Source organism: Thalassophryne amazonica, chromosome 13 (assembly GCF_902500255.1).
Source record: "Thalassophryne amazonica chromosome 13, fThaAma1.1, whole genome shotgun sequence".
NCBI classification, from domain to species: domain Eukaryota; kingdom Metazoa; phylum Chordata; class Actinopteri; order Batrachoidiformes; family Batrachoididae; genus Thalassophryne; species Thalassophryne amazonica.
Genome location: NC_047115.1, coordinates 74401940 through 74690297, shown reverse-complemented (window position 1 = coordinate 74690297; position 288358 = coordinate 74401940). Strand labels below are relative to the sequence as shown.

At 41.6% G+C, this 288358-nt stretch overlaps 2 protein-coding genes across 3 annotated transcripts; one reads left to right on the top strand and one right to left on the bottom strand.

Annotated features, from left to right (window-relative positions):
• Window positions 1-45924: 45924 nt before the first annotated feature.
• On the bottom strand, window positions 45925-66553 carry cdc42ep3 (CDC42 effector protein (Rho GTPase binding) 3). The gene is made up of 2 exons (XM_034184814.1): window positions 66035-66553; window positions 45925-47775 (listed from the first exon to the last, which is right to left on the bottom strand). Exon 2 carries the CDS (start codon window positions 47550-47552, stop codon window positions 46479-46481), a length of 1074 nt encoding a protein of 357 aa, XP_034040705.1. The 5' UTR covers window positions 47553-47775; window positions 66035-66553; the 3' UTR covers window positions 45925-46478.
• A 77808-nt stretch (window positions 66554-144361) lies between these two features.
• On the top strand, window positions 144362-287500 carry LOC117523519 (regulator of microtubule dynamics protein 2). Of its 2 annotated transcripts, XM_034185074.1 has the most exons (11): window positions 144362-144446; window positions 153471-153918; window positions 207918-208095; window positions 208184-208286; window positions 214796-214856; window positions 238836-238911; window positions 249108-249185; window positions 279200-279298; window positions 280263-280316; window positions 280432-280512; window positions 286553-287500. In XM_034185074.1, the coding sequence occupies exons 2-11, from the start codon at window positions 153479-153481 to the stop codon at window positions 286604-286606; spliced, it is 1224 nt and encodes a 407-aa protein (XP_034040965.1). In that variant the 5' UTR covers window positions 144362-144446; window positions 153471-153478; the 3' UTR covers window positions 286607-287500. The 2 variants fall into 2 exon arrangements, with proteins under 2 accessions (XP_034040965.1, XP_034040966.1); XM_034185075.1 differs by lacking the exon at window positions 249108-249185.
• The last annotated feature ends 858 nt before the right edge of the window (window positions 287501-288358 follow it).

Below are 288358 nucleotides of genomic sequence, written 5' to 3'. Positions count from 1 at the left end.
TCCATGACGCTGGCCGAGATATCCTGTTGTGAAAGTGTTGGAACACGGACCCACAACAGGGGGTGCAAATGAACGGACAGTGGAGGAGTCAAATAACACTGTTTTTACTGTTGTGAAACAGGCACAACAAACACAGCCGATTACAATATTGAAATTGAGTCCAATTACAACGGTGTCGTGTGGGCAGGCTCGACGATAGGAGACGTCTGTCCAAGTCGAACCGGAACCAACCCGATTTCCTCTGCCACCGAACCCCGGGAATACTGGAGCCGCCAAGTCCCGAACTCCCAGGTGGCCACTGCCTCAGCTCGTCGGATCCGGTACTGCTGGCAAGGAACAGAAACAGTCAGGTGTGGGTGCGGCTGCACCCAGCAACACGGAGGGTGGAGATTCCACCTCCACCTCTCGTCAACAACAATAAAGGAATGTAGGAAGGTGAGTACTTATCCAAAAGTTGTCCAGTAGTCAGCTATCCTACAAACAATCAACAAGAATTACAACTGTAATTAATCGCACGTTTGGGCGGAGATTGTTACCTCTTTGATAGGGCGATATCTCGGCAATGAGGTGGAGATGCCGTCCTGCTGATATACCTCCCTGTTGATTGGAATCAGCTGTCTCAGGTGATGGGTGACAGCTGTCACCCTGGCTGCTTCTGTGAGGCGGCAGCGCCCTCCGGTGCCTGGAGCCCGCACTCCAGGCAGGGCGTCCTCTGGTGGTGGTGGGCCAGCAGTACCTCCTCTTCAGCGGCCCACACAACACATGCTCTCTGTTAATACTCCCCCAAGAAAAAAGAAGAGAAGGCTGCAAAAATATAGAATGGGAAAAGAAAAAGCATGACTTGAAAAGGTACAAGATAAAGTTTACAAGGTCCACTGCACCTTCTGAGTCCATGTCAGGATTTGGTATGTGTTCTGTTTTTATTTTACTTTTGTTTGATTTTGTGAGCTGTCTGTTCTCTGGCTGTTTCTTTCTGCTTGGGTTTCCTCTGTCTTTCTGTCCTGTCTCTCTCTCTCTGTACTCAGTGGTGGGCGTTTCTCTCTGTCTAACCACACCCTCGTTCTAGACGCTTCTCCTCACACCTGTTCTTGATTTGCAGCTCATCACCTGGGTGTATTTAAGACTCAGTGTGCTCTGGTCCTGGATTGGTACGTCTTGTACCTTCTTTCCAGCTCTTGTATTTTTGCCTTTGCTTCGTTTTGCCTCATCGTGTTTCTGACCACCTGCTTGCCTTCCTCGACCATGCCTCTAGCCTGATGATTTTTGTACTTCTGCTCCTGTTTGACTGCCTTACCATGTACTGACCCCAGCTAACGAACCCAGTAAGATTTAAGCCTACAGAGTTAGGAGTTTGTGTCTTGCATTTGTTTCCAGCCAGCTGTCATAACCAAGCCTGATAGCCCAGTATTTCACATCAGAACACCGGCAAACTTTTTTCCATGGTGGGTTGTCCAAAGTCAAACAACATGGTTCTGTCATGCTTGGGTTTTAGGTCTTAGCCCTTGGTGTATTTCCTTTGTGATTTTCTGGTTTTACTTTTCATTAGTTCATACTTTATCATGTTGGTCTCAGCTTGGTTCTGTTTATTGTTTTACTTTGTTTATTATTTAATAACTGGTTTCATTCAGCACCTCATCATTCATTTGGTTCATTCTTTGCTTATCATTTATTGTGTAGTTTGTATTTGTTCACTCTGGGTCTTTTAAGTTACTTTAGTCAGCGTTTAGTTCTGTGTATCACATTTGTTGTATAATGCTTAGTCACAGGTTTTTGTTATTTTTTTATTTTATTTTCTTCAGTGTTGCTCATCAGATTATGTTCCATTTGTCATTTATTGCATTATTCGGTAGTCACCGGTTTTGTTTTCTGTTCATCACTTATTCTCTAACAAATTGTTTTGCCATTTTTATTGTATTCACTTTTCTGTACCGGTCAATAACGGTTACATTCTAGTTTTAGTTTTAATCATTAGTTTCTTGTTTTCCCCTTTTTGACTTGTCGTGTTAGCTCTTAGGTTTGTCCCTTTTTGTTTTGCTCACATTAATTATTTGAACATGTCATGTTTCTCACACTTAGTTTTTTTTTCTCTCACTCACTTCTCTTGCTTTGCACTGCTTTGTTTTGCCCTCCCGCACTCTCCTGCCTTTCTTCCCCCTTCTTTGTTCATTAACCACGGCTCTTTCCAGAACCTTCCACACACCTGCTTCACATCAACCTGATTAGTTTGCTCCTCATTAAAACCCTCCCAGTTCCACAGCTTACTGCCTGATTGTTGACTCTGTTCACTTTCTTGCCTCTTGTTCTTGTTCTGTTTGCTCTTGTGTATTTTTGACCTTGCTTGTGTACTCTGACCTCCGCCTTGCCATTACCCTGAACTGTTTACCTGCCATTACCCTGCCTGTTTTTTGACTCTGCCTCTGTTTTGCCTGTATTACTCCTCGACGCCGCTTGTATAAGCTTTGCCCATTTATGGACTATGACCCAGCCTGCACCATGTCTGATACCTCTGCCTGTATACCTAACTACCTCTGTACCGAATCTACTGCTTGGTTACACGATAAAGCCTTTTATTCATCAAAACCAACCATGCCTGAGAGTCTGCATTGGTCTTCTTCTGATTCCTGTGTCAAGTCACCACCAGTCTTGACAGGATCCAAGTTCTGGACACGCAAGGAATATGACAGCCAAAAACAAACAGACAAATATTGACCAGTTTGTTTTCCACCAAGCAAATCCACAGGCAGATGTTTTATGTACAAAAAAAGAATGGATGTTTTTAATCCTCTCTGTTGTCGATTTGGTAGGTTGTATGGGAAAGTGTAATGAATTTCCACGTTTCATGGTTGAAAATTTTACAATATTATTGATCTAATTTTAATAAACAAACACATTGGATGGATGATTACATTATCAAAAACACTCTATACAGATGCACACACAAAACCTTTTATTCATATCTTCATAGGTGTCAACCTGACTCCAGAAAGGGCAAAGAGGTGCAGGTGTCTTTTAGCGACCAACTCCACCAGGTGATTTCACTGATTAACAACAGACGGGATGAATTCATCAATGAAATCACCTGGTGGGGTTGGTGGTTACAAGGAAACCTGCATACTCTCTTTGCCCTTTCTGGAGTCAGGTTGACACCAGGGACGTAGGCATATTAGGGCCAGGGCGGTCCTAGGCCCGCCCACATTTTTGATTGGCCCAGGGCCTGGCCCGTCCTGAGAAAGCTTACATGATTTTTCTCACTATTATTTTATTATTGATATTTATATTCACTCATTAAAAATATGCTTAACATTGACATTCAAACCAAAACGTATAAAAATGTATTGAAAAAATAAAAATAAAAACGAGTGGGACCGTGTAAATTACACTGTAATTAAGTTATTTTGAAGTCATGATAATATTTAAATTTTAAAGCCGCTGCTTAATTTTGTTGTCAGACAGCGTACACAATTAGCTAAGTTAGCCATCATGGCTCAGAATAAACTGAGTAAATTTGGCTTTAAAAGGGTTAGACTAGAAAATGAGCCACAACCTTCTAGCAGCATCACCGTCGCTCCTACTAGTGCTACTCCATCAATGTCGACTCCCACTCCAGAGACTAGCAGCACGCCGCCCCCCGCCAGCACCTCTCCAGCCGGTCTGCCGACATCGGAGCGTCCTGTTCCTCCCCCCGGTCGCCAGCATGAAGGCCCACCCAGTGATTTGTCGCAGCTAGATGAACCACCTGCCCAGCCAAAACCGAAGAAGTTTCCCTACACTGTGAGTCATGGGAAAGCACGGTGCGTCTCACTGAAGTGGTATGATGAATTTCCATGGGTGGAATACAGTGTGTGCAGGGACGCACATTTTGTTGTGTAGACATTTCCCCAGCGCGAGAGCTGAACGTGCGTTTTTACAGGACGGGTACACTGACTGGAAACACCTGCGCTATTCTTTAGAGAGACATGAAAAAAGTGAGCAGCACTATCCAAGTTTGAGGCCTACAGGGAAACTAAAACATCTGGAAGGGGAAACATCATTGATCAGATGAACCTGGGTACACAGGACAAAGCGTTTGTTGAAAGGAATAGGGAGCATATCAAAGTCGTCCTGGATATTGTCATGCTTTGTGCCAAACAGGATTTAAGTTTGCGAGGGTGCAGGGAAATGGAGGCAGATCTCAACAGGAGTAACTTTCTACAAATCTTTAAATGGGTCTGCAAATATGACCCAGAGATCAAAGCACGTTTAGAGCAGCTGCCCAAAAATGCAACCCTAATGAGCCCTGACATACAGAATGAGCTGCTCGAGTCAGCTGCCTCCTTACTGCTGCGTAAAATAAAGGATGAAATCAAGGAAGTGCCCGGTACATATTTTGCCATCATGGCAGACGAGTATAAAGACATTTCCAAGCGTGAACTTGTCGCTGTGTGTGTGAGATACATCCATGGAGGAAAAATAAAAGAGCGTGCAGTCAGCTTTGTGGACACCAGCAAGGACATGAGTGTGCAGGGGATTTCAGCCAAGATATTAGAGATCATTGAACCACTGGGTCTTGACCCATCTCTGTGCGTTGGATTCAGCTTTGACGGGGCTTCAGTAATGTCAGGCCATAAAGGAGGTGTGCAGGTTATTTTAAAAGAGACATTTCCCCATGCTGTCTACGTGCACTGCAATTCACACCAATTAAATATGGTTCTCAGTGCAGTAACAAAAGCGTCTGGACACGTTAGCACATTCTTTGAAACAGTAAACCTTTTGCACACGTTCATGACAGGGTCAAGCAGACACACACGCTTTATAGAAATGCAGAAAGAGATGCACCCAGGACGGCCCTGCCTTGAACTTGAGCATTCTGTGGATACACGCTGGAGCTCCAAAGCTGGATCAGTAGACAAAATACTGACATTATTTGATGTAATACTTGAAGTGCTGGCTGAGCGTGCAGAAAGCAGTGGTCAAACGAAAGTCGATGCCCAGTCCCTGCTCCAACAGATACAAACAAAGAAGTTCCTATTTCTGCTTGTAACGTTTGGTAAATTGTTTGAAACAAGTTCTTTTGCCACACAGGGATTACAGAGTCCAACCCTGTCAGTCACTGGATGCACTGACTTAATCGAGGGACTGAAAGACAGTTTTGCAGAGTTTAGAGACAAGCCAGAATGTGTTTTCCAACAAGTGATGAAGCTAACCGAAGACCTTATGCAGAAATATGAAATCACAAGCTGGGATATCACAGTGGGGACCAGAAAGAGGAGCCTCCCTTCCAGGCTCACTGATTCTGTGGTCTCAACGACTCTGGGAAAAGCAACAGCTGTGAGGAAAGATGATGACCTGAGACACATCTGGAATGACATACTTGACAGGTAACATAGGCTGATGGGCTGTGTATATTGACCTCTTGCATTTATTGAAGGCTATGCATTATTTTGTTTGTGTTCTATTCTTCAGGTCCTGCAAAACAATGTAATTGATTTATATAACCTATTGTGTCAACAGAAGTAGAGTGTAGAATGCCATAGACTGGGCCTATAGTTGTTTTCAGTATATGCAATTGAGGGCAGTCTTGTCCATGTTGTTTATTTAGGCCAGATTAATAATTTATAGAACATTCTGGTACTAAGTTAGCCTAATGTAATACCTAATGTAATAACCAATAACAGCATACCACTTCTTTCATTAGGCCAAGGCAATTCATAATGAAATATATATCTGTATAATAATTTGAGTTCCCTTGTCCCTAATTTCATTTTACTCCTTAGGCGTGCTGTATTCATCATCATTACTTTTTCTTTTGCTGTGGCCTATGGCATGCATAGCCTACTGTAGCCTGCATTTGATAGACTATTCTTTCTTTTTCTGACAGGCAGCTGACCGAGCTTGATACCCGGTTCCAGGAGGACCAGTATGGCATCATGAAAGCTGCAGCAGCTTTCCTACCACAGTCACAAACCTTTGGCAAGAAGGAATCTCTGCGCTATGTATGTAATCACTACAACATTTCAGTCAGGGATGCAGAGTTGGTGGTATTCTACGAGCAACTGAAAAGGAAAGCCTTAAAAGAAAACTTTCCTTCACTGATGGAGGTACTGGACATCTGTTCAGCAGACATATTCCCAAACCTGAACAGAGTCCTTCAAGTCATCCTAACCCTTCCTATAACCTCGTGCAGTGTAGAAAGACTTTTCTCAACTGTGGGCCGCATCAAAAATGACCTTAGATCAAAGACGAACACTGACCGTCTCAACCACTTGTCCTTCTTGTCATTTGAAAGGGAAGTTAGCGACTCTTTGGATTATGATGAGATCATCACAATTTTCAACCGCAAACCCAGGTGTTTGCGCCATGTTTAACTCTTTAGGAGAACAGAGCAGAAGAGAACCAAGTAGAATAGAACAGCAGAACGTGAATAGAGCAGAAGAGTAGAGTAGAATGGAAGAGCAGGACATGAGCAGTGCAGAAGAGAACAGAATAGAATAGAGAAGAATATTAGGCCAATATAGCAGAGCAGAATAGCATTAGAATGGAGGAGAACAGCAGTAGAAGAGAACAGCAGCACATAAACAGAGCATAACAGAACAGAACAATATAGAATATAACAGCAGAGCACAACAACTAAAGAGCAGAACTATTGAGAAGAAAAAAAAACAGAAGAACAGAATAGGAAGAGAGCAGAATAAAAAGAGCTGTTTCGAACAAGAGAACAAGACAGCAGCACAAGTTTTAATACTTTTCTATATGTGTTTTTATTTGTTTTATATTTATGTTCTCAGTTTTAATATTATGTTTGACATTTCATGTTTTGTATCATTACCCCTGCCTTTGCAATTCTCTACCATGGGGAATATAGGACACATGTTTTATATAAATTTTATATAAGTAGACTATGTTGTCATTAGGCCCACATTTTGAGATGTTCTCATTTTCATCAAATTCAAATTTTATATTTGACAATAAATGTGTTATATCTTTACCTCTGCCTTTGCAGTTATTTTGACATTAGCTGCACCAGGGGAATATTGAACACCAGTTGTCTTTTTTCAGTGGAGGAAATGTGTTTGCAAAACAACAATGCTTAATTTTAAACTATAGAAATATAATGATGTACTGTAGTAGTCAGTCCACTTTGTCAGTGTGCACTTGAGGACAGCAGGGTGCGCTGTTTCACTTAAATAGGTCATAGAATAATTACCTTAAGGTTGTTTCTGCTAGGCATTATTGGATATTATATTGATTTTTCCTCTGGCAAAAGTTGGCCCGCCCACTTTTCTTCAGGCCCACCCTATTCAAAATTTCTGGCTACGTCCCTGGTTGACACATATGCATCTTACCAGCCCAAAGAGCTCATACAAGATAGATAAAGAAATAACTAAATAAGTGAATAATATACTACACAGAAACAATACATATACACAAAGGAAAGCATTTTTGAGGCGCACAGTCTTACTACTGACTTATATTTGCACATTTCAATTTGCACTGAACATTTAAAAAAAGATAGTTACACTGGCACTGGAATTTTATATTTCTTTATTTTAAATGGTTTTATTTTGTTTTAGGAGAAAGGTCTGTAAATCCAAAAACAGACATTTATGTTTTGCACTGGCAAAATAAATTGTTGAATGATATTTTTCCATGTACTCCTCTCACTCAAAAACATGCATCTGATCTAATTCAGCTCTGTGTCTTAAGGTTACTATAGATATGTCTGGTAAATGTCTGAAGTCATTGCATTATGTACAGTATGTAATGGACAGGACTTGAAACACCCACCCAAAAATAGCTCAAATAGTGTGGGAAATTGAAAATCAAAAAAGGTAAAATTTTTCAGCCAGTTTGTCAGGTAAAGGACATCCCTAGTGGAAACAAAGAGCATGGTTAACTGTGGGTCAGAGAAAAGGTTCTCACAACATGACAGAAGTTCAAAATCAGCTTTTTCCATGAGGGAGTTAACAGTCTGCTTAAAAGCAGCTGATCTGCTCTGTGTAAGCCTGATCCTGTCAGATCTCAGAAGCTAAGCAGTGTGGGACCTGGTTAGTACTTGGATGGGAGACCTCTTTGGAACACCAGCGTGTTTCTCCAGGTAAAACTGGAGTTGCGTCAGGAAGGGCATCCAGCATAAAACTTGTGCCAACTACCAGTGCTGATCTGGCTGTATCCGCTGTGGCGACCCCAAACACAAAATGGGAGCAGCCGAATGGACAGCAGCAGTTAGCAGTCTGCTTAACCAGAGAGACAGACCAAGGGCCAAAGCACAATTAGCAGTCATACCAGGTGAGCAATCCTAGAGTTGACAGGCTAGGCACGGTAAACAGGAAGGCAGAGTGGGTCAGCAACTGGGAACCAAATACGGAGGAATAACACAAGAGAGCAAGCTTAGGAGCAAGACAATCTGGCACTGGAGTGAAGGGCTGTGACAGTTAAATAATACAGAACTCGATCAACTGGAAAATTAGCATGCCCGTGGCTGTGAAAAAGGAAGGAAAGTATAGGAAATCGACAAGGAGGATTTTACAGAATAAAACCACAAGAAGAAATAATAACCTCGAGAATAATTCACTAAGAGCTAGTAAGTAAACACTTCAAAATTAAAGCATGCAAGAGACAGTAACCAGAAAACAGAAAAAAAAATACTCAGACATGATGAAATGTGAACTGTGAAAACAATTCAATTAGAGATGCTGAAATATGAGATGTTTTACTGCTATTTTCCACCTGGTGTCAAATGGAAATAAGTTTTCATGGACTTGTCGTCATTTCAGCAGAAAACACAACACAGTTCTTGAGAGGAAGATAGAGGTCACAGCACAGGGAGAAAGTACACTCAACAAAAATATAAATGCAACATTTTTGGTTTTGCTCCCATTTTGTATGAGATGAACTCAAAGATCTAAAACTTTTTCCACATACACAATATCACCATTTCCCTCAAATATTGTTCACAAACCAGTCTAAATCTGTGATAGTGAGCACTTCTCCTTTGCTGAGATAATCCATCCCACCTCACAGGTGTACCATATCAAGATGCTGATTAGACACCATGATTAGTGCACGTGTGCCTTAGACTGCCCACAATAAAAGGCCAGTCTGAAAGGTGCAGTTTTGTTTTATTGGGGGGGGGGGGATACCAGTCAGTATCTGGTGTGACCACCATTTGCCTCATGCAGTGCAACACATCTCCTTCGCATAGAGTTGATCAGGTTGTCAATTGTGGCCTGTGGAATGTTGGTCCACTCCTCTTCAATGGCTGTGCGAAGTTGCTGGATATTGGCAGGAACTGGTACACGCTGTTGTATACGCTGGTCCAGAGCATCCCAAACATGCTCAATGGGTGACATGTCCGGTGTCTTGTCCATGCAAGAACTGGGACATTTTCAGCTTCCAAGAATTGTGTACAGATCTTTGCAACATGGCACAACAATGGGCCTCAGGATCTCGTCACGGTATCTCTGTGCATTCAAAATGCCATCAATAAAATGCACCTGTGTTCTTCGTCCATAACAGACGCCTGCCCATACCATAACCCCACCGCCACCATGGGCCACTTGATCCACAACATTGACATCAGAAAACCGCTCACCCACACAACGCCACACACGCTGTTTGCCATCTGCCCTGGACAGTGTGAACCGGGATTCATCCGTGAAGAGAACACCTCTCCAATGTGCCAAACGCCAGCGAATGTGAGCATTTGCCCACTCAAGTCGGTTACGACGACGAACTGGAGTCAGGTCGAGACCCCGATGAGGACGACGAGCATGCAGATGAGCTTCCCTGAGAAGGTTTCTGACAGTTTGTGCAGAAATTCTTTGGTTATGCAAACCGATTGTTTCAGCAGCTGTCATGGTCTGGCCCTCTTGGGGCCAGCTGTTATGATTTTATACCTTTTTTCCATGTTCTGAGCCTCTATGCCATGTCTTATTATCATTGTCATGTTCATGTTATGTTTGCTTTTGTTTCATTTATTCTCTGTGTATCTTTTCTTTGCCACATATTTTGTTTTGCTTTATTGTTTATTATTTGCTTTCACTCTTGGTCCCTTAGTTACTTTAGTCTTATTTTCATTGTTTATCACATTTATTATATTATGCTTTAGTCACAGGGTTTTGTTATTATTTATCATCAGTGTTTTTTATCTGATTATGTTCCATTTGTTATGTATTGCAATTTCTGTTTATCAGTAATGATTTTCATCATGAGTTATTCTGTTATGTTTTTACTTTAGCCATACTTTAGCCTTTGTCAAGTTCTGTTCTAGTTTTGTTCAGCCAGTTTGTGTTTTCATTGTTTTTCATTTAGCTTTCATCTGTATATGTTTTCTGTTATACTTTTATATCGGGTTTTGATTTCTGTTGATTAGTCTGTTCCTGTTTGATTCTGCTTTTGTATTGATTTTCTGATCAGTTCTAGTTGCTCTTGTATTTATGCTCATGTTTGATTTTGGTTCCTGTTGTATTTCATTCTGACCCTGATTCCCATTTTACTCTGTTTTGCTTTTGCCGTTTGTTTCTGTTCACTCACACTCTTGCACCTGCTCCCGTGTCTTTGTCTTTTACATCACGCCACTTTGCTCACTCCCTTCCTCACACTTTTGCCCTGTCTTACTCTTTAGCCAGAAGCCACACCCCTTCTAGATTGTTCCTCACGTGCACCTTGTTTACACCACCTGTCCCTCACTTCTCCCTAATTAGTCCACAAGTATTTAAACTCCACAGTCCTTCACTTCTTCACCAGATTGTAGTCTTTGTACTCTTTCCAGCGCCCCTCACAGTCCTGTTTTTGTCTTGCCGTGTTCTGAACTTTGCTCTGTACCTCGACCATGCCTTTTGCTTCATCCCGGATGTCTGAGTTTGCTCGTGCCTCTGAACCCTGCTCGTTTGTGACTGCGTCTCAGCCTGATCCTGCTTGTACCTCTGCCACGCTGACTGATTACATGTGTACTGAAACCAAGCCTGGAATAAAGACCATGATTTCTCCCACACCAAAGCCTTGTCTGGGGGTTTGCATTGCGGGTCCAGCCGCTCCTGGTGACGGGCTCCCTCCCGCCCTGACAGCAGCTGTCCGAGTGGCTGGTCTCAGACGATCTTGGAGGTGAACATGCTGGATGTGGAGGTCCTGGGCTGGTGTGGTTACACGTGGTCTGCAGTTGTGAGGCTGGTTGGATGTACTGCCAAATTCTCTGAAACGCCTTTGGAGACGGCTTATGGTAGAGAAATGAACATTCAATACACGAGCAACAGCTCTGGTTGACATTCCTGCTGTCAGCATGCCAATTGCACGCTCCCTCAAATCTTGCGACATCTGTGGCATTGTGCTGTGTGATAACACTGCACCTTTCAGAGTGGCCTTTTATTGTGGGCAGTCTAAGGCACACCTGTGCACTAATCATGGTGTCTAATCAGCATCTTGATATGGCACACCTGTGAGGTGGGATGGATTATCTCAGCAAAGGAGAAGTGCTCACTATCACAGATTTAGACTGGTTTGTGAACAATATTTGAGGGAAATGGTGATATTGTGTATGTGGAAAAAGTTTTAGATTTTTGAGTTCATCTCATACAAAATGGGAGCAAAACCAAAAGTGTTGCGTTTATATTTCATTCTTATCACTCTCTATTTTCTTCTAAACCTGGGTGTTTGGGAAGCTTGTGTTTTATGATCTTTCTCTCACATGCTCTGTGTTGTTCCATGTTAAACTCCCAGCTGTAATTTAACTGTGCAAACCTGAAAAGTTGAAACTTTTTCAAACAAAGTGCAAAATGAATCGCTGCCAGCTGGTGTTTCCTTTTTCGGTCATAGGAAGGAAGGTCAGAAATTTCCTGCAGATATCATCCCATAACTGGGTGGTGAGAGCTTGGACTAGTCGACCGCGGGCCACCTGAAGAGTCCCCTGGAGACAGAGGGATCAAGCTGTCACAGGATAAGCAGAAACATTAATGTTACCTCATAAGGTAGAATCCTGAAGGACTGTTCTGACCCAAAAGCTTTCCTACACTCCGCTTTCTGTGAAAGTAATTCCATACAGGAAGAGGGGTGAGGTGCGAGTCACACTGGAGGAATTTGTAATCTCATTTATGTATCCGGTGTGATTAGGCCAGGCTTGAAGCTTGGTCACGTCCACCAGCATGAGACCGACTACAAGTACTGTGGCGACAGAGCAGGTGGAGCAGTGTGATCACTGACGGGAGCTGGGCTATGAACACCTACAGAATATGATGGGTCTTGTGACTGGGAATCAAACCCAGTCATGAGCTGGTAAATAAGAATGAACCTGTTTGTAAGCAAAAGATACATTTTCTACCTCACTTGACAAGACTGTGAGATGAGGTAACATGGAGTTACCGGTAGTCACACTTGAATCCTGAGGAAAGCAGGACAGCAGGATGCTGCCGTTTAGGCTTTCTTGCCCTCCCACACACACACACTCTCTCTCTCTGTTTCTTCTTCATCTGATAGTTAACCTTCAACCAGATGCTGCTGGTCTTCCACTTGTGTGTGTGCTTTGTTGATGCGAGAGAATCCAGAACACAAGTCCAAGATGAAGTAAAGTTACCAAAGAAGGAAATATTACAGGGTGGCAGAGAGATGGGTCAAGAATCAAGGACTCGGTTGACAGCATGAGAGATGGACAACACACTTAACAAGCAGCATACGTGTATCTTTCTCTCTCTCTCTCTCTCTCTCTCTCTCTCTCTCTCTCTCTCTCTCTCTCTCTCTCTCTCTCTCTCTCTCTCTCTCTCTCTCTCTCTCTCTCTCTCTTCAAACAGTGATTTGATATGAAGATGTTCAATTATCTGAATGCAAATTCAGGATATCACTTTTACTGATTTCCTGTATTTAGGCAGCAAATCAGTATGTTAGGGTTGTATGTGTGTTCCTTAAGCTCAGGACCTCTGCCAAAGGCCTGGGAGTTTGAGGGTTCTGTACAGTATCTTAGCTGTTCCTAGGACTGCTCTCTTCTGGACAGAGACCTCTGATGTTGTGTCTGATGCTCTGTTTGCTGAAACCACTCTTTCAGTTTGATGGTTAGAGCTCCTAATGCTCTGATTACCAATGCAACCACTTTGGACTTTCCGCATCAGCTCCAGTTGCTTCTTCAGCCCTTGGTACTTCTCAGTTTTCTCATGTTCCTTCTTTCTGATGTTGCAGTCAGCTGGGATTTCCACATTGATCACAGCTGTGGTCTTCTTTTCCTTTTCAACTACCAATATGTCTGGTTGGTTGGCCAGCAACTGCTTGTCTGTCTGGAATTTGAAGTCCCACAGGACCTTAGCCCTCTCATTCTCAGCCACCTTTGGTGGTGTCTCCCATGGGCACTTGGGGACTGCTTATCCGTATGCGGCACAGATGTTCCTATACACTATTCTAGACACTTGGTTGTGTCTCTCAGTGTACACTGTCCCAGCTTGCATCCTACTACTGTGTCTGGGGCGATATCTGGGACACATTCACACAGTCTGCAACTTGGGTCCTGTCCTGCTGCTATGTTTCTGGTGCTAAGGGCTTGTTCTTGTGCTGCCATGATCAGAGCCTCTGTGCTGTTCTTGCACCTGGCCTGGTTGGACGTTGTGATGTTGGCCACTTACTCTACCTGTTGACAGTACATCACATGGAGGGCCTTGCTCTTCCACGAGACCACTTCCTCCTCTTCCTTATCACCATCTGTTGTCAGCTGTCTGAGGCACTCTTGTAGCAAGTGATCTCCGGGGGCCATCTTTCTGGTGTATTCATTGAGGCTCGTCATCTCATCCTGGATTGTGGCCTGACACTCATTAATCCTCACCGTCCCTCCTTCCGTTGGTCATAGGGCCTCAGGGTGCTGGACTTTGGGTGGAAACCTTTGTGTATTGTGAGGAGTTTTCATGCCTTGGGATCAGTGGCATCTGTCTCCTCCTGTGGCTATTATTCCATCGGGGTATCTAGGGTGTATGTATTGATGGCTCAGGTCTTATTCCTTCCATTGAGCCAGCTTCTCAGCACCTGTCTTATCTTTGGGAGGCATTTAGCTATTGCTGACCTTCTTGCATGTTCATCATGGTTCCTGTTGCTTGTGGGATTCCTGGGTACTTGTAACTGCCCTGTATGTCCGCTATCGTGCCTTCTTGCAATTCCACTCCCTCAGTCTGGATCACCTTCCCTCTTTTTGCCATCATTTGGCCACACTTATCCAGCCTGAATGAAATCCTCATATCCTCAGTGTAGATCATGGTGTGGTGAATCACTGCATCAGTGTCTGGCTCACTCCTGGTGTACAGCTTGATGTTATCCATGTTGTTACTCTACTCCTGGATCTATATCTGCATCGCGTCTTTGGGATGAGTTGGGTGAGGGGTTGAGGTCTATGCAGGACAGCAGTGGGGGCAGTGCATCACCTTTGTATATTCCAAACTTGATGGTGACTTGTGTGATTGCCTTGGAGAGGCACTGTGACACCACTGGCTGGTCTCTCTCTGGCTACCTATTCAACATGGCAGAATCCAGTCCAAAACCGCTGCATTTTTGTGTAAATATAACATGTTTCTCATATATTATGTAAATGCTAGCGAGAAATAAACACTTCTAACTCTGAAATCACTATTTTGTAACCTGATGACAACTCTGGAGTGATTTACAAGACAGCTCACGGACGTCAGCGTGCAATCACATCACACACGGTCAAAGCTAATGCAATATAAACATACAGAGGTGAATGTATCAATGATACACAGATAACACATCCATCCATCCATCCATCCATCCATTTTCTTCCGCTTTAACAGATAACGCAATAAAGCATAAATGCTTATTTCCACTGTGGTCCTTGTGAAATTATCACGTGACAAAATAGAGGGGCTTGATTGAACATGTACAAATTGTAAATAAGACAATAGGATCTTAATAATTAATTTAAATAACTATATAACTCTATATATACACACAGTTGGGTGCCCAAACTTTTACATACCACTGTGGTATGTAAAGGTTTGGGCACCCCTGATGATTCCCATGACTTTCCTTTTATAAATCATTGGTTGTTTGGATCAGCAGTTTCAGTTAAATATGTCATACAGCAGATGAACACAGTGATATTTGAGAAGTGAAATCAAGTTTCTAGTATTTACAGAAAGTGTATAATAATTATTTAAACAAAATTAGGCAGGGCACTGCAACAGAAAAAAAATACATTAATATTTAGTAGATCCTCCTTTTGTAGAAATAACAGTCTCTAAACACTTCCTATAACTTCCAATGAGAGTCTGGATTCTGGTTGAAGGTATTTTGGACTAGTCTTCTTTACAAAACACCTCAGGTTTGTTGGTTTCCGAGCATGGACAGGCCGCTTAAAATCACACCACAGATTTTCAATAATATTCAGGTCTGGGGACTGAGATGGCCGTTCCAGAATATTGTACTTGTTCCTCTGCATGAATGCCTTAGTAGATTTTGAGCAGTGTTTAGGGTCATTGTCTTGTTGAAAGATCCAGCCCCAGCGCAACTTCAACTTTGTCACTGATTCATGAACATTGTTCTCAAGAATCTGCTGATATTGACTGGAATCCATGTGACCCTCAACTTTAACAAGTTTCCCAGTACCTGCACTGGCCACACAGCCCCACAGCATGATGGAACCACCTCCAAATTTTACTGTAGGTAGCAAGTGTTTTTCTTGGAATGCTGTGTTCTTTTTCAGCCATGCATACCGCCCCTTGTTATGTCCAAATAACTCAATTTTAGTTTCATCAGTCCATAGCACCTTATTCCAAAATGAAGTTGGCTTGTCCAAATATATTTTAGCATACCTCAAGCAACTCTGTTTGTGGCATGTACGCAGAAAAGACTTCCTCTGTATTACAGCATCTTCTTGTGCAAAGTGCGCTGTATAGTTGAACGATGCACAGAGACACTATCTGCAGCAAGATCATGTTGTAGGTCCTTGGAGCATGTCTGTGGGTTGACTATGACTGTTCTCACCATCCTTCGTTTCAGCTTATGAGATTTTTCTTGGCCTGCCACTTCGGGCCTTAACTAGTACTGTGCCTGCAGTCTTCCATTTCCTCACTATGTTCCTCACAGTGGAAACTGACAGCTCTGCCACATGCTTGTGTTGGATCTGGCTGACCCCCACTGCCTCATGACAGTGCACCATCTCTGCTGCACAACAAATTTGAATAGTTCCAGAATAAAGAAAACTGAGTTCAAATCAAACATAAAATGAGTTTCAGCACATAGACATTTATCCTATGCTAACAACCAGAACAGCTAGTTTCATCAAGGCTTTTTCTCAGCTGTGCTTTCAACTGTTGCATGTGGTGCTGCCCCTAGTGGTGAACGGATGATGAGCAGAGGATGTACTATTTCTGCTCATCTTCTGTTCAACTTCATATTTTCTTTTTCTAATTTGTTATGGATAATGAATTTTACATTAAACAAAGAATTTTATCAGATTCTATGATATCTCACCTAATCAAATTGTTCAACATAAAAAGTATCATTCCTGACTCGTATTGTAGCCCATGTATCTGGGTACATATCCGATCATTGTTTTCAGGGGGTGATACACATCGTTCACATTTATATACTGAATCATCCTTCATTTATATAAATACTTCAGTCAGAATTCAACATGTTATTTGTAGACAGTTTGCAGACAATTCCAGTGAAAATGAACAGGAAACAAACTATGGAGTCAAGGTCATTTTCTAGCAGTGTGAGAAGGTTTATTTTTTAAAGCTGCATTCTTCTCCAAAATAATGCTCATTATTTAGTGCTTTTACAGTGAGTCAAAGCAGCCAGCCCATGTTAATTATCAGTAAAACAGCTGGAGGTCATTCGAGTTTGATTTTTGTGTTCGAAGCAATTAGAGTAGTCGCAGCAAACTGAAGCACTTCAGGTATATTTTGGGAAGTGTGTTATGTGATTTATAAAGCATGTGTTTTTGGAGCAGAGCATTCTCTGTTTCCCAGGGGAAAGTAGATAGCACAGGCTGTGAACGTCACATTTGGGAAAGGTTCAGCTGACTGTAGTAATTGTAGGAGGGCTTCTTCACGTGGCTTTTCATATTGGTTTGCGACCAGTTAGACAGTGGAATTGGTGGTGTTTGTGGGCAGATGGAGTAGTTGTGTTCCCAAAAATCATATTTGTTACATTTATAAACATTGGGAAGCAAACTGTGTTTTGGGACAGAACTCTGAAACAGTTTTGAGAACAAAAATGTTCACATTGTAGAAGAGACCAAATACTCGTATATTGGTGTATTCAGAAAGTATCTGACCTTATTTTGTCACACAGAAACAAAGCGTCCAAGTTGTTGTTTGGTGGGGAGGTGTGGGGAACTTTCTTGAGTATGACTGAATACACGCATCAGTCGTTACCACTCAGCCTTAGAGTGAATACGTGTAGTGAGCACCCGTCAATTTCTCATTTGCTATAACATGACTGAACGACTTGAGCAAAGGTATTCCATCAATTATAGCCAAAATCTTGGTGATATCCAAGTGGAAACCAATCACAAGATTCAGCAGGCTTTGGCAATGATGCCATGAACATAATGCAAAAAAAAAAAAAGAGTGGTATAACAGCTTCAAAAATGGGTGCACATCAGTGGAGAGACCGGCACATTCCGGTACACCATCCACAAGCCAATATGACCAAGTGATTGATGGAATACAGACTTTGGTCCTGGATGATCATTGTGTCACCATGCAAGAACTTGCGGACCAGGTGGGGATAAGCACAAGTTCAATATATTCCATTTTGATGAAGGATTTGGGCATACGGAAAGTGTCAGCAAAAATTGTGCCGAAGCTGTTGATGGCAGAGCAAAAGCAATTGTGTCTGAAAGTCTTGCAGGACTTGCTGGAATGCTCAAATGACCTCAACGTCCTGTTATCACTGGTGACGACACGTGTTTATAGCTATGACCAGGAAACCAACTTTCAGTTATTGCGATGGAAACATCCAGCATCACCAAGGTCAAAGAAAGCATGGCAGGTGCACAGCAAACCCAAAGTCACGTTGACCATTTTCTTTGATTCTCATGGGGTGGGTGCATCATGGGTATGCACCAGAAGGCCAAATATTAATAAAGAGTATTACTGGGAAGTCGAATGTCACCTTTGTGATGTGTGCTGCAAACAACCAGATATGTGGGCGGCAAAAAGTTGGGAACTCCATCATGACAATGCACCCAAACATTCTTCTGAGTTGAGTCAGGCTTTCCTGGCCAAAGGCAACACTCCTGTGATTCGTCAGCCTTCCTACTCTCCTGACATGGCTCCCTCTGATTTTTGGCTGTTCCTCAAGATCAAAATGACACTAAAAGGGACTCGATTTGAGTCACGAGAAGACATCATGCAGTACACAATGGCCCAGCTGGACACCATTCCAAAAGAGGCCTTCCAGAAATGCTTCCAGCAATAACAGAACTGCTGGAAGAAGTGTGTGCTGTATCAAGGAGACTACTTCGCAGAAGATTAGGATTTCAGACCCCCAAGCAAGTAATTGCATTGTTCACTGCCAAAGGTTGGATATTTTTGGAATGCACCTCCTATGCTTTGGTCCCAAGCAGAGGTTGTGCTAAATGGGCAGTATGGTTGTCCTTATTTTGCAGTTTGAAATTTAAATCTCTGAGCCCCTGCATATGTTCCAATTGATGAAAAAACATGCTGCGTAAAATTTTGTTTGTATAAGTTAATTTTTGGAGGTAGCTCAAAAGCACAGAATTTTTGTCGTTTTCTGCTATATAACTAAACCTTAATGGTGCCCCAAACCTAAACAACATATCAAAAGTCCTGATGAATCCTCCTGGCGCTCCCTTAGAAATTCAAGATGGCCTCTGCAGGTGATTTTCAAGTTTTAGTGAGTATTGTGTTATACAGCATGAAAATAAAATTTCAATGTTTAGAACCTATTCAGGGGGTCAGAGCATTACATTTCAAAACTTTGCAAAATAAGGACCACCCTAATGGACAGCTAGACAAAGCATTATGAAAGCACATTTAGGAAATCCCACCTCTAAAATACTCCTGTTTGAAAACTTTCATCATCTCCAAAACTAATTGGTTGACTGAATCATCATGACTTGGATGGGCTATTCTTTTTGTCATTATTTTTTTGACAGGGGACAGTCACTTTGCATTCAATGTTGAAGCTACCTTGTTTTGCTGCTGCCTGTAGTGCTATGTTCTTTGTCTTGCAAGTGAAATGACAAACTCAAGATGAGGACTTTGAGACACAGCGATGAGCCCGAGTGTGCACTCTCTATTTTACCAGGCTTAATTTACAACAAACCCACATACTGCTAACACAAAGTGAATTATTCATACGAATTCATGTTCATTCCAGCCTCCAAGGAGCTGTGACTGTAGGATATGGTGGTAATGTAATCTGTGCTTGTCTGAGCTGTCTTCTAAGGCACCACAAATGAATGAAACCGGGCTGTGATCATGAAGATTTCTGTGAACACCTTCGGCTATTTGTTTCTTTTTAAAGGCACACCATCAACCCAGACTAACTACAGCCTGATAAGGTGCTGGTCTCCATATGGCAGTCTATATTCACGTTGAAGAGATATTTATATATATGCTCTTTGCCGCATTTCCTCCAGACATCCCTCTAAGAATTCCTTGACTGTCATGCAGAGGGATGGGCACTGGGCTTAGGTCCATTCTTCACTTACAAATGTGAGTGACATCACTTGCCATATTTTCCTGTTGCAACTCAACAGCAACTCTGTTACCATAATTAGATGAATGCACCCTGTCACCTCTTGGATACTATATCCCAATTTATAATAGTTGCTGTGAGCAGTTAGCTGAAGTGTATGCATTTAATACAGTATACCTTTTCCTTAATCCAAATGCAAATGTTATTTGCTGGTTATAGTAGTGTAGCAGTGTACCATGATAATAAATAAATAAATTAATTAATTAATTAATTAATTGATAAACGTGATCATGTCATGATCTGGACTTTTTGTGTCATGCTTGTTCTGTTGTATTCTGCCGAGTTTGGTTTGGTTTGTTTTGTCTGTGTGTGATTTCTCTTGTTGGGTTTTTCCTGCTTGGGCTTTGTCTTTCGCTATCTCTCTTGTCTGTCACCCTTGGTGCTTGGTGGTGGGTGGTGCACACTGTCTGGGCCACACACTGTTTTTAATGTGTAGATTGTCACCAGGGTGTATATAACCTTCATTGGTTGCACTAGTTCTCCTCCAGATCGTTGTGCTCTATGCCTTCACTTCACTTCACTAACCTGTAAGTTGGAGAGGAAATGGCGTCTCACTAATTTAGAAGATCTTCACTTAGCCTGGAAAAAGAGTCTATTGCTCTATAAAAAAAGCCCTCCGTAAAGCTAGGACATCTTACTACTCATCACAAATTGAAGAAAATAAGAACAACCCCAGGTTTCTTTTCAGCACTGTAGCCAGGCTGACAAAGAGTCAGAGCTCTATTGAGCTGAGTATTCCTTTAACTTTAACTAGTAATGACTTCATGACTTTCTTTGCTAATAAAATTTTAACTATTAGAGAAAAAATTACTCATAACCATCCCAAAGACATATCGTTCTCTTTGGCTGCTTTCAGTGATGCCGGTATTTGGTTAGACTCTTTCTCTCCGATTGTTCTGTCTGAGTTATTTTCATTAGTTACTTTCTCCAAACCATCAACATGTCTATTAGACCCCATTCCTACCAGGCTGCTCAAGGAAGCCCTACCATTAATTAATGCTTCGATCTTAAATATGATCAATCTGTCTTTATTAGTTGGCTATGTACCACAGGCTTTTAAGGTGGCAGTAATTAAACCATTACTTAAAAAGCCATCACTTGACCCAGCTATCTTTGCTAATTATAGGCCAATCTCCAACCTTCCTTTTCTCTCAAAAATTCTTGAAAGGGTAGTTGTAAAACAGCTAACTGATCATCTGCAGAGGAATGGTCTATTTGAAGAGTTCCAGTCAGGGTTTAGAATTCATCATAGTACAGAAACAGCATTAGTGAAGGTTACAAATGATCTTCTTATGGCCTCAGACAGTGGACTCATCTCTGTGCTTGTTCTGTTAGACCTCAGTGCTGCTTTTGATACTGTTGACCATAAAATTTTATTACAGAGATTAGAGCATGCCATAGGTATTAAAGGCACTGCACTGCGGTGGTTTGAATCATATTTATCTAATAGATTACAATTTGTTCATGTAAATGGGGAATCTTCTTCACAGACTAAGGTTAATTATGGAGTTCCACAAGGTTCTGTGCTAGGACCAATTTTATTCACTTTATACATGCTTCCCTTAGGCAGTATTATTAGACAGCATTGCTTAAATTTTCATTGTTACGCAGATGATACCCAGCTTTATCTATCCATGAAGCCAGAGGACACACTCCAATTAGCTAAACTGCAGGATTGTCTTACAGACATAAAGACATGGATGACCTCTAATTTCCTGCTTTTAAACTCAGATAAAACTGAAGTTATTGTACTTGGCCCCACAAATCTTAGAAACATGGTGTCTAACCAGATCCTTACTCTGGATGGCATTACCCTGACCTCTAGTAATACTGTGAGAAATCTTGGAGTCATTTTTGATCAGGATATGTCATTCAATGCGCATATTAAACAAATATGTAGGACTGCTTTTTTGCATTTGCGCAATATCTCTAAAATTAGAAAGGTCTTGTCTCAGAGTGATGCTGAAAAGCTAATTCATGCATTTATTTCCTCTAGGCTGGACTATTTTAATTCATTATTATCAGGTTGTCCTAAAAGTTCCCTGAAAAGCCTTCAGTTAATTCAAAATGCTGCAGCTAGAGTACTGACAGGGACTAGAAGGAGAGAGCATATCTCACCCATATTGGCCTCTCTTCATTGGCTTCCTGTTAATTCTAGAATAGAATTTAAAATTCTTCTTCTTACTTATAAGGTTTTGAATAATCAGGTCCCATCTTATCTTAGGGACCTCATAGTACCATATCGCCCCAAAAGAGCTTCGCTCTCAGACTGCGGGCTTACTTGTAGTTCCTAGGGTTTGTAAGAGTAGAATGGGAGGCAGAGCCTTCAGCTTTCAGGCTCCTCTCCTCTGGAACCAGCTCCCAATTCGGATCAGGGAGACAGACACCTTCTCTACTTTTAAGATTAGGCTTAAAACTTTCCTTTTTGCTAAAGCTTATAGTTAGAGCTGGATCAGGTGACCCTGAACCATCCCTTAGTTATGCTGCTATAGACTTAGACTGCGGGGGGGTTCCCATGATGCACTGAGTGTTTCTTTTTCTTTTTGCTCTGTATGCACCACTCTGTATTTAATCATTAGTGATTGATCTCTGCTCCCCTCCACAGCATGTCTTTTTCCTGGTTCTCTCCCTCAGCCCCAACCAGTCCCAGCAGAAGACTGCCCCTCCCTGAGCCTGGTTCTGCTGGAGGTTTCTTCCTGTTAAAAGGGAGTTTTTCCTTCCCACTGTCGCCAAGTGCTTGCTCACAGGGGGTCGTTTTGACCATTGGGGTTTTTCCATAATTATTGTATGGCTTTGCCTTACAATATAAAGCGCCTCGGGGCAACTGTTTGTTGTGATTTGGCGCTAAATAAAATTGATTTGATTTGATTTATTTTGTTTCCATAGGGTATATTTTTATAGTGGCAATCCCTCATTTGTGAGGAAGATTGTCTCTTGATCGATTCCTGGACAGAATAGTATGGCTCAAAGATGACTAAACAGGCCCAGTTTCATGTGCATTTTTCAGACTTCCACTCACCTGAGGATCACTGTGCATTACCTGGCTTGGTCCCTTGCTTGTTCTACAGGTCTTCCAGTTGATGGAGCAGCTCTTGAGGTTGTGCTTCAAGGTCCTTGCAACATTTCTCCTGCCTTCCTCTGGACTGTTTTTCTTCGCTCAGCCGAGAGTAGAAGATCTGTTTGCGAGGTCGGCTGTCATAATGAAGTGACCCACTCAGAGAAGCTGGTTCTTGATGATGACACACTGATGTCGATACGATCCTAAAAGTGCCAATGCCATTAGTATACAAAATTAAAGTATGAAAATAAAGTATGAAAATTTCACTCGATGCATTTGCTGCTGCACTCATCTGAGATCCATGTGGGGAATTAAAAACACAAGTCTTGTTATTACAGATATTTGTAATAAACTGCTCAAAGGACAGACACTGTCCTCCACTCTGAGTCTGAACTCTTGCCTCAGTGAGCTGTCAGACAAAGTGCCCACACCCCTAATTATGCACAGCTTTATGGTGTCAAACTTATTAAACTAAGACATGAGAAAAACATTCACCCCCTGTCGAGTTGTTATTGTGGACGGAATTATCTATAGAGACCAAAGCAGATTTTGTCCCAGGTTGTACACATATTTATTTCTGCTTTAAATTTTGGATATTTTAACATGGGTTCTGTGGGAACCTGCTTTTTTCTGGAGTCGGCCTCAAGTATTTGGGACCATCAAAGTTTCCCGTTTGTTAGTTTCACAGGTCTTTTATCAGTGGAGCTGACTGTGGTCTCAGAGTCTTTAATACTACACAAACTTTGTTCTGTAGATAATATCACCTGTCTCAAAGGCAAGGTTAGATCTGAGAACATGTGTTGATGCCGTGTGTCTCTCCACCACACTACAGATGGCAACCACTCAGGCAGACAGCTGATCCATTCCCACATCCTGAAATTAGCGTCCAGTTGCTGGGATCATCAGCACTGAAGTACCTGCGTGTTTGACCAAGGCCGGAGTAACACACCACACGCCAAAATATCATAGCTGACATTCTCTAGCAATGCAAGTAGTATGCCTGAACTCAGTCTCAGTAGCAGTAGTCCTTTGTTTGACACAAAGCCATCTGGTCGGCACCCATCGATCGGCCAGAGACCTAATACCAAAGACATCCGGTGATTGCCTTAGAGAAGGACAACATGTCCTTTCTTCTTTTGAAATGATATCTGTTCCTAGATTGAAGGAAAAATAGCATCTATGCCTGGAGGAGTGTATCACCAGTGTCACTGATCTATTCATCTGACACAAAGTTAGTCCAACTATACCCAAAGATTCTCTGAAAAGACACAGTACCTGTGACATCCAACTGGTGCAGGTATTAAATCTGTGATTAATGTCCAAGCAGCACACACAGCTGTGGTCAGACGTTTACATGCAGTTATCATGGGCATGGATGCCATGGACATTTTGGGCTTTTAATGATGTCTTTGAACTGTTCTTTTTGCGAGGGTGGAACAACAATTGGCTGCACAAGTTTGAATTCATTTTGGATTTTCTCTAATCCACACAGGGTCAAAATTATACATACAGGCTCAAATATATTCATACACCCCACTAATACTTGGTTAAATGTCCAGATGCTTTTGGTAACCATCAACAAGCTTCTGGCATAATTCTGGCTGGATATTTGACCACTCTACTTGGCACAATTGGTACAGTTCATTGAAACTGTTTGATTTTCTGGCATGAACCTGACTGTTAAGCATAGACCAAAAATTTTCAATTGGATTGATGTTGGAGGTTTGGGAAAGCTCTTCCAGAAGCTTAATGTTAGCCTGCTTTATCCAACCCATAACTAGATCTGATGTATATTTGGATCAATGTGCTGTTGGAACACACAATTGTGGCCAAGTTTCAGTCATCTAGCTGTCGATTTGAGGTGATATTGAAGAATTTGGAGGTAGTCATCCTTCTTAATTATTCCATGCACTTTATGCAATGCATCAGCAACACTGACAGAAGCCTCCTTCAGATTCTCCACTGCAGTATGAATCCCATGAAAAGTATCATGCTCCTCAACAGAAGACACGGGACATTTTTGGATCATAGCATATTGTGAGGTGGTATTTGTGCTGAAAGCCCTCCTGTGGTGTGCACCAACAGCATTTCTTGTATATTTGTTTTGTGAATCTGTTGTGAAAGTGACGTGACACGGACCCACAACAGGGGGCGTTAATGAACGGACAATGGATAAGCCAAAAAGTAACAATTTAATGTTGTGAATCGCACAACAACGTACAGACAATAACAATATGGTGGACTGTCAATCATACACCAGGTGACGTGTGGGCAGGCTCGACGATAGAAGACGCCTGGAGAGAGAAGAGCTGGATCCCCACACAGCTTCCACCACCAACGGAGCTGAAGAACACCGGAGCCGCCAAGCCCTGCGCCCCAGGTGGCCGCTATCTTCAGCAGTCAGACCCGGTACTGCTGGCAGAAAACAGAGACAGTCCAGATGAGTGTGAGTTCGCACACTCAGTAATCCCACAGTCTGTCTTAAGTAAAGGAGGGAGAACCTCCACCTCCAATCACACACACTCGTGCAGCTCCTGGTCAACCACGTATCTGAGTTGGGGTGTGAGGCGAAGCCGTCGCTGTCACACCAAACGCCAATCCTCCAGATAAGGAAACACTCCAGGAAAACGGCTGCAATAGAAGTTCAGGTTAAACACACACAGTGTCAGGCAGCAGAGAAATTACCTGAATGGTAGTTGATTTCTCGGCGAGGAGGTGGAGTTGCAGTCCGGTCTTTGTAGTGGTGATGATGGGTGACAGCTTGTGTTGATTGATGACAGCTGTCACCTCCAGCAAAGCCTACGCCCTCTCGTGCTTGGAGCCCGCACTCCAAGCAGGGCGCCATCTTGTGGTGGTGGGCCAGCAGTACCTCCTCTTCAGCGGCCCACACAACAGAATCGTTCTGTAATTTGTGTCTGTAGCATGGCCCAAGCAGAGGGTCACCCCTTTTTTACTTATTTTATTTTTTTATTCAATGTTTTACCAGGTAAGTCAATTGAGAACACTTTCTCATTTACAATGACGACCTGGACAAGAGGCAACACAACAGCAGGAGAGAATAACAGATTCACAGTCTCCACATACAACAGTGAAAAACATACAGTAAAACAACTGCAGAAACAACAACAATAAAACAGAAAATGTTAAGAATTAAGATATACAATATTAAAAACATGTGCAATGGTCCTGTAAAATGTTAGAAATTGAGTTTTTAAAAGTAGACAGAGGTAAAAACAAACTAAGCTTTAGAGACTGTTGTAAGTTGTTCCAGTCACTTGCTGCAGAAAACTGGAAAGAGGAGTGACCAAAGACTGTGCGAACTTTAGGGACCTCCAGACTGATGTAAGTGCTGGAGCGGAGAGCGCGACTAGAAGTGTGGATGTTTAATAAAGAGCTCAAATAGGACGGAGCCAAGCCAATCAAACATTTGTAAATACACAATAGCCAATGGATTTGTCTACGTGTGTGGAGAGAGGGCCACTTCACCATTGAGTACATGTCACAGTGGTGCGTGGTGAAAGGTGCACCTGTAGCAAAGCGTATGGCAGCATGATATACAACATCAAGTTTGTGGAGCAGAGTCTTTGATGCCATTCTGTAAACTAAGGCTCCATAATCAAGGATGGGGAGAACTGTAGTTTTTACCAAAAGCTCTCTTATTGGGCGAGTGAAAGTGTTTTTGTGGGGGTATAAAAAGCCAATTCTCGCCTTTGCTTTGGTGAGCAGATTAATGATGTGGGTTTCAAAAACTAGAGAGTTATCAAGCCATACACCTAGATACTTATTGTGCGAGACAGTCTGAATTTCTGATCCGTCCAGGGATACAATTTTACCTGGACTCTCAGGGAGCGGGAGGTTTCTGTTAAAGAACATACATTTGGTTTTTCTTGTATTTAACGTAAGTCGAAGCTCAGAAAAGGCATGTTGAAGTGAAATGAAGCTGTCTTGGAGCAAAGACAGACTAGTGTTGAAACAGGGACTATGCGCATACAGGATAGTGTCATCTGCATACAAATGCATTTGACACTGACCTGCAGCATATGTGATATTATTTATGTAAATATTGAACAGGATGGATGGATCCTTGAGGCAGGCCTTTGTGAAGAGGTAGGGGTTCTGAGAGGAGCCCTTCAACTCTCATCGCCTGCATACGCCCAGAGCAAAAGCTTTTAAACCATATAATGGAGTTGTCTGAAAAACCTGTCTCCCGTAGCCTATCCATCAAGATGTTTAAGTCCACAGAATCAAAAGCTTTGGCTAAGTCAACAAACATAGCCACATAGTACTCCTTATTGTCAACAGCATTGATGATGTCATTGAGGACCTTCAATGAGACAGTCAGACAGCTGTGCCTGGCTCTAAACCCAGACTGCAATGGGTTATAGATTTGGTAAGACTCCAGGTAATCTATTAGCTGTAAGTTGACAATTTTTTCAAAGATTTTCGAAAGACAGGGCAAGATGGAAATTGGCCTGAAGCAGTTCATGTCACTGTTGTCTCCTTCTTTAAATAGAGGAGTGACCGCAGCAGATTTCCAGTCTTTTGGAAAAACCCCAGTCTGTAAGGAAAGATTGAATAGTCTACAGATGGGGGCTGCTAAAATGTGAGCTGCTACTTTCAAAAAGAAAGGCTCTAGTGAATCGAGTCCGGTCTGGTCTGCTTGAGGTTTCTTCCGCAGAAAAGGGACTTACATTTTGGTGTTGGTTACTGGTCCTTTGATGACAACAGTCCAACACAAACTTTAAATAGGAGTCCAAAATTGTTGTTAGACAACTTTCAAAGACAGACAGATAGTTCAGATACAATTCTGATGATGTAGTCTGTGATGCCGTGCACTGACTTCGTGTACAGAGTGCTGTCTGCTTTCCTCAGTCCAGCAAATAATCGCATCAGAAATTTGTCTAGCTCTTCATCCTAACAGCTCTTCATGCCTCCAGACAGCTTACAGCGTAGTGGATTTGTTTTTCTTTTATGTGTTCAGAGAATTAGCAGCGTCAATTAGGTCATTCAAATTGGCGTCCATCAGCAAAACAAACTCTGCCATGTTTAGCTAAACGGCGCTCCTGGTAGTGTGAGGGCGCGCGGTGGCAGGGCGTACAATAGCACATTTTATATAGTACCAAAATTGTATGCTAAAAACCGTTATTGCACAGTAAATGAAACACAATGGCAAATGGTATGAATAATCCATGTCACGTGACATACAACCCAACAATCAAATGACAAGGATCCACTCAGCCGTTATATAATAGGAAATATGAATTTTGCCTGATATTTTAATAAATCAGGCCCCATTTGCTCAATTTTGGAATCAGGATGCAAACTGGGACCAAAAATCTACAGTGGAAGCCTGCCTTTAAAGGGCAGTGGATGAGGCAAGGAGTGCTGTAAAACATGTAGGGCAAGGCAGTAAAGTTAATATATAAAAAACATGGACTGTTTATGTTTAATACAAAAAAACACTAGAAAAAATATATCATACGAGTATATCTGGACAAACCGCTGAACAATATGGATGATGCCAGTCAACCTCTGCACATCAGCAACCAGAGGAGCCTCTTGAGCCACAGACTGCTCCTTCCCAAGTGCAGGACCAACAGACTGGAAAACTCCTTTGTCCATCAGACTGTACAACTCCTCACTCAGGGGGAGGAGGAGTAACAGGAAGACAGAGGACAGGAAGGAGAGGAACAGTAGTAGCCAGTAAACCAGTAGTGATCAGTATGTTGGGTATTTATATTTATATTTGAAAACTTTTTCCACTTTTGATGCTCTGTGTGCTTCTGATCCTGTGTGCTGCTATACAATGCTGCTGGAACCTCAATTTCCCAGAGTAGTGCAGCAGATAACTGAAGCAATCATGAAAATGGTGATTAAAAGCATAAAATTCACCAGAAATACTCCTTAGCCACTCCTCTTTTGAAAAAAACGATTGGCCACTTGACTTTTCAATCGGTGGTCAGGTAGGGGTCAATTGAAGAATTACACAGAGGTCAAAATTAAAAGATGCTCCAATCATATTGAAAAATACTCCACATTATTTGCCTGATCATAAAGATTCCAAAAAGGTATAGTTTGGACTATCTGTGACTAAATTCTATGGAGTTACAGGATAAAAACAGAAAGAATGGTGACAAAGGTCACTGTCATTTTGTACAGGGGTCAAAAGTTAAAGTTGCTCCAGTTTTGGTAAAAAGTGATGCAAATTATTGGTTGAGCTAACAGGATTAATAAATGGAATAGTTTTGATGGTGTTCAATGCTTGGTCTCCAAAGTAAAGGTCAAACAAGGTCTACATCTATTGAATTCTATGACATGTGACATATGTTACCCCTTAGCGTGATAAGTAAGGATGATACATGGTCCAAACTATTCCTTTTTAAAACTGTTTTCTCAATTAGTAATTTGCATCACTTTTTACCAAAATTGGAGCCGACGTTAACTTTTGACCCCAGTACAAACCGACCCTGACCTTTGTCACCATTCTTGCTGTTTTTATCCCATAACTCCATAGAATTCAGTTACAGACCATCCAAACCATACCTTTTTGGAATCTTTATGATCAGGCAAATAATGTGGCATAGGTTTCAATATGATTGGAGCATCTTTTAATTTTGACTCCTGTGTAATTCTTCAATTGACCTCTACCTGAACGCCAACTGAAAATTCAAGTGGCCAATCGTTTTTTTCAAAAGAGGATTGTCTGAGGACTATTTCTGCTGAATTTGATGCTTTTATCACCATTTGCAGGATTCTGCTCTAAATATTCTCTTATCTGCTACACCAGAGTGAGTCTTCCCAAGGGATCAATAAAGTTCTATCTAATCTAATCTAATCTCATATAAAGAATACAAAACCAGCATTTCATTTGCACTTAACTTTTTAACTTAACTTTTTTTTTTTTTGTGGTCTAAATGCTGTAAGTTAATGTTCAAACACAGCCAGCCGACATTCAGTGCACAATGCAGCTCTTGCTGTACTTGAAATAGTAGGTCACGGCATGCAGGCACCGAGCCACAGCTGAGATGGCATGACTCTGTTTAACACTCTGCCCTGCTCTCAGTCTTCACGTGCTGAACACTCAACTCGCTATGGTTACTGTCAGCCAAACAACAGTCAACACTGCTGCAAGCCCAACATAACCGCTGCCTGCCAGAACAAAGTGCACGTGATCATATTCGCCCTGCTCCCGCTCACTTCATTCACCTCTGAAAATAAGCTCCTGTGTTTTGTCTTTTGAAAGAGAGCTGCGGTTTTATGCTGCTAATTCAGCAGATCTTGAGTCCGACCTTGCACACTCAGCATCCCAAAGTAAATGCTCCTATGAAACTGATGTTCTGATTAACCCAGAGAGTGCAGTTTTGGAGCGCACACAGCATGCATCAATAACAACATCTGATAGCAAGAGAAATATTTCATCTTGTGGCTTGGATGGAAAGTCTGTGTGCACGCTTGCTGCAGGTGAAGACAAGAGGACCTTTATGCTGCTGCTCATGTCTCTGGTGTATCTATTAAGAGCAGGCTAGCAAGGAAACATCTTATTAAAGTTTCCCTCTCATCCGTCTGACATGGTTTCAGCCCAGCAATGAGGGCCTCCTTCACTAACACCTCCACGTGAAAGGCAGTGCGCACAATATGCAGCTCTGTTGTAGAGGTAGGGTGGAAAACTTTTCTGGGTCTGAGCTCTGCTTTCTTTGGCACTGGGAGCCTCTGGGCTCTAATGTATTTGTCTCTGAATTGACAGCTTCACCTCAGACCAGGAAAGTGAGGAACTGGATCTCCTGAATCACCCATCAGTTGGAAGGTCTTTCACTGAATGCTCTTGAATGCTGCCGTGTGTTGTTGTGGTTTAGTGTGTGCTAATATAACCTTTATACCTTCAAATATCATTGTGTTACTGTTTGGAAAATATGCATGAGGGTTTTCAGCATGGCAGACACCAAGCAGGGTTAGTAGGATTACTTTAAATAGTGCACGATGAAACAATTACACTTTATTTGTTAATAAATATAGTCAGTAACTGAATATATACCTGCAACTATGTTGCCGGATGGGTCTAGGAAAGAATGGTTACAGAATCAGCCTGCTTATGCCTTTGATGTTTGTTGTAATTGAAATGATTTGAAAAATGTAGTTTATTTGGTGTATTGTCTTGTATGTGTGTACGAGGTCTATTAGAAAAGTATCCGACCTTATTATTTTTTTCAAAAACCATATGGATTTGAATCACGTGTGATTACATCAGACATACTTGAACCCTCGTGGGCATGCGAGAGTTTTTTCACGCCTGTCGGTTACATCATTCGCCTGTGGGCAGTCTTTGAGTGAGGAGTCGTCCACCCGCTCGTCGATTTTTTTCATTGTTTAGGAATGGCTCAGAGAGTGTTGCTTTGTTTGATAAAAATTTTTTCAAAACTGTAAGGCACAACTGAGTGGACACCATTCAATAAATTCAGCTGGTTTCGGTAAAAATTTTAACGGCTGATGAGAGATTTTGGTCTGGTAGTGTCGCTTTAAGGACGGTCCACGGCGCCTGACGGCGATCTGCGCTTCGAGGCGGCAGCGTCTCGCCGTTTCAAGTTGAAAACTTCCACATTTCAGGCTCTGTTGACGCAGTAAGTCGTCAGAGAACAGAGAACTTTCAGAAGAAGTCGGCATGAGGAGTTTATTCGGACATTCCATTGTTAACGGTCATTTTGTAATGAAAGAAACGTGCGGGCAGAGTCGCATGTCGGGCTGGACCCGACCGCGGGGGGGTCGCGGCAGGAAAAACACCTCCGTTGGAAATCTTAACGGGCAAGTTGGAACATGCCCAAGCTGTTAAACAATTTCTCAGTTACTCACTTGTTGAAAGCCATTAAAAGCCGCCTGAATTCTACAAATGGTTTTCAACATGGAGGTGTTTTTCCTGTCGCGGCGCACACAGATTTGCCGAGTCGTCACGGAAACGACTCGGCGAATTTGCGCGTACGTCTTTAATTAAAAAAATGTCCTTAAACAGTGGAATGTCCGCATAAATTCCTCATGCCGGCCTCTTCTGAATCTTCTCTGTTCTCTCACGATGTCCTGGGTGAATTAAGCCTTAAATTAGGATGTTTTCAGCTCGAAACAGGCCGACGACAGCGCCTGGAAGCGCTGCAGGACGTCCCGCTCCGTGGGAAGTCCTTACACCGACAGAAACACCCCATAATCTCTCATCAGCCGTTAAACTTTTCACAGAAAACCAGCTTAATTTCTCGAATAGTGTCCACTCGGATATTCCTCACAGGTCCAGAAAAAATTTTGATAAAGCAACGCGCGCCATCTCGAGCAGCATGTGAAACAAAGGAATTCAGCCGAGAGGGCGGGACCACATCTCACTCAAGGCCTGCCCACAGGGAAATGACGTCACAGACACGCGTGAAAAAACTCACGCATGCGCACGAGGGTTCAAGCATGATTGGTGTAATCGCATGTCATTCAAATCCATATAGTTAAAAAAAAAAATAAAAGGGTCGGTTTATTATCTAAGAGACCTCGTATTTAAAGGGTCCTTTCCTTATAAACCTTAAAATCCTTATTAAATACACCAGTGACTTGTATTAGTGCAGTTAACAGATCGATAATATGTCACATCCAGGAGCATGCACTGGTGCAGTGCATTGCCACATGCACCACACCTCAGAACCACCCAAGACCCTGGACAGGAACCATCCAGGCAGACAGCTGATCCATCCCCACCTCTCAAAAGTAGTCATCGATCTACTGCAGCCACTTGAAATGTTGGTGTAGTCTTGGTTTTCTCCACCTGCTGGGATCCTCAACACTGAAACACCTGCATGCTGGATTGTACAAAAAGTAATAAACCAGAAGCCCAAAATGTTGTAGCTGACACTTCCTCTCACTGCAAGTGATGCTCCTCATCTGCATCTCCCTAAGTAACCACTTGTTTGACACAGTCATTCCAGCAGTACCCAAGGATCCTCCAAAGAGACCAAGGTCCAAAAATATCAAGTCATTGACTTAGGTCACTCATTAGCAGAGGTGGCAGTAAGTCATCAAATCACTCTCAAACTGCAAATCCCAAAGGAGCTTTAACATATGACAGTCAAGCTGAATTGGAACTTGGCTTGAGATTTGCAGTTTCATGGCTTGACTTAAGCGTTTCTCCCATTACAGATTTTTGATACCCAATGATCTATGATGTCCTAAGGGATCAATCAGATACCCAATCAGGGCATGGAATTCGGTGTAATTGGTGGAAAGTAGTGTTGCAAAACACTGTGAGCAATCATGAACATTTTAAACATATTAAAAAAATTCTTAAAAAAAATGATCCTGTTAGATATATCTGTGTTTATTTGTTATTATATTTAATTTTTTATTATATCAAGTATTTACTATGCTTAAATTGTTATTTTTTTTAGCGTGTTTTAGTCATCTGTTTGAGTATGCATGTCAACTGGTCTGAACTGGTTTTATCTGATCACAAACAAGGGAGTTCAGTTCCAGCAGGTACCAAAGCAATCTGTGTTTAAGACAGGGGACGGGGTTACACCCACTGTACTGCCTACACTGGCTTTTAAAAACATCACTTGATGGCCATGTTCGGGGTCTTTCACAAGATTTAGCTTCATCTCTGGGGACCCAGGCCTGTTTTTCAGCTTGACTTTGAATAAATTCAAACCTTGACTTTGTCCTTTGCAAGGGACAGTATTACAATAAGAACCAGTGTCACTGATGCAGATCAGGAGTAGTCTGGTGTAAAAGTATGTGAAAGTGGACAATCAGGCAGAAAATGCATGAAATGAGTCCTTCCACTTTCTGAGCAGAAGCCTCCTTCTGATCCTCCTCCACAACATGAAACCATGAAAAGCATGTTGCACTTTTCAACAGAAGACTGTTTGAAATTTAAGCCCAGACATTTTGGCTTTTTGGAAACATGTGGGAATAATACAGAAATAGTGTAGAACAATCATATAACCATATAGTATAGAACAATCGTCTGATGATCGAAAGTAATTGGATGTAATCAGCAAAAACTATATGGATTTGAATCATGTGTGATTGCATCAGCCAAGCTTGAACCTTCGTGCGCATGCGTGAGTTTTTTCCACGCCTGTCGGTTGCGTCATTCGCCTGTGAGCACGCCTTGTGGGAGGAGTGGTCCAGCCCCCTCGTCGGATTTTCATTGTCAGGAAATTGGCTGATTGACTGCCGCTTTGCTTCATCAAAATTTTTTCAGAAAGTGTGAGAGACAGCCAAGTGGAAACCATTTGGAAAATTCAGATGGCTTTCGGTGAACATCTTATGGGGATCACACAGATTAAGGACAATTACAACTGGATTAAAGACGGCCCACAGCGGCGAATGGCGCGCCGTGCACCGAGTGGTGATCGACAGGCTCAAATGACCAGATCATTTCCAAAGTGAAGGCTTTGTTGATCCGGGACGTAGTCTGACTACCAGAGAAATGGCAAGACAGCTGGACATAGCACTTTTTTGGCACATTCCACTGTTACAGGAGTTTTTGTAATGGAAAGAGGAGCGGAGAAATTCGCCACGGAGCCGCTCATGGCGCGGGACGAAAGCACCTCCGTGTTGGTCTCACAGGACAAGCCCTAACATGCCCAGCTCTTGCACCATTCGTAAGATTCAGACAGCTTTCGGTGGCTTTTCAGTCGTGTGACTATCCGAGAAATTGTGGACGAGCTGGACATGCCACAACATGTCCTGTGAGGCTTCATCATGGCGTTGCTTTTTGTTCTGTGCCCTGCACCTCCGTCCAGATGCGCAAATTCCTCCGCACGTCTTTTCATGACAAAAAAACTCCTGTAACAGTGGAATGTGCCGTTCATTTCCAAAGTAAACGCTTTGTTGATCCGGGATGTCGTCTGACTACCACAGAAATGGCAGAAGAGTTTGACATCAGCACTTTTTCGGCATTTATATATATATATATATATATATATATATATATATATATATATATATATATATATATATATATATATATATATATGTATATATATAAATCAAATCAAATCTATTTTCAAATCACAACAAACAGTTGCCCCCAAGGTGCTTTATATTGTAAGGCAAAAGCCATACAATAATTACAGAAAAACCCCAACAGTCAAAACGACCCCTATGAGCAAGCACTTGGCGACAGTGGGAAGGAAAACTCCCTTTAAACAGGAAGAAACCTCCAGCAGAACCAGGCTCAGGGAGGGGCAGTCTTCTGCTGGGAGTGGTTGGGGCTGAGGGGAGAGAATCAGGAAAAAGACATGCTGTGGAAGAGAGCAGAGATCAATCACCAATGATTAAAAGCAGAATGGTGCATACAGAGCAAAAGAGGTGAGTAAAAAGAAACACTGGGTGCATCATGGGAACCCCCCAGCAGTCTAAGTCTATAGCAGCATAACTAAGGGATGGTTCAGGGTCACCTGATCCAACCCTAACTATAAGCTTTAGCAAAAAGGAAAGTTTTAAGCTTAATCTTAAAAGTAGAGAGGGTGTCTGTCTCCCCAATCCGAATTGGGAGGTGGTTCCACAGGAGAGGAGCCTGAAAGCTGAAGGATCTGCCTCCCATTCTACTCTTGCAAACCCTAGGAACTACAAGTAAGCCTGTAGTCTGACAGCGAAGCACTCTATTGGGGTGATATGGTACTATGAGGTCCCTAAGATAAGATGGGACCTGATTATTCAAAACCTTATAAGTAAGAAGAAGAATTTTAAATTCTATTCTGGAATTAACAGGGAGCCAATGAAGAGAAGCCAATATGGGTGAAATATGCTCTCTCCTTCTAGTCCCCGTCAGTACTCTAGCTGCAGCATTTTGAATTAACTGAAGGCTTTTCAGGGAACCTGATAATAATGAATTACAATAGTCCAGCCTAGAAGAAATAAATGCATGAATTAGCTTTTCAGCATCACTCTGAGACAAGACCTTTCTAATTTTAGAGATATTGCGCAAATGCAAAAAAGCAGTCCTACATATTTGCTTAATATGCGCATTGAAGGACATATCCTGATCAAAAATGACTCCAAGATTTCTCACAGTATTACTAGAGGTCAGGGTAATGCCATCCAGAGTAAGGATCTGGTTAGACACCATGTTTCTAAGATTTGTGGGGCCAAGTACAATAACTTCAGTTTTATCTGAATTTAAAAGCAGGAAATTAGAGGTCATCCATGTCTTTATGTCTGAAAGACATTCCTGCAGTTTAACTAATTGGTATGTGTCCTCTGGCTTCATGGATAGATAACGCTGGGTATCATCTGCGTAACAATGAAAATTTAAGCAATGCTTTCTTGTTATGTGTCGGACGCAGCTCGGAGAACCGACCAGCGTTTGAAGGACCCAGTATAAAATAAGCAGAGCACGGTACAAAGGCTAACTGAATTTAATACATAACAGTGATCATAATATAACAAAAAGGTGCGGTCTGGCGTGGTGCGCTCCCAGCAGCGCTAATGGTCCGGAGCCAGAAGCTGTTTCGGACCCAAGGACCCCGCCGACACCCCCCAGGTGGCCGCAACAACCGAGTCTGTGAAAGAAGGAACCATTATGTGAGTCCACACTCTACACACAGAACACTTAAAGGTGTACAAACAGCAAACACTTCCTGGCTTGATTACTGATCAGCTTCCAACCTGCAGGCATGGAACATCTCGTTCACAAATCACCACAGCAGTGGAAGCTGATACATGACTAACATACAGCTCAATACAATAAGGTGTGAGGGACACCACATTTACTGACTGTATAACTGTTAGTCACAAAATCCAACGTACCTCAGGAAGTGTGCTGACGAGCGTGAGACCTCACCCTCTCCTCTTTCACAGACCGTGCATCAAACCTGGACGTTTCTCAGCGTCCGCTGCTGATGAGATGGCTCCCAAGACGACGATCTCACCCGTCTGGTCACAAGGTCGAGTCTCTGGCAAATGCACACTGTGCACTTCAGTCTTAAATGCCAACATACTCCAATCCCTCCAGATGCACCTCAGCTGTGAGTCCTGACGAGTCGCAGGTGATCAGGGTGAAGTCCTAACAGCCTCAGCAACACAGCCACTCAGTCCCAAATGCATGCCACCTGGGAGGAAACCAAATGACAAACAAACCGGCAGCCAGGCCCCCCCAGCCATACAACACTTTCTAATAATACTGCCTAAGGGAAGCATGTATAAAGTGAATAAAATTGGTCCTAGCACAGAACCTTGTGGAACTCCATCATCAACCTTAGTCTCTGTAATAAAATTTTATGGTCAACAGTATCAAAAGCTGCACTAAGGTCTAACAGGACGAGCACAGAGATGAGTCCACTGTCTGAGGCCATAAGAATGTCAATGTCAATTTTATTTATATAGCACATTTACAATAACAGCAGCTGCCCAAAGTGCTTAACAGTAAAAACAATATCAAAAACCATACCACAAAAAAAAAACAGCATTAAAATTCCAAAATATACAAAAACACATAAGACCAGACACACACAGCTTAAATTGTATTAAAAGCCAAAGCATAAAAATGAGTCTTAAGAACAGATTTAAAAGACTCTAGAGATGGAACAGCTCTAATGTGCAAAGGCAAACTGTTCCAAAGTTTAGGCGCAGCCACCGAAAAAGCCCGATCACCTCGAGTTTTTAATTGAGATCTGGGCACATTTAATAAAAGCTGGCTTTCTGACCTCACTGATCGGAACATAAGGAGTCAAAAGCTCAGAGAGGTATTCGGGAGCCAATCCATTTAAGCACTTGAACACAAGCAGCAGGATTTTAAAATCAATCCTAAATGTGACTGGTAGCCAATGGAGCGAGGCTAACACAGGGGTGATGTGCTCTCACATCCTCGTCCCTGTAAGCAGTCGTGGAGCAGCGTTCTGGACCTGCTGCAGATGCTTTAGAGACGACGAGATGTTATAAACAAATGAATTACTCGCTCAAAATCACATGCTGGGAGGTAAGCCTTCACTTTTCTCAGGATTCTGAGTTGGAAAAAACTGGCCTTTACCACAGAATTAATTTGCTTGTCCATTTTAAAGGAGCTGTCAAAAATGACCCCCAGATTTCTGGCAGAATCATGCACACAGGAAGACAAAGGACCAAGCACATCATATGAACCAGATGACCATGCAGGGCCAAAACCAACTATTTCTGTTTTATTCTCATTGAGAATTAGAAAGTTTTGGGTCAACCAAGTTTTCAATTCCTGCAGACAATTTACCAAGATAGTAAGAGAATTTAATGGGAGCCTAAGTGGCAGATAGATTTGCAGGTCATTAGCATAAAAATGAAAGGCCAAGTTGTATTTTCTGAATATGGTGCCAAGTGGCAGCATATACAGTGAAAAAAGGGCAGGACCCAAAACAGAGCCTTGTGGAACACCATAATTTAAGGGTGCTGAGCTGGACTGGTGTGGCCCAAGGTGCACAGAGAAACTACGGTCTCTAAGATAAGATCTGAACCACTACAGTGCTGTCCCTTTAAAACCTGCATAATGCTCCAGACGGGACAGTAGAATACAGTGATCAACCGTGTCAAAGGCTGCTGTCAAATCCAGCAAAACTAAAATCCCAGAGCAACCAGAGTCAACAATTAAAAGGAGATCATTAAAAACTTTCAACAGTGCTGTTTCAGTACTACGAAGTGATTTGAAGCCAGACTGAAATTTTTCAAAAATGCCATTAGTATCCAAATGAGACTGAAACTGAGAAGCTCATTTGTAACCTTCACTAATGCTGTTTCTGTACTATGATGAATTCTGAAACCTGACTGAAACTCTTCAAATAGACCATTCCTCTGCAGATGATCAGTTAGCTGTTTTACAACTACCCTTTCAAGAATTTTTGAGAGAAAAGGAAGGTTGGAGATTGGCATATAATTAGCTAAGATAGCTGGATCAAGTGATGGCTTTTTAAGTAATGGTTTAATTACTGCCACCTTAAAAGCCTGTGGTACATAGCCAACTAATAAAGATAGATTGATCATATTTAAGATCGAAGCATTAATTAATGGTAGGGCTTCCTTGAGCAGCCTGGTAGGAATGGGGTCTAATAGACATGTTGATGGTTTGGAGGAAGTGACTAATGAAAGTAACTCAGACAGAACAATCAGAGAGAAAGAGTCTAACCAAATACCAGCATTACTGAAAGCAGTCGAACATAAAGATATGTCTTTGGGATGGTTAGGAATAATTTTTTCTCTAATAGTTAAAATTTTATTTGCAAAGAAAGTCATGAAGTCATTACTAGTTAAAGTTAAAGGAATACTCGGCTCAATAGAGCTCTGACTCTTTGTCAGCCTGGCTACAGTGCTGAAAAGAAACCTGGGGTTGTTATTATTTTCTTCAATTAGTGATGAATAGTAAGATGTCTTAGCTTTACAGAGGGCTTTTTTATAGAGCAACAGACTCTTTTTCCAGGCTAAGTGAAGATCTTCTAAATTAGTGAGACGCCATTTCCTCTCCAGCTTATGGGTTATCTGCTTTAAGCTGTGAGTTTGTGGGCTAAACCACGGAGTCAGGCACTTCTGATTTAAGTCTCTCTTTTTCAGAGGAGCTACAGCATCCAAAGTTGTGCTCAATGAGGTTGTAAAGCTATTGACGAGATAATCTATCTCACTCACAGAGTTTAGGTAGCTACTCTGCAATGTGTTGGTATATGGCATTGAAGAACATAACAAAGAAGGAATCATATCCTTAAACCTAGTTACAGCGCTTTCAGAAAGACTTCTACTGTAATGAAACTTATATGTGTACACACACACACACACACACACATGCAAAATTTTGGCTGCAATTTTTGTAAAATCTGGCCTAATTAGGGCCAAGAATCAGTAACAGACATCCGTTTCTCCCACTTCTGCTGGTAGCATCCAAGTCTTACAACCATACAGTAAGACAGGAAGCACCAGGACCAGAAAGACTAGGAGGATTTGGACTGATATGAATGATATCAGCATCACCAAACACCTCTGTCTAGTGCATGCATTATGTAATCTCTTGACATTCACTGCTATGCTGATGATTTACAGATGTACATGCCTGTTTAATGTCTTCCAGATTTCAAAACTGGCAGCGTTTGATGTGCTCTGTATTCCTAAAGTTAGTCAGAAAACAGCAGGTGGTCAAGCATTTTCATTGCATGCATCCACGCTGCAGAACAGTCTGCTAGCTGAAGTTGGACAGTCAAGTTCAACTGAGGTTTTAAAATTTAGACTTAAGAATTTTCTGTTGTTGACTAGCTGTAACCAGTGATATCGGAAAATTCTTATCCTTATAAATCAATTACATTTTTCTATGTTTGTAATTCCTAATTGTTTATGATGTTATGATTGTTTTATTTTTTCAATCAAAATAAAAATTTTAGGATCTAACCAATGTTGCAGACCAATGTTGAATTCCCAGTGTGTACTTTAAGGTACCTGTCTGTGGCCTTGTGCTCCATCATTGTTCCTGCCCATCCACCTGTAAATGGGTACTTGCCTTTCGCCTGGAAAGTAACCTGCCACAGACTGACATCCGGTCACAGGGGAGTTGTAGACTAGAGTATCCAGGGACAACCACCCAGTGGGTCTCAGGGCTTGTTTATAACTTCTACCACAATGATTTACCTTTGTCTGATTTGACCTCACCTGCGTAATTACAGACTTTTGCCATAACTAACCCTTTTAGTGCAATTCAAGGGTCAACCTTCATTCACTTAACACATTTGGTAGAAATCTGGATCTGGGATTACCAGGTCAACAAAACAGGCAAATGCTGTTCAAATGAATTTCTGATTCATGCCGACAAGTCCAGACTTGTCCAAAAAATGGATGACAGAAATGAACTAAGTGGGCTCCCTTAAAAGCCTTTTTTCAGTAATTTTAGCATTTCTTCTGCTCTTCACCTTTGTGCTGAGTTTAAAGATGTTTCCACTGAAACAGAAGAGAGGTGGGCGGAGGTGTGGGACTTATGGGTCACTCAGGTCACACTGAGCCCACAGTTCACTTGTTGAATCAGCTGCTCTGTGATCAGAACAGATTTCTCGCTCATTCTATATGCACATATCCAACCTCCTGCTAGCTGCAGGCACACCTACCGTTTGTATATAGCAAGGTGCACGGGAGCAGGAAAACCAGCACAGTTTGATGTTTTGGAATGACATTGTCTTGTCCTTTTTTTTCTTTTCCCATGAATGTGCATGTTTGCACCCTACAGGACTACATCAAAGTCAGAATTTCAAAGTTTTTATTGTTTTTGGGTCAGACACCAACGGGTTACTGAATTACAAGGCAGCATGCGGTGGCAACACCCGCGTCGCCTCTCCCTCTGTGGGGGATCGCGCCTTCAGTCAAGGCTCTGAATCAACAATCACAATATTTTCAGTAACACAAAAATTCAAAGCTATGACAAGTGAAACAAGTGGAATATTGTTGTGAACTCAGTCTGTGGGTGTCATACAGAGACCGATTGTGTTTGTGTACAGAGTCCTTGTGGTGGTAACTTTGAGAATCACATGCAGTTGCTGACAAGGTTTCTTCGGGTCAGGCTTCGGCTTCAGCCCTATGGTAATGTAAAATAATCCAGCAGGAATCATTCTGTCTTCTTGGCTTTCAGAAAGGACAAAACCAGAAAGGACAGGAGACTTTGTGTCCAGTGTAAGCTGAGAAACGGTTCCAGTAGTGCAGTGTGAAAACAGACACGGTAATTAGTTATCTAAGCTTTGAAATCATGTAACGATCAATCTTTTATCACTTATATAACTCTTCCTAAAGAAAGAGAAACCCAGAGGCTGTGCTGACTGTGTAACATATGTTGAATATCTGGCATTTTGAGAGAAATATTTCTAGTATGTTGCACAGCACGCTACACTATTTGGGCCACATCTTTGTCAGAAGAAGGCTGTCATCAGGCCGATGACGTGCTCCTGCAGGTCTAAGCACAGTAATTATCCCAACAGCAAAGGTTTCCATTACGTCTCAGCTCAGCACATGCTAACTCCTTAGCACCATGAAATGCCTTTTGTTGTGTGGGGAAATGTTCACGTCTCCTCTAACATCTGGGTTTAGGCCGCCCTCGGATGCTTCCACTGGATGTTTACGGTCTTTGTGAGGCCTTTTGAGCGGTTCACCACAATGGCAATAATGACTAAACTGGAATAAAACCCAGCTAATTATTTGCATATGTAATTAGCAGAATCGACACTGGATGCGAGGGTCATTTTCTTTACTGATGCATGACATCGAGCCTTGTGGGGAGTTGTGGGATGCCAGGGTGTATTAGGTCTTGCCCTTATGTCTGCATTGAAACGGCGCACCGCAGTGAGGAGGTCACTGCTGAGACATTACAGAGCTCAACATGCTGCGTGTACGGGCAATCCCTGCTAGACCGTCATCGAGTCAACACATTTTTTACTGTTTTCAGACGGGACAGATCTTATCTGTCGCTCAGCAGTGAACAACGTTTGCGTGCCGGTTGTGAGCGCGTGTTTTATAACTCTCCATACAACCTGTCTGATGGATAGGATTGCTATAGGAGCCAGGCCCTCCCTCTTCAGTTGAAACAGCTGATTTATGTCTGGTTCTGGACATTTGTGCTGTGTGGCTGGAATGCAGGGAATTTTAAAGACCCCTCCTCTGCCTGTCCCATCCGCAGGCAAACAAATGAAGCAGGCGCCTGGTCGGGCAGATGAAGGCCCACGGGTGATCCCACAGAGCAGGGCAGGGAGGCGCAATGTCAAGAATGTCGGAGGCGAGAAAATCCATTCTATGCTTCTTTCTGTCAATCTGTCACTTTGAATTTCATTTTTCTTTGTATGATGTAGAAAGAGATATTTCAGGCCACATTTAAAATCTAGATGTTGCAATTTGTACACCTCCTTTTCTGGCCAGGATCATCATTCTCACCAAGTTTTGTTAAAAAAAAGTCTTTTAAAATATTCTTTAACATCTAACTTAAAATATGAATAAAATATTTACCTCCACTAATTATGTTAGGATCAATGTTCATTTTCTTGTCTGTCTTTAAGCATGATATCTCAAAAACACATTAATTTTATTACATTTTGGTGCAGACAGTGACCATTGATAAAGAATGGATTTGTGATTTTATGGCATATATCTGGATCCATGAATGGATCCAGTGTAGACTTTATAATTCATTTTTATCAAAACGTCATTCTTTATGAAGTCACAAATAATAACATTCTTGGTTTACATGTAATAATAATAATAATGTAAAAGTAAGCTTTCCTTAGGACAAGAAAGGTAGTCCCCCCAAACTTCTATAGCTTTATTATGTCATAAAGAAAAGCTAACCTTCTGCTTTAGAACACCTTCCTGCCTTTTGCTGCCATAAAGGAAAACTAAACAATCAGGCATATGCTGTCATAAGGGACAACCTAACCATCCTGCCTAGTGATATCTTTACAAATATCTACCACCCTGTCTTATGACATCATAAAGGAAATCCTAGCCATCCTGCCTGATGACACCTTCAGAAAACCTAACATTGATGCCTTATTACATTATAATGGAAAAGCTAACCATTCTATATTTTGACATCACAAAGGAAAACCAAACCATCTTCCTTGATGATACCTTAAGAAAAATCTATTTATTACTTAATAATGGAACACCTAACTGTCCTGCCTTATGACAACATGAAGAAAAACTTCACAGTCCTGCCAAAAGATACCTTAAGAAAACCAAACTCTGATATTATGACATTATAAAGGAAAATCTAACCACATTGTCTCATGTCACCTTATTCCATTATAAAGGAAAACATAACTTTGCCTTATGACATCATAAAGCAATGGTTCCCAGTTCTTCCAAATAATGCACATCTCATTCATTATATTATAAATACAGACCTATAATTCCTGCACATTTTTTGAATTGTGTGAAATGGCTAATAAAAACAGGTGATACAAAATGATTATGTGGTTACCCAGGTGAATTGGTTTAATCTTGACTTCTGGTTGGGAGTGAGGGTGGGATCTGTTGATTGTTGGGTGCCAAATAAACAGATGGACAGAAAATGGTCAAAGCCATCAGGTGCCCAATTAAGTTTAAAAAAAAAAAAGCAGAAGAGAAATGAGCAAAGGATAAATGCAGCTGTGTTCTCTCTGTATGATAACAGTATCCATGTATTGGTGGTGGTGTGCCACGTTTGTTTGCCTTTATTATTATTTATGAGACATGAGGTAAATTTTTTGAAGCTGAGTTACAGGTAAATAAAATGATTCTTTAACCAGTGCAAACATAAATTTCTGTTTTTTTGGTGGGGGGGGGGGGGATATTTTGGGGAGAAATCTCAAATATTAAAGTAGTAATGTGTATAAAATTAACACATGCTTCAATAGAAGAATGACTTGTACTTGCAACAAAACTGTTACAAGTTCAGTTATTATTTATATCCATCATTTGGGTTAATGTATTTTCATATATGTAGGTAGTTTCAAAGACCAACTAGCTCTGTTTTGTGACAAACCACAGTTTAACCAGTCAGAACTAAAAATGTGCCAAGCATAGAATTCCAGATAGTAACCAAGGAGCTAGTTGTTCCTGCATGAAAGACAAATAGCATCTAATGACCAGTGTTGCCAGTTACTTTGAAAAAGTAATCCAATTACTGATTACTCCTTGAAAAAGTAACTTAGTTACTTTACTGATTACTCAATTGTAAAAGTAACTAAGTTAGATTACTAGTTACTTTTTTAGTTACTTTCCCCAGCTGTCGACAACAACCCTCTGCCACCTCAACATGACAATGATACTCGTTTTGCCAAAACTCACTTTATAGTCACCCTTTCTTGGCTTCAATGAAAATCAATACTTGTTTTATAAAAAGTAAAATAAAGACCTGTTTCTTGACCTCATATTTAACGGTTGACAGCACTGTAACAGTAACTGTAACAATTTCTAACATACATTGTTTATAAATGTAACTATTAAATTCTTTCTAACATTTTTCTAACATTTAAATTCTCTCTAAACGTTTTACTTGTCGAAATTATTATTATTATAAGTAGTATTAGTAGTTGTAGTAAAAAAAAGGCTTCAAAACTGGATCTTTAATCTAGGGGTGTTGTGGGGGGGGCACATCCTTGCCCCACGCCCCCATTCCATCTGGATTCGCCCCTGCTTTGGCGTTTGAGCACAAAGAATGGATAACATTTATTTATGCAGAAAACATGACCAGATTTACAGGTAAGAAAGTTATTGCGTTTTCACATCATGTTGTCCTCAGAAAGAGAGTTTAGGTGTATTTGAGTGGAAAATAGTGTTAGTTGTTGACACGTCGTGGAGGATCAGCTGTTTTTAGCAGCAGATACAGAGCGGCTCAGCTCAGAATTCTAAATAAAGGAGGAAAAAGCATAAAAATGTCTTTGTAAAGCTCAGTGCAGGTGTGCTGTTGTCACCGCGCTTTACGAGGTTCAGGACGAGTCATAGCTGCTGCAGAAAACCGCGGATGAAAAGCTCACAGCTCGCTTAAAGTGGGCAGTTCAGTCGAACCCCGACCCCCTGCCCACGGTTAATGCTTTAAGTTTAATGCTGCTATCGACCCACAATGCAAAAATAATAGTAACGCACAGTGACTTGGAGAAGTAACTTTAATCTGATTACTGATTTGGAAAGATTAACACGTTAGATTACTCGTTACTAAAAAAAGTGGTCAGATTAGAGTAACGTGTTACTAAGTAATGCGTTACCGGCATCACTGCTAATGACAGACATTTAGCATGTAAGGGCGTGTTTATTCAAATTTGCAATTCATGTATATTTTGTATGAGTTATATTGTAACCTGCGGTCTTTTGATGTCAGTTTTAATGACAATTTCTGGGGCACTTCTAAAATATAAATAATAATAATAAAAGAATTAAAGAATGGCTGTTTGTGCAAAATGTTTTGTAGGGGAGCAGTGGTCAGAGGGGGGGTCTCGCCCGGGGAGCAATTCAGTGTAGAACCACCACTGCTTACGAAGTCAGAAGTAAGATTCTGACTGCCATCTCTGTTGGCAGAGGTTTTATGTGCTGTTTCAGTGTTTAACAGAATCCATTCCAGTGTGGGTTTAGCCCTTTCATTACATATCAAGGATATCCATTCTTTAACATTTGATTAATTTTGGTAAGAAGGCAAACGTGAATGCAGAAATCATGTAATGCGCACATGTCCTGTAACAAACTAGACTGTCTACATGTATGACAAAAAGACTTTATTTGGCTTGCAATTTTTGAAACACAACTATGCATAGTGTTCTGTTGATTGAATGTGGCCAGTGAATTATGTGACGAACACAGAGCAGTGATTTTAAAAACACCATGAAGTCAAATTTATAAGAAAGCCTGAGAATCAAGATTATGTTTAAAAAAAAACAAAAAAAAAAAGCAAAGTACCTCCATACGGGTAAGAATATCATGTACATACTGCTGTGGAAGTCACAGGAACACAGATCTATCATCTGTTACTTAATTTAATCTGGAAATCAAAGGCACAATGGCTGTGTTTTAGCTGTAAATCAATAGCACATGCATCTTCAACATGCTGCTGGCATTGCAAACAATAAATGAACAACACTCCACAGACGCTAGAATGGTTACGTGTTCCAACAATAAAAACATAAGCAGCTCTTTCAACTATAGCTCATTTTCATCACAATGATATATCCAGACACCATTTAGATTGCTTTATGAGTCTTTCTGTCTCATGGCTATAGTTAATAATTCCCTTTCTCCTCTTGGGGCCACACACAGCTCAAGGCCTGCTCTTCGCTGTGGGCCTATCCATTATGTTGAGCACATCATCCAGGATGGAAGGGCCCAGATCAAGTTCAAGGGAGAGAAGTGACCCGGTGATCTGGGTGAGGGAATCCTGTGATGTACTCTTCTGCTTGGAAAACTCAAATTCAAAATCACACATGCGACCCTCTTCCACCCCACTGTCTCTGTCCACCCACTCTCCATTGCATTTGGAGAGCTCCTCATTCAAGCCCAGGGTAATGTCATTGTTAAAGTATCCATAACCATTGCAGTTGCCACTGAGATTCCCACTGCCATTGCACATTTCCTTCTTCAGGTCTCCTTTTCGATTGAAGCTGCCAAAGCTGTCGCTGCTTGTGTTGCTGTTCAGGCTTCCGTTAGCTTTGTAGATGCCGCTGCTGTGGCCAATACTCCAATACGAAGACAGTTTGTCGTACTTGTTTTCACTCCTGTTCATTTTGTTAACCTTAGCAACTGCCTTAGACATTGATTCTTCTTTATTTTCCATTAAATCCAGGAGAACGTCAGGCTTTGATTGGACGTGGGGGGAGGGAGATGAAGGCTCATTGCTGAAGACATCCATGGAGCGCAAAAGAGCATCCATTTGCAGGATTTCCACTTCCTCAACAGCATTAGGTTTCAAGGGTGCTGTTGGGCCTACTATGTCCTCCAGTGGCTCTGGTGGCTTGGAGAACCCAGTAGATGAGATCATGGGAAGGGTGAGTGCCTGGCTGCCACCAATAGATGGGAGGGAGATGGCATTCTTGAGAACTGGCGATGGAGTCTCAACAAAGGAAGCATCAGAGGTGCTGTTTGCTCTCAGAAACTCAGTTGGGATGCCCAACTGAGAGTGGACATCTGCCTTCCCCGGTAGGAGCTCATACTTTCCTTGGAGGAAGGACATATCTCCAAAGGCATCTCGCTGCCCACCCCTGCCAATATGGATGGTGTGACGAAAGTCTCCAAGGGGGGGACTGATCATGTCTGGGGACAAAATATCTCTCAGACGGCACTTTTTGCCCTTCTTATTATTAGTGGGTTTCAGGTAAATGGGTGCCTTCGCTGGCATGGCTGCTAACTGTGAAATATATCTGAGAAATGAAGGGCAGAAGAGCAGAAAACCTCCTTTTTTTCTGGATGTTCCAGGAGAAGCTTGTGTTACATTCTCAGCAATCCACTAGCCATAAATTTCTCAAAAACTATTTTCAGCAGTCATGTCATTGATCAGGAAACGTGAGTCCGCACAGGACTGCAGATGTCTGGAGATGTAGAGAGGTCAAACAGCCACTTTTCTGAAAGCAGAGAGAAATACAGGACATGTCAGCATTCAGATGATGACTTTACTGCCTGGAGCTTCATTACACCCAAAAATAGATTCAAAATCCAAAACAAACATGAGCTCAACACTTGCAGATTTACTGAAGGTTGCTTCTTTTTTGAGCACTGACACTGACACAGGACTCTTGTCCTCCAATAAATAAAGAAATGTGGTCACCAGCACCACAAAAAACACTCTGGATCATGTTCAGAAAAACATCCTCAGCATCTGTTTGCATCTGGCAATCATAGAAGCCAGAGGATCAAGCCTGGGTCTAAAGCTTTTTGCTGCTCTGTTCTCATTTCCACACAAGCCTCTGTTGGCCTCCATGGATGTGCTAATGCCGAACAGCTGGACCTCAGATTGGGAGAGGAGAAGCGAAAAGGATTTTAGTAGGATCAGAGCACGGCAGGAATGGACTACTGCTCAGACACGCACACAAAGAAAAACAGGGAGGAAGAGGGAAGGAAAGGGTGTTTGTGCGATGTGAGATAGAATGAAAGAGAAAAGGACTGCAGGGTCAGTGGACGTGCAAAGGAAGGCGATGCGGATTCTGTTTGAGCTTTGATTGGCAGAGGTTCACCTATAATAAAAGCTTTCCTTCACTTTTAATAAGGGCTTCTTAAAAGTCCTCCTCCATCCTCATAACAGTTTTGCACCTTAGGAGCTCTCTTAAGCCCAAAGATGCTTTTTTGAATAACTTTTATCTTACCAAGGGAAAATTCTAAGAAATGTCTAAGAATTCGAGGAATGCTAAGATTTTTCTTAGAATGACGTCACTAAGAGATACTTTTAGCCATATGCTGTGTTTACACATAGGCAAGACACGTTACGAATGTCATATTTGTGTAATTCTTGGCACATTCCTGACATTCTTAATGTGACTTAACGCATCTGAATAGGTTTCTTAATAGTGCGTGTTGGTGCGTGATATTTGTGATTTTTGTGGAGCATGTATTTGGCTGTCAAAAAATCTTCCACAAATGTCACGCACCACCCTCATTTCGCCTCATGAGGTGGAAGTCGCAATTAAGTGTGTTGATCCGTCTTGATTAGTGGTGATCCTTAATAGAGCATGACAGCGTTCTTCTCTGACCTGCACGCAATTAAACCCTGCTGCACCGCATTCAGTTTCATTGTTGCCATATGCTGAAGAAGGACAGTGACGCCAAGTCATCTAAAAGTCTCGTTCCAGTGCTCCTCAGTGCACTCCTGCAGGTGTTCCACCCCCTGCATGTGCCTGATATTTGGGAAAACGCGCAAGACGAGAGCCATATGGAGCCACACATCTGGCTCTCTCAGTCTCCTCCTCCTCTCTGCTGTGGATTTTGAGGAGCAAACTGGAGCGAGCAGAATTGTTCAGCAACTGATGGTAGGATGAATATGGGGGTGTGTATGGACACAATTCGCCTCATTCACAATGTGACAGAATGTAACGATGCACTGTTACGTGCAATAGTGCGCAACAACGTGGAATAATGCAGAACATTATTCTTGACCGTGCGTAATGGTTCCTGATAATTCTCCAGCAACTCATGCCATTATAACACATGGTAGCAGGTAGCAGCAGTTCGTGAGGACACCTCTCTGACTCAAATCATCACATTCGTGATCAGCGGCCTGTATACTTTGTGGCATTCGTGACTTGCTGTCATTATGTGTAAACGCAGCATAAAGGCCCTCCTGTCCTGAGCACCAACAGCTTTTCCTGTATATTTGTTTTGTGAATTGTTCTGTAATTTATGTCTGTAGCATGGCCCAAGCAGAGGGTCACCCCTTTGAATCTGGTCTGCTTGAGGTTTCTTCCGCAGAGGGAGTTTTTCCTTACCACTGTTGCTCTGGGGGTTAGTAAGGTTAGACCTTACTTATGTGAAGCGCCTTGAGGCAACTCTGTTGTGATTTGGCGCTATATAAATGACAATAAATTGAAAATAAATTGAAATGCTTTGAGAATACGGGCCCCGGAGTGTCTTAAACAGACAAGATGGCAGAAAGACAGAGAGGAAGGAGAGATATTCTCCATATGTTGAATGACAATGATTCAGTAACACACTACCAGCTTGATGGCACAGGGATAATGTGTGTGGTGGACCTCATCAGGAATGAGCTTACTTTTCCCACCCAGCGTAGTAACATAATAATGCCTGAGATGAAGGTCATCATAACACTGCAATACCTGGCAGTAAATTCAATAGCATTCATATAATTATTATATAATTATTAATATCAAAGTAAGCATTGCCAGCAGCCAGAGCCTAAACTTGCCTGTTTGAGAAGAACTTGTGTGCTTGTGTGCTGCAATCTCTGCTCTCGCTTTGGTTTGCTTCTCACACTCATCGCTTGTGCACGATTACTAGTATTGAGAGTAAACGTAACAATAAGCTAATCAACATAATAATTGGCATGTGAATGAGGTAGGTTCAAACAATTTGGAGCTGTGTAACAATTCATTCAATTTTGCTGAGTTTCGTCATCATGACATTTATTGATTTATTTTCATGATTACACATTTCTTCATACAGTTCAGGTTATATGATCAGTTGATTTTGCTGTCCATTCATAACTAGGAGCGCGGCGCGTATTTGTTTTTTTCTCTTTCCCTTTTTGTGACAAACAATCACAGCTCTTAGAAGACTGTGGTGAACCCAACCTCCTCACAAAGATAAAAGTTTCTGTCCCCTCCTTGCTCAGAGTTGCTCTCAGGCACTTCCTGGATCACTCTTAGCCTAAAGATTATTTGCCAGGAATCTTTAGGCTAAGCTGGGAGCTCTCTGAGAAGACTCTGAGATTCTTTGTGAATATGGACCCGGGTTCATATGTGTGACAGCGTTTTAGGGCCACATTGATGTTGTTTTTTTTTTTTAGACTTCAAGAGTAAAATAATATTACAAGAATAAAGTTGAAATTTTAACACTTTGAGAATAAAGTCATAATTTTACGAGAATAAGGTCGGATTTTTATGAGAAAAAACAAGTTTCCTGGTTGACACAAATCAGCACAGCTAACGTAGGCTAACGCTATCATGTGGAAGCAGCCTTAGAAGGTTTTTTTTGGAAACAGCCTTAGAAGTAAACTAAACAGTGCCTAAAACTTGGGTTTATGAACAAGCAAAACTGTTTTATTGAAGTTTGACGTGGATGCGGCGCAACAGAGAGAAGTCACGGAGACTGTTTTGTGTGCTGTCAATGTTTCATTTCCGGAATCAAGCTTTTTTCTCTTTCACAATTTTATCGTAAAATTACCACTTCATTCTTGCAATATTGTGACTTTTTTCTCGTAATAATATGAGTTTTTTTTTCTTGTAATATTACGACTTTATTCTCACAATATTACGACCTAATTCTCGAAGTCTTAAAACAAAAAATTAATCAATGTGGCCCTAAAACGCCGTCATACATATGGTACAATTCCTTGTGATTAATAGGGCAGGGAAAGGATTAATGGACTCAGTGAGTCGGTAAGTCCCCCCCCCCCCCCCCAAAAAAAACTACTGCCTAGTCAGCTCTGAAAGTTTGTGTTGTTCTACATACAGGTGTGAACCTTCTATGGGCCATGCTGACATTTTTAACAATCACAATGATCACAAAAAAAAAAAAGACAGGCATATCAAGTTGCTTTTGAAGCCTGGTTCCTGACTACTGAGGCCACTGCTGCTTGTGAGGTAACTACAAAATGAATTGTCATGATGATGGTGCCTGGTTGCACACAGCAGACGTTTGTGATGCTGGCCAAGACATTTGTAGAAATTCTAGAGAAAGAGGAGAGAACAGACCATTTGAAACAACAGTAACCACGGCGGATGGGAAAAACACACCCTGAGGAAGGGAGCTGACATTGTGTAGGAGTGTGCATGTGGAGCACCAGCGAGGGGGATTGAGCTTGCCCATTTATAGACATATTTACTCATGAGAGGTCTGTCAGCAGTGACCGTCTGACGGAGCACACCGCCGCACAAAAGTGCCTGGGCGGTCAAGGTTTCGGTGAGAAAACGTCCACATTCCTGCTGCGGCCAAACCCACAGTGATACACTGCACCGGTCTTATCACAGGCACTTTAAGTAGGCTATGTTTATTCAGCAGACACATTAGTGTGGAGCCTGTGTATCCGACTCCAAATGAAGGCTGCATTAGCTGTACATGCATTTTCAACAGTTTGCTCTCCGTTTGATGCTCCCTGTTGAAGTTGTTGCTTTACCACTTTTATGTTGAAAGAATATATCTCAGATGGTGCCTGCCCGCCTGAAAACATTACCACATACTGTTATGTATTTAAAAAATCTGGAAAAAGTTTCACGAGAAAGCCAACAGGCTGCTGCATGCCCTACGTGCACTACACACCACAATATAAATGCACAAGTAAATATGCATAGCTCTGTAAATAATGTTTTTTGAAAATGTCTGAGTTTGTGATATGACTTCTATGTACTGTCATCAATCAAAAATATTGTACTGATCGATATATGCTTTAGATCAACCAGCTAGGCTTCTTGATTGTTGAGATATACAAAAAAGGCATTTTGTTAGACCATGTTTTCTTTGACCTTTGATCAGACTCCTCCAAAGTCTAATGATCCGTCTGTATCCATCTTGGTTTTTGAGATGTACAAAAAAGTTTTTTTTTTTTTTTTGGACAATGTTTTCCTTGACCATGACATTTGATTAAACTACTCCAAAATCTGACTACCTCTAGATATGTAGCCAAGTAATTTTCCCACCAAATTTGATTGGTATTGACTTCTTGGTTGTTAAGGGCCCCTTCACACATTTGCGATTGTGCGAATTCCAAATTCGCAATTCGAGCAAATTTGCTCGAATTACGCATTAAGTGCGCATGAAGCAGGAATCATATGCAAACCGTGTAATTTTGTAGCTGCTTCCAACGCCTCGTACATCTTTGGGCTCCACTCTTTCTTCACCACAACAGTCCAAAGCTGCCAAAATCCATCTATCAATCTCTTGGTCCAACTTATGCCTACTCCTAACCAAGACCCAGAGATATTTAAACTCTTCCACTTGGGGCAATAACCCTCCCTGACCCAGAGGAGACAGTCCACCCTTTTCCAACAGAAGTCATTGGTCTCAGATTTAAAGGTGCTGATTGACATCCCAGTCGCTTTACAGTTGGCCTCAAACCTGCTTAATGCAGAACCACGTCATCCACAAAAAGCAGAGATGTAACTCTGAGGTCACCAAACTGGACAACCTCCAAGACCTTTTCCAAGTCCACAAAACACATGTGGACTGGTTGGTCATACTCCCAAGACCCTTCTAATATCCTTGCAAGGATAAAGAGCTGGTCCACCATTCCAAAACCAGCATGGACACCACATTGCTCCTCCTCAATCTGAGCTTCGACTAATGGTCTACATCTCCTCTCTAGTACCCTGGCATAGGCTTTCCCAGGGAGGCTGAGATGTGTGGTTCCCCTTTAATTGGAACACACTCTCCTCACTTAAAGTTAACCAATCCAGAAGTGCTTTTCCTGACTTTCATATGACACTGTATAGATGTGTCAGTCATGACAGCCCAACAACAGCCAGAGACTTCAGCATCTCAAGGACAATCTTTTCCACCCCCAGTGACTTGCCACTGAGGAGTTTCTTTAACTACCTTGGTGACTTCAGTGAGCGTGATGGCACCAGATCTACTTGAGTCTTCTGTCATCCTCTACGAAGGGCATGCTAGTAGGGTTGAGGAGATAATCAAAGTGTTCTTTCAACTGCCTGACAACATCCACAGTCTAGTTTAGCAGTTCTCCTTCCTTGCTGAACGCAGCCTGGGCTAAGAACTGCTTCCCTTTCAAACACATGGTGGCTCTGTGGTTAGCACTACTGCCTCACAGCAAGAAGGTTGTGGGATCGCTTCCTGCTTGGTCCTTTCTGTGTGATGTTTCCATGTTCTCCCTGTGTTTGTGCTGGTTCCCACCGGGTGCTCCAGTTCCCTTCCACTTCCAAAGACATGTAGGTTAGATGAACTGGAAACTTTAAATTGACTATAGGTGTGAATGAGTTTGTCTGTCTATATGTGACCCTGTGACAGACTGGCAGCCTGTCATCTCGCCCTATGTTCCCCCGTGACCTTAGATTAGAGTAAGAGGGTATGGAAAATGAATGAATGAATAATCATCATGATGTTACACTTTTATGTACATACTTAGCCAAAGTTGTCCTACCCAGTTTTGAAATTATTGTGACAAAATGAAGTGGAACTGGATAGTTCCCTTGGTGGAACTCTGCTCTGCAGCCAAGAACCTTCTGGTGTGAACGAGAGGCTGTTCTGTGAGCAACCTGCCAATCACAGCAAGACATTCTGCCATGTGATATACACCTCCACAAAGTAATGTGAAGGTTTCCAGTAACACTCTCTGGAATATGCCGGGCTGGAAAACAAGAAAAGTGCAGCAATTATACTCAAAAGTGACAAATGAGTTTTGCAAAGAGTCTCCACTAATTTGGTGGTGTCATGATTTAGAAGACGACAGATTGAGCAATGTCATTTCCAACTGAACCAATCTGCTAAGCGAGCACAAGAGCCAAGATTTCTTTCTTAAACATTTGGTGGTTTGGCTTCTCATTTATTCACACAGTGTTTTTGACAAGTGAGCTAAATCAAAGCAATCATTTGACTTCTTATTCCTTCAATCAAACAGCATGTGGAAGTCGAGAGCAACAATAAAATGAAAACCAAAAGAGATCTCATTCCTTCAAGACGTGGTGGTGACCACACTGGAAGCTGAAGCAGTAATTCCGAAACATGAATCAATAAATAACTAGATGAAAAATGAAGAGATTTAAAGGAGTTGGCTCCATAAAATGAAGAAATTTTATCATCATCAAATGGTAATGATATAGTAGCTAGGGGGGCAGGTTCCAGGATCAAGCCCTTCCTAAAGTTTCCCAACCTTTCTATACATACTTATGGGCACAACTTTTTGAAACACTGATCCAAGTGAAACACTAAACACACTTTGCTTCTGAAAATGATTTTGTCTTGAAATACCTTTAAACACTGAAGGAAACAATTACCATAGAAAGCAGCAAAGTGTTTTGAAATGCTCAACACACAGCATGAAACAATTAGCTGAGATGATTCACTGTTTCAACACACTTAAACCACTGTTCTAAAATAATGAAACATTAAATCAAAAACTTGCTTGGTTTACTGTCTGAAGTGGAAAAGCAGCATGAACCTGCATCATGAACCTGCTTACATAAAGCATATCTGACTACTGCACCGCATAAATAGAAGAAAAACTCTGTGCTCAACTTTAGACGAGGAGTTTGGTGGTCTTTGGCACAGTAAGCTTTGGCGGCCCCAAATGAGGCATACCAGGAACTAGAAAAAGTTGCAGTTCCTTGATTGGCCGTTTGATGCTGGCTATGGAAAGGAGCAGGTTCTCATAGAAGCCCATGTTAAAATGTCCAGCTTGGCCCGTCCCCCACCCTTTTGTCAGCTCCACCTGCAGACCTCGTTAAAAGATCTATTGTGAGAGCCACAACAACAAACTAGAGCGCAAACATCCGCTAACACTAGTTTCCAAATCCACAATTTTTTTTTCCTTGGAAACAATTTTCACTGTCAAAGTCCTATTAGAAGCGTGTTTTCATAAGCTAACATATAATAGAAAATATAGATCAAAAGGGTTTTTTAATGTTAAAAACAGATACCCGCTAAATCTGCAATACAATCAGATGTGGATCAAACTCAGTCTATTCATTGAGAGCGTCAGTTTGCACCTCACTTTCAAATATGAGAGTGATTGGGGGTTTCAATGTTAAATTCAAATTGCTGCAAAATCTGTAATCTGGATCAGATCTGGTTCAAACTTTGTCAGTTGATAAAGGATATCATGTTGGGAAAGTGTCAGTACACGGACCCACAACAGGGGGCGCAAATGAACGGACAATGGAGAAAGTCAAATAACAAGGCTTTACTGTTGTGAACGTGCACAACGAATACAACCAATCACGAAATGGACAACAGTCAATTCACAAAAGTGTCGTGTGGGCAGGCTCGAAGATAGGAGACGCCTCTCCAAGGTAAGACCCGAACCACACGGCTTCCTCCGCCACAGGACCCCGGAAATACTGGAGCCGCCAAGTCCCGAACTCCCAGGTGGCCACTGCCTCCGCGTGTCGGACCTGGTACTGCTGGCGAGGAACAAAGAACAGTTAGATGGGGGCGCGTTTGCACCCAAGACTCCGAACAGCAGGGAAGTTACCTCCACCTCTCGTTGGAACAGTAATCCACAAGCTATACACTAATCCAAAAGGATACACTCCGTCAGCCTTGATACGTTACCTCGTAGGTAGAAACGATATCTCGGCAATGAGGTGGAGGTGCCGTCCTGCTGATATACCCCACAGATGATTGCCGTCAGCTGTCTCAGGTGATGGGTGACAGCTGTCACCGTAGCTGCTCACGTGAGGCGGCGGCGCCCTCTGGTGCCTGGAGCCCGCACTCCAGGCAGGGCGCCCTCTGGTGGTGGTGGGCCAGCAGTACCTCCTCTTCAGCGGCCCACACAACATATCATCCTACATATGAAAGAAACTTGATCTTTTTTGACAGAGTTATGAATTTTTGAAAATTCATTCAATGTTAAAGATAGGGATTTTTTCCCAAAAATTTTCTAAAACATTTACTTTTAACCTATGACCTTGGAAACTGAATCAGTTCTTGCCTATCAGAATATGAATCTTCAATAAAAATTTAATAACAATATTTGAAAAATTGTGGGCTCCAGGCTGTTCACAAACAGACAGACAAACGTCATTGGTGGAGGTAGTAACTGCACAGGATATGAAGTATGAGGTGAAATCTTGTTCCTGTGCAGGTTTTCATTGCACCACAAACCTGGTGAGACACTACGGGTCTATCTATAGACATGCAAACTGAGAGATGCGTGACATGTGTGAGTGTGTTGAATGGCAACGCTGCACTCCAAGAGTGCTTGTATATTCGAGTGCTGCCATGAGTGTGACTGGACCAGTTGGCTGACTGGGAGGCAGCAGACTTAGGAGAAGGAGAGCGGGCTTGTTTATGAATAGTGAAAGGGATGAAGGGTACTACTGCAGGATTTTAATGGGGGAGGTTTGATTCACTCATGTTTTCCTTCAGTTTCTCTTCCACCCACTTGTGTTTTCGGCATCTCTCCCCGTCTCCACCGATCTATCATCTCTGACCTTGACAGCTGGTGCACACTGGACTGGGATGTTGGGTTTGAATCGGAAGTCAAACAAATGAACCCCCCAAGCCGAATTTTGCTTCCTGCAGGATCAGTGTATCCAAAGTGATGGTCATGCTGTCGTTTTCAAAGACAAGGCAACAAGATGCCGGTAGAAATGTTTATGATGGATTGCACTTTTTAAAATTCAAACGTCTGGGCTGTGAACACTGTTCTCTTGAGTGACCTGGCTGTGTTTTATCACACATGATAATATTGGTCAGCAATCAATCATAATTGTCCAGCAGTAGAGAATTCCCAAATCTCAGAGCAATCTCTGTGGTCCATCCCACCTAAGGTCAACACTTGTGTCCCGTTTGAAGTCAGCTGGTATGCTGAAAGCCTGAAGGTCTGACCTTCACGTCGGCCCCCGCATGGTCACTCAGTTTGACAAACATGATTGGAATTCCACCACCAGCGAAGTAGGAGGAACATATCATCATGTCAGTTGTGTTTTTTACTGTGAGAATGAACTGAATGAGTAACTGAGTATGGCCGTGTTGATCCAAAACACCCAAAGTTTTATTTATTATTTTTTTGGCTGTATCAGGAAGTGCATCCGGTGTAAAACTTGTGCCAATTAAACATACAGATCCACCTTGGATTTGCTGTGGCGACCCTGTGTGCAAACAAGGGAGCAGTCGAAGGGACTTGCTATTAGATTATCTACAACGGCATCCATGAAAATGCATAAAGCTCAACATGTTCTTTGGAAATGTATTAGCTCCACCTCATTGCACAAGTAAAATACCCTATCAAACAATGTGAAAGAATTCTTTGTGTGTGTCTTGATCTGTCATTTATCCATGCTGCATAGTAAATCTTTTAAATTCATACGTACAAAGAAAAGTTATAGTTGGTAAACAGTGTTGCCACAATTACTTTGAAAAAGTAATCCAATTAATGATTACTCCTTGAAAAAGTAATTTACTTACTTTACTGATTAATAAATTTTAAAAGTAAGTTAGATTAGTAGTTATTTTATTAGTTATTTGTAGCAGCTACCGACAGCACCCCTTGCCATCTCAACAAGAAAATAACCCGTTTTGCCAATACTCACGTCATAGTCACCGTTTCTTGACTTCAAGGACCATAAATACTTGTATTATAAAAAATAAAATAAAGACATCTTTCTTGACCTCATATTTAACTGTTGACAGCACTGTAACAGTAAAAGTTACAATCTCTAACCAACATTGTTTAAATAAAGATAACTATTAAATTCTTTCTAACATTTTTCTAACATTTAAATGCTTTCTAAACATTTTTGTTGAAATTAGTATTATTATTATTGTTATTATAATAAGTAGTATTAGTAGTATGAAAAAAAATGTCTTCAAAAGTGGACTTTTAGGGGTGTTGTGGGGAGCCATGCCCCCCCACTCCCCTTTTCCATCTGGATTCACCCCTGGTTTGCTTTCTGAGAAGGAAGAATGGATAATGTGTATTTATGCGAAACCAAGATCAACTTGACAGGTAAGGAAGTTTTATCAGCATTTTTTTTTTTTTTTTACATCATGCCATCCTCAGAAAGAGACTTTAGGTGCATTTGGGTGAAAAGAAAAAGTGTTAGTATTTGTTGTTAACACATCTTCAGCTGTTTTTAGCGAGGACACACAGCGGCTCAGAGAAAAAAGCGTTAAAATATCTTCGTAAAGCTCAGTGCAGGTTGTGAGACGATAACTGTTTTTTCAACTCGGAGCTACTGCACAAAACCACAGATGAACAGCTCACAGCACATTGAAAGTGGGCAAAGTGGGCAGTTCAGTCGAACCGCAACCTTGAACTGCAACCTCCCCTAAGTAACGCATTACCGGTATCACTCTCAAAAAAGTGGTAATTATTTGTTTGTATGTTGATTTATGCAAGCTTGTACATGTCCTGTCTTGTTTAATCAGAAATGTTCTGACCACCGTGCAGACCGTCATGAAGTCTCATTTCCATAAGGAAGCACCCTAATTGATCATTTATGGTCACAAACTTTCCTTTTAGTCATTAGTGTGTTTTAGACGTAACATGAAATAAACCAGTCAGGGTGTCAACTGGCATTGCCTTTAAGAGACAGGTGCACCAGCATCTGGCGTGTTGCTATTTATATGGTCAACTCAGAAATGAGAGGCCTTCTGGTGAGGAAACGATTATTTGTAGTCATTAAAAGATGTAACGTGAAAATGATGACTGTGTTGAGCAGAAACTAGCAATAGCATGTGCAGTGCACGGTGTGCTGCATTGCGCAGGGAGGAAGGTATGTCCAACAGCAATAAAGGCAAAAAAAACAAACAAAACAAAACATCCTGGCAGCAACAGAAATAGAAGTTTTGATTGAAGACGTGTACAGAAAGAATGTGCATTGGAATTTTCAGCAATAACTTGACAAAGCAGAACAGAGCTGTACTAAAGTCTGTCTCATTCATGTGCAGAGTAATTAATCAAATTATAATCTGATACATAAAATAAGTAAATGGGGAAAAAACCCTTATGATTCACACAGAACTGAAAAAACCCTCAGTGCTGCTTTTTAAACTCTTACATGATTTAACTGAAACATGCACATTATGTTCTGCCAAGAAGGACGTGCAGCTTAAAACATGATGAATCAATATAGCGATCATAAAATTCCGAGATCCACGCTGGTTCCATAGGGGATTGAATAACATGGAGAGGGATGATCTGCTACAATGATCTCATATGAATGGGAGCAGCTGAAAGAACATGGTTTAAGAAAACTGCCTCTAAACGTACTTTCTACTACCTGTGTTATTGATTTTTATCGTTCCATTAAGGTTAAATAGTATCATGTTTATGAAGTAAACACCATCTTTAAAAAAAATACTATTTTACATGTCGGCAGAAAAAAAAAATACACACATAAAGTATTTACTAGCATGTTACCCGTGGGGATCTGTGGGCTCTAGATTGGGTAGTGTTTATAAAATAGGTAGCTGACATTTTTGTGGTAAGTGTGGTAATAAATTAAGTAAAGGTTGTATAATGAGTTGGAATGGCGTGTAAGTCCAAAATGTTTTTAGAACCTTAGACCTCAACAGTTTTTAGAAGCACTCAACCCTTTTATTTCCTGTTAATTATGTATTTTTTAATGTTAATTTACTGTTTGAATGCATTTATAAATTGTTTGTTATCATACACATTGTTATTATTATTAATTTGTTTTATTTCTACTTCTATTTTGTCATTTGATTTTTAAATGGACCAGAAAGGAAATAAGTGTTTTCACTTTCTTGTGTCATCCATGTATTTTTAACATATTTACAATTATATTATGTACTTTCATTGAACTAAAAATCACTCACCACACTCACGCTTTTAATACAAAGATGACTTACCACCCCCTGCTGGAATGACGTGTGAGTCCAAAAAGTAGTTAGGAACATCCATTGTTCCATTTTTGCAGCGTTCACCATTGACCCAAAATACATAAGCATACCAAACAGCAAATGTCACCTGTCCAGTTTCTCTGTGATTGAAGTTGCCCACTTGTACACATGAGTGTGCGCATGCACTTTTAATTTGACAAACAAACATGGTGGCAAAAGACATTAAAAACACTACACATTTCACTCATGGTACCAACATGAAACTTAAGTCACTCATGGTTAAAGCAACATGAGACTTAACTAAACTAACTAAACCAACTGAGCTACAATAGCACAATAAATGAATAACACTAACAACACTGTTAAACTAACACAAACTGCAATAACAACATTTAAAACCTCAAAACCCAGAACTCCCATGATGCATTGCAGCACAATGTCCATTGATTATTGGTTAGCTAAAATTGTTAATTTCTCCAAAAATGTTTGTTCTGTCAACTTTCCGTTTTCACAGCCTTCATCCTTGACCCAAAATACATAAGCATACCAAAATGGCAAATGTCAGCTTTCCCTGGTTTTTGCGTGAGCTAAGCCACACACACACACACACACACACACACACACACACACACACACACACACACACACACACACACACACACACACACACACACACACACACACACACACACACACAGAAGCCACTTGGCTATTATAATATAGATGTGGTTTATGTGACACCTGAATAGATCCTTGACATTTGATTGATGGATTGTACATCATGTGACACTGATTATTTGTGTCATTGTACAGATAAACAGTCCACTGTGTGACTGACATCATTTACCAAATTTTGTTTCAATATACTGTATTTGCTGTGCATTTTGCTTTCATTTATAATGCATTTTGGTCCCATTTACCATCCATTTTGGTTCTATTTACTATGCATTTTGGTTCTGTTTATGTGCATTTTGGTTCCATTTGCCATACATTTTCGTTCAACATATCATGCTTTTTGGGTCAACTTATGGTGCATTTTAGTTCCATTTACTGTGCATTTTGGTTCCAATTATGGCCCATTTTGGCTCAGTTTTACCATCCATTTTGGCCCCACTTACCATGTGCTTTGGTTGTATTTACCATGAATTTGGTTCCATTTATGTTTGTTTTACACATTCTGCTTAAATTCTCAGTGGTGCTCTGCACAGCGGTGTCGGTGGCTCCCCTGCTCGTCGCAATGAAGTGCTGCGGATACAGAACCATCTCTGCCTCAATGCTTTTGGTTTCCTATTCTGAGAAGAAGCATCTGTCTAATTTTAAGTAAAATATCAAATGACATGGCTCTATTTCGGTGTCATATACACCAAATACTGAATGTTTTCAATTTGTGCAAAGGAAAAAATATGTTCCATCTTTCAACTCATTGCAAATATTCTTACAGTTGCACTCACGACCATTATTTGTATAATAATTACTCTTAACTGTTTGTGATTCATTTGATTTTTCTACCACAAGGTGCTGAGTATAGGCATGGTCTGAGGTGTGCGTAAGTATACGCACTTTTTTATGTTTAAAGGTTATTTAAACACTGGATATTTTAAGGTTTAAGTCATAAAAATAATTTTCTTTGGCACCACTATAATTGTATTCTTCAGTGTTTAGATAAGGGTTTCATAATCTGATATTGCTAATATAATTAAAATTCATGCTCTCTGGAAACAATTAAGAATTTCAACCCCTAAGGGGGAGGAATTCAAGGGATCAGATGCTATGACCAGCATTTTATAGATTTGCAAGTGATATAAAAGCAATCTTATGGATGTTAACGTAAGAGGAGTCACAGGTAATCTCAAAACCTAACATGCTCACACGCTCTTCCTCCTGTACTTAGTCTGCATGACGGTGATGAAGAAAAAGACATTATTCACTATGGAATTTCCCCCTTGATAAATATGTTCTCTTCGTTACAAAGAGCTGGAATTTTGCAACATGTTACAAAAATAAACCTACACCATAATGCTTGGATTTTGGTAGAAACTAAATTTTCTCAGTTTTGTGAAATTTGAAAGGCTCCATAGCTTTAAATATAAAATAACTGTATCACACACTTTGCTTTGTTTAGGTACATTTCTGCTCATATTCAGTGGTGATAAATGAGGTCTTGGGGTATTTGCTTTCCAGATTATATCTTGAATGTAATGGATGTTTTCATGCAAAACTATTTAAAGTTCCATAAACACTGCAGAATTGCCTCAAACTTGTTTGCCTCAAACTGTTACAAGTTAGAGACAATCTACCGGTCAACTTTAATAAAAATTAGTTCAGTCCATTCTGAGAAATCCTACTGACAAACCATTAAACACATACACAACCATAAAAGACAAACTCTGTGGCCTATTGACCCAGTGAATCCATTTCTGCCCATCTGCAGCTAAGCAGGTGTATTTTGGGAGAGAAGTGGACCAAGGGCAGATTTGCACTCTGTTTTTGGACACAGCCCATAAGAAGCTCCTTGGCACGTATTTCTTAGCCGATGTCACCATCGGCAAATACGGCAGTGGGTTTCAATTACGCCTCTCAGGAAATGAGGATCGAATGCCCCTTTCCTCAGATTTGCTTGCCTGAGCATCTCTGCAGTCACAACACGAGCCACAGGATAAAACTAGTGTGTCATCAGGTCAGCGGCAGCTAGCCGTCTGGATGCAAAGTGGTGTGGAACCTCTAAAGCATCTTCAAACTGCTTTGAGTCATCATCTCATGTTTGAGGTTTCGCTATTAGCAAGGGGCAGCTGAAGAGTCGCGAGGACACGGTGATATGTCATCACTGGCATGTGCTAATTTAAGTAGTGACTCCTGATTTGTCTGGGTATTTTCAGACACTTGATTTCATGTGTGGTATATCTGGGTCGGTATATTCTTAGACTCTACCGTGGTCTGAACAGATGCTACACTTGAGTGATGCTTTATAGCTCTGAGGCACCGTATGCAGAAATGCACCACGGTGATGCTGTGTGCAGCAAGAACGCACGATTTACCCCTGGGGTTTTCTTCGTGTGTGTCGTTTTTATTTATTTATTTATTTTACACATCTTAAACACATTTTAAATATATTTGTGTGTTTTTAAGGAACTGTCGACACATTTACACATTTTACAGCCTTTGTTAACATTTTAAACATGCTTTTAAAGAACTTTCTATTCTTTCACACATTTTACAGCCTTTTCAAACATTTTAAACATGTTTTTAATGAACTTTCTATTCTTTCACACATTTACACCCTTTTCAAACATTTTAAACATATTTTTAAAAAACTTTCTATTCTTTTACACATTTTACGCCCTTTTCACCATTTTAAACATGCTTTTAAAGAACTTTCTATTCTTTCACACATTTACACCCTTTTCAAACATTTTAAACATGTTTTTAAAGAACTTTCTATTCTTTTACACATTTTACGCCCTTTTCACCATTTTAAACATGCTTTTAAAGAACTTTCTATTCTTTCACACATTTACACCCTTTTCAAACATTTTAAACATGTTTTTAAAAAACTTTCTATTCTTTTACACATTTTATGCCCTTTTCACCATTTTAAACATGCTTTTAAAGAACTTTCTATTCTTTCACACATTTACACCCTTTTCAAACATTTTAAACATGTTTTTAAAAAACTTTCTATTCTTTTACACATTTTACGCCCTTTTCACCATTTTAAACATGCTTTTAAAGAACTTTCTATTCTTTCACACATTTACACCCTTTTCAAACATTTTAAACATGTTTTTAAAGAACTTTCTATTCTTTTACACATTTTACGCCCTTTTCACCATTTTAAACATGCTTTTAAAGAACTTTCTATTCTTTCACACATTTACACCCTTTTCAAACATTTTAAACATGTTTTTAAAAAACTTTCTATTCTTTTACACATTTTATGCCCTTTTCACCATTTTAAACATGCTTTTAAAGAACTTTCTATTCTTTCACACATTTACACCCTTTTCAAACATTTTAAACATGTTTTTAAAAAACTTTCTATTCTTTTACACATTTTACGCCCTTTTCACCATTTTAAACATGCTTTTAAAGAACTTTCTATTCTTTCACACATTTACACCCTTTTCAAACATTTTAAACATGCTTTTAAAGAACTTTCTATTCTTTCACACATTTTACGCCCTTTTCACCATTTTAAACATGTTTTTAATGAACTTTCTATTCTTTCACACATTTACAGCCTTTTCAAACATTTTAAACATGCTGTTAAAGTATTTTCTATTCTTTCACACATTTTACACCCTTTTCACCATTTTAAACATGTTTTTAATGAACTTTCTATTCTTTCACACATTTACACCCTTTTTAAACATTTTAAACATGTTTTAATGAACTTTCTATTTTTTCCACACATTTTACACTCTTTTCAAACATTTTAAACATGTTTTTAAAAAACTTTCTATTCTTCTATCTTTTTTACCTTTTGTCATATTTTAAAGGTCATTTTTTAACGTTTAAACATTTCTGTGTGTGTTTTTAAACATCTTTGCATAACTAACACGTTTTAACATAAATAATAGTAATTCAACTTTTATACATATTTAGTCTCTCAACTAGTCTCACCTCTAATTTAATTATGAGCAATGAGTCTGGGTCTTTGACGCGCACAGGCGGTTGATGTGGGGATGCACTGTGGAGATCGTCCTCTACTTTGTTCTTTTTTTGGTTGCCCCAAACTCTGTCTTCTCACTGGTAGATTTACACACTAAAAATGTATCCATTTTGCTCTTGGCATGTTAGCTAACAATGTTTTGTTTTTCCTTTTTTCCCCTTCTTCTTTTGTTGGTTAACAGTGTTTATAGTTTTTTTTTGCACCCCCCCCCGAGAAGAACTCTGACGCCCCTTAGTTTGAAAACCGCCTCACAGTTCGAAAACCACTGATTTACTCCAATCTTTTAAATCGAACCCAGGAATCCCCCCAGTTATTCCTATCAGTGCATTTCCTTACACATCTTCTAGTAGTTATATGACCTATGAACTAACTCTTATCTTAAAAAACAGCTCTGACATATAACAGAGGCCTTGACTTTATGAATCACAGAGACCCTCTCTGTTATAAAAAGCAAATGTGCATACCGCAGAGGGTAATGGTAGCCTTACAGAATAGAGTTAGCTGTTTGTTGCATAAAAACCCTTAAATTACAGGCAGCAGCCTCCATTTGGGGGCCCGGAGGCTCTGCAGTGGGACTCTTTTGAATAGCAGGGTGGAGTATTTGTCCTCTTTCTTTTTCGCTCCCCTGTGCCACCCGCAAGCACAGCCGGCACTTGCCAGAGTTGTCTTTGGCAGGGATGAGCAGGAAACGGAATCAAAGAACATGAAACATGAAGGGAATGTCAACACAAACGCTCGCCGTTCGAGCACTTTCTGACGGTTTAGCCGTAAAGAGTAGAGAGCGAGCCAGAGCTGGCTTGCTGGGGAACATGCCATAAACATGCAGCAGCGGGACTAAAAAACGTCTCTGAATATCATGCAGCTCTGCCAGTTCTGCAATTCTGTTGTATGTTTGACAGCAGCCTTGGGCTCTCATGCTAACGTGTGCCGCTGCAGACTTCAGATTACATGGCAGAAATAAAGTCTGATATCTTAGATTAAAGAGAAGATAATCCTGCTTCACTTACTTCATGTATGCTGATGAGATCCGGCAGAGATTGGGGTTGGTGCCCCAAGCACTGCAGCAGCCCTCGTGGATGCGTGGGTGGGAGGGGTGTATGTGTTTATGTGTGTGTGTGTGTGTATGCTGCGGCTGGCTGCTGTTCTGCTCCTGTGACTTGTTGACACTGCGCTGTCTTATGTCTCCCCCTCAGGCTGCACTTCTGCCGGACAGCTGTTTTGGAATTGCTCTCAGGCTCCTTCTCGCCTTCTGATGCAGTCAGTCTCCTCCTACCTCTTCTTTGCCCTCCTTCCTGTCTCTCTCTTTCTCGCCATGCAGCAGCACCTGTGCATGTCTGTCCCCTCTGCTTGTATTTTGGAGGATCCTCCTTGCTTCCTGTCCTCCGGATGGACAGCTGGTCGATCCACAAACCACTCGGCTTTTAGAGCAGAGGAGGCAGATGCCTGTTGGGACGTCAGTCTGTCTCGCTTCTCCAGAACAGCCAATTATGAAATGTTCAGTTTTCCTTCCCTCCTGCCTCTGTGTGACTCACATCGCACACAAATGTAGACTGATGTTTTCTTTTTCTCACTCTCAGAGCTTTTTTTCTCAGACAAAATTCACTTCACATTATTTACCATACTGCTGCTTGTAAATATGCCTAAAAAAGGGGGTGGGCAGATGCATAAGTGCATAGTCAATATTAAAGTGTAGTTACACTGAGACAGACTGAGTAATCTGATTACTAAAATACTGAAATAATTTGTTCGGTTCCAAACACTGACTAATCTGTCAGTCCCTGGTGGATTTGGAGCTCTAATGGAATGAGTGGACAGCCACTGGATGCGGGTGTGCAGCACTTTTGGACACAAACAGAAGATGAAGGTTTACCAGACGTCCACTTGCAAGCTTACGAACAAGTACAGGACAAAATGGTTAACAAACATGCAACCACCAGGGAAGCTCGCCGTCTGATGTCTGCTCAAAGTTTTGAGCATGCGCAAAACTTTCTGACAGATTCGCCGGACATCAGCTGACATCAGCTAACAAGGACAGCATTGAACAAATGAGAAAAGGATTTGTGCAGGACAAAAACAGACATGAATGGATATCACAATTTCATATCGTTACTCATACATTTCCTCAATCCATCACAGTGTGACTATAACCTTACATTCGATGTAACGCCCATTCCTTCCCAGCTAACCCTTAAATGGGTAAAGGGGTAGAGCATTGGTGACACCATGCGTGACCTGCGTGGGATGAATGAAGCCTGAACATACCCTCATCTCAGAGTTACCAAGCAAGCTATATGCTAACAGAATAACCTTGTTTTGTGTGTTTTATTAAAGCATATTTTTGGTGGCTGGACAGTGGTTTTCATGATGGGTGGCTTTGGAGTGGGTATTAAAAATTATGAAGGCCTTATTTCCTCAGTAACTGCATATTAACTGGACCTAAAGTTATCAAGCTACTGGTACTAAAAGTGCTAAGCAATGCTAACCTCGCTAACATAACAAATTAAAGAGCACAAAAATTTCAAGTGACTGAAATACCGAAACACTGACTTCTTAGATGATGCATTAGGAAGATTAATGGCACAGCAAGCTATATTATTACAGATATTTGTAATAAAATGAAAATAATATAAATAAATAAAATAATATAAATAAATAAAATAAAACAAACACGGTCACCCACAGCAACTAGCAGGGGTGGACAGATAATTGGGGGGGTGGGGGTGTCAGATGTTTAGATGCAATATGTTACAATGACATTGCACCACTGCAGCACATGCACAACCACAGTTACAAAATGAGGAGCATCCAAGATAGACTCTTCTGTCTCATTATGTGCAGTGAGAGAGCAAAGGTTCTAACCTCAAGTCAAGGACATGGCAGATCTCACTTGTGCAGCTCTCTTCTATTCTTGGCGGGGTGGGGGACATCACCTTGGTAACTGGTGCAGCTGAGTGGTGACGTCACACTGATGTAGGTGCTCCAAAGAGGAGGTGTGTGTGCTTTTCCTGGTGAGACACAGAAGACAAATGTAGGGGGGAAGGGAGGTTGTGTGTTCCAGCAGCATGTTTGCCATAAAAAAAAGGAGGAATGCGTGTCCTCACAAGCCGGACCAGTACTTTAAGAATAATTCAGGCTTGTCCAGAATTTGAGAAAGAACATCCCACTCCTGCTCCTCCTCTTCTTCCCAGGTAAATCCGTCCAAAAAATACACACTCTCCCTGTTTATTATGGGATAATGTGTCCTTTTAATAGGTAGCCATGTATAATGCTTTCCAACATCTTACTCTGTCCTGACCTTGGGGTTGTGTCTGTTTGTGCACAGGTGTGAGTCGAAGGGACGCCCTTTATTTAAGGCACACCGTTGTAATTTAGCAGCAGCTAAACAGCACTTGTCAACAAAGTCCGTTAAAGCACCGTGTTGTAGTGTTGCAGAGGGTGATGTCATCGGGTTGTCCATGTGGCCAACATACGATCTGTAAGTCGTCTCATTTAGCAAAGCCCTTCAACCCTGGAAACTCCAGAGCTACTGCATTTGAAATGTTCCTGTAATTTTCCCAACAAGAAAACATTTCAGCCGGTGAAAGCTGGAATGCTTCATGAAGAGCCGAGAAGTTGCGACAGTAGGGGTAATTAGTAAAATAGTCCTTGTACTGGTTACAGCCTGGGGTGTGTACAGGTGAGTGGGTGGGTTACGCTGCATTCACATGTTGGTGGAAGAAAAACTGTCACAGTGGTCGCCTTAGCAGAAAGCAGCGGCAAACTGTTGGTAACATGATCGTAAAAACTAATTTGTTTTGCCTTTGTAAATCCCATAAACATGTCTGGGGTCAAAGGAGAAAATTTGAAATTTTTACTAGAGTCCACCAAATTTAGCAGACCTATGGGGGTGGCTTCTGGAATTGCCCAATAGAGATCAAGTTTACCAAAGGTCAATCATTGGGGTCAAATGCCAAAGAAAAAACATAAAAAATTCACTCTGATTCACACAAAACTTGACCACATATAAATCTGTATTCTGGAAGTTTTTACCAAATTTACCAAAAGGAATCACTGGAGCCAATGGCATGTTTGCGTGTAGGCTTGGTCTTCTTGGCTTCTCCCTTTCTTGCTCAGGGTCACCACAGCAGGTCTGATTTGGGTCTGCATGTTGTTTTTACACCAGATGTCCTTTCTGACACAACTCCACATTACGTGGAGAATGGGCACAGGTGGTGTTGAATCACATAACCTTCCATTTTAAAAATGAAGTGCCACCACGCTAGTGATTGGAGTTCAGTTTTGTTTGTTACTGGTGATTGGTGCTGAAACTTTTATTTTGGCAAAGGTCAAGTTTGAAGAATTTGATTTTCAAATTGATTTGGACCAAATGTGGTACACACAGGCAGATACTAGAATTGTTCTGACAAGGTCAGTCAGACGTCAAAAATTTGGGTGAAGGCTAAGGTCACGGGGTCAAATGTGGGCTTACTGTAGCCTTTATCATCTTGATGGCCTCAGGTACTATAACCTATAATATAACATCAAAAACAGAAGGATTTTGTCAGAATAAGCTGGACAGGTGGCTGTTCAGTTATGGAGGAGTTATTTTCATTTTATTGGTGAAATAAACCTACATCAGTTTGTTGTCTTTAACTCCTTTCTTTAACATTTCTGAGTTGGTGCAACATCAGTTCCTTTTTCCAACATGGGTGTTAAAATAGTCCAGCCCAATTTAAAACAGCGTCGCCCAAAACTAACAGAGCAGCATTTTGAGAATTGAAAGAATGCTCACAGGAAACAAGTTCAGGATCACTCTGATGGCCAGAATAATGATGCCAAACACCAATATTTAGCAAAATTGAAGGTTGCTGGACTGGAGTCATTCCTGCAAGAGCAGCCAGCAGATGTTTGGATGTACAACCTGGAAACAAGGACAGAAGTGTTATATGATGACATAACACTACTGACTTAGAAAGACTCTTGGTCATCTAATTTTTATTTTTACAGTAAGTGTACTAAGCTTAGCCTGTGCTAACATGACACAAGTGTATGATTTAAAGCTCAGTTTCATGTGACTAATAAAATACAACCCGGTGCCCAACAACATGAACAAACTTGTTGCTTGCTGCAAACCACAATGTCTGCAGTCATGTCTTTGCTTGAACACAAACCTAAGTGTTCCTGCAGTGGGTGAGTGTGGAAAAAATTAAGTTGCATGAGGTTTAGTAAACAGCATTTCAAATTTTAGGGGCAATAAAAGCCCAGAATTAGAGGAGCATGTAAAATTAAACCTGACTGTGATGAAGGGATAGGATGAAACTGTCAGAGTTCACTACAGTGTTTCATGTCATCTACCAGTACCAGGTGATGCCCGACTGAAATTGTTACTTTTAACATAATAGCAATAAGCAATGGAAAAATAAGTAAGTCAGAGTTCAGAACACCCTTTGAAAAGAGTTACAACGGCGTGTCATTATTGCCCTGGTAGAGGTGTTAGAGAATGATCTGTATCAGATCTTCCCAAATCTCTTCCTGGAGGGCACCTGTCCTGCATGTTTGTTTTGTTTTTATTCACTCTTCTGCTCCGCCCACAGCTAATTAAATCTGACAGGTGTGCTCAACCAATAAGGAGCTGGCAAACACCAGAATTAAATAATCAAGTGTGAACAGGTACACATGAAAACATGCAGGTCAGGAAGCGATTTGGTCCTGATATTATCAGGCTAGATGTCAGGAATGACAGGACACAAATGCACGGCTCAAACAGAGAGCTCTGGTTTTGAGAAGACTTTATGATTGTGGACAGCAGAGGTTGGTACAGGAGTAAACAGTCCAGGAAAAGCAGCAGTACAAAAATCATCAGGCAAACAGTCATGGTCAAAGCAACAGGCTGGAGGTCAGGTACACACAAGGAGGCAGGCAGGACTATGGAACGCAGATAGGACTGATAGGACAAATATTGTTGGAGAAATTAGCAATTTTTCGCTAACCAGTAAACAATGGATGTTGTGCTGAAATGCATCATGGGAATTCTGGGTTTTTGAGTTTTAAATATTGTTATTGTAGTGTTGTTAGTCTTGATGATTTATTTATTGTATTTTTGTAGTTCAATTGATTGTCAGTTTAGTTAGTTTAGTTGTGTAGCTGGTACCATAAGTGAGAAGCGTATTGTGTTTGATGTCTTCCACCACTGTCTCTGTTTGTGTCTAAAATTAGAAGCACCTGCTTGTGGTAGAATGTGGAAAAGACAAAAAAGCTCTGTGTATGTGTGCATGCGTGCATGTAACTTTGATCACGGACAAACTGAGGACAGCTAACATTTTCCATTTGGTATGCTTATGTATTTTGGGTCAAGGATGAACACTGCCAAAACGGAATATTTTTGGAGAAGCTATGGATATTAGTTAACGTTGCTAACTACATTCTGGACTCATATGACATTCTAGCAGGGGCTGGTAAATCATCTTTATATTAAAAGCGTGCATGCATAAGAGTGTGCGTGTGTGATTTTATTTAGTAAGTTCAATGTAAGTACATAATATAATTATAAATACATTAAAAATACATGGATCACTATAAGGTTCGACTGTCAGGAATGCTTGGACATAAATGCAAAGCTCAGACAAACAGCTCTGTGGTTCAAAAATGTTTAGTGTTGTTTCAGGCAAAGGTCGGTACATGTAAAGGCAGTCCAAAACAAGCAGCAGTACAGAAAACATCAGGCAGAGGCAGTGTCGGGTACACAGGCAGGTGATGAAAAACGATTAGGCAAGCAGGACTAGGAAATACACACAAAACAGAGCTGGAAAGAAGGCACAAGGTGCATCGTTCTGGCAAGTGACTAGTGAAACCTGTGAGCATTAAATACACCCAGGTGATGAGCTACAAATTAGAAACAGGTGTGCATGGAAAGCACCAGAACAAGGGTGTGGCCAGACAGAGTGAAATTCCCACCACCAAGCACCAAGGGGAAGACAAGAGAGAAAGGCACAGGGAACACCCAAGCAGAATAAGACCAGCAAGATAACTAACAGTTAGAGAAACAAACCAAGCATAATACCTAAACAGAGCAAAACAGTGCAACAAATAACACAAAAAACAAACCCTGACAGATGACACAAGAAAGCGAAAACACTTATTTCCATTGTGGTCCATTTAAAAATCTAATGACAAAATTGAAGTAATAATAAAATGAAATAATAATAATAATAATAATAATAATAATAATAATAATAATAATAATAATAATAATGCTGATAATACAGTATTAATACTAATGATAATAATAATAATAATAATAATAATAATAATAATAATAATAATAATAATAATAATAATAATAATAATAATAGTGTGTATATGATAACAAGCATCTAAACAATTTATAAATACATTAAGACAGCAAATTAACATTAAAACGTACATATTTAACATGAAATAAAAGGGTTGAGTCCTTTTTCTAAAAACTGTTGAGGTCTAAGGTTCTAAAAACATTCTGGACTCACATGCCATTCCAACTCATTATAGAGACTTTTCATAATGTATTACCACCCTTGAAAAATGTCAGATACCTATTTTACCTATTTTAAATGAATCACAATGGAATTGTTTTCACATTTTTGTGTCATCCATGTATTTTTAACATATTTACAATTATTTTTTGTACATACATTGAACTTACTAAATAAAATCACATACGCATGCATGCTTTTAATATATATATGATTTACCGCCTCCTGCTGGAATGGCGTGTGAGTCCAGAATCTAATTATCCACGTCCATTGTTCAGTGTTGTTAGCTAATATCTGTAGTTTTTCCAAAAAGATTAGTGCTATCAATGGTCCGTTTTGGCAGCATTAATCCTTGACCAAAAATGCATAAGCACACCAAATGACAAATGTCAGCTCTCTCCAGTTTGTCCATGATCAAAGTTATACACATGCACACACACAGAGCTTTCATCTTTTCTGCATTTTGCCACAAGCAGGTGCTTTTATTTTTACACACCCACAAACAGATGGTGACGGAAGACATCAAATGCACAGCACTTTTCACTCATGGTAATGGCAACATGACACTTAACTAAACTGACTAAACCGATTGAACTGCAAAAATACAATAAATTAGTAACACTAACACTGTTAAAATAACATGAACCACAATAACAACATTTAAAAGCCCAAAACCCCGAACTCCCATGGTGCGTTGCAGCACAACATCAATTGTTCACTGTTGTTAGCTAATATCTCTAATTTCTCTGAAACATATTAGTCCTGGCAACTTTCCATTTTTTGCAGCATTTATCCTTGACCCAAAATATATCAGCATAACAAACAGCAAATGTCAGCTCTTCTCAGTTTGTCCGTGATCAAAACCATATACATGCACACAGAGGCCACTTAGCTATTATAATATAGATTTTCATTGTCTATGAGGATGTCAATGGAACCTGCGAGACGCAGCTCAGAGGACATCATTCTGTAAATCTGTGAGTAGTTGTTCATGCTGTTCTTCTTTTATGTAGTTATTCTATTATAATTAGTGCTTTTTCTGCCTAAAGGTGGGGGAATTTTCACAGCCTCTTTCAAATAATAAGTATGTAATAGTCCACATCCATCCTGAGCACTGTGTGCACAAACGTGTGGTCATTTCAGCCGCACCAGTGGTACTCAACATCAATGAGAGTGCCATGTGGTATTCATGGGCAAACTGTTGCACCTGCCAAGACTGCGCCAGTGCCGCTCAACTTGCACGTGTGCGCTGTGTACCATGTCAGTGACTCTTGTGCGGTATGTGTGCAGACTGCTCGAGATTTGTGGCTGTAATTTTCACCGTCATTTCAGATGCCATTCAGGGGACAGTCGGTCATCATGCGCACACATGTTGGAAGGACCAATTTGGTGAGATTCCACATGAGAACGTTATCGCCTTTTCTCCTGTTTTTGCTGGATTTTGTGTCTCCGCCTCCTCTCTACCAGCCACGCGTGAGTGAGATACTGTGACACTTTAAAACGTGCCCCAAACGGGAAAGAAGGGCGCTCTGTGGAAGCGCTCCGTTATCACGAAAAGACAAAACCCAACAGTCACATTCCATCAGTTAATGGAAACGCTGTCATGTCGCTAGTCTGCTCTGTCGACATTGCTTAACTTTTGTACAAATCTGTAATGGAAACCCGGTTATTGGCTTCAGTTTCTCCTCTTGGGGGGGGGGGTACTATGCCAAATCTCAGACCACGTGTGTTTCAGTAAACACATTGTGTAATTATCACCAAAATGGAATTGCAGACACTCGTAAATACTCCTCTGATTCTCTGATTCTGATTGTTCCCCCCTGTTCTCAGTGTTATTGACTTAAAAACCCTGATCCTGGTGTAAGGGGGTTTCACTGTCTCTTAACTGCTCACTGGCTTTGACAGTTGTTCTGTTTGCTCAGTGAGATCAATGTGAGTGATATTTTTTCATTTTTCCAGTAACTTGTCCTCACCTCTTATTTCGGCAAACACAAGAGAGCACCATGAGCTTATAAGGCTCAGTCTATTTGCCAGGAATATCCTTATCTCCTTTTTCCATCATAACTTGCATTTAGGGTTGTGTTATGGGAGGAATTATATGTATATATATTTTTTTATTCCAGTTCAACACTCATTTGTCGTGGTTTCTTCTGGCCCATGTTTCTGCTGTTTGAACAAAAGCCCTTCTATACAGTAATGGAGGTTTCACTCAGAATGTGTCCTTTCAGAATTGTTCCACTGAGGTCACACACTCCCAAACTTCAGGTTATGTAAGCAAGACTGTCCCACTGTACCAAAAGCTATCTCAGCCAAGATAAAAAAAAAAAAAAAAGAACTGCATTTTGAATTAATACTCAGCTCTTAGCATACTAGAAATACAGCCATAGTGAACTCTGACTGGGTATTTGAATTATGAAAAAAATCTAATCTAATTTAATTTTACAAATTACTAATAACAGCACTAGTGTTGTGAAAGTGTCGTGGGCGTAAATGAACGGACAATGGATAAGCCAAAAGTAACAATTTAATGTTGTGAATCACACAACGACGTACAGACAATAACAATATAGTGACTGTCAATCATACACCAGGTGACGTGTGGGCAGGCTCAACGATAGAAGACGCCTGGCGAGAGAAGAGCTGGATCCACACAGCCTCCACTGCCAACGGAGCTGAAGAACACCGGAGCCACCAAGCCCTGCGCCCCAGGTGGCCGCTGTCTTCAGCAGTCAGACCCGGTACTGCTGGCAGAGAACAGAGACAGTCCTGATGAGTGTGAGGTCGCACACTCAGTAATCCCACAGTCTGTATTCAGTAAGGAGGGAGCACCTCCACCTCCAATCACACACTCGTGCAGCTCCTGTCTAACCACTTATATGGTTGGGGTGTGAGGCGAAGCTGTCGCTGATCACACCAAACTTTGAGCCACCGTCCACCATCTTTGTACTCCTCATAGAAGCTATGTGATGACTTGAGCAATGTGAGTGTCCAATCAGAATTGGTTCACCGTCACATGGTTTTCCAAAATCCAATCGTAGGGCAGATTCACCTCACGTGACACACCAAAGATTGTTTTTAGGAGTGATGTGTTACTAGTTGGCCCATTTGAATAGCCCCTGGCTGCTCCAATGCACCCTGCACCATTATGCACAGCGAAAGTGAAAGTGAGCAGATGGAGCAGACGTGCTTGAACCCTCGTGCGCATGCGTGAGTTTTTCCACGCCTGTCGGTGACGTCATTCGCCTGTGAGCACTCCTTGTGGGAGGAGTCATCCAGCCCCTCGTCGGAATTCCTTTGTCTGAGAAATTGCTGAGAGACTGGCGCTTTGTTTGATCAAAATGTTTTCTAAACCTGTGAGACACATCGAAGTGGACACGGTTTGAAAAATTAAGCTGGTTTTCAGTGAAAATTTTAACGGCTGATGAGAGATTTTGAGGTGATACTGTCGCTTTAAGGACTTCCCACGGTGCGAGACGTCGCGCAGCGGTCCCAGGCGCCGTCGTCAGCCTGTTTCAAGCTGAAAACCTCCACATTTCAGGCTCTATTGATCCAGGACGTCGTGAGAGAACAGAGAAGTTTCAGAAGAAGTCGGTTTCAGCATTTTATCCGGATATTCCACTGTTAAAGGAGATTTTTTTAATGAAAGACGTGCGGACGGGTCCGTGCGTTGGGACGCAGCCGGCGCGGTGCGGCGGCACAGGAAAAACACCTCCGTGTTGATAACCATTTGTAAAATCCAGGTGGCTTTTGATGGCTTTCAGTGGAGTGAGTATATGAGAAATTGTTTAACAGCTGGACATGTTCCAACTTGTCCTTAAGGCTTCCAACAGAGGTGTTTTTCCAGTGGCGGAGCATCGCGGCGGCTGCGAGCCGACGCTGCAATCCGTCCGCACGTCTTTCATTAAAAAAATCTCCTTTAACAGTGGAATATCCGGATAAAATGCTGAAACCGACTTCTTCTGAAACTTCTCTGTTCTCTCACGACGTCCTGGATCAATAGAGCCTGAAATGTGGAGGTTTTCAGCTTGAAACAGGCTGACGACGGCGCCTGGGACCGCTGCGCGACGTCTCGCACCGTGGGAAGTCCTTAAAGCGACAGTATCACCTCAAAATCTCTCATCAGCCGTTAAAATTTTCACCGAAAACCAGCTTAATTTTTCGAACCGTGTCCACTTTGATGTGTCTCACAGGTTTAGAAAAACTTTGATCAAACAAAGCGCCAGTCTCTCAGCAACTTCTCAGACAAAGGAATTCCGACGAGGGGCTGGACGACTCCTCCCACAAGGAGTGCTCACAGGCGAATGACGTCATTGACAGGCGTGGAAAAACTCACACATGCGCACAAGGGTTCAAGCATGTCTGACGTAAAAACATATGAATGAAATCCATATAATTTTTGAAAAAAATAAAAAAAGACCTATACTTTATTGACAGACCTCGTATATATTTTGAAAGTACAGGTTGTTCTGAAAAAAGAGACATAAAACTTAATTGTGGGATGCAGGGAGAGCTGTTAACAGCAATAATAAAACATTTATGCCAGGCGAGTGAAATGTCCAAAAAATGCCCTCGGACCCAGAGGGTTAACCACTGAATCTGAAACATGATGGTAGATGCATGAAATGACGTGGAATAAGTCTCTTTGCCAAAGGGTATTCCATGTGACGTCAGTGACCCTATGGCCTGGGTGGAGGTTTGCGCTCTCCGAGTGCTTCTAGTTAATATCTGCACTCAACATGGGCAAATGGTACTTTATGCCAGTAAGAATGTCATATTGTTGTTGGAACATGAAAAATTTAATCTAGCATGCCTGAAAACCTACAATTTGACAGATCATACAAATCAAATAATTAATGACATTTTTATCAAGAAGATTTGATTTGGTGGCCGTTGTGGAATAAGGTGCCATGTTGGATTTCACTGATGCTGTAAAACAGTTTTATTGTGATCGCAGTATTTCAATGCAAAAAGTAATCTTTGGTGGGGTTTTTTTTCCAAGATGGGACTTTCAAGTGGCCAATCAACCAGACTTGGGAAGTACTATCTTGCGATTCATCATACTACATTTGGTGCTTGTACCAGCATTTGCATGATTTTGCTGTAAAATTTATCTTTCCACTACTACATACAAGTAAAAGTCAATGAAAAGGTTATTCTGCTTTCTGCTCACTGTGTGTGCTTCCACATTGGTGCGCCATCAGATCAACAGATCGACAGATCATGAATCCTGCCTGAGTTTCCAACTTGGAATTCTGACTTGAATGGCCATTCTACTGTGGTTTCTTGAGTCAGAGCTACTTTTTTCAGAGATCCAAGCACAATGGAATGCTGCACAAGTCACATTACAACTAAAAGGTTAAAATATTTCATAAAATCACTATGTGAGTAGCAGCCTAACATTACTTAATGAACCCCTATCAGCAAACATTATATACTAACATGATGAGTTTCCTAACAGGCTTAGTTCTGTGCTAACTGGCTAAGTTAGGATCAAGAGACATTACAGCATAGGATAGTGTTGCAACATGAATGTTGTTGTTTTTCAGTCAGGGTGCCAGAACCAGTAAGGGGTCCTGGCGGTCACATATATGCAGGATGCTGGGAGAGAAAAAGCGCGCCTGAAGTGGAAAGTGCAAATAAAGCAGTAAACAGTGAAGTGACCAGTGCATTATTTTCTATGCACGTTATTACATTGGTGATGAGGATAAACTATATGTGACCGCAGGACCTTTGTGGCTGGGACAGCGGTGGGATCAAACCCGAACGGCTCGCACTAAAGACCATTCCTCTACCAGGTCAGCCAAAGGGGAATTCCCCTTTAGCCAAGCTAGCGGGAATGTTTTTTGAATCAGGACCTGGGACCTTCATCCCGCGACATATTTCCCCACCATTTTTGACTTTGTCCTGAAGTCACAGGTGCATTTAAGCATGTTCTGAGACTACCCACATCCTGTTCGTGACGCCAGATTGTGACCGCAGGACCTTTGTGGCCGGGACAGCGGTGGGATCAAACCCGGACGGCTCACACTAAAGACCATTCCTCTACTAGGTCAGCCAAAGGGGAATTCCCCTTTAGCCAAGCTAGCGGGAATGTTTTTTGAATCAGGACCTGGGACCTTCATCCCGCGACATATTTCCCCACCATTTTTGACTTTGTCCTGAAGTCACAGGTGCATTTAAGCATGTTCTGAGACTACCCACATCCTGTTTGTGACGCCAGATTGTGACCGCAGGACCTTTGTGGCCGGGACAGCGGTGGGATCAAACCCGGAAGGCTCGCACTAAAGACCATTCCTCTACTAGGTCAGCCAAAGGAGAATTCCCCGTTAGCCAAGCTAGCGGGAACGTTTTTTGAATCAGGACCCGGGACCTTCATCCCGCTACATATACGTGACAATTTCAATGGCGACATACAGTAGTGTTCAGAATAATAGTAGTGCTATGTGACTAAAAAGATTAATCCAGGTTTTGAGTATATTTCTTATTGTTACATGGGAAACAAGGTACCAGTAGATTCAGTAGATTCTCACAAATCCAACAAGACCAAGCATTCATGATATGCACACTGTTAAGGCTATGAAATTGGGCTATTAGTAAAAAAAAAAGTAGAAAAGGGGATGTTCACAATAATAGTAGTGCGGCATTCAGTCAGTGAGTTCGTCAATTTTGTGGAACAAACAGGTATGAATCAGGTGTCCCCTATTTACGGATGAAGCCAGCACCTGTTGAACATGCTTTTCTCTTTGAAAGCCTGAGGAAAATGGGACGTTCAAGACATTGTTCAAAAGAACAGCGTAGTTTGATTAAAAAGTTGATTGGAGAGGGGAAAACCTATACGCAGGTGCAAAAAATTATAGGCTGTTCATCTACAATGATCTCCAATATTTTAAAATGGACAAAAAAAAACAAAAAAAAAAACAGAGATGCGTGGAAGAAAGCAGAAAACAACCATCAAAATTGATAGAAGAATAACCAGAATGGCAAAGGCTCACCCATTGATCAGCTCCAGGATGATCAATCAAGACAGTCTGGAGTTACCTGTAAGTGCTGTGACAGTTAGAAGACGCCTGTATGAAGCTAATTTACTACTGTATGCCAAAACTGGCGAGTTTGACCCAGAGGCAGACTACTAGCAATAGTACATGGAATGGCAGGATTTCTATTTTGTTATTTTCTACAACCCCTGGCAAAAATTATGGAATCACCGACCTCAGAGGATGTTCATTCAGTTGTTTAATTTTGTAGAAAAAAAGCAGATCACAGACATGACACAAAACTAAAGTAATTTCAACTGGCAACTTTCTGGCTTTAAGAAACACTATAAGAAATCAGGAAAAAAAAAATGTTGCCCGGGGTTGTAATAACATCATATACGCTGGACAAAAGTGGGCCATCTTCCTGACTGCATGTCGAGGAAAAATGTATGCAACACTGCGAAATGTGAGTCAGCCAGGTAGGCTGGGAGGTAGCTCCCTGGCAGACTTATTGACGCTTTTGATGCTCTCACTTTGCACCAAAATGCATTTGTGTGTTTAGGGAGAATGTACATAAGCAGATATTCCCCCATTGGGAAATGTTCTTTTTTTTAACTATTAATATGTGTTTGGTTAAGCTCTTGTCTTTAATCTTGTGTGAACAGGTGACTGGATTGGCACATAAACCTCACTGCTTCACATTTCCTCCTCTGGTTGTCAAGACATATTCACACCAATTATGGTGAAAGCTATATCATTATCACTTAGCATCTAAGGGACACTGAGCAAATTACTAGAAAACACAAAACACTGAAACACTTGAGTGAATGAATAAATCTATGCACGAGTAATGTGGCAGCCATTGTAAAAAGGATAAAGTGGAATAGGCAGCAATATACAGTACATCCAGAAATTATTCTCAGCGCTTTACTTTTCTCACATTTTGTTATGTTACAGTCTGATTCCAAAATAGATGAAATTCATTTTTTTCCTTCAAAATTCTACTCACCACACCCCATAATGACAACATGAAAAAAGTTTTTGAAATTGCTCCAAATTTATTCAAATAAAAAACTAAAATCACATGTACATACAGTCAAGCAAATAAGCATTTGATCCACTGTTGATTTTGTGACTTCTCCCACCTACAAAGAATGGTGAGGTCTCTAATTTTGATCATAGGTACACTTCAACTGTGAGAGACAGAATCTAAAAAGAATATAAAATACATAAAATCTTTACAGGACTGTCTTGCAGCAGTGAGAAGTTGGATGTCTAGCAACTTTCTACTTTTGAACTCTGATAAGACTGAAATGATGGTTCTTCGTCTAGCAAGACATTGGCATCAATTTGATCAGCTGGTGCTTAGCCTGGGTTCATGTGTTATACATCATACTGACAAAGTGAGGAACCTTGGGGTAACTTTTGATCTTACGTTGTCCTTTGACCTCCACATTAGGGACATTATGAGGACTGCTTTCTTTCATTTAAGAAATATAGCAAAGATTCGTACCATCCTGTCTATGGCTGATGCTGAGACTCTGGTTCATGCGTTTGTCTCTTCTAGATTGGACTATTGTAATGCTTTGTTTTCTGGTTTACCACAGTCCAGCATCAGGGGTCTTCAGCTAGTTCAAAATGCTGCTGCCAGACTTCTGACGCGAAGCAGAAGGTTTGATCATATTACGCCAGTTCTGGAATCCCTTCACTGGCTTCCGGTCTCCTTGAGATCGGATTTTAAGGTATTACTATTGGCCTATAAAATTGTTCACAGACTTGCTCCCCCCTATCTGGCCAGCCTGGTTGAGTCCTATGTGCCGGCAAGGGCTCTGCGTTCACAGGGTGCAGGACTATTGTGTGTCCCGAGGGTGAAGAAAAGGTCAGTGGGTTACAGAGCTTTTTATCACAGTGCTCCAACTCTGTGGAATGATCTGCCTGCACAAATACGACAGTCGGACTCTGTGGAGACTTTTAAAGCCAGGTTGAAGACACATCTCTTCTCCCTGTTTTATCATTAGTATTTTATTGTGTGTCTTTTTTTTTTAATACGTTTTATTTATTTTACTTCTTTTAATTTTTTATGGTTAAATTTTTTATTGTATTTTAATCTTATTTCATTTTATTCTGCTTTTAAATGCTTGTGAAGCACCTTGAGGCGATTACTTGTGATTTGGCGCTATATAAATTAATATATTATTATTATATTATTAAATTAATTTCAGAAAATCATATTGTATGATTTTTAAATAATTAATTTGCATTTTATTGCATGAAATAAGTATTTGATCACCTACCAACCAGCAAGAATTCTGGCTATCACAGACCTGCTAGTTTTTATTTAAGAAGCCCTCCTATTCTGCACTCTTTTCCTGTATTCATTGCACCTGTTTGAATTTGTTACATGTAATAAAAGACACGTGTCCACACACTCAATCAGTCATACTCCAACCTATCCACCGTGGCCAAGACCAAAGAGCTGTCTAAGGACACCAAGAACAAAACTGTATGCACAAGACTGGGATGGGCTACAGGGCAACAGGCAAGCAGCTTGGTGAGAAGGCAACAAATGTTGGCACAACTATTAGAAAATGGAAGGAACACAAGATAACTGTCAATCTTCCTCAGTCTCGGGCTCCATGCAAGGATGATTCTGAGAAAGTCCAGAACTACACAGGAGGACCTGGCCAATGACCTGAAAAGAGCTGGGACTACAGTCACAAAGATTACATTACCCCATTACCCCAAGAACACCGTCCCATGAAGCATGGAGGTGGAAACATCATATTTGGGGGTGCTTTTCTGCAAAGGGGGCAGGACAAATGCACCGTATTGAAGGGAGGATGGATGGGGTCATGTATCATGAGATTTTGGCAAACAACCTCCTTCCCTTAGTAAGAGCATTGAAGATGGGTCGTAGCTGGGTCTTCGAGCATGACAATGACCCGAAACACAGCCAGGGCAACTAAGGAGTTGCTCCATAAGAAGCATTTCAAGGTCCTGGACTGGCCAAGCTAGTCTCCAGACCTGAACCCAATAGAAAATCTTTGGAGGGAGCTGAAACTCGAAACCGCAAAGATCTGTATGGAGGAGTGGACCAAAATCTCGGTTGCATTGTGCAAACTTGATCAAGAACTACAGGGAACTTCAAACCTCTGTAATTTCACTTTATATGTAGACAGGTGTGTGCCATTCCAAATCATGTCTTATCAACTGAAATTACCCCAGGTGGACTCCAGTTAAGCAGTAGAAACATCATAAGGAAGGTCACTGGAAAGAGGACACACACACTCATCTTCAACCACTTAGTCCAATAAAGGGTCGTGGGGGCCTGGAGCCTATTCCAGCAGTCATAGTGCTCGAGGCAGGGCACACCCAGGACAGAACGCCAGTCTGTCGAAACAGGATACACCTGAGCTCAATTTTAAGCTTCATGGCAAAAGCTGTGAATACTTATGTACATGTGTTTTTTTTTTTTCAATAAATTTGTAAATATATCATAACAACATTTTTCACATTGTCATTATAGGGTATTATGTGTAGAAGGTCGAAGAAAAAAAAGAATTTTATCCATTTTGGAATAAGGCTGTATTAAAAAAATGTGGAAAGAGTACAGCGCTGTGAATAATTTCCAGATGCACCGTACAAACCCATATCAGAAAAACCTGGGACAATATGGGAAAGAAACTACATTGAACCTTACATTTGCTATAACTTCTATTTCATTGCAGACATTATGAACGCATTATGCTCCATGTTTTGTGTGGTCAACTTAATTTCACTTGTTAGCACACATCCATTCTTGCATTTCAGGCCTGCAACACATTCCAAAAACAGTTGGCACAGGGGCAATTTAGGGCTAATAATAAGGTAAAAAAAAAAAAAAATTAAATATGGTGACACAGTGATATAATGGTTAATACTATTGCCTCACTGCAAGAATGTGCTGGGTCTTTAAGGAGCAAAAATGGGCAGAGCATCTTTAGTTTGTCAACAAATGAATGAAAAATGATTGCAATTTTTAAAAACAATGTTCCTCAAAGAAAGATTTAAACGGGCTTACATATTTTTACCTCTGTAGTGCATAATATCATTCAGGACTCTCCTCAAAAATTTTAAACATGATGGCCCTAGAGGTCAGGTTGGTGTAAAGGGCAATGGGGACAAGCCTAAGCTGAATACCAATGATTGCCCATCCCTCAGACAGCATTACATCAAGAGCCACCATGCATCAATAGCTGATATAACCACATGGGCAAGGAATTACTTGGGGAAACCTTTGCCAAGTACTAGACTATGGAGTTACATTTACAATTGCTACTTAAAACTTTACTCTGTAATAAGAAGGTTTATGTTAACCTCATTCAGAAGCTGTATTGACATCTCTGGGTTTGAAAGCATCTAGGTTGGACACATGTATGGTGGTCAGACAAATCACTATTCCAGCTCTTTTTTCTTTTTGACCATCTCGACTGTTATTAGCAACACGTCCAAAAGCTAGGGCACGTGTCACCAGTCCTGTTCCTGGAGGGCACCTGCCCTGCATGTTTTCTAAATCTCCCTGATCCACTTCCAGGCAATTTACTATCAGGTGTGCTCAGCCAATCAACAGCTGGAAGACACCACTTTAAAAACAAAACAGGTGTGACTTGATTAGGTTGATGTGGAAAACATGCAGGGCAGGGGCTCTCCATGAACAGGGTTGGTGACCCCTGAGATACAGATTTGAAGAAAAGCTCATAATGGTCAGTATTTGTGATTGACTGATGATGAATTCACAAAGCAGGGGTCACCAACCCTGTTCCCGGAGAGTCCCTGCCCTGTATGGTTTCCATGTCAACCTACTCAAGTGACACTTCTTTTTTTTTTTAAGTGGTGTCTTCCATCTGTTGATTACGCTGAGGACACCTGATAGAGTTAATTGCCTGTGAGTGGAACAGGGAGAGTTAGAAAACTCAGGGCAGGTGCACTCCAGGAACAAGGCTGGTGACCCCTGAGCTAGGGTCTGTCATGGTATGGGGTTGTGTTAGTGTCCTTGGTGAAGGTACTTTTCACTTCTGTGATGGCAACATTAGTGCAGAAAAATAAACTGATATTTTAGACCAACATATGCAGCACTGAAGACAAAATCTTTTCCAGGGATGTACATACATGCATTTTTCAACAAGACAAAGCAAAATCACATTCTGCGCAGATCACAAAGGTATTGCTGTGGAAGTAGAGAGTACAGATACTGCATGGCCTGTCTGCAGTCTTGATTTGCCTGAATGTGTGGAGACTTTTGAAATAAAAAATGCAACAATGACAACCCATAGTGTCGCACACTTTAAGATGTTTTTGCAGGAAGAATGGCACAAAATAATATTTGAAATGTTTCATTGCTTGGTATCTTCAATGTCAAATTGTCTTAAGTGTCGGGAGAAGAAATGGCAACATTACAAAGTGATAAATGCTTTAATGTTCCAACATTTTTTTCGTTATCATCCCAATTGTTTCTGATTAGGGGTTATACATGGAGTAATAACAACACTTCCCTGTGCTGTCTCAGTAGGTGTTCATCTAGTTACTCCACATGACACTTGGTCACATTTTAAATACCATTTTAATGAACTCTGGAGAATAAATGGCTGGAGATTTGACATGTTCAAAGGCTGGTCTATAGTGGTTCATTTACTTTTCTGACACAGTTTCAAATTAGTACCTTGTGTTCACATTTTTTTTCATTCTGACAAACATTTCACAATCTTCTTGCTTCTAAAAGTACCACATAGCAAGGGTACCCAAGGCAACTGGCAAATGTCCCGACTGTAGGAGGTGTGTAGCTGAATGTAGGGAGGAGGGGATTGTGGGTAGTCTAAACACTCTCTTGCTCTGAGGCCATGTAAAGTGTTATTGTGTGAGTGTGTGGGCAATGCACTATCCTGAATTACAGCTGACCACACACCAAATAAGTATTTGAGCCACTGTTGATTTTGCAAGTTTTCCCACCTACACAGAATGGAGAGGTCTGTAAATTTTATCATAGGTACACTTCAACTGTGAGAAACAGAATCTAAAAAAAAAAAATCAGAAAATCACATTGTATGATATTTAAATAATTAATTTGCATTTTATTGCATGAAATAAGTGTTTGATACAATAGAAAAACAGACCTTAATATTAGGTACAGAAACCTTTGTTTGCAATTACAGAGGTCAGACATTTCCTGTAGTTCTTGACCAAGTTTGCACACTGCAGCAGGGATTTTGGTCCACTCCTCCATACAGATCTCCAGATCATTCAGGTTTTGAGTTTCAGCTTCCTCCAAAGATTTTCTGTTGGGTTCAGGACTGGAGACTGGCTCAGCCACTCGAGGACCTTCAAATGCTTCTTACGGAGCTCCTCCTTAGTTGCCCTGGCTGTGTGTTTGGGGTCACTGTCATGCTGGAAGACCCAGCCATAACCCATCTTCAATGCTCTTACTGAGGGAAGGAGGTTGTTTCCCAAAGTCTCACAATACATGACCCCACCCATATTCCCTTCAATGCGGTGCAGTGGTCATGTCCCCTTTGCAGAAAAGCACCCCCAAAGTATGATGTTTCCACCCCAATGCTTCGTGGTTGAGACGGTGTTCTTGGGGTTGTTCTCATCCTCCAAACACGGCGAGTGTAGTTGAAACTAAAAAGCTCTTCTGGACCATCCAGATGGTCACTGGTGAACTTCAAATGAGCCTGGACATGTGCTGGCTTGAGCAGGACGACCTTGTGTGCCCTGCAGGATTATAAACCACGATGGTGTAGTGTGTTACTCATGTAATCTTTGCGAGTGTGGTCCCTGCTCTCTTTAAATCATTGACCAGGTCCTCCTGTGTAGTTCTGGGCTTTCTCAGAATCATTCCCATGAGGCGAGATCTTGCATGATGCCCCAGACGGAGAAAGGTAGACAGCCATTTTGTGTTTCTTCCATTTTCTAATAATTACACACAGCTCTTTGGTCTTGGCTATGGTGGACAGGTTGGAGTGTGATTGATTGCGTGTGTAGACAGGTGTCTTTGACACAGGTAACGGGTTCAAACGTGCAATTAATACAGGTAAAGAGTGCAGAATAGGAGGGCTTCTTAAAGAAAAACGAGCATGTCTGTGAGAGCCAGAATTCTTGCTGGTTGGTAGGTGATCAAATACTTATTTCATGCAATAAAATGCAAATGAATTATTTAAATATCATACAATGTGATTTTCTGATTTTTTTTTTTAGATTCTGTCTCTTACAGTTGAAGTGTACAACTCCAATTCCAATGAATTTGGGACATTGTATAAAATGTAAATAAAGACAGAATACAATGATAATCCTCTTCAACCTATATTCAATTGAATACACCACAAAGACAAGATATTTAATGTTCAAACTGATAAACTTTATTGTTTTTGTGCAAGTATTTGCTCATTTTGAAATGGATGCCTGCAACATGTTTCAAAAAAGCTGGGACAGTGGTATGTTTACCACTGTGTTACATCACCTTTCCTTCTAACAACAATCAATAAGTGTTTGGGAACTGAGGACACTAATTGTTGAAGCTTTGTAGGTGGAATTCTTTCCCATTCTTGCTTGATGTACGACTTCAGTTGTTCAACAGTCCGGGGTCTCCGTTGTCGTATTTTGCACTTCATAATGCACCACACATTTTCAATGGGCGACAGGTCTGGACTGCAGGCGGGCCAGTCTAGTACCCGCACTCTTTTACTAAGAAGCCACACTGTTGTAACACGTGCAGACTGTGGCTTGACATTGCTGAAATAAGCAGGGACGTCCCTGAAAAAGACATTGCTTGGATGGCAGCATGTGTTGCTCCAAAACCTGGATGTATCTTTCAGCATTGGTGCCATCACAGATGTGTAAGTTGCCCATGCCATGGGCACTAACATACCCCCATACCATCACAGATACTGGCTTTTGAACTTTGCGCTAGTAACAATCTGGATGGTCTTTTTCCTCTTTTGTCCGGAGGACACGACGTCCATGATTTCCAAAAACAATTTGAAATGTGGACTCATCAGACCACGGCACACTTTTTCCACTTTGCGTCTGTCCATTTCAAATGAGCTCAGGCCCAGAGAAGGCAGCGGTGTTTCTGGATGTTGTTGATGTATGGCTTTTGCTTTGCATGGTAGAGTTTTAATTTGCACTTGTAGATGTAGTGACGAACTGTGTTAACTGACAATGGTTTTCTGAAGTGTTCCTGAGCCCACGCGGTAAGATCATTTACACAATGATGTCAATTTTTAATGCACTGCCGCCTGAGGGATCAAAGGTCACGTGAATGTCTGAGCCTTTTGGGGATGCTCCTTTTATACCTTTTATACCCAATCATAAATGGAGTGCATTTATATAGCGCTTTTCCATCTGCATCAGATGCTCAAGCGCTTTACAATTATGCCTCACATTCACCCAGATGTCAGGGTGCTGCCATACAAGGCGCTCAACCTTGCCCAAGGGCCCTTAGTGATTTTCCAGTCAGGCGGGGATTTGAACCCATGATCTTCTGGACTCAAGCCCAACACCTTAACCACAAGACCATCACCTCCCCTATAATGACACTCATCTGTTTCCAATTAACCTCTTCACCTGTGGAATGTTTCAAACAGGTGTTCTTTGAGCATTCATCAACTCACTTCTGCCGTCCCTTACTGGGTAATGTAGGTCACACTCTTTCGAGCAAACATATAGAGGGCAAACCATAACCTCTTTGGCTGTGGTTAATAATGCCTAATTACTAAATAACTTCTGGAATGCATTGAAAAAAATTAAATTGACGATACCATAAGATTAACTAGTAGGGGATTTTTCTGTGCCCTTGAAGACAAGATCTGTCTTCCACAGTTTGTCTCTCTGATCACATCTATATTTGTGTGTCAGTGTCTGTCATGCATTATTGGAAAGTGATCGAGTGACTTGGTACGGAGTGCCTTACAGGAATTCCAGTAAGTGTGATTTTGCACAGCCAGCTCACTTGCAATCAGTGTGCGGTTGTTTATTTCTACTAGCCAACATATATCGTGCTGCAGCCACAAACAAAACCAAACTGTAAGCTTTGATGGTCCCAAATGAGGCATTCCTGGAAGAACAAAAGGTTTCTGTTACTTGACTGATCAGTTGAGGCTGGCTCTAAAAGTGAGCACATTGCCCGTGTGAAAATGTTCAACTTTAGAGGAGAATAAACATGTTTATAATCTGATATAAAAAACATTTTGTATCCCCAGTTATACAGCTTCATGATGAAGTGGTATAGAGGAGGATTTTCTTTCACCAAAACATCAAATCTAGGCTTGCATCTCAGATGTACCTTCTGGCAAATTGTACCTCAACTTTCAGGTATTCTTTTTAAGAAAAGCCTCCAAAATGCAAAACATACATGATGCACAATTTCTCCAATCACAGCCACAGAATCCTACCACTTCTTCTGGACTGTCTGGGTGTTTTGGTGGCTTTCCTCACTCTTATCCTTCTTGCACAGTCACTCAGTTTTTGAGAACTGTCTACTTCAGACAGACTTACCATAGAGTGCCATACTATTTGTATTTCTTCATAACTGATGTAAATAAAGTCCAAGACATATTCAGTGACTTGGAAATGTTCATGTTTCCATCCACTGACCTATCTGAAGAAAACTGGCAATACAACTGATTATTTACAGGTATTATACCAAAGGGGCCCATTACTTATGCAACCCATCATCTTTGCTTTTACATTTTTAATTAATGTATATCAAGGGGTATAGATTTGCTTTGAGTTTGAGTTTAAGGAAGATAATTTTTGAAAATTTTATATTGAGAACCCTGATTTACTTTTTATATTTGAAATAGCATAAACAAATTAAAATATGTTTAATACCAAGGGTTTGCAAGGAACTGTATGCACAACATCAGCAATAAAGAAATTGACCAGAACTATCTTCAGAGATTGATGCAGGGTTTATATGAACCTGCATATTCAAAAACAATACACCTACAGTAGTGTTCAGAATAATAGTAGTGCTATGTGACTAAAAGATTAATCCAGGTTTTGAGTATATTTCTTATTGTTACATGGGAAACAAGGTACCATTAGATTCAGTAGATTCTCACAAATCCAACAAGACCAAGCTTTCATGATATGCACACTCTTAAGGCTATGAAATTGGGTTATTGTTAAAAAAAAAAGTAGAAAAGGGGGTGTTCACAATAATAGTAGTGTGGCATTCAGTCAGTGAATTCGTCAATTTTGTGGAACAAACAGGTGTGAATCAGGTGTCCCCTATTTAAGGATGAAGCCAGCACCTGTTGAACATGCTTTTCTCTTTGAAAACCTGAGGAAAATGGGACGTTCAAGACATTGTTCAGAAGAACAGCGTAGTTTGATTAAAAAGTTGATTGGAGAGGGGAAAACTTATACGCAGGTGCAAAAAATTATAGGCTGTTCATCGAGAATGATCTCCAATGCTTTAAAATGGACAAAAAACCAGAGACGCGTGGAAGAAAACGGAAAACAACCATCAAAATGGATAGAAAAATAACCAGAATGGCAAAGGCTCACCCATTGATCAGCTCCAGGATGATCAAAGATAGTCTGGAGTTACCTGTAAGTGCTGTGACAATTAGAAGACGCCTGTGTGAAGCTAATTTATTTGCAAGAATCCCCTGCAAAGTCCCTGTGTTAATAAAAGACATGTGCAGAAGAGGTTACAATTTGCCAAAGAACACATCAACTGGCCTAAAGAGAAATGGAGGAATATTTTGTGGACTGATGAGAGTAAAATTGTTCTTTATGGGTCTAAGGGCCGCAGACAGTTTGTGAGACGACCCCCAAACTCTGAATTCAAGCCACAGTTCACAGTGAAGACAGTGAAGCATGGTGGTGCAAGCATCATGATATGGGCATGTTTCTCCTACTATGGTGTTGGGCCTATATATCGCATACCAGGTATCATGGATCAGTTTGGATATGTCAGAATACTTGAAGAGGTCATGTTGCCTTATGCTGAAGAGGACATGCCCTTGAAATGGTTGTTTCAACAAGACGACGACCCCAAGTACACTAGTAAACAAGCAAAATTTGGTTCCAAACCAACAAAATTAATGCCTCGCACATGTGAAGAAATCATGAAAAACTGTGGTTATACAACTAAATACTAGTTTAGTGATTCACAGGATTGCTAAAAAAGCAGTTTGAACATAATAGTTTTGAGTTTGTAGCGTCAACAGCAGATGCTACTATTATTGTGAACATCCCCTTTTCTACTTTTTTTACTAATAGCCCAATTTCATAGCCTTAAGAGTGTGCATATCATGAATGCTTGGTCTTGTTGGATTTGTGAGAATCTACTGAATCTACTGGTACCTTGTTTCCCATGTAACAATAAGAAATATACTCAAAACCTGGATTAATCTTTTTAGTCACATAGCACTACTATTATTCTGAACACTACTGTATAGCTGGTCATATTTATTCAGATGTTATTGTACCTCTTGTGTGCAAATGATTATAATGTAGGATACAAGTGTTACTGTTCTTTGGAGAATATGCCTCATTTACTCTCTCTAGTGGATCTTTAGCCACTTGCGTTGAAGTTGGAATTGGAGTGCCTGGGTTCGCAGTTGTCCTGCATCAAGACTAAGATCCACAATTTCAGTGGATTCCTGGACCCAACAGAAGTGTTTCTAAATGCAGTGAAAGTGCTGACCTTGTCAACACATTCACTGATCTCAGCAGCGACATTCATGTCTCTGGGTCCTCAGTCTTTGAGATCAGGAGATACCTGGGAAAAGCTTATGAAGTCATGATTTCACTGGATAGAGGTGTTTGGAGATAGTGGTATCTTGGCAGGAGAATGAAGGTCCAAGTCTTTATGGTCCTGGTGCTTCTTGCCTTCCTGTATGGCTGCGAGACTTTGACATGAAATAGTGACTGAAAGTGGCAACTATATATCTGATTATTTTTATCTTCTGAGGATCCTTGGGTATGGCTGGAATGATTTTGTATAAATGTTTATAAATATTATATATGTTTGTCCATGTGGCACATTTGGCAATGCATGAGCCAGCACATGGACATAGAGTGTTACAGACCTCAGTGGCAAGAAAAGGGGTACCCATGCTTTACCTGGCTGCAGCAGATGTGGGGATGGACTGGTTGTCTGCCTGGGTGGTTGTCCTCCAGGACCCAACGCAATTCTTTGGTTTCTTGGATATAGCGATGAGTGGCACCAGTGCATGCTCTCCGACTTGATGATTCAATGATACAATGCCTTTTTGATTAAAATTTCAATTATGTATACACCCTTGATTGTTTATACTTTACAGGTAGAGAGAGAAAAGGACTATTTATTGTTGTTTGTTGAGCAGTGCACTCTTCTTTTGCAAATCGCTCCATCTCTATGGGATTAATTCAATTCGCTTTACTTATGTAGCGCAAAATCACAATGGTGGCCCAAGATGCTTCACAAAATAAAGTCTAACCCCCCGTGCAAGCACATTGGCAAGAGTGGTAAGGAATGACTCCTTCAGATGCTTTTTTTTTTTAAATCATAGGAAGAAACTTCAAGCAGACCAGACTCAGAGGTGTGATAATCTGCCTTGGCCATACTTCCAAGAACAAAGAGTCAAATAAACTAGGTACTGCAATGAATTATCAAACATGCAGACAGATATTGTAAAACTGTGCATCCAGATAATTGTCCAATCCTGTGGCCATCATGATAATGAATCAAACAGGTGGTAAAGAAAATGGACCCATGCCCATCATGGTTAGCAGCCTGCTCGATTCCTTAGCCATTAATGACTTAATTGCTCTGGTACTTATACCATAGACACATTAATATTACAGCTCCCTGTCTCTCCAACCCTGTGTGGTTTTGAATGGGGTGAATGTTTTAATCATGACTGGAGTATCAATTATTTCAGAGCATTCAGAGCAGTTGTCTCTGTGGGATAGGAGTGGGATTGTCATTATGCAGACTGGAGTTTGATTCCAGGTGTGTGCTTCAGTCTACCTGCCTGTGTCCTTGGACAAGACATTTCATCTGAATCACCGCAATCCACTCAATTGTAAATGGTGTCGGACCTGGCTGGACAAGTAACCTACGATGAATGAGGGTCCCATCTAGAGGAAGTCATAGAGTCTAATCCATCTCCATGCTACGATTCCCAGGAATACTCACTACCCCGATGGACTTCAGGGCATATAAACGACTTACTTTTTTCTTACTTTTGAATTTCAATCTTGCTAGTGCAGCCTGTTGGCAAAAAAGGGACTTTGCCAGAAATAAATATGGAAAAAAAATCCCTTGAAGAATGTAGCTGACATTTACAGCCACCATTCCATGGCACTGACTGGATGTCTTTGGTACTAAGTTGCATTGGAGGTTCCTTGGAATGATTTTCTCTAATACTTAGGGAGACTCAGATGAAAAGTGTCACTTGCGTTGCGATGGAATATCAGTACCAACATTTTTGGCCATATAACATGTTTCTTTATGCATGATGCAGCACACAGGTGTCTCAGTGTGGAGAACCCCAGCAGCTGAGATGCCCACATTTCACCTGGATGTGTTGTGGTTAGAGGTTCGGACAGGACCAGACCGGTTCTGGCAACGGACTCAAATGCTGGGAGCAAGGATGAGACAGGAGTGAACAAAAAATTTATTTACAATAATGGATTAACAGGATTTAATAGTGGTGAAGCTGGAGCTGGTGCCTGCAGAGCTGAGACAGGGCCCGCTTGTAGCGGTGGAAAGCCGGGAGCTACAGTGCAGAGCCAGGCCTGAGAGTTAGTGAGTGGGAATGAAACCCAAGAGTGTGGTACAGGAACCGGAGCCAGGTGGGACGTTCAGAGCTGAGGAGGGAGGAATGTTCTGAGAAACGAGGAGAACAAAGGTGAGTGATTGCACTCGTAACACTGGCTTAATGCAGGAACATTCACAGTTCAGGAATTATTACGCTCTGAGGCTGAGTGCTGAGGAGCAATGGCACAGGTGCGAGTCCAAAGTGATGTAGTGCACGTAGTGGCATGGAGACGTTGCAGCGTGAAAGCCACGCAGGAAGGCATCTGGAAACACCAAAGGTCAAAGAGCTCTATTAGAGAAAATAGAGGTGCTAGGTTCCCTTTGAGAGGAGCTGCGGGAAGCTCAGACATCACACAGAGGCATCTCAAGGAATCTCTCAGAAGACAGAGCGCATGGAAGTATCAGAGTCGAAATGATGGTATCTCAAAGTAGTATCTGGCTGAGATTCTTGCGAGGTCAAGGTCATGGAAGAATCTGGCAAAGACTGAGTTTAAGTAACCCGCTTCTGATCAAGAGCACATGAGCTTCAGGTGCGAAGAAATGATGAGTTGCAGGTGCTCCTCGGCTCTGCAGCGCGCCACCTGGAGGGAAAACACACAAGAGGGACAGACAGGGTAAGGACAAAGGGTCACCACAACAGGGTGTGGCAGACTGATGATTACTTTCAAGAGGAGGGGGGATGAACTGATCTGCCAGGGTAATTGCCATCCAGGACCCAAGGAGGTTCCAGAGCTGAGATATGACTTGAGTGGCAAAATCTGTTCTCCATTACAAATGGTTTGTTTAAAAATGCTAGAAAATATGCAGTCCAGCGGTTATGTAAAGTCATCCCAGCCAGGAGATAATGCGCCTAAAGTCTGCTTTGGAGTATTTCACCAGTCACAAAGGAAAGATTGAAATATTTAGCAGTACCCCATGGATATTCAGCTCTGTTTTTAAAGCTATAGCGTATTACATGGTTGTTGCATGCCAACTTTGGGAGGGTAGCCGTCCCAAGTGATACAGACCATTCAGGCTACCTCCTATCAGACAAAATGATCATGTTGTTTTTGTTCATGCCTACTTAGATGTCCACAGGGAGTCGGTGTACTGCTTCACTTCTTATCTGTTTGGTCAGTAAACAACATTCCTTGGCTGAAGAATTAGAATATATAACCATGAGTCAGAAGCTCTTCCATTTCATTGTCCTATTAAAATAACATACTTTCTTGCTACTGGATGTAGCAGGAGGACGGTCTTCAATCAGTGAAAGAAAAACAATGATTTGATGTTAATTAGCAGAACTGATAACAGACAGAGTTCCAGCAATAACACACACTGATTCATGGGGCTGTTTTCAAGCATGTGTTTGTAAGTGTTCATCGTCTTTTAGATTGAAATATGTGTGGTTTCTCTGCGAGCATCTGGTGAGATTATCTCCACCCGCTCTCATTCGGGCAAAAACACAAAGGTTTCCAGCTGCCAATCCAGAAACACTCTCATTAAGCTGATTGCATTCATACTTCTTATAAAATTACTTAATTGTGTTATTTAAAATAAGAGACACATTCTTGAGGATTTCTCCGGTGTTGTTGCTCGTTTTAGTTCCAGCACTGTGGATGGCGTCTCTCCCACAGCAAAGCAAGTGATTGAGACTGAGCACGGAAAGACAGAAAGACAAGATGATCTGAGATACCCAGAGTCCAGCTGCTGCACTCTAAATCAGCAACTGTACAAATATTCATACTTTGAAGCACTGAGTGTTACTCAGAGTGCAGTTGCTACTCTGTTGAACCCAGATGGATCAAATTAATCTTGTTGACAGTTGATAACCTACAGTTTATGATAAAATTACACTTAATTCAGAACAGTCTAACTCTATAAAAGTAGAAAAATACTCTAATTAAGTTGTTTGGATTTAGGGAACTGTTGCACAAATTTTCCATGTTATTGCCAAGGTCACATGAAAACAGGCACTGCAAATTTTATCTGCATGCCTTAGTGAAATGGGTGAAGCTGGAATTTTGATTATAGATAATTATTTAAGGTCATGAATTGTTCTTGCACTGTTCCCAGATGTATAACAGTAATCAGAAATTTGAAAATCTCCAATTGTATGATAATTGTTTTGGCATGTCCCTTTATTCGACTCAAAACAGTCAGTCAAATTATGAATTTTACTTTAAATATGTCAAAAAAAAAAAAAAGAAATCTAAAGCAAGATCTGACCTAATGATATAATCAGATCTCCAGAGATCTCAGGAAACAGTAGGGTGTTGCCTGTTGGGGCAAAATATGGTGGAGACCTTGTGTACCCCATGGCAGCTACAAGTCCCAACAGGAACCCTGGACATGAGATGACTAACAGGACTCTGGTAAAACAAGAACTCCTTAATGGGAGATCAGGCAGAGGAGGTGATGATTTGTGACCCAACAGCTGTGAAGGTGGATAAAGGATGCAGCAGGTCCTCACACCCCAATCAGCTGGGATTTTGCAGCCATCAGACCAGGCTAAGGATCTGTCAAGGACAGTGAGTTTGCCATCATAGTACAAGATTCTTACATTAAACAAACCCATGCACAGATGTCTCTAGATGGACCCTGGATGCAGAGTTTGTGTGCTGTGCTGCACACCCACAACTCTTTCAGTAATCAGCAAAGACTGACAAGGACAGGATTGTGAATTTGGAAGCCCTTAAACCCAGCACAAAAGTGGCAGATGTGTGATTCAGTCGTCAGACCATTGTAACAAGCAGCAGGGTTTTTTTTTGTGTTTGTTTTTTGGCAGTTGCATCTATGACGAACAGCCTTATTTAGGATCCTATCTGCTCACCCAGAACAGGGAGTGGGCTAGAAAAGATGCCTTGTTAAGCATAGGCTGCTTCACCTTAACCTGTCTGGATTACCATGTCCAGAGGTTCATGAGCTCTGCAGTAGAAACAACAGCAATCAGAGATTTCTGATGTCCGTGAATCCGGATCCAGATCACCTCCAAATTTCAGTGGAGTCTGAAAAAAAAATCTGTGAAGTAGTTTTGAAGTAATCCTTCAAAGCCTATATAAAGGGAAACCTTGATCCAGAATATGGATCCAGATCCAGATCTGGATCACCTTTAAAATTCAGTGGAGTCTTCCATGCCCTAATGTGGTGCAAATTTGGTGAGAATCTGAGTAGTTTTGAAGTAATCATTCAAAGCCATATAAAGGGAAACCTTGATCCAGAATATGGATCCAGATCCAGATATGGATCACCTTTAAAATTCAGTGGAGTCTTCCATGCCCTAATGACTATCTGTGATGCAGATTTGGTGAGAATCCGTGAAGTAGTCTTGAAGTATCATTCAAAGCCTATATAAGGTTCTGCTACTAACCTATAAAATTATTCATGGACTGGCACCCTCCTACCTAGCTGACCTAATTAAACCTTACATACCGGCCCGGGCTTTGCGTTCTCAGGGTGCAGGACTACTTTGTGTCCCTAAGGTGAATAAGAAGTCTGCGGGTCACAGAGCTTTCTCTTATCGTGCCCCTGTTCTGTGGAATGATCTCCCTGCGTCAATAAAACAGTCAGATTATGTGGAGACTTTCAAGTCCAGACTTAAGACGCACTTATTTTCCCTTTCATATGGCTAGCATACTGGTACAGTTTTGTTTTATGCTTTTTACTCTTTTAATTTTATTAGTAATTGGAGCAGGCCGTGGCCTCAGCTTTACCTAAATTCTGGGTCTTTTAGTGAAGTTTAGGGCTAGTGGCCGGCGATCACCTTAATATTTCTCTGTTTTTCTTGTTGTTTAATGCTGACAAATTATACAGTATTTCTTGTCTTTCTGATGCCTGATTCTGTTTTTTCTCTCTGTTTAAGGTGCAGCTCCATCCAGAGATGGGAGTTGTGTTCGTGCTGGTGATCCTCCTGTCCTGTGCGCCAATAGCATTTCTTGTATATTTGTCCGTGAATTGTTCTGTAATTTATGTTTTGTAGCATGGCCCAAGCAGAGGGTCACCCCTTTGAGTCTGGTCTGCTTGAGGTTTCTTCCTAAGAGGGTGTTTTTCCTTACCACTGTTGCTCTGGGGGTTGGTAAGGTTAGACCTTACCTGTGTGAAGTGCTTTGAGGCAACTCTGTTGTGATTTGGTGCTATATAAATGAAAATAAATTGAAACTGAAATTAAAGGGAAATCTTGATCCAAAATCCAGATCCAGTTCCAGGTCTGGATCACCTCCAAAATTCAGTGGAGTCCTCCATGCCCTAATACGGTGCAAATTTGGTGAGAATCTGTGAAGTAGTTTTGAAATAATCCTCTGAAGCCTATATAAAGGGAAAACTTTATCCAGAATATGGATCCAGATCCAGATCTGGATCACCTTTAAAATTCAGTGGAGTCTTCCATGCCCTAATACGGTGAAAATTTGGTGAGAATCTCTGAAGTAGTTTTGAAGTAATCCTTCAAAGCCTATATAAAAGGACACCTTGATTCAGAATATGGATCCAGATCCAGATCTGGATGACCTTTAAAATTCAGTAGAGTCTTCCATGCCCTAATGACTATCTGTGGTGCAGATCTGGTGAGAATCCGTGAAGTAGTCTTGAAGTAATCATTCAAAGCCTATATAAAGGGAAAATTTGATCCAGAATCCAGATCCAGTTCCAGGTCTGGATCACTTTCAAAATTCAGTGGGGTCTTCCATGCCCTAATATCTATCTGTGGTGCAAATTTGGTGAGAATCCGTGAAGTAGTTTTGATGTAATCCTTCAAAGCCTATTTAAGGGAAATCTTGATCCAGAATCCGGCTTCAGATCCAGATAAAATTCAGTGGAGTCTTCCATGGCCTAATATCTATCTGTGATGAAAATGTCATCAAAATCCGTGCAGTAGTTTTGACATAATTCTGCTAAAAAGACAGAGAGACAATTAAATAAACGTCGATGATTTTATTACTTCCTTGGCAGACATAAAAACAAAAATACAAGTGATGAAATCTGTCACATGGTATGTACGAACCTTGATGGATAACAAAAAATTGGAATTAGATTCACAACGCCCCATAATGCGAACATGAAAAAGGTTGTTTTTAATTTTTTTCCTAAATGATTAAAAATAAAAAACTAAGAAATCACATGTACATAAGTATTCATACCCTTTGCTCAATACTTTGTTGATGCACCTTTGGCAGCAATTACAGCCTCAAGTCTTCTTGAATATGATGCCACAAACTTGGTACACATATCTTTGGGCAGTTTTGTCCATTCCTCTTTGAAGCACCTCTCAAGCTCCATCAGGTTGGATGGGGAGCGTCGGTGCACAGACATTTTTAGATCTCTCCAGAGATGTTCAATCAGATTTGGTCTGGGCTTAGCACAGTAAAATTCGCTCTGCTGGGATAACATTTGGGCCGAGTCCAAACAGAGTTAAATATACTCTATCACAATGTTAAATCAACTCTATCACAGTGTAAAATCAACTCTGATTGGAGTAGCAACACTTGATTATACAAGACAATAGAGCTGATTTCATTCTATAATAGAGTGTATTTTAGACTGGGACCAAATTTTATCTCAGCAAAGTAAATTTTACTCTGCAAAATTTGCTTTGTGGCTGGACCACTCAAGGACATTCACAGAATTGTCCTGAAGCCACTCCTTTCATATCTTGACTGTGTGCTTAGGGTCACTGAAAGATGAACTGTTGCCCCAGTCGGAGGTCAGCAGCGCTCTGGAGCAGGTTTTAATCCAGGATGTCTCTGTACATTGCTGTATTCATCTTTCCCTCAATCCTGACTAGTCTCCCAGTTCCTGCTGCTGAAAAATATCCCCACAGCATGATGCTGCCATGACCATGCTTCACTGTAGGGATGGTGCCTGGTTTCCTACAAACACGATGACTGGCATTCACGCCAAAGAGTTTAATCTTTGTCTCATCAGACTAGAAAATTTTGTTTCTCGTGGTCTGAGAGTCCTTCAGGTGCCGTTTGGCAAACTCCAGGTGGGCTGCCATCTGCCTTTTGCAACACCAATTCCAATGAAGTTGGGACGTTGTGTAAAATGTACATAAAAACAGAACACAGTGATTTGCAAATCCTCTTCAACCTACATTCAATTGAATACACCACAAAGACAAGATATTTAATGTTCAAACTGATAAACTTTATTGCTTTTGTGAAAATATTTGCTCATTTTGAAATGGATGCCTACAACACATTTCGAAAAAGTTGGGACGAGGCAACAAAAGACTGGGAAAGTTGATGAATGTTCAAAGAACACCTAATTGGAAACAGGTGAGTGTCATGATTGGGTATAAAAGGAGCATCCCCAAGTGGCTCAGCCATTCACAAGCAAAGATAGGGTGAGGATCAGCACTTTGTGAACAACTGCATGGTCCAACAGTTTAAGAATAATGTTTTTCAATGTTCAATTGCAAGGAATTTAGGGATTCCATCATCTACAGTCCATAATATGGTCAGAAGATTCAGAGAATCTGGAGAACTTTCTACATGAAAGCAGCAAGGCTGAAAACCAACACTGAATGCCTGTGACCTTCGATCCCTCAGGTGGCATTGCATTAAAAACCAACTTCATTTTGTAAAGAATCTTACTGCGTGGGCTCAGGAACACTTCAGAAAACCATTGTCAGTTAACACAGTTCGTCGCTACATCTACAAGTGCAAGTTAACACTCTACAATGCAAAGCGAAAACCAAACATCAACAACATCTAGAAATGCCGCTACCTTCTCTGGGCCTGAGCTCATTTGAAATGGACAGACGCAAAATGGAAAAGTGTGCTGTGGTCTGATGAGTCCACATTTCAAACTGTTTTGGGAAATCATGAACGTTGTGTCCTCCTGACAAAAGAGGAAAAAGACCATCCAGATTGTTACCAGCGCACAGTTCAAAAGCCAGCATCTGTGATGGTATGGGGGTGTGTTAGTGCCCATGGCATGGCCAACTTACACATCTGTGATGGCACCATCAATGCTAAAAGGTACATCCAGGTTTTGGAGCAACACATGCTGCCATCCAAGCAACGTCTGTTTCAGGGACGTCCCTGCTTATTTCAGCAAGACTATGTCAAGCCACATTCTGCACGTGTTACAACAGCGTGGCTTCATAGTAAAAGGGTGCGGGTACTAGACTGGCCTGCCTGCAGTCCAGACCTGTCGCCCATTGAAAATATGTAGCGGATTATGAAGTGCAAAATACGACCACGGAGACCCCGGACTGTTGAACAAATGAAGCCGTACATCAAGTGAGAATGGGAAAGAATTCCACCTACAAAGCTTCAACAATTAGCGTCCTCAGATCCCAAACGCTTATTGAGTGTTGTTAGAAGGAAAGGTGATGTAACACAGTGGTAAAAATACCACTGTCCCAGCTTTTTTGAAACGTGTTGCAGGCATCCATTTCAAAATGAGCAAATATTTGCACAAAAACAATAAAGTTTATCAGTTTGAACATTAAATATCTTGTCTTTGTGGTGTATTCAATTGAATATAGGTTGAAGAGGATCATCATTGTATTCTGTCTTTATTTACATTTTATACAACGTCCCAATAATAACTATAATAATAATACTTTGCATGCCGGTCTTAATTATATTTTAACATTTTGTAAATATATATATATATATATATATATATATATATATATATATATATATATATATATATATATATATATATATATATATATGCTTATTCTACCTCAACAACTACAAAAGCTGACAGTGTTCTTTGAAGGCTGACAGGCACTTACCTATCCAGACCTTTTGGCATTGGTGTTGCATAATGGTGAGCACAGGTGGCAAAATTCAAACACAGTTAAAGCACTGGTGTCATTGGTTGAACACAACAACTTAAAATTGATCAAACTTGTGTGGGGGCAGTGATGTGAGGGAACATATGAAGAGTTCAGGCGCAAAACCCCATAAACACTACATCCACGGAAAATGAGATAACAATCACAAGTGAAAGCTTACCGAGGCTCGTATCCGATAACAAAATCAATTCTGCTGCAACACCCCATAAATCCTATGGTAAATGCAAGTCAAGATGTGGTTTGTATGCAGAACTTCGCAAGTGCCATCCCAGTTTGTGTGCAAAACTACATAGTGAACAGTGCACCACTCACTGGCATGTACCTCGGTCACGTGACGTAAAGATTATGACATCCACGAGAGCTTCTCTGATGCTGCATTTACACATAATGACGGCACGTCACTTATGCCATGAAGTATACATTCTTGGATGCTGATCACCAGTGGTGGGCACAGTTTGGAAAATCCGATAACCGATAATTATCAAAGATAATGTTTTCATTATTGGATTATCTTTTTAGATAACTTTAAAAACCATTATCGGACAAATTATCTTGCAATAAATTTTTGTCCGATAATTTTTAGACCGATAAGGTGGTAAACAAAGCTGAACAGCTACAAACATTTATAAAATTTAAAATCAGGTGAGCACCTACCTGTTAAATGTTTCATAGCAGATGTGTAGTTCTACCCTCTGCAAACAGAGAAGAGCTGCTTCTAGAAGAAACCACTCTATCCAAAGCAATCAAAGGAGAACTGGTCACAAAAAAAAAAAACTCAACAGCGGTCCAGGAGCGCAGTGTGGACGTGGAGCCGAGACCTCAGCCTGTGGTTCAAATCCTCTCACTCGGCTGCTGTGTGCTGTAATCGACCACACAAAAATAAATCCCATGTGATAATCCAACCATCGCGGTGTCCTGAGTTGCGGAAAGGCTTCGTCTGATGCATGGGACAGCATGGCCCACTGCCAGCAAACTTTCAGCAAAGCTGTACAGTGGCACACGCGCGTGCTTAGTGGCTCATGCAGCATTATGCATACATATACACACACATCTGAGTGATAATTTCAGCCAAACGCGTGTGTGTGGGGCACACGTGCGCCTCGCACATATCCGCGCTGTGTGGTCGTGCGCACGTGCGCACGTGCACATGAGGAACACAGCACTGCCTCCTACTCCGGTCCCGTGTTTGCCATCCAGACATTTGGACATCGGGCAGTCTGCAGTGCCTGTTATGGCCATCTGACAGCAGCCTGTGACATCTACCTGTTGTCTACATGCACTTTGGATGCTACCGTGCAGTTGTGGATGAGGTAATCTGGATGCGTTCTGACACTGCTAACCACTTTTCCTCCCAACTGCTTCAGATTATGGCAATATTTGCCATGTCGGGCTGGTTCCTGCACATTCTTGCTATGTGTGACGGGGGCTTTAAGGGTAAGGTGCCTTGACACTTAAACAAATTTGATCCTCACACTGGCACACAATCTGCCGTGCCAGAGAGTATACCTGTTGTAAACTCATAACTGTAAAATTTTGAAATGTTCAAAATCTCTGGCACGGATTATTTTTGTGAACTACACATGAACATTGCACAACCTTTTCAAAAACAGTGTGTGTCACTGTGAGTCACAGCTCCTCTGAACGATTATGAGATGTTAAAGTTATAATAAACATCATTTTACAGATACTCATAAGAAGGAATAAAAATTCAACTGTTTTACCAAGCCATTACAATATAAGTATTACAAATAATTACCTTTGAGACGATTCCAAATGTGTTTTCCACATCATGAAGCACAGAGAAACCAGACGTGTGTCTGTGTCCAATCAGATTTCAGGGGAGTCCAGTGAAACCCCGGCCTCCACTCTAGCTCCATCCATGCCAGGAAGTGTTCAACATTTGACATTTCCTGTTTTACTGTGGATTCAAAATTTGGCACTTCCTGATTAGAACTCCCTGTACTATGAGTGAGCTTCGTGCCACTGCGCGTTGCTTTGCTTGTACTAAATTGCATTTTTTTATGGTTGAATGCCATTTGTGGTCAGTGACTGCCAAAAGTCTGGAACCCACACTTTTGCCTTCATGCTTGCTTTCTGCATGTTATGTGGTTAAATGGATTGAGGGCAGCTGATCAAATTGGGCATCGCAGAGTTTCCTGCTTCTTTGGTTTAAAATGTGTTTTTAGTATCTTTGGCAGTGTGGTTCAGGTTACTGTCCAGCTGCACTGTGAGTGATGTTTAAAGCTTTTCTCTGAATACGTGCAGATAATTTAGTCCTGAACACTTCACAATTAGTCAAATCAGTTAAACTGGAGATGCTGTTTGATTGACATCTTCACACTGCAACACTGCCTCCACTGCACATGGATGAGGAGCTGTAGATCATGAGCAGTCCCTCACTTCTTTAGTTCTCCTTAATCTTCATTTTATCTGTAAATAGGATGTTGCTCCAGACCCCTAGAGGATCTTTTTAATTATTTTCCCTCCCGGCAAACTCCAGTGTAGCTTTCCTGTGTTTGTGCCGTACAATGAGGTGAACCCTCTGTGATACTTTCACCTCTTGAAGGGTGTCATGGTGAAGGGATTCTTCTTCACCAGGGACAGATTTTTGTGATAACACATGCATTTGTCATCTCATCCCTTTGCTGTTGCCATGTGTGTGTGTGTGTGTGTGTGTGTGTGTGTGTGTGTGTGTGTGTGTGTGTGTGTGTGTGTGTGTGTGTGTGTGTGTGTGTGTGTGTGTGTGTGTGTGTGTGTGTGTGTGTGTGTGTGCGTGTGTTCATTACCACACTAAATGTCTTTGCTATCTGTCGGAAAGGTTTGTTTTAGTCGTTTAGTCCTAATAAGGGATCACTTCTCTGACAGCTCTTTGGACTTCTTGGCTGACAACAAATCATTTTAAATTCAGCACTCAAACTCAGCTCTCAACTTTTCATGCTTCTCTGCTTTGTTTTGGGGGGGTTTTTCACCTCATCAAAGCACTTCATTCCTCCAAGTCTACACCTCGTCTCCCAGCAGTTACATCAGATGATGGCTCGACCTTGAGAGATGCCTCTGCTGCAGGGCCGGTGCCAGCCATTTGGGTGCCCTAAGCAGAAATGCTTTGTGGTGCCCCCCCAAATGAACAATAATTCAGAATTTGCCAGTGTGGTTGTCTTTATTGCCAAAATAACTTCTCAATTCTAAATATTAAATTAATATTGAGTTATTCATTTAATAATAATTTTTAATGTTTTGAAAACAGCTGCAAATATTTTTGCATTAACAATGCCACCAAACATGACAAGAAATAAATATAAAATTGAATATAAATAAATACTACCACCATTATTTAAAAAAAAAAATGAGTCTACTGTGCACTGTTAGAAGGAAAGGTGATGTAACACAGTGGTAAACATACCACTGTCCCTGCTTTTTTGAAACGTTTTGCAGGCATCCATTTCAAAATGAACAAATATTTGCACAAAAACAATAAAGTTTATCAATTTGAACATTAAATATCTTGTCTTTGTGGTGTATTCAATTGAATATAGGTTGAAGAGGATTTGCAAATCATTGTTTCAATCTGTTTTTATTATTATTTATACATTTTACACAATGCCCCAACTTCATTGGAAGTGGGGCTGTATATAGCCTTGTAGAGAAATTTGCACTTATTAATCTCAACCGCGCACATCTGTCCAGAACGTGGTGGAGAGTCCAGCAGGCGCGGTGTTGGTGGGGGAACAAAGGGGAGAAGTCAGTGCTTTTTAGTGCTCTGCATCCATGACAGGGAGAGGAACAGGTGAAAACATGCCCATGCTTAAGAGACAAGCAACTCCAGGCCACCTTGTTGACCCCCAGCGGGATACCTGGACACGTGGACAGATGTGTAATCTTGTGCGTAATCCAGTGCGTAAAGTCTCCAAAATGAATTCTTATGAGGAAAAGAACAGGGTTGCAGGTCTGTCCTCGTGCAGACAGGAGCAGGGGTCAGATTTAGTCCCCGCAGGGCAGGGTCAGGGTCAGGGTCAGGTGCTTTTGGAGATGAGCTCGCTGCACTGGCTGATGGAGGAAACTGTGAGCTGGAAACGGGGGCTCTGCGGGAGCAGCGCAACACAATGCAACGTGTGACAATATCCCATCTGAGTCCAGACATTGTCACAAGTTGAGAAAATAAGGCAGGAAAAGTAGAAAAGGCAGTTTCTTGCGGGACATCCACGACTTTATGTGTCCCGCTCCATTTGAAAAGAGCGGATCTTCTGTTGTCTGAAGCAAATCTTTTAGTTCCGGTGTCGGTCTTCCTTTAATTATTACCTCCTGCTTCGACTGAAAGTCTAGTTTAGAAAATTGTTTCAGCTTGGATATTTAATCCTCCATTCTGAAAGTAAAGTCCAGGCAAGAGGAAAAATTAATGAACGGCTGCTCTTGTAGCTTGCTGTCACTTATTTAGGAGTTGCTGCAAGAAGAAACCCTGGGATCACTAGTGTAAGTAAGTAAGTAAGTAAGGTTTATTTATATAGCACCTTTCAAGATAGAAATCACAAAGTGCTTCACATAAGAACAGAGAAATTAAAAAACAGCAGAAACATAAAACCATAAAAACTAGGTAAAAGCCAGCCTATACAAAAGGGTCTTTAGCTTCACTTTAAATGTTTCAACAGAGTCCACGGAGCGTAGGTCCAAAGGCAATGCATTCCACATTTTAGGTGCCACCACCTCGAAAGCACAGTCTCCCCTGGTCTTCAGTCTTGTCCTAGGCACAACCAATAGACCCAGGTCTGAAGACCTCAGAGACCTACTTGTCACATATGGATGTAATAGCTCGGTGATATAAGATGGCATTTGACCATGCAGAGCTCTAAAAGTCAGTACTAGAATTTTAAATTGGAGTCTGAAATGGATGGGGAGCCAGTGCAAGGAGGAGAGGATTGGGGTTATATGTGACCTCTTTGATTATCTCGTCAGCAGCCTCGCAGCCGCATTCTGAACCGTTTGTAAGCGGTCCAAAGAGGACTTGCTAAGGCTAAAAAGTAGAGAGTTACAGTAATCCAAACGTGATGACACAAATGCACGAATGATCATCTCCGTCTCCTCCCGAGACACAATGCTGCGCAGACGGGCAATATTGCGCAAATGGAAAAAACAAGACTGTGCCAGGCGGGTAACATACGCATCAAAATTGAGGGAGTGATCGAACGTAACACCCAAGTTCCTCACTGCTGAGCGAACAAAAGGGGCCAGAGAACCAAGATTCCCAACCACAGTGGGAACAAAGTCGTCAGGGGCACAAACAAGGACCTTGGTCTTTGCTATATTTAAGGACAAATAGTTGGCTGCCATCCAGTCACCAATAACCTCAACACAGCTCTGAAGAGCAGATACCCTAGAGGCCGTTTGAGGAGTGAATGAGATGTACAGCTGGATGTCATCCGCATAACAGTGGTAGGAGACATCTTTAAAACTACTCAAGACATGACCAAGTGGGAGCAAATATAGAGCAAACAATATAGGTCCCAGAACAGAACCCTGAGGCACACCACAGGATAGCATAGCAGAGGAGGACATAAATTTACCAGCAGCAACAGCGAAAGTCCTGTGTGAAAGATAAGACAAAAACCAGTCCAGAGCAGACCCAGAAATGCCCACCCAAGTCCTTAGTCTCTCAACTAAGACTCCATGATCCACTGTGTCAAAAGCTGCAGAGAGATCCAAAAGGACAAGCACAGAATATTCACCTGCATCTCTGCGCATTAAAATATAATTTGAAACTCTGAGAAGGGCAGTTTCTGTAGAGTGCAAGTGGCGGAACCCAGACTGGAATTTATCAAGAATATTATGTTCAGCTAAAACCTCATTAAGCTGTTTGGCCACCAGTTTCTCTAAAACTTTAGAAATAAAAGGCAACTTTGAAATTGGTCTAAAATTTTGAAGGACTTAAAGATCAGCATTAGGCTTTTTTAAAAGAGGATGAATAATTGCCTGTTTAAAATACTGAGGGACATAGCCGGAAAGCAGTGATCTATTTATTATCAGTAAGACAACCGGGCCAATAGAATGGAAGACCTTTTTAAAAAAAGGAGGTAGGGACGATATCAAGTGGGCAGGAGGAAGGTTTCAATCTGTCCACCAGACCAGTGAGCTCTTTCAGTGATATAGGTTTAAAACTATCCAGAACTGATGGCTGGGTAAAATAGGGGACAGAAGAAGAAAGAGAGGGATTAATATTTGCCCTGATATCACGAATTTTGCTGATAAAAAAGGACAAAAAAATTGTCACAGTCTTCATTTGACTGAATGATGGCAGCAGGAGATGCAGGTGTGACAATGTCTCTGATTGTGTCAAACAAAATTTTTGGATTCCGTCGGCTGTTAGAAATTAAAGTGGAAAAATAAGCAGCCCTCGCATCTTTCACCATATTATTAAAAGAGATTAAAAGCTCCTTTAAATGAAGGAGGTGGACCTGGAGCTTTGTAGATTTCCACAACCGCTCCACTTTCCGACTCTTAACACTAAGAATAGTCATTCATCCAGGGGGAGGAGTTATTCAGAGGGGCGTGTCTGGTTTTAAAAGGAGCCACTCTGTCCAAAATTGAGAGACAATGATGATTAAAAGAATTAACTAAAATATCAACATCATCTGAACTAAACAACTCATCAAGGTTAAAAGCAGCAGAAAATACATCTGCAGTAAAATGATTAAAAATGCGAGAGCAGATCACAGGAGGAGCAGACAGACAGTCCAGATTAAGAGACAAATTAAAAAGAATACAGACATGATCAGAAATAAAAATATCCTCAGAATAAATAGACTCAATATTAAGACCCAGAGTAAAAACAAGATCTAAAACATGACCTTTGCTGTGTGTGGGGCCAGACACGTGTTGGATCAAGTTGAAAGACTCCATCAGACTGATGAATTTAGCAGCAGATTTATCAGAAGCATCATCAACATGGAAATTAAAATCACCAACAATTAAAAGTCTGGACAGCTTGAGAGTTGTAGATAAAAAGTCATTAAACTCCTTGAGGAAGGAAGTGCATTGACCAGGTGGACGATATATTAAAACACAATAAAAAGGATTAGTTCTCCCAACTTTTAAAATCAGTGATTCAAAAGATGGAAACGATTCTGAACTCACACGTCGACACACAAAACTGCTCCTACAGACCTACAGCAAGTCCTCCACCACGTCCACACAAACGTGTGGACGTGGTGGAGGACTTACTGCGGTAGTGCCCCCTACCATGAGGCAGGAGAACTGTGTGCCTCACCTAGTGCCTTTTTACAGTTTTATGATCGCTCAGCACACGAAACACGTTACACACACATACAGCTGTTGACAAAAAACACTGTACGTTATGTACATCAGCTAAACTGTGGAATTTAAGTTCATATAACCAAAGCGTTGGACCATTTTAATGGTGATATACAGAGACACAGTGTCACTGCACAGCATTCCAGCAGTTAGTCCAGTGATTGTGCAATCCGTAGTGAGGCCCAACTGGCTGATGCCTCACCGCACGTCTCTTATTAGTATTTGAATGCCAAATGGGAAAACTCAGCGCTTTTGAATAAAAAATAGTATAAAACTGGTGAAGTTAAAAGGAAAATAAGTGTAACCATTTAATTTATTTTTTCATTTGATATTTTTTTCATTCCATGATGGCAGGTGAGGCACAGTGTTCCCTGCCTCCCCTGACTGCACGTCACTCTGTAAGAAAGGTGAGGATGGGGGGGCTGATGAGAACAGCTGTGACTGGCTGGCGAACTCAGCCACCTGCGACCCTGCAAGGAAATGACAGCCACACTCTGCTCCTGATTTTCGAGACTTCCCCGCGATCCTCAGCCGATGGTTACCACCTGGCTGTTGCAGTTCTCCGTGCGTCCTCCCGACATAATATCAACCAAAACACAGTGCGATGACATCACCTCCAAAGTGTTTGAAGGGGGGAAAAATGCAATCCGATCTTCTTATTTATTTTTTTAAAACATTGAAAGTTTAAGCAGTTTCCATTAATGCGGGGAAAACACGAAATTTTCTTCGGTTTGTGCAAAAAGAGAGAGAGTTTGGCGGTAGAAGAGGCACAGAGATTAGCACTTTGTGAAGGAAAAAAAAAACCCTCTGTTGTGTGGGCCGCCAGAAGAGGAGGTACTGCTGGCCCACCACCAGAGGGCGCCCTGCCTGAAGTGCGAGCTTTAGGCACGAGAGGGCGCTGCCGCCACGGACACAGTCGGGGGTGACAGCTGTCACTCATTATCTCATGACAGCTGTCATCCATCTACACTTCATCATTCCACTCCATAAAAACTGGACGTCATATCCACCTTGTTGCCGAGATATCATCTACCTGTGAAGGTAATATTCTCAGCCATAACACTAAACTGCATTATAGTCTGAACTCTTTTTGCAGCCGTATTCCTGTGGTGTTCCTTATCTGTTGGATTGGCGTTAGGTGTGATCAGCGATGGCTTCGCTTCACACCCCAACCAGATAAGTGGTTAGACAGGAGCTGCACGAGTGTGTGTTAGAGGTGGAGGTGGAATTCCCACCATTGTTGTTACTGGGTGTGCGCGCACCCACATCTGACTGTTTTTGCTCCTCGCCAGCAGTACCAGATCCGACACTCGGAGACGGTGGCCACCTGGGGACTCGGAACTTGGCGGCTCCAGTATTTTCCAGGTTCGGTGGCGGAGGAAATCGTGTGGTTCCGGTTCTTCTCAGGACAGACGTCTTCTATCCTCAAGTCTGCCCACACGTCACCTTTGTGGATTGACTGTTTGCTCAAATTCTGTAATCCTCTGTGTTTTTGTTGTGCTCACAACAGTAAAGTGTTCATATTCGACTCTTTCATTGTCCGATTATTTACTCCCCCTGTTGTGGGTCCGTGTCACTACACTTTCCCAACACCCTCTGCTGCTTCTCTGTTTCATTCACAGAAGAGAACAGAGACAGGCATGTGTTTTTATCCACTTCTCTGATTATGCTGATCCAGGAGCTTGAGTTTTTTTTTTTTTTTGGTGCCCCTCAGGCACTTTGGTCCCCTACATGCAGTGCGTGATGAGCGAGTGCAGAAGGGCACTGCTCTGCTGTACTGTCTAATTGGATCGCCTACTTTGAACAGCTGTATAAGGCGAATCCTTTATCCCAGGGGCCTTGTGGTCAATTCTCCAGTTAAGTGTGAACAACCAAATGTTAATGAGATCACAAAAGGTGTGAAACAGCTGAGGTCATATACAAGGCTCCACGGATCTGCAGCATTGAAGCTGCGCTGTTCTCTTAGCATTGGAAATAATCTCTTTTTTTGTTATTGTGAGAGACTGGTATCATTCATACAAACTGGAAAAAAGGATTTGTTTCCACCTTTGGAATGGAAAGGAAAGGGTGCTTGCATGCATTGCAATAACGACAGAGGTGTATCGTTGCACTGTGTCAGGAAAAGTTCTTGGAAGGATTATTCTTTGCAGGGTTCAGTTCCATTTACTTGCATCTTAGCAGCTAAAAAAGTCTGGTGTCACACCCAAGAGGTCAACCATCGACTATCCATCCTGTCTCTGTGAGTACTCAATGAATGCAAGCAGGAGAATTGTATGGCGCATACACAGAATCTCTGACTTTTTCCTAATGAATACTGGTGTTCATCAGGGATATGTTCTGGGTTCTACACTGTTAAGTGCTTTCATGGATTGAGTTGGGTTGTGGAAATCAGTGGCTTAGATGCTTTTGTTGACAAGGAAACATTTACTGACCCTTGACTTTGCGGATGATGCTGTGATCTTTGTGGAATCATTGGCGACCCTGTGTTGTGGGCATCCCCTGTTAGTCCCTGTGTGTGTGTGTGTGTGTGTGTGTGTGTGTGTGTGTGTGTGTGTGTGTGTGTGTGTGTGTGTGTGTGTGTGTGTGTGTGTGTGTGTGTGTGATCCTCTTTATGTCTGTCTCAGACATGGGTGTGTGTGTGTGTGTGTGTGTGTGTGTGTGTGTGTGTGTGTGTGTGTGTGTGTGTGTGTGTGTGTGTGTGTGTGTGTGTGTGTGTGTGTGTGTGTGTGTGTGATCCTCTTCATGTCTGTCTCAGACATGTGTGTGTGTGTGTGTGTGTGTGTGTGTGTGTGTGTGTGTGTGTGTGTGTGTGTGTGTGTGTGTGTGTGTGTGTGTGTGTGTGTGTATGAGCATGCATCTCTCCTGCATATCCTGTGTGTGTGTGTGTGTGTGTGTGTGTGTGTGTGTGTGTGTGTGTGTGTGTGTGTGTGTGTGTGTGTGTGTGTGTGTGTGTGTGTGTGTGTGTGTGTGTGTGTGTGTGTGTGTGTGTACGTATGTGCCTGTACTGTCACCTGGGAGCATTAAACACCTAGTAGTTCGAACTTAGTTTTTGTGTCTTGGCTGTCCTGCATCCTGGGTTCCTATTTTGATAAAGTATAGCTCAAACCATAATACCCCGATTGCAGCCAAGTAAGTTATGACATTCAAGGAATTTGATCTGGTGTTGTTGGTGTATAAACAACAATAAAAAAGGAAAAAACACTTCTGGAAGAACTAAAAGAGTCAAATAGGCAAAACTATGTTCACTGTAAAGTAAATAAATATAATGTAGAGGAATGGGACTGTGCAAAAGGATGTGATTGTGTGCAGTACCTTTCAGTACAGGGATAACCAATCTGTATTTTGTGGGAGTGGGGAGGGGAGCAAGGGTAAATGGGGGTCTGTGGCATTATTTATTAGTCTAGCTGCAGATGGAAAGAAGCTGTTTATCTGTCTTGCGGTTTTAGTCCTGATGGACCTCAGCCAGAGGGGAGGGAGACAAAAAGTTTGTGACCTGGGCGAGAGGGGTTGGCCACTATCGTTCTTGCTTGCCTCAGGGCCGTGGAGGTGTACAGGTCCTGTAGGGATGTCAGACTGCAGTTGATCACCTTCTCTGCTGTGTGGATGATATACTGGACAGTCTGGTCCTGTCCTTAGCAATGGCAGCAGCATACCAGATGGTGATGGAAGAGGAGATGATGGACTTAATGATAGCAGTGTAGAAGTTCACCATTCACCATCATTGTTTTCATCAGGTTGAACTTCCTTAGCTGCCGCAGAAAGTACATCTTCTTCTGTTCAGCTTCTCCAATGATTTACAGATGCAGAAAATGGAGATAATGTGAAAGCAAGTGGCTGTAGTGCCTAAATGGTAAATTAAATATTATTGTTAAAGTAAAATTTCTTTTGGCTCCCTTTTTGCTCAGGATTGCCACAGTGCACCCCTATTGGATATGCATGTTCATCTGGCATAGGATTTATGCCAGATGTCCGTCTTGACAGAACTCCAGATGTACATGGAAAATGGAGCACAGGTGATTTTACACTACAAATGTTTTGCTTTTGTTGAATCAGTATCATTAAAGCTGACGGACACCAGGAGAAAAACAAAGTGTCACTGTCCAAATACTTATGGACCTACCTACATAATCCCCTTGAATGAAAGAACTTTGCTAGTGCAGAATTATCTGTGAAAGTAACTGCAGAAGAAATACCGTCGGCTTTGCTGAATAAGTGTGAGTTGGGGGGGGGGGGGGGCATAGTACATCAGTGTAAGATATAGCAGGGTTTAACTTTTTTATATGTTCACACACATTCCTCTGCAGTGACTCTCTGTGTTTGTGTTTCACCAGGTGCCTGGAATGTATCCCAACAAACAGGCAATATTCCGGTCATAAGGTCCTCTATGCTGCAGAATACTGCACATTTAAGCCTGCAAAGAAAGTTGGAGAGTAGCAAACATTCTAACATCGGGCCTCCCTACAACAATAGCACCCTGTGTTAGGCTGCAGAATTCCCCAATAGCCTGTCATTACATTGTTTGGAAATGATATTTCCCAGAGGCGCGTTTTCACTGAGGTATTCCGACAGCAAACACAAGAAATGCTTCACATTTCTTCACAGATTATGTTGCCCCTATTCCAGATAGCTAAACATTCATTAGTCAGTGAATTAGACTTAATCAGTCACATGTAATTATGATCAGGAACAGTCAGAGCGCAGGAATGTCAGTGTTATCGTGAAAGTTCATTTCACTCTGATGACTGACGCTTAGGTTAACAACAGCACAGGGAGTGTTTATCCCGTTTCCTGTACAGCTTACAATTTAGCATACACAAACACCACCACCATTTTACTCAGTGTGTGTGTGTGTGTGTGTGTGTGTGTGTGTGTGTGTGTGTGTGTGTGTGTGTGTGTGTGTGTGTGTGTGTGTGTGTGTGTGTGTGTGTGTGTGTGTGTTTTAAGCATTTCCTTCTGCAGGTGACTTTATAACAGTGTTAGAAAATTAAGACTGATTCTGTTTTCAGTGTTACATTCTATCACAGTACCAAAAATGAAGCCTACATTATATGGAGCAAATAAGTCAAGAAATACATTTGCCAAGTAATGATTGAGCCCATCAGCCACACAACCCTATTTCCAAAAACGTTTGGAGCCTGTGAAAACTATAAATTAGTTGGGGCACTGAGAGGATGCGACACCAGAGCATTACAAATTTGATACAGATACATACAAATCATTTATTTGCGATCTGAGTGATAACATGGGCAGCACTGTTGCTGCAGTGAGAAGGTCCCAGGTTGAATTCCCATCCGGTCCCTTCTGTGTGGAGTTTGCATGTTCTCCCCGTGGTCGTGTGGATTCCCTCCGGGTGCTCCGGCATCCTCCCATTTCCAAAGACATGCAGGTTAGGTGAAATGTAAACTTTAAATTGACCGTAAGTGAATGTGTTTGTCTATGTGCGGCCTTGCGATGGAGTGGCTGTCACTCCAGGCCAAGGTGTACCCCAACCCTCACCCATTCCCGCTGGCTGCAAGGATAGACTCCACCTCACCCCAACCCCACCCATGACCCTTGATTAGAATAATTGGGCATAGAAAATGAATGCATGATACCATAACAGGTAATGTACCATAAAGTAGGGTAAGTTAACATGAAAGTGTATCAGGGCCATTGTACAAGCTACAGACACATTCTGGATTAATATCTAGTACATACGAGGTCTGTTAGAAAAGTATTGTACCTTTTTATTTTTTTCAAAATCTATATGGATTTGATTCATATGTTTTTACGTCAGCCAAGCTTGAACCTTCCTGCGCATGCGTGAGTTTTTCCACGCCTGTCGGTTGCATCATTCACCTGTGGGCAGGCTTTGAGTAAGCACTGCTCCACCCCTCTCGTCGTTGTTTCATTGCGAGGAAATGGCGGAATGATTTGGGGTTTTTTTCCATCAGAATTTTTTCAGAAACTGTTAGAGACAGGCAGCTGGAAACCATTCAAAAAATTTATCTGGCTTTCGGTGAAAATTTTACGAGCTTCACAGAGAATAAGGAGTGTTACTACAGCTTTAAGGACGGCCCACAATAGTGCATGGCGTGCCGCGCTCCAAGCTGCCATCGAGAGGCAGAAACCACCACATCATTTCTAAACGGATCGCTGTGTGGAGCGTCGTGCAATTTCTCTGGTTATCACAAGAGCTGGACATCAGCCATTTTCCCGCAGATTTCACTTTTAACAAGAGATTTTGTCATGGAAAGCCGCGCGGAGGCTTCGAGCGTCACGACCGATTCGTTGATGAAGCCAGACAAAGGCACACCTCCGTTTCGGAGTGTTAGAGGACAAGTTGGGACATGCCTATCTTGGCTTTCAGTGCTTACCAGTTGAGTGAGTATAAGAGAAACTGTGGAGAGCTGGGCTTGTCCTCTAACAGTTTCTGAAAAAATTCTGATGGAAAAAAAGCCCAAATCATTCCGCCATTTCCTCGCAATGAAACAACGACAAGAGGGGTGGACCAGTGCTCACTCAAAGCCTGCCCACAGGCGAATGACACAACCGACAGGCGTGTCGGAAATAAAAGTAACCTGCACACACACGCACACACAAAATGGTTTCAGTGAATTCCTGATGTACAGTTGTATGCAAAAGTTTGGGCACCCCTGATGATTTTCATGATTTTCCTTTATAAATCATTGGTTTCCTGGATCAGACATTTCAGTTAAATATATCATATAGCAGACAAACACACTGATATTTGAGAAGTGAAATGAAGTTTCTAGTATTTCCAGAAAGTGTGCAATAATTATTTAAACAAAATTACGCAGGTGCATAAATTTGGACACCCTTCCCATTTTATTGATTTTGAATACATTTAGCACTAATTATTGGAACACAAAATTGGTTTGGTAAGCTCATTGACCCTTGACCTTCTTACACAGGTGAATCCAATCATGAGAAAGGGTATTTAAGGTGGCCATTTTTCCCCTCTTTGCATCTCCTCTAAACAACTCTTTTTGCTCTGTATGCACCACTCTGCATTTAATCATTAGTGATCGATCTCTGCTCCCCTCCACAGCATGTCTTTTTCCTGGTTCTCTCCCTCAGCCCCAACCAGTCCCAGCAGAAGACTGCCCCTCCCTGAGCCTGGTTCTGCTGGAGGTTTCTTCCTGTTAAAAGGGAGTTTTTCCTTCCCACTGTAGCCAAGTGCTTGCTCACAGGGGGTCGTTTTGACCGTTGGGGTTTTACATAATTATTGTATGGCCTTGCCTTACAATATAAAGCGCCTTGGGGCAACTGTTTGTTGTGATTTGGCGCTATATAAAAAAATTGATTGATTGATTGAAATGACTTAAAAACAAAGATTGTTCAACATCATGGTTTAGGGGAGGATACAAAAAGCTATCTCAGAGATTTCAGCTGTCAGTTTCCACTGTGAGGAACATAGTGAGGAAATGGAAACCGCAGGCACAGTACTAGTTAAGGCCCGAAGTGGCAGGCCAAGAAAAATCTCAGATAAGCTGAAGCGAAGGATGGTGAGAACAGTCATAGTCAACCCACAGACCTGCTCCAAAGATCTACAACATGATCTTGCTGTAGATACTTACTCTGTGCATCGTTCAATTGTACAGCACACTTTGCACAAAGAGATGCTGTATGGTGCTGTAATGCAGAGGAAGCCTTTTCTGCATACATGCCACAGAGTTGCTTGAGGTATGCTGAAGCACATTTGGACAAGCCAGCTTAATTTTGAAATAAGGTGCTGTAGACTGATGAAACTAAAACTGAGTAATTTGGACATAACAAGGGGCGGTATGCATGGCTGAAAAAGAACAGCATTCCAAGAAAAACGCTTGCTACCTACAGTAAAATTTGGAGGTGGTTCTATCATGCTGTGGGGCTGTGTGGCCAGTGCAGGTACTGGGAAACTTGTTAAAGTTGAGGGTCACATGGATTCCAGTCAATATCAGCAGATTCTTGAGAATAATGTTCATGAATCAGTGACAAAGTTGAAGTTGTGCCGGGGCTGGATCTTTCAACAAGACAATGACCCTAAACACTGCTCAAAATCTACTAAGGTATTCATGCAGAGGAACAAGTACAACATTCTGGAATGGCTAGCTCAGTCCCCAGACCTGAATATTATTGAAAATCTGTGGTGTGATTTTAAGCAGGCTGTCCATGCTCAGAAACCAACAAACCTGAGATGTTTTGTAAAGAAGAATGGTCCAAAATACCTTCAACCAGAATCCAGACTCTCATTGGAAGCTATAGGAAGCATTTAGAGACTGTTATTTCTGCAAAAGGAAGATCTACTAAATATTGATGTATTTTTTATGTTGGGGTGCCCAAATTTATGCACCTGCCTAATTTTGTTTAAAGAATTATTGCACACTTTCTGTAAATCCTATAAACTTTATTTCACTTCTTAAATATCACTGTGTTTGTCTGGTATATGACATATTTACCTGAAATTGCTGATCCAACCAACCAATGATTTATAAAGGAAAACCATGGAAATCATCAGGAGTGCCCAAACTTTTACATACAACCGTATCTACCAAAGTGAAGAAACCAGCACTGAGGCAGCTGAAGGCCATGTTACAGGTTACCAGTGGGAGATGCTCATCGCACCAGTGTGTACTCATGTGTACGCTTAGTCTGTGATACGGGTTAGCTGCCAAAAGGTATGAAACAAACCAGATCAAAAACTCATCGTGATCTTTGGGGTAAACATTTCTTTTGACATGTTGTTGTGATGTTCTGAAGTGAGGCTGTGATCAAATGCATTTGTGTTCTTTACAGGTTCCTCTTGGAACGCATTTCTTGCTTTGCCCCTTTGCACTGCAGTTCCAGTTACTGAATCACTCTTCTGGGTAACTTAAATGTGTGCATCTGAGAAAGAGAAAATGAAAAGACAGAAATAGTTGAGGGTGTGTAGGCTGCGCCTGACCGCTGGCATGCAGGAGGAAGCAGCCTCCGTTCCACAGGCCAGCCGATGGTGGAGCACACGGCTGAGCAGCCCACATGAAGCCTGTTGAACTTCCACACCCTCAGCTATTCTGGGCCTCTCTGCCACTGTGATGGCTTTCACTCAGCAACCGCACAAGTAAAGCCTCAGAGCAAAAACACAAGGACGCAAAGCTTCAGAAAGGGGGTGCAATACTCATTGTTTACTCTTTGCATTATTTTCTTTTTATTGCTGTCTTCCATGTTTGTTTGGGGGGGGGATTTAAGGGCCCACAGCAAAAAATATATCCAGCTGTAGACTTCAATATTTTGAGCTGAGCTTCACCAATGTTAAAGTTTACAATCACACTGAAATAATTTTATAAAATGACTAAGATCTTGTCATCGTGTCATTCTATTGTGCACGAACTAAAGTGCATAGCGCAAATGTGGTTTGGGTGAGTCCAACACAACTTTACCATTAAGAGGTTAGAGTAATTAGTGTCATGTGCACAGGTGGAGCATAATATAATGTAAAAGGATTCTTACCTTGTTTGTCCTCCACTGACACGAAAAAAGGCATCAAAGGGCACAATATACAAGATCTTTCCATAAAGTATAGGTCCTTTTAATTTTTTTCAAAAACTATATGGATTTCATTCATATGTTTTAACGTCAGACATGCTTGAACCCTCGTGCGCATGCGTGAGTTTTTCCACGCCTGTCGGTGACGTCATTCGCCTGTGAGCACTCCTTGTGGGAGGAGTCGTCCAGCCCCTCGTCGGAATTCCTTTGTCTGAGAAGTTGCTGAGAGACTGGCGCTTTGTTTGATCAAAATTTTTTCTAAACCTGTGAGACACATCGAAGTGGACACGGTTCGAAAAATTAAGCTGGTTTTCAGTGAAAATTTTAACGGCTGATGAGAGATTTTGAGGTGATACTGTCGCTTTAAGGACTTCCCATGGTGTGAGACGTCGCGCAGCACTCTCAGGCGCCATCATCAGCCTGTTTCAAGCTGAAAACCTCCACATTTCAGGCTCTATTGATCCAGGACGTCGTGAGAGAACAGAGAAGTTTCAGAAGAAGTTGGTTTCAGCATTTTATCCGGATATTCCACTGTTAAAGGAGATTTTTTAATGAAAGACGTGCGGGCGGATTGCAGCGTCGGCTCGCAGCCGCCGCGACGCTCCGCCACAGGAAAAACACCTCCGTTGGAAGCCTTAAGGACAAGTTGGAACATGTCCAGCTGTTAAACAATTTCTCATATACTCACTCCACTGAAAGCCATCAAAAGCCGCCTGGATTTTACAAATGGTTATCAACACGGACGTGTTTTTCCTGTGCCGCCGCACCGCACCGGCTGCGTCCCGACGCGCAGACCCGTCCGCACGTCTTTCATTTAAAAAATCTCCTTTAACAGTGGAATATCCGGATAAAATGCTGAAACCGACTTCTTCTGAAATGTCTCTGTTCTCTCATGACGTCCTGGATCAATAGAGCCTGAAATGTCGAGGTTTTCAGCTTGAAACAGGCTGATGACGGCGCCTGAGAGCGCAGCGCGACGTCTCGCACCGTGAAAAGTCCTTAAAGCGACAGTATCACCTCAAAATCTCTCATCAGCCCTTAAAATTTTCACTGAAAACCAGCTTAATTTTTCGAACCGTGTCCACTTCGATGTGTCTCACAGGTTTAGAAAAACTTTGATCAAACAAAGCACCAGTCTCTCAGCAACTTCTCAGACAAAGGAATTCTGACGAGGGGCTGGATGACTCCTCCCACAAGGAGTGCTCACATGCGAATGACGTCACCGACAGGCGTGGAAAAACTCACGCATGCGCACGAGGGTTCAAGCATGTCTGACGTAAAAACATATGAATGAAATCCATATAGTTTTTGAAAAAAATAAAAAGGACCTATACTTTATGGACAGCCCTCGTAAATGTATAACTAAATTTCCATATGTTTGTAGTAGCATGTTTGACTGTGCAGGACTTCTAGGTGAGTTTGAAGTCATTCAATTTGATGCCACTCATACCAATCAATCACAAATGTTTTGCTATAAGTGCAATATGTGCTTCAGAGTATCCATCAAGGCTTCTTGGTTGTTGAGATATACAAAACAATTATTTTTTAGATCATGTTTTCCTTGACTTTGACCTTTGACCAAAGTGCTCCAAAATCTAATCACTTCTAGATATCTATCCAAGTAGTGTTTCCACCAGTTTGATCAATCTAGGCTTTTTGTTTGTTGAAATGTACAAAAAGAGGTTTGTTTGTTTTTTTTAGATAATTTTCCTTGACATTTGTTCTTCGGCCAAACTAGTCCAAGAATCTAAATGTATGCTGTCAAGCATCACCAGTTCCATGGAGAACTCTGAAGTGAAACTTTTCAGTCGGTGAAAGGTTGTCTTGTACAAAGTATCAGATTTTGTGAGCAGCAGCATTTATCCATCAAACACACACACACACACACACACACACACACACACACACACACACACACACACACACACACACACACACACACACACACACACACACACACACACACACACACACCTCCCTAGCTGCACCTACACCATCCCATATCCACTCAGTCTTAGGAGGAAGAGAAACAACATACATTTACTGTTCATTTACTGTTGGTACTAGTTCTTGGAACAGTTGAAGGAGCCAGCTCTTAAACAGTTCTTAGTAATGCACAGTCACAAACAGGGTCATGGTGAGAGCAGGATCTCACAGAACATGAAGGAACTTAACTGAAGCATGGCAGAGCTACACGCTTTGTAGCTGAGAGCCAGAGAGTTCCAAAGTGACATTGTGCAGATTGTGGCATGGGAGTCAGGAACGTGTGCGACAAGGAAGCCGCGCAGGAGAGTGTCTGGAAACACCAAAAACATCAGTGAGTTCTAATACGGAAATTAGAGTTGGCCAGGTTACCTTGGAACGAGCTGTGGATAGCTCAGATGTCAGAGCGCATGGAAGCGGCAGGAAGACTATAGGTCAAAGTCCTGGAAGCTTCACAATCAGGATGCAATGCAAGAATCTGGCAGTGAATGAGCTGAAAGCCTGGGTTTAAGTAAGCCACTGCTGATGAGCTGCTCATGAACGTCAGCTGCGTGTTTTTGATAAGCAGCAGGTGTTCCTCGCCTTTGAGTGCGCCATCTGAGGGAAAAACAGACAAACTACACACAAGGTTAAAACGGGAAAGGAGAGGGGCAGACAAAGGCAGCCCATGACAAGACTCTTTATGACGGACACAAAAAATGACAGTCACCTCACTGGGATTAGGGAAACTGGAGCTTTCTCTTGGAGCCAGGCCTGGGGTGGAGCTCGTTTGGTGACCAGGTCTAAAACCAAGGGGCTTGGTGGGGCTCAGCCTGAAAAACAACATTGTGTCACCTCTATGTAGGCTCACCACCCACAATGGGAGTGTAAAGGGTCTGGTGTGCTGTGTTACGAACAGTGGACAGGGGTAAATACCCACACTATGGAACGAGGAACGTCACATCTCTGGTGGGGAAGGTGCCTGAGCTTGTGCAGGAGATTGAGCGATTCTAACTACAAATAGATGGGGTCACCTCCACGCACAACATAAGCGCTGGAACCAAATTCCTGAAGAGGGGCTGGACTCTGTCCTTCTCCAGAGTGGTCCAGGGTGAGAGGTGCCAGGCAGGTGTGGGGATACTCTCAGGTTAACAGCAGAGTACCATTATTTTGGAGTTTTCCTTGGTGAATGAGATGGCTACATCAATGTGAATTTGTGTTGCAGAGAGGAATCTGACTGTTGTTTGTGCACCAAACAGTACTTCACAGTATCCAGCCTTCTTGGAGACTCTGAGTGGGATCCTGAAAATGGTTCCTGCTGGAGACTCCTTAGTTCTACTTATGGACTTGAATGCTCATGTGGACAACAATGGAGAAACTTGGAGGGGAGTGATTGGGAGGAGTGCCCCCCTGATATGAATCCGAGTAGTGTTTTGTTGTTGGAATTCTGTGATGGTCATGGATTATCCACAACAAACACCTTTTTCAAGCGCAAGAGTGTTCATCAGTACACTTTGTACCAGAACACTATAGGTCAATGGTCGATGAACGATTTTGCAATCGTATCATCAGACCTGCAGCTGTGTGTCTTGGACACGGGTGAAGAGAGGGACTGAGCTATCAACTGATCACTATCTAGTGATGAGTGGGGTCAGAGAGCGAGGTAAGCCACTGAACCGACCAGGAAGGCCTAAACGCGTGGTGAGGCTTTTCTGGGAACTTTTGGTGGAAAAACCTGTTCAGATGGCCTTCAACTCATACCTCTGAAGAAGCATCTCCCACAACCCGAGTGAGGCAGGGGTCATGAAAGCTGAGTGGTCTATGTTCAAGGTTTCAATTCCTGAGGTGGCTGCTATGAGCTGTGGCCAGACAGTTGCCAAAACTTGTTGTGACAGCAACATAAGAACCCAATGATAGACACTTGCAGTAAGGGAAGCCGTTTGTGTCTGGTTGGCACAGAGGTCTTCGAAATCACTGGCCATGTACCAGCAAGCCAAAAGGACTGCAGTCTCAGTGGTGGCCGAGGCAAAATCTCAGGTGTGAGAGAATATATAAAAGACCATGGAGAATGACTTTTGACTCAGTCCAGTTTACCAAGGGTGGACAACTGCTAAACTGGACTGAGGATATCATCAGGTGGTGGAAAGAACACTTTGAGGATCTCCTCAACTCTACTGACATACCCTCCATTGAGGAGGCAGGGAGGGACGACTCAGGTGGATCTTGTGTCATCACCCTAGCGGAAGCCACTGACGTAGTCAGAAAACTACACAGGGGCAAGTCGCTATGGACGGATGAGTTTTGTCCTGACATGCTGAAGTTGGGCTGTCATGGCTGACTTACTGATACAATGTTACATGGAAGTTGGGAAAAGTACCTCCTGATTGGCTGTGGTGGTGGTCCCAATCTTTATAAAAGGGGACTGGACAGTGCGTTCCAATTATTTTCAATTTCAATTTATTTGAATTTATATAGCACCAGATCACAACAAAGTTGCCTCAAGGCGCTTCACACAAGTAAGGTCTAACCCTACCAACCCACAGAGCAAGCACACAGGCGACAGTGGTAAGGAAAACTCCCTCTGAGGAAGAAACGTTAAGCAGACCAGACTCAAAGGGGTGACCCTCTGCTTGGGCCATGCTGCTGACACAAATTACAAAGCATTCACAAAACGAATATACAGGAAATGTTGCCGGTGCACAGGACAGGAGGGTTACAGAAACAGACACCACACCCATCTCTGGATGGAGCCGCACTTCAAACAGAGAGAAAAAAAACTGAATCAAGCATCGGAAAGACAACATATACAGTATAATTTGTCAGCATTAAACAACAAGAAAAAAAAAAAGAAATACTAAGGTGATCGCCGGCCACTTCAATACTAAGCTTCACTAAAAGACCGAGAATTTAGATGAAGTTGAGGCCACGGCCCGCTCCGTTTCCTAATAAAATGAATTAAAAGAGTAAAAAGCATAGTAACATACTATGTCAGTATGTTAGCCATACAAAAGGGAAAATAAGTGCGTCTTAAGTCTGGACTTGAAAGTCTCCACAGAATCTGACTGTTTTATTGATGCAGGGAGATCATTCCACAGAACAGGTGCACAATAAGAGAAAGCTCTATGACCCGCAGACTTTTTATTCACCCTTGGGACACAAAGACGTTTTTTTCACCTCAGGGACACAAAGCAGTCCTGCACCCTGAGAATGCAAAGGGTTTAATTGGATTGGATTGGTCTAATTAACGGTTTAATTAGGTCAGCTAAGTAGGGAGGTGTCAGTTTGTGAACAATTTTATAGGCTAGTAGCAGAACCTTAAAATCTGATCTCACAGGGACAGGAAGCCAGTGAAGAGATACCAAAATGGGTGCAATGTGGTCAAACTTTCTGCTTCATGTCAAAAGTCTGGCTGCAGCATTTTGAACCAATTGGAGACCCCTAATGCTAGACTGCAGTAAACCAGAAAATAGAGCATTGCAGTAGTCCAATCTAGAAGAGACAAATGTGTGAATCAGGGTCTCAGCATCCGCCATAGACAGGATGGGACGAATCTTTGCTGTATTTGCTACAACCCCTGGCAAAAATTATGGAATCACCGGCCTCAGAGGATGTTCATTCAGTTGTTTAATTTTGTAGAAAAAAAGCAGATCACAGACATGACACAAAACTAAAGTCATTTCAAATGGCAACTTTCTGGCTTTAAGAAACACTATAAGAAATCAAGAAAAAAAGATTGTGGCAGTCAGTAACGGTTACTTTTTTAGACCAAGCAGAGGAAAAAAATATGGAATCACTCAATTCTGAGGAAAGAATTATGGAATCACCCTGTAAATTTTCATCCCCCAAATTAACACCTGCATCAAATCAGATCTGCTCATTGACATTGACCCTATGTGTCTTTTTGCAAGGAATGTTTTTGCAGTTTTTGCTCTATGACAAGATGCATAATCATCTTGAAAAATGATTTCATCATCCCCAAACATCCTTTCAATTGTCCAAAATATCAACATAAACTTGTGCATTTATTGATGATATAGTGACAGCCATCTCCCCAGTGCCTTTACCTGACATGCAGCCCCATATCATCAATGATTGTGGAAATTTACATGTTCTCTTCAGGCAGTCATCTTTATAAATCTCATTGGAAAGGCACCAAACAAAAGTTCCAGCATCATCACCTTGCCCAATGCAGATTTGAGATTCATCACTGAATATGACTTTCATCCAGTCATCCACAGTCCACAATTGCTTTTCCTTAGCCCATTGTAACCTTGTTTTTTTCTGTTTAGGTGTTAATGATGCCTTTCGTTTAGTTTTTCTGTATGTAAATCCCATTTCCTTTAGGCGGTTTCTTACAGTTCGGTCACAGACGTTGACTCCAGTTTCCTCCAGTTTCCTCCCATTCGTTCCTCATTTGTTTTGTTGTACATTTTTCGATTTTTGAGACATATTGCTTTAAGTTTTCTGTCTTGACGCTTTGATGTCTTCCTTGGTCTACCAGTATGTTTGCCTTTAACAACCTTCCCATGTTGTTTGTATATGGTCCAGAGTTTAGACACAGCTGACTGTGAACAACCAACATCTTTTGCAACATTGCGTGATGATTTACTCTCTTTTAAGAGTTTGATAATCCTCTCCTTTGTTTCAATTGACATCTCTCGTGTTGGAGCCATGATTCATGTCAGTCCACTTGGTGCAACAGCTCTCCAAGGTGTGTTCACTCCTTTTTAGATGCAGACTAACGAGCAGATCTGATATGATGCAGGTGTTAGTTCTGGGGATGAAAATTTACAGGGTGATTCCATAATTTTTTCCTCAGAATTGAGTGATTCCATATTTTTTTTCCTCTGCTTGGTCTAAAAAAGTAACCGTTACTGACTGCCACAATCTTTTTTCTTGATTTCTTATAGTGTTTCTTAAAGCCAGAAAGTTGCCATTTGAAATGACTTTAGTTTTGTGTCATGTCTGTGATCTGCTTTTTTTCTACAAAATTAAACAACTGAATGAACATCCTCCGAGGCCGGTGATTCCATAATTTTTGCCAGGGGTTGTATAAGAAAGCAGTCCTCATAATATTTCTAATGTGGAGATCAAAGGACAATGTAGGATCAAAAATTACCCAAGGTTCCTCACTTTGTCAGTGTGATGTATGACACACAAGCCTAGGCTAAGCGTTAGCTGGTTAAATTGATGCAGATGTGTCACTGGACCAAGAACCATCATTTCAGTCTTATCAGAGTTTAAAAGTAGGAAGTTGCTAGACATCCAGCTTCTCGGTGATGCAGGACAATCTTCTATGGATTTTATGTGGATGAGATTACAAACTGAGTATTATCAGCATAACAGTGAAAGGTAATCCTAAAACACCGCAATATGTGCCCAAGGGGTGCTATATAAAGGGAGAAAAGCAGGGGGCCTAAAATGCACCCCTGTAGCACCCCAAATTTCAACAACTGTTCAGGTATGACATCAACCATGCAAGGGCACTCCCAGTAATCCCAAAATGATTTTCCAGCCTATCGAGTAGAATGTGATGATCCACTGTATCAAATGCAGCACTGAGATCTAACAGCACCAGAACCGTAGCGGTGTCCGAATCCATTGCAAGAGGAAGATCATTCACCACTTTTGTGAGAGTCGTCTCTGTGGAATGATATCTTCTAAAAGCAGACTGCAGTGGCTGAAAAAGCTTATTCTCAGTAAGGTGGTCCTCGGGCTGCCGTGAAACCACTTTTTCCAGAATTTTAGAGCAAAATGATAGATTTGATATCGGCCTATAGTTTTTCCCAGAGATGTAAAACTCCGGCTTCAGAAAGTAAAAGTCCAGCCACATATTTGCTCCAGCTTCCTAATAAACCAGCTGATAGTAATTATTTTAGCTCCTCAGGCAGGTGGATGAGCTAATTATTGAGATCACCTGTTTTGGGTGCACAGTTAGAAGTAACACATAATAGGGTTTTTACTTTCTGAAGCCGGAGTTTTACATCTCTGGTTTTTCCATACATTAGGGTCAAGATTAGATTTCTTAAGTAATGGTTTAAACACTGCACAGATTTGAAACATTTAGGAACAGATCCAGAAGTTAATGAGAGATTAATAATTTGCAGCACAATCAGCCCAAGAGTGGGCCACAGGTCCTTAAACAGTTTTGTTGGTATAGGATCAATTAAGCAGGTTTTGCTTTTTGTAGAAGTTACAAGTTTCGTCAGTACGCCTAGTGAGATAGTGTCAAATTCTGTTACTCTAGGTAATACCTAAGTAGTGGCGCCCACCTCAATAGCAGGGTGTTGTGGCTGGGTTGAGGCATGCTGGGATATGTTTAACCTGATGTCTTCTATTTTCTTCTCAAAGTAATGCAGGAAATCTTGTGCTGTACAAGGAGAGCGACTTACAGGTGGTTGTCCACGAATAAGTGCTGCCACCATGTCAAACAAGAACTGAGTTATGCTTGTTTTTGTTGATCAAATCAGAGGAATGGGTCCACTTTGTAGCCCATAGTGCATGCTTATAGTCTAACTACTACTACTACTAATACTACTGGAATACGTCTAATTTTGAACTACACCATTTCCGTTCTGGACCTCTAGCCTGATGCTTGAGGTCATGCAAGTAATCATTGAACCAAGGTGACTGCTTTTTGGGGAGGCGTGGTTTTAATAAAGGTGGCGCAATCATGCCGAGTGTAGTTTTGCGCGCTGAGTTTAAACTATCCACAAGACTGTCTACTGATTGGGCATTTTTCAAATGTGAAGCTAAGATATCAGGCAGTCTAGCTTCGAGTTCAGTCGTAGTTGAAGAGTTGATGTGTCAGTGATAAATAAGGTTGTTATTCACAGTGAAGATAATGCTCAGATTATGCACCATTTAAATAAAGTGGAGTTGGACACTCCCCAAATGCATTTACACTATGCACTTTACACTGTGCACTGCAGATAATCAAGATAGGGCCCTTTGTCTGCCTTTGTGTGTGTGTGTGTTTGTGTATAAGAAGCATCGTTGTAAAGTGCATTGTGTTTGCATCAGATGGAAAAGTGCCATTAAAAAAAATCAACCCTTTTATCTACTGTTCTGTTTCAAAAAATAAGTTTGACAGTTCAGCTGATTTGGGAGTTCAAACAATGAGTCATACCACAAAACAAATTAAAATATGGTGTAAGGAATGAAGAAGTGATGCAGTATTTTTCTAGGTCCAACATATAAATGGGTATATAATTTGTTTCCAGTGTTGTTTTGTGTTTAATTATCAGGTTTTATTGTGGCTTTTGAACGAAACGTGACTCAGGATCACAATCAGCTTCATGCACCGTGATGCAGGCTGGGAAATGTTGACATAAAGCACAGGCTGTGTTCAGGGGCAGGTTACTCTGGGCTTGAACTAATTCCACCCTGAACCACAAACAACTATGGATGCTGTGATGATACTCACTGGATCCTGGAAGCAGAGCCGGAGGATGAGGATGAGGATGAATGACATCCATCATCCAACATGAGTTCATCACTCACTGTTCAAACCCACAGGGAGGATCTCAACTGGCATTCTTTAGGCGCCACCTGCTGGTCATGTTGTGTCTGCCGCTGCAGACACAACATGACCAGCAGGTGGCGCCTAAAGAATGCCAGTGAGTGTTGCGATGATGGTAGTAAATGCACGGTGCACCACTTGGTAAATGCACCAAGTCAGCAGCAGGTAGTTGCAAATGGAGAAAACATTGGCAAACACGGAGAACACAAAGAAATAAAACCCACAGCACATCCAGGAGTTTAATTTAATAATACACACAAAACAATATCTTTTTCACTGACAGACTGCACAGTGCATACACACACACACACACATACACACAATAGACAATATTCACTTTGCATCGCAGTTACCTAGTCTTACTTTCATGATGCCATTTTTGCGGTCGACTTCATCTTTTATGACTATCCTGAAAATAACTGATTTGCAGCAGGCATGAAGCAGGGTCAAGAACAGAACATAACACTGCGTAAGCAATGCAGCTGATGATAATGGAGCACAGAAAATGTCAAAACCTGAGCTTTCTATGTATATAAAAATCAATGAGAAGTCAAAACTCATCATGACTCATTAAGAAACAGAACCACCGCATTGGATGGATGAGATTTATTGTCATTGTCATTATAAGTGCAACAACAACGAGATTACGTCCACACTCACATTTCCACAGACAAGATACAGCAATTTAATCCATAATTAATTACTTGTTTACCGTAATAATGGCACACATCAGAATTAAGACCACACATATACATTTGATATTGTTTATGTGCACTAAACTTGAACAGTCTGTTTTCCAAATTGAGGCGATGTGAGTGTGTGGTAGCCGCTGCAGCAGGAGTTGCGCCGCCGCTAGCTTGGGGGGAACGGGGACCTGCCACAGCTAAAATCGCACAGCCCCCAGAGGGGAGAAGGGGTGGCGTGAGCGGTGGTCAGGATGGGGTGTGTGATGGGGGGCAGGAGGGGAGGTAGGAGGGAAAGTGGAGCATGCTTCACTCTTTGTCCATGTGTGAGTCTGTCTGTCCTTGTGTACTGGAGTAAGAGAGATAAGGAGGCAGCCAATCTTCCCAAGGCCGTAGAAATTCTTCTGGAGGAAAACAGTGGGCATTTTATCCTTGAGAGGCTGATAAGCCTGCCGTGTTTGTGGTTGAGCAGTGAAAAACACTTTTCCAGCTTCACATGAACAAACCAGATCCCATTTATGAAAATTCCCCGGCTTCTGAAATTTTCACCTTCTCCTGGAAGGTGCACATTTGCTCCGAGATGTTATCCAACTAACGCAGTCTGAGAATGCATCGCCTTGCCCAACTCATTAATCATGACGGACAAGCGAGAGCTCATGGTTTTGGCGGCAGCCGTCTTGCCAATTTTCTGGTAGGTCAGGGCAGCACATAAGCCAATAACTACCAGCCCTCCTACTATGAAACCAAATATGAATAAATCCTCGACATCCTCCACAGAGAAAGGCACAACGCATGTGACCCGCAGGCGTCGAGAACATAGCCTGCAGGGTAAGTTCCATGCAGGGTCCCCCAGCCCTGATCTTCATGTAGAAAAAAATGGTGTCAATAGCGTTCAGAGACCAGCTGATGAATTCCATGATTAATCCAATATAGTTTGAAGAATTCACAGCCTGATGAAGTAGGGACTTTGAAGGTTGGAGCAGAGATAGAGGAGAGAGGAGAAGATGTGACCGCCCTTGCCGGAGTCCCAAGCTTGAATATGAACTCAAAACTGAAAATTAGCTGTGAATGTGATCATTTTCTGTAAATTTTCACAATGTGCCAATAACTGTGGCGTGCATACAGTGCATGTCTGTATTTTTAATATTTATTCACCAAGCTTTGTGAATGCATGTTGTCATTCAGTAACACTGAATTTATCAGCGATGCCGATATCTTTGCAGGAGAACAAAGGTCTGAGTTTTTCAGATCCTGGTGCCATCTGTCTTGCTGTGTGGTTGTGAGACTTGGACACTAACCAGTGACCTAAGGTGATGACTGGATGTCTTTGGTATGAGGGCTCTTTGGAGGATCCTTGGGTCAGAGGGACTAAGATGAGAAGTATCACTTGCTTGTGAGGTAGCATCAGTGTTGAGATTTTGGCCATGTGGCGCATTTCTCTGTGCACGAGCAAACATGCAGATACTTGAATGTTGATCCCAGTAGCTGGAGAACTACAAGGAGACATTCACATTTCACCTGCCTGCAGGGGATAGATGTTTTTTTCTGAGATGTGGGAATGGACCGTTATCTGCCTGGTTGGTTGCAATCTTGGATCCAAGGTGATTTTGTGGTGTCATGGATGTGGTGAAGCACAGCACTAGTGCATGCTTCCAGACCTGACTTGACTTGACTTAACTGAGCAGGCAGCACTCTGTAAGACTTCAACTGAATTCTCAAGGAAACCACAACAAGTTTGTGGTCAAAATTCACAAACTAGTCATTTCTGTAGACTCTACACGGTCAGTCTCTTTGGTTACACCACTGGTATTAAAATACCATACCTATTTGTGTAAGTCTGGATGTTGAAACTAGGATCCAGCTACTCATAGCTGCCAACTTTTCCAAAGGCAAGAAACATTGAGTCATTTCATTTTTACCATGGTTACCAGGTCCATGCAGACTAATGCAGCCCTCATTGCCAGTCTTGCTAGTGCCGGTGGTCACATTGAAATCAAAGAGAGATCCCTCACTGCAACTGGAACACAGTCTAACACAACAGACACCCAGTGATCACTTCATTGATAGGGGTAAAATCTGCCACCATTGGAAGGAGTAGACCTGTCAGAGCAACTGACACTCCCTCCGCACTCCGACGATTGGAAGACCAGACCCAAATATAGCAGCTAATAGACAGCAGCTGTAGTTACTCCCATGGACAGCAGAAGCAAGAGTCTTATTTACATTGTATAGGTTTTCACTTTGCAAGGTATTTTATGGAAGCAGAAGTGGCAGTCTTGCCACCAGCTCCCCAAAAGACTTAGGGCCCTTTCACACATAATATGACAGACACAGAAACCGGAAACAAATCTGTGAACCAAACACGAAATGGAGAACAAGGAAACATTCCACCTGCTGTTGTGAGGGACGCACAGTCGCACAGGCGTGCACGACACACCAGCGACAGTTTTGTGCGAGCAGCTGGAACGTGTATGACCACATCGCACCGCTGTTGTGGGAAAAAAACAAAAACAGCTGGAACATGTTGTACCCCATTGGGCCGCTGATGTGGAGAAAAAGAAAAACCAGGTGGAACGTGTCGAACCACATTGCACACTGCGATGGAAAAACAGAAAATAAAGATACATACCAGACTTGGGATTCGAACCTGCAATTTACAAAAGCACTGATTCGCAGACAGAAACTTTACCACTAAACTACAATCACTAACAGGAGTGTAAAATGCCTAAAATCAAATGGGTTTTTTTTTTTTTTCAAAAAAAGAAAAATTAGACGATGTAGATGAAGAGGAAGTCTTTCATTTTTGCCATAATAACTGACAAAACGGCCTTTGTTAGGGTGTATTTTTGCTGATACGTGACTGAAAGTGGCGTATTTGCTGCACTCTTGTTATGGCAAGCCAACAGTACCACAGCTGTCAATGAGTCTCTGGCCGGCAATCAGCTGACAGGCGGCTTGCTACGCTGTGCACTCTGGCTGGCTGCTCCCCATCTATACATAAATATTAGCATGTCATGCAAGTATGCCCCGGCATGCGGGGGGCAACACACGCACAATACACGCCCACGGCGCATGTGCTGAGAGGGGGCCCGCACTCTGGCACGCCACATGTGTGTTGCTTGGCAAGTCCACAGTCAGTGGACAGTGGGGGCACTTAGACAAATTCTACAGCCAGCTCGAAAGGAGGCGCGTGCTCACTATTTTCGTGCTAACAGCGTGAATAGCCACACATTTTCTAAATGTCCAGGGAGCGGTGTTGGATGTTCATGTGTGTCACCTGTAATTTGGCTGACACCTGCCGCAAAAGGGATCGAATGGGCTCTCACAGGGCACTCTCTGTCTTTCAGCCGCCGATGTGCGTAAATAGTTGTGACAGGTGTACGAGGCGTTAGAGGCAGCTCTGATTTTTCACAACTGGCATGCAATTCCTCCTTCGTGCGCTAGTCGGCTTTAATCGTGTTATGTGTGAAGGGGCCCTTACCTGTGAACAAATGATACCTAGGGTACATAAATAAAATACAGCACCACATGGCAACAATGAACAAAAATATCACTGTTACAGAAAAAAATGTCTAATGATGGTGAAGAGGATGGTGTAGAGAATACTGTGTATCATATATTCAAGTTAATTTGCTGGCAATAAAAATATATGGGCCTGATTTACTAAGATCCCATATAACCAGTGCTGAATTGCGTTGGCTTTTCAAACTTTTGCACAGTGGTTTGGAGTTTTGTGTGTGATTTACTAAGGATAATTGACCATATGCATGTTTAATTTAACCAGGTTAGTCCCATTGAGATCAAGACCTCTTTTGCAAGGGAGACCTGGACAATTAGAAAGTTTCCAATCCACCTAACCTGTCTTTAAATGTGGGAGGAAAGCGAAGCAAACCCATGGAGAACATTCAAACTCCACAAAGAAAGGCCACGGGTGGGAATCGAACCTATGACTTTCTTGCTGTGAGGCAACAGTGCTAACCACTATCACAGTGATCAGGAGTTGCACTAAAATGTACTTTGTGCTCTGCACAGACCTTTGTTCTACCTGTTACACATGCAGACATTTGTCCTTAACAAAACAAACACAGCATGAACTGTGAACTCTTTAAATATTTGTGAAGTTGACAATGAATGATTTTGGATTCAGTGGTCTTCAGTGGTGCCTCAGTTGCTGAAACAGCAGCCTGTCAAGCCCAATAAGTTAACACCCAGGTTTCAAATGTGCAACACACAGATGCAATCAAAACCTGCTAATTGTTTCTTTTGTTTGTTTTTTATCTTGTTGAATCTCATTACATGTGTGAACCTCACATAGTAGCATGCTCAACACACCCCAAATTACACATCCTTGAAGACAAATGTGTTAAATGGACAGCAGATGATATTTTGAATAAGGTTAAGATGCACTCCTCAGTGTACACCATTCTTAAATCATCATGGACATTTTGTGCAGGCACTATTACCAGGGTTCTACAGCACACTTTCCTCTACTGCCACCTTATGGGCCATATTTAAAAAGGCAACCATGCATAAGCTTCAGTTTGTGACAGATATTACTTAAAAAAAAGTGGTGAAATGTCTTGTTTTCTGATGCATGAGTTACTACTTCCCAGATTTTATTGTAAAATTTGTCAAATGAATGTTTCTCACACAGCATTTTTTTTTCCAAAATGATAATGTTGCTGTCAAATCTTCACTGTAGTGTTGTACCAGTCAGTCACCCCTGTGGAAATATTGACGTAAATGCTTTTTATATCAGACGTGCAATGTTTTATTTTGCTTTTTATTGTCTGTGTGTTTCTACAGTGGATATGTGTGTGTCAATAAATAAATAAAGTGATAAGAAAGAAAGCAATAGTAATGAAATTGTTTGTATGGTAATGAAATATGCAAACTTTCTGAGACGAGTGAAATGTCAAATTTATGACCAGTGAACTAAATAAAGGCTTGTATAGAACACAGTGAACTGCACAAGTGTTTAAACGATTCAAGACCGCTGATTAGAAAACAGCAGCATTTTTCTAGTATTTATTGGTTTAGTGAGAAATAACAGAACTGTTTTCACGGCTACAACTGCACTTGACCCCGTCTAAAGGCATGAATGTCAACCCTGACCCTGAGTGCAGGAACAGAAACACAAACATCATGTGACCATCATGTTGGCAACAGGTCATATAGCACAACCTCTGTGTGCAGAATGTAAGGTGCAGTTATCTCGGGCTGCTGCACCTGTCTGTTGTCAGACAGGGGAAACAGGATTTTAATAACACAGGTGAGGTGTATACGTGACCACACAGAAGACAGCAGGTGCCAGAAGAGCACAGGCAAATTTAACATGCAGATAACTGACTAAAGATGAATCTACAAGCCCAAACACACATAAAACAAGATCATGTGTATGTAATTTTTAATTAAACTCCATAGTGCTATTTTTGTCTCAACACATAATTTTAATCTTAAACCTTCACACAGTTGGGACATTTTGTTTAGATAGAAGTGGTCACATTCATACCTCTGGGTCCATGGTGTGGAAAGACTTCACAGCCTGAAGTGTTTGGCAACACAAAGAAAAAATCAAGCGCAATCAGAAATTTCTGACGTATGCCAATCTGGATCCTGATTAACTCGCAAACTCAGTGGAGTCTTCCATGCCCTAATATCTATCTGTGGTGCAAATTTGGTGAGAATCCATGAAGTAGTTTTGAAGTAATCCTTCAAAGACTTTATAAAGTGAAACTTGATCCAGAATCCGGATCTGGATCCATATCACCTCCAACATTTAAGGGAGTCTTCCATGGCCTAATATGTATGTGTGTTGGAAGTTTAGTCAAAATCTGTGTAGTAGTTTTGACGTAATCCTGCTAACAGTAATCCTTCAAAGCCTATATAAAGTGAAACTTGATCCAGAATCCGGATCCGGATCCACATCACCTCCAAAATTTAAGGGAGTCTTCCATGGCCTTCATGTGTTGAAAACGTTGTCAAAATCCGTGTAGTAGTTTTGTCGTAATCCTGCTAACAGTAATCCTTCAAAGCCTATATAAAGTGAAACTTGATACAGAATCCGGATCCGGATCCACATCACCTCCAAAATTTAAGGGAGTCTTCCATGGCCTAATATGTATGTGTGTTGAAAATTTTGTCAAAATCCATGTAGTAGTTTTGACGTAATCCTGCTAAGAGTAATCCTTCAAAGCTTATATAAAGTTAAACTTGATCCGGATCCAGATCACCTCCACAATTTAAATTTAATATGTATCTGTAGTGAGAAGCAGGGGTGGTGGTCAAGTGGTTAATCCGCTTGGCTTCAGTGCAGAAGGTTCTGGGTTCAAATCCCACCCCTGCCACATTTCTCCATGCAATGTGGACTTGTGTCAGGAAGGGCATCCGGCGTAAAACCTGTGCCAATTCAACATGCAGATCCACCTTGGATTTGCTGTGGCGACCCTGAATGCAAACAAGGGAGCAGCCGTAGGGATTTACTATGTATCTGTCGTGAAAATTTTGCCAAAATCCATCCTACTAATAGACAGACAAATAAATAAATACTGATGATTTTATTACATCCTTGGCAGATATAAAAAGTGCATATCCTGGTGTTTCCTGTCTTACTGTGTGATTGTGAGACTTGGACTCTAACCATTGACCAAAGACAACTCCAGAATGACTGTGTCAGATGAGTGGTTACTTAGACAAAGATGAGAAGTAACACTTTGTGAGGGAACCTCAGTGGCTGGAGAAGGCCAACAGGATGTCCATGTTTCACCTGGCTACGGCAGATAGATAGTTAACGTCAAGAGGTGGCGATGGACCGGTTGCCTACCTGGGTGTTTGCCATCTGCAACACTTACCGCCAACACAAACTCCCAGACCTGAGCTGGAGTGGTTAACTAAAGACTAGAAAACGATTCTTATAATCCAACTAGCCTACAACAGCAGAGCACCTTTAAGCCATGACATGTCAGAGTTGTACACCCAGACCCTTTTCTCCAAAGCTTCAGAAGTCTAAGATCAGGTAATGGGGGGAAAAAGGCAGCCATAGCCCAAAGATGCTTTCAGGAAATGGGGCTGTAGTTTTCTGTGAGCTCACAAAACTGAAGAAAATTCCATAATTCAAGATTTCCCTTATTTTGTGTTAAACAGCAGTGAACTGAGAAAGGACATACACAGTGGATACAGAAACTCTGTGTACCTTTTGGATATCTACAGATCATAATTTCTTTATGTGATTCAAAATAAGAAAATCAGATTTTCTCCATTAAAATGTCTAAAAATTATCCTTCACAAAAGAAATAACAAAAATAAATTTCTATAATATGCTATAAATTTAAGAAAAAAATGTAATCAAAGCCAAAATAATGGGTTGCACAAGTATGAGTACCCTTATAGTATAAAACAACTAAATCATCATTTTTACAGCAAGTCTTTTTTTCAGATCAGGGGATGGAAAAACTGGATATAGAGCAACTTTTGTAGTGGTGGTATAACAGACAGAAGTTGTCCGTAACTGCTTTAGAGATGCCATGGGTGTCTTGGTGGCTTTCCTCACTCATCTCCTTCTTGCACATTCAATCATTGCCTAATCCAGACAGATTTATCATACAGTACTATACCAGTTATATTTCTTAATTGTCTTAGAAATGTTCATGTACAGTGCATCTAGAAAGTATTTACAGCGCTTCACTTTTTCCACATTTTGTTATGTTACAGCCTTATTACAATATCTAGTAAATTAATTTCCCCCTTGCAACACCCCATAATGACAACAATGAAAAAGGTTTCTTGAAATTTATGTGAAATTATTAAAAATAAAGAACAAAAATAAAATCACATGTATGTAAGTATTCATACCTTTTGCTCAATACTTTGTCAATGCACCTTTGGCAGCAATTACAGCCTCAAGAAGGACTTTGCCGCCTGGTGCCACACAAATTATCTACAGCTCAATACCTCGAACACAAAGGAGCGGGTCATTGACTTTGGGAAGCCTGGTCCAAGACTGCAACCAGTTCTGATCCAGGGAGCTGAGGTGGAGGCTCTGGATTCCTACAAGTACATCGGGCTGTGGCTGGACAGCAAACTAGACTGGACAACCCACACCAACCATCTGTACTGGAAGGGACAGAACAGGCTGTACTTTCTGAGGAGGTTGCGGTTGTTTAACATCTACAGGAAACTCCTGTGGGCAGCACATCCAAAAAGGACACATCCAGGCTGGACAAACTGATCAAGTGGGCTGGCTCTGTGGTTGGCATGAAGCTGCACTGGACAAACTGCTGGACATTATGGATGATGGCAGTTACCCTCTGCACACCATCATCAGCAACCAGAGGAGCCTCTTCAACCACAGACTGCTCCTTCCCAAGTGCAGGACCAACAGACTGAAAAACTCCTTTGACCCTCAGGCCATCAGACTACAACTCCTCACTGAGGGGAAGGAGGAGTAACAGGAAGACAGAGGATGGGAATGAGTGGAACAGTAGTAGCCAGTAAACCAGTATTGATCAGTGTGTCTGCAAACTGTTTTTCTTTTTTTCCACTTTTGATAGTCTGTGTGCTTCTTCTTCTGTGGCTATACAGTGCTGCTGGAACCTTAATTTCCCTGAGGGAGTCTTCCCAAGTGACCAATAAAGTTCTATCTAATCTATCTAAGTCTTCTTGAATATGATGCCACAAGCTTGGCACACCTATCTTTGGGCAGTTTTGCCCATTCCTCTTTGCAGCATCTCTCAAGCTCCATCAGGTTGGATGGGGAGTTTCGGCGCACAGCCATTTTCAGATCTCTCCAGAGATGTTCAATCGGATTCAGGTCTGGGCTCTGGCTGGGCCACTCAGGGACATTCACAGAGTTGTCCTGAACCCACTACTTTGATATCTTGGCTGTGTGCTTAGGGTCATTGACCTGCTGAAAGATGAACCATCACCCCAGTCAGGTCAAGAGCGCTCTGGAGCAGGTTTTAATCCATGATGTCTTGGTACATTGCTGCATTCATATTTCCCTCAATCTTGACTAGTCTCCCAGTTCCTGCTGCTGAAAAACATCCCCACAGCATGATGCTGCCACCATCATGTTTCACTAGGGATGGTGCCTGGTTTCCTCCAAACATGATGCCTGGCATTTACACCAAAGAATTCAATCTTTGTCTTATCAGACCAGAGAAATTTGTTTCTCATGGTCTGAGAGTCCTTCGGGTGCCTTTTGGCAAACTCCAGGCAGGTTGCCATGTGTCTTTTTACTAAGGAGTGGCTTCCGTCTGGCCACTCTACCATACAGGCCTGATTGGTGGATTGTTGCAGAGATGGTTGTCCTTCTGATGATTCTTCTCTCTCCACAGAGGAATGCTTAAGGTCTGACAGTGTGACCATTGAGTTCTTGGTCACCCCCCTGATTATGGCCTTTCTCCTCTGATCGCTCAGTTTAGACAGGTGACCAGCTCTAGGAAGTGTCCTGGTAGATCTGAAGTTCTTCCATTTACAGATGATAGTGGCCACTGTGCTCATTGGGACCTTCAAAGCAGCAGAAATGTTTCTGTACCCTTCCCCAGATTTGTGCCTCAAGACAGTCCTGTCTCAGAGGTCTACAGATAATTCATTTGATTTCATGCTTGGTTTGTGCTCTGACATACACTGTCAACTGTGGGACCTTATATGTAGACAGGTGTGTGCTTTTCCAAATCATGTCCAATCAACTGAATTTACTCCAGGTGGACTCCAATTAAGCTGTAGAAACATCTCAAGGATGATCAGTGGAAATAGGATGCATCTGAGCTCAATTTTGAGCTTCATGGCAAAGCTTTGAAAAAGTATGTACATGTGATTTCTCAGGTTTTTTATTTTAAGCAAATTTGCAAAGATCAAAAGCAAATTCACACTGTTGTTATGGGGTATTGTGTGTAGAATTTTGAGGGGGAAAAAAATGAATGTCATCCATTTTGGAATAAGGCTGTAACATAAAATACAGAAAAAGTGCAGTGCTGTGAAACCTTTCTGGATGCACTGTATCTTTAGCTGTTTACTTTCACCTAGAATTGAAGCAGCTCAGCAATTTTGAAGCCTTAAAAAAGGGAAAATTACAAACAAAAGACCTCTGACAACTTTACCATTGACCTCATTTGGATGTAATTATTCTGAAATTACAGTTGAAGTTCTGCACATTAGACATCTGATAATTCCCTTCAACTCTAACATTCTTCTGTAAACAGTGAAACCTTCTCTAACAGACACAGTGCCCCATCCCCAAGTAAATCACTGCTGTAAAATCCATTTGCATTCATTCAAACAGAACACAATGGGAAAATGTATGTGTACTGTTGGGCTCCAAAATAAAATGATTAATTCTCTCCCTCTCTTTTTTCTCCCTCTTTTTTTTTAGACAAGCAACATTTTGATCTGCAAGATCTTACTCAGGCGTGAATCCATACAGAACACTAAATTGACAAAACCTTTTTCATTCACGTCACGGTGGTTTGAAGTCTGTTCCACCTTTTATTTTTTCTCACACCCAGGCTCGCTGCACCTCCTGAGGTCAGATAGAGGATAAGAACATCGAATGCTTGCAGCACAGATAAATATCAGTTGTGCACGCATAGCGTATGTTATAGTTCACTTTGCAAGACAAGTCTTTACCAACACAAGTACAAACACAGAATATTGGTGTAGAATAACTGGGCTTCCCATTATGAGGTGTCAGCAGAGTGCTGATAGTTACAGCTTATTACACACAAATTCTTTTCATGTTTTCTTAAAGACGTGTAATGACTTTATTTCTGTGCACAAAGACATTTTCCCCTTGCAATGAGAGAACAGATATGCGGTGGGCGACTAACACTGCAGTGCTGACAGTCTGTGCTTATCTGCTGGCTTTGACCTGATGAGAGCGAGGTCACGGCTGGATGCGCCTCCCTTATCGCCTCATCTGCGTCTGCCGGGTGAACCCAGGGCCGCCGGGCAGGCTTTTCTGCACCACCATGCTTCTGAGGATCAGGTGTTTTTTTTTGTTGTTGTTGTTCCCAGTGCTGGCAAAATGCAGGCTGGGGGCTGAGGAACAATACTGTGCTCACAGAGCAAGGAAGAAACTGCACGTAGCAAATATCACACAGCGTTATGTAATGAAACTTCCTTCTGCCTCTGTGATCCAGCTGCTTTACCCATCTGCCTCCAAACATAACCATTTTTAGACTCCATGTGCTTCTGCCAAGCCAAATAACCCTTATCATTACAGAAAGAGGACATTTATACGCTCAATCAAGTCTCAATGTTACCAAAGATCACTGTGTTTTTATTGCAGAAAGTTTTCCAACCTGTTAATCAACAAAGTGTAATTGCGATGGCACATAAACACAAACAAGAAAAAGGAAAACATAAAAATAATAAATACAAGCATGACACTAACAAGCAGTGGTGAACTTGGTGGCCACCAGACCAAGACTTAGGAAATGAAGTGACAACCGAGTTCACTTCAAGCCACATGTGATGATACGCATGTGATGATAAAAATTGTTGAAGTGCATTAAAGTTCACCAGGTTTCACTCAGTTTATTCTCATTACATGCCCTTTAAATACAGAGGCACACAAAGTGATACTCTTTATTGGTTTTGAGTTATTGTGTTACGGTCTGTAGGGGATGAAGTTATTTATCCATCCACTCATTGCATTTTACAATCTACGTGACTTGGGCAATTCCACTGTGGCTGATGTTACATTCAGAGAGGAAGCAGGCCTTTTGAAGTGACCAGGACTTACAACATACAGCCCCTGAGTGTTCCTGTCTTGTGGAAGGCATAATAGGGACAAGGTCTACTTGGTAGGGGTAAGAAACTTTGTTGGTGTTTAGTACACGTTGGTGGTACTCAATGCTATGGGTGTGACTGACATTACAAAAAACAGTCATTAAGAAAATCTATAAACTTTATTGCAACTTTCTCTTCAAACTATACAGGGATAACAACTCTTTCTATTCTAGGATACCGCTAATTATCGAAGCTAATGTTTTCATTTTCAAATTAGCTTTTCAGATAACTTTGAAAACCATCATCAGATCAATTATCTTCTGATAAATTCTGTTCCGATAATTTTTAGACCGCTAACATATTATTGCAAGCTTCGTGAATAAAGCTTTAATAGTTAATAAACAATTTAAAAGTCTGATATCAAAGATTTTAGAGCCTACCTGTTAAATGTTTTGTAGTAGATGTACAGTTCTATCCTCTAAAGACAGTGGAGAACTGGTTTCAGAAGAAATCACTCTATCCTCTGCAACCAGAGAAGAACTAGTCACAGAAGAGCACTAAAATGAGAGCCAAAAAAACATCATTTCTCTTGACAGCCTACTAACTAACTGACAATATTACCCAACTCACCCAGAGGCATACAGTTTTAACTTATGGTTAAAATTTTAACCAAAATAATTTCAGACACATTATTTAAATTAACGTCACGTCTGAAGTTTTATAAAGTGAAAATATCAGCTATATGTTTTAGTTTTAAAGTATTGCACTCATTTTAAAGGTTTTAGTGTGTACTGTAAAAGTTCATGACAGGAGAAATGCATTTGAGACGCTCTAATCAGGCTCCACATGGACAATAGCATTAAACCCTTTGTATATTGTGCCTAAAACTCTCGTGAATATATTCTCTGGATTTATAGATGTTGTTATTGTGTTTGTTTTATGTAAAAATGCCAGAAGAAGCTCAGGTTGCTTCTCCATTATTTTCAATTGGAATCACTGTGAGCTGCAATCACTTCCTGTTTGCTGTATAATGTCCTGGCTATTGTCCTTTACAACACTGTTTGTCATCTTTGTTCCAGAGTAATATATATAAGATGCCTGAAATTCGGTTTGTGTTTATTAAATTCCGCGCAGATTAAACGTAGCAGATGGTCTCTACTGCCATCTACTGTGTGCGCCAGAGAGTTGCTGCAGCTGATGAAAAGAAATAAAAATGTACATTTTGGTTGTATAATGTTCATTTACAGTTGTTGTCGTGTTTTCTCTCTGTGCTGTTTAAACCGCAGCAACTCTCTGGCGCTCAAAGGATTATGGGTTAGGAGCTGAGCATCTGGGCACCAGTAGATGGCAGTGTTTTATGCATTTTGACCGCGGTTATATCACGCAACACTTTTGGTTTCGTTCCCATTTTGTATGAGATGAACTCAAAGATCTAAAACTTTTTCCACATACACACTATCACCATTTCCCTCAAATATTGTTCACAAACCAGTCTAAATCTGTGATAGAGAGCACTTCTCCTTTGCTGAGATAATCCATCCCACCTCACAGGTGTGCCATATCAAGATGCTGATTAGACACCATGATTAGTGCACAGCTGTGCCTTAGACTGTCAACAATAAAAGGCCACTCTGAAAGGTGCAGTTTTATCACACAGCACAATGCCACAGATGTCGCAAGATTTGAGGGAGCGTGCAGTTGGCATGCTGACAGCAGGAATGTCAACCAGAGCTGTTGCTCGTGTATTGAATGTTCATTTCTCTACCATAAGCCGTCTCCAAAGGCGTTTCAGAGAATTTGGCAGTACATCCAACCAGCCTCACAACCGCAGACCACGTGTAACCACACCAGCCCAGGACCTCCACATCCAGCATGTTCACCTCCAAGATCGTCTGAGACCAACCACTCGGACAGCTGCTGGAACAATTGGTTTGCATAACCAAAGAATTTCTGCACAAACTGTCAGAAACCGTCTCAGGGAAGCTCATCTGCATGCTTGTCGTCCTCATCGGGGTCTCGACCTGACTCCAGTTCGTCATCATAACCGACTTGAGTGGGCAAATGCTCAAATTCGCTGGCGTTTGGAACGTTGGAGAGGTGTTGTCTTCATGGATGATGCGAAGGAGATGTGTTGCACTGCATGAGGCAAATGGTGGTCACACCAGATACTGACTGGTATCCCCCCCCCAATAAAACAAAACTGCACCTTTCAGAGTGGCCTTTTATTGTGGGCAGTCTAAGGCACACCTGTGCACTAATAATGGTGTCTAATCAGCATCTTGGTATGGCACACCTGTGAGGTGGGATGGATTATCTCAGCAAAGGAGAAGTGCTCACTATCACAGATTTCGACTGGTTTATGAACAATATTTGAGGGAAATGCTGATATTGTGTATGTGGAAAAAGTTTTAGATCTTTGAGTTCATCTCATACAAAATGGGAGCAAAACCAAAAGTGTTGCGTTTATATTTTTGTTGAGTATATTTTGGCTTTTGCACATGGCTTTTTTTTTTACATATGAAAAAAAGGCATATTTTACAAAAGCACATTTATATGTAAACCAACACACAGGTCACATTAATGTGTTTGTTTTTACATAGAATGAATGAGTCAACCAATCAGTGTTAGTGGAGGCTCATTTTACCCATAATCCCTTTGGCATCTGTGTGTGTTTGTTACAAAACTTCAGAATTAGTGCATTATTTAAAATTAAAAGATATGTGTTATATTTTAACTTTGTACAAATGACAGAATTGTCATTAATGTAGTTATGCTATCCAGAATAATTTGATTTATAAATCAAAACCATAAGTCAAAACTGCTTTATTTTCCAAGACCTCTGCCTCACGGTAGAACTGCTGTATGCTGTTAAGGAATAATAACTTCTGAAAATTATTATTATATGATTAGCTGGTGGTGAGGCTCTTTTTGCTGTGGTAGAGTAAAATATATAGTAAACAGGAGCTTCCAGCAGGAGGCACAGCGCACAAAGACAGAAGTGGTGATTTATTGTTTGGGTTATGATCGTGGTGTTAAAACTCAATTTTGAAAGTTATCAGTTAGCTGTAGATTACGATAAATTTTTGGGTTGTTTATTGGTTTAGCTTTAAAAGACAAATTTTCAGTTAGCCGATTAGCTGTTATCGAAGCAAAATTTTTGGTTAGCTGTGCCCACCACTGCTAGGATATAAAGTTGCAAACAACTGTCATTCTGCTGCTCCTTGCCATGTTATCAATCAAAGGCATAAACTGAATGATTGCATAATTATATGTGACTGATGTTACATGACTGACATTACAGTATGTCACTCTATATTTGAAGTTATAAAAATCCCATTTCTGCTGATAAACAATGTACTTTGACTAGCAATTGCAATATTCTATAATTTGACAGCTTAATAATAGGTTATGTTGGTATTTTTATGATTTCTTGGCCAAAGCAGGTGCAGTGCTGGCAAACAGTTTCTCTCTTCAACTGAGGTGTGCAATGTTCTCATTAACACAAAACAATAGTATATTACCTTTGAAGTTATCAACACTAGCAACTAAGCATATGCAGAGGATGAAAAATCAGTTTATGCAATAGATAGAAAATGAGCCAAAATCATTCACATTTTGATGGTAGAAAAACATGAGAAAATAAACCTGCTTTGACATGCTAACCTTCACCGCATCATTATAACTGAAATTACTTTCTTTCTGCACAAGTGAATATTTGCTGTTACAATTTCAAACACTATTCCCCCCAATTTCTATAAAAAAAATCTATCTATCTATCTATCTATCTATCTATCTATCTATCTATCTATCTATCTATCTATCTATCTATCTATCTATCTATCTATCTATCTATCTATCTATCTATCTATCTATCTATCTATCTATCTATCTATCTATCTATCTATCTATCTATCTATCTATCTATCTATCTATGTCATTACTTGACTCACTACATTTTTGTAGCATTAAATAAGAATTCTTTTAGCAGTTTATAATTATTAAAGAAGGTTTTAGATGTTCTAAAGAGACAAAGGTTGGCATTTTCCATAATAAACAGCTTCTGATTACATTTTCTTTTGATTACTGTAACTGTTAATTTCGGTAACACAAAGCCAAAAAAAAAAAAAAAAATCCTCAACAACAACAACAAAAAAGCATATATATACGTATATATATATATATATATATATATATATATATATATATATATATATATATATATATATATATATATATATATATATATATATATATATATATATATATATATATATCGATTAAATGCAAAGAGAAAATATTATTTTACCATTCTAAATCGTTCTAAATCGTGCCTAAATGTTAAAGTTAAATCAGAAGTGATATTAATATGAAAAATTTTAACGGGTGAAGTCTACCACAAACCTAGTGATGACATATCTAGACAGATGTCACGTGCAAATTTAAAACGTTTCTCTTTTACCTGGAAATAATATTGATATAAGGAAGTTCCTGTGGGTCTACAAAATTATTTTTGCAATTTGAGAAGTGGATTTCTAAATGTTTTTATTTACTTCCGGTAATGTCTATGCTTTACTTCCGTGTTGCATGGCAGTCACGTGATGCGGCACAGCAAATCAACATTTGTATTGTAAGGTGTTTTTTTTGGTACCTGCTCGAGCTTCTCTGTCCACGGTAGTACACCTATTTCATTTAGAGACTGATATGTTTGACGTTCTTTGGCCGTCCTTGTGTAACTTTTCATGAATGAAACCAGAGAATGTATTTTAACAGCAGCTTTGTGGAGTAACGTGTCGTCATTGTCGTAACGTGCGCTTTTCGTGGACCTCCAGCTAGCACTTGGTTAATGTGCCTGTAATTACAGACCGAGTCTTTGCAAATGAAGCTAAGGTTTGACACCAGCAGACAGTCACACAGTTGGTTTCGTTTTGTTGGTCTGCTGGCTAATACGACGTGTTATTTTATCCTATTAACTAAGGACATAACTGCTCAGTCATAATTTATTGTTCCGTGTAAACAGTGTTGTAAATAAATGCAATGCTGTAAACAAGTGACAGTTCCTTGAAAAGTACTGGTCCTCTTCTACATGCTGTGTAATATCTGTTTTCTGTGGCCTCAATAGAATTTGCCCTGTATTGCAACAGCAGCTAATAGGGACGGGGATCTTATCACTACCAGTGTTTGATGGAGATTATTTGTGTTTTTTTTTTACACTTGGACACGAACCAGTGACCTAAAGTGATGACTGGGTGTCTTTGATACCATATTTCTTCATTGGGTCCTTGCACTGCTGAAATGATGGAGACTAAGATGAGGAGTATTATGCCGCGTTCAGACCGGACACGACCAGACGGCACAAATTTGCATTGGTCGCGTGGCGACGGACGCGCCACCATCGCCCGGTGTGTCGCTCTGCTTTCGCTGCGAAAATTCCTCCCAGTGCGTCATCAAATAGGAGGAGCTTCCATTCCGCTCCCCGGTGTTCTGTCGAGATGAGGTGCGTCGTCGAGATGAGGTGTGTGGCACTTCATCTCAACAGATAAGTCTGTTGAGCTGAGGTGCGTCGTCGAGATGAGGTTCCTCGCGTAACTGCACATGTGTGCACTGAAAAAATTACTTGACGAAGTTCGCTTATTTTGATGGGCAAGTAAATGTATAAATTGTTCATCCGAACGTAGTAATGTATAAAATGTACTCACTATAAAACGATAAGTATTTTTAACCTGGAGTTAGCTTATTTCGACAGGCAAAATATACATATACATACATTTATGCTCCTAACGTAAAATACAGAAAATGTTTTACTTACTAGGCTATAAATACACTGAATACAATAAAAAAATACTTTGACGGAAAAAAAAAACAAAAAACAAAATGCGCATGCGCAGTTGCACGTCGAGCGAGTTACATCATCTCCACATATGCAGTTGCGTGAGGCACCTCATCTCGATGAAGTCCAGGGTAGAGCGATGTGCGCATGCACAGTAGTGTGACGCACCTCATCTCGACGACCACCTCATCTCGACGGGACACCGGCTCCAGTTGTCAGTCAAGTTAACATGACGGACCTTGATCACACAGAGCGAGTTGTTGTGGAAAGCTCACAGACGTCATGAGACGTTCCCAATTCGGGGAGTATCATTATTTGCTGCAGGAGCTGCATCTGGATGACGGCTGCTTTCAGCGGGCCTTCTGCCTCTGCAGGACCCTGTTGTGTGGGCCGCTGAAGAGGAGGTACTGCTGGCTCACCACCACCGGATGGCGCCCTGCTTGGAGTGCGGGCTTCAAGCACAAGAGGGCGCCAGAACCACTGGGAGTGACAGCCGTCAATCATCCTCAACACCAGCTGTCACTCATCATCTCATCATCACCATCACCATAAAGGCCGGGTGGCGACTCCACCTCCTCGCCGAGAAATCTCCTACGATACAAGGTAATCTCTCTGCTGACTTATACGTCAAATAATAATCTGATCTGTTTTGCAGCTGTTTTTTCCTGGTGGTATTTCCTTGACTGGATTTTCGGAGCTGCACGTGTGTATGATTGGAGGTGGAGGCTCTCCCTCCACAAGAATCAATAATCAAGGTTGCTGGGTGTGAGGATTCACACTCACTACCTTCTGTTTTTTCTGCCAGCAGTACCAGGGCCGACAACGGAGGACAGAGACCACCTGGGGACTCGGGGCTTGGCGGCTTCAGTGTTCTTCAGGCCGTTGGTGGTAGAAGCGGTGTGGGTCCCGGCTCTTCGTTCATCTGAGGTCTCCTATCTTCGAGCCTGCCCGCAATCCTCTTGTGTGTGATTGGCAGTACCTTTGTTTATTTTACGTTGTGTTCTTGTGCAACATTAAATTGTTACTCCTTCCCTTATCCATTGTCCGTTCATTAGCGCCCCCTGTTGTGGGTCCGTGTTACGACACCTTCCCAACAGACCCAGTTTGAGGACCGTTCACGCACGCACATGTAAACAATTAAAAAAAAACCTCCGCTCCTCCTGCTGTGGGGCTGCTGCTCGCTCCAAAAACTCTGTCATAATTGTGTTTAGAAACCAGTCACCATTTGCTTTATTATACATCTGTGTAGTTAATAAATAAAATAATCTTCACGGACGATTCGCTCGCGTGCGCAAGTGAAAAAAAAAAACCTCTGCTGCTTGCTGTGGGGCTGCTCCTTGCTCTTCCCCAAAAAACTCTGTCATAATTGTGTTTAGAAACCAGTCACCATTTGCTTTATTATACATCTGTGTAGTTAATTAATCAAATAATCTTCACGGGCGAGCTCCGCTCCCCCTACTGTGGGGCTGCTGCTCGCTCCAAAAACTCTGTCATAATTGTGAAATAAAGGACAAAAGGGACATAAGTCCTGCTCACAGGCTGGCTACCAGAGACATGACATGTTCACATCCAACTCAGTCAAACTCCAGACATCTCCACGTCACTACATATTCAGTCCCTGATTGGTCATCGCGGCGCGACAAGACGAAAAAGTTCAGCTTTTTCAACTTGGGGAGGAGGGCAACGTGACATGACGTGATGCAATATCGCGCCACAAATGCGCCAGTCGCTCAAAATCGCTTCACTCGCTGCGCAGCTTGGCGCCAAAACGCATCCTTCCATAGGGATTACATGGCAACCTGTTGCTGCTGTCGCTCGCGTCGCGCCCGGTGTTAACACGGCATTACTTGCATTGTTAGGGAGCGTCAGCTTTGACATTTTGGCCATGTAGCATGTTTTTCTGTGCATGATCCAGTACATAGGTGCCTTAATGTCGAGGACTTCAGTAGCTGGAGAAAGCCAAGGGGACAGCCATGCATCACATTGCTGGGACTGGTTAATTTAGAGATGTGGGGATGGACTGGTTGTCTGCCTGGGTGGTTGCCATACAGAAACCAAGGTGGTCCTTCATTGATGGAGTACAGTGGAAAAGGATATTCTTTCACCAAAACAGATGAAATCTAGGCCTCTATACCACTTCATCATGAAGCTGTAGAAATGGTGATACAAAATGCAAAGCTTGCACAGTGCACAATTTCTCTGATCACATCCACATAAGCCTATAACTTCTGGGTTGGTGTCTTGGTGACTTTCCTCACTCTTCTTCTTGCTGTGGTCCTCAGTGGTTGGAGAAGACCAAGGGAACTCTGACACTTCACCTGGCTGTGGCAGATAGATGGCTGTTTTAGAGATGTGGGGATGGACCTTTTGTCTGCCTGGCTGGATCTGTGGTGCCATGGATGTGATGCAATGTGGCACCAGTGCATGCTACCAGACTTGATGTGACTCATTACTAAAACACAATATTTCACAATATAAATTTAAATTTCAAATCGAACTAATATGACCCACACCCAACTTTTTCACAAAGTTTTGAAAAATCAGTTACGTATTAAAAGATCCTATTTTGTTTGCAATGTTCAAAACAATGACTAAAGGCCCCCTGACATGAGCATGACTTTGATTCACGCTCTTGCACAACCTGTGTCATGCAGGAGAGTAAACTCATCTTTAACTGGTGTAGACTGAATGTGACAGGGGCGCCGGCGCGTGCAATTGTGCAAAGAGAATTTCAAAATGTTCAAAAAATCCGTTACGCATAAATGTCGTGCTACGTGGCACGATGAGCAGCTCGTCAAGTGGAGTAAAGAAGAAGTGAGCAGAGCAAGTTGTGACGTCAGAGGATCGCATCAGAGTGCAGCTTGTCTGAAGGATTATAACAAGATGTTAAATCTATCAGAAATACACTTTAACAGCTGCACACAAGAACGAAAGAACACAACTGTTTTACCAAGCCATGACAATGTAAACATGACAAATAATTATCTTTTTAGACAGCTCAAAATGCTTTCTACAGGTCGTTAGGCGCATGCGAACAGCTGAAGCTGAAGCGGTCCTCTGTAATTCCGGAAGCGATTAGGCCCATTTTCAAGGACCAATTTGCAGAGAAAATGATTAATCCGACACAAAATTGTTATTTTATATACACAGCATCCAGCGCAGAGCACGTGGCAAGTGGTAGAACAAAGAACGGCGTCTAGCTGTGAACACAGTGGGTGGGATCATCACAATGATGGGCGTGCAAGTGCGTGAATCAAAAGTCATGCTCATGTCAGGGGGCCTTAAGTAAAATAAAATATCCTGGCTCTGCTACTTCATTTGACTTTGTCCCTACACTTGCTAGCATTTGTTCAAGAGGAATCCTAGCCTTTCTTGCAAATATCATCAAAACTGACATTACTTACTTCCCATCTCCTTGTTTAAGAAAAATACCATGTTATTTACATTTTATGACTGTGCCCCTTTTTGCTGGTTGTCCGCGAAATGTAATAGTTTCTGTTTCCATTTGACCCAACCTTTCCATAGTACAGTGCCTTCAGCTTCTCCCTTGTTTCACTTAAGGTCCCCTCAGCAGATGAGAGATGAATCTGCATGTTGATTTGGCACAAGTTTTACGCTGGATGTCCTTCCTAACACAACTCCACATTACACGGAGAATGGACAGATGTGGCCTTGAACCAGGAACCTGCTGCACAGGAAACAAGTGCACTTAACCACCACCCCTGCCCAACACAATGACCATTGTTAGGGTACGGTATATGAAGAGTGCAGCACACCTCCTTACCCTTTGCTGTCTTCACTTTCCTCATCATTGAAGACAGTCAGATCCCCATTCATTGCTGGGATGACAGAGTTTTCCAGTCCTTGGACCGAATGGGATTCAAGCCAGTTTCCTTCTGCACTATAGTCTAATGCGCTAACCACTCTGCCATGTTGAAGTCATTTTGTCCCAACCTTTCTATAATTTCCTTAAAACTCCACTTATTGCAAAAATGGGCTCTTTTAGTGTTAAAAGTTATACATTTTCCAGAATTCACTTCTTTTTTGCAAATACAGTGTGCCTCAAAATCCCCCAGTAGTCACAAATAGGGCTGCAGCTATCGAATATTTTTGGAATAGAGTATCTATTGAATATTTTATCGATTAATCGGATAAAAGGTACTTTTGTGTTTTTAAACAATATCAGTAGTGGCAGGGCTCTCCCTAAGGCACAATGTCACTGTACCATCATGCAGATTTTTAAGTTTAGGGTGTTCTCGCTCTCTCTGTTTTCCTGGGTAATTATATATTTTTTCACATTGTTAAAACTTTTGTAGCTTTGCCAAACCATAAGCCTGGGCGGTCTGTGAAATCTTCAGTCTGTGGACAAGACATTCTTTTTTTTTTCCTTATTGCACATTTCATTTGCACTTTTTATTACTGTGTGATTTATTCAGCGTTTAGTATATATTTATAGAGGGTTTTCAATCATGTGACCGATTTGCTGCAGGACAGGTGCCGTCTCCATTCTGGATTACAAGGAGGCTGGCGCGTGATAGAAAAATGGAGAGAATGTACGGTTATTACAATGCTTTACATCCTCGAGATGAAGCTATTTATCATGATAAATGTGTAGCAGTTGGTTCAGTGGATCCGTATCTTATACCAGATAGTGAATTTAGTGGTGATGTAATGAACAGGCCGACAGTGTCACACTGCGATATTGTGAACTAGGAAGCTGCCGACCAGGTCAGCCTCGCCGGCCTCCTGCAGAGCATCACAGCGGAGCTCTGAAAGCGGAGGTCATCTTGAAGTCCTGAGCGATTTCTCTCACCAGGCGCTGGAAGGGCAACTTGCGGATCAGCAGCTCGGTGCTCGAGGTCCACAATGTAAATAAGCATCCGTATTAGAAGCATTCTTGTGTTATCCTCTGCAGTATTTTTATGTATTCTTATATCATTTTATTGCCTAATAAAATAAAATAAAATTCTGGTAGCAGTGGATTTCTGTTAGCAGCGGATCTCTCTCAGCACCTTCGGTGCCGTGAGGCTTCTTCACACCGACGTTGAAACTTCTGCAGTTCGCCAAATGCACGTAGCGTATCACAGCAGCCACCGCGTCGTAATCCAGAATGGGCACGGGACACAAAATGACGTGACCGATACGTCACATGAAAACCCTCTATACATGCCGTACAGAGAGAGTGCAGCTCAAATCAAAGTCAAATTCCTTGTTTTCTTTGGATTCTTGGTGAATAAAGCCTTTGAAAAACGGCTGTGGAGTGCAGCGTTTCCACAAAAGTTTCACTGATAAATCAACTGTACAGCCTGTTGATAATACTCTAATCAAATCTGAATAAAGGCAGTTTTTATTTTTTTTAATCTTTAAACATGAGTCACTTAAAGTCCTTTCGGTTCATCTCTGGCGGTGGAGAGCAGCCAGTGGACCAAACCATGTTTGTAAAATAATATACAAACACATTGGTTCACTTTAAATGGGCAATAAGTCGTCATCAGCAGTGACCCGCTTTCTCTTTAAGGGCTTTGTTTTACTCAGCGTGCGGCTTTGTAAGCTTGTAGCATCGCCTGCTACATTGGTTAGCTCTTACATTAGTTATGCGCATGCTCTATGGTCTTCTGTGTTTTTTGTGGGAGCATTACAGCCTCGAGGCAAATTATTTGCCTCAAACATTTTTTGTAATTGAATTTTTCGAGTTACTCGATTAATCGTTTCAGCCCTAGTCACAAATGCTGTCACCTAAAGTCTAAGTCAGACATGTTTTATCTAAGTTATTGTTCCATGTGCAGGCTAATTAGCCCATGTGCGAAGCAGGCTTTTGGCATCAATTAAGGGTACTTAACAACACTTTCAACCCATTCTCTGTGTACTATGGCCTACGCAAAAATGTATGATGGTCATCCCAGGGTGGTAGCTGTAGCCAGGTAGTGGTCAATGAAGAGTTATACAGGGGTCATAATTTAAGGCCACTTCACACATAACACGAATGAGGCCGAATGGAGCACGGAGGAGGATTCGACGGCCACAGCTCCACAATTGTGTTATGCTTGTGCTGGAAACCCAGTCGAACGGCGGTGGAGATGAGGTCATACTGCTATCTGACCATGGTCACAACATTTGTATGGCATGTCATACTCAGGTTGGACCATTTGGACCACGGTGAAGGGGCTGCACGAAATGATCGGCCACTTCGAACTCTGGCTAAATGTCATGAACAAGCTAGCCTTCACGCCAGCAGCCGAATGAGGGTGAATGGCGCCCAAATGCCCATTTGACCCACATTTGGCCAGAATCAATGTGCTACCTGCAAACTTCCAACAGCATTCACGGGGCACTTAAAAAATGCGGGCCCAGTCGCGCAGTCAGCACAAATGTAGTTCCCAGGACACCACTGTCGTGCGGTTGAGGTGGTGAAAGCTCAAAGGGCAGTCAGTGTGTCGTGTCCACCCCGTGCTACGCGAATGTACGAGTGTGTTGTGTCCTCTTAGAGTAACATGAATGACATGTGAGTGTGTTGCCCCCCCCCCCCCCCAAGCAACACAAATGGCGTGCGAGTGTGTCCAAAGCCCCCCCCCCACCAATCCAACATTGTCAAGGTGTGGCCGAGGTGGTGAAAGCTCAAAAGGCAGCCGGGACACATACATTGGCATTCCCTCCTATGAGTTACACAATGTATTCCTATGGGTTACACAATGTATATAAGACATCATGATCATCACAGTTGTAATACGAGACGTGCAGGTGCAGGCAGCATGCTACGAGCCCACGGTCCGCTGCCACTAAACACAGTTGACTGGGATGTCAGCGCTGTGGAACACCCATCATGACTACATTCAGCATGTCCCTCTGGATGTGGAATTACTGGGCAGCAGTGAGCCCATGCTGTCACAACAGAGATAAAAATAAAAACTCAACTGTGGACTGGCTCCAGCATGTGTGTCAAAGCGCTGGGTGGAGACCATCACGCAGTAGCTTGTGCTGCACATCCTGCTAACAGCTCCCACCGTCAGCTCACAATAGCGTCATCCCATATGAATCCCATATAGATCCCATAGAAACCTCATATGAAGCATTCCGCGGCCAGTGCGCCATCCCACCGGACAGTCATGTGACACACGATCGCAACAGCCACATGTTTTTATTTAATTTTATTTCATATATGTAGTTTAATTCAAGTCCTTGCATACTTCTATGGGCATGAAAGAAAATTAACAGAGGGACGATACTTCCTGTATTCTCTACTCTTTTTATATCAGGAATTAAATATTCCATGCTTCCCCGCTATTGGGACAGCTCCCAGCTGCTGTGTGACGTGTAGCGTGTTCGTGCGCGTGCACATGACTGCACACAAAGTCATCGCTGTGGGATCTGCCCACATTCTCGGTGGTTGCACAGCATCCGTACACACCTGTCCCACCGGGTAGTCCTCCTGAGTGTGTCAGGATGTCTGCCATTTCTCCTCATTTGCTGTGAATCTGTCTCATTCAGCTCTTGTGTGATTAGTGGGAAGGGGCCTTTCAGATTGCTCCAATCATCTTGAAAAGTATACCACGTTATTTTGGAAACAAAAAGGGTTTTAAAAAGGAATAATCTGCAACATCTTTTATGCTTAGTTATCAAGTTATGGGGGTAACATATGCCATAGAATGGATGTTGATCTTGACTTTGAAGACCAAGCATTCAACACGGTCAAAACTATTTCATTTATTAATCCTATTTGCTAAGCCAATAATTTTCATTGTCTTTTACCAAAATTACTTTTAACTTTTGACACCTGTACAATTGCTTTGCTCATGTACATTCAAACTCAACAAAGTATCTACATTATAACATCAGTTGCTCAAATCTTGTTGTTTGTCTTTCCAATGCAGGCTCAAAGATGGCTCAAACAGAAAATAAGATGTTGGTTTTGGGAGCGTTGGCTGGAGTAGCTGGTGTCAGTTTAGCTGTGGTCTGCTACCAGGGCTTCAAGTCCAGGCAGACAGGCTCATGGATGATGCTGGACCCGAGAAGCACAAAAGGACAGGCAGCAGGCACCATGTTTGTGGATGGTCCAGGTGTGGCTGGGAGTCAGGCTGATGTGCTGGAGCGCCTTGAAGCCTTGATCCACTGTGTGTCTGACCTGAAGGATGAGATAAAGGCATTGAAAAATGCTCTGCCGACACTACAGGCCCAAGTGACAGAGAAACTAAGAGGTGACAGTGCGGCAGGAGGTCCTCTCCATAGGACAATCCCGACGCGGAGGAAAAGGGCTGCAGGAACGGCGACTGGAGTCAGAACTGGGAGTAGGAGCTCAGAGGAAGCAGAGAGTGAGGGAGGGTGAGTTCCTTGAAAGATCTCAGTTGATCCAAAGGTTAAATAATATATATTTCACAATTAGGAATTATGTATGTTTCAAAGGTGTGTCCATACATAATTTTGCCTGCCAAGCTTCACACTACTTTATCTTACATTATGTAAATTCATTTTTTCTGCAACAGATTCTTTGACCGTTGTGTAATTTCCATAACATTCGCAAAATTTAATGTAAAGCTTGACGTATTATCGTATTTGCACGTCTTAAGTCCCAGGGCCGACCATCAGCCCACCCCCTTTTTTGAAGGAAGTTGGTTAAAGGCCCACCGGAAATTAAATGATTACTCAATGAAAATTTACACCCACCTAAAATATATTAATTCTGTGACTTTCTCAACATGTAAAACCCAAAAATAGTGAGTTTTCACTATGTTTTTCTCCTCTTCTGTGTCGGACTTAGAATGCGGTTGTCCATTTGTCCAGTGCTCATATTGTGATTGACTCTTGTGCAATAAACAGGAAGTGTTGTATGGCAATATGGCGAGCTTTGCCGCAGTCACACGGTGAAGGAGCTACTCTGTTTGTGCTCGTTTTTTTCTGACAAAAGTCCTTTTTTCATCCACCAGAATGAGTTTCTTGTTAGCTGATGGCTGCAAAGTTTGTAATTAAGCTTTGTGTGTATTCATAACTTTGAGGGGAGTTCAGACTGATCTTTTCTGCTGTTTGGAGGTTTGTTTTCTGTTTTGACTGTGAGAGAGGGACACAGAAAGGATGCAGCAGTGTATTCAGTGAGAGGCTATCGGGAAAATTATGGATTTTTTTTATTTTAACGGGCAGGAATCACAGAAGGCAGCAAACAGATTATTTAACTGCAGATTCACCTGGATGTCCACAGGTAGGGCTTATTTTTGGTAATATTCCATGAGTGCCAGAGTTTTATGTTTTAATACAATGCTGTGCAAAATGTTTCAGTGAAGTAAATTGTCTGCGTTGTTAAAATTGAAAACTGACCCTGCACGTCACATCAGTTTTTTTTTCTGCAGAGGTTAAAAAACAGACAGAAAGTTAGTTAAACACCCACTTGAAATGTAATTATTTTTAATTTAAAGTTTATTAAACACCCATCTAAAATAAATCCAGATTACAGGGTACAGATTTTGTGGCAATTTAAACATTGAAAACCCCATTTAATGTACGTTTTACATTATATCTTAAATAAACATGGCCCAGTCACTTTCATATTTGAAAGTGAGGTGCAGACTGCCACTCACTATTGCTTGACAGATTTGATTCTGATCTGATGTGGATTGTGGATTTTGTGGACATTTGAATTTAATATTGAAAAGCCCATTTGATGTACATTTTGCATTATATCTCAACCAAAAGTGCCTCAATCACTCTCGTTTGTGACAATAAGATGCAAACTGCCCGTCTCAATGAATAGACTAGGCTTGATCTGCATCTGACCCGTATTGTGGATTTAGTGGGTATTTGATTGATTGTTTTTAACATTAAAAAGTCCTTTTGATCGATAATTTTAATTATATTTTAGCTTATGAAAACCCACTTCTTTTTTGTGTCCAAGATAAAAATTTGTGGAATTGGAAACTAGTGTTGATGGAGGTTTGCCTCAATCACTCTCATTTGTGATAACGAGGTGCAAACTGGCACTCTTGCTGAATAGACTACGTTTGATCTGCATCTGATCCATATTGTGGATTTAGTGGCTGTTTGATTTTAACATTAAAAATCCCTTGTGATCAATATTTTGTATTATATTTTAGCTTATGGACAGCCACTTCTAACAGGACTTTGACCTTGAAAGTTTTTCCAAGGTAAAAAATTGTGGAATTTGAAACTAGTGTTGGCAGAGGTTTGTGCTCTATGAGCGCAGTGCTGTAGTTCTGTTAGGATTTTCTTACACCACCAAAATTGGATGAAGGTTACAATTTTATGCTTGTTTTTCTATCTTCCAGTTATCAGCTGGAAACCATTTGCCACAAAGCAATGACACATTGTGCATAGCAGCAATAACAAATGTTCTATAAAAATTCTATCAAAAAGAATTCAGAAACTGAAAAAGTTCAAATTCAAATGCATGAACTACGTACATACTCCTGACATTTGGTCACATATAATTTAGCTTATGAAAAGCCACTTCTATCAGGACTTTGACCTTGCAAATTTAATAAAACACATTTAATAAATAATGATAAAAGGGTAGGAAAAAACAGACACAGACAAGTGATTTATTCTTTATTTGTGAAGAAATCAGACATTTTATTAAAATTGGAGGTCTGACAAACGTATTATTTGGCCAAGTTTGTGCAATTGCCCACCCCTACTTGAAGCAGAATTTTGTGCAGAGCGCTCAGGGTGCTCAGACATGCAAATACTGTATATTTGCATTGACATAGTGCACAATTGAGATGTTATTAATCATTAAAAAGTGAACGGACAGATGATTGTTTTGTTCTGTACTTGTTTGTTCCTTGCCAGAGGACGTCTAGTCGATCTTAAGTTGCTTACTGACATTTCCATCAGACAAATGGTTAAAGCATAACTCTGTCTTCAGTGGTGGACTGCAGGAGGTGATGTGAGTTGTGGTGCACACCAGCAGTCTTGGTTTGTCCACTCATTCCATCAGAGCCGAAAATCCACCGATGGCTGGCTTTGTGAAAGTTAAAAGACTGGAAGTTCTAGTGTTTTAACCGTCATAAAGATAAACATTGTCTTGGAACAGTTCCTGCTTTCTTGCATAAGAGTCTTTCAAAGTAAGAGCTCATTTCAACATTAACTTTGATCCCGCCACAACTACTACCAGTGACATCGTCACAGGTAAGATGGAAAAGAGATGAGAAAAACATTATTTTTTGCTTTTCACGATGTTTTGCTTTTCACCCACCCAACATTAAAATGTTTTAATGTTTGGTGTAATTGTAAAAAATTATTTAATTTAGGGTGGGCGTTTCACCAACTTTCTTAAAAAAAAAATGGGGGGGGGGGGGGGTGGCGGGCTGATGCCTGACCCTGTGCACTCCGATGCACAGATTCACTCACTCATATTCAACAGCTTATCCAAGATCAGGTTGTGGGGGCAACAGCTCCAGCAGGGGATCCAAGACTTCCCTTTCCCTTGCCACATTGGCCACTTCCAACTGTGGGAGTCCAAGGCATTCCCAGGCCAGTGTGGAGACATAATATCTCCACCTAGTCTTGGATCTTCCCCGGGGTCTCTTGCCAGATGGATCTGCCTGGAACACCTCCCTAGGGAGGCGCCCAGGGGAATCCTTACCAGATGCCCGAACCACCTCAGCAGTGGCTCTACTCCAAGCTCCCCATGGATGACCGAGCTTCTCACCCTATCTCTAAGGGAGACACCAGCCACCCTCCTAAGGAAACCCATTTCGGCCGCTTGTACCCGCGATCTAGTTCTTTCGTCATGACCCAGCCCTCATGACCATAGGTGAGAGCAGGAAGGAAGATTGACCAGTAGCTCAAGAGCTTCGCCTTTTGGCACAACTCCCTTTTCATTACAACAATATGGTAGCGCGAATGCAACACTGCCCCTGCTGCGCCGATTCTCTGGCCAATCTCATGCTCCATTGTCCAGTCATGAACAAGACCGCATTCCCTACCCGGAGTAGGCAGTCCATCTGTTTCCTGCTGATTACATGGCCTCAGATTTAGAGGTGCTGATCCTCATCCCACCCACTTCACACTCGGCTGTGAACCAATCCAGTAAGTGTTGGAGATCACAGGCCAATGAAGCCAACAAGACCAGATCATTGCAAAAAGCAGCGATGAGACCCTGAGCCCATCGAACTAAACCCCCCCCCCCCCCCCCCCACTATGCCTCGATATCCTGTCCATAAATATCACAAACAGGATTGGTGACAAGGTGCAGCCCTGTCACTAATCCTGCCTTTGTACAGGAGGAAAGGTCAGCTTGTATTTGTATTTGATCATAGATCTGTGCACCCCTCTATCCAGAAAGCTTGGAAGAATAAATGGAATTTGTTAACTTATATTTGTCCTTATAAACTGGGAACCTAAAAGCCATAACATATTGAGTCATGTTTGTGTTTAATCACAGCGCATTTAAAAAGACAGCAGCACTTACTACATTACACGTCACTCAACTAGTCAAAAAAAAAAGATAAACATGCTGCAAAATAAATTCATCTGACACAAATGACGAGCTGCCATCCAATTAAAGCCATTTATGAGAAAAGTTTAGATTTGCACTTTGTTTCACTGTAGTTGAGAAGCTTGAATCTTCGACTGGACTGGGTTGCTTGACGCGAGGACGTTTTGTTTCAAATCGCAGAAGCTTTCTCAGCTAAGATTCTTGCTCTGGTAGTCTGACTTCTGTCTTGACTCTTGTAGAGAAGAATAAACAGAAGCCACAAAAGCTGGAGTTTTAAACCTAACATGACCCCTCCTACCGAGAGGCAGACTGCTATAGGCTAGTGACTAAACAATAGCTCTAATTAGCACCTATTGTGCTCTAGTTAGCGCCCTCCTAATGACAGGGCAGCTGTCCCTCCTAATGATGGGACGGACACCTCTCCTGATTGCTGCCTTGACGACTCTCCTGATGAGTACCTCATTGTAAACAGGGGACAAAGCGTGTCTCAAAACTGAGTTGATGTGTTCTGTAAAGTCCTCAACCTCCTGTTGCTTGATTTTAACCCATGTGTCATCGACATATCTGAACCAGTGACTGGGAGGGATGCCCGTGAACTCGGTGGACTCCAATATCAAGTTCACGTGAGGATGCCAGAAACAACCATTTAGCCTTCTTGGGCTGTGATGTTACGATTGGAGAGAACAGGCAGCTCCAGACAGGGGTCAGGGGTTACAGAAAACCCACTCACACTGACCAGTATCTGCTCCTTGGCTCAAACCACCCCCTTGAACACAAGCTCGGGGTGATCAGGGCTCTTCAACACAGAGCCCTACAGGTGACTACAACTGCAGAGGGAAAGGCTAAAGAACAACAACTTGTCCGGAAAGCCCTCACTGTATGTGGGTACCCACGATGGTCCCTGGACAAAGTGCAGAAGTCCCAGAGAACAAAGAGACCAGATTGACAGGAGACGGAGACAAGAAGAAGAGGAGTGTCTCTCCCTTATTTAGCAGGAGTAGGGGAAAAACTACAGAGGATCTTCAGACAGCACAAAATCCCAGTTTACTTTAAACCGGTTAACACCTTGAGACAGAAATTAGTTCACCCTAAGGACAGGATCCCTAGTTACAAACAGAGCAATGTAGTGTATTCTATCAGATGTCAGGAAAACTGTAACAAACACTACATAGGTGAGACTAAGCAACCTTTACACAAAAGGCTATACCAGCACCGCAGAGAGGGTGCCAGTGGACCTCAGTCTGCAGTTCATCTCCACATTAAAGACACTAACCACATGTTTGAGTTCAAGGAAGTTAAAATCTTAGCCAGAGAGAAGAAATGGTTTGAGAGAGGGGTCAAGGAGGCATTCTATGTGAAACAGTTGAAACCCAGCCTTAACCGGGGAGGGGGTCTGAGACACGCTTTGTCCCCTGTTTACAATGGGGTACTCAGGTCAAAGAAGTTTCAGTCTTTTGTTCATGGTAATGAGTCATTCACGTCATCAGTAGAGTCGTCAAGGGAGAAATCAGGAGAGGTGTCCGTCCCATCATTAGGAGGGACAGCTGCCCTGTCATTAGGAGGGTGCTAACTAGAGCACAATAGGTGCTAATTAGAGCTATTGTTTAGTCACTAGCCTATAGCAGTCTGCCTCTCGGTAGGGGGGGTCATGTTAGGTTTAAAACTCCAGCTTTTGTGGCTTCTGTGTTATGTGTCGACGCGGGTTGAGGAGCGGACCTGTGTCTGACTGAACCCAGCGCTAAAATAACCAGAAAGCGGTTCCAATAACAAAACAATTTATTTTCCCCCTTTTGTGCAATACTCGGTGTACAAACATAAAACGCATCTGTCTGGCGGAGTGAAGGACGGCGCGCTCTCCAGCGCCCAAAGGGATCAAAGCCCGGCGCCTCTGGACCCACGTTCACCGCCAAACACCCCCCAGGTGGACACAACAAACCGACTCTGTGAAGGATAGAAAAGGTGAGGTAAGTCAGCAGCTACAACTAATATCCTTCAAAGGCACACACTATCAGCAACACATTCAGGTCTGAATTTAAGCTTTATGTAAATGAGCAGCTTCTCACAACAGGTGGAGGATCATCAGTCCGCATGCCACGGCCGTGAGAAGCAAGCTGCACAACTCTCATCAATATTCACATATACTGCGTAACAAAATACCAAATTACTGTTAACAATTATTCAGACAATCAAATCACCTCTGATGTGTGCTGACAGCATGTGTCCCTCACCCGTCCTCCTTCACAGGCACGATGTGTCAAACCCAGGCGCGGTCCTCAGCGTCTCACAAACGAACATCACAAGGTCGAGTTCCTGGCAATTCTGCTTGAATCACACATGGCTTAAATGCAGAACGCCATCTCATTATCTGCTTCAGCTGAAAGTCTTTAAGGTTGCACGTGAGCATCATCCACAGGTGCTACATATCACGTTGATGAGGGTGAAGGACTCTTCTGCCAGCACCTTCTCCACAGACAATAAATCAGTTTGCATACCACCTGGAGAGCAAAGAAAAAAAGAACACCAAAATGTCCAGCCAAACCCCCCCAACACACAACATTCTGTTTATTCTTCTCTACAAGAGTCAAGACAGAAGTCAGACTACCAGAGCAAGAATCTTAGCTGAGGAAGCTTCTGCGATTTGAAGCGAAACGTCCTCGCGTCAAGCAACCCAGTCCAGTTGAAGATTCAAGCTTCTCTACTATGGAAACCACCTGGACAACTGAGAGCCTACACAGAAACTTTGTTTCACTGTGTTAAAATGTCTGATGTAGCTCTCTGTTGCTCACAAATTAAAGATACTGTGTTTAGATTTTAAACACAACAGCAAACACTATATTCATTCAATATCATTTTGTTTTTAATACTATGTATGACTAATATTTAACAAGTAACATGAAATATAACTCAATAATGACATTTGAAGTTTGCATCATATTTAAATTAAACTGGCTCAAGTTGTGGCTCTTACAATAGATTAAAAAAAACATATTTCCAGCCATTTCTTAATGTGCAAAAATAACTAGATCCAACGACTGTTTCATTTCTAAGGACCTGCACCCCTACAGTGTCATGGATTTACTTTTGTTTTTGTTGCCTCTTTTAAATGTTAAACACCATAATGTGAGACACACTTTGCTTTCATGCCGTAATTTGTCACATCACCTTTCTTAGCACACTGCAGCACACTTGAGTAGCTCCTGAAATTAATAGCTGTATGTACTGAATTTGGTGCTGTTGCAGGCAGCTTTGCCACCTCGAGGTGCTGGGACTCAGTGCTGGGCCTTGGGAGTCACATCTTCAGCACATAGAAGATCCCAGGACTCAGTGGCCAAAAATGCTAATGCAGACCCTGTAATTACCCCAACAACCAATACCTGCCTTTATGTACACATGATGTGTACATGAAGCTGTTAACAGATAATTGTGGGCAATGAAAACACAGAGTAGTAGGTATGCGGCATAGTAATAGGTATGCGTCATTATGCAACTCTACATTGGCGCAGTGTGAAAGATGCTTTAGCAACACAACATCAAAGTATTCATGATTCCAAGTCTGTCTGTGCACATGTGGCAATAATTGGTGGTTGCTGATGTATTTTATTACTAATTATTTGTGATGGAGAAACCAAACTGTTTTGAGCCAATTAATCAATATGAAGCAGTGGTGTTGCAATGGTTCAGTGTTTTGAAACATTTGATACAATTAAATATGGTGACACTTGTTGGCCAATCTTTAACATATCAAGATTTCATGAAACAGTAAGGCACTGTTATGTATGTTTAATAATAAAGCTTCTTCTAAATTTTTTTACTATATTTTCATTTAAAGATATTAATAATATACTTGTGTTATAATGGGATTGTGCTATCATAAAATACTGTATGTAATAGAGATATAAATTGAGATGTTTGTGCAACTAGGGACTAGGGGAAAATAGTTCTACAAAATGATGGGTTTTGGGTGCTTCAAAGGTTTTTGTTTAAACACAAGATCATTTCAGTGGTGTTAGGTTTGAGTCTGTTCCTTTTCTATGTTACTACCTCTCCAGTTTTGGAAAAGACCGTCTCACACAGCACAGAAGTTGCTGGCATATGAAGATAGAGTTTGTTCAGCTTGTAAAGAGTTGGATAAACAGCTGCCTCCATCCCCGTTAACTCTCACTGCAGAAAATGGTTCTGGGGAGCATTAGCATAACTAAAACCCTTCAGCTTCTGGGGAGGCTTCATCACTCAGACCCCCAGACCATGGGCCTTCTTGACCCCCGGCCATTTTAAGCATTTTTCTTTATTTGCCTCTCACATGCCTGACTTGTTTACTTTCAACAGCTGCTCTCTGAGATTTGATACAAGGTCAGCTGATTCGGAGAACGAGATTTCTCACAACCAAATTACCTTTTCATCGACTGGCTTGAGAGCTTTTGACAGGCAAACTTCGTGAGTTGTTTTTGTTGATACTTGGGCATTTAAAAATGTCATCCCGCGGCACAACATGGAAGAACGCCAAAGACTGTCCAGGACAGAAAAAAGTGTTGCACGATACAAGCAGTGATGCCGGTAACGCGTTACTTACTAACGCATTACTCTAATCTGACCACTTTTTTTAGTAACGAGTAATCTAACGCGTTAATCTTTCCAAATCAGTAATCAGATTAAAGTTACTTCTCCATGTCACTGTGCGTTACTATTATTTTTCATTGTGGGTCGACAGCAGCATTAAACTTGGTCTGTGGGCAGGAGGTCGGGGTTCGACTGAACTGCACACTTTCAGCGAGCTGTGAGCTTTTCATCCATGGTTTTTTGCAGCTGCTCGACTCGTCCTCACCTCTTAAAGCGCGGTGATCAGCACATCTGCACTGAGCTTTACAAAGACATTTTTATACTTTTTCCCCTCCTTTATTTAGAATTCTGAGCTGAGCCGTTCCGTATCGTCTCGTTAAAAACAGCTGATCCTCCGCGACGCGTCAACAACTAACACTATTTTCCACTCAAATGCACCTAAACTCTCTTTCTGAGGACCACATGATGTGAAAACGCAATAAAACTTTCTTACCTGTAAATCTGGTCCTGTTTTCTGCATAAATAAATGTTATCCATTCTTTGTGCTCAAATGCCAAAGCAGGGGCGAATCCAGATGGAATGGGGGCGTGGGGCAAGGATGTGCCCCCCCCACAACACCCCTAGATTAAAGGTCCAGTTTTGAAGCCGTTTTTTACTACAACTACTAATATTGCTTAAAATAATAATAATTTCGACAAGTAAAATGTTTAGAGAGTTAGAATTTAATAGTTACATTTCTAAACAATGTAGGTTTGAAATTGCAAGTTTTACTGTTACAGTGCTGTCAACAGTTAAATATGAGGTCAAGAAAGAGGTCTTTATTTTACTTTTTATAAAACAAGTATTTATTTTCATTGAAGTCAAGAAAGGGTGACTATAAAGTGAGTTGTTGTCGGCAGCTGTGGAAAGTAACTAAAAAAGTAACTAGTAATCTAACTTAGTTACTTTTACAATTGAGTAATCAGTAAAGTAACTAAGTTACTTTTTCAAGGAGTAATCAGTAAGTAATTTGATTACTTTTTCAAAGTAACTGTGGCAACACTGGATACAAGTAAACAGAAGTTTGGCCAATATTTGTCATGTCTTTATTAACAGTATTACTCACTTGCTTTGTAAACAAGAGTTACAATTCCCCACTCACATGTCCTATTTTAACCTCAAATTTTCAAATACTTTGCATGACAGAATGGGAAAGTGTTTTTTTAATAGAATGCTCAGAAGGGACAAACACGGTCGAGTCCACAGCTAGTAGATCTCAAACTGTTTGGTATTCCAGGCTGTAAACACGTATATTTCTGTTGTAAAGTTGGACATCTTAACATGAGGTTCGGTGGGGATTGACTTACTTTTGGAGCCAGCCTCAAGTGACAGTTCCAGGAACTGCAGGTTTTGACTCTTTTGCATTAGTATCAATTTTCAGCACACGAGGTTGCCACTTTGTAAATCTTTGTAATCTGAATAGCTGCACATATAAGGGGAGATTTTTTTGTCAAGACTGGTCCCAGTTTTAACTACAGAGCCTTGACAAACTTAAGCCAGCCACAAACCTGACTGTGACATGATGTGATACTGCTGTCATAAAACACCAATGTAACTCAGCAGCATATTGTAGCATAACTGCTGAGTAACAGTGTACACATGACAGTGATTCTCTCGACAGTAGTCTGCTATTTAACATTAAGTTTTGGAAAGGTGGGAGCGACGCAACACATTCTGTCCAGTCGGAGCTTCTGAGTGATAGAGAAAAAAATAACAAGGCTGTGTTTTATTACACTGAATGCTAAAAATGCTACTGTGTGCACACAAGATACTGTTTCTTTTGGAATAAGATTAGTTAGTTTGTACATTTGATTAGTTTGTGCGTGCATGATAAGCATCCGCTCTCTGTGCTGTGCCAAGTTCAACATGCACAGAGGGCATGTGCACAGGTCTTTGTCATTATCTCTAATAAGACAGATTTAAGCTCCCCCTGTTTGTGTGTGTGTGAATGTGCGTTGGCAGTGTATTGACGTTGCTGTCTTTAGTATCTTGCAAAAAGTATTAAATACTGTTTCATAGCTACGAAATTATACTTCTATAAATTAATTACTTAAACAGTTTACAGTTTAACAATCTGTTATTTGTGCTTGTGAAGCAAAGATCTTGTGACCTTCTGACTTTACCAGTTGAACTTGGTAGTTTTTTTTTTAATGAACTAAAGTATAGTTCTGAGTACGTACATTTGCCTCAGGTGCAGCAGACTAATCAAGCACCACATGCCCATTCATCCACCTCCATCTACAGCCAAGTGCCTTGGAGACATGCCAGTCTTAGGCAACATAAACAACAGATGTCTTTCTTTTGAATGGGCTACTGCTTAAATCTCATATTATAAAAACAAGTATCTGCAGATAAATGATGATTAATATGTTGAGGTTTTGAGGTTTTCAGCAGTCAGGCAAGCTTAAATTTGCCTTGGACAGGAATGATATATTCCAAGCACTCATGTTAGAAATTGTAAGAAAGTTGACAGTGAATATCATATTTATTCATTCATTCATTTTCTAAGTCTGCATATTGCTGGTAAGAGTCCAAACTCACACATTCACATTCTGACTCACACCTGGGGTCAATTTCACAGTCATCAAGTCACCTTATCTGTCATGTCTTTGGAAGTTGGACGAGCCCACGGAAACACGGGGAGAACATGCAAACTTCATGTAGCAAGAACTGGGTTGGAAGCCAACCTGGGACATTCTTACTATGAGGCAATAATACTAACCACTAATCCACCCTGCTGTCTAAGATCATTTTTTTTTCTTTTTTTAATTTTAAGCGCTTCTTTGTTCAGACTAAATTGACATTTTGTCAGTTGCACACTTAATTAAATTGGACTGACCTTGTTTCTTTAAATAATGTACAATGGCAAAGGCATATGGCAACAAACTGGTTTTAACCGCACAGTCTTTAGATGTGCAACAAGCGCTAGAACAGAGCTGTGCATCTCCTCCTCATTTTTTGTCATTACCTGCACAGTGAATAATTACCTGTCTTAGAGGCAGGGCTTAAAAATAAAACAACACCCCTCAGACAACCAAAAATAGGCCAACTGGATCTCAAATTAACATTTTTATGCTTCTAAGTCACACAAAGGCAGAGATGAGCCTCTTTCTCCTTGAAATGAAGCCAGGTTTGGTCATCAGTTTACACTGTAAAGTGGAAGTTATTTTGTCTCTTTAGTAAAGGTAGTGTGCAACTGCTATGTGGATGATTGCATTGTTCCCACTCTAAGTAACACTGTCTGAAACACTATGGGCCCTATTTGGGCAGTTTGTGGTGCACAGTCTGAAGCAGGTATAATCACCTCCATAAGTATTTGGACACTGAACAAATTTTTGTAATTTTTACTTTGTACACCACCACAGTGGAGTTGAAATTAAACAATCAAGATGTGCTTGTAATGTATCCTTTCAGCTAGGGCTGCAGCTATCAAATACTTTTGTAATAAAGTTTTGATTATTTTATCAATTAATCAAGCCATCAAATAAAATTTCTGTGTTTTTAAATGACAGCCTCAATAGTGTCATGGCTCTCCCTAAGCAGTGGCGCAATGTCGCTATGCCATCATGCAGATTTTCAAATTTAGGGTGTTCCCTCTCTGTTTTCCTGAGTAATTATAATTTTTTTTTTTCGCATCATTACGAGTTTCTGAGCTTTCCCAGACCATAAATGCCTCCTGTTGACGAAATCCTCAGTTAGTGGACAGGCTCCATGTCAGTGTGAGCAAAGCCTGTGAAAAATGAGCTGTGGTATGCAGCTTTTCCACAAATCTGATGTTAAAGGTATTTTTTTGAATAGTTAAACGTGATTCACTTAAAGTGCACATAGTTTTGCTTTGTCTATGAGGAGAACAACCAGTGGATCAAAACACAGCTGTTATGTGCAGACGCAGGTTGAGGAGCGGACCAACGTCTGACCGAACCCAGCGCTAAATAACCAGAAAGCGGTTCCACAAACAAAACGGTTTTATTTCCCCTCCAGTGCAATAATTAGTGTACAACATAAATATTTGGTTTGTCTGGTGGAGTGAAGGACGTCGCGCTCTCCAGCGCCCAAAAGCATCGAAGCCTCGGCGCTTCTGGACTCAGATTCACCGCCAAACACCCCCCAGGTGGACACGACAAACTGACTCTGTGAAGGATGGAAAAAGGTGAGGTGAGGTGAGTCAACAGAGCTACAGCAAATATCCTTCAGAGGCACACACTATCAGCAACACATTCAGGTCTGAATTTAAGCTTTATGTAAATGAGCAGCTTCTCACAACAGGTGGAGGATCATCAGTCCGTACGCCACGGCAGTGAGAAGCAAACTGCACAATTCTCATCAATGTTCAAATATACTTCGTAACAGAATGCCAAATTACTATTAACGATCATTCAGACAATAATCACCTCTGATGTGTGCTGACAGCATGTGTCCCTCACCCGTCCTCCTTCACAGGCACGATGTGTCAAACCCTGGCGCGGTCCTCAGCGTCTCACAAACGAACGTCACAAGGTCGAGTTCCCGCCAATTCTGCTTGAACCACTCATGGCTTAAATGCAGAACGCCATCTCATTATCTGCTTCAGCTGAAAGCCTTTAAGGTTGCACGTGAGCATCATCCACAGGTGCTGCGAGTCAGTAGGCCTGCACGTGAACATCCTCCACAGGTGCAGCTAATAATGCTGATGAGGGTGAAGGACTCTTCTGCCAGCACCTTCTCCACAGACAAAAACCAGTTTGCATACCACCTGGAGAGCAAAGAAAAGAAAACAACACAAAAACATCCAGCCAAACCCCCCAACACACAACAGTACCCCCCCATCAACGGGAAGCCTCCCGGCGACCGAACAGACCAGGCCCGAGAACAACACCTCCCTCCGGGGTCCATGACAGAAAACAGACGGCAAGACAGGGCACCGTGGCTGGAAGGCCGGCTGGCATCAACAAAAACCCCAAAAAAGTCCCATATACAACCCAACAGAGAAGAAAAACACAAAAACCACCCAAACCCTCCCCAGGGGACCGTCCCATCCAACCCCGGGGAGAAAAGAAAAACTCCCAAATGCAATAACCCAACACAGCCCCAACAACACAATACAAACATAAATTCACAAAGAAAAATAACAAACAACCCCCCCCCCCCCCAGAACGATATGCAGAGCCCCCCCCCAGAAGACCTTTACCGCCAGTTCCAGGAGAGACAACCAAAACCGGAATCTTACAGAGGTCCCCAGGTTTACACGGAGGAACAGCACCCCCCAGAGAGGACCGTACCATCAACCCCAGGAGGCACCCTCCCCACAACCCAGGAACCCCAGAACCGGCCACACTTGGTCAATCGGCCCCACAATCAATTCCCCCCCAGAGGACCGTGCCATCAACCCTGGAGGTGGAACCTGGAAGGAAACATAACAACACAAAAATCCAACCCCCGGCGGACTTCATTAAAACACCCCGGAGGCAAAATAAAACAACTGTCAAACCCTGTTACCCCCCCCAGCACCCCGAAAGACCCCAGATCACTCCCAGAGCCTATCGTTAGCTCAATTTTGGCGAACGGCACAAAACTACTAAGCTGGGGAAGGAAACAGGAAAAACTAACCCGGTCCCATCCCCGAAGCGCAGCGGAAAACCGGAAATACGTCCGGTGCCCCTACCCGACCATACCACCAGCCCATCGGGAGGGGTGGAACTACCGAAATGGCGAACGGCAACAGATCGGCCCACCACTCCAACTGAGGTATGTTCCCGCTGCACCACACCCCGGTAACACCAATGACGAGCGGTCAAAGGCCCACTGGGGCTGGAGAGGAACCGGGCCCTAACCAAACCCAAAAAAACGCCCCTGACAACCCCCCCCCAGGTGCAGAGGTCTTCTGAGAAACGCTCAGCGTGACCAACCTGCACCACCCCACAACCCAAAAGACAAACGGTCTCAGAGCAATGTGAGGTTGGGGTTAGGGAAGCAGGGAAATAAAAAACAACAAAACAAAACGACCCAGTCCTCAAACAGAAAATACCTAAGTCCAAATAATGAAAACAAACAATTACCTGAGTCCAGCCGAGCTCCGAACTGCCAGTCGTTCACTCCACCAGAACCGCCTCTAAATCCCCAAACAATTTATAACCCCTTACAAAAAAAAACAAAAATAGCCCAAATAACTAAACAACCAAAGGTTTTTTTTTTTTTGTGTTCATTATTATGCCTGTCCCAGAACACCTGGAGATACGTCATCACTATCTTTCTTGACGCTTATGTGACCGGGGCAATATGGCGGCTTCAGCTCGTCCGAGCTGCATGGGCTCATCCGCAAGAGGAGCCAGAGGTCCCGTCGGAGGAGTCTCAGTGGGGCGAAGAAGAGGCAGCCCAGATCTGTGTCGGGGAAAGCACCGAGACGAAAAAACCCGCTCTGATGTCCGCCCTTTCTTGCGTCCACGCTCCTTTATCCGATCATCTAGACGAATAACCAAGGATATTAGTTCATCTAAATCTTTTGGTTCATCACGGACTGCTAGCTTGTCTTTTAATGAATCGTTCAAACCATCCACAAACACTCCTCTTAAAGCTGCGGCATTCCAACCAGACTGAGCAGAAAAAATTCAGAAATCCACGGAATAATCCACCGCACTCCGCCTCCCCTGCCTGAGATTCAGCAACCGTTGGGCAACGGTATTTGTTTTTACCGGATGGTCAAAAACCAAGCGGAACTCCCGGGAGAAATCCTTAAAGGATCCTAACAATGGAGAGTTATTACTCCACAACGCAGTGACCCAAGCTAAGGCGTCACCTCGGAGCAAATTTGTCACATATGAGACACGGCTACCATCAGAAGAGAAGGAAGCCGGTCGCTGAGCAAAAACCAGAGAACATTGCATCAAAAACGGAGCACAGGCTTCAACGTTTCCCGCATAAGGCTCCGGATGACAAATGATTGATTCGGAAGCCGAATCTCTGGGTGACGGAGTTATCTGCACCGGTATCGATGGTGCCGCAGCTGGAGCAGCAGGAAGCGGAACGGCTTGCGCTGCAAGCTCCGTCACGCGGGCATCTGTTTGTTTAATTTGGTTTGCGAGATGCTGTAATTGCTCCCATATTTTCTCCAAGTGTTCTTGAACTCTTTCAGCAAATGGAACCGCTTCTGCAGCTGGGTCCATTTTGGAATGGCCGGGAACTACTGTTATGTGCAGACGCAGGTTGAGGAGCGGACCAACGTCAGACCGAACCCAGCGCTAAATAACCAGAAAGCGGTTCCACAAACAAAACGGTTTTATTTCCCCTCCAGTGCAATAATTAGTGTACAACATAAATATTTGGTTTGTCTGGCGGAGTGAAGGACGGCGCGCTCTCCAGCGCCCAAAAGGATCGAAGCCTCGGCGCTTCTGGACTCAGATTCACCACCAAACACCCCCCAGGTGGACACGACAAACTGACTCTGTGAAGGATGGAAAAAGGTGAGATGAGTCAACAGAGCTACAGCAAATATCCTTCAGAGGCACACACTATCATCAACACATTCAGGTCTGAATTTAAGCTTTATGTAAATGAGCAGCTTCTCACAACAGGTGGAGGATCATCAGTCCATACGCCACGGCAGTGAGAAGCAAACTGCACAGTTCTCATCAGTGTTCAAATATACTGCGTAACAGAATACCAAATTACTATTAACGATCATTCAGACAATAATCACCTCTGATGTGTGCTGACAGCATGTGTCCCTCACCTGTCCTCCTTCACAGGCACGATGTGTCAAACCCTGGCGCGGTCCTCAGGGTCTCACAAATGAACGTCACAAGGTTGAGTTCCCGGCAATTCTGCTTGAACCACTCATGGCTTAAATGCAGAACGCCATCTCATTATCTGCTTCAGCTGAAAGTCTTTAAGTTTGCACGTGAGCATCATCCACAGGTGCTGCGAGTCAGTAGGCCTGCACGTGAACATCCTCCACATGTGCAGCTAATAATGCTGATGAGGGTGAAGGACTCTTCTGCCAGCACCTTCTCCACAGACAAAAACCAGTTTGCATACCACCTGGAGAGCAAAGAAAAGAAAACAACACAAAAACATCCAGCCAAACCCCCCAACACACAACAACAGCGCTGTTATTTTTACATACATGAACACATTCTTTTGTTTTAAATATTTCATAAATCTACTTCAGGTGCACAGTGCAGACACTCTTTCTCTTAAACGGCTTCATTGGTGGCATGGTGGATTAGTGGTTAGCACTGGTGCCTCACAGCAAGAAGGTCCTGATGACTGATGTCAAATTAAATTTCAATTTATTTTATTTATATAGCACTTAATCATAACAACATTGCCTTGAGGCGCTTCACACGAGCAAGGTCTAACCTTACCAACCCCCCTGAGCAGGCACACAGGCAACATTGGTAAGAAAAAACTCCTCCTGGTGATAATGAGGAAGAACCCTTAAGCAGACCAGACTCAGAGGGATGATCTACTGCTTAGGCCATTCTAACAAGTTTTTTACAAATTTCCCAAGAATTTCCTTACAAACAGAAAAAATACAAAAAAGAATCAGAAAAAAACAGAAGAGCAACAAAAACAGAGTCCTTAATTTAAAACAAAAAGGAGTCAATCTTTGGTCATTTCTGTGCCTCCAGGTCTTTAATAGGTAGGTTTTGAATTAGTAGGGCTTCCTGAGATCAGTCTGACGCCCTGGGGTGCAGGGCCAGTATTCATTAAAGGTCTCATCAATGCCTCGGTCAGAGAGGAAAAAGAACAATATCATAATAATCATAAATATAATAAGGCATTAATTTAACAGGGAAACAGAGATTACTAAGGTGGTCACCAGCAGCTCGCTCTGTGCTTCATAACAAACCCATAATTTAGATATAATGAAGCTGAGACCTGTTCTGCTGCTAAAAATTCCGTCTTTAGTCTGAACTTGAATGCCTCTAGGGAATCTTACCGTTTTATCTCTGCAGCGAGATCATTCCACAAGACCAGTGGCACAATAAGAGAAGGCTTTGTGGCCTGCTGACCTTTTTTTAACCTTAGGGACACAAAGTAGTCTTGTCTCCTCAGGACAGTATATAGGGTGTAATTACGTCAGGTTTTTTCAATTTTTTTCAATTCAAATTTGAATTTGAAATTTGAATTTAGAAAACTTGCAGGATAGGGGCCCTCCAGGAACAGGGTTGGACGCAGCTGCTCTACACCTATGCTTGAGGCCATGTAAATGATCTTTGAACCATGGCGAGTATGTTTTGGGGGCGTGCTTTTAGTGTAGGTGGATGGATCATGTCCAGTGTGGTTGTGAGTGCTAAATTACAGCTGTCCACAAGGCTATCTACTGAATGATCATGTCCTGAAAGTGATGGTAAAATATCAGGCAGTCTGGCACCAGGTTCATTTGTAATTGAGGATTTGATGTGATACCGTGATGATAAATAAGTGTCTTGTCCCAGTGCACAAGGCAATGAGACTGACTGTAAACTTAATAAGTGAGGGATCAGAAATTACTGACGTAAGACAGTGGCAATATTTGAGACGGTAATCTATGAGCAAGGACTAAATCCAGTGTGTTTCCTTTAATCTGAGTCAAACCCTGAATGCTTTGCTGGAATTCTTGCACATCTATAATGTAGATTAATGATTTGCAGAGGGGATCAGCAGGCTTGTTTGCATGGATATTGTCACTAACAATCAAAATGTTACCTGCACTGGTTACCAAATTACAGATAAACTCACAAAATTCATCTAAGAATTCAGATTATGGGCCCGGGGGCCTGTATATGGTAACAAAGCAGCATGTTTGAGTTGTAGTCTTCTGACCTTGGCTATATGTGGCATCCTGAGCAGAGTCTCAAATGTTCAAATGAGTTACATTTTGGACCCCAAGAGCTAGTAATCTAAACCCAGATTTATGTATAAAAGCAACACTTCCTCGCTTTGTATCAGGAGGGTTGTGACTAAATGTGTACACAGGTGGGCAGGCTTCATTTCAGGGGAAGACAGCAATAGGTTTCAGCCAGGTTTCACATAAACCAATCATATTTAGGTTGTGTTCCATAATTAGATCATCAACAGTGATTTGAGAACAGTGACTTTACGAGGTCTATTAGAAAAGTATCCGACCTTATTATTTTTTTCAAAAACCATATGGATTTGAATCACGTGTGATTACATCAGACATGCTTGAACCCTCGTGGGCATGCGAGAGTTTTTTCACGCCTGTCGGTTACGTCATTCGCCTGTGGGCAGTCTTTGAGTGAGGAGTCGTCCACCCGCTCGTCGATTTTTTTCATTGTTTAGGAATGGCTCAGAGACTGTTGCTTTGTTTGATAAAAATTTTTTCAAAACTGTAAGGCACAACTGAGTGGACACCATTCAATAAATTCAGCTGGTTTTCGGTAAAAATTTTAACGGCTGATGAGAGATTTTGGTCTGGTAGTGTCGCTTTAAGGACGGTCCACGGCGCCTGACGGCGATCTGCGCTTCGAGGCGGCAGCGTCTCGCCGTTTCAAGTTGAAAACTTCCACATTTCAGGCTCTGTTGACGCAGTAAGTCGTCAGAGAACAGAGAACTTTCAGAAGAAGTCGGCATGAGGAGTTTATTCGGACATTCCATTGTTAACGGTCATTTTGTAATGAAAGAACGTGCGGGCAGAGTCGCATGTCGGGCTGGACCCGACCGCGGGGGGTCGCGGCAGGAAAAACACCTCCGTTGGAAATCTTAACGGGCAAGTTGGAACATGCCCAAGCTGTTAAACAATTTCTCAGTTACTCACTTGTTGAAAGCCATTAAAAGCCGCCTGAATTCTACAAATGGTTTTCAACACGGAGGTGTTTTTCCTGTCGCGGCGCACACAGATTTGCCGAGTCGTCACGGAAACGACTCGGCGAATTTGTGCGTACGTCTTTCATTAAAAAAATGTCCTTAAACAGTGGAATGTCCGCATAAATTCCTCATGCCGGCCTCTTCTGAATCTCTGTTCTCTCACGATGTCCTGGGTGAATTAAGCCTTAAATTAGGATGTTTTTAGCTCGAAACAGGCCGACGACAGCGCCTGGAAGCGCTGCAGGACGTCCCGCTCCGTGGGAAGTCCTTTCACCGACAGAAACACCCCATAATCTCTCATCAGCCGTTAAACTTCTCACAGAAAACCAGCTTAATTTCTCGAATAGTGTCCACTCGGATATTCCTCACAGGTCCAGAAAAATTTTTGATAAAGCAACGCGCGCAGTCTCGAGCAGCGTGTGAAACAAAGGAACTCAGCCGAGAGGGCGGGACCACATCTCACTCAAGGCCTGCCCACAGGGAAATGACGTCACCGACACGCGTGAAAAAACTCACGCATGCGCACGAGGGTTCAAGCATGATTGGTGTAATCGCATGTCATTCAAATCCATATAGTTAAAAAAATAAATAAAAGGGTCGGTTTATTATCTAAGAGACCTCGTATATTTATGAGACCTAAATTAAGGCTACCACTGGGGTTGGCATTTTGACTGTTGGGATCAATAAAGTCCAAGGCATAAACAATGATTTGGAAATGTTCATGTATCCATCGCCTGACCTTTTTACCAAAAACTAGTTGGAGAAGTGATGATCTCTTTGAATGGTAATCTTTGTGTTTAGTTTGTTCAGTTGTCTATACCCTGCATAAGAGACTGCATAAAATGACTGTAATTCCTTAGTGGTTCATGCAGTATTTTTGTTCAACCACCTTTATTTAAAGCTAAAAGACTGCATTATAAGCACATCTTGATTGTTTAATTTCAGCTCCAATGTGATGGTGATAAGACAAAATTGACATTACATCTGAGAATTAATTTCCAGTGTTGTAGCACATCTTTGCTACACTGTGCATATAAGGGCCTTGTCCCACTGGCGTTTAGGAGGATTTGTGTATGGATTGCGCACAGAATTGGCTCATATTCGCTTAACATCCGCAATATCCGTGAAACATGCTTGTATGAGTCGGACGACACCTGCACACGTCTGCAATTATCCGCAGAGGCACGTTTTTCCGTTACCAGGATTTTTGAGCCGCACAAAATTTTGGCTGCGGATGACATCCGCCTTACATACGCAATACATACTCAATACATACACAAACATACTCAATCTATGTGCTGTATATTCGCCGTCATCTGCTGATATCCACAACTGACAGGGATTTGCGGCTTGGCAGCAGACTGGGACAGTGTGTAAAACGGATATTTTGCGTGCCCATCATGTCCACATCACGAACTAAAATAAGTTGTAGCGGCTGCATACAGATTGGCCACGAATAAAGCGTTTTTATTACGTCTGCTTTGCATCTGATTTGCGGCGGATGCAAATCAGATGCGCACCACGTGCGCGATGCATTCATTATACACCCGTAATACTGCCATGATAATCGCAATGTGTCTGATCTGTTTCCTCACTACATGCATTATACAACCGTGATTGTTCGTCATATATTCACTATATATTATTAATGTATCCGTAATTCATACTGGGACATTTGTCATTTTTGGCCATTTTTGTTGCGGACGACAACGAACGACCGTACTTTGTATACTCAATTCATGCGCAATTAATCCTCTCCCCAGTGGGACAGGGCCCTAAGGTGCAGCTGGTTCATCTGTCCTTTGAGAGAGACCTCGCACGTAAATGCACGCAAAAGTGTGTTGAAGGGTATAGTTCTGAGATACTTTTATTTCTTTGTTCACTTTTGTGAACAATTCAGTTTTTTTGGCTCATGATGCATTAATGCACATCCCTTTTTGAACAGGTTTCAAACCTGTGAGTTGTGAACGCATCCACGTGATGCTATCTGAATGTTGTGCATTGTAAATAGAAATTTTTATGCTTGACTTTTGGCCAAGTTTTTGCTGTTATACGAGGTCTGTGAGAAAAGTATCCGACCTTTTTATTTTATGCAAAAAATATATGGATTTGATTCATATGTTTTTACGTCAGCCAAGCTTGAACCTTCGTGCGCATGCGTGAGTTTTTCCACGCCTGTCGGTTGCGTCATTCGCCTGTGGGCAGGCTTTGAGTGAGCACTGGTCCACCCCTCTCATCGTTGTTTCATTGCGAGGAAATGGCGGAATGATTTGCGCTTTTTTTCCATCAGAATTTTTTCAGAAACTGTTAGAGACAGGCAGCTGGAAACCATTTGAAAAATGTATCTGGCTTTCGGTGAAAATTTTACAGGCTTCACAGAGAATAAGGAGTGTTACTACAGCTTTAAGGACGGCCCACGATGGCGCACGGCGCGCCGCGCTCCAAGCCGCCATCGAGAGGCAGAAACCACCACATCATTTCTAAACGGATCGCTGTGTGGAACTGGGACCATCGTGTGCAATTTCTCTGGTTATCACAAGAGCTGGACATCAGCCATTTTCCGGCAGATTTCACTTTTAACAAGAGATTTTGTCATGGAAAGCCGGGCGGAGGCTTCACGCGTCACAACCGATTCGTTGATGAAGCGAGACAAGGGAACACCTCCGTTTCAGAGTGTTAGAGGACAAGTTTGGACATGTCTATCTCGGTTTTCAGTGCTTACCAGTCGAGTGAGTATAAGAGAAATTGTGGAGAGCTGCGCATAACCCAACTTGGAACAGAGGTGTTCCTTTGTCGGATACTTTTCTCACAGACCTCGTATAGTTGCATTCTGCTGCAACACAGTAGTAATGCATATGCACTGCATCTCACCATGCCATTCTAACCAGCACACCCATGTATGCACACATCAGTGCAGTTGCACTTTATACTTGCACATGAGCATTGGGTCTGTAAGTGATAACTTGTTTGGTTGCACACTTCTAATGGCACTTGCACTGCACTACACACTGCTTTGTGCTGGGTGGACTATAGGCCTTGTACATCAGTGACCTCCAGCTGTATGCCATGATGGCAGAGGCTGCATGTTTTTATTGCATCACCAACTCTTCTTCTTTGTCTTTCAGCTGTTCCCGTTAGGGGTCGCCACAGCAGATCTATCGTTTCCATCTCACCCTGTCCTCTGTATCTTCCTCTGTCACACCAACCACCTGCATGTCCTCCTTCAACACATAAATGTTTTCCTCTTCTTCGTCGTCTTCGCCCAGCAGTAGCCCAATTTCCACCGGCACCCTGTTGGGCAACAGCACTGGTGGTGGACGTTGTTAACCCGGGCCGCGACCGATCCGGTATGGAAATTCGATTCTTAGTCTGCATAGTTGGGTTGGCTTGTTTTACGCCGGATGCCCTTCCTGACGCAACCCTCCTCATTTATCCGGGCTTGGGACCGGCACTCAGAATGTACTGGCTGCACACCCCATGTGGCTGAGTTATTGCATCACCAACTACAGCACCTAATTTCTAAATTCTCTCCTTCAATCCAGGCTGGACTACAACCCCAATTCCAATGAAGTTGGGATGTTGTGTGAAATGTAAATAAAAACAGAATACAATGATTTGCAAATCCTCTTCAACCTATATTCAATTGAATACACCACAAAAACAAGATATTTAATATTTACAGTGATAGTCTTTTGTGCAAATATTTGCTCATTTTGAAATGGATGCCTGCAACACATTTGAAAAAAGCTGGGACAGGGGCAACAAAAGACTGGGAAAGTTGATGAATGCTCAAAGAACACCTGTTTGGAACATTCCACAGGTGAACAGGTTAATTGGAAACAGGTGAGTGTCATGATTGGGTAAAGAAGAAGCATCCCCAAAAGGCTCAGCCATTCACAAGCAAAGATGTAGTGAGGATTACCACTTTGTGAACAACTGCATGAAAAAATAGTCAGTTTAAGAACAATGTTTCTCAATGTTCAATTGCAAGGAATTTAGGGATTCCATCATCTACATCCATAATATAATCAGAAGATTCAGAGAATCTGGAGAACTTTCTACACATAAGCAGCAAGGCTGAAAACCAACATTGAATGCCCGTGACCTTCGATCCCTCAGGCGGCACTGCATTAAAAACCGACATCATTGTGTAAAGGATCTTACCGTGTGGGCTCAGGAACACTTCAGAAAACCATTGTCAGTTAACACAGTTTGTCGCTACATCTACAAGTGCAAGTTAAAACTCTACCATGCAAAGTGAGAGCCATACATCAACAACATCCAGAAACGCTGCCACCTTCTCTGGGCCCAAGCTCATTTGAAATGGACAGACACAATGTGGAAAAGTGTGCTGTGGTCTGATGAGTCCACATTTCAGAATGTTTTTGGAAATCATGGACGATGTGTCCTCCTGACAAAAGAGGAAAAAGACCATCCAGATTGGTTCCAGTGCTAAGTTCAAAAGCCAGCATCTGTGATGGTATGGGGAGGGGGGGGGTTCATGCTCATGGCATGGGCAACTTACACATCTGTGATGGCACCATCAATGTTGAAAGGTACATCCAGGTTTTGGAGCAACACATGCTGTCATCCAAGCAAGGTCTTTTTCAGGGATGCCCCTGCTTATTTCAGAAAGACAATGCCAAGCCACATTCTGCACGTGTTACAACAGCGTGGCTTCATAGTAAAAGAGTGCATGTACTAGACTGGCCTGCCTGCAGTCCAGACCTGTCCCCAATTGAAAATGTGTGGCGCATTATGAAGCGAAAAATACGACAGCGGAGACCCCGGACTGTTGAACAACTGAAGTCGTACATCAAGCAAGAATGGGAAAGAATTCCACCTACAAAGCTTCAACAATTAGTGTCCTCAGTTCCCAAACGCTTATTGAGTGTTGTTAGAAGGATAGGTGATGTAACACAGTGGTAAACATACCACTGTCCCAGCTTTTTTGAAACATGTTGCAGGCATCCATTTCAAAATGAGCAAATATTTGCACAAAAACAATAAAGCTTATCAGTTTGAACATTAAATATCTTGTCTTTGTGGTGTTTTCAATGTAATATAGGTTGAAGTGGATTAGCAAATCATTGTTTTCTGTTTTTATTTACATTTTACACAACGTCCCAACTTCATTGGAACTGGGGTTGTATGTGATGGGCCTTAAAGTGGCTCTAATATGATTTTTACACACACACACACACACACACACACACACACACACACACACACACACACACACACACACACACACACACACACACACACACACACACACACACACACACTCTACTTTGAGACAGGACACAACAGCTCAAAGACTTATACTTATGTTCCTGTCACGCTCCTCAGTGGTTAAAGAAGCAGATGGAAAGTGTAGGAGTGTCTTCTGACTAGATGATACGGTGCACAGGTATTGAATGTCAGTTACATCAAATGTTGTTCATTACAGCTCACTTATTGTGCCTTGAAAGAAATATCAAACATACACCTACCAAAATTAATGTGCCTTCCCTGCAACTGTTATTTTTATGAGCTAAGGGTGTGGATGGTAGTGGGAATTCAACATTGAAGAAATTCCTGTTCCTTAGGAAGAGCCTAGGGTGTCCCCCAGAGGAACTAATTACACCTTTATTAGTCATTCATTTAAAGTGCTGTCTTTGTCTGCAAAGCTGCTTTGAAAGCAAGTCTAATGTTTGAAGACTACTTTTACAATTAATATGATTTTTGCATTTTTTTTTTTTTTAGCTGTGTTTGGTTTTTTGGGGGGGTGGGGAGGGGTTGTTTTTTTACCTTGCCCAGTTGAGAAAATCTGGGGGGTGGGGAGGGGTTGTTTTTTACCTTGCCCAGTTGAGAAAATCTATCAGGGAACTTCTTACCTGAATTAATTTGACTTGACCCAATACAGAATGCAATGGTTCTTACACTTACTTTGACTTCTGTTTTTCATTGCAGACAGTATGAACCCAAGATAACAGTCTCACTCACACTCATCTTCAACCGCTTAGTCCAATTAAGGGACTAAGGGTTTGCAGCCTATCCCAGCAGTCATAGAGCACGGGGCGGGGTACACCCTGAATAGGACACCAGTCTGTCACAGGGCCACATATAGACAAACACACACATTCACACATGCACGCACACTTACAGACAGCCAGCAGAAGGCAGAAAAGTGCTTCCAAAAATTTTTTTTCGGCATTTTTTTGTTACAAGCAGGCATCTGTGCTAGATAAGTCCTTATATAGTAAGGTTTCACATCAGGGGTGGTGCCAAAACTAAAAATAATTTTTTGGCCATTTTTGGGCCAAAACCCCCCATTTTTGGGTCAAAATTCAACAATGGTCCAATCCTTTTGATATGCATATCAAATTACTCGTCTTGACGAGTAGCGTTCAAAAATATATAGTGTGACCTATTTGTGACCTTGCGTTACATCACAATGACCAAAAATGTGGAAAGACTGCTGGGGGGTTCCCATGATGCACTGAGTGTTTCTTTCTCTTTTTGCTCTGTATGCACCACTCTGCATTTAATCATTAGTGATTGATCTCTGCTCCCCTCCACAGCATGTCTTTTTCCTGGTTCTCTCCCTCAGCCCCAACCAGTCCCAGCAGAAGACTGCCCCTCCCTGAGCCTGGTTCTGCTGGAGGTTTCTTCCTGTTAAAAGGGAGTTTTTCCTTCCCACTGTCGCCAAGTGCTTGCTCACAGGGGTTCGTTTTGACCATTGGGGTTTTTCCATAATTATTGTATGGCTTTGCCTTACAATATAAAGCGCCTTGGGGCAACTGTTTGTTGTGATTTGGCGCTATATAAATAAAATTGATTTGATTTGATTTGAAAGGTCAACGCACTTTTCGTGAAGGATCAAATTCCTGAAGTCTGTTATGATAGTCCGATTATGACAATTTTGGTGTCTAATTATATGTTTTCTTGCACAAGAAAACCAATAAGACAACGTACATAGACCATTATGCCAGTCTTAGCTATGAAAATACAATTATGTCAGATAAGATGGGTCTGTTGATTAACTTTGTCCAACTTCAAAATGGTTATGACATCAAAATTGATCATAATTGGCATCTTTTACATCAAGCACATTAATTAAATATAAAAACTGCATAAGTATGTTTTTTGTGAATATAAAGAAAATCAGTATACAAAAGCAAAGAAGACAGAGACATTTTAGAGTACACTGTGGCTAATTTATTAAAATCATTTTTTATGATTCATTGTTTCCATTACACAACATACACTTGATACCTCAAGTATCAGAACCATTCAAAATAAGTTCAGTACACCCACTGACATTATTTTTTTTGTTATTAGTACCAAATTGACAAATTTTAGTTACCTTAAAGGGGCATTCCATAAAAAAATAAACTGATTACCACCCATGTTATGGAAAAACATATATTAATATGATTTTGGTAAAACTATGATTCGATGTGATTTGACATCATTTGAAGTATAATGGGGGTTTTTGGCCCAAAAATGGCCAAAAAATGAATTTATTTTTGGCATCACCCCTGATGTGAAACCTTACTATATAAGGACTTGATCTAGCATAGATGCCTGCTTGTAACAAACAAATGCCGAAAAAAAAATTTTTGGAAGCACTTTTCTGCCTTCTGCTGGCTGTCTGTTACGGATAATTTAAAGTTTACAATCCACCTAACCTGCGTGTCTTTGGATGTGGGATGAAGCCGGAGTACCCGGAGAGAACCCACGCAAACAGTGGGAGAACACGCAAACTCCACACGGAAAGGCCACAGGTGGGAATTAAACCCATGACCTTCTCACTGTCAGGCAGCAGTGTTAACCACTAAACCACTGTGCTGCTCCCCAAGATAACAGTGCCCTCCAAAAGTATTGGAACACTTGGTATTTTACACATTTTAATTTGTGCCATTTATAACACAAAAGAGACTTACAAAATTTTTTATTTTTTGTATTTGAAATGGCATAAACAAATTAAAATGTGTGAAATACCAAGTGTTCCAATACTTTTGGAGGGCACTGTATTTCATGTTTTGTGAGGTCAACTTTATTGCACTTGTTAATATGCATCCATTCCCAGGGGTCGAAATACATTTTTAACCTACTTGCACTGGTGCTAGTAACAAAAAAATTACTTGCACCAACAAAAAAAAGTTACTTGCACAACCAAAAGTCTTATATCAACCTTAAAACTCCTCCTCTGATGTGTCAGACTCTTCCTCTCTGGGGAGAGTTTGAAGGGAGAGCAGCAGCAGCGGCAGACATTTTTTTTCACGTGCGCGTGAATGAATCCTCTGTGAAAATTATTTTATGTATGTATTTGATGTATAATAAAACAAATGGTGACTGGTTTATAACACAATTATGACAGAGTTTGAGGGGATAGAGAGCGAGGAACCGCAGCGGCAGTCAGTTTTTTTTTCACGTGCTCGCACAAACTAATCGTCCCTGAAGATAATTTTATTAACTACACAGATGTATAATAAAACAAATGGTGACTGGTTTATAACACAATGGTGACAGAGTTTGAGGGGAGAGAGAGAGCGAGGAATCGCTATATAAATAATGAAACTCCCCGAATTGGGAACATCTCATGAGGATGTTGTGAACCCAGGGACGGCGCCGCTGGCGACGTTTGTCAGCTTTCCACAACAAATAGAGCACAGCAACTCGTGCCGTGTGTGAGAGTCATAAAACTCAGGGAAGATGAAGACAACACACTGGAAATTGTTTTTTCCTTATTTATTCCTTTATTGGTTCATTCTACTGGTGCTTATAGTTGATAAAACGTGGATAAAGTTACTTGCACCAGTGCTAGTGCAGTATAAAATTACGTGCACCGCTCGAACAATACCTGCACAAACTAGCACGTGCACGTACTAATTCGACCCCTGATTCCTGTATTTAGGTTGGGCCGAGGGCAATTTAGGGCTAGTAATGAAGTTTGGTACAAAAGCAGTAATGTTTTCTCAAAAAAAAAAAAAACATTGAAAAAGATTTGCACATTTCTTCCTCTACAATACATAATATGAAATTTTTCGGTGAATCTGTAGGAATTTCAGTGCATCACAGCCATCACAGCTAGGGTGCACAATACACATTTTTTCACTTCCGATCCAATCCTGATACCTGAATTTGGATATCTGCCGAGACTGATACTGTTCTAATACCAGAGCTCTGTTTGCTTTAATAGTCCTATTATCATTATTGTTGATATTATATGGGGATATTTTGTATCCCCAGTTATACAGTTTCATGATGAAGTGGTATAGAGAAGGATTTTCTTAAAAAGAAGACCTGAAAGTTCAGCTATAATTTGCCAGAAGGTACATCTAAGATGCAAGCCTACCTTTGATGTTTTGGTGAAGGAATTAAGGACTTTTATTTATTTTTTGGTTGTTTCTTGTGGCATTTTGGAAATGAGCTTCTTCCTCAAAACGGTACATGTACTCGTACACAATTTTTGGACTGCCCCTGTGAAAAAAATCAAGCGCACCCTGTCAGAGGGTGTGCCTGATTTTTTTTTCACAGCCAGATCATGGGAGATGAGCTTCCCTGTTGAGTTGAGCTCCCCGTAGTGGATCACATTTAAATGACCATAAAATCAGATAACTGTTAGTAATCACATAATTGTGATAATCTGATCTCTCGTGTTTACATGCACTTCAGTAATTCCATAATCAGAAAAACCTGGTTTACATGTTCAGGTTCATAAGTTGGATTTGTTTTAAAGTGGAGAAAAGACAAATGGCAGGTAAAAGCATAGACTTTATAGAGAAAAGACAGTGTGCTCTCTCTCTCTCTCCAAGAAATTATCTCTTTAGAATGCTAAAACAAGACAGTGACTTCATTGGCAAAATCACAAAAATATTGGTGGATTCCCTGATCGAACCAATCAAGAGAGCCATCACGGACTCCATCATAGAGTCGGTTAGAGACTCTCTGAAATATGAACTGCAAAACATGGTCGATAAACTGGATAATCTAGTGAAAAAATACAGTGAGATTGAGGACACCCTGGACGAGCAAGAACAGTATTCGAGGCGTCTTGTAGTGTTCGGGGTCCCAGAAAATGACTGTGAAAACGTAAACGAAGTTGTCATGAGTGTCCTGAAAAACAACCTCAACATAGCGGTGCAACCTGACGATATTGATAGAACCCATCGCCTCGGACCCAGAAACATTAAACGGGATAAGCCACAAGGAATTATCGTCAAGTTTGCCCACTATAACCTCAGAGACAAAGTTTACAGGGCGAAGAAACAGCTGTTCAAAGGGGAAAAGCCCGAAGATGCACATTCTGGAGAGTTTGACTGCTAAACGGTCAAAACGTCTGGATGACTTACACAAAAAGTACAAGGATGAACTTGCCGCAAGATGGACACTGGATGGGCGTCTGTACTTGCTCACGAATACAAACCAGCGGCATGTCATCAAGTTATCGGATGCCAAGAAGCTGTGCTTTCACTGATCCTTGGCAAGAGACTACTTTGGAAAGTACCATTTATGGACCATATGTACAAACTCGTGAGTAATTAATCCATTGAATATATTCATGAATTGACTGCATAGAAGTTGATCCTTGATCCCGCATTTGTTGTGGTCTTTATCTGACTGTTTTCACATTAATTGTTCTGAGTGTGACTGTCTGCTCGTGAGTGTGTGTGTTGTGTGTGTGTGTGTGTGTGTTTGTGTGCACCCCCCCTTTCTCTCTTTTTCTTTCCTCAGAATTGAGTGATTCCATATTTTTTTCCCTCTGCTTGGTCTAAAAAAGTAACCGTTACTGACTGCCACAATCTTTTTTTCTTGATTTCTTATAGTGTTTCTTAAAGCCAGAAAGTTGCCATTTGAAATGACTTTAGTTTTGTGTCATGTCTGTGATCTGCTTTTTTTCTACAAAATTAAACAACTGAATGAACATCCTCCGAGGCCGGTGATTCCATAATTTTTGCCAGGGGTTGTATAACCATTAACCAAAATCATGCTTTCTCATTACTACATCTAAACACGAGAAACCTAAGTAGGCACCATGATGACCTGCAGTCCTTGTTAAGCCTGATATCATAGCATGTAGTGAAACATGGCTCAATCATAAAACATGTACAGACATCCTCAACCTTGATGGATATGCTCTTTTTAGCAGAGTTGGCAGAACTGGTGGAGGTGTTTGTTTATATGTAAATCTTCTCCACTCAGTGAGTACTCGTGATGATCTATTTATTAATGATGGTCACTCAGATTCCCTTTTTCTTGAACTTAACATCAAAAATTGCAAAAACATAATTGTAGGAGTGATCTATCGTCCCCCAGACTCTGACTTAAACAAATTTATGGAAAATTTAGATGAATTATTGAATTGTATTAATGATTCTAACAAAAACTGTTTTATTCTTGGAGATTACAATATATATTTAGCTAAAGACAGCTCAGAGAAAAATGATTTCTTAAATACATTATATTCTGCCTCTTTTTACACCACAATAAATATATATACTAGAGAAAAAGACTACAGTAAGTCTATTATTGACAACATCATTACTGATATTCATAACACTAATTTTATTTCAGGAGTAATCCTAAAAACAAACCTCTTATCAAAATAAAAGCAAAGGTATTAACTAACAAAAACTTATGTAAACTGTCAGAGCACCTAAAAGGTAAATCATGGGACACGGTGTATCAGTGTAATTGTCCTGATGCTGCGTATAATATTTTATTTCAGGAATTATCCAACAGTATTAATTTGTGCATATCTGATAAAATATTAAAACAACATTCAAATGAAAAAAAAAAAAAATCTGGCTTACAAAAGGAATAATGACTTCAATTAAAAAAAAATTTTTGTATAAGAAATACATAAAAGATCCAACTGCAGAAAACAAAAACATATACACAAAGTATTGAAATAAACTGACTAAATTAATTTGAAAGAGTAAACATAACCACTACACTGAGCTTATCAAGGCTTCTCGTGGAGATCAGAAGCAAAGCTGGAAAGTGCTCAACGAAGTCCTCAGCCGCGGACATAAAACAAACATCCTCCCTGACACCACAATCTTCCAAAATCCAATCAATGTTTCCAGTGATTGTCACCTTGCTAATTGCCTTAACTAAAGCACTTCCTCTGCTGAATCACCTCTAAATTATTTACACATTATTCACTTTGTGTGTTTTTAGGAATCCGCAAGCTTAGCGCAGCTACTAGCTCTTAGCCAGTTTAGCATGGCGGCTTCTCCTGTCTCTCCCGCACTTTTCTGCTCTGGGTGTGAAATGTTTAGTTATTCCTCGGCCTCCTTTAGCAGTAATGGTACTTGTAATAAGTGTAGCTTATTCGTAGCTTTGGAGGCCAGGCTGGGCGAATTGGAGACTCGGCTCCGCACCGTGGAAAAGTCTACAGCTAGCCAGGTCCCTGTAGTCGGTGCGGACCAATGTAGCTTAGCCGCTGTCCCCCAGCAAATCCCGAGCAGCCGGGAAAGCAGGCCAACTGGGTGACTGTGAGGAGGAAGCGTAGTCCTAAACAGAAGCCCCGTGTACACCGCCAGCCCGTTCACATTTCTAACCGTTTTTCCCCACTCGGCGACACACCCGCCGAGGATCAAACTCTGGTTATTGGCGACTCTGTTTTGAGAAATGTGAAGTTAGCGACACCAGCAACCATAGTCAATTGTCTTCCGGGGGCCAGAGCAGGCGACATTGAAGGAAATTTAAAACTGCTGGCTAAGGCTAAGCGTAAATTTGGTAAGATTGTAATTCACGTCGGCAGTAATGACACCCGGTTACGCCAATCGGAGGTCACTAAAATTAACATTGAATCGGTGCGTAACTTTGCAAAAACAATGTCGGACTCTGTAGTTTTCTCTGGGCCCCTCCCCAATCGGACGGGGAGTGACATGTTTAGCCGAATGTTCTCTCTGAATTGCTGGCTGTCTGAGTGGTGTCCAAAAAATGACGTGGGCTTCATAGATAATTGGCAAAGCTTCTGGGGAAAACCTGGTCTTGTTAGGAGAGATGGCATCCATCCCACTTTGGATGGAGCAGCTCTCATTTCTAGAAATCTGGCCAATTTTATTAAATCCTCCAAACCGTTACTATCCAGGGTTGGGACCAGGAAGCAGAGTTGTAGTCTTACACACCTCTCTGCAGCTTCTCTCCCCCTGCCATCCCCTCATTACCCCATCCCCGTAGAGATGGTGCCTGCTCCCAGACCACCAATAACCAGCAAAAATCTATTTAAGCATAAAAATTCAAAAAGAAAAAATAATATAGCACCTTCAACTGCACCACAGACTAAAACAGTTAAATGTGGTCTTTTAAACATTAGGTCTCTCTCTTCTAAGTCCCTGTTAGTAAAGATATAATAATTGATCAACATATTGATTTATTCTGCCTTACAGAAACCTGGTTACAGCAGGATGAATATGTTAGTTTAAATGAGTCAACACCCTCGAGTCACACTAACTGTCAGAATGTTCGTAGCACGGGCCGAGGCGGAGGATTAGCAGCAATCTTCCATTCCAGTTTATTAATTAATCCAAAACCCAGATAGAGCTTTAATTCATTTGAAAGCTTGACTCTTAGTCTTGTCCATCCAAATTGGAAGTCCCAAAAACCAGTTTTATTTGTTATTATCTATCGTCCACCTGGTCGTTACTGTGAGTTTCTCTGTGAATTTTCAGACCTTTTGTCTGACTTAGTGCTTAGCTCAGATAAGATAATTATAGTGGGCGATTTTAACATCCACACAGATGCTGAGAATGACAGCCTCAACACTGCATTTAATCTATTGTTAGACTCAATTGGCTTTGCTCAAAATGTAAATGAGTCCACCCACCACTTTAATCATATCTTAGATCTTGTTCTGACTTATGGTATGGAAATTGAAGACTTAACAGTATTCCCTGAAAACTCCCTTCTGTCTGATCATTTCTTAATAAAATTTACATTTACTCTGATGGACTACCCAGCAGTGGGGAATAACTTTCATTACAGTAGAAGTCTTTCAGAAAGTGCTGTAACTAGGTTTAAGGATATGATTCCTTCTTTATGTTCTCTAATGCCATATACCAACACAGTGCAGAGTAGCTACCTAAACTCTGTGAGTGAGATAGAGTATCTCGTCAATAGTTTTACATCCTCATTGAAGACAACTTTGGATGCTGTAGCTCCTCTGAAAAAGAGAGCCTTAGATCAGAAGTGCCTGAGTTCCGTGGTATAACTCACAAACTCGCAGCTTAAAGCAGATAACCCGTAAGTTGGAGAGGAAATGGCATCTCACTAATTTAGAAGATCTTCACTTAGCCTGGAAAAAGAGTCTGTTGCTCTATAAAAAAGCCCTCCGTAAAGCTAGGACATCTTACTACTCATCACTAATTGAAGAAAATAAGAACAACCCCAGGTTTCTTTTCAGCACTGTAGCCAGGCTGACAAAGAGTCAGAGCTCTATTGAGCTGAGTATTCCTTTAACTTTAACTAGTAATGACTTCATGACTTTCTTTGCTAATAAAATTTTAACTATTAGAGAAAAAATTAGTCATAAACACCCCAAAGACATATCGTTATCTTTGGCTGCTTTCAGTGATGCCGGTATTTGGTTAGACTCTTTCTCTCCGATTGTTCTGTCTGAGTTATTTTCATTAGTTACTTCCTCCAAACCATCAACATGTCTATTAGACCCCATTCCTACCAGGCTGCTCAAGGAAGCCCTACCATTAATTAATGCTTCGATCTTAAATATGATCAATCTATCTTTATTAGTTGGCTATGTACCACAGGCTTTTAAGGTGGCAGTAATTAAACCATTACTTAAAAAGCCATCACTTGACCCAGCTATCTTAGCTAATTATAGGCCAATCTCCAACCTTCCTTTTCTCTCAAAAATTCTTGAAAGGGTAGTTGTAAAACAGCTAACTGATCATCTGCAGAGGAATGGTCTATTTGAAGAGTTTCAGTCAGGTTTTAGAATTCATCATAGTACAGAAACAGCATTAGTGAAGGTTACAAATGATCTTCTTATGGCCTCAGACAGTGGACTCATCTCTGTGCTTGTTCTGTTAGACCTCAGTGCTGCTTTTGATACTGTTGACCATAAAATTTTATTACAGAGATTAGAGCCTGCCATAGGTATTAAAGGCACTGCGCTGCAGTGGTTTGAATCATATTTATCTAATAGATTACAATTTGTTCATGTAAATGGGGAATCTTCTTCACAGACTAAGGTTGATGATGGAGTTCCACAAGGTTCTGTGCTAGGACCAATTTTATTCACTTTATACATGTTTCCCTTAGGCAGTATTATTAGACAGCATTGCTTAAATTTTCATTGTTACGCAGATGATACCCAGCTTTATCTATCCATGAAGCCAGAGGACACACACCAATTAGCTAAACTGCAGGATTGTCTTACAGACATAAAGACATGGATGACCTCTAATTTCCTGCTTTTAAACTCAGATAAAACTGAAGTTATTGTACTTGGCCCCACAAATCTTAGAAACATGGTGTCTAACCAGATCCTTACTCTGGATGGCATTACCCTGACCTCTAGTAATACTGTGAGAAATCTTGGAGTCATTTTTGATCAGGATATGTCATTCAATGCGCATATTAAACAAATATGTAGGACTGCTTTTTTGCATTTGCGCAATATCTCTAAAATTAGAAAGGTCTTGTCTCAGAGTGATGCTGAAAAACTAATTCATGCATTTATTTCCTCTAGGCTGGACTATTGTAATTCATTATTATCAGGTTGTCCTAAAAGTTCCCTGAAAAGCCTTCAGTTAATTCAAAATGCTGCAGCTAGAGTACTGACAGGGACTAGAAGGAGAGAGCATATGTCACCCATATTGGCCTCTCTTCATTGGCTTCCTGTTAATTCTAGAATAGAATTTAAAATTCTTCTTCTTACTTATAAGGTTTTGAATAATCAGGTCCCATCTTATCTTAGGGACCTCATATTACCATATCACCCCAATAGAGCCCTTCGCTCTCAGACTGCAGGCTTACTTGTAGTTCCTAGGGTTTGTAAGAGTAGAATGGGAGGCAGAGCCTTCAGCTTTCAGGCTCCTCTCCTGTGGAACCAGCTCCCAATTCGGATCAGGGAGACAGACACCCTCTCTACTTTTAAGATTAGGCTTAAAACTTTCCTTTTTGCTAAAGCTTATAGTTAGGGCTGGATCAGGTGACCCTGAACCACCCTGAACCTTAGTTATGCTGCTATAGATGTAGACTGCTGGGGGGTTCCCATGATGCAGTTAATCATTAGTGATTGATCTCTGCTCCCCTCCACAGCATGTCTTTTTCCTGGTTCTCTCCCTCAGCCCCAACCAGTCCCAGCAGAAGACTGCCCCTCCCTGAGCCTGGTTCTGCTGGAGGTTTCTTCCTGTTAAAAGGGAGTTTTTCCTTCCCACTGTCGCTAAGTGCTTGCTCACAGGGGGTCGTTTTGACCGTTGGGGTTTTTCCGTAATTATTGTATGGCCTTGCCTTACAATATAAAGCGCCTTGGGTCAACTGTTTGTTGTGATTTGGCGCTATATAAATAAAATTGATTTGATTTGATTTGAAATGATAATCTATCAAAAGGAAATCCTATACAATGTGGGATACCCCAAGGCTCAATTTTGGGTCCACTTCTCTTTATTGTTTATGTAAATCATTTCCCAAATTCTTCTAACATTCTTCATAAAGTATTATTTGCAGATGACGCTACCTTATTTTTATCTCACAAAGACCCGCAATACCTTCAAAACCAACTAAATTATGAATTGGCAAGAGTTGATAATTGGTTCAAATATAATAAATTGTCATTAAATACGAACAAAACAAAATGTATTATATTTCGTTCTTGCAGAAATCTTAAATGTTTTGAAAATGTACAAATTAATATAAATAATAATGTGATTGAACAAGTTGAATCAATCAAATTTCTTGGAATCCAAATTGATTAATTTTTAAATCTCAGTAAACATTTAAATTACTTGATTAAGACACTATCTAAATATGTTGGACTATTCTTTAAGGTGAGGTATTTCCTCCCCTTTGAGGCTCTTCTGACTCTATACAGGTCCTTATTTGAACCTCATCTAAATTATTGCAATATTATTTGGTGTAATACTTACCCGAGTTACCTTTTAAAACTACAAACTTTACAAAAGAAAGTTATAAGAGCCATTTTTTGGGCCAAATATAACTTTCAATCTGATTCTCTCTTTTATAAATATCGACTTCTGAAGCTCACAGAGTGCAACTTATTTCACAATGCCTGTACCATGTACACTGTGGTGCATAGACTTAATGATAGACTCTGTCAGCTTATTCCCATTTCAACTTCCTCTCATCATTATAACACCAGAGGAAAATTACACCTAAAGGATAAAAGTAGGAAGTTAAAAAGTACTAGTTTTAGTGTGGCACGTAAGGGTCCACAAATTTGGAATGACCTTGGTGAGAATACTCAAAAGTCCCTGTCTTTGCATATTTTCAAAAAGAAACTTAAACTAGAGTTACGTGCAAAATATAATTAAAATTCGACCAGCTGACAACTTCTTTATGTCTATTGAAAAACCTATAGGCCTATATGTCTGAATTTATTACACTGATGTGTCATAATACTTTTAATATTTGTCATTTAAGAAATGTGAACATTATTGTCTTAGTCTGTTGTAGATATTGTAACAGAGTAGGTTAGTTATGATAGGTAAAAGTAGGTTTAGATTTGTAATTATTGTACATTTGCTGTATTTAAATATTAATGGGCCCCGCTCATAAGCTATGGACTGCTTTAAGGGTGTCCCAATTACAAAATGTATTTATTAATCTGTATGAAACTGTATGGAATGTTTTAATGTATTCTTTGAATTTTGTAATAAACCAAACTAACTAACTAAAACACACACAACTGAAAAAGAATTAAATAAATCTGATTAATGGTATACATGTTTATGCACATGGAAATGGGGCCCTTGTTGGGTCAGTGGCTGAAACTTCATCTCTTAAACACCAGATGGCACACCCACCCCAAGTACATGTACCGTTTTGAGGACAGAGTACATTTCCGCATTTAGAAATGCCACAAGACACCACCAAAAAATAAATAAAAGTACTTAATTTACTCATATTTGGAGTCAGTCTGGGTAAATCATCGTACACCTTCCTCTTGGCTCCTTTCGTCTTTCTGCCCCCAGCTAAAAAAATCCTTTGGCTCTTTAATGTGGTGCTTTTTGAAATGCTTGTTTAAGTTTGCTGTATCATAGGTCGCGATAAAGCTTCCGCCTTTCGGTACAACGGCTTTGCAAAAATTGCACGTTGCTGTCTTGCTTTGCGGTGTTCTCATGTAAAATATTTTTACACAGCGAACATCCTGTGTTGAAAAGTTGGTCAGGGATAGTACTTCTCAAAGCTCGCCTGCTAGCTGGCTGCAAACTGCGGAAGGGACCTCCCGAACGGAGACATGTCTCATTACTCCATGTGTCATTGAGACACGTCTCCATTCAGGGAACCTCCCCTCCACACTCTGCAGCCAGCCAGCAGAGCAGCACTTGTGGGGACATTTTGGTGAAAACACACACACATAAACATGGCTCCTGGATCAGAAAACTCCGCAGGTTGTATCGAAAATGTCTGACCTGTGAATTATGTTGGAATCGGAACCCAATACCAATCGGATCGGCCGCATCCCTAATCACAGCACAGCACACCAGAGTTAGACAATATGATACCAAGCATTTTGGGGCCACTGTGGAAATGACAGAGGGACCATTTCCACTATTGAAAGTTGGTGTACAATCAAAATGATTTTAATGTTATTTTTGAGGTAAGACAACTCCATACTATGTCCTTTGCGCACGACATTTTTTGGTGTTATTCATTGATTCATTTTCTATTCCCACCTGTTCCATGTAAGTGTCACAGGGGGACTGGAGCCTATCCCTGGAGTTTTAGAGGTGGGGCATACCCTGGACAGGCTGCCATGCTATTACAGGCCTGACACATATACACAGACAAACACACTCACGCTCATTTTAGAGCCACAAACACAGGGAACACATGCAATCTACACACAGAAAGGACCAAGTGGCAAGCAAACCTGGGACTTTCTTGCTGTGAGGGAATAGTGCTAACCACTACGCCACCATGCTGTCCTCTTTCAGTACTAAATGCTCTTAAGTTCTCGTAACAGAAAAGGTTCTGTCATTCAGATGAAATGTACTTATTTAAATAGACAATAGTGGAGTAGCATATTTTTAACAGGGTCTGTTTGTAAATATAATCCAGTTGTTACTGATGCAATTTCTTGCTTTGGCCTAACTCTGTCACAGTACAGCATGAGACATCTATTAAAACAACTCATGTTGTTAAAAAGGTTGTGTCCATCAAAGCATTGTACTCTACATAACACCCAGCCACTGGAAGTTTGAACTGCTCCAGTTGTTTATTCTCTCTTCAAGTGTCCTAACAGCTTCATCAGAGCTACCTCTTCTATGGTAAGGAGACGCGTCAATCACATTGTCTCTGTGCCAAGCTGTCAGAAGCATCATTTATGTGTCTTGTAGGAACTTGTAATTCCTTGAACAGGTCCCACTGAGTTTTTTCACATCACATTGCTGTAGCTCAAGGACAGTATCTCTCCTTTTTTCTTTTTCCATAAAATGGCATTGAAGATATGTGATAGCTGTTGATTTAAGCAGCAATTTATTTTGTGAAGGGCAGGTCTGTTCAAAACAGACATGTTTATAATGAGAAAAAGGAACTCATTGTCTGTTTTGTGATTAAAAGCTTTAGAGTGACTTCCCTGTGATGTCATGTAAGGTGTCAATTTTCAGTGATTTATATCACGATGTTTACACTTTAATTTGCAAGTTGACAGTGACACAATTTTTCTAATTTTGCTTTTGGACACTTGTACACTTTGGCAAGGAAACATTTACTGAACTTGACATTGCAGACAATGCTGTTTTCGCTTTGCGGAATCAGTGGAGAGGCTAAGTAAGGAATCACAGTGTCTGGATTTGTGATCAAGACAAACACCAAGTACAAAGGTTGCGTACAGTAGTGTTCAGAATAATAATAGTGCTATGTGACTAAAAAGATTAATTCAGGTTTTGAGTATATTTCTTATTGTTACATGGGAAACAAGGTACCAGTAGATTCAGTAGATTCTCACAAATCCAACAAGACCAAGCATTCATGATATGCACACTCTTAAGGCTTTGAAATTGGGCTATTAGTAAAAAAAAAGTAGAAAGGGGGTGTTCACAATAATAGTAGCATCTGCTGTTGACGCTACAAACTCAAAACTATTATGTTCACACTGCTTTTTTAGCAATCCTGTGAATCACTAAACTAGTATTTAGTTGTATAACCACGGTTTTTCATGATTTCTTCACATCTGCAAGGAATTAATTTTGTTGGTTTGGAACCAAGATTTTGCTCATTTACTAGTGTGCTTGGGGTCATTGTCTTGTTGAAACACCCATTTCAAGGGCATATCCTCTTCAGCATAAGGCAACATGACCTCTTCAAGTATTTTGACATATCCAAACTGATCCATGATACCTGGTATGCGATATATAGGCCCAACACCGTAGTAGGAGAAACATGCCCATATCATGATGCTTGCACCACCATGCTTCACTGTCTTCACTGTGAACTGTGGCTTGAATTCAGAGTTTTGGGGTCATCTCACAAACTGTCTGCGGCCCTTGGACCCAAAAAGAACAATTTTACTCTCATCAGTCCACAAAATATTCCTCCATTTCTCTTTAGGCCAGTTGACGTGTTCTTTGGCAAACTGTAACCTCTTCTGCACATGTCTTTTATTTAGCAGAGGTGACTTTGCGGGGGATTCTTGCAAATAAATTAGCTTCACACAGGCGTCTTCTAACTGTCACAGCACTTACAGGTAACTCCAGACTGTCTTTGATCATCCTGGAGCTGATCAATGGGTGAGCCTGTTGTGTGGGCTGCTGAAGAGGAGGTACTGCTGGCCCACCACCAGAGAGCGCCCTGCCTGAAGTGCGGGCTTCGGGCACAAGAGGGCGCTGCCGCCTCGCGGGAACAGCCGGGAGTGACTCATCAACGATGACAGCCGTCACCAATCACCACGTCATCACTCACCCTACAAGAGCCGGACGACATCTCCACCCCGCTGCCGAGATATCGCCTACCATTAGAGGTAATAATCCTCAGCCGTATCTGTGCCGTATCGCACTCCAACTGTTTGTCTGTCTGTTACAGGAGTACCTGGTTACTTGCGTCAGCTGGAGGCTGAGCTGGTCGGTGACGGCAGGGTGACGGAGCGCACCCTTCACAATCAGTAAGACAAGTGACTGTGTTCATATTTGCGGAGGTGGAGGTGTAATTCCTACCTGCATGAACTGAACTGGTACGAGGAGTTACTGAGTGTCAATCACGCTCACCTCGTTTTCTGTTTTTGTTTCCTGCCAGTAGTACCAGATCCGACAGCCAGAGACGGTGGCCACCTGGGGACTCAGGACTTGGCGGCTCCAGTATCCTCCGGGTTTGGTGGCAGTGGAAATCGTGTGGGATCCGGCTCTTCTCTGGACGGACGTCTCCTATCCTCGAGCCTGCCCACACGTCACCTTTGTACTTTTGACTGTAATCCAAATTCTGCATTTGTCTGTATTTCTTTGTGCACTTTTCACAACAGTAAAGTGTTGTATTTTTGGCTCATCTATTGTCCGTTCATTTGCGCCCCCTGTTGTGGGTCCGTGTCATTACACTTTCCCAACAGGATATCTTGGCCATTCATGGACTCCAAGGGGCGTCAACCAACGATTGAACAACCAATGGAAGAGCAGGGTGCACAGGCGCCAGCGGGAGGCGTGGTAGGTGAGTTGCAGAAAATCCTCACCGCCTTCACTGCTCGGTTGGATTTAATGACCGAGCAGAACGTCATTCTCAATCGCAGGATGGAGGCTCTCACCGCACAGGTGGAAGCGCGCGCACAGGGCGCTGCTGCAGCTCCTCCTCCTGCTGTCCTGGTGCCAAATATAGACGTTCCAGTGATCGTTCAACGAACCCCCTCACCATCCACTGAAGCATACATCAGTCCCCCGGAGCCATACGGAGGCTGTGTGGAGACGTGCGCAGACTTCTTGATGCAGTGTTCGCTCGTCTTTGCACAGCGTCCCGTGATGTACGCGTCAGACTCCAGCCGGGTGGCATATGTAATCAGTTTGCTTCGAGGTGAGGCACGTGCTTGGGCTACGGCGCTTTGGGAGCAGAATGCGCGGCTCCTAACAGCATATACTGGGTTTGTGAGGGAGGTCCGGCTGGAATACTACTGCGCTCCGCGCCGCCTTTGTAAACGGACTGTCGTCGGTCCTGAAGGAGCACCTGGCGGCTAAGGATGAGCCGCGAGACGAAGGACGTGGCCGGGCACGCGCCGTCCCTCTCCCTTCCGGGTCCGAAAAGGTTCCGCCCCCCCCACGCTCCACAGCCTCAGCGCCCCGTGTGGCAACAGCTCCCCCTGCTGACGATACTATGGACACGAGCAGGGCTAAATTAAGAGCTTCTAACAGACAGAGGAGACTGGCCCGCGGGGAGTGCTTTATCTGCGCCTCAAGCGACCATCAGCAGAGAGACTGCCCCAAGCAGTTAAACACCAACGCCCGCCCTTAGAAACTGGGCTAAGGGTGGGCCAAGAAATTCACGTGGGACATACACGTATTTCTGCACGTCTCCCAGTTACGATCCTGAGTGGGGATCTAACCCTTCAAGCCCCAGCACTGGCGGACACGGGGTCAGAAGGGAATCTGCTGGACAGCAGATGGGCAAGGGAAGTAGGGCTCCCTCTAGTGGCGCTCCCTACACCATTGAAGGTGCGGGCACTAGATGGCACTCTTCTCCCTTTAATCACACAAAAGACACTACCTGTAACTCTGGTAGTGTCTGGGAATCATCGGGAGGAGATTGAGTTTTATGTGACTCCTTCTACTTCCCGTGTAATTTTGTGCTTCCCGTGGATGATAAAACACAATCCCCGGATTGATTGGCCGTCTGGGGTTGTGGCTCAGTGGAGCGAAACCTGCCACCGGGAGTGTTTAGGATCCTCGGTTCCCCCCGGTTTGACTGCTAACGAGGAGGTTAAAGTCCCCCCAATCTGACGGCGGTGCCTGAGGAGTACCACGATCTTGCTGACGTCTTCAGCAAAGATCTGGCACTCACTCTTCCCCCTCACCGGCCGTACGATTGTGCCATTCATTTGATTCCGGGCGTTGAGTACCTGTCCAGCAGGCTGTACAACCTCTCACGTCCTGAACGCGAATCAGTGGAGACCTACATCCGGGACTCGTTAGCTGCCGGGCTGATCCGGAACTCCACCTCCCCGATGGGTGCTGGTTTCTTTTTTGTGGGCAAGAAAGACGGCGGACTCCGTCCATGCATTGATTACAGGGGGCTGAACGAGATCACGGTTCGCAGCCGATACCCTCTGCCCCTGTTGGATTCAGTGTTCACGCCCCTGCATGGAGCCCAAATATTCACCAAACTCGATCTTAGGAATGCGTATCACCTGGTTCGGATCCGGAAGGGAGACGAGTGGAAGACGGCATTTAACACCCCGTTAGGTCATTTTGAGTACCTGGTTATGCCGTTCGGCCTCACCAACGCCCCCGCGACGTTTCAGGCCTTGATAAATGACGTCTTGCGGGACTTCCTGCACCGATTCGTCTTCGTATGTCTAGACGATATACTCATCTTTTCCCCGGATCCTGAGACCCATGTCCAGCATGTACGTCAGGTCCTGCAGCGGTTGTTGGAGAACCGGCTGTTTGTGAAGGGCAAGAAGTGCGAGTTCCACCGCACTTCTTTGTCCTTCCTGGGGTTTATCATCTCCTCCAACTCCGTCGCCCCTGATCTGGCCAAGGTTGCGGCGTTGAGAGATTGGCCCAAACCCACAAGCCGTAGGAAACTGCAACAGTTCCTCGGCTCAACAAATTTTTACAGGAGGTTCATTAAGGGCTATAGTCAGGTTGTTAGCCCCCTGACAGCCCTAACCTCCTCTAAAGTCCCCTTCACCTGGTCGGATCAGTGCGAGGCCGCGTTTAGGGAGTTGAAACGTTGGTTTTCGACTGCACCAGTTCTGGTGCAGCCCGATCCCAGCTGCCAGTTTGTGGTTGAAGTGGATGCCTCTGACTCAGGGATAGGAGCCGTGCTGTCCCAGAGTGGGGAGTCCGACAAGGTTCTCCACCCATGTGCCTATTTTTCACGCAGGTTGACCCCAGCTGAACGGAACTATGACGTGGGCAATCGGGAACTCCTCGCGGTGAAAGAGGCTCTTGAGGAGTGGAGACGTCTGTTGGATGGAGCTGCGGTACCATTCACGGTTTTCACGGACCATCGGAACCTGGAATATATCAGGACCGCCAAGCGGCTGAACCCCAGGCAAGCCCACTGGTCATTGTTCTTTAGGCGTTTTGACTTCCGGATCACCTACCACCCCAGGACCAACAATCAAAGATCGGACGCCTTGTCCCGGGTTCACGAAGACAAAGTCAAAACAGAGCTGTCGGATCCGCCGGAATCCATCCTACCTGAGTCCACTATCGTGGCCACCTTCACCTGGGACATGGAGAAGACCGTCCGGGAGGCCCTGGCACGGAACCCGGACCCAGGAACAGGACCGAAGAACTGCCTCTACGTCCCACCAGAAGCCAGAGCTGCAGTCCTGGACTTCTGTCATGGTTCCAAGCTCTCCTGTCACCCAGCGGTGTGAAGGACCGTGGCAGTGGTCCGGCAGCGCTTCTGATGGGTGTCCATGGAAGCCGGCGTCCGGGAATACGTCCAGGCTTGTACCACCTGTGCCAGGGGCAAGGCAGACCACCAAAGAACACAGGGACTCCTCCAGCAGTTACCCGTGCCTCATCGCCCCTGGTCCCACATCGGCCTGGACTTTGTCACGGGCCTCCCGCCGTCCCAGGGCATGACGACCATCCTCACGATAGTGGACCGATTCTCCAAGGTGGCCCACTTCGTAGGCCCTCCCGAAGCTCCCAGCGGCCCAGGAGACAGCAGACCTCCTGGTCCACCACGCCGTACGTCTGCATGGGATACCAACAGACATTGTCTCGGATCGTGGTCCCCAGTTCTCCTCTCAAGTCTGGAGGAGTTTCTGCAGAGAACTGGGGGCCACCGTGAGCCTCTCGTCCGGGTATCACCCACAGACGAACGGACAGGCAGAACGGGCCAACCAGGAAGTGGAACAGACCCTACGCTGTGTGACTTCCGCGCACCCGACGGCCTGGAGTGAACATCTGGCCTGGATCGAGTACGCACATAACAGTCAAGTGTCCTCCGTTACCGGCCTCTCCCCATTTGAGGTGTGTCTGGGGTACCAGCCCCCATTGTTTCCCGTCGTGGAGGGAGAGGTCGGTGTGCCCTCGGTCCAGGCCCACCTGCGACGATGCCGTCGGGTGTGGCGCGCCGCCCGTTCTGCCTTGCTGAAGGCCCAGACCAGGGCTAAAGCCCTTGCAGACCGCCGGCGTTCCCTGGCCCCGGCTCCTGGACGTCCGTCGGAAGGGCCAGGGGTTCCAGTACTTGGTGGACTAGGAGGGGTATGGACCTGAAGTATGCTCCTGGGTGAAGAGGAGCTTCATCCTGGACCCGGCCCTCCTGGCCGACACCCCGACAAGCGTGGTCGGGCACCAGGAGGCGCCCGTTGAGGGGGGGGTCCTGTTGTGTGGGCCGCTGAAGAGGAGGTACTACTGGCCCACCACCAGAGAGCGCCCTGCCTGAAGTGCGGGCTTTGGGCACAAGAGGGCGCTGCCTCGCGGGAACAGCCGGGAGTGACAGTTGTCACTCATCAATGATGACAGCTGTCACCAATCACCACGTCATCACTCACCCTACAAGAGCCGGACGACATCTCCACCCCGCTGCCAAGATATCGCCTACCATTAGAGGTAATAATCCTCAGTCGTATCTGTGCCGTATCGCACTCCGTTTGTCTGTCTGTTACAGGAGTACCTGGTTACTTGCGTCAGCTGGAGGCTGAGCTGGTCGGTGACGGCAGGGTGACGGAGCGCACCCTTCACGATCAGTGAGACAAGTGACTGTTCAGGTTCTGTAAAAGACTGTGTTCATATTTGCGGAGGTGGAGGTGTAATTCCCACCTGCATGAACTGAACTGGTACGAGGAGTTACTGAGTGTCAATCACGCTCACCTCGTTTTCTGTTTTTGTTTCCTGCCAGCAGTACCAGATCCGACAGCCGGAGACGGTGGTCACCTGGGGACTCAGGACTTGGCGGCTCCAGTATCCTCCGGGTTTGGTGGCAGTGGAAATCGTGTGGGATCCGGCTCTTCTCTGGACGGACGTCTCCTATCCTCGAGCCTCCCCACACGTCACCTTTGTACTTTTGACTGTAATCCAAATTCTGCATTTATCTGTATTTCGTTGTGCACTTTTCACAACAGTAAAGTGTTGTATTTTTGGCTCATCTATTGTCCGTTCATTTGCGCCCCCTCTTGTGGGTCCGTGTCATTACACTTTCCCAACAGAGCCTTTGCCATTCTGGTTATTCTTCTATCCGTTTTGATGGTTTTCTGTTTTCTTCCACGCGTCTGTTTTTTTTGTCCATTTTAAAGCATTGGAGATCATTGTAGATGAACAGCCTATAGTTTTTTGCACCTGCGTATAAGTTTTCCCCACTCCAATCAACTTTTTAATCAGACTACGCTGTTCTTCTGAACAATGTCTTGAACGTCCCATTTTCCTCAGGCTTTCAAAGAGAAAAGCATGTTCAACAGGTGCTGGCTTCATCCTTGCATAGGGGACACCTGATTCACACCTATTTGTTCCACAAAATTGACAAACTCACTGACTGAATGCCACACTACTATTATTGTGAACACCCCCTTTTCTACTTTTTTTACTAATAGCCCAATTTCATAGCCTTTGATACATCTGAATTTTTCTTTGTGCGTATAACAGTTTTAGCATATGCCATGTTTCAATAGAAAATCCATGAAAGTGTTTGTACATGAGTCCCCAGGGCTTTCAGTAACTACATGGACTTGGTCATCAGAAGTGTATCTGTATGCAATAAAAGTGTCAAACCTGTACAGACATTCACATATCATGGCAGTGACATTCGTTTTTCTGGGTTCTCATCCTTTGAGATTGAAAGATGACTGGAAAGACCTTATAGGGTCATGAGGCCGCTAGACATTAGTGTTTGGCGGTGCCAGTATCTTTTGAAGGAGATCGACGGTTCCATTGTTTATGGTCCAGATGCTTGCTGTCTAACTGTATGGTTGTGAGATTTCAGTGCCTACCAGTGACCTATATAACCACTATAAGCTGTTCAAGCTGCCCGTCAGTGTGTTGTTATTACTCTGTTAGGCAATTGTAGTTGACACATGGAAATGCTTTAAAACATATTAAATAGATATAGATGGTGAATTTGGATAGGTGTGGTGATACCAATTGTCTGCCTGAGTGGTTACCAACCAGGAAGCAACATGTTTCTGTAATGTGGTGAATGTGACGCTGTGCAGCCCCAGTGCATGCTCCTAGACCTGACTTATGACAATTTATCAGTTCTTTTTTATAGAAAATTATAATTCAACATTAGTGATGTAAACCAAACTAAAAAAATCTTGGGACATTGTTTTGATGGTTGTGCTGTATCAACAACTATTTCAATATATTTCAGCTTTAGCACACTTCAGATATTTTAGACTTCAGTGGAAGGCTGATACTCGTTTTTATTATGGTTAATAGAGATTTTGTTACTGTAAATGAAAGTTCTACCCTGCATTGGCTTGAGGTCTGATAAATGCATGCATTGCTTGATCGGTCATTGCTCAGTAAAGCCTCGGTCCCACCGAATAATGAAGGCTGAAGAAGGAGCCACACATGGGTGTGGGGTGATTTTTTGAAGAATGACCCACGTTTTCATCTTAACACGTATCCACTATGAAGGTGCCACTATGTGCCTCTCTGTACCCCGCAAGTGCAGCGTAGCAGCCTCTAGTGAGCCACGACCGACCTGTCATTACAGCCTCGAATGGCTTGCATCAGCCACACTAAGCCACGTAGTGCCATGATAGCGCCATGATAACGCCATGTTGGCGCACGTTTAGGCATGAGTTTGGTCCAAACCTCCAGCCCTCCCATACCTGGTCCCTTCAAAGTGTGGGTTTTCAATTCACAGATTCACAGCAGCATTTAAAGATGTCCCTTCTTTTTTGTTTTTTAACGCAGTCCAAAAATAGACACTCCATCACAGTTCTGCAGTTGTGCGCTGTGCGCCAGGCCGCAGTCCACCTGTAATGCACCAGACCAGCTAGACCCGAACCATGGGTTCCTGGAGAGCCGCCTCTGTGCTCCTCGCTGGCTCCGCGGCTCTCTGGCTTTTTTTTTTTTTTTTTTTGCGGCTTTAAACACACAAAACTTTGTCCGTTTATTTCTGCAAAATCGCTCTTTTGCGCGCGCGCTGTTGTTGTCCTTTCATGGACAGCCGCCTCTCTGCTCTTTCTGGCTTCCGTTCCATCTTGCTGGCTTTATTTTTTCCCTGGCTTTAAGCACAATCATTTTTATAACGTGATTCCACTTTTGACTTTGTGTTCGTGTTTATTTCTGCAAAAGCGCTCTTTTGCGCGCAGTGCCGTTCTGCATATAGAATGAGGTGGCCGTTTTATTATATACACCTGTGGATCATTTTCAATATATATATTTCTTTATTTCTTCCGCAGCTTACAAGTCACCATGATACAACTTTTAACTTTGTGTTATGTCTTCAAAATTGCTCTTTTGCGCGCTCTCCACCTGTGTTGCCGCACAGCTCCTGCTCTTAGCTGCTCCACTGGAGTTATTATCTTCCATGGCTTTAAACACACATCCACTTTCACGCAGTCACCCAAATTTTAACTTTGTGTTCGTCCAATATTGACTGAAATATCACTCTTTTGTGAACTGGCGTTCTGCCTAAATGCTCGTTTGAAGCGTGATGAGTCACTACTGCCTCAGTGCGCACACACAGCGGAGCTCATGTGATATATTAATTCCAGAAGGATTACAGGTATTTTCGGCATCCAAGGTTTGACAGAAAATGATTAATCTGCTACAAAATAATTATTTTATTTAGAGTCCAGCGCACAGAGCAGGTGGAATTTGGTGCGCAAAGAGAAGACCCGCTCCAAAAATAGCCTCTCAGGTCCTGCCTCAGTGCGCGCACACAGTGATCCATTAACAAGATATTAAATCAACATACATTTACATACAACAGACATCAACATACAAACATACTTTTATAGCAAGGAACTGTTTTATCAAGCTATAAAAAACATTAAAAATAATTACCTTAAGCTGCTCAAAATACATCCCATATGGAGAAGGAAAGAGAGGAAAAAAAGTGTCCAGATGAAACAGTCCTCTGATGCCAGAAGTGATTAGAAGTGTTTTCAACATCCAAGGTTTGGCAGAAAATGATTAATCCACTACAAAATATATAGAGTCCAGCGCACAGAGCAGGTGCAGTTGTGTGCGCAAGAGGAGGAGCCGCTCCAAAAATAGCCTCAGGTCCTGCGAAGGTGCCAGGCGCACGGATAATGGACTTTTTGCAGACTCATAAGCACCACGCAAATGCCTCTAAGCCGTCGCAGTAACTCAAACACAAACTGCACCACGCTGTTGTTGCTAAATTTTGAACATCTTGAAATTAGCGCCACGCTCAGAGAGGAGCCTCGTTAACTGAAGATAATGCCTCTAAGAGCCACTCTGAGCCACTATAATGCCACGATAGCTCACGAAACAAAAAAAACAGGGTGCGTGGCTCCTTCTTCACTCCTTCTTCACTCGGTGGGACCCAGGCTTAACATGTATTAGCTCCATAGACTGTATATATGCTGGACAATGCCTGTGTGACATCAAGCATTGGTTTTCTGTAGATACCTGGAACAGCCAAAATGACCCTCTTGTCTGGGTATTGCCATGTCGACAGCCCCGCCCACACTGATTCACAATGAACTCATTAATGCGTTAAAGAGTGGAGCGTGGGTGGCTCAGTGTGGGACAAAAAAAGCCTGAACACCCGCCCCCCACTCCCCCGAGTCTGAAGTACCAGCTAAAGGCCCTGCCACACCTTAACAATTAACCAGCGTTTGCCGACAGCCCCGTTTCCACCAAGTGGTTCGGGTCGGTACTGCACAGCGCGGTGCGGGTCAGAAACACAGTAATTTAACATTATTTTATTTTTTATTTTCACTTTTTTATCTTGGTAGACCATTTTCACTGTGTACAGAATGCTGATGAGTTGACTGGCTGTGGTAAACGCAATCTGTGAATGAATGGAGTGCTGTGACTCTATAAATTTTCAAAGCGCCGAGCGGTTGCTTTCTGATCAGGTCCGCTGATCTGCGTACTTGATCAGGTCATCACAGACCTGAATAATGAAACACTGTGATGATTTATACTTTTAAAGTTCCAGTTGACTGCGACCAGGTGTGATCAGACCTGAATGAAGTGATCTGGTGATCTGTCAGCACCAACAGATCACAGCGACGGCGCTTTAAAAGTTTAAAGATTCACAGCACCTCATTCACGTCTGATCACACCTGATTGATCAGGTCATCTAATGATCACATGGACAGTGCTGGCGCTTTAAAAGTTTAAAGAGTTACAGCGCTTTATTTGATCCCACCTGATTGTGATCGACTGGTGCTTTAAAGGTTTATATCATTGCAGTGCTTCTGTGTGATCAGAGCACAACACTGGCATCCTCTGAGAAGTGCATGTGGAGCAGAAAAACCACAGAGGGACTTGTTTCCAGCCACACTTTGTGTGGCTACATGACGGATCGGACTGCAGCGAACACAATTTACTCAGTGTGTGATTGAAACTGTCTGCATGAGGACTGCAGGTTTCATCCAATCACTGGCCAGCATTAATGGACGTATTTCGACTTATGAGTAAAACGTGCGCAAACAATCGCATAACTTACCTATACAATTTGTCCCGCGTGTGACGGACGTATGTGTCATACTCTGGCATGCATTGAAAATTTTCAGCATGCCCAAGATTTGTCCAGGAGCTCAGCGTATTAGGACATATATCAGTGAGCTTCAACGTGCTTCAGCATGCTCTTAACTTATAAAAAACTTACTCTTAACTTATTAGACTTATGGCAGCGTTTTTTAATATGGTTGGCATATGCTGGCGAAATCTTCAAGGTGTGACAGGGTCTTAACAAGCATACCACTATTCAGATGTTTATTACTTCATATTTTTGGGAACTGTGCTGTGGTTCTCTTACCTATTGACTTTGGTGTGGACAGTAAAAGGTATCAACCATGTATTTCCTCAGTAATCAAGGAGGTGATGGTCTAGTGGTTAAGTGTTGGGTGTCAGACCAGAGGATCCTCAGTTTGAACCCAAACCAAACCAGACAATCACTAAGGGCCCTTGGGCAAGGTCTGTAATTCCCAAACTGCTCCTGATGTGAGCGCCTTGCATGGTGGCACCCCAACATTGGTGCGTGAGTGTGTCTGTGTGAATGGGTGAATGTGAGGCATCATGTAAAGCACTTTGAGCTTCTGATTCAGATGGAAAAGGACTATATAAATGCAGTCCATTTACTATTTAATCGTATTAAGTGGACCTACTGACAGCTGCTAAAAGTGCTAACACCGTTAGCATACAACATTAAATAAGATAACGTTTTCACTCAGCGTGACTATTGCAACAGATGATCCATTAAAATGTTTCAGCATACAACAATTCTAGCTTTGGATTTGCCACAGTTTTCCCAGTAAGGTTTACAGAAAAATAAAAAATATACTCTTAAAAAGTCCTTGGTGTCCTGCTGAGCTCAGATGTCATTGTGTGTAGCTTTGAAACATTCTCAAAATCTCCTAGTACGATAGTGCCCCTTTGTTGATTCATTCACTTTAATTTGATATTGGAAAAACATTGTATTAGAGTACATGAGAACAGGGCTGGTCAAACAAAACAAAACAAAAAAACCTTTTTTCTAAAAAGTCATGATTTTTTTTTTTTTTTTTTCGATTTCAGTTGACTTTTATTGATTTAAATTGACTTTTTTCATTTTCATTTATTTTACTCTTCTAAGTGAGACTCTACAAATAATATCATTAGCTATAATCTTTATTGACATGTTAAAACATAAAGGTGCACATACAGTACAACATGTACAAGTGCCATTAATTAATGGTACTGATTTCATATTTCAGTGATGTTTTAAGTACTGATTCCTTTAAAAAAATAATTTGTGATGATTTTTTTTGCAGCAATTTAAATCATACCAGCCCTGCATGAGAAATAAAATATTCATACAGAAGTATTTTGTTTCATGAAATTTGGTGGAATATATTCTTATCTGTCTGTCTGCCTGTCTGTGTATGTTTCTATGAACGTTTTAATTTATTTGCTGAATGCTAGTGGAATGTGAGCATATGTTTGGTGGGAAATAAAGCATTATTCTTACTTAAAGAGGAGACATTTTCTGCATTTCAGCACACCATGCAGCTTTAATTTATGTTGTTTATCTTGCAGCATTCATCCTGGCAGTTTTTTCCCCCCTAAAGAAAATGCACCTCTAATGCGCCCATTCTTTAATCGCAGCACTCACAGTTGAAGGTGTGTGTGGGTTGGAGTCTGAAAGCAGCCTCTGGCACGAAGCACCTGTTGGGTCCATGGTGTTTGTCTCTGCGGCTCGCTCTGACACATCCCTCAACAACCATGGCTGGCAGCCCAAAATATTCCCTTAACCACCAATGACGCAAATGCTGCTGCTGCCAACACCTAATAATGGCTTTTCATGTTTTCTCTCCTTGTCTGTGTCTTTCATTTTTACCTCTGCTGTTAATGTAGCTATTTTTTTTAACTGCTCCTTGTTAAGTGTTGGCTCAAGGTGTTAGTACATACTTACTATACAGTAGCTGAAAGAGTTCCATAAAACACCTAACACGAATGTTGCGTGTCTCACCCTGACAAACAACTCACTTTCTGTTTGTGCAAAAGTCTTCAGGTATTCCTGTTAAAATGTTAATGCTGACTTTACAGCTAGCACTTAGAAACAATTAAGTGACCAACTTATGTAAACTAACCTGGTGCCATCTATATTCTAATAGCCAAGTGGCCTCTCTCTGTGTGTGTGTGTGTGTGCGTGTGTGTGTGTGTGTGTGTGTGTGTATGGCTTCAGTCACGCAAAAACCGGGGAGAGCTGACATTTGCTATTTGGCATCCTTATGTGTTTTGGATCAAAAGGATGAATGCTGTGAAAACGGAAAGTTGATAGGACAAATATTTTTAGAGAAAATAGTGGTTTTAATTAACCAGCAAACAATGGATGCTTTGTTGCAATGCACCATGGGAGTTCGGGGTGTTGAGTTTTTAAATGTTGTTATTGTGGTTTATGTTAGTGTTATTGATTTATTGTGATTTTTGTAGCTCAATTGGTTTTGTCAGTTTAGATAACTGTCAGGTTGCTATCACCATGAGTGACTTAAGATTCATGTTAGTACCATGAGTGAAATGTTTAGTGGTTTTAATGTCTTCACCCGCTGTCTTTGTCAAATTAAAACCACCTGCTTACAGCAGCTGTGCGTGGAAGTGCAACTTCGATCTTGGACAAACAGAGCACACCTGACATTTGCTGTTTGGCATACTTGTGTATTTTGGGTCAAGGATGAACGGCGCCAAAACGGAACACTGATAGGACTAATAGTTTTGGAGAAGTTATGACTATTATCTAATGTTGCTGATTACATTTTGGAATCACATGCCTTTCCAGCAGGGGGCAGTAAATCATCTTTATATTAAAAGCGCGAGTGTAAGTGCGATGTATAAATATGTTAAAAATACATGGATGATACAAGAAAGTGAAAACACTTATTTCCGTTGTGGTCCATTTAAAAAATCAAATGACAAAATAGAAGTAATAATAATTTAAAAACAAGAATAAATAATTATCACGTGTATATGATAACAACAACCTAAACAATTTATAAATATAGTAATACAGTAAATTAACATTAAAAATTGTTACATAATTAACAGGAAATAAAAGGGTTGAGTTCCTCTTGTAAAAATTGTTGATGTCTAAGGTTCTAAAAACATTCTGTACTCTCATGCCATTCTAAGTCATTATTTAATTTATTATCACCCTTGAAAAATGTCAGCTACCTATTTTGTAAGCACGACCCAATCTAGAGCCCATGGATCCCCACGTGCAACATACTAGTCTGTGTGTAAACTAGCAGTGGACATTTAGATCTTTCAGAAAATGGGCTATAAAAAAGGTGATTATGCCAGGATTTTGATTGATCTCATAAATTCCTCAGCTGCAGTGATTACATTCCACAAGTAGCAGATGGTTTGCTGAGGCCATGTGACGCATATTGCTGGAAGCAGGATGAAAAACAAAACCTTTTTTAAACCATTTGAACCTCAGAGGTGTAGTTTCTCCCTGAAGCTTTATCATTTTGTTTTTCTGTTTCTGTGTATGCATGCAGGTATATTACTGCACTCACAGACTCTGAGGAAGAAGATCTAAGTGATGCAGAACAGACGGATGAAGAAGAACATGTGGACAAGTTATCAGCTCTTCTTCAGCAAGTTGACAGTTTGCATCGTGGTTCTGAATCTGACAAGAGAGAAAGTCTGAGAATCCTCTTGGAGCACACAGAAGAGGTGTGTTAATTTTGCTGCCGAGTGCTTTGGAAGACTTTATCCATATACAGAATAAAGTGTCTGAACACTTTGATCTAATTGTTTTTAGTTTGGGCAGACCTCCACATTTCTTTGGCGACTCATCCGAGCCTATAGCGACATCCATGACATAAGTTCTACCATGGAAGAGAAGAAGACCCATGCTGAAAGTGGTAATCTCAAATGTTCTATCAAGCCTTAGTGTGGAGATCATTTACCAGTTGTACCACTATGACTCCAAACTGGTGTTGTTATTGATTGACATAGACCAAATTATAGTAATAATGATAAACACAAGACTTTTCACACATAATCACCTCACAATTTATGGCAATGGCTGTGTGGCACAGTGTGCTACATACAGAATCAACAGGTGTGTGTTGACAGTTTAAAAAAAAAAATTCCAGAATCTATTTTTAGAACCAGAGCATCACCAAAATATTTTTTCAGTCCAAAACCTAAACTCAACCCCTACATAATAATATCAATAATCAGTCCACGTTACATTGTGACTTACCATGCTTCATTGAGGCAAACAACACATACACTTGATTTTCATATACCCTCTTTCCAAAGGGGCAAGAGTCAGTTACAGGGGTTGGCTGAAAGTTCTGCCTCCTACAGGGTTATTTCAATAACAAGCAAGATACGCACATGAATGGCATATGTACTTAAAGCTTGAAATGTTCTCTATGAGGCAGTGTTGTTACTTTTCCACATAGTCATCTTACCTTTCCACACACTTACATGAATGCTGGACAAGTTGTTGTGTCCCATCGGTGAAGAAATCGCATATGTTCTCTCTGCACCAGTGGCACACAGCTGCTTGAACCTCTGCATCATTAGTGTAATGGTGTACCGTCAGGTGTTCTTTCAGTTTGGGGAAAAAGGAAAAAGTCACAGAGCACGAGATGTGGACTATAAGGCAGGTGTTGTAAGATCTTGTAAAATTTGAGCCACTGCAGTGCATCCAGTATTTTTAAGTCTGACATTGTCATATTGAAGTATTGTATCTTTTCCACAGCACCCACTTTGAAAAAGCATGTAGCTTTGTCAGTGTCCATATATTGGTCAGATTTGGCAGTGTTCTCTTGTGGTGCAGCAGACAACAGAATATTTACAAATGAAGCACCACATTCAGCATCCTTAGACACTCTTTTGAAAAAACCGACTGGCCACTTAAATTTTCAATAAGCGGCCAGGTAAGGGTCAGTTGAAGAATTACACAGGGGTCAAACTTTAAAATGCCTCAATCATATTGAAAACTATACCACATTATTTGTATGAACATAAAGATTCCAAAAAGTTATAGTTTGGACTATCTATGATTTGCTGCGGCAACCCCTAACAGGAGAATCTGAAAGAAGAAGAAGAGGACTATCTGTGACTAAATGTTATGGAATTATGGGGTAAAAACAGCAAGAATAGTGGCAAAGGTCAATTTCAGTTGGTCCAGGGGTCAAAAGTTAAAGTTGCTTAAATTTTGGAAAAAGTGATGCAAATTATTGGTTGAGTTAATAAGGTTTTTAAAAAAGGAATAGTTTGCACCATGTGTCATGCTTAGTTATCATGTTATGGGGTAACATATGCCACATGTCATGGAGTCCAATGGACGTCGATATTGTTTGACCTTTACTTTGGAGACTAAGCATTCAAATGGCTAGTTCGTTTTTCAAAAGAGTAATGTCTAAGGAGTATTTGTGGCAGATTTGGTGCTAGCATCTCCATTTGAAGGATTGTTTGTTATCTGCTGCACTATTGTTTAAAAAAAGTCAGTGAGGACTGTGCCATTGCAGTCCCAAAAAAAATGGTCATCAAGACCTTTCACACAGAAGGGCTGACTTTAAATATTCGCCCTTCAAACTTCTTTTCCACCTCCTGGCTGTACTGACGTCCACACAGGTGTTGCTATGGACAACACTCTGTCAGTGAATACACAACCCTCTGCTGTGAGGAATTCAGTAACAGCACATTATTGCACGTTGTTGCAAGTTGCCATTATTGCAGACTATTGTGTGCATGTGTTATGTTAAAGGGGATTCTGTGCATGCCTGAAAATGCAGAGTAAACTGATTGGTATAAAGATAATCAGTAAGTAAAGCATTATTCTCATACCAGTTTCGCATTGATATCTTGCTTATTATGGAAATAATTGCATCTGAGGCAGAACTTTTCAGGCGACATTTGTACAGTACAGAGATTCTGTCCTGCTTCCTGTAGAGGAACTCACTCAAGTAACAACATACCTTACAAGTTTGAGGTCAGTATAACAAGAAACCATATTTGCCTGTTGTAACAAAGGTCTTTGAAAAACAGTGTACAATACCATTTCATGTTTGTTGTCTGCCTACACTTTGTACAGTAGAGCAGAGTGGGAGGTTTTTTTAGTTTTAAACTAAACTTGAGACTGGATGGACCAGTTTCTCTGTAATCCTTCCTCATCATATTGCCGCTAATCATTGCTAGGTGCTTCCTGCAAACCAACCTATGTCAAAGGATTTGACGGGGCAAGAGACACAGATATCTAATAGACATTTAGATTTTGCAAAAAGGATGGAAATGGTTGTGAATATTTGAGTCTAAATCTGCTAAGGGGTAATAATATGTAACATCATTTAAAACTTCAAATCCATTTATTTATGAATCAGAGTTTTTTAATTAAACTTTGATAAGTGACTTAATTATACAAATGAGTGAAAACATAGTGCTTTCAACACATTTCTAAAAAAATATCCCTTAATTTTCCAAATCTATCCTTATGTACAGTGCATCTGGAAAGTACACATTTTATGTTACAGCCTTATTCCAAATGGATGAAATTCTTTTTTTTCCTTTCCAAACTTCCACACACAATATCCAATAATAACAATGTGAAAAGTTTTTTTTTTATTATTTTTGCAAATTTATTAAAAATTAAAAAACTAAGAAATCGTGTACGTAAGTATTCACAGCCTTTGCCATGAAGCTCAAAATTGAGCTCAAGTGCATCCTATTTCCACTGATCATCCTGGAGATGCTTCTTCAGCTTAATAGGAGTCCACCTGGGGTAAATTCAGTTGATTGGACATGATTTGGAAAACCACACACTTGTCCCACTCCATAATGACACTCACCACTCCATAATGACACTCACCACTCCATAATGACATTCTTTTAAAAAGTTTCTTTTTTTGTTTTGTTTTATTTTGTTTTGATTTTTTTTTTGAACATCAGAGCACAAGCCAAGCATGAAGTCAATGGAATTGTCTGTAGATCTCCGAGACAGGATTGTTTCGAGGCACAAATCTGGGGAAGGGTACAGAAACATTTCTGCTGCTTTGAAGGTCCCATTAAGCACAGTGGCCTCCATCAATCATAAATGGAAGAAGGTCGGCTCTACCAGGACTCTTCCTGGAACTGGCTGCCCATTTAAACTGAGTGATCGAGGAAGAAGGGCCTTAGTCGGGGAGGTGACCAAGAACCCGATGGTCACTCTGTCAGAGCTCCAGCATTCATCTGTGGAGAGAGGAGAACTTTCCAGTTGGATAACCATCTCTGCAGCAATCCACCATTTAGGCCTGTATGATAGAGTGGCCAGATGGAAGCCATTCCTTAGTAAAAGGCACATGGCAGTCCACCTGGAATTTGCCAAAAGGCACCTGAAGGACTCTGAGACCATGAGAAACAAGACAATGATCCTAAGCACACAGCTGAGGTATCAAGTAGTGGGTTCATGACAACTCTGTGAATGTCCTTGAGTGGCCCAACCAGAGCCCGGACGTGAATCTGATTGAACATCTCTGGAGAGATCTGAAAATGTCTGTGCACTGATACTCCCCATCCAACCTGATGGAGCTTGAGAGGTGCTGCAAAGAGGAATGGGTGAAACTGCCCAAAGATAGGTGCACCAAGCTTGCAGCATCATATTCAAGAAGACTTGAGGCTGTAATTACTGCCAAAGGTGCATCAACAAAGTATTGACTAAAGGGTGGGGATACTTGTATGTATGTGATTTTTTTGTTTGTTTGTTTTTTAATAAATTTGCAAAAATTTAAACAAAACTTTCTTTCATGTTGTCATTATGGGGTGTTGTGAGTAGAATTTGGAGGGAAAAAAATAAATTTACTCCAAAAAGTGAAGCGCTGTGAAGACTTTATGTATACTTATTTCATACTTTATGATTTCTGACCAACAACACGATGGTCAGACAGTCATTTTCTCCTTCCTTGCTAAAAGCAATGACATAGTCAAAGCTTGTGGTACGGTGGGCTTCCCATAAATGTGTGTATCACGTGGGCCTTGACTTCCAGGAAATACCAGTATTTCTTACACATTATTTCTTGACAGACTTCAACATGGTTATCATTTATGCAATGTTTTGCTACGATAGGCATGAGATTTAATTTTTTCGATTGGAAATTATTCAGTAATGTGACTGATGGCCAAAAATGTCTCGTCCCATGGCTTTTTGTCGAGATACTTTAACCAGTAGCTAGCAAATATTTTTTTGACAGACATAGTCACATGTGCAAGGATTGCAAGGTGTGCTTGAGACTTTCAAAGTGATATTTACACCGTTTAGTATAATCATTTTGTGAGACTGTGGTCATTTTGTAGCTCAAAGTCATCATATGCCTCTCAGAAATGCAGAGTTTCGGCTCATTGGAAGTGTTACACTTGACTGGGTCACATTTGTTGGCTCACGTGAATAAAGTTATTTTTTCTTCTTAAAATGAGTTATTGTGCTGCACAGATTAGTTTTTAGTATTTCTTATAACTATATTGTTTTATTTAAAACCATGAAATTATACATTCATCCATAAATATAGCTAATATTTCACTTTAGTTGAGCCATTCCATGATAACACCTTGGTGGATTTTGACTCATTTATTTATTTAAGCAGGGACACGGTGATTTATGAGAGTGGAGAAAGGAGCACACAGGTGAACTACATTCTGTGGCGGAAATACAACCTAAACAAATTGAATACTGTGACATGGTTGCAGGGCAGAGAATAGCTAGACTGCATTTGATGGTGGTTTGTAGGATGACTTTTGCAGTGAGTAAGGGAATGAGAACTCAGTAAAGGATCAGATGATGGAAGATGAAGGAGGACGACTGTTGTGTAGAATTCAGGGAGGCAGTAAGCAAGACACTGGATGGAGGTGAAGTGATTTTGGTCAACTGGAAAAGTACTGCAGATTGGTGAGGGAGACAGCTAGGATGGTGCTGTATGTGCAGCCCAGTCTCACGGTTTTTATCTTGCTCCCATCACAAAATGATTCAAATTTTCGTGACAATGTTTTTTTTTTTACTCAATATTACTAACCCTACCCCATCCCTAATCTTAACCATAACCTAACCCTACTCCTTCCCCAGGATTTGCAAATCATTGTATTGTGTTTTTATTTACATTTCACACTACGTCCCAACTTCACTGGAATTGGGGTTGTACTTTCTGCACTTACGTGACTAGTTTCAAATGGCATTCACAAAAAACAAAGCACTGAGTAAGTGAGTAGTCAAGTGTTTCTGACAGCGGTGACGTAGCTTTTAGAGACGTTTGTTTCACTCTGTCTGTTGGCCATCAGGATGCTTCTGATTTTCTAAAATGTACGTCACACTCTACGAAATGCAAGATGTTTTCCAGAAATGCTCGCTCAGTAAGAGAGATAATTAGTAATAAAATACATCAGAGACCACTAATTATTTACGCATGTGCACGGATAGACTTACAACCATGAATACTTTAATGGTGTGTTGCCATCCGGGACATTAAATAATGTGCAACATCTCCTTTAAGAATGAGAGGAACCCCAGTGGAGTGGTGGGGTGTGTGGAATAGAGCTGGTTAAAATAGATGAGTTTAAGTCCTTAAAAACATCTGTCCAAAGTATTGGATAGGTGATCCATGGCAGAGTGGTACAGAAACATGTGATCTCTAAATGAAAGGAAATGTTTACAAGACAGTAGTGAAACCAGTTATGTTGTATGGCAGTGCTAACAAAAAGACAGGAGGCAGAGCTGAAGATGCTGATTTTCTTTGAGAGTGATGAGGACGGACAGGATTAGGAATGAACATATCAGAGGGACAGCTCAGGTGGGACCGTTTGAAGACAAAGTGCTGAGACTCCTTTAGATGGTTTGGACATGTGCACTGGAGGGACCCAGAGTATATAGGGAGAAGGATGCTGAGGATGGAGCCACCAGGCATGAGGAGAAACGGGAGGCTAAAGAAGAGGTTTATGGATGTGGTGAGGGAGGACATGCAGGTGGTTGGTGTGACAGAGCAAGAAGCAGAGGACAGGGTGAGATGGAAACAGATGATCTGCTGTGGCGACCCAGAACAGGAGGAGCCAAAAGAAGAGAAACATATATTAAAAGCAACATATTTATCATTCATTTTGGTGTATTAATAGAAATGGAACATCCACATTCCACTGAGTGACAAAGGATTTCAAGATGAGATCTGTTCCTCAGTGGTGTTTCACATCACATATTTTTTTTAATTCTTTTAATTTAGTCTCAGACAATGTTTTTTGATCTATGTTGGTACCTCTGTACCTTCTCATTTGATAAACTTGCTCTCACTTGTCTCTGCTCTCTACTTTTATCTGCAGGCCAGAATGCCCTGGGTGAATTGTGCACATTGAGTTTATGGTACTGTGGCATCCTTCTAATCTACACCTATTTTTCTGTTAGGAAAGAAAATTGGTGAGGATGCAGTGAAACTGAACCCAACATGTGCTGAAAGTCATCAGTGGTAGGCTTAACTTGTTTCTTTTACTCCCCATCTCATCAGTTAAATCTCTGTTGCAGTCTTTTCTTATAAGTTGTTTCTCTGTCAGAGAAGAGCTAATAATATGGTTTTAAAATATAACGCAATACTAAAATCTCCTCGGCCATATGAGCTTAAAAATGGGAAACAGAATATGTTTGAGTTGGGCCCATTTATGAGTTATGGCCCTTGATTAACAAATTGAGACTGTCAGTTTCATGAGTGGGCGCCTGCATTCTGAAATCAACTCTTCTCACACTTTTAGGAGGTATTTCATGAAACGTGGTGCAACTCCTTATTATAGGTTGGTAATACATTCATGCTGGGCCCATTTTAAAGGGGTGTGGACTGATACTCGGTCTCAAATCCTAATTCTCCGACATGTCCTCAAATAATCTACACTGTATATAGCTTTGTATTTTTCTACATCTCACAAGTAAAGCTGAACTTGCTAAAATATACCCCAAGCCATCACCTGCTATATCTACAGTGGGACATGGTGTAGGTTTGGTAAAATTAAGTTTTTTGATTCTCCTGTAAATAGGCCAAAGGCCACTAGACCACAGATCAGGATTCATCTGATCATAGATTCATAGCCTACTTTGTCAGCTCCCTATACAACCTGGGGTTTCCATCAAGGCATGCGCTATGATTCCTCGTGATGATATTCAGAGTGCCCTCAGAGGTGAAGCACCTCCTTCTGTGGATGTTTTGGGGCTGATTTAAAAAGATCCTCAATAGTGAATGCTAAATTTTCTGGGTAATCCAAAATTTTGTGCGACTAGTTGCACAAATTGCACAATTGCTAGTGGGTGGTAACGTGATGTAGACAGCAGTACGTAAATAAGGATTTTATGAATTGTAATGGCTGTAATCTCAAAATGAAATTGCAGGTATGTGTGTTGTGATTCATTACGTACAAACTCTAGCACAGGGGTGGCCATGTTTGGTCCTCGAGAGCCACATTCCTGGCACTCTTAGTTGTCTCCCTGCCCCAACACACCTGAATCCAATGAAAGGCTCATTAAAAGTCTGCTAACAAGTCTTTCATTGGATTCAGGTGTGTTGGAGCAGGGAGACAACTAAGAGTGTCAGGAATGTGGCTCTCGAGGACCGAACTTGGCCACCCCTGCTCTAGCACATGACAACATGTTCACATACTGCTAAAAAAAACTGGTTTTAGACATTTAGTTGTTGTTCCATCCATGGTTTTTAACCCTTTGGTGTCCAGAGACTCACTGACATGCCCAGATGCTTTTACTATACCTTCAGAAATCCCCATTTTAAGGTAATTGTATATAGTATAATACTCATGTTTATATTGTAGAGAGATTCACTTGGGAGCGACATTCAGGTCCTCGGCCTTTGAGATGCTTGGGAAGAGCCTGTAGGGTCAAGAAGTCACTAAGGCAAAAACTGGATGTCTTTGGTACTCAGTTTCATGAGAGAATCCTTGGGTGTCATTGGAATGACTTTTCAAACAGAGGGTTACTAACAGAGTAGTGGTTGACCAATTAATTTGTTGTCTGATTAAGAAACTGCTGCTGCGTGAAGAGGAGGAGGTGGGGGGAGTATGTCCCTCCAACGTTAATATGTTTAATAATAATGCGACCTGATTTTACTCTAACAACCTGGAAATGGCTGCAAATGACTTAAAATGACAATGAAACAGTTCAATTCCGACCCAAGTGGTTCAGGTGTTGTGTTCAATAAGCTGTGTCATTGTCACTGATGCATGATAAAGCAGCACTGGCATACAATTAAAACTTTGAATACAACCCCAATTACAATGAAGTTGGGACGTTGTATAAAATGTAAATAAAAACAATACAATGATTTGCAAATCCTCTTCAACCTATATTCAGTTGAATACACCACAAAGACAAGATATTTAATGTTCAAACTGCTAAACTTTATTGTTTTTGTGCAAATATTTGCTCATTTTGAAATCGATGCCTGCAACACGTTTCAAAAAAGTGGGGACAGTGGTATGTTTACAACTGTGTTACATCACCTTTCCTTCTAACAACGCTCAATAAGCGTTTGGAAACTAAGGACACTAATTGTTGAAGCTTTGTAGGTAGAATTCTTTCCCATTCTTGCTCGATCTATGACTTCAGTTGTTCAACAGTCCGGGGTCTCTATTGTCGTACTTTGTGCTTCATAATGCGCCACACATTTTCAATGGGCGACAAGTTTGGACTGCAGGCAGGCCAGTCTAGTACCCGCACTCTTTTACAACGAAGCCACGCTGTTGTAACGTGCAGAATGTGGCTTGGCATTGACTTACTGAAGTAAGCAGGGACGTCCCTGAAAAAGACGTTGCTTGGATGGCAGCATGTGTTGCTCCAAAACCTGGATGTACCTTTCAGCATTGATGTTGCCATCACAGATGTGTAAGTTGCCCATGCCATGGGCACTAACATACCCCCATACCATCACAGATGCTAGCTTTTGAACTTTGCGCTGGTAACAGTCTGGATGGTGTTTTTCCTCTGTCCAAGATTTCCAAATTTGAAATTTGAAATGTGGACTCATCAGCCCACAGCACACTTTTCCACTTTGCATCTGTCCATTTCAAATGAGCTCGGGCCCAGAGAAGGCGGCGGCGTTTCTGGATGTTGTTGATGTATGGCTTTCGCTTTGCATGGTAGAGTTTTGACTTGCACTTGTAGATGTAGCGACGAAGTGTGTTGACTGACAATGTTTGTCTGAAGTGTTCCTGAGCTCACGCGGTAAGATCCTTTATACAATGATGTCAGTTTTTAATGCAGTGCTGCCTGAGGTCACAGGCATTCAATGTTGGTTTTCGGCCTTGCCATTTACGTGTAGAAAGTTCTCCAGATTCTCTGAATTTTCTGATTATATTCTGGACTGTAGATGATGGAATCCCTGAATTCCTTGCAATGAACGTTGAGAAACATTGTTCTTAAACCTTTGGACTATGTTTTCACACAGTTGTTCACAAAGTGGTGATCCTCACCCCGTCTTTGCTTGTGAACAGCTGAGCCTTTTGGTGATGCTCCTTTTATACCCAATCCTGACACTCACAATTAGTGTCCTCAGTTCAACAACCCTCACTCTGTCTAAATATATAAAATAAATCTGGACTCATTGTTCGGTTCATCCTTAAAACTGTGCTTAAAATGCACCATTTCATAGTTTTTCACTGAGGAGGCTCCCTGGACCCCACACCCTCTACAGCGTTGCTGCTCACAGTCCAACAGTTTCAATTTTTTTTTTAAGCTCACTATCCTTCCGTCTGGAATAAAGAAAACAGTTAATTTTTATTGCTTCTGTTTGCCAGTGATTTTGTTTTTTATTAGCCTGTTCTCAGTATGAAGTGAAAATCAAACCTTTTTTGACTTTCTGCCCATCTTTTCTTGGCCAGGAAAAAGAAACACAGCTCATATTTAATCTTTTGCATTTTAAAAGATTTCGAATGAAAATGAATGAATGAATGAAAACTGTTTATTTCGAACATTTGATACAACAACAAATACAAGATAGATCAGTGAAAACAACAACAAAAAAGTTCCTACTGTGTACCCAACATGTCCGAAAAGGGGTAGGGTGAAGCATCAGCTTATTTATCCCTACCCCTTCTTCCCCACAACCAGTAATACCCTTTGCCACATATACACATAGATTCCTACACACCTAAACCGATATCAATATATATATATATATATATATATATATATATATATATATATATATATATATATATATATATATATATATATATACATACATACATACATACATACATACATACATATACACATACACATACATATATATATATATATATATATACACAAACATAAATATACACCTACACATACCTACTTACATACAAAATACTATATATTTACAAGCCGAAGCAAAAAACAAAAACACCCTAGCCCTCATTACCCTTCCTCCTCCCTATACCTAGAAAAAAAACATATTTTTGTAGCGCTGTTTGAACTGGTTCATGCTTGGACATTGCTTGAGCCCCAGTCCCAATCTGTTCCACATCCTCACCCCACAGACAGAAATACAGAAACCTTTTAATGTTGTTCGTGCCCACTGATGCTTTAAATTAAATTTCCCCCTCAGACTGCAGTCCCCTGATCTGTCATACAGCGTACGTTCTGTTGATTCTGGTGGTTTTCTTAGCTTTCTCCACCTTCTATAAAAGCTTATGATTTGGCCGTAAAAAAAATATTTCAGTCAGATGATTTTTTTTTTTTTTTGCTTTAATCCCTGCACATAGGTAAACAAGTTTATCTGTGTGTGTGTGCGGCTTCTCTTCCTGCTCACAGAGTTTGACCGTTTGTGACATGGACGTAGCCAGCGAGGCAATGGGTTGGAACACCCCTCCATCCTCCTTTGAGAAGTAAAATCCACTTTTGAAGACATTTTGCCCATAGTATTACTACCTTGATGATTACTAATATTAATAATATTATTACCATAGGTGGGACAAAGTCACTGTCGAGTCATTCTCAAGTCATCAATCTGCATGTCCCAAGTCAAGTCTCAAGTCAGCTTGTAAACAATTGGTGGTCATTATGACTTGACTTGGGACTTGCTGATTCATGACTTGAGAGTGCCTTGATGGTGACTTCATCCCACCTCTGTTAATTACTAATACTCTTACAGTTCTGTGCTAAAGTGGAATTGAGGAACAGTGTAAAATATAATGCAATGCTAAAATACCCTCAGTCATATGAGCATGTACCCTTTAATGGCATCTGCAGAAGGGCGTGCGTGTGCGCATACATGACCTTTTGAAAAGACCGGAAGTTATCTCTGGCCACGTGTGATGCGTGTGCACACTGATGTCCATGAGATGTCTTGTAAATCACTCCAGAGGTGTTATCAGGTTACAAAGACATGTTTTCACATGTTTTGGAAGTGTTTATTTCTTGCTAAGTTTTGAATAATATATGAGAAACATATTAGATTTACACAGAAACGCAGCGGTTTCACAGCAGATTCCGCCATGTTGCATTATCAGCCTCAGAGAGACCAGCCAGTCACGTCACGGTGCCTCTCTACTCTGATTGGCTGTCGCTTAGAGTAGAATTGCGACCCCACGCTCTCCTCCCCCCCCCCACCAAAAAAAATTACTAAATCGGATTTGCATAATTCATGCTGACAGCCATATGAGCATAAAAATAGGAAACTGAATGTGGCCTTTTGACTTGTTAAAATAGTTCAAGGTTAGCCATCTTTAAACTTGTCCAAGGTCTGTGTCCCAAGAATGGTCCCTGCAAACTTGAAGACTCTGGTGGTAATAGGACTGGACTTATGCTGAGCACAGACAGACGGACAGATGGACACAGAGTCTTCACAATACCTGATGGCCGTATTTTGGCCTTAGGTAAAAATCAGTTTACTTAACTTTGGTTGAAAAAAATATAAAACGGAAAGGAGCAGCCTTTATTAAAGGTGTGTTTTTTTTGTTGTTTTTTTTTCTCATGCATAGCAGAGCTGCTCACTTGTCAAGCACGTACAATGTATTGATTTCTAATGTGCTTGTAATATGTTTCTGTGCAAGTGCAATATTTAGGAAAATACAAGTATTGGATTGGGATTCTTATCAGCAGATACTCAAAATTTTACATTTTAATTTTGGATTACAGGGGTTGAAATACATTTTTTACTTTCTTGCACTGGTGCTGGTAACAAAAAAATGCTTGCACCAAAAAAAGTTCCATGCACAACCAAAAGTCAGTCTTATATTTATATTTATTTATATTTATTCCTAGATCAGCATCATGTAGCTTGTGCACTGGAACGGCTTTTGTGATTACAGTTATTTCCAATTGCTAAAACACAGTTTTTTAAACTAGGCTGGTGTTATCAAAATATAGTAAAACTCACATGGAATGGATTCAGGTGGACCAGCAAATTTTTTGTCCCTTATAATCAAAATCCCCTATATGTATAAAACTGACAAAATATGTTATACAGTAGTGAATAAGTTGTGTAATACAGTAGTGTTCAGAATAATAGTAGTGCTATGTGACTAAAAAGATTAATCCAGGTTTTGAGTATATTTCTTATTGTTACATGGGAAACAAGGTACCAGTAGATTCAGTAGATTCTCACAAATCCAACAAGACCAAGCATTCATGATATGCACACGCTTAAGGCTATGAAATTGGGCTATTAGTAAAAGTAGAAACGGGGGTGTTCACAATAATAGTAGTGTGGCATTCAGTCAGTGAGTTTGTCAGTTTTGTGGAACAAACAGGTGTGAATCAGGTGTCCCCTATTTAAGGATGAAGCCAGTACCTGTTGAACATGCTTTTCTCTTTGAAAGCCTGAGGAAAATGGGACGTTCAAGACATTGTTCAGAAGAACAGCGTACTTTGATTAAAAAGTTGATTGGAGAGGGGAAAACTTATACGCAGGTGCAAAAAATTATAGGCTGTTTATCTACAATGATCTCCAATGCTTTAAAAAAAAAATAAACAGAGATGCGTGGAAGAAAATGGAAAACAACCATCAAAATGGATAGAAGAATAACCAGAATGGCAAAGGCTCACTCATTGATCAGCTCCAGGATGATCAAAGACAGTCTAGAGTTACCTGTAAGTGCTGTGACAGTTAGAAGACGCCTATGTGAAGCTAATTTATTTTCAAGAATCCCCCGCAAAGTCCCTCTGTTAAATAAAAGACATGTGCAGAAGAGGTTACAATTTGCCAAAGAACACATCAACTGGCCTAAAGAGAAATGGAGGAATATTTTGTGGACTGATGAGAGTAAAATTGTTCTTTTTGGGTCCAAGGGCCGCAGACAGTTTGTGAGACGACCCCCAAACTCTGAATTCAAGCCACAGTTCACAGTGAAGACAGTGAAGCATGGTGGTGCATGCATCATGATATGGGCATGTTTCTCCTACTATGGTGTTGGGCCTATATATAGCATACCAGGTATCATGGATCAGTTTGGATATGTCAGAATACTTGAAGAGGTCATGTTGCCTTATGATGAAGAGGACATGCCCTTGAAATGGGTGTTTCAACAAGACAATGACCCCAAGCACACTAGCAAATGAGCAAAATCTTGGTTCCAAACCAACAAAATTAATGCCTCGGAGATGTGAAGAAATCATGAAAAACTGTGGTTATACAACTAAATACTAGTTTAGTGATTCACAGGATTGCTAAAAAAGCAGTTTGAACATAATAGTTTTGAGTTTGTAGCATCAACAGCAGATGCTACTATTACTGTGAACACCCCCTTTTCTACTTTTTTTACTAATAGCCCAATTTCATAGCCTTAAGAGTGTGCATATCATTAATGCTTAGTCTTGTGAATTTGTGAGAATCTACTGAATCTACTGGTACCTTGTTTCCCATGTAACAATAAGAAATATACTCAAAACCTGGATTAATCTTTTTAGTCACATTATTCTGAACACTACTGTATGTATGTAATGGATTAGTTACAGTCAGGAGGCGTCGGACAATTTACAGGGAATCTCCAGCTCCAATTAGGCTCATGAATTTCCTTGATTATATGCCTGACCTTGAATAGGGGCCTGCTGCATTTAATGACCTGGTCAAAACTTCATCTGCAAAAAATGAACACCTGCCTTAAATTAGCGTGCATTGAAAAGATTACATTTGGTCGAGTCACTCTTTTTTCTATGTTCGCTGTGGAGTGATACCTTAAAATCCTAAAGCCTAATTTGCTTCTACATCTCTGTTGCATCTGTGGCCATGCAGTGACATCGACCTGCATGTGACCCTTTTAAAGTTCTCTGTCATGTTGGTGGGGGTCTTAATGCAATTTACCACAGGAACAGTGGCTCGTCCTAGATCGATTCCTCCCTCATCAAGCTCCACTTCTTTATCCATCAGCCTCCAAACCAATATTAAGGTATGTGCAGTTTCCCTACATGAATTGCAGGGCATTTGAGCGTTTTTGTAGTTTTTAGAGTCCGTGTTGTAAAGTTGGTCATATTCTTCTGTTTGATCCATGATCGAAATTTTAAAAAGCTTTAAAAAATATGACAGGAGAGGAAGGAATGAAACTGGAAAAGTGACCAATCACAGTCTTTGCAGTCTCCATCATTGAAGTAGGTGAGAGTCACTCTACGGAGAGGGTTCGCAGCCACGTAGAGGGCTCTGACCTAAAGTGGTTGTCTTTTTGCCACTCCCAGGGATATCTGGGTGAAACTTAACACCATATTACAGAGCAAGCGGCAAGCAGCATTTTGTTAATAATCGTCTGCCTTGAATTAGATTCGATTAGATAGATTTATTGGTCCCCATACGGAAATTTGTCTTCACCGACTGTACAATACATTGTACATTAGGGCTGCCACAACTAGTCAACTAGTCACGATTACATCGACTATTGAAACCGTCGACAATTAATTTAGTAGTCGACGAGTCGTCTATTTTATTTAAGTCTTTGTTTTCTCTCCATTCATAGTTTTAGGCAGCAAGCCGTCCTGCCGTCATTTGGACGTTCAAATTTGGATAAGACGGCCGATTAAAACAGTGGCCGTCTTGTTCAAAGCCGTTTAAAATGTGCAGTTGACTGAAGGAGCTGTCGGTGTGTGTGTGTGTGTGTGTGTGTGTGTGTGTGCGTGCGTGCGTGCGTGCGTGCGTGCGTGCGTGCGTGTGTGTGGGTGTGTGTGCGCGCGCGGAGTCAACTTATTGTAGACTGCGAGGGAGGGAGGAAGATTCCAGAATGGAGGCACGAGACGTTACATTCTGCTGAGAACCATCAGTGTACGTGAGACAGCGAGTGCGGAGCAGAGAGAGAGAGGATTTTAACCTGAGTGAACATTTAAAAAAAAAACAAAAAAAACATGGAGCTGCCTTTACTTCTCTCTGCACTTTCTCTACTCGTGCAGTTCTGATTGCACCGTCCTGTTCACACCATGTGCGCATCGTATACTGAATTTATGAGATCATGAGATGAAATAAACAGTTAAATATCCTTAAAAATGAGAATAAATAAATGAACGGAGCATACACGGGTTAAAAAAAACCCTGCTGTGGAGAAGCTGCAGAGATGTTCAGACGCACAGATCACAAAAAGCAGGCGGGAACTCTGAACTTTAACAGCTGTTATTTTCCAAAGGTATTTATTTGTTCAGTCTTAAGCTTAATGTAGTGTTCAAGCACAAAACATGACTGATGAGACTTTTAAAAATGACTTCATCACACTAAAATGAACTGGAGTCGGAATAAAAAATACAAGCTGCTGATTTTTGTTATTTTTCAAAGTTGTTATAAGCTGCAGCTATATGTTTTATTAATTTCAAAGTGAGTTACCTGTTGGGAAGGTGTCGTAGCACGGACCCACAACAGGGGACGCAAAAGAACGGACAATGAATAAGCCAAAAAGTAACAATTTAATGTTGTGACAACACACAACTAAACACACAAAATTTGTAAAGTCAATTAACACCAGGTGACGTGTGGGCAGGCTCGAAGATAGAAGACCCCCGACGAGAGAGGAGCTGCGTCCCACACGGCTTCCACCACCAACGGTCTGAAGAACACCGGAGCCGCCAAGTCCCGAGTCCCCAGGTGGCCTCTGTCTTCGGCTGTCGACCCTGGTACTGCTGGCAGAAAGCAAAGACAAGATGAATGAGTGTGAATCCGCACACTCAGTAATCCACAGTCTGCACTCAGTTAGGAGGGAGCACCTCCACCTCCAATCACACACTCGTGCAGCTCCTGTTTAAACCACTTATCTGGTTTGGGGTGTGAGGCGAAGGCGTCGCTGTCACACCAAACGCCAATCCCACAGATAAGGACAAACACCACAGGATAACGGCTGCAAAAGAAGTTCAGATTATCACTCAACGATATGAGTCAGCAGAGAAAATTACCTCTTCGGTAGTTGATTTCTCGGCGAGGAGGTGGAGTTGCAGTCCGGCCTTTATGGTGATGGTGATGATGAGGAATGAGTGACAGCTGGAGCTGAGGATGAGTAACAGCTGTCACTTCTTCTGGGTCTGGCGCCCTCTCGTGCTTGGAGCCCGCACTCCAAGCAGGGCGCCCTCTGGTGGTGGTGGGCCAGCAGTACCTCCTCTTCAGCGGCCCACATAACATTACCTCTTATTTTATTCTGATTTATTTATACAAAAAATTATGGGGAGTCAAATCAGCCTGCATTGTTCTGTTCAGTTTATATCAGAGTTTTCCTGCACGTCTGTGTATTTTTTATTTCTTCATAAGAGTTTGGTGTTTGCATTTGCTCCACAAAGTTTTAAAACACAATAAAATGTTCACACTTTTCTTTATAGTAGTTCTGTAATTTTAGAAATGCAACAGAAACAACCATAAATCAGAAAAGGTTGGGACTATATGTAAAATGAAGATAAAATAAAAATGTTGCACTCAGTTTGTCCACTCACAGAAGCCAAACGTTCTTCCAGAGTTGTGTCTTGGTGGCTTCCCTCACTTGTCTCCTTCCAGAATGGACATTTACTTTTTGAGAACTGCCTACCTGACACAGATTTACTATAAAGTACCACACTGTTTGTATTTCTGAATGATTGATGTAAATGAAGTCTAAGAAATAGTCATTGATTTGAAAATGTTCATGTTTTCATCCCCTGATGTTTCATGGAAAATTCTGCAGGCCTTAATTTAGGAAATTATGTATGATCCGACTAGTCGACTAATCGCAAAAATAATCGTTGACTAGTCGACTATCAAAATAGTCGTTTGTGGCAGCCCTATTGTACATAAGACAGACAGTAAACACAATAGCACATCACAGGACAGACAGCAACAATATCACAGTAGCACAGCACAAGATAGACAGCACGGACATCTACAGTAGCATCTACAGTTATGGCCTGCCTCATTTAGGCACCCGGTCTGAGCATGGTTTGAAAAAATAAACGCCTGGGCTTTTAATCAAGGAACTACAGTGCCCACTTTTCTTGAATCGACTAGTGTCAGTGCTGAACTTTATTTTGTACCTCTGTTACTGGGCACACCCAGATTGCTCTGTCCAATACACGTGAGGGGTTTTTCATGGAAATCCATTGCGATGGGATGGAACGTTTTGTCCGATGTGAGTGAAAATCTGTAACACAAAATATAGTATATACAGTGTTTATTACATGGAAAGCCACACAAAAACACTGGGACCTTTGCTTTTGTCCAGTGAGGGCGAGTATCAAAGTTCAAAGTTCTTTATGAATTGTCTCCCTTAGGAGAAATTTGGCATGGTACATCCAGTATCCATTCATACGGTTTCGGCGAGTTTTACTGTACTTAACACAGTTGACAAAACCGCATACTCAAACTACAAAATACCTCATATAGCCTGCAAAATAAAGCACTGCAATCAAAACTGCATATAGCATTACCAAAATCAAACTTTTGCACCAAATGGCACACACTTCGTTTATATTACCAGACCAACTGCACACTGTTCAATTAATCAGTCAGTCAATGTCCTTTATTTAACCAAGTAAAAACTCATTGAGGCTACTTTTATTCAAGAGTGACCTGGCCAAGAGGGCAGCACAAAACAGATTACAACAACCACAAAAAACACAAGTAAAATACAATCTCAGCTTCACACACTGCAGACAAACGAGTGGGATTACACAGTGGACTCACAAGATCCAGAGAGCCGCACGCTGGGCGGCCATCAACATGCTGAAATGACCAGATCATTTCCAAAAGCGCCTTCGTGTTGAAGTCTCACAGGACATGTTGTGACATGCCCACCTCTTCCACAATTTCTCGGATAGTCACACGATTGAAAAGCCACCGAAAGCCGTCTGAATCTTCCGAATGGTGGAAGCGGTGGGCATGTCACAACATGTCCTGTGAGAATTCAACATGAAGACGCTTTTGCTCCGCCATCAGCTTCGTGCCGAAGCCATTGGCATGAATTTTGCTGCAACTCTTTTCATGGCCAAATTGGAATGTGCCGAAAAAGTGCTGATGTCCACCTCTTCCGCAATTTCTCGGATAGTCACACGACGGTCCCGCATCACTACAGCATTCACTTTGGAAATGATCTGGTCATTTCAGCATGTTGATGGCCGCCCGGAGCGCGGCTCGCTCTCCACCGTTGTGCGGACGTCTTTAAACCAGTTGTACCGCTCCTTAATCTGTGTGATGCCCATAGGATCGTCACCGAAAGCCGTCTGAATAATCCGAATGGTTTCCACCTGGCTGTCGCCCAGTTTCTGGCAAAATTTGATGCGGTGCTGCTCTAGTCGTTCCGTCCTTTTCCTTGGAAGGAAAAAACGCAGAGAGACTACACCAGTCCTCACACAAAGGCTGCTTACAAGCAAATGACGCAATCGACAGGTGTGAAAAAATTCACGCATGTGCACGAAGGTTCAAGGTTGGCTCATGCAAGCACACGTGATTCAAATCCGTCAGGTTTTTGAAAAAATAAAAAGGTCAGATACTTTTCTAACAGACCTCATATAAACCTGACTGTGAGTGCTTGTGTGCGTGTGTATTCACTATGCCCAGCCATAGTAATGGTGACTAGGGGCACCAATGGAGAGGTCACTGGGGCCCTTAGGTTGAAAGCATACATGTGCGAACACACACACACACACACGGTCAGCTTTATATATTCATGACGTGCTCCGCTATGCACAGCCACAGTAATTAAGCAACTGACACCAAACTTGCTGTGGTGACAAGGGGTACCAATGGAGAGGTCACTGGGGCCTTTAGGTTGAAAGCGTCCATGTGTCAGCGTGTGCCGCGTGCAAGTTAAGGCGCGTGTTTTTTCAATTAAAATTTACCTACTGTGTACGGCATGCCATAGCATTGCAGTGATATGGCATGCTATCACCTTTTATCATCATTTGCTTGAGTCTCATGAATGTCACAAATTGCTCTATGAAAATTAATGATGACAACATACACACAACGCAATGCAACTTACAACACCTTAACTAAAGTGACATGAAATATACTTTGACACGGCTAAAATTCTTCTCTATTGCAGAGTCTTCAGCTAGTGTGTGTGTGTGTGTATATATATATATATATTAGGGGTGTCGGAAACAATCGATTCATGTCTTATTACGATTCTGAATTGATCCAAAATGTCCAAGAATTGATTTTTAAAAAGCATTTTTTTTTTTTTACATTTTCTTGCTTACTCGCTGCGTGTACTGTTTGTCAGGCAACGGCTTCCGTACTATAGCATCCCCCCGAGGGGAGGGTCTGGCATGCTTCAAACATTCGTGAGCTGCAGCTTAGCATGGCGGACAAAGAGCGAATTCAGCCAGCACCATCTTTGCTGAAGGCAAATTATTTGCTGCGTAAGAAGGAGCTTGACATGACTTATGCAGTGTGCAAAATCTGCAAAATGAAAGTCAAGTAATTCGGAAACACTTCAAATCCGCAAGCCCATATGCTACGCCATCACCCGGAGCTAAAAGCAGCAGTATCTGCCAACTACTGACCAGCGCTTCGCTAAACTGCCAGCCAACTCCGAATGAGCAAAGCAGATAAGTAAATTTACATCTAGAATCACTTGATTAACCTTGTAAAGCTGCATTTTCTTAAACATAAACATTTTTTAATTAATATAACTATTTCTGAGAGCTCTTTGAATCGAAAATTGATTCTGAATTGAATTGTCACCCCAAGAATCTGAATCGAATTGAATCGTGAGTTGTTGTACGATTCACATCCCTAATATATATATATATATATATATATATATATATATATATATATATATATTAGGGACTAGGTGGGAAGTTATTCCAGGACTTCTTGCTGTGAGGCAACAGTGCTAACCACTAAGCCAATGTGGTGCCCACTGGTGCACATTTGCAGCTGGATAGACTGACTCAGATAGGTGATGTGAGTGGGACTCTAACCCAGATTTACAAGTTGCTTGCATGTGGTTGCTTTGATTCATTTTCTTCATCTGCATCTTATTTGATGCTGATGGATATTTTACTTTTTTTTTTAAACAGTGTCTATTAACCAAGATAGATTATATCACATCAATTTTTGGAATATTCTTACACATTTTCTTTGTCTGGATCTTATTTGATGCTGATGGATATTTGACTTTTTTTTTTTTTTTTTTACAGTGGCTATTAACCAAGATAGATTATATCGCATCAATTTTTGGAATATTTTTGCACATTTTCTTTGTCTGGATCGTATTTGATGCTGATAGATAGTTTACTTTTTTTTACAGTGGCTATTAACCAAGATAGATTATAAAGTATCAATTTTTGTAATATTCTTACACATTTTCTTTGTCTGGATCTTATTTGATGCTGATGGATATTTTACATTTTTCACAGTGGCTATTAACCAAGATAGATTATATGGCATCAATTTTTGGAATATTCTTACACATTTTCTTCGTCTGCATCTTGTTTGATGCTGATGGATATTTTACTTTTTTTACAGTGGCTATTAACCAAGATAGATTATATCGCATCGATTTTTGTAATATTCTTACATATTGGTGGCTACATTTGCATGATATCATAAAGTTTCATGTTTGTATCCCAGACACTTGACTCGTGCCCTGTCCGTTACTTGGCAAACATCGATGCAATGATCCATCTTTGTACAGGCTCTCAGCGAAATGTATGGCATGATCAAGGGATGCACAGAAATTCTGCGGATGAGAAAAAGTTTTTGGGTGAATGTATTTGTGGTCACCATATTTATAAACACATTCCAATAACTTTTGTTATTATAGCTACTTGAAATCAAGGAGTACTTTTGTGCTCACACTGGGCCATATGTATCAACGTTGCGCACTTGTGGCGTAAATTTACGGTGTAAATTTGAAGTACACCAAAGTTGCCGTGACATGTATCAAGCAGTGCGCACCTGCCCATTTCCGGTGTACGTTTGACGTGACCTTGATAAATGCGGCGGGTGAAAACAATCGTAATTATGATAAACACGCCCATAAATATTCAGACTCCGCTTCAGACACACCCTCATTTTACAACATGGAAGCCAGGTAGACGGCAAAGAAAAAGAACTCCACCAATCACCACGCGTGCCAATAGAGCGTCAAAAGCGGCCGTCGTATTAATTGTTTTGTAGTATAATCAAAAAAGTGTTACAGTGGTCCCTTGTTTATCGCGGGAGTTACGTTCTAAAAATAGCCCGCAATAAGCGAAGTCCGCGAAGTAGTCAGCATTATTTTTTACAATTATTATAGATGTTTTAAAGCTGTAAAAACCCTGTAAAACCACTTTATACACTTTCTCAATCAGGCATGAACATTTTCTCACTTTTCTCTCGTGTGTAAACACTCTCAAAGTTCAAACCTTAGTAGAAAAATAAGACCAACCTGTTTTCAGGCCCAAACATTTGTTTGAGAAATAAAAATAGAACGTTTTCCTATAAATAATTATGATGGCTTTTAGAACTAATGAATTTAATTTTAACGATCAACGTACGAGGTTGGACACATAAGAAATTATTAATAGTGACTGACCAGTATTTCACAGATCGCGCCTCTTCGTCCTGGCGCCGCGCCTTTTTCCACTCACACCTGGCTGCAGGTGTCTGTTTCCGAGTGACAAACACAGTTATGAGTAGTTGTTGGCGCTCTTTTTTCTTCTGGGCGAGAAGATTCTTATAAACAGACACGCAGAACACAGAACACTGTAAAAAAAAAAAAAAAAGGCATGCAAAATTGGACTAAAAACTCCGCGAAACGATGAGGCCGCGAAAGGTGAACCGCGTTATAGCGAGGGACCACTGTATTCTCTTTTCACATGTCAATAATTCTTGACATGTGGATATTTGCTCGCTCAATTAATAAGACACGCCTAATTTTTCAGATTTCGTTATTCTTAAAATGTATTTCTTTATTTATTTTATTGTGACAAACGAACGGAGACGACACAACCTGATTGCAGCACGGGCGAAGGGAATGACAACACTACAGTTGTAATGATCAATTTCATTGTCTAAAACGATCACACCACATAAAGTTAAGCTCAGCGCTGCTCTGGCTCCAGGCTCGACGTCTGGAGAAAAAGGCGAGCAGCGCTTTCTTTGCGGTCAGCGCTGTGGCCACGGATCGTGCTCTAGACCAACAATCCCGCAAAAGCGGGATTTGTATTAATTATTATGTAGTATAATCAGGAAAGTGTTATTTATGTAACATATGCATTGATCTGTATAATGGTACTGTTTATCATGTTGATAATTTTCATTTTTATGTGGATTCCAGCGCTGGTTCATTTTGGTGTATAATTTACACCACCTCTCGACCTGGTGTATATTTTCAGCGCACTGTACGCCAACGACCACATTGATAAATGCCAAGTAGCGCAGCCCCATATACGCTCAAATATAGCCGTACGCACGTTGATACATGAGGCCCATTGTACTTTTCTCATGGAAAATGGACCCATAATGCCTGCATAGATCAGCAGTCCTCTTTGCTCTGTTTAACTAATGGCCTACACAAATGCCGTAGCACTTCAGATTTCAAGTGAAATAGAAGGCCGTGTTGGTTTAATTAATTAAGAGGAACAGGTTTAAGAATGCTTAATTCTAATCCTATATCCACTAATGGAATTTGTAAGGTTCTTAATCCCATCAGAAATGTTGTCTAATTTGAATGGACAGGGCAAAGTAGTTAAAAACCACATTTGCACAAGGGAGTAGTGTAACAACTGGGAGCTTGTGTCTGAGGCAACTGTTAACTTAGCCTACTGATGTCATGAAAAAAGTTGTCACCTGCTTTCCTGCTTATAATTTGCAAATGTTATTAGCCTCAATGGCCGTCATTTTCTTCTCTACACCTGAAACTCTGAAACTAGTTATTGGGAGTGCTTTATTTAGCCTCTATGAATAAATAGCTTCTTTTTTTTTAACCCTTCCACTATTGTATGCCCCATTTTAGGACCACTGATTTTTTTTTTTCTTTTTATCTGACTGCAGACATATTTTGAACATAAAAGATCCACAAATGATGTATAACTTAAATTTTTATTAGCTTTGGAAAAGCTGTGAAGATACATGACATATGCCAAATGAGTTAAAGACATGCAGTGTAGATGTAATGGGTTGTTGATGAAAATTTTGGCAGAGTTGATGAAGCCATTTAAGAAGTACAGGGGTTGGGTGATATATGGCTGCCTCAGATTACATCACATGATCAATGAGGTGGGCTTCATAGATAATTGGCAAAGTTTCTGGGGAAAACCTGGTCTTGTTAGGAGAGACGGCATCCATCCCACTCTGGATGGAGCAGCTCTCATTTCTAGAAATCTGGCCAATTTTATTAAATCCTCCAAACTGTGACTATCCAGGGTTGGGACCAGGAAGCAGAGTTGTAGTCTTACACACCTCTCTGCAGCTTCTCTCCCCCTGCCATCCCCTCATTACCCCATCCCCGTAGAGACGGTGCCTGCTCCCAGACCACCAATAACCAGCAAAAATTTATTTAAGCATAAAAATTCAAAAAGAAAAATAATATAGCACCTTCAACTGCACCACAGACTAAAAGTTAAATGTGGTCTATTAAACATTAGATCTCTCTCTTCTAAGTCCCTGTTAGTAAATGATATAATAATTGATCAACAGGGTTTAGAATTCATCATAGTACAGAAACAGCATTAGTGAAGGTTACAAATGATCTTCTTATGGCCTCAGACAGTGGACTCATCTCTGTGCTTGTTCTGTTAGACCTCAGTGCTGCTTTTGATACTGTTGACCATAAAATTTTATTACAGAGATTAGAGCATGCCGTAGGTATTAAAGGCACTGCGCTGCGGTGGTTTGAATCATATTTATCTAATAGATTACAATTTGTTCATGTAAATGGGGAATTTTCTTCACATACTAAGGTTAATTATGGAGTTCCACAAGGTTCTGTGCTAGGACCAATTTTATTCACTTTATACATGCTTCCCTTAGGCAGTATTATTAGACAGCAGTGCTTAAATTTTCATTGTTACGCAGATGATACCCAGCTTTATCTATCCATGAAGCCAGAGGACACACACCAATTAGCTAAACTGCAGGATTGTCTTACAGACATAAAGACATGGATGACCTCTAATTTCCTGCTTTTAAACTCAGATAAAACTGAAGTTATTGTACTTGGCCCCACAAATCTTAGAAACATGGTGTCTAACCAGATCCTTATTCTGGATGGCATTACCTTGACCTCTAGTAATACTGTGAGAAATCTTGGAGTCATTTTTGATCAGGATATGTCATTCAATGCGCATATTAAACAAATATGTAGGACTGCTTTTTTGCATTTGTGCAATATCTCTAAAATTAGAAAGGTCTTGTTTCAGAGTGATGCTGAAAAACTAATTCATGCATTTATTTCCTCTAGGCTGGACTATTGTAATTCATTATTATCAGGTTGTCCTAAAAGTTCCCTGAAAAGCCTTCAGTTAATTCAAAATGCTGCAGCTAGAGTACTGACAGGGACTAGAAGGAGAGAGCATATTTCACCCATATTGGCTTCTCTTCATTGGCTTCCTGTTAATTCTAGAATAGAATTTAAAATTCTTCTTCTTACTTATAAGGTTTTGAATAATCAGGTCCCATCTTATCTTAGGGACCTCATAGTACCATATCACCCCAATAGAGCGCTTCGCTCTCAGACTGCAGGCTTACTTGTAGTTCCTAGGGTTTGTAAGAGTAGAATGGGAGGCAGAGCCTTCAGCTTTCAGGCTCCTCTCCTCTGGAACCAGCTCCCAATTCAGATCAGGGAGACAGACACCCTCTCTACTTTTAAGATTAGGCTTAAAACTTTCCTTTTTGCTAAAGCTTATAGTTAGGGCTGGATCAGATGACCCTGAACCATCCCTTAGTTATGCTGCTATAGACTTAGACTGCTGGGGGATTCCCATGATGCACTGAATGTTTATTTCGCTTTTTGCTCTGTATGCACCACTCTGCATTTAATCATTAGTGATTGATCTCTGCTGTCTTCCACAGCATGTCTTTTTCCTGGTTCTCTCCCTCAGCCCCAACCAGTCCCAGCAGAAGACTGCCCCTCCCTGAGCCTGGTTCTGCTGGAGGTTTCTTCCTGTTTAAAGGGAGTTTGTTTTCCTTCCCACTGTCGCCAAGTGCTTGCTCACAGGGGGTCGTTTTGACCGTTGGGGTTTTTCCGTAATTATTGCATGGCTTTGCCTTACAATATAAAGCGCCTTGGGGCAACTGTTTGTTGTGATTTGGCGCTATATAAATAAAATTGATTTGATTTGATTTGATGATAATTTCACTTGATGCAAATGCTGCGGCACACACACATCTTACATTATCCATGAGGAGAACATTTCTTCAGCTTGCTTGAGCAAAAATGATGACAATAATCCCCCCCAAAAAAAAAACCCAAAACAAATGACAACACCCTCTGCCAGTATTTACAGTCTTTCTCAAACAGTTCATTTTCTGGCTAATATCATATGGTCACTGCTTTTGTTTTCTTTCTTTTGCATTATATTGACCAACGATCATGATAATGATAAACTCCACGCAGGTGGGATGTTAACCTGTTCACCTGTGGAATGTTCCAAACAGGTGTTCTTTGAACATTCGTCAATTTCTCCAGTCTTTTGTTGTCCCGTCCCAGCTTTTTGAAATGTGTTGCAGGCATCCATTTCAAAATGAGCAAATATTTGCACAAAAACAAAAAAGTCTATCAGTTTGAACATTAAATACCTTGTCTTTGTTGTGTATTCCATTGAATATAGGTTGAAGAGGATTTGCAAATCATTGTATTCTGTTTTTATTTACATTTTACACAACCTCCCAACTTCATTGGAATTGGGGTTGTACACTACCAGGTTTGAGCACTTGTTTGAGCGCATCCTGTTTAGGCCCCTTTTGTTTGGCTCATATGGCTCCTTTTTTATTCCCTTAACAGCCATTTTATATTTAATTTTCAGATGGTAACTGAAGAATCACTTGAGTAATTAGTCAGAAATTTCTGTGGTAGGTCTTTGGTAGACAGAGGAAGACACCCATTGAACACTCACCAAGGTGACGGCTGACATCCATTTTGAATTTCATATTCCATTCATTAATTCAAAAACACCATGACTCATCACCACTTTTTATGATGATGTTGATGTTCATGCTAAGTATCTACACATGCCTATTGATTTTGGTCATGCTCTGATATTTTCTTTGATTTTCAAACATTCTGCGTTCACGAAAATATTCAGCATCTCTTTTTAAATTTTCTTCTGTCAGTTGCACAGTTCAAAACTGTAAAATGTTTTGTGGATTGGCACCATTCCAACACATAGGCCTTTTTAACTGTTCCAGTTCAGACATCTCACACCTTCAACTAAAGGTTTGGCTGAGAGGGACTGCTTGTGATACTGAGGCTATTTTTCCTTCTTTTATCAACTGAATTAATTAATAACGGTTAGATTTTGAATGCTTCACAGGGACTCCATAGTGAATTTTACACAGGTAAGATTTTTGACCATCACAGGCCCAGGCTGTATCAAAATTGCTTCTGCTAACTTGAAAGAAGACTCCACAAATTGACAATATAACACAGGTGCGTTAGGTGGCAGCACATAACTTTAAGTAACACATTAAAAATTAATTCATGCAACTGTTTGATGACTTGCCAGGCCAAACAAATAGGAATTTACTGGCCTGAAAGGGTTCTCCTCACAAGTAAAAAAAAAACAATTATGAAAGAATAACAACAAATAAAAAGAATCCGTTTTGTCTGTGCATTGACCTTAAGTGATAAATCAGTGTGATGTGTGAGATGTAGTCATCTCTTCACAGGAGCTTTCACATACTTTTCCACTGTGTCATGCACCCAGGCTTTGTTCTATTCTCAGGAGGTGTGGGTGAGTATTTCTTTGAAGTTGGATATATTAAGTCAGGGAGCACTACTGAATATTGAAATGAATGTCAGCAGTCTGTCCACAGTTAACCCATAAAATGTTAAATCCCTGAGTATGTCAGAATAGACGCCGCTGCCTCTTTCCTCTCATGTTTCAGCGAAAAGTGCTGCAGTAATGTGCTGCTGTTATGTCTGAGCTTTCTAGTAATGCTCTTGCGAAATGCAAACCCTTGCAGTTCACCGTGCGATACACTGAGCTTTGTGAGTGTATAAATGTGTGAGTGAGCATACTTACAGCCACATGCATGCTTTGGATTACACAAGGTTCTTCTGTGCTTTTGTGTAGTCTCAGCGGGCTGGCAGTGGGTTGACGTGGTTGAATTTGTGTATTACAGGCTGTGTTTATGAGCTTGTTTTCAGTGATCTATCTGTGTGAATTCAGACCATGTAAATCAATGACCATAGGGCCTCTCTGTTGATACAGAGACCTTGGGGATTAGCCTGAGAACCTGCGGCAGTGCAGATCAGCATATGGGCATGGTTAGCTTTGAACTTGCCAGAGACAAGTTTAAATTTTCAATATATGGCTGTACTGCAGCAGCCATGATTACTGTCACCATTTCAGTAGCTGTGGAAACTGGGTACAGTCTTCACATCTTGCTGTTGGTGTCACTGTAATGTGGGCCATCGTTGGTGACACCTGGCATGCACCCACAAATCTGATGTCTGCCAGAAAACACTGTCTTTCTGACGGGGACTAATCTTCTCACTTCAGTCACTGGGTTGACCTTGCATTTCTCAAGGTCCTTCTTTTGTTTCTGTGTTAGTTTTTACTTAGTGTCCCACCTCATCCTCTGTGTCTTTGAAAGAGGCCTTTGATTTTAAAGGCTGAAATCACTGTACTGTTTCGGTCAAGCAGCTGACACGTTGGCCCTTTTGTATTTGCCCAGCCCAGTGAGGGATTTTTGGAATCCACTATAAAAACACAACCTCACCTTGTGTAATTAAATGTTATGTCTTCCTCTCATCTTCCCTGTCATGTTGTGCCTCCTCCCACATTTCCTCCTTTCCTTGATATTTTCCTTTTTTGCTTGAGGCTGTCAAGAGAGATAGTATTTCATGTTGGAGAAGAGCAGAGGGTAAACATCAGTAGCAGTAAACATCACCCTGAGGCTAGACACACCTCTTCACCTTCACATCCCATCTCCTGTAAATGCTTCACACAATGAAAATGAAAATGTTGCAAAAGAATAGACACATAACATTCCCTTCCCTGTATTGCGTCAAACAACTAATCTTTATTTTACACATACACACGCACTTTTATTTATTTGTTTATGCTGATCCTATATATATATACTCAACAAAAATATAAACGCAACACTTTTGGTTTTGCTCCCATTTTGTATGAGATGAACTCAAAGATCTAAAACGTTTTCCACATACACAATATCACCGTTTCCCTCAAATATTGCTCACAAACCAGTCTAAATCTGTGATAGTGAGCACTTCTCCTTTGCTGAGATAATCCATCCCACCTCACAGGTGTGCCATATCAAGATGCTGATTAGACACCATGATTAGTGCACAGGTGTGCCTTAGACTGCCCACAATAAAAGGCCACTCTGAAAGGTGCAGTTTTGTTTTATTGGGGGGGGGGGGGGTTTCTTTGCCCCCCCCCCCAAAGAAATCTTAAAAAATTGCCATCTCAAAACCCTTTCACTGGTTCACTGGATTTATATTAAATTTGATACGGACATCCCTTGTGTCACTATCTAGTCATGGTAAGATTACTTTCTGATTGAATCCCTGCAGCCCCCCCAGGTGCTCCCAGAAGGGCCAAAATATCATTTTTCACACTTTTCCATATACTGCTGAAAATCTATCCATGAAACTACTCTCTAATTTTGCATAAATATTCCATGGGAGACTGCCTACAGACAAAAAAAAAAAAAAAATCAGTCAACATTTATTTATAAAGCGCTTTACAGCACCGACTGGTGTCCAAAGTGCTTAACATTAAAAACACAAATTCACAAAATAAAACACATATAGAATAAAATTTTAAAACAACACATAAAAAAAAAACAGAACATGTCACCTCCCCACTAAGTGTTAAAAGCCAGTTTAAATAAATAAGTCTTTAACTTAGATTTAAAAAGTGCGAGGTCAGGAATGATACGTAACTCAAGAGGTAGCTCGTTCCACAGTCTGGGGCCAGCTACCGCAAAAGCATGGTCACCCCAGCGTTTATATCTTGACCTTGGAACATCTAAGTAAAGCTGACCAGATGCCCTTAATGTCCTACTTACTGTAAGTGCGCAAAGTTAAAATTTCAGACAACTAGGGAGGTGCAAGGCCATAAATAGCTTTAAAAACAAACATTAAAATTTTAAAATCAATTCTAAAACGAACTGTAAGCCAGTGGAGTTAGTACAAGACGGGCGTAATATGCTCACGTCTAAAAGTGTTTGTTAAAAGATGAGCAGCAGCATTCTGCACCAATTGGAGACGTGCAAGAGACGACTGATTAATGCCTGAATAAAGTGCATTACAATAATCAAGTCTGCAGCTGATGAAAGCATGAATGGCTGTCTCAAGATCACATCTACTGAGAAAGTGCTTTATTTTAGCCAAAAGGCGAAGTTGGAAAAAACTAGCTTTGACAAAAAAAAAAATCTTATTGCCTTTGAATGATTTTGAGGGCCTCCCATGTTCCCCAAAAGGGCCAAAAATGACATTTTGCACACTTCTCAATGTACTATTTCATGCCATTTTCCCCATATTTGGTCAAAACGACTCTTTCTTTGTCCAAATGTCTTCAGGATTTCTTGACCCTATTTTTTAGCAGACATCTCAGTACACACACACAGTTGCACATTTCACCTGCCATCGGCACCAGCATGTGAGACGGCGCTTACAGAATACTTTTGATCTCATTGGTCCTTCATGTATAAAAACATAGTCACAGTCTTTGATCAATTCTCTGTTTTATAACCCCTCAGTGTCATGATGACTTACAGATCCGCTGCTGAAATTGCTTTGATTTTCCTCCACCTGATCGCTTATCTGTCTGTGTATTAATTAGTGCGTCATTAGTGCACCATTGGTGTTATTCATAGTAGACAGCTATGTTATCAGTCTGTACCCTTTCACAGGTATGCCATCATATGTGGAATTATGGCAGACTATGACACAATGCAGAACAAGATAAAGAATGGATACATCTTTAAGGTAAGTTATTGGCTGCCAGACTTTGGGTTGGGGCAGTCTGACCCAGTGGGTTAGCATGGGGTTTCCCGCTGCAGAGGGTTTTGAACTACTGGAGGGGACAGCTTAATTTTAACAAAAGCTGAACTTATTCACGTGGGAACAGATACCAAAGGTCCTTTGATGTTATAGTTGTCAAAATCATGTTAGCTTTATGTTATTTTAAGAGAAGAACATGTGAAGTAAGTTGATAGATTACTGAAGAGAAACAAACACACACACACACACAGATATATATATATATATATATATATATATGTATATATATATGAGGTCTGTTAGAAAAGTATCAATCAATCAATCAATCAATTTTTTTATATAGCGCCAAATCACAACAAACAGTTGCCCCAAGGCGCTTTATATTGTAAGGCAAGGCCATACAATAATTATGTAAAACCCCAACGGTCAAAACGACCCCCTGTGAGCAAGCACTTGGCTACAGTGGGAAGGAAAAACTCCCTTTTAACAGGAAGAAACCTCCAGCAGAACCAGGCTCAGGGAGGGGCAGTCTTCTGCTGGGACTGGTTGGGGCTGAGGGAGAGAACCAGGAAAAAGACATGCTGTGGAGGGGAGCAGAGATCGATCACTAATGATTAAATGCAGAGTGGTGCATACAGAGCAAAAAGAGAAACAGTGCATCATGGGAACCCCCCAGCAGTCTACGTCTATAGCAGCATAACTAAGGGATGGTTCAGGGTCACCTGATCCAGCCCTAACTATAAGCTTTAGCAAAAAGGAAAGTTTTAAGCCTAATCTTAAAAGTAGAGAGGGTGTCTGTCTCCCTGATCTGAATTGGGAGCTGGTTCCACAGGAGAGGAGCCTGAAAGCTGAAGGCTCTGCCTCCCATTCTACTCTTACAAACCCTAGGAACTACAAGTAAGCCTGCAGTCTGAGAGCGAAGCGCTCTATTGGGGTGATATGGTACTACGAGGTCCCTAAGATAAGATGGGACCTGATTATTCAAAACCTTATAAGTAATAAGAAGAATTTTAAATTCTATTCTAGAATTAACAGGAAGCCAATGAAGAGAGGCCAATATGGGTGAGATATGCTCTCTCCTTCTAGTCCCCGTCAGTACTTTAGCTGCAGCATTTTGAATTAACTGAAGGCTTTTAGGGAACTTTTAGGACAACCTGATAATAATGAATTACAATAGTCCAGCCTAGAGGAAATAAATGCATGAATTAGTTTTTCAGCATCACTCTGAGACAAGACCTTTCTGATTTTAGAGATATTGCGTAAATGCAAAAAAGCAGTCCTACATATTTGTTTAATATGCTCTTTGAATGACATATCCTGATCAAAAATGACTCCAAGATTTCTCACAGTATTACTAGAGGTCAGGGTAATGCCATCCACAGTAAGGACCTGGTTAGACACCATGTTTCTAAGATTTGTGGGGCCAAGTACAATAACTTCAGTTTTATCTGAGTTTAAAAGCAGGAAATTAGAGGTCATCCATGTCTTTATGTCTGTAAGACAGTCCTGCAGTTTAGCTAATTGGTGTGTGTCCTCTGGCTTCATGGATAGATAAAGCTGGGTATCATCTGCGTAACAATGAAAATTTAAGCAATACCGTCTAATAATACTGCCTAAGGGAAGCATGTATAAAGTGAATAAAATTGGTCCTAGCACAGAACCTTGTGGAACTCCATAATTAACTTTAGTCTGTGAAGAAGATTCCCCATTTACATGAACAAATTGTAATCTATTAGACAAATATGATTCAAACCACCGCAGCGCAGTGCCTTTAATACCTATGGCATGCTCTAATCTCTGTAATAAAAGTTTATGGTCAACAGTATCAAAAGCAGCACTGAGGTCTAACAGAACAAGCACAGAGATGAGTCCACTGTCCGAGGCCATAAGAAGATCATTTGTAACCTTCACTAATGCTGTTTCTGTACTATGATGAATTCTAAAACCTGACTGAAACTCTTCAAATAGACCATTCCTCTGCAGATGATCAGTTAGCTGTTTTACAACTACCCTTTCAAGAATTTTTGAGAGAAAAGGAAGGTTGGAGATTGGCCTATAATTAGCTAAGATAGCTGGGTCAAGTGATGGCTTTTTAAGTAATGGTTTAATTACTGCCACCTTAAAAGCCTGTGGTACATAGCCAACTAACAAAGATAGATTGATCATATTTAAGATCGAAGCATTAAATAATGGTAGGGCTTCCTTGAGCAGCCTGGTAGGAATGGGGTCTAATAAACATGTTGATGGTTTGGATGAAGTAACTAATGAAAATAACTCAGACAGAACAATCTGAGAGAAAGAGTCTAACCAAATACCGGCATCACTGAAAGCAGCCAAAGATAACGATACGTCTTTGGGATGGTTATGAGTAATTTTTTCTCTAATAGTTAAAATTTTGTTAGCAAAGAAAGTCATGAAGTCATTACTAGTTAAAGTTAATGGAATACTCAGCTCAATAGAGCTCTGACTCTTTGTCAGCCTGGCTACAGTGCTGAAAAGAAACCTGGGGTTGTTCTTATTTTCTTCAATTAGTGATGAGTAGAAAGATGTCCTAGCTTTACGGAGGGCTTTTTTATAGAGCAACAGACTCTTTTTCCAGGCTAAGTGAAGATCTTCTAAGTTAGTGAGACGCCATTTCCTCTCCAACTTACGGGTTATCTGCTTTAAGCTACGAGTTTGTGAGTTATACCACGGAGTCAGGCACTTCTGATTTAAAGGTATCCGACCTTTTTATTTTTTTCAAAAACCATATGGATTTGAATCACGTGTGATTGCATCAGCCATGTTGTGGCTGGGGTGCCTGGCTGGCTTTTGTTTCTGTCTTCTGTTTTCTGTCTTCTGTTTTTCCTTCCAGGTGGCATGCGTTCAGGACTGAGTGGCCGTGTGGCTGAGTTATTAGGACCTCACCCTGATCACCTGAGGCTGGTCATGTGCAGCTCGTCAGGACTCACAGCTGTGGTGCATCTATATGGATTGGGGCATGGTTGCATTTAAGTCTGGAGTACACAGTGTGTATTTGCCAGAGACTCGACCTTGTGACCAGACGGGTGAGATCGACGTTTAGAGAACCATCTCATCATCATGGACGCAGAGACCATACCAGGTTTGATGCCATGGTCTGTGAAAGAGGAGGGGGTGAGGTCTCACGCTCGTCAGCACACTTCCTGAGGTACTTTAGGTTTTGTGACTAACATGAGTACAGTCAGTAAATGTGGTGTCCCTCACACCTTATTATATTGAGCTGTTATGTTAGTCGTTTAATCAGCTTCCACTGCAGTGGAGAATTGAACCGGGTGTTCCATGCCTGCAGGGTGGGAAGCTGATTGGTGATTAAGCCAGGAAGTGTTTGCTGTTTATGTACACCTTTGAGTGGTCTCTCTGTGTGTGGAGTGGTGGACTCACATGATGGTTTCTTCTTTCACAGACTCGGTTTGTCGCGGCCACCTGGGGGGTGTCGGCGGGGTCCTTGGGTCCGAACTGTTCTGGCTCCGGACCGTTTGTGCTGCTGGGAGCGCACCGTTCTTCCACCTCGCCAGACTGCGGACTTATTTGTTATTAATTAAGCACTCACTGTTATGTCATTAAATTCTGTTATCCTTTGAACCGTGCTCTGTTTCCTTTATGCTGGGTCCTACTTCAAACACTGGTCGGTACTCCGACTGCGTCCGACACATAACAGTAGTCTCTGGCCAATACATCACGGACCCAGCGGTATCAGAGGCGGTACTGCGCCGGGAAGGCGGCAGCAGACGTCAGAAGTTATCCGGATCAGTTGCGGGTGCTCTCCGCCCGGATGGTGCGTGTCGGAGAACCGATTATTGAATAGTGATTTGAGCTCTCTTGCAGCCGTGTTCCTGTGGTGTTGCCTTATCCGTGGGTTGTTGTGGAGTGTGAATAGCGACGGCTTCGCGTCACACTTCGACCGGATAAGAGGTAAAACGGGAGCTGCATGAGTGTGTCTTTAATGGGTGAACGCGCACGGCGGAGTTCTGTGGCACGGGTCGCTGTGCTTCCTGTTGTTACAGTTGTAGCCCCGTCTCCCCGGGTGAAGATAGCTACTGCGTCTGTTGTGTAAGCTCCGGCGTAATTTAGTTGAAGCACATTTTGGTTGTGTGTTACACGTAGCTGCGCACAGGGAAAGCAGCGTGAGTTGTTTTCTCGGTTACCAAAGGGGTTTTTTATTTTTAGCACTTTGGCTCCCCCTGTTGGTGACTGAGTCACATTACCGTTATAGCTCTTAAGGTGGAACAGGTGTGTTCCATTTGTTTGAGCTTAACGGTATAAGTCACTTATTAGTTTTGTGTTGGTTCATTTTTTGTGGGGGTTTTTTGAGTTGGTTTTTGGGTGGGATTTTCTGCACTATTAGTGTTCTGGGGTCGTGACCGTGCAGGCTGTCTGGAGCATAGAAAGGACCCAGGTAACTTTATGTTAGTCTGTTAGTCTTTCTTTTTATTTCTTTTGGTTTCACCTCCCAGGGTTTGATGGGACGGTCCTCTGTGGGGTGATGGGGGGGGGGGGGGGTAATTGGGTTGTTTTTTCTTTTTTCTTTGTTTTTTTTTTTGTTTTTGTTGTGCCCTCTCTTCTCCTCTGGCTCCAGCCGTGTGAGCCGTAGGTTGTCGGCGTTGCTGAAGTGGTGCAGTTTAGTTATGCTGGGTGTTTCCCAGGTAACCTCTGCACCCGGGGGGGGGGGGGGGGGGGGGGGGGTTCGGGGTGTTGTTTTTTTTTTTGTTGATTCCCTGTTCCACCTCCGGCTTCAACGCGCCTTTGAGCCGTATGCCATCGGCGTAGCTGAGGTTTGGGGCAGTGGAATATACCCGCAGCTGGTGGCTGGTTTGGAAGTTGGAGGGGTGGCGCCGTTTTGTGCCGTCTGCCATTACCGCTGTTCCACTCCTCCCGGTTGACTTCTGGCGTATAGTCGTGGTTGGTGACACTGGACGTACTTCCAGTTTCCACTGCGCCGAGGGGGTGGGGGTGGGGTTGTTTTGTTTGTATGTTTTTGTTTTTTTTTTCTTTTGTTTTTCCCCCCAGTTTCCGCCCTCAGGGTGTGACTGTGGTGTCCTCTGGGGGGGAAAGGGCTGTGGGTCCATCTAGCCATAGACGGCCGGGGCTGGGTCTGTTAGTCATGAGGGGGGGCGTCTCCTGGGGTTTGATGGAACGGTCCTCTGGGAGGCGCTGGGAGTCCCCGTGGGTGACTTTGGATCCCAGAGGGACCTCGGCTGTGGTTATTACTCCTGGAGCTGGCGGAATGTCCTCTGGGGCGTGTTGATCCCTACATGTCGTCCTGTTAGCGTTTTTCTTTTGTTTGCAAGCTTAAGTTTGGGTTGTGTTTTTCTTTTCTCCTCTTCCCGGGGTTTGATGGGACGGTCCTCTGGGGAGGGGGGGGTGGTTTGGTTGTTTGTGTTTGTCTTTTTTGTTTTATGACTAAACAGACTTTAAACATGGTCGGACAAAGGCTGACCGCACAGGTTCAAGAACTCCTGGCCACACCTGTGCAAATTGAATGACAGAAACAAAGGCAAAGATGCAGTCAGAGGAGAAGACGTCAACAGTTCTGTTAAATGAAGATTCAGTTGGAAGATGAATGCAGATACTGTTTCCAGCCATGGTCCCTGGAGGGGGGTGTTTTTCCTGGGCCAGGTTTGTGTGGTCGCCGGGAGGCTTCCCGTGAGGGTGGGGTGCTGTTGTGGCTGGGGTGCCTGGCTGGCTTTTGTTTCTGTCTTCTGTTTTCTGTCTTCTGTTTTTCCTTCCAGGTGGCATGTGTTCAGGACTGAGTGGCTGTGTGGCTGAGTTATTAGGACCTCACCCTGATCACCTGAGGCTGGTCATGTGCAGCTCGTCAGGACTCACAGCTGTGGTGCATCTATATGGATTGGGGCATGGTTGTGGCTGGGGTGCCTGGCTGGCTTTTGTTTCTGTCTTCTGTTTTCTGTCTTCTGTTTTTCCTTCCAGGTGGCATGTGTTCAGGACTGAGTGGCTGTGTGGCTGAGTTATTAGGACCTCACCCTGATCACCTGAGGCTGGTCATGTGCAGCTCGTCAGGACTCACAGCTGTGGTGCATCTATATGGATTGGGGCATGGTTGCATTTAAGTCTGGAGTACACAGTGTGTATTTGCCAGAGACTCGACCTTGTTACCAGACGGGTGAGATCGACGTTTAGAGAACCATCTCATCATCATGGACGCAGAGACCGTACCAGGTTTGATGCCATGGTCTGTGAAAGAGGAGGGGGTGAGGTCTCACGCTCGTCAGCACACTTCCTGAGGTACTTTAGGTTTTGTGACTAACATGAGTACAGTCAGTAAATGTGGTGTCCCTCACACCTTATTATATTGAGCTGTTATGTTAGTCGTTTAATCAGCTTCCACTGCAGTGGAGAATTGAACCGGGTGTTCCATGCCTGCAGGGTGGGAAGCTGATTGGTGATCAAGCCAGGAAGTGTTTGCTGTTTATGTACACCTTTGAGTGGTCTCTCTGTGTGTGGAGTGGTGGACTCACATGATGGTTTCTTCTTTCACAGACTCGGTTGGTCGCGGCCACCTGGGGGGTGTCGGCGGGGTCCTTGGGTCCGAACTGTTCTGGCTCCAGACCGTTTGTGCTGCTGGGAGCGCACCGTTCTTCCACCTCGCCAGACCGCGCACTTATTTGTTATTAATTAAGTACTCACTGTTATGTCATTAAATTCTGTTATCCTTTGAACCGTGCTCTGTTTCCTTTATGCTGGGTCCTACTTCAAACACTGGTCGGTACTCCGACTGCGTCCGACACATAACAAGCCAAGCTTGAACCTTTGTGCACATGCGTGAGTTTTTTCACGCCTGTTGGTTGCATCATTCGCCTGTGAGCAGGCTTTGAATGAGGTGTGGTCCACCCCTTCTCGTCTATTTTTTATTGCGTATAAATGTCTGAACGATTTGGAGCTTTGCTGCATCAATTTTTTTCCAGAAACTGTGAGAGACCTCCAGGTGGACACCGTTTGGAAAATTAATATGGCTTTCAGGGACGATTTTATGGGGATTACACAGATTAAGGAGTGATCCAGACAGTTTAAAGACCGCCCACAACTGCTGAGAGTGCGGCGCGCTCCCAGCCCCCATCGACAGGCTGACACCCCGCTGGAACAACCAGATCATTTCCAACGTGAAGGCTTTGTTAATCCGGGACATCGTCTGACTTTCACAAAAAGGCTGAAGATGTGGACATCAGCACTTTTTCGGTACATTCCACCGTTACAGGAGTTTTTTTCATGGAAAGAAAAGCGGAGGGACACGCCACGGAGCCGTTCATTACGCGGGACAAAACCACCTCCGTGTTGGTCTCACAGGACGGCTTAAAGGTGGATTTCAGATGGATTCCGGTTGCTTTTCAGTCGTGTGATTATCCGATTGTGATTGTGCATGAGCTGGACCTGCCCCAACATGTCCTGGAAGGCTTCATCACGGCGTTGCTTTGTGACATGCAGCTCCACCACAACGCGCGGAATTCCTCCGCACGTCTGTCTCAATCGAAAAAATGCTGATGTCCACTCTTTTCACAATTCCTGTGCTAGTCAGATGACATACCGGATCAAGACAGCATCCAGTTTAGAAATAAACGGCACATTCCACTGTTACAGGAGTTTTTGTCATGGAAAGTCAGACGAGGTCCCGGATCAACAAAGCCTTCACGTTGGAAATGATCTGGTTGTTCCAGCGGGGTGTCAGCCTGTGGATGGGGGCTGGGAGCGCGCCGCACTCTCAGCAGTTGTGAGCGGTCTTTAAACCATCTGGATCACACCTTAATCTGTGTAATCCCCATAAAATCGTCCCTGAAAGCCATATTAATTTTCCGAACGGTGTCCACCTGGAGGTCTCTCACAGTTTCTGGAAAAAAATTTATGCAGCAAAGCTCCAAATCATTCAGACATTTATTCGCAATAAAAAATAGAAGAGAGGGGTGGACCACACCTCACTCAAAGCCTGCTCACAGGCGAATGACGCAACCGACAGGCGTGAAAAAACTCACGCATGCGCAAGAAGTTTCAAGCTTGGCTGATGCAATCACACGTGATTCAAATCCATATGGTTTTTGAAAAAAATAAAAAGGTCGGATACTTTTCTGACAGACCTCGTATATATATAGTGCATCCAAAACCTGTTCACAGTGCTTCACTTTTTCCATATTTTATGTTAAAGCCTTATTCCGAAATGGAGTTCATTAATTTTTCCCTCAAAATTCTACTCACAACACTCCATAATGACATTCTTTTAAAAAGTTTTTTCTTTTTTTTTGTTTTATTTTGTTTTTTTGAACATCAGAGCACAAACCAAGCATGAAGTCAAAGGAATTGTCTGTAGACCTCTAAGACAGGATTGTCTCGAGACTCAAATCTGGGGAAGGGTACAGAATCATTTCTGCTGCTTTGAAGGTCCCAGTGAACACAGTGACCTCCATCATCTGTAAATGGAATAAGTTTGGATCCACCAGGACTCTTCCTGGAGCTGGGTGTCTGTCTAAACTGAGCCATCGGTGGAAGAAGGACCTTCGTCAGGGATGTGACCAAGAACCCAATGGTCTCTCTGTCAGAGCTCCAGCATTCCTCTGTGGAGAGAGGAGAACTTTCCAGAAGGACCACCATCTCAGGCCTGTATGGTAGAGTGGTCAGACGGAAGCCACTCCTTAGTAAAAGGCACATGGCAGCCTGCCTGGAGTTTGCCAAAAGGCACCTGATGGACTCTCAGACCATGAGAAACAAAAGTCTCTGTTCTGATGAAACAGAGATTGTACCCTTGGTGTGAATGCCAGGCGTCATGTTTGGAGGAAACCAGGCACCATCCCTACAGTGAAGCATGGTGGTGGCAGCATCTTGTTGTGGGGATGTTTTTCAGTGGCAGGAACTGGGAGACTAGTCAGGATTGAGGGAAAGATGAATGCAGCAATGTACAGAGACATCCTAGATTAAAACCTGCTCCAGAGCGCTCTTGACCTCCGACTGGGGCAACGGTTCATCTTTCAGCAGGACAGTGATGCTAAGCACACAGTCAAGATATCAGAGGAGTTGCTACAGGACAACTCTGTGAATGTCCTAGCATGGCCCTGCCACAGCCCAGACCTGAATCCGATTTCTGGAGAGATCTGAAAATGGCTGTGCTGCGACGCTCCCCATCCAACCTGATGGAGCTTGCGAGATGCTGCAAAGAGAAATGTGCAAAACTGACCAAAGATAGGTTTGTCAAGCTTGTGGTATCATTCAAGAAGACTTAAGGCTGTTTTTGCTGCCAAAAGTGCATAAACAAAGCAAAGGAAATGAAAATTTGTTTATGTTATGTATGATTTATTAGTTTTTTTTATAATTTTGCAAAAATTTCAAAAACAAAGAACTTTTTTTATGTTGTCATTATGGGGTGTTGTGAGTAGAATTTTGAGGGAAATAAATTCATTCACTCAATTTTGGAATAAGACTGTGACACAACAAATTGTGGAAAAAGTGAAGTGCTGTGAAAACTTTCTGGATGCACTATAAATCATGCAAACTACAGGAACACACTGAGATGCAATTTATTCCACAAGATCCAAAATTTTGTCCGGCTACCTACTATATCCTGCATATTTTAGATGTTGTCACTGTAAATATGCATGAATTGTTTTTCACAAAGATCCATTTAATATATCATCCAAAAGGGACCTTGAAAAGGGGAGTGTAAAAGAAGGTGACTGCCTTGTAAATGTCCACATTCTTGCATAGTTCATGGTATGTTAACATTGTGAGATAACATTTTCTGTATACTTTGGGCAATGGTTCACCCTGAGATTGGCTGCTTATTCCCTTTCTTCCATTAGACCACTCCTGCATTCATTCAGTCGCATAAAGTAGAGGGTGGAACATAGCAACGTACACAAAGCAGCTTACCCAAACCACTGTGTACCTGCACGTCTCTTGACAGGTGAAAGAGGGAGATAGAATAGATATGAGGTGAAAAAACTGAAATGTGAAGAGTGAGAATGGAAAAGTAAGAAGGAGGGTGCGTGACAGCCCGGCGTCTCTGGTCGCCTGCTACGATCGCGTGTGTGATCTGTTTGTGAAATAGTTCTGAGTTGGTGAAGCAGCACAGATCAGGTCAGGACAGACGGCAGTGGAAACAGCAGCTGTGTCATGAATCAACAGTGAAAATCTTCTCCCTCCCTGTCTGCGTCCTCTTCCAGGATCATCTGGATAAAGCCATTGAGCTGAAGCCACATGACCCCTTCTCCTATTACCTGCTTGGCCGTTGGTGCTACGCTGTATGTGACCCTCCGTCCACACTCTTACACCCATCTGTCTCTGTTGTCTATCTCCACATTGAGAAACTGTAAATTTGCACAGACTGACATATCTGCATGGTCTCTTGACTTTTCTAACCCACCCACAGTTTCCCCTCATTCATTCCCACTGTTTAAGTTTCTCTCAAGTTTGTTTTCCCCTCTGCAACAGTGGCACGCAATGCTATAGGGAGTTAACATCGGCTATTGTTAGCTTTCAATCAGATTGTACCAGAGAGATTTTCATCCTGTTTCGATTTCATTCTTTCAGTCCTCAAAGTTGTTTTTGATGCATTTAGTAATTATTTCCAAGAACATTGCGTTTACAGGTTAAAGTCTAACTGAAATCACACAAGTCAAGGCTTTTAAAATTTAAGTCAGGTTGAGGCTGGTTTTTCAGATGTTTTGTTAATATGTTTTATTTTGTGGGTACATGTCTGACAGCTGAGCTGACAGAAGCAACAGAAAACAATGTTTTATTGTTTTAAAAAAGCAGCACATTATCAATTGTAGACAGGTTAAAATGTGTTCTGTGCTACGACTAATAAGCTAATTGTCTAACCTCTAAACAGATGTTAGTACACTTTTTTCCCAGTTTGTTATATGCAGTGGTGGGCACAGTTCCGCTAATCTGCTAACCGATAATTATCGAAGCTAATGTTTTCATTATCGGATTAGTTTTTCAGATAACTTTGAAAACCATCAGCGGACTAATTATCTTCCGAAAAATTTTGGTCCGATAAATTTTAGACCGCCAACCTATTTTTGCAGGTGTGGTGAACAAAGCTTAGTAGTTACAAATATTTATGAAGTCCAAAATCAAAGATTTGTTTGAAATGTTTTGATGCACAGCACAGTAGATGCACAGCTCTATCCTCTGCAAAAAGAGGAGAGCTGGTTCCAGGAGAAACTGCTCTATTCTCTGCAAGCAAAGGAGAACTGGTCACAGAAAAGAAAAGCTCATTTCTTTTGACCCCATACTGATGTGCTGGCAATATCACCCAAGTCATCCAGAGGCATACAGTTTTAACTTATGGTTAAAATTTTAACCAAACTAATTTCGGAAAAGTTATTTAAATTAACATCAAGTCTGAAGTTTTATAAAGTGAAAATATCAGATATATGTTTTAGTTTTAAAGTAATGCACTAATTTTGAAGGTTTTAGTGTGGACATTGTGCCAGCACAAAGTGTATTATTGGTAACCTCAGTACATTCACGACAAAGTAAATGCATTTGAGACACTCTGATCAGGCTGCCCACAGACAACAGCATTAAACCCTTTGTATATTGTGCCTGAAACTCTTGTGAATATATTCTCTGGGTTTATAGACATTGTTATTGTGTTTGTTTTATGTAAAAATGCCAGAAGAAGGTCAGGTTGCTTCTCCATTATTTTCAACTGGAATTATTGTGAGCTGCAATGCTTCATGTTCTTTAGCATCTTGCTTTCATCAAACACTGATTGTCCTCTTTGTTCCAGAGTAATATATATAAATGGTCTGAAATTCAGTTTGCGTTTATTAAATTCCACGCATCTTAAACAGTAGCAGACACGGATGGATTATTTATTTTTTTTTGGAATAATAAATGATGCGTATGAAAAGTGCAAGTTTTCAGGGTGTCTACTGCCATCTATTGGCCAGTAGTGTTCATGGCAGTATTCGCCATAAGTACTAAGCGGCTGGGCACCAGTAGATGGCAGTGTTCTATTTATTTTGACCCGGGTTATATCAGATGGTTGTCAAATCAGCTTTTTGGCTTTTGGCTTATGGCTTTTTTTGTTTACAAATAAAAAATTTAATATTTTACAAAAGCACATTTATATGTAAACACCAACACACACACCTCACATTTTTACATAGAATGAATGAGTCAACCAGTCAGTGTTAGCAGAGGCTCATTTACCCATAATCCCTTTGGTATCTGTCAGTGTTTGTTACAGAACTTCAGAGTTAGTGCATTATTTAAAATTAAAAGATATATGTTGTATTTTAACTTTGTACATATGACAGACGTGACATTAATGGAGTTATTCTATCTGTATTAATTTTATTTACACTTCAAAACCATAAGTCAACACTGCTTTGTTTTCCAAGACCTCCGCCTCACGGCAACCCTGCTATTGAGTAGAGAGTTGAGCTTTGCTGCTCCTCTCACCTGCTGCACTGCTACAAGCTATGAGGTAAACAGGAGCTTTCAGCAGTGGGCAGGGCGCTCAAGGACAGAAGTGCTGACTCATTGTTTGGGTCTGTGGTCAACTTTGACGCTACCAGAAGCGATTCAGCTTGTTAGTTGCAAGTGTACTGGAGACAATACTGAAAGTTATTGGTTATCAGTTAGCTGTAGCTTCTGATAAATTTTTGGGTGGTTTATCAGTTTAGCTTCATAAAAGATAACTTTTCTAGTTAGCTTATCTGTTATCGAAGCTAACTTTTTGGTTAGCTGTGCCCACCACTGGTTATATGTGGATTTGTCTGTATCTTATTTACATACATTACATACAAAGACATGAAATTAACAAGTTTTGTCCCTTTTTCATAAGAAGTGTTTCTCAAAGGAGAGCACAAGGCAAGCTTAATATGTCTTAAATGATGTCCAAACTCACTTTGTTGCCATCGATACCAGGTTTGTTCCCAATCCAAGATCTACGAGGTCTGTCCAAAAAGTATCGTACCTTTTTATTTTTTGCAAAAACCATATGGATTTGAATCACGTGTGATTGCATCAGCCAAGCTTGAACCTTCGTGCACATGCGTGAGTTTTTTCACGCCTGTCGGTTGCGTCATTTGCCTGTGAGCAGGCTTTGAGTGAGGTGTGGTCCACCCCTCTCATCGGATTTTTATTGCGAATAAAAGTCTGAACGATTTGGAGCTTTGCTGCATCAAATTTTTCCAGAAACTGTGAGAGACCTCCAGGTAGAGACCATTCGGAAAATTTAGATGGCTTTCAGCGACGATTTTATGGGGATTACACAGATTAAGGAGTGCTCCAGCCGGTTTGAAGACCGCCCACAGCGTCTGAGAGTGCGGCCGATCGACAGACTCAGACCCCACTCAAACAACCAGATCATTTCCAACGTGAAGGCTTTGTTGATCCGGGACGTCGTTTAACTTTCACAAAAAAGGCAGAAGGCGTGGACATCAGCACTTTTTCGGCACATTCTACTGTTACAGGAGTTTTTTTCATGGAAAGAGAAGCGGAGGATTGCGCCACCATGCCGCTCATGGCACGGGACAAAACCACCTCCGTGTTGGTCTCACAGGACAGACGGCTTTCAGGTGGCTCAGACGGCTTCCGGTTGCTTTTCAGTCGTGTGAGTATCCGAGAAATTGTGCATGAGCTGGACCTGCCCCAACATGTCCTGTGAGGCTTCATCACGGCATTGCTTTGCGCCATGCGGCTCCGCCGTGACGCTCGGAGTTCCTCCGCTCCTCTTTCCATGACAAAAACTCCTGTAACAGTGGAATGTGCCGTTCATTTCTAAACTGGACGCTGTCTTGATCCGGTATGTCGTCTGACTAGCACAAGAATTGCGGAAGACGTGGACATCAGCACTTTTTCGGCACATTGAGACAGATGTGCGGAGGAACTCCGCGCGTCGCGGCAGAGCCGCATGGCGCAAAGCACCGCCGTGATGAAGCCTCACAGGACATGTTAGGGCATGTCCAGCTCATGCACAATTTCTCGGATACTCACACGACTGAAAAGCAACCGGAAGCGAACCCCATAAAATCGTCGCTGAAAGCCATATGAATTTTCCGAATGGTGTCCACCTGGAGGTCTCTCACAGTTTCTGGAAAAATTTGATGCAGCAAAGCTCCAAATCGTTCAGACATTTATTCGCAATAAAAATCCGACGAGAGGGGTGGACCACTGCTCACACAAAGCCTGCTCACAGGCGAATGACGCAACCGACAGGCGTGAAAAAACTCACGCATGCGCACAAAGGTTCAAGCTTGGCTGATGCAATCACACGTGATTCAAATCCATATGGTTTTTGCAAAAAATAAAAGGTCCAATACGTTTTGGACAGACCTCGTACATTTACGTCACTTACAAATCAGTCAAATACGTCACTGCCATTTTGGTAGAATCAGTTTCCATGCTTTCCCTGGGATTCGCCCTCATAAAAGGAAATGACCTGTTGTTTGTGCACCCACAGCACACAGAGGTGAGTTTGCTATCAGCCAAGGCTTACACAGTGTTGCCACAGTTACTTTGAAAAAGTAATCCAATTACTGATTACTCAATTGTAAAAGTAACTAAGTTAGATTACTAGTTACTTTTTTAGTTACTTTTCCCAGCTGCCGACAACAACCCTCTGCCACCTCAACATGACAATGATACCTGTTTTGCCAAAACTCACTTTATAGTCACTCTTTCTTGATTTCAGTGAAAATAAATACTTGTTTTATAAAAAGTAAAATAAAGACCTCTCTCTTGACCTCATATTTAACTGTTGACAGCACTGTAACAGTAAAACTTGCAATTTCGAACCTACATTGTTTATAAATGTAACTATTAAATTTTAACATTTTTCTAACATTTAAATTCTCTCTAAACATTTTACTTGTCGAAATTATTATTATTTTAAGCAATATTAGTAGTTGTAGTAAAAAACGGCTTCAAAACTGGACCTTTAATCTGCTTTGGCGTTTGAGCACAAAGAATGGATAACATTTATTTATGCAGAAAACAGGACCAGATTTACAGGTAAGAAAGTTTTATTGCGTTTTCACATCATGTGGTCCTCAGAAAGACAGTTTAGGTGCATTTGAGTGGAAAATAGTGTTAGTTGTTGATGCGTTGCGGAGGATCAGCTGTTTTTAGCAGCAGATACGGAGCAGCTCAGCTCAGAATTCTAAATAATAATAATAATAAAAAGTATAAAAATGTCTTTGTAAAGCTCAGTGCAGGTGTGCTGATCACCGTGCTTTAAGAGGTGACGACGAGTCGAGCAGCTGCAAAAAACCGCGGATGAAAAGCTTACAGCTCACTTAAAGTGGGCAGTTCAGTCGAACCCCGACCTCCTGCCCACGGACCAAGTTTAATGCTGCTATCGACCCACAATGAAAAATAATAGTAACGCACAGTGACATGGAGAAGTAATTTTAATCTGATTACTGATTTGGAAAGATTAACGCGTTAGATTATTACTCATTACTAAAAAAAGTGGTCAGATTAGAGTAACGCGTTACTAAGTAACACGTTACCAGCATCACTGGGCTTACAGTATGTACAGCTAATAAAATAAATATTCAACACATCCACCATTTGAACACCATTTCTCAGTAAATATACAGTTGTATGCAAACGTTTGGGCACCCCTGATGATTTCCTGCCTAATGAAAATTAGGCAGGTGCATAGATTTGGGCACCCCAACAGAAAAAATACATCAATATTTAGACCACAGGCTGGAATAGGTCCAAGAAGCCCCCCCCCCCCCCCACACACACACACACAATTTAATGAAACCATTTAGACTCCCTGAACTCTACACAGTATGAAATGGAGAGGTAACAGAAAAAATATAGGGATCAACTTGATCAAAACACCGTTTTTTTTATTATTCCTCAAATTGTCTTGTTCTCGCCCAATCACGGACTGATTTTTTTTGGCATTTTTGACATGCATAAAAGTTGTATAAATGTTCTGTATATCATATAAAACTATACATTTTTAAAAAGCTTAGATTCTCTAGATTTACATGATGTCCACTATATTTCTGTGTAATGAAGGACAAGTTCACAGTATAGCCTAGTGTGAAACCATGTTCGCAGCCCTAACCCACATAGACAATTTTACAAATGTTTTCTAAAAAGTTTCTTTTACTCCAACAAAAGTTAATGATGAATCAATATCTGCTAGATAGTATCAAACGAGAGATCTTTGGCTTTCATATGACACCAAAATCACAGTGATATGTGAAGGAGAAATCAAATAACAACTACATTAAAATTCCATATTTATGCTTCAAATTCACATGTTGCATCTTGAACGCAGTAAACCTTTACAATATTTCACCTTCTTTCCTAAAGTGGAAAAATGTCCTTGAATAAGTTGTGTAATATATCAAATAAAAACTTGTTTTCAATAGTACCACTATATTTCAAGAACTTATACTGTTGATATATGCAGACCAGATCTAGTTTGGGTTATCTAAAGCACAACTTTATCGTGTTTAGATAGCAAAAATTGTGCAAGTTTTTTTTTTTCATGTACCCTGAAAAGCCTTTGCATCTGCTATGTCAGAACATCAGCACATGCTGACATCTTTGAAATCATTTTAATAATACAGTTGTTTAGTCCGGTTTATTGACAGTCAAACCAGTATACTCAGTATACATAATGATAATATGTAGAAAAAAGGAAGAAATAACTCTGTTTAGTTTCTATGATTTCGCAGATGACTTAGTACACCTTTTGTAAACGTTGACCTGTCAGCTCTACCACCTTGCAGAAGAAGTCTCCTGCAACACGTAAACAGGTGCAACTACCAGGTTGCCATCTGGAAGAGAGCCCTAGAGGCTTTGCCTGAGGTGCCTGCCCCACAGGGTCACGGATGGAGCATAGAAGATGGCCAGCTTACGCCACTGTGGTTTGCTGGTCCAGTGTTGTCACAGAGCCTTGTGGACTGTGCAGACAGTGGGATGGAGTTGCAAGAGTCGGACGATGAGGACGATGACATTGACTTCTCCCAGTGTCAGTGATGATGACTAAGCTGTGCAGAATCTGATGATTGTTCAGTTTACTAGTTTGTTGTTCCATTTACTAGTTTGTTGATCTAGTGTAGATAATGTGTGGACACCAGGTCATGAATATACTGTAAAAGGCTTAGTTTTAACCTTTTATCTGTCATTTACATTTTTATATGTTGATCATTTCTGATGATGAAGAATGTTCAGGTAAGAACATTTGCACTACCACAGGATTTGATTTAGTTTATGATTCTAATAAATGCACACAAAGTTCTAATCTAGAAATGGATGTGACAATCGTGTGGCTCAGACAAAGCTATTGCAATAATTTGAAGCATAAATATGGAATTTTAATGTAGTTGTTATTTGATTTCTTCTTCACATATCACTGTGCTTTTGGTGTCATATGAAAGCCAGACATCTCTAGTTTGATGCTATCTAGCAGATGTTGATTCATCATTAACTTTTATTGGAGTAAAAGAAGCATTTTAGAAAACAAAAATTGTCTATGTGGGTTAGGGCTGCGAACATTGACACTATGCTATACTGTGAACTTGTCCTTTGTTACACAGAAATATAGTGCACATCATATAAATCTAGAGAATCTAAGCTTTTTAAAAATGTATAGTTTTATATGATATACACAACATTTATGCAACCTTTATGCATGTCAAATATGCCAAAAGATCAACCTGTGATTGGGCAAGGACAAGACAATTTGAGGTATAATAAGAAAAACGGTGTTTTGATCAAGTTGATCCCTATATTTTTTCTGTTACCTCTCCATTTCATATACTTTAGAGTTCAGGGAATCTAAAAAATATGGTTTAATTAAATTGTGTGTGTGGGGGGGGGGGGGGGGGGTGCTCTCTAGACCTATTCCAGCCTGTGGCCTATGCATCAATATTTAGTAGATCCTCCTTTTGCAGAAATAACAGCCTCAAAACACTTCCTATAGCTTCCAATGAGAGTCTGGATTCTGGTTGAAGGTATTTTGGACCATTCTTCTTGACAAAACATCTCAGGTTTGTTGGTTTCCGAGCATGGACAGCCTGCTTAAAATCACACCACAGATTTTCAATAATATTCAGGTCTGGGGACTGAGATGGCCATTCCAGAATGTTGTACTTGTTCCTCTGCATGAATGCTTTAGTAGATTTTGAGCAGTGTTTAGGGTCATTGTCTTGTTGAAAGATCCAGCCCCGGCGCAACTTCAACTTTGTCACTGATTCATGAACATTGCTCTCAATAATCTGCTGATAGTGACTGGAATCCATGTGACCCTCAACTTTAACAAGATTCCCAGTACCTGCACTGGCCACACAGCCCCACAGCATGATGGAATCACCTCCAAATTTTGCTGTAGGTAGCCAGTGTTTTTCTTGGAATGCTGTGTTCATTTCAGCCATGCATACCACCCCTTGTTATGTCCAAATAACTCAATTTTAGTTTCATCAGTCCACAGCACCTTATTCCAAAATGAAGCTGGCTTGTCCAGATGTGCTTTAGCATTCAAGCGACTCTGTTTGTGGTGTGTACGCAGAAAAGGCTTCCTCTGCATTACAGCATCATACAGCATCTCTTTGTGCAAAGTGCGCTGTATCGTTGAACGATGCACAGAGACACTATCTGCAGCAAGATCATGTTGTAGGTATGTGGGTTGACTATGACTGTTCACACCATCTTTTGCTTCAGCTTATCTGAGATTTTTTTTGGCCTGCCACTTCGGGCCTTACTAGTACTCTGCCTGCGGTCTTCCATATTCCTCACAGTGGAAACTGACAGCTGAAATCTCTGAGATAGCTTTTTGTATCCTTCCCCTAAACCATGATGTTGAATGATCTTTGTTTTCAGGTCATTTGAGAGTTGTTTAGAGGGGTCCCATGTTGCCACTCATTAGAAGAGATGCAAAGAGGGGAACATTTGCAAATGGCCACCTAAAATACCCTTTCTCATGATTGGATTCACCTGTGTAAGGAGGTCAAGGGTCAGTGAGCTTACTAAACCAATTTGGCGTTCCAATAATTAGTGCTAAATGTATTCAAAGCAATAAAATGACAAGGGTGCCCAAATTTTTGCACCTGCCTGCCTAACTTTGTTTAAATAATTTTTGCACACTATCTGTAAATACTAGAAACTTCATTTCACTTCTCAAATATCAGTGTGTTTGTCTGCTATATGATGTATTTAACTGAAATTTCTGATCCAGACAACTAATGATTTATAAAGGAAAATCATGAAAAGCCATCAGGGGTGCCCAAACTTTTACATACAACTGTATCTCTAAAGGTGCTGTTGACATGAGGTTTTCACCAGATGTCGCTAACAACCCACGTAATCCCCACATACAGTGAAATCAAACCATAGATGTCTATAAATTAATTGAAGTGAAATATGAAATGACACAGGGAAAAAGTATTGAATGCCTAAAGAAAGCGAAGTGCAAAAAGACACAGAAAGCCAAGACACCAGCTATAATAATAGGGTTTTAATATACAAATAATGAATGTTCATGAGTTCAGTGGTACAAATATTTCATAAGGTGAAAGCTGGAATGTACCATTGAACGAGGCGAAACTGAGTTGAATGGGTTCCAGCTTTCACCGAATTAAATATTTGTTCCATTGAAAGAATGTAAAAACATTCATTATTTGTTTTATATAACGGCTAAAATAGATCCTTGTCATTTGATATTTTATTAATTTATAAACAACAGAAAAGGGACTTACATTTTGGTGTTTCACTGCTGCTAAAGTTCAACATGAACTTTAAATAGGAGTCCAAATTGTGATGTTCAGTCCGATGATGCTATGCACTGACTTCGTACTTCCAAAAAAAAAAACAGACGTCATGTAGTTCCTCAGTCCAGCAAAAAATCAAATCAGCTTTTCAACTTTTCATCCAACAGCTCTTCATGCATCCAGACAGCTTACAGCAGAGTGGATTTTTGTGTGTGTGCGTGCGTGCGTGTGTGTGTGTGTGTGCGTGTGTTAGAAGAACTAGCACCATCAATTAGCTCTATCAAATCGTCGTCCATCAGCAACACAAAGTCTGCCATGTTTGTTTTAAAGCTAAGCGCCATCCCGCTTGTGTGAGTGCGTGTGCGCAGTGTGCGCATGCTCACACAAGCGGGATGGCGCTTGTGAGCATGTGTACTTCCAAAACAAAAAAAAGATTGTGTACTACCTCAGTGCAGCAAAAAAAAAAAAAAAAAAAAAATCACGTCAGACGCCCCTTCATGCCTCCAGACGGCTTATAGCGCAGTGGATTTGTTTTGTGTGTGTGTGTGTGTGTGTGTGTGTGTGTGTGTGTGTGTGTGTGTGCGTGCGCACGCATGTATGTGTGCGCAGAGTGCAATGGTACCAAACGTATGGGACCACCAAATTTGCACGCTCAATGGAACCAAATTGCACTCTAAATGCAATGCAACACAGATTGGACAAATAATCCATGTCACATGACATACAAAGCACCAATCAAATGACCAGGATCCACTCAGCCCTTATATAAAAAGGAATAATTTGCCCCATCTGTCAGGCTTAGTTATCATATTGCAGGGTAATATATGTCACATGTCATAGAATCTAATGGACATCTTTCAGGACCAAGCATTCAACACAGACAAAACTATTCCATTTATTAATCCTGTTAGCTCAACTAATAATTTGCATCACTTTATTGTCAAAATTGGGGCAGCTTTAACTTTTGATCCCTGTACAAACTGAAATTTACCATTGTTTTTGCTGTTTTTACCCTGTAACTCCGCAACATTTAGTCAAGGATCGTCTAAACTATGCTTTTATGGAATCATTATGATCAGACAAATAATATGTATACCTTTCAGTGCGATTGGAACATTTTAAAATTTTGACCCCGTGTAATTCTTCATTGACCCCTGTAGTCATAGGAGGTCAGCTCCAGGATACCTCCACATCTGAAAATAAGTATTAATTAATTTAGAATATGTGAGACTATTTCATGCTTTAGTCACAAAATGCACATTTTGCCGATCTGCTGCACTACCATCAGAACGTAAGCAGATATCTACCTGTTCTTGCATGTTGGTCAAAACAATGTTCAAGTCGAGCATCACAGTTGGAAAAAAAAATAAACGAAAAGAGGACCAATATAGCAGTGTAACACCATATGTTTATAATGTTCCGTGATTTGGATTTTGGGTCACACCGCCCACTGCAGTGAGCTTATGACTCTCATTGTCAGAACCCATGTTGATTGATCTATTTATCTTAAATTCAGTACGTCAAACTCATTCTGTTCACCTGTTGGAAGAATAGAACAATGGCAGGTCTGGTACTCCTAATGGTAAAAACATTCAGTGAGAGCATAATCATGAGGACGGGGACCATTGTGACACGAAGTTCTCATCCTCATCGGGATGTTGAAACACGCAACTGAGTGTGTGTTCCTTGATCTGGTATGACTCACCTGAGTCTGACCCAAGATCATAAACATCGACACCTGTCTCCTGTTTTTTTGCTTTCTGATTATCGTTCAAGACTTTTTGACTTGTGCGACCACATTGTACTGAAAAATAAAAATTACAAAGTGAGTGTAATTGCTGTAGTGCAAAAAAAACAAAACGTATTAGTGTATGAAATTATTTCACATTTTCTCACTTTCCCTTTATTAAGAGCTACGCAAATTATGACCCAAATAATGAATCAACCCAGATGTCAATTAAGACATTAAATCATTGGTGGTTGTATTTAAATTTATTTGCTCAAAAAAAAAAAAAATTGAAATTAATTCTTCACCTAAGTAGCTGGGAGCAGAACAGGTGACTGTGGGTTAGGAGTTGAATTACGATGGACTGGCAGGCTGTCCAGGTATGCAGGTATAGGTACTGACCCAGTGGCATACAGGGCCGATATGTAGACAGAGAAATGGCAACATTCTGACAACTACACTGAACAAAAATATAAACACTTATGTTGCGCTTAGTTTTGCCTATTTGTCTATTTGACTCCTCTACTTCTTACAGAAGTATTTTTTCCCTGTCTTTTTACTGTTGTATATCGTCACTGTTACGTGGGCTGCTGAAGAGGAGGTACTGCTGGCCCACCACCACCAGAGGGCGCCCTGCTTGGAGTGCGGGCTCCAAGCACAAGAGGGCGCCAGACCCAGAAGAAGTGACAGCTGTCACTCATCGCACCAGCTGTCACTCATCTACACCACTACATAAGCCGGACTGCAACTCCACCTCCCCGCCGAGAAATCGACTACTGAAGAGGTAATTTTCTCTGCTGACTCATATCGTTGAGTGATAATCTGAACTTCTTTTGCAGCCGTTATCCTGTGGTGTTTCGTCCTTATCTGTGGAATTGGCGTTTGGTGTGACAGCGACGGCTTCGCCTCACACCCCAAACCAGATAAGTGGTTTAAACAGGAGCTGCACGAGTGTGTGATTGGAGGTGGAGGTGCTCCCTCCTAACTGTGTGCAGACTGTGGATTACTGAGTGTGCGGACTCACACTCATTCATCTTGTCTTTGCTTTCTGCCAGCAGTACCAGGGTCGACAGCCGAAGACGTTGGCCACCTGGGGACTCGGGACTTGGTGGCTCCGGTGTTCTTCAAACCGTTGGTGGTGAAAGCCGTGTGGGACGCGGCTTCTCTCTTGTCGGGGGTCTTCTATCTTTGAGCCTGCCCACACGTCACCTGGTGTTAATTGACTTTGCAAATTTTGTGTATTTAGTTGTGTGTTGTCACAACATTAAATTGTTACTTTTTGGCTTATTCATTGTCCGTTCATTAGCGCCCCCTGTTGTGGGTCCGTGTTACGACACCTTCAATCTAGTCACCTTCCTAAAATAATGGCCTGTCATGTTTTTGAAAATATGTTTTAGGCCATTAGTTTAGGAAGGTGATGATATACACTAGGCTTGTGGATATTAATCGATACAAATCTGTATCGAGATACAAATGTGCAAGATGCGAGTGCATTGATTCATTCAGTGTGCATCGATTCAGTTGACGGGTGAAATCGTGATGCATCGCTCGCTGCCTGCTTGCATCGATTTATTTCCAAGGCACATGAATGCACCATGGACAGAAACCAGAAAACACATTTCTACCGCAACAAACATGGAGGTCCACGAAACAGCACCAAGCAGTTGAAAGGGATTTTTGACACACCTAAAACATTTAAATTTAGTTCTTAGTTCTTTTAGTGCTTTATTAGTTGTCTCCTTTTGGATAAATTTAGTTTGGTGCATGAGGGGGCTCACCTGCACAGACAATAAAAACAGGACTGAATAGGTTTCTTAATAGTGCGTGTTGGTGCGTGATATTCTTGATATTCGTGGATCATGTTTTTGCCTGTCAAAAAATCTTCCACGAATGTCACCACGAGTCTGAGCAACCAGAGGAGCGAGAGGAGACTCACGTGCACCTCCTCTAGTCCGGCGGAGGAAGAAGCGCACGCACAATTAAACCCTGCTGCACAACATTCCGTTTGATTGCTGACACGTCGGCTAAAAGTCTCATTTCAGTGCTCTTCAGCGCGCTCCTGGAGGTGTTCCACCTGCTGCATGTGCCTGATGTTTGCGAAAATGCATGAGACGAGAGCCGCATGAAGCCACACATCTGTCCTCCTCCTCCTCTCTGTGCCACTCCATGGCACAGAGCCCAACCACCTATGCATGCAGTCACAAAGTTCTTCTGAAAAACTGGAACGATCTGAATTTGGTTGGATGAATATGGGTGTGTGTGTGTGGAGACAATTCACCTCGTTCACAACGTGACAGAACTTAACGATGCGCTGTTACGCGCAATAGTGCGCAACAACGCGGAACGCTGTTCTTGACCGTGCGTAATGGTTCCTGATAATTCTCCAGCAACACGTGCCATTAATCGTAACGTGTGGTAACAGGTTGCAGCAGTTCCTGAGGACACCTGACGCCTCTGCCCCGAATCATCACATTCGTGATCAGCGGCCAAAAGTGTGTACTTCGTGGCATTCGTGACTTGTCGTCGTTATGTGTAAACGCAGCATGACACAATAAAAGCCACAAAAATACATATCACCAACAATAAAATAACATAAATAACCAAAAATAACCTTAAAAATCGCTGTAATCAACCCGCTATATACATAATCAGGTGTTTAGAAATACTTTGGCTTTTTAAAAAAAGATGGGAAACTTGACAAGATGCAGGTCATTTGGAAAGAATGCTGTGGCCGCAGCGGTGCCCCCTCACTCGGATTCCTCAGATTGTAAACCGAGCTCCAGCAAACTGTTGAGAAGAATATGTCATATTGGTTTTGCTAAGGTGGTACTCTGTCGATGAATGACTCACTTTAACTCACTCATTGAGAGTGATGTTGTCTTACTGTTTACTGTTTAAGTTCTGACAATGTGATGAAAAGGGTTCCAAATATGAGGGAACTGATTCCTGTTCCTTAATGTTGGATCTGGTAAATTTGCTGCTTATAAGGATTAAAACAAAACCTCTGCCTCTAGCAGAATCAGAAGAAGAAGAAGAATACCATAGTACCATACTGAATTGCAGCTTCTTATTTTCTATTTAAATTTTTTGGTATAATTTCTTTGTATTATGTTGAATCGCATCGTATTGCACCAAATCCCATTGTGAGGAATTGGCATCAAATACATATCAAATCGCATCGAATCGGGAACAGGGGTGAATCGTATCGCATTGTATCGTCAGTATCGTCGTGTATCGCTATATGCATCATATTGCTGGTAGTGTATTGAGGTGCATATCAAATCATTGTCAATGATGAGATTCACATGCCTAAACTGCACCTATTCCCTATTACATAAGTTTAAGTATTTTTTTTTCTTTTATTGTCGTTTATGCACTAATGACACCAGATCAAATTCCTTGTATGTGAGACCTTACTTGGCAATACAGGACTTATACACCATTACAGCCATTTGCCCATTTGCCCGCTGGCCCGGCGCCGATTTGGCCCACTTTCGGGCCACTACGGGCGAGGTACAATTTATCAAATGATGGTCTGCTAGGGCTACTACAAAAATATGCAAAGTTCTATTTATTTTACCATATTTTGCTGCAGCAAAGTCGAATTTCTTCACATCTCCATGTCATCAAACTTCACCAAGTCCGCTGTGTTTGTTTTGGTGTACTTCTTCTTCTTCTTTGTTTGTTTTGGTCTAGCACCACGGACCACATCTCACATCTCGCATCGGGTACCGTTAAGAAATGATTTGATCCACCGATATCAGTAGTCTTTTTGCTTAACAATTCCCTTATCAGTCTTTCAGAGCGGCCGTTGTTTTTGAGGGTCTTTGTCAGGAAAATGATCATTTCACTACATTGATTGCAGACCCTGCAGCGGGTCTGTAATCAACCGCTTCTGCAGAGCGACTGCACTTTGAAGCATGAACCAATGAAGCAATGGTTCGATCCGCTGGGTCTTTGGACTTTATCTTAATTTTTCCCTGCTAAAACCCTAAAGAGCATATGCCTGTGACTAATATATACCCTTTTATGTTAAACCCACCTGTTATGGTCTTCTGATACAGTTGATAGATGTATTTTATAACTTAAAAATGGAACCGATGCTAACACGTTACCATGTCTATGGTGTTTTCAATGTTAAAGTTAGCATTAGCTGTTGTCATTTCAGCACATTTGTGTGCCAAATCTGCAGGGCCTATCCGTCGTATGCTAAGTAAAGTATATGCTTGGTCCTGGTAGACCCTGGCTGTTTTGAAGCTAGTTTAAAAGTCTAACCAGCTTGCCTTTGTGGAAACCCCACGGTGACAACATTAGCAAAGGAGCCAAGCATTTTTTTTTTCAATTTTTAGATCTATAACTCCAATCCAGACAAGGCATACTTTTTAGTTTTGATATGGACCTACATCTGTATTTTACATTTCTGACTGTGAGTTAGCCAACTCTGAGGGTTGCTTAAAAAATTCCTTCTAAATTTTATGGGAGTCACTTTATTTTTTACACTTGAGAATGCCCTCTTATAAATTCTATTTTTAACTTCATGGTCCATAGACTATTTTATGTTTTTTTCTGGATTGGTTTATATTATATAGGCAGTTTTATTTGCAGGATTTCAAGGTGGTATATCATGAACTCTCACGTGTAAAACCATGGGCCAGTGCTCCTACGCTATGGGCCACTAACTTCTAAATTCTACTGGCCCTGTGGGCCAGTGGGGCAAATTGGTTTATGTCTAGCCCTGCAATAAATTCAGTTCTGATTCTGATTCTGATTGTTGTTGCTCCCATTTTTCATGAGCTGAACTCAAAGTTCTCAAATATTTCTATTCTTCCAACAAGTTCTCAAATATTTTTCTCAAACAAAATTTGTCTAAATCTGTGTTAGTGAGCACTTCTTTGCCAAAATAATCCATCCCACCTCACAGGTGTGGCATATCAAGATGCTGATTAGACAGCAGGATTATTGCACAGGTGTGCCTTAAGCTGGCCACAATAAAAGGCCACTCTAAAATGTTCTGTTTTATCACACAGCACAATGCAACAGATGTCACAGGTTTTGAGGGAGCATGCAACTGGTATGCTGACTGCAGGAATTTCCACTTCCGCTGTTGCCCGTAAATTGAATGTTCATTTCTCTACCATAAGCCATGTCCAAAGCTGTTTTAGAGAATTTGGCAGTACATCCAACCAGCCTCACTACGACAGACCACGTGTAACCACACCAGCCCAGGCTCTACATCCAGCATGTTCACCTCAAAGATCGTCTGAGACCAGCTACCCAGACAGCTGCTGCTGCAACAATCGGTTTGCAGAACCTAAGAATTTCTGCACAAGCTGTCAGAAACCATCTCAGGGAAGCTCATCTGCATGCTCGTTGTCCTCATCGGGGTTTCGACCTGACTGCAGTTCATTGTCGTAACCGACTTGAGTGGGCAAATGCTCACATTCCATGGCATCTGGCATGTTGGAGAGGTGTTGTCTTCACGGATGAATCCCAGTTTTCACTCTTCAGGGCAGATGGTAGACAGCATGCATGGCTTCGTGTGGGTGAGTGGTTTGCTGATGTCAGTGTTGTGGATCAACTGGCCCATGGTGGCGGTGGGGTTATGGTATGGGCAGGCATAGGCCTATGCTATGGACAGTGAACACAGGTGCATTTTATTGATGGCATTTTGAATGCACAGAGACGCTGTGATGAGATCCTTAGGCCCCATTGTTGTGCCATTCATCCACGACCATCACCACATGTTGCAGCATGATACTGCACGGCCTCATGTTACAAGGATCTGTACACAATTCCTGGAAGCTGAAAACATCCCAGTTCTTGCATGGCCAAGATACTCACTGGACATGTCACCCATTGAGCATGTTTGGGATGCTCTGGATTGGCATATATGACAGCGTGTTTCAGTTCCTGCCAATATCCAGCAATGCAGCCATTGTCGAGGACTGGAACAGCATTCCACAGGCCACAATCAACAACCTGATCAACAATTTGTTGGACTGTGTAATAAGGTGTCCCAAAAAATGCCAACTTTAAAAAATTTCGAGTCTCACCCACCAAAAAGTTTGCTTTTGGTGAGTCATTCTCACATGTAAAATTGTTTGCCAATCAGAAATTATTTAGAGGTGGCTCAAGGTCACCAAACATTGAAAATCTAACCGTGACAATTGACATCGGTGCAATAATTAGAATGTCATATCTTTGCCACTTTTAGAACTAATAGATCACTAATTTTCAGATGTGTACAGTTTATTTTGGTAATTTAGAAATTATAGCAGCAGATTGGGTGCTAGATGTTTACTGCAGTGACTATACAGGTCCAAACGTGGCTCCAAACCCAATTTGTGCAGAAGCTGGGCTTCATAGTCAGCCTTTGATATTGGTCAGACAATTTATTTACATGTTATATTTATAGTACTGTTTACTTTCTTTTTATTTCACATTTATGGCTTTGTTTAATATTTTTTGGTACTTTGTTGATAACTGTCTGCATTCTGCAAGTGCTTACAGATTAATCATAAATGTTGAAAAAGAAAACACTCTGTTAGGGCCGTTTTTATCATTTCTGTATAATTAGTGCAATGAAAATACTTATATGAATACTGAAAATCAGCTGCTGGTTAAAGGTATGTAATATGTTACTGTGATGCTTTCATATGGAATATATCAATGTTTCTAGTGTATAGAGAGACCAAAACTGGTGAGTGTCCATATAGTGCTATAGTTTTCTTTCATTTCCCAGTCTTCCAGGTTTCAGATCTGCAAAAAACTGGCAAAACCAGCCAAGTTTGGAATTGTATATTCACTGCAGTAAACATCAGGCACCAAATCTGCTGCTAATTTCTACATTACCAAAGGAAATTGTACACAAATGAAAAGTAGTGATCTAATAGTTCTAACAGTGGCAGAGATATGACATTTCAAATATTGCACCAATGCCGATTGTCGCAGGTAGATTTTCAATGTTTGGTGACTTTGAGCCACCTCTAAATAATTTCTGATTGGCAAACAATTTTACATGTGAGAATGACTCACCAAAAGGAAATTTTTTGGTGGGTGAGACTCGAAATTTTTTAAAGTTGCCATTTTTTGGGACACCCTACTGTGTAAGGCAAGTGGTAGTCACGCCAGATACTGACTGGATTTCTAACACCCCCCCAGACCCCCCACTAAAGGAAAACTGGACATTTTAGAGTGGCCTTTCATTGTATATACATACACTCAGTTTTTTGAATAAGTGGTCCTAAGGGTTATACTGTATTTTAAGGTGACAAGGCCAAGGCATATTAAATCCTCATTAGTGATTATGATTAATTACAGCTGGTAGTTTCTCTTTGTCAGCATAAAAAAATGTGTTTGATAGCACTCATTGGACTGACCAATACTCAGAACCATGCGAAAGTCCAAGAAAGTAAAAGTTAGTTGAATGTGTCACCACTTAGGTCAGGTCTGAAAGAAGACCCAAACTGTCACCCTCAGTTGAGAGGCACTTGGTTAGGATGTTCAGGAACAACCTAGGAACCACCTAAGCTCAAGCCTCCCAATGAACTGGAGACTGCTGGAATGCTGCTGGAGTTTTGCATCACCATGGACTTTGAGGTTGCCAACCAAGAAAGAAACCCCTGCTCCAAAATTGACACCTTCAAGGTAGACTAAAATTTGAAGCTGTCCACATGAATAAGCCAAATGTCTTCTGGAAAAATGTTTTATTGCCAGATGAGGCAATGATTCAGCTATTTGACCCCTATGACAAGAGGTATGTTTAGAGGAGTAAGGGTGAGGTTTTTAAACCTAAGGACACTGTACCAGCTGTCGAGCACGGTGGTGGTAGCACAATGCTGTGGGGCTGTTTTGCTGCCAGTGGTACTGGTGCATTACACAAAATGGATGGAATAATGAAGAAGGACTACCTCAAAATTCTTCAGTGTCACCTCAAATCAACAGCTAGTTCGTTGTAACTTGGCTACAATTGGGTGTTCCAATGGTGTCATGGCAATGCCTCGGTGGTAAGGAAGATTCTCTTGATCAGTTCCCAAACCAGTCACCATTTGTTTTGTTATACACCTTTGTAGTTAATAAAATTATCTTCACGGACGATTTGTTCGCACGCGCACATGAAAAAAAACTGGCTGCTGCGGTGCTGCTGCTCGCTCTCCCCTCCAACTGTGTCATAATTGTGTTATAAACCAGTCACCAATTGTTTTATTATACATCTGTGTAGTTAATAGATAAAATAAACTTCACGGACGATTCGTTTGCGCGCGTACGTAAAAAAAAAGGCCGCTGCTGTGCTGCTGCTCGCTCTCCCCTCAAACTCTGTCATAATTTTGTGAAATAAAGGACAAAAGGGACATAAGTCCTGCTCACAAGCTGGCTGCCAGAGACAGGACATGTCCACACCAAGTATAAACTCCAGACATCTCCACGTCACTACATATCCAGTCCCTGATTGGTCATTGCGACGCAACAAGACGAAAAAGTTCAGATTTTTCAACTTGGGGAGGAGGGCAACACGACACGATATCACGCCACAAAGGCACCAGTCGCTCAAAATCGCTTCATTTGCATCCATCACATTGCATTGCGTGGCTTGGACTTTGGTGGCGCCACAACGCGGCCTTCCGTAGGGATTACATGGCAACCTGTCGCCACCGTGGCTCGCGTGTCGTCCGGTGTGAACGCGGCATTAGCCTGGTCCGATGGCTAGGAAATACCAGATGATTGGGGCTTGAGGATCTCTTGCAGCATTCATCTGCCTTCACAGCCATTGGCTTTCACTAGAGCCCGTTGGCCATCTCGTGTTTAGGGTTCCTGTTGGGCCTTCATGGTTACCATAGTGGCCACAGGGCACACATGGACCTCACCATATTTCTCCTCAACAGGAAATTCCCTACTTGATCAGTTAACCAGGTGTCACGACACAGAGGGGTTGGATTTTGACATGTGTTCCAACAGGAGAATGATGACAATGGTGCTGTTTCTTGGGTACTACTAGAATGATTTTTTGTTAAATGAATAGTTAATTTATTAGATTCCATTTTGAAGTCTCACTTGCATTGTGAGAGGACATCATGAATGATATTTTGGTCATGTGGTGCACTTCCCACTACTTTGGTCTCTCAGTGTTGATACCCCCAGCAGCTAAAGAAGGTCAAAGGGATGCACACATGGCTTTTATAGATAGATAGTTATTGTCAAGACATGGAAAAAAACTGGTTGTCTCATTGGGTGGCTACACGTGAAGACCTAACACAGTTCCGTAGTGTGATGGATGTTGAATAACACCAGCAAATGTGCTCAGATCTAACCTGACCTAACCTATGTTAAACATGTAAGGCATGGGTGTCGCACTGTCTGAGTGTCATGTCTTGAAATGGTTTTCCTTCTTTTATATGAACACTGTTAAATTGCGTAATGTCCTGATTGCTTGTTGAGAGATGTACAGTGGGGTAAAGAAGTATTTAGTCAGTCCCTGATTGTGCAAGTTCTCCTACTTAGAAAGATGAGAGAGGTCTGTAATTTTCATCATAGGTACACTTCAACTATGAGACACAAAATGAGAAAAAAATTCCAGGAAATCACATTTTAGTATTTTTAAAGATTTTTTTTTATAAATTATGGTAGAAAATAAGTATTTGGTCAATAGCAAAAGTTCAACTCAATACTTTGTAACATAATCCTTGCTGGCAATGACAGAGGTCAAACATTTCCTGTAGGTCCTCACCAGGTTTGCACACACTGTTGCTGGTATTTTGGCCCATTCCTCCATGCAGATCTCCTCCAGAGCAGTGATGTTTTGGGGCTGTCGCTGGACAACACAGACTTTCAACTCCCTCCATAAATTTTCTATGGGGTTGAGGTCTGGAGACTAGCTTGGCCACTCCAGGACCTTGAAATGCTTTTTGTGGAGTCACTCCTTCGTTGCCCGAGCGGTGTGTTTGGGATCATTGTCATGTTGGAAGACCCAGCCACGTTGCATCTTCAATTCTCTCACTGATGGAAGGAGGTTTTGGCTTAAAATCTCATGATATATGGCCCCGTTCATTCTTTCCTTAACACAGATCAGTCGTCCTGTCCCCTTTGCAGAAAAACAGCACCAAAGCATGATGTTTCTACCCCCATGCTTCACAGTAGATATGGTGTTCTTGGAATGCAACTCAGCATTCTTCTTTCTCCAAACACGACAAGTTGAGTTTTTACCAAAAAGTTCTATTTTGGTTTCATCTGACCACATGATATTTATTTATTTATTGAGGATTTATTTCATTCATTTAAAAGAAAAACAGAAAAGCAAAATTAACAAAACATTACAAACCATTAAACGAAAAGGAGCAGTTTGGAAGAACAAGTCTTATTCTTGTCAAATGCCACCGACTTCTTTCCTAATTTTAACCATTATTTAAAAGACTACATCCCTAATAGATTACATTTTAAACTTCAGACATTCTAAACATTATTAACAGATTACATTTTTGGCTTTGTCACAGCCCATTGACTTATTTCATAGTTTCATACTTATGAAATACATCAAGTTTAATACGTTTTTTAAATAATTTAAGCGACCTTGATTCTTTGATTGTTGAGGTTGTTCCATAATTTTACACCATTCACTGCAATACTCCATTCCTTTATCTTGGTTCTGAATCTTGGTTTTTTAAAGACTTCTGTGCCCTTCAAATTATAACTACTTACTCTTTTTTCAAACATATTTTGAATGTTTATTGGTAAGGTATTGTTATTCGCTTGGTACATTATTTGTAGTAATTTCAAATCAACTAAATCATGAAATTTGAAGGAGACCTGCATTGAAATAAATGTGGTCAGATTTCAGAAAAGAAATAGCTGATATGTATTTATAAGACCCTTGTGAATGCAGTAAAGTAAATCTGTAAGCCCAAATTTTGTAATTCAGCGGAGAAATATTCGTTTAAAAATGACAAATTTGCAGCTAACATTTAGCCCTCTGTGAAAACAGTTTGTACATCCGGATCATTTCCATGACGTCGGTGACAAGACGATGCGTTCCCGCCTTCAGTCCGATCCCGCATTGAAATTGATTTTATCTCTTGGTAATGTTACTGTTATACACATCCTGGTTTCAACATCCAAAAGTAAGCTGCAATGAATGTGAGATACAGCTCTGCTTGCTCAGATCCGGGGATCAGATCAGCGGCGGCATCAACAGTGGGCTACATTATTCCTCGACGCCTCGCTCTCACTGCCCCCGATACGCTTACCAAGTGCATGCACTCGTTAAATTCCGTCGCGGCACTCACACCCCCATGTCTGCTGTGCAGCCAGCACCACCTCTCTGTCTACTGAATGGAGTTGCAGCCAACTTGGCACAAGTCCAGAGACTACGCTCGCTGTTTTAATGCAGTGCGCGCGGTGACACCTGTTGCTCGCAAGGACAGACTTCTTGCTGCAAAATCCGCAGCGCCGCACGTCTCGGTAATCGGAGCCGCAGAGCTCCGTGGCCGCTGAGAGAGGTTTATATATTTTTAATGACTTGAATTCTTTGCGGGTCTCGCCTCCATACCCCGCGACGGTACACCGGAGGTGAAATCAAATCAAATCAAAATCAAATCACTTTTATTTATATAGCAACAAATCACAACAAACACTTGCCTCAAGGCGCTTTATATTGTAAGGCAAGGCCATACAATAATTATGGAAAAACCCCAACGGTCAAAACGACCCCCTGTGAGCAAGCACTTGGCGAGAGGTGGGAAGGAAAAACTCCCTTTTAACAGGAAGAAACCTCCAGCAGAACCAGGCTCAGGGAGGGGCAGTCTTCTGCTGGGACTGGTTGGGGCTGAGGGAGAGAACCAGGAAAAAGACATGCTGTGGAAGGGAGCAGAGATCAATCACTAATGATTAAATGCAGAGTGGCGCATACAGAGCAAAAAGAGAAAGAAACACTCAGTGCACCATGGGAACCCCCCAGCAGTCTAAGTCTATAGCAGCATAACTAAGGGATGGTTCAGGGTCACCTGATCCAGCCCTAACTATAAGCTTTAGCAAAAAGGAAAGTTTTAAGCCTAATCTTAAAAGTAGAGAGGGTGTCTGTCTCCCTGATCTGAATTGGGAGCTGGTTCCACAGGAGAGGAGCCTGAAAGCTGAAGGCTCTGCCTCCCATTCTACTCTTACAAACCCTAGGAACTACAAGTAAGCCTGCAGTCTGTGAGCGAAGTGCTCTATTGGGGTGATATGGTACTATGAGGTCCCTAAGATAAGATGGGACCTGATTATTCAAAACCTTATAAGTAAGAAGAAGAATTTTAAATTCTGTTCTAGAATTAACAGGAAGCCAATGAAGAGAGGCAAATATGGGTGAGATATGCTTGCGCCTTCTAGTCCCTGTTAGTACTCTAGCTGCAGCATTTTGAATTAACTGAAGGCTTTTCAGGGAACTTTTAGGACAACCTGATAAAAATGAATTACAATAGTCCAGCCTAGAGGAAATAAATGCATGAATTAGTTTTTCAGCATCACTCTGAGACAAGACCTTTCTAATTTTAGAGATATTGCGTAAATGCAAAAAAGCAGTCCTACATATTTGTTTAATATACGTATTGAATGACATATCCTGATCAAAAATGACTCCAAGATTTCTCACAGTATTACTAGAGGTCAGGGTAATGCCATCCAGCGTAAGGATCTGGTTAGACACCATGTTTCTAAGATTTGTGGGACCAAGTACAATAATTTCAGTTTTATCTGAGTTTAAAAGCAGAAAATTAGAGGTCATCCATGTCTTTATGTCTGTAAGACAATCCTGCAGTTTAGCTAATTGGTGTGTGTCCTCTGGCTTCATGGATAGATAAAGCTGGGTATCATCTGCATAACAATGAAAATTTAAGCAATACCGTCTAATAATACTGCCTAAGGGAAGCATAAAGTGAAATATAAATATAAAGTGAATAAAATTGGTCCTAGCACAGAACCTTGTGGAACTCCATAATTAACCATAGTCTGTGAAGAAGATTCCCCATTTACATGAACAAATTGTAATCTATTAGATAAATATGATTCAAACCACCGCAGCGCAGTGCCTTTAATACCTATGGTATGCTCTAATCTCTGTAATAAAATTATATGGTCAACAGTATCAAAAGCAGCACTGAGGTCTAACAGAACAAGCACAGAAATGAGTCCACTGTCCGAGGCCATAAGAAGATCATTTGTAACCTTCACTAATGCTGTTTCTGTACTATGATGAATTCTAAAACCTGACTGAAAGTCTTCAAATAGACCATTCCTCTGCAGATGATCAGTTAGCTGTTTTACAACTACCCTTTCAAGAATTTTTGAGAGAAAAGGAAGGTTGGAGATTGGCCTATAATTAGCTAAGATAGCTGGGTCAAGTGATGGCTTTTTAAGTAATGGTTTAATTACTGCCACCTTAAAAGCCTGTGGTACATAGCCAACTAATAAAGATAGATTGATCATATTTAAGATCGAAGCATTAAATAATGGTAGGGCTTCCTTGAGCAGCCTGGTAGGAATGGGGTCTAATAGACATGTTGATGGTTTGGATGAAGTAACTAATGAAAATAACTCAGACAGAACAATCTGAGAGAAAGAGTCTAACCAAATTGTTGTGTGGGCCGCCAGAAGAGGAGGTACTGCTGGCCCACCACCAGAGGGCGCCCTGCCTGAAGTACGGGCTTCAGGCACGAGAGGGCGCAGTCGCCGCACAGGAGCAGCCAGGGTGACAGCTGTCACGCATCACCTGCAACAGCTGTTACCACTCATCTGATCAGCAGGGGAATATCAGCAGGACGACGTCTCCACCTCTTTGCCGAGATATCGTTCTACCTGGAAGGTAACGTACTCAGCTAACTGTGTGACAGTAAACCTTCTTGTGACTTTGTGCGTTGTAACAGACTTCTTTTCCAACGAGAGGTGGAGGTAGTTTTCCCTGCCGTGCGGATTGCTGGGTGCAAACGCGCCCTCGTTTAATTGTCTCTTTGTTCCTCGCCAGCAGTACCAGATCCGACACGCGGAGGCAGTGGCCACCTGGGAATTCGGGACTTGGCGGCTCCAGTATTCCCGGGGTCTGGTGGCGGAGGAAATCGTGTGGTTCCGGTTCTACTTTGGACGGACGTCTCCTATCTTCGAGCCTGCCCACACGACACCTTTTGTGATTTGGCTTTTTGTCCATTATTGTAATCTGTTGTATTTGTTGTGCCCATTCACAACAGTAAAGTGTTGTTATTTGACTTCCTCCATTGTCCGTTCATTTGCGCCCCCTGTTGTGGGTCCGTGTACCGACACTTTCCCAACACAAATACCGGCATCACTGAAAGCAGCCAAAGATAACGATACGTCTTTGGGATGGTTATGAGTAATTTTTTCTCTAATAGTTAAAATTTTATTAGCAAAGAAAGTCATGAAGTCATTACTAGTTAAAGTTAAAGGAATACTCGGCTCAATAGAGCTCTGACTCTTTGTCAGCCTGGCTACAATGCTGAAAAGAAACCTGGGGTTGTTCTTATTTTCTTCAATTAGTGATGAGTAGTAAGATGTCCTAGCTTTACGGAGGGCTTTTTAATAGAGCAACAGACTCTTTTTCCAGGGTAAGTGAAGATCTTCTAAATTAGTGAGACGCCATTTCCTCTCCAATTTACGGGTTATCTGCTTTAAGCTGCGAGTTTGTGAGTTATACCACGGAGTCAGGCACTTCTGATTTAAAGCTCTCTTTTTCAGAGGAGCTACAGCATCCAAAGTTGTCTTCAATGAGGATGTAAAACTATTGACGAGATACTCCATCTCACTTACAGAGTTTAGGTAGCTACTCTGCACTGTGTTGGTATATGGCATTAGAGAACATAAAGAAGGAATTATATCCTTAAACCTAGTTACAGCACTTTCTGAAAGACCTCTAGTGTAATGAAAGTTATTCCCCACTGCTGGGTAGTCCATCAGAGTAAATGTAAATGTTATTAAGAAATGATCAGACAGAAGGGAGTTTTCAGGGAATACTGTTAAGTCTTCAATTTCCATACCATAAGTCAGAACAAGATCTAAGATATGATTAAAGTGGTGGGTGGACTCATTTACATTTTGAGCAAAGCCAATTGAGTCTAATAATAGATTAAATGCAGTGTTGAGGCTGTCATTCTCAGCATCTGTGTGGATGTTAAAATCGCCCACTATAATTATCTTATCTGAGCTAAGCACTAAGTCAGACAAAAGGTCTGAAAATTCACAGAGAAACTCACAGTAACGACCAGGTGGACGATAGATAATAACAAATAAAACTGGTTTTTGGGACTTCCAATTTGGATGGACAAGACTAAGAGTCAAGCTTTCAAATTAATTAAAGCTCTGTCTGGGTTTTTGATTAATTAATAAGCTGGAATGGAAGATTGCTGCTAATCCTCCGCCTCGGCCCGTGCTACGAGCATTCTGGCAGTTAGTGTGACTCGGGGGATTTGACTCATTTAAACTAACATATTCATCCTGCTGTAACCAGGTTTCTGTAAGGCAGAATAAATCAATATTTATTCTGCCTTACAGAATAAATATTGATTTATTCTGTAAGCATTTATTTATGCTATAGACTTAGACTGCTGGGAACCCCCCAGCAGTCTAAGTCTATAGAAGCATAACTAAGGGATGGTTCAGGGTCACCTGATCCAGCCCTAACTGTAAGCTTTAGCAAAAAGGAAAGTTTTAAGCCTAATCTTAAAAGTAGAGAGGGTGTCTGTCTCCCTGTTCTGAATTGGGAGCTGGTTCCACAGGAGAGGAGCCTGAAAGCTGAAGGCTCTGCCTCCCATTCTACTCTTACAAACCCTAGGAACTACAAGTAAGCCTGCAGTCTGAGAGCGAAGGGCTCTATTGGGGTGATATGGTACTATGAGGTCCCTAAGATAAGATGGGACCTGATTATTCAAAACCTTATAAGTAAGAAGAAGAATTTTAAATTCTATTCTAGAATTAACAGGAAGCCAATGAAGAGAGGCCAATATGGGTGAGATATGCTCTCTCCTTCTAGTCCCTGTCAGTACTCTAGCTGCAGCATTTTGAATTAACTGAAGGCTTTTCAGGGAACTTTTAGGACAACCTGATAATAATGAATTACAATAGTCCAGCCTAGAGGAAATAAATGCATGAGTTAGTTTTTCAGCATCACTCTGAGACAAGACCTTTCTAATTTTAGAGATATTGCGCAAATGCAAAAAAGCTGTCCTACATATTTGTTTAATATGTGCATTGAATGACATATCCTGATCAAAAATGACTCCAAGATTTCTCACACTATTACTAGAGGTCAGGGTAATGCCATCCAGAGTAAGGATCTGGTTAGACACCATGTTTCTAAGATTTGTGGGGCCAAGTACAATAACTTCAGTTTTGTCTGAGTTTAAAAGCACGAAATTAGAGGTCATCTATGTCTTTATGTCTGTAAGACAATCCTGCAGTTTAGCTAATTGGTGTGTGTCCTCTGGCTTCATGGATAGATAAAGCTGGTTATCATCTGTGTAACAATGAAAATTTAAGCAATGCTGTCTAATAATACTGCCTAAGGGAGACATGTATAAAGTGAATAAAATTGGTCCTAGCACAGAACCTTGTGGAACTCCATAATTAACCTTAGTCTGTGAAGAAGATTCCCCATTTACATGAACAAATTGTAATCCATTAGATAAATATGATTCAAACCACCGCAGCGCAGTCCCTTTAATACCTATGGCATGCTCTAATCTCTAATAATTTTTATGGTCAACAGTATCCAAAGCAGCACTGAGGTCTAACAGAACAAGCACAGAGATGAGTCCACTGTCTGAGGCCATAAGATTTGATTTGGTGTCGCATTGATAAGATTTTCAATGCGACACCACTCAATCAAAAGGGCGTATGAAAAAGTCCACAAAAATAATTTTCAAGCACAAATAAAAGAAATGTGTACTCACCAAGCGTACCGCAAGACAATATGAAGTTTTAAAAAGTAGATCCTTCCGTATAAGTCAAGAAAAAGGTGTAGATGCAAACTGACGTAAATCCACAAATTACAGTTGGTGCGTGCAATGCATGCTGGGAGAGGGTCTTGTCCCTGACGTCTCGGCAGTGTCCATGATGAGAGGGACAATTTGCGGAGGGCTAAATGTTAGCTGTAAATTTGTCATTTTCAAATTAAGATTTCTCCGTTGAATGATAGATCTGGGCTTGCAGATTTACTTTACTACATTCAGAAGGATCTTATGTGTAAATATAAGTCATTTTTTGGTCCAAAGATCTGACTGCATTTATTTCAATGCAGGTCTACTTTAAGTACCCTATACTTAATGAACAATGGATTAGATGGATCTCTAAATCGACTGTTGCCAGTCACTTTTAAAGCTCTTTTCTGCAAAATAAATAAAGGTTGTGCATAAGTTGTACATGTTGATGTTGATATTCCCCCAATCCTCTTCTGGATCATCCATATGCTCTCTGGCAAACTTCAGACGGGCCTGGACCTGTGAATCAGGTGTCCCCTATTTAAGGATGAAGCCAGCACCTGTTGAACATGCTTTTCTCTTCCTGAGGAAATCCTGAGGAAAATGGGACGTTCAAGACATTGTTCAGAAGAACAGCGTAGTTTGATTAAAAGGTTGATTGGAGAGGGGAAAACTTATACGCAGGTGCAAAAAATTATAGGCTGTTCATCTACAATGATCTCCAATGCTTTAAAATGGACAAAAAAAAAAAAAAACATGCGTGGAAGAAAATGGAAAACAACCATCAAAATGGATAGAAGAATAACCAGAATGTTGCTTACAGTTACCTGTAAGTGCTGTGACAGTTAGAAGACACCTGTGTGAAGCTAATTTATTTGCAAGAATCCCCCGCAAAGTCCCTCTATTAAATAAAAGACATGTGCAGCAGAAGTTACAATTTGCCAAAGAACACATCAACTGGCCTAAAGAGAAATGGAGGAATATTTTGTGGACTGATGAGAGTAAAATTGTTGTTTTTGGGTCCAAGGGCCGCAGACAGTTTGTGAGATGACCCCCAAACTCTGAATTCAAGCCACAGTTCACAGTGAAGACAGTGAAGCATGGTGGTGCAAGCATCATGATATGGGCATGTTTCTCCTACTGGTGTTGGGCCTATATATAGCATACCAGGTATCATGGATCAGTTTGGATATGTCAAAATACTTGAAGAGGTCATGTTGCTTTATGCTGAAGAGTACATGCCCTTGAAATGGGTGTTTCAACAAGACAATGACCCCAAGCACACTAGTAAACAAGCAAAATCTCGGTTCCAAACCAGCAAAATTAATGCCTCGCAGATGTGAAGAAATCATGAAAAACTGTGGTTATACAACTAAATAGTAGTTTAGTGATTCACAGGATTGCTAAAAAAGCAGTTTGAACATAATAGTTTTGAGTTTGTAGCGTCAACAGCAGATGCTACTATTATTGTGAACATCACCTTTTCTACTTTTTTTACTAATAGCCCAATTTCATAGCCTTAAGAGTGTGCATATCATGAATGCTTGGTCTTGTTGGATTTGTGAGAATCTACTGGTACCTTGTTTCCCATGTAACAATAGCAAATATACTGAAAACCTGGATTCATCTTTTTAGTCACATAGCACTACTATTATTCTGAACACTACTGTATGATGAAAATTACAGACCTCTCTCATCTTTCTAAGTAGGAGAACTTGCACATTCAGGGACTGACTAAATACATTTGCACCCCACTGTATACTTTTTACAGGACATGTTGGATTTCTGTTCTTCAGTTGATATTTTAACTTTTTTCCATCATGAAAGGATGTCTTAATTAATTGGCATTGCTTTCTATTGAGGTTGTCTCTGTGTTACAGGTGGCTCAGCTATCTTGGATTGAGAGAAAGGTTGCTGCCACATTATTTGGAGAGCCTCCAAGTGCCACAATTGAAGATGCACTGAAGAATTTTCTTAAGGTGCTTAATTACTTTGGCTGTTCTTCACCTCAGTTCTGCAGGTTTTTGACAGCTTGCTGGAGGACATTAAAGCATTTTAAAAAGGCAGACAGTGAAATTTACATACTGCCTATGTGCAAGCCATGTACGTATTCACTGTTCATACATGTACACAAAAAACTGTTTGTCATTTTTCACTGAGATCTTTATGTTTCCAAAAATCAATGCTGTCAAATGTTGGAATTTTTTGGTTATGTAGTGTTGAATTGTTCTTTCTTTCTTTCTTTGAGGCCTGTTCTCTGTTGAGCACTAACTAATGAAACATATAATATATCATATTCTGTTTATCGACTGCACAACTGCAGCTTGCCTCCAGGCTCTTCCTACACCTAGTTTTCAAAGAACAAATCCTTCATATGTGGAAAGACTTAATCCTGTGTTCCCACATTTCATATGTTTATACAGTAGAGAAATGAATTTTGCTTCTGGCCAATATTCCTGAGCATGCATCTTCTTCACAGTTTGTGTATCGCACCCATCAATTTGATTTAAGTGCTCCTTGTTCTAACATGTCCTTTCATGACCTTAAGGAGGGCCTCTCAGGAAGCTTTGACGTCAGCAAACATTCTGCAGTGTGCCAACTCCCGGTTGTCTGTCCTCAAGTAACTGTAGCAGAGATGTTCATATTGTAGTTTACGCTGCAGTAAATAGACCATTGGCCTTTCCAGTGATGTGGTTGGTTAATTTCCTCTGTCCAGATGCCTATCTGCATTTAAATCCTGATCATTCAAATAGAAATCCAGTCAGAAAATGTCTGGTGCTTTTAAAGTAAACAGCCTGGGGCTACCATTGCTGCTGCACTGACAAGTTATCTTGAGTAAAAATGTACTATGATGGTCGTGCTTAGGTTCAGAATTATTGGTAATTAGTATTATTGGTAATTAGGTATTTTTTATGAAGTCATTGTTTGTTTGTGTTTGCTTAGGTTGAGGAGATCCAGCCAGGATATTCCAAGACCAACTATGTATTTCTTGCCAAGGTGTGTACCATGGAATTCATCATTTCACTGTCAAATTTAACTCATGATTAAGTGTTGCATTGTTTTGAAGATGCTATTACCATCTTGCTGTAGAACTAATAAGTGTTTTTGGCAGTGCTACAAAGACCTAGGGCAGCAGGGGAATGCAAGAAAGATGTGTGAAGCTGCTTCTTCAATGAGTACCACCTCCAAAGAGGTAGACACCATCAGTGACTTATCACACTACTGTATTTATACCCATCTTAATGGTATTCTTTCTGCTTTCTTTACACTGTGATTATGGATCTTTTATCAGGATTTTTTTCAAATCTTGTGATTTTTTTTTTTGTTGTTAGGTTTTTAATTTTTGCAAATGATGATTATATAACACCATGGGTCTTAGAGTAAAACAAATTAGTAAAAGTTTTATTCCTTTGTTATTCTGCTGTAAGGACGTACTTGAGGAGCTGTAAGGTTTGTTCCATTCCACTTTGTCGGTCTGCCTGTTTCTAAATTTTTCTTGATATATAAAAATAGACACCAAAGAGCAGAGAAAATGTTAACTATTACCATATTTTCCAAACTGTATGTCATGCTTTTTAATTTGTTTGGATTTTACTGCAACTTATATTATAAAGAGACTTGCATTTCAAAAAATATACTGCATGATCATCTGCGACCACAAAATGGCACTGTCTGCACACATGACAACTGAACATGCTCTTATACACTGATCTGAATGAGTAGGAGGGGCTAGGTCTTATATAGTGAGCCCCTACTACGCACTTGAGTTGTTTGCACTTTGTGAGACAGCCACAACCTCAACAGAGGAGGATGGCTGGGCTAAGGTAAGACTAACTGTATAATTGGTCATTTTAAAAAGTTTATTCACATTTCCTGAGGGAAACGTGTGCATGTATAGCTCCACATTGAAGCAGATTGTGCATCCAGGCACTTTTAATGATGTTTACATCTGTTCACTGGCAACACAAAGCTGTTTACTCTGTTCCTTTTGCCTCATACAATAATATTAATTAGCCCATTAGCTTCTGCTTGCTGATGCAGTTTTTGCACTATATATAAATTAATAATGCGGCAGTTAAACTCATATTTGCCTCATGAAAAGATGACTTGGGAAACGTAAAAATAGATCCTAGTTTGTGATTAGGAGGAATTCTTCCTTATCAATGATTCAGTTCCGTGTCCTTGATCAAGTAACTGCCAAGGAAATTAATATAAATGATTTTGCTTGTGGGTCTTCTTGCTACATGACACTGTAGCATGAATTTTTCCAAAATAAATGCGGCACGTACAGGTGCATATAAAAAAAATACAATTTTTTAATCAGGTATTTCAGAAAGTGACAATTTTATGTATATACAGTTGTGTTCAAAAGCTTATATACCCTGGCAGAATTTTTGCTTTTTTGGCCATTTTTAAGAGAATATGAATGACAACACAAAACTTTTTTTCACTCATGGTTAGTGGTTTGGTGAAGCCATTTATTGTCAAACAACTGTGTTTACACTTTTTTAAATCAAAATGACAAGAGAACTACCCAAATGAACCTAATTAAAAGTTTACAGAGCTTGCACTGTTCACAATTTCTCCAGTCACAGCCACATAAGCCCATAACTTCTCCTGGGTTGTCTGGGTGTCTCGGTGGCTTTCCTCACTCTTCTACTTCTTGCACAGTCCCTCAGTTTTTGAGAACTGTCTACTCCATGCAGATTTACCATAGAGAGCCATATTGGTTGTATTTCTTTGTAATTGATGTAAATAAAGTCCGAAACATATTCAGTGGCAGCTTTACCATCAGGGAGCCTCGTCCAAAACTACCACAAAAGACTCCAAGCTGTCGTTGATGTTAAAGGGGGCAATACACAGTATTAAGAACAGGGGTATGTAAACTTTTGATCAGATTAATTTGGGTAGTTCTCTTGTCATTTTGATTTAAAAAGAGGAAACACAGTTGTTTGACAATAAATGACTTCACCCAACCACTAACCATGAGTGAAAAAAAAGTTTTTGTGTTGTCATTCATATTCTCTTAAAAATGGCCAAGAAAGCAAAAATTCTGCCAGGGTATGTAAACATTTGAGCACAACTGTACATATACAATAGTGTGTTGCCCGTGGAGATCCATGGGCTCTAGATCTGGTGGTGTTTATAAAATACTTTAGGTAGCTGACATTTTTCAAAGGTGATAATAAATTATGCAGTTTCTATAATGAGTTGGAATGTGTGTGAGTTGTTCGAACCTTAGACCTTAGATCTCAACAATTTTTAGAAGAACTCATCCCTTTTATTTCCCGTTAATTGCATAATTTTTTAATGTTAATTTACTTTGTTTAGATTCTTGTTCATTATTTTATTATTACTTCTATTTTGTTATTTGATTTTTAAATTTACCCAATGGAAATACATGTTTTCACTTTGTTGTGTCATCCATGTATTTTTAATATCCATCCATCCATCCATTTTCTTCCGCTTTATCAGGAGTTGGGTCACGGGGGCAGCAGCTCAAGCAAAGCCGCCCAGACCTCCCGATCCACACACACCTCCCCCAGCTCCTCCGGGGGAACCCCAAGGCGTTCCCAAGCCAGCCGAGAGATGTAGTCCCTCCACCGTGTCCTGGGTCTTCCCCGGGGCCTCCTCCCAATGGGACGTGCCCGGAACACCTCTCCAGCGAGGCGTCCATGGGGCATCTGGAAAAGATGCCCGAGCCACCTCAACTGACTCCTTTCGACGTGGAGGAGCAGCAGCTCGACTCCGAGCTATATTTTTAATATATTTACAATTATATTATATACTTAAATTGAACTTAAGAAATAAAATCACGCACTCATGCGTTTAATATGAAGATGATTTACCACCCCCTGCTGGAATGGCGTGTGAGTCCAGAATACAGTTAGCAACATCCATTGTTCAGTGTTGTTAGTTAATATCTGTAGTTTCTCCAAAAATATTAGACCTGTCAATGGTCTGTTTTTGTAACCCATGGTCAAAACATTACTATCTTTTAAATACTCTCTGCTTTTAATTGTCTGTTTTTCTGCCATGGCGTTACTTTGACTGCCTAAACATAGATTCCAAATGGCGCAATTTGCTGTGCCTGGCCAGGCCTGTTGCTAGGTTGGTGGTGCATCCGCACAAGCAACCTACTGCAGCGCCCCCTACTGTCTTCGAATGCAGCTATTGAAGCCTGTTCTGAGCTCATTGACCAATTTTCTACAGGCAGGTAATAAATATTTGAATAGTCAGGGATGTACATAACTGGTACTCATTGTGCTTGTGTATGCTAAACATCGTAGAGAAGCTTGAATCTTCGACTGGACTGGGTTGTCTGACGTGAGGACGTTTCGCTTCAAATCACAGAAGCTTCCTCAGCTAAAATTCTTGCTGTGGTAGTCTGACTTCTGTCTTGACTCTTGTAGAGAAGAATAAACCAGAAGCCAACAAAAGCTGGAGTTTTTAACCTAACCAGACCCCTCCTACCGAGAGGCCGACTGCTATAGGCTAGTGACTAAACAATAGCTCTAATTAGCACCTATTGTGCGCTAGTTAGCACTCTCCTAATGATGGGATGGAAGCCTCCCCTGATGGCTCCCTTGACGACTCTCCTGATGACGTGAATGACTCATTACCATGAACAAAAGACTGAAACTGCTTTGACCTGAGTACCCCATTGTAAACAGGGGACAAAGCGTGTCTGAGACCCGCCCCCGGTTGAGGCTGGGTTTCAACTGTTTTACAAAGAATGCTTCCTTGACACGTCTCTCAAACCATTTCTTCTCTCTGGCTAAGATTTTAACTTCCTTGTCCTCAAACGTGTGGTTAGTGTCTTTCAGGTGGAGATGAACTGCAGACTGAGGTCCACTGGCGACCTCTCTGCGGTGCTGGTATAGCCTCTTGTTTAAAGGTTGCTTAGTCTCACCTATGTAGTGTTCATTACCGTTTTCCTGACATCTGATATAATACACTACATTGCTCTGTTTGTAACTAGGGATCCTGTCTTTAGGGTGAAATAATTTCTGTCTCAAGGTGTTAACCGGTTTAAAGTAAACTGCGATTTTGTGCTGTCTGAAGATCCTCTGTAGTTTTTCCCCTACTCCTGCTAAATAAGGGAGAGACACTCCTCTTCTTCTTGTCTCCGTCTCCTGTCTATCTGGTCTGTTTGTTTTCTGGGACTTCTGCACTTTGTCCAGGGACCATCGTGGGTACCCACATACTGTGAGGGCTTTCTGTACAAGTTGTTGTTCTTTAGCCCTTCCCTTTGCAGTTGTGGGCACCTGTAGGGCTCTGTGTTGAAGAGTCCTGATCACCCCGAGCTTGTGTTCAAGGGGGTGGTTTGAGCCAAAGAGCAGATATTGGTCAGTGTGAGTGGGTTTTCTGTAAACCTCTGTCTGGAGCTGCCTGTTGTCTCCAATCGTAACATCACAGTCCAAGAAGGCTAAATGGTTGTTTCTGGTATCCTCACGTGTGAACTTGATATTGGAATCCACCGAATTGATGTGTTCTGTAAAGTCCTCGACCTCCTGTTGCTTGATTTTAACCCATGTGTCATCGACATATCTGAACCAGTGACTGGGAGAGATGCCCATGAACGACGTCAAGGCTCTCTTCTCCACTCGCTCCATGTACAGATTGGCCACAATGGGGGATATCGGAGACCCCATCGCACAACCATGGATCTGCCTGTAGTAATTCCCCCTAAACAGGAAATACGTGGTGTTAAGACAGATCTCCAAGAGTTGGCAGATGTGGTCTGGTGTGAGTTTGGTCCTTTCAGGTAGAGACACATCCTCCAGCAGTCTCTGCCTCACAGCTGAGATGGCCTCAGCGGTGGGGATGCAGGTGAACAACGAAGTCACATCACATGACACCATAGTTTCATCTGCCTCCAGCTGCAGGTCCTTGATCTTGTTCACAAAATCTTGTGTGTTCTCCACATGGTGGTCTGAGTTACCCACTAGAGGAGGCTTCTGGTTTATTCTTCTCTACAAGAGTCAAGACAGAAGTCAGACTACCAGAGCAAGAATTTTAGCTGATTTGAAGCGAAACGTCCTCACGTCAAGCAACCCAGTCCAGTCGAAGATTCAAGCTTCTCTACTATGGAAACCACCTGGACAACTGAGAGCCTACACAGAAACATATGCTAAACATCATTGATGCACAGCATAGGGAAACACTTTTCCAACAATCTGTCATTGCTTTCCTCTTATGAAGCACTTTCTTTGTGTTTTCTGCAGTGCATCATTTATTTTTGGCATGCACAAGCACCATGAGTACCAGTTATGTGCATGTCTGTGAATAGTGACAATTTTACATCTGCACATCACCACAATAGAGTTAAAAAGAAACCGGTAAGATGTCCTTGTAGTGTTTACTGTTACCTTTAATTCAATCGAGTTTAACTATAGTATCACAGTAAACATTTAGGAATTGCAGCCATTTTATATACAGACCCTCCATTTTTCAGAGGCCACAAGTAATTGTACAAACTAAATATCTATGCAAATCATCATATTTTACCTACAGTCTTCTTCGGACATGTCAGGGGATGGATACACGAACCTGTCACTGAATCTGTCTTACATCAATCATTAAGAAGTGAATGCCGACTTTCTCCCATCACAGCCTCAGAAGCCTGTAAGTCCTTCAGAGTTGTCCTGGGTGTCTTAGTGGCTTTAGTCTCTTTCTTTTGTAGTCATTCAGTTTTTAAGAACTGCCCACCCCAAACAGATTTACCATAGAGTTTGTATTTCCTAATTGATGTACGTCCAAGACACGAGTCACTGAATATCTGAATTATCTGAAGAAAACTGAAGAAATACAGTGTGGCACTGTGTGGTAAATCTGTCTGGAGTAAGCTGTTATCAAACACTGAGTTAGTGTTCAGTAGAGGAACTAATGACACCCATGAAAACTGTGAAGGAATTGTAACCTTCACTGGCTGTAATTGTAGAGACTGTAGTACATAGTACAACCTCTGTATGTTGCATCAAGAATCATACAGCATCGCTGCTGTATGATTCTTCACAAAGGATTTTATGAAAAGATGTGAAATTTCTGCTACAGTTTGTCAGAACATACACATGAGACTCTTCTGTTAGGTCTTTAAAACAAGGAGAAATTGCAGCTTTGACCTGGTTGTGTCTGTATTTCAGCAGCGGTTTCTATGAATTGAAGAAATTTGGGAATCGTTGCTGTGTCTTGTATTGAAAATTTACTCTCTTCACCCCATCCACCCCCAGGATGAAGAGGCGCAGAAGGAGCTGGACTTACTTTGGCCACTGCTAGACATTTGACAGAGCTGTCAAGTACCACATTCCTGACTATATTCTGGGTGTGCTGTGAGTGAGTGTTGTGATGCCATGATGATAATTCACTCTGTGAGTGAAGGGAGCCTGCTGCTGCATTCGATCACCATCTGCAACAGTCGGCTCTTGAGAAGCTTTTTGAATCAGTCATGCGGACTTGTGTTGTGCTCATCCAGATTGTTTTGTCAGTTGTGCAAAGCAATCTTTGCATTCCAGATTATATCAGATTTTTTTTTTTCCTGTCTGCACATAACGTACTGTCTGTTAGAATGATGTGTACAAGGTGGATGAAGATTTAACAATGGTTCAGCAGTGTGTTGTAAACTGTAGAAGAGTGGAATGATTCCTGCAGCTTCATGTGATTGTACTCTGGACAGCGTTTCTCAATGTCTGACCAGTTAGAAGCTTCCTTCTGGTCGCTGTGATGCATAGCCACATAACTTTTCCTTGACAATAAATGCCCCTCACTCTTTGAAAAAGTGGACCACAGTTGTTTGTCCATCCTTCTATGACCACTTATATTTCCATCATCATGACAAAAGCAAACAGTAGCACCCCAAAGAAGTTTTTTCCCAACTGTCTTACTACCACATTATTTTTTACACCCTGCAATTTGTATAATCCACGTTGATGAACATTCTCGATCATCTTCTTGATACCTGCCTCACGTCAACACTTTGCGTTGGCATCTGTCCATTAAAGACATCTGTCTTTCGTCCTCGGCTACACCTCTCACTGACAGACATCTCTCTGTAACTGCATTTTAACAAGCTGTACATAAAACAGCATGACTGTTCTACATGTTTCTACTTGGACGTCTCCCACATAGATGCATCATCGTCTTCACAGTGGCTTCATTTCCTGCTTTCACTGATTAAAGTCCTCTCAATTTGAGAGGAAGAGTTAATCCCTTAGTCCAGCTGTTCGGATCAGCAATTGGAATGAAATCACATTTTTCTATCAGGCCTCAATTCTTTGTTTCCTCTTGGCAGGAGCGTCGGACGGGGGGGGGGGGTAAAGGGTACTATGTACCCAGGGCCCAGAGCATTCGGGGGGGGGGGGGGGGGGGGGGCACAAAAAACTGCCATTAAATACATTTTTGGGTTGCATGTTATTAATGTCCATACAATTCATGTTGTAAAAGAATATAATTAGAATGAATGTATAAATGTTGCAAAACATAATTCTGCTCTAACAATAATATTGAAAGATCTCTGAGGGCCCTTCCACCCCTGCACAGTTGTACAATGGTTTAGTCCAGGCGCACAGGCGACACCCCCCCCACACACACACACACACACACACATCCCAAATGGAATCCGACAGAAAGAGGAGGTGTTCATTAGTGCTGAAACAACTAATCGATTTAATCGATTATTAAAATAGTTGTCAACTAATTTAGTCATCAATTAGTTGTTAAATAACTTTGTTTTACCGCAAATGTTTCGTTTCTTCCATATAAATCAACCGTTTCTGCAGTGTGGCTTTGCTTTGAACCTTGAACCAATCGAAGCAGTGATTCACAGATCGAAGCAGTGCTTCGATTGGGTGCTTTGTTGATTCAGTGTTTTATTTCGCTTAATCTTAATTTTTCCCCACTAAAACCCCAAAGAGCATATGTCTGTGAGTAACATTTACCTTTTTATGTTAATCTGACCTGTTATGGTCTTCTGAAACAGTTGATAGATGTATTTTATAACTTAAAAACGGGACGATACTAACGCGTTAGCATGTCAATGG

Coding starts and splice junctions, on each gene's coding strand:
- cdc42ep3 (XM_034184814.1), bottom strand. CDS start 47,552: ATGCCAGCGAAGGCACCCATTTACCTGAAACCCACTAATAATAAGAAG.
- LOC117523519 (XM_034185074.1), top strand. CDS start 153,479: ATGGCTCAAACAGAAAATAAGATGTTGGTTTTGGGAGCGTTGGCTGGA. Junction 249,186..279,199: donor TTGGCCGTTGGTGCTACGCT/GTATGTGACCCT, acceptor TCTGTGTTACAG/GTGGCTCAGCTATCTTGGAT. Junction 280,317..280,431: donor ACTATGTATTTCTTGCCAAG/GTGTGTACCATG, acceptor TGTTTTTGGCAG/TGCTACAAAGACCTAGGGCA.